A 243,793-nucleotide genomic window follows, 5' to 3' on the forward strand; every position below is an offset into this window, starting at 1 on the left:
ATTTTTGGGGGCATAGTCATCACAATCCAGCCCTGCTGGATCTTGAACTAGAGATTTCAGATCTAAAATTGCCCATGCAAGCTAGAGGAGAGTCTCCGTTAAGTGTCAGAAGTAACAGCATGACTTTTAGGCATCCACTCCCTAGGAACTGGACTGGGACCACCAACTCATCTCACAGAAACCGCCAAACAGCCAGCAGATGTTATTGTCTGATATTTGTTACATTGGGTTGGAAGTGTAAGCAGGCCTTAAAAAATACCTGCTAAACTAGTCATTTATCGAGAGATGACCCATCTCCTCTTAGGTAACGTGCAGAGCAGCAGCTTGAGAGCCTCTCTCCCATGATCCTTTTGGCCATGGCTATCTTCTGTTAAAGGTAGGGTTGCCAATTTTTGTTGGATGTATTCTCGGAGGTTTCATCACATGACATAGTCTTTAATTCTTGGAGACTCTGGGGCAATCCTGGAGGGTTGGCAACCTTACGTGCCCATCAACACTGAAACCTTTGTGGCTAATCCCTAGAACAGGTCCCTTCATGGTCTCTGTGAAATAAATCAGTGGCTTCTGTCTCGTTTCTGGTAGTTCCACTGCATGCATTCTCTGGGCTGGCAGGAGCAGTAGGCCCCTCACCCACTTGCCCAGAAGCCCAGTTATCAATAGGCTCACTCTCAGCAGCGTTCAATAGTCTGTTACAGTGAAAAGCACCACACAGTCCTCCATTACTGCTACCCACATGGGGGACACTCTAAACCAGTCAAGTAACTGAATCCCAGAGTCCTGACAGTAACAAAAGCCACAGCACTGCCAATAAATAATTCAAGTCAGCGAACTGGCTGTGCTCACTGTCACCGGATACACCCCAGGGCCGCAATGCTCGCCCCAGAAAAGCGAGCTGCTCTCTCTCTACCACACGTACAGAGTGGTGTATCATTGCAGCTTGTCCCTAGGCAGCAGAGGAGAATCGTGAGTCTAGTGCAAAATGCTTTGTAACATTAGACAGCGGTAGGTCTCTACTGGAAATGGACGAAGTGGATGTGGGAAGGAAGAGCTCTGGGGATTTCACTCCTGTAGCTAACCACAGAACAGGGATGACCTGGGCAAGTTGATTTTCCCCACACTTCCCTGCTATGTGCTTCAACTGCAAGCTGGAAGTAGAGTGGAGCTCATTCTCTGTGCCACATTCGCTCCAGGACCTCTCGCTGAGACCAAAAGGAAAAGGCCAGTTGTGGTGGTTTGTGTGATAAGGGCACCTGTTTCCTGGAAACTGAGTGGAGATGCCTCCCTGCCTCCCACAAATTCATTTCTTCTAAGCAGCAGGACTGCCATTAGGCGAGCTTTTATCCTGGGCCGACCTTAAGTCGGTGATGCGCTAGATGTGAAAAACTCCCTATCCCACCCTAGTACACTGAGCCACACCAGCTGTCATGAGCAGACTTGGTAATAGAGCTGGTCGGGAATCTTTCCGTGAACCTTTTTTTTGGTCAGAAAACACTGATTTGTTGAAATCAGAACTTTGTGAGGGGTAGGGTCGGTCTCCTTGAATCTCCTACACTGAAAAAATGTTGAAGAACAGTTTCGAAGTTTGCAGAACATCCTGTTTCAGCACCGTCGAAACAGAAAAGTTCCAGTTTTTGCTTCGAAATGACTTTTTGGTTTGAAATTTAATTTATAGTAAAAACAACTAAAAAGTCTACATCAAAACTAAATAGTTCGGTTAAGCCAATTTTTATTTTATTTTGGGGCGGGTTTGTTTTTATTTTTGGCTTGCAAAACCTTTCACGGCTTTTGACTTTTCATCCCAATTTGGGACAGGAACCTTTGTTGAAATCTCAAATTCTCCCAGGTCTGGAAAATTGTTTCCCGACCAGTTCTACTCAGCAAAGACATTTTGATTTCTAATCAGTTTCAACTAGATTTCATATAAAGCCTTGACTGAGCCAAACAGTGAAAACATGAGTAGATTGTGAACAGGCCCCAGGTGACGCCACATTGCCTCCTCTTATCACAGACCTATCATTGCATTCTGGCTAAGATCCCTGGATTCTGTGGGATCAATATGCTCAGTGCAGACCCTAAGGGTATTCTGTCACTAAGGGCTAACCCAATGTTACTGTATGGCAGGCAGATGGGACACACTCCGGAGAAATGAATGACTCATTGGCCCTTCTCTGCATTCTATTCAGTCCATTCATGCTTATGCCCACCACCCTGTCTCCAGGACTGTTCAAACAGCATTCCCATCATGGCTGGTTTCCCCCAGTAGAGTCCATCTTAGATGACAGCTATTCCTGGAGCTAGAGAGAGCACGATGAAGTGATGCACGTTGCCTGAAGGAGTCAGTTAGCAACCTGGATGAGGATATTATCACATCAAATAGAAAAGGGGAGGGGGTTCCTTAGTAAGAGGGGAGGCCGCTGTTGAATTATTTGCTAAATGTACATTGTGGAGGTGTGGGGAGCATGGCTCTTCCCCATTCCCCCCAAACTCAAGAAATATGTCCACATATGAGCATGTCCACCACAGGGGTATTTGGGTCCTCTCATGGAACCTCATTTAATAAGGGACTAAAAATAAGAAGCCAAGCTCTGCCCTGAGTTTGCTGGTTCGATTACATGAATAGGAACAAAGGGAAAAACTGGCAACATCAACCCTTTGGATGGGAGGGGGCAGAAGGAAACCCGTATTGGCCCCCAGGAAGTCGCATGAGTAGTCTGATAGTTCTCTTCCAGCTCTGAGATCTGTGATCCTATAAAGGGAGGGTTGAGTAAGGTCTAAGCTAATTTACATGTGCAGAGATGAAAGCAAATGTAAATAGATACACATTGCAGTTTTCATTATTCATAATTTATTTTCATTTACATTTGTTTCCCAAAAAAGGACGGATTTTTTGGCAGGATTCTTTGAGTGGGGATTTATGAAAAAATGATCTCCTTAATCTTAAAAATAGCCTGGGAAGGTAGAAAAATAAGGATACCCTAGTTCAGACTCAACTCCTGGCATAAGTGACAACAGCTCCATTGATGTCAAAAGGCTCTGTCTGTCTCATATCATTGTATTGCTCCTATCCCCATGCTATCTAAGCAATGGTCTCTCTGAGCTGGGGGAACAGGGATGGGGAAAGCAGTAGCAGAAAGTGGGTTGCATACTGGTTTAGGCCTAGAGTTCTGGAAATTTTGCTGTGTAGCAAGTGGCAGGCAGGATTAAGCTGTTATCTTGCTGCCAGGAGCTTTATTCAAATATGGCTGTGTAATTTCTTTTTATAGAAACAAGATTACTTGTGTGCCTTGTGTAAAGAGACCTGCTGGTTTGGGTCCCTCTCCCTCCACCCTGACCCAGACAGCCATCCCGCCCCTTGATCTGTGCTCCCTGTGAACAAATAAATAAATATACAAATCCCAATTTTCTATGAATACTAAGATCTCTTCATTTAGCAAAAGGGAGATTGACTTTCAAGTGAAATCTGTGCAGGCCTGGCAGCTGCTTTCCTGTGACGTGATTGAGAGCACCAAGTGGAATTGTCAGTGACAATCCCAGAGGCTCCAACGGCATGGACCCTCCACCAAGCCCAGGGAACCTTTCTAAAAGAGACGGCACACTTTCAATATGCAATCAGGGGGCAAAGAAACAAGAGCAACATTTGAAGATGCCGTTGATTTTTCAAGTATCAGTCTCAGGCTTGTTTTGTTTGACTAAGTTGGGTGCTAGCTCTTGTTTCTTAGCAACACTAATAAGCTAATGCTTTGCATTTCTCCAGGAATCACACAGGATGATTAAGCTCGGTATTTCTGTCATAGCGTCCTCTGCACATCTGTCCACGCACAATAGATGAGGAACAGCTCCGGTTCCACTGCTGTGGAATTTACAGGCCTCATGCCCTAAGGGTACCCAGTGTGAATATCTCTTTGTCATCTTCCTCGTCCTACAGCAGCAGGAATTATAAGCCCTGGGGCCAGAAACACCAAAGGGAGCCCATGTTCTTTAATGAAGATTTTTCTTCTACTGCTCACAGGTCTCCTTTTAACTGGTTTTTGCTATTTGGGTAAATTTCCATGTTTAGGAAGAGGACTGGTTGTAGCCCAAAAGTAGTGTGTATAAATGCAGACTTACCGCATACTGTCTATCCCAGTCCTGGATTCCTTCCCAATCCCTTCATTCTTCTGATGCCTCTTAATCCTGATCTGAAGCCCCACTGGTCTCCTAATCCAGGGCCTCCACACAGCTTTGCCAGTGCACCTCAGTCCTGATCTGCAACGGCCTGTTCAGCTCTGCCCTGGCTCTACCCCAACACAGAGCAGCTCTGGAGCAAAGACAGCCCATCACACAGAATTGTCAAACAACTTTTTCATGTCCCCTAAAGACTGTCAAAGTTTCTCAACTTCACTTCCACTGTCTGGCCCAAGAACATGAATCTAGATGGTCTCTGGAGGGTTTCAGAGAAGAAGCCAAGGCTCTTCGGTAAGTGATGCATGAATCACTCTGAGGGATGCTGGCCTGATGAAGTATTCATGAGGCTGTTGCCCTGATTATGGGCTTTCTCTCATGATCATCTTCAGTTTAACAGAGGCTTCAGAAGAGAACCTCACACATCAGAGGCTTGCAGGTGGCAGCCCTCTCTCCACAGTCCTGCTAGACTTCTATTTATTTAAATTTAAAAGTCAATCAAATCCAAATCTGCTGCTGTCTGTGTTTCTTGGGGACTTTGGATCGGCTTCAGAGCTGGTCGAGGCAAGTACTGCTACTACTACTGTGTGAATATATTTGAGCCCCATGGTGAGCTGAGGAAACAAGAAAAAATGGCAAATGGGGCCTCATGAATTGCATTAATTAAAGGAGCAATCAAGATATAAATTACAGGTCACATTTGTGCTTGGTCTGGCTCCTCTGACTTCAATGGGTTTATACCAGATTTGTATAGGCCCTAATATATATTGTAAAAACCCCTTAACTAAACTAATAATCACTTTGATGATGTGAGGGTTTTTTTAATTTAATCTCACTTATGCCATGTATACTGGTTGATATTTTTTGTTCTTTCAGTTGGTATATAGTGAATCTAGGCCGGTCAGTTTCACATAACAGTTTCGACTCATTTTCACTCTCCAGCTTGCAGTTTGCTTGGAAGCTTGCAGGCAGACAGAGTGAGAATGTAGTAATCACTATTTATAGCCAGTAAAGTCAGCAGCTATAATTTAGAATACAGGCAGGGAGGTGATTTTTAGAATAGGTGTTTTTTTCCTCCACTTAGTCTCTATTCTGACAATGTGTACTTTTAAACCCTGCTTCAATTGAATTAAAAAGAAATATGATAGCTTTGAGTTTCACTCCTGAGATCGCTATTGTCTCTTCAGTGAAAGTTTTGCCTAGAGTGAAATTCTACTACACCTCTACCCTGATATAATGCGATATAACACAAATTCGGATATAACACAGTAAAGCAGCGCTCCGGGGGGGCAGGGCTGCGCACTCCGGCGAATCAAGGCAAGTTTGATATAACGCGGTTTCACCTATAACGCGGTAAGATTTTTTGGCTCCCAAGGATGGCGTTATATCGGGGTAGGGGTGTAGTTATTTCTGGTAAACTTTTGTCCTGGGAAGGAAAGGTTTGCACCCCCACTGAGTACCATGAACTGCTTCTATGGGTTCAGAGGCTCATGCTAGAAGAAAGAAAACATGGTACATGGCTTTCTCTGCTTAATCATTTAGTTGAGCTGCTTTTAAGAATCTGAAATAAATTGCCAAATTCCACAAATTGTGAAATGTTATCTGGTTTGTTAAAGTGCAGTTTCAAAACGGCTGAGCTGAACTTTCCAGCATAGGCGTGGGGAGCACACAGCCTACATGGCTCAATAAGGAGCTGTCAGGAAGAAACCAGCAGTGACAGCATAGTTGTAATGCAGAGGAGTGGGATAGGAAAGGCCACTACACAACCTGCTCTGCCCTGTGTGAGTGTTGGCAGGGGCAGATGGAAACGGCCTGTGTGCCTGCTTCCAGCTGAAGAACGTTGATGGGGACTCCAATGTAAGCCGAGCAGTGGCGCTCTCGGGATGCTCAGCAAACTCGCTGTTGAGTTATGCGAGGTGTTTGTTCTCCATGGCCCTCACAATCCTGCGGACAGAGACAGGAGAGGGAACGTAGGGCTCAAAGCCATGTATCAATGCTTGGCTTTTCTTTTTAAAAAATTATTTACTTTCATGTCAGTCTCAGTCATGGGTCAGGAAAGAAAGGTGGCAAACTTTAAATACAAAAGACAGAAAGCCTGTTCCTCCTCCTCTTCCCCGGGTGCTCTGCATTTCCACAGACGTGCCCAGATGTGGTCGTTAGCGCTGGCGGCATCATTCACTGCCAATCATTTATCTGGTGAACTTGCCCCATTTCTTTGTTTGTGACTCCTTCAGGCAATCATCCAACTATCTGCAAATGTGTTTATCTGTTAGCATTTGCCCAAGAGTTTATACAAGGAAAGGGCAGTGTGTGGATAGGTGGAAGGGGAGGGAGCAGGTTTTTTGTAAACGGATCCCTTTGTTCATGGAATATGATGACTGGTCGCCTGTATCACATTATGGTGTTTTTCTGCTTACTGGTTGGCTGAGTGAAACTTGAGAACCACAAATGGTTCATACCAGTATGAATTCTGAGGTGCATAATTGTTTGTGCTAAAATATGTTGCAATTTGTGAACATTACCTCACCATCCTTGATGAAACACTATTGAAGGTTTTTATAATCAGTGCCAGCTGGTTTTGTTTATCTACTTATTTTTAAATCCAGGTGGTCTGAAACCATGAAGTTGTGTGTGTCACTAACCTGGATAAACTTGTGATCTTATTATCACTGACCTTGTCCTCCCTTCCTTTGTACTGTATTTTACACTGCACGATGCATTTTGCCCGATGAGACAGGCATCACATCATGTGTTTGTACACCTCCCCCCACAGTGGGGTTCAGATATACACTGGGCCTTTTGAGCACCATCACAATTCAGATAATAATGTTCATGCATAATATGAGAGTGGCCTAGATGCCACCACTTTGATTCATGAAAATATTTATGAACCACTTCTTGTATTTTGTGACCAGCTTTCATTGTGGAGTTAGGTGAAACTCAGAGTTCTTGGTCCTCTTTTTCCTAGAGAGGACCAGGATGTATTGTAGGCAGAACTTAATAAAATGATGGCCTTCCCAGTAGGACACTATTCTCTAGTTCTGTTTTAAAGTAGGCAACGTCTTTTTCCTTTCTGTTCTCACAGCACTAAGGCCAGTTCCCCAGTCCCTACTGGGAGATTCAAGGGAGTGAATATCATGGTCTCAGAACAAGTCTAGCCATTGCTGTCTTCCTGACAACTCCCGGGAAAGCTGCCACCACTCACATGGATTTACTAGCAATTCTTGGCTGCGCCTACCCACAGATACCACAGCTGTCTGCTAAGCCTGTACATGCTCCATGCAGGTCAGAACTGATTCAGGACTTTTATAAAGCACAGGCCTTTCACATCAGCTAAGCCTAGGGAATTGAAACAAATACATACTAGGAGCGTGATGCACATTGCATCCTGCAGGAGACAGCCATGCAAATACGCATGCCCATGCATGAGCACACACTCATATTGCATAACCAGAAAATGAATGGTTCTGATCTCAATCTTTGCAAATCAGACACAGGTATAAGTGAAATGGAAGGACTTAAATAGTATGGAGAACAGAATAGGAAGCAAAGATGTAGGAGCATCTTTTGTAGGGCTCAATGGGCCACAAACCCTGAGTCTCAGATGCTCTTCTCAATTCACGGAAATACTCAATATAAAAAAAAATAAAGAGGGAACATAGACAATGCCCTGATTGGGAAAATGAGTCGGCCTGCATCATTTCCATCATCTTCTCAGCTCCCCTTCCAATGCTGGGCCAGCCCCCGGAGGCCTGCTAGACGTGACGAATTGGCTGAAGCAACCCATACAAGATGAGGCAGACGATCTGGTTTCAATAAAATTAGTGAATTGCTTCATGGATGGATGGGAAAGTTGTGAAGCTCCAGGATTTGCTCCCCTCACAGCTGGATTCTGTTTGCCCATCACTGTTTCCCTTTATTATTACTGTTTACACTATCTGTTTATTTTGATATGTGTATTTAGTGCCAGGTGCTAGATTGACAGCGCTGGAAAATGACATAGTCCTCAAAACACGTTCAGCATGGGCAGGGGTAGTCGGGTGAACTTCCTCCATGCACTGCCTCATGTGGGGGCCTCCATCCTGATCTGGAGAGCACCACGAAGGGTGAGAGAGAGTTCAGTCTGCAGGTTCCTTCAGTCTTTGACCTCTCTGCTGAGGCAGCCAATGAAGTAGGGGTGGTGTGGCTTTGTGGAGTACATGTGTCCCCACTAGGAGCCGCACTGAGACCCACTAACTTATTTTACATGCTGCAAAACAACCGCCACCCTGTAAAGATTTTGGTCATCAATGACCTAGGCTGGGTTTGGACCCAGTGACCTAGGCTCTGCTTCCTCTTGCCATGCATCCTACTTTGCTTGGAGAGTTCCCATTGTCAGAGATTGGCAACTGGCTTAGGAGAAGCTGGCCTATCGCCTCTGACTGTTCAGTATTTATTGTGTGTTTTCTAGAACAATTACCAAATGTTGGGGGCAGCAGAGTCTAGTGGCTAGAGCACTGGATTGGGAACCGGGGGTCTGGTCCCAGTTCTGCCACTGACACGCTGCATGACCTAGCAAGTCATTCCACCTCTTAGACTGTAAGTTCTTCAAGGCAGGGACTGTCTGTTATGAAGTGCCTAGCACAATGGGGCCCTGACCCTCCCATTCGGATCTAGTTATTTATTATCATTATAATAGTGTCTAAACACTCCCAAACTTTATGAACTGCCTTGAACGTCAGGAGACTCCCCAAGTTATGAAGGAAAAAGTGGGGCACTGATCGTGTGTCTGATAGGCAGGATCTAGCACTGTTTAATGGACGCTCCAGGAGAGTCTACACCACAAGGCTCAGCAAGCTCTCAGCACCCCACGGCCTGCCTCCACTAGGTCTGCTAGGCCAGAACCTGTAAATGAAAAATGAATGTCAGCTCAAATGGGAAATGGGCTGACAAAGCCACTGCCCTGGGTTACTTAAGCGTAGTGGCCTCCAACACATAGTATTAAGGTTACACCGTAAGTGTGGGATTTGGGATAAACTTTGCTGAGCGCTTCCAAAGGAGTGGAGATGCTGCATTGCCCTGGGGAGGTGTTTAGGTCATGCTGTAGCATTTAACAGTTGGCCAAATCCTGTGAGATACTTGAGCATCTTCTGGCCCCAATTTGGCAAAACACCCAGGCATGTGACTTCACTGGGACTTAACCACATATTTAAAGTTAAGCTCATGCTGAAATACTCTGCTGAACTGGGGCCTCCAAGAAGCTAACTTCAAACAAGGAGCACTCAGCACCTCAGGACCGGGCCCACCATTGGAGCAGGTTCTCTTCTGGTTTGCTTTTTAATATTTCTCTGCACCTTTGAAAGCAATCAGGCTGCTCACCAAGAAAATGCCTTTTAAATCTGTAAACAGCTGTTTTCCCTCCTTTAATATTAGAGCCATTGTAAAAAAAACACTAAAAATGTAACAGCCCTTTTCTTATTTTGCAGCTTTTGGGGAAGCAGAGCAACGTCAGGGGTTTCTCAAGCATACTCCGTAACAACATGACATACGGCAATTACATCCCCAATAGTCAACTTGGCCTGCTTCCCTCGCCTGCCTTTATTACAGTCTCTAACCTAGCCTAGGAGGGCTTTCTGCTGTGTATTGAGATGAACCCAAAGGCAATAAAGGAATATTTATAGACGGGGTTGTGTTATGTCAGTTCTGTATGTTGTTGTTATTTTACTTACAGTTCTTGGATGTCCTATTTTCTGGGCAGGGGCAAGAGCAGTAATTTATTCCCTTCCCCCAACCTCTGTCCCCCAAATGTGCAGTTAATTCCAAATCTAAGAATGAAATATCCGCTTTCTGTTCTGAAAGGGAAAGAAAATCCAGAGCAAGATGGACCATCTGCAATTAGTGCCCCATCAGCTAAATTTCTATGAAATCATTTTGACAAATTGTTTAGGAACGGGTTGGGGGGAAGCCCCATTAACTGTACATTTGCTGTTAATTAATTGTCTGCTTTTTGCCATGCTCCGCTTCCAACTGTTACATGATCTAAAAGTCCAGTCCTGCTTGTGCAGCACAGCTCCCTTTGATTGGCATGTGGGAAGGGGGTTCATTCCAGATGGCGAGGGTAGAATCAAGCCCACAGAGGAGTATGATCGAATGACGAGCTGGTAACGAAGATATTTTCCACACACAGACCCGTATCTCGAGAGAGATAGAAATGCTACAGAGACAGGGTTGTCTTTGGCACCCCTAATACTTGTCACAGGGCCCCTCTAACAATCAGGCCAGGATTCTCAGGATGGGCTATTTGTGTTTCACTCTCATCTAGGAGCCCAGTCATGGACCATGACCCTATTGTAATAGGTGATGGACAAACAGAGCAAAAAGATGGCCCTTGCCTCAAAGAACTGACAGTCTAAGCAGGTTTCCATTTTCCTAGGGCTGTCCCATTTGTAGGTCTTGCAATATTGTGACCCCGGATAGATTTCCATTGGGGTATCCCATTTTTAGGTCTCACAATAGTGTGACCACTGCTGGCAAATCCTGGGGGCAAAGATTTCCTCAAATAATCATTAGGTTTGGAGAGAGAGAGTTAAGGAATGAAATTGCTTTGCTTGCATTGACTTCTTGTGAATATTCTAATGAATTAATAATTGGAGATATACCAATCTCCTAGAACTAGAAGGGACCTTGAAAGGTCATTGAGTCCAGCCCCCTGCCTTCACTAGCAGGACCAATTTTTGCCTCAGATCCCTAAATGGCCCCCTCAAGGATTGAACTTACAATCCTAGGTTTAGTAGGCCAATGCTCAAACCACTGAGCTATCCCTCCCCCCTAGTTTACTGGGAGGAATGTTAATGAAAACTGGTGAATTCTAAAGGAATGTTGGAGCATGTCCACAAAAAGCAAATTTCAAATTCATATGTAGTCACCCCAGGAACCGACTCTCATTCATCCAGCCATGGAACAGAACCAGCATGTTTCCATGTGTTTAGATAACAGAGTGAGAGGAGTGGTGTAAATATAGGGACACGCTGACCCTATGTGCCCAGTCCATACAGCTCCAATTTGAAATTGTCACATATCAAACATTCACAACAAGCGCCATTTTTTTACCAAAACTCTTTTGGCAAAAAAAACCCCACCCTTCCATTAATGAATAAATTCTAGAAATTGTGAACTGCCTATGGATGGCTCAGGAACAGAAAGAGGCAGTGAACTTTTCTGAGATAGTATCTGTTCAGCTCCAGTCTTCTTCTCCTCCTCCTCCTCTCTATCATCATCCTGTGGTAGTTCCCAGGAGCCCCTCTCATAGAGTAGGACCCCATTGTGCAAGGTGCTGCACAAACGCAAACCAAAATGATGGTCCCTGTCCCAAGGAGCTTCATCTTTTTGGAATAGCTCCATCTTCTTTCCACTGCATATGTTGGTAAATTGTTTTGAGTGACACACACTCCCTCCCTCTCTTCCCCTTTCTTTTTCCTCTATTTTAAAGACTGCCTCAGAAGCCCTGCCACTTTAGAAACCAGGAGGTTGGCACCCCTATCTAATGGAGTGGAGAAGATAGTTCTGTCTCATCACAGAAGGCATTCCCATGCTCCATGAAACCTTCTTTGTACAACAATGGCACATCCATATGTTGGTCTCCGGAATTAATTTGTTTTTTCAGTGATGCTTGGCACCACAAGGATCTCTGAGAAGATATTTGCCTCCCTACTGTTTCCAGTTCTTTCCCAAGACTCCCCAAAGTCATTCTTGATTTTCTCAAAACTTCCTTCACGGCTGTCATGTGTTCTCTGGTAGACTGTAGTCTGATAATTCCTCTGTGTTCTTCAGGTTGCCTAGCATCATTGTGGTGACATCCTTAAAATGATCTTCTTCCTCTAAGTCCCTCAAGGACAATCCATGTATGACGTGACCTTTAAAATGTATACATAAAAATAACCTGAACTGCACTGAGGCTGAACCTTCCAACCCTGAATCAACTGCTGCATTATATGTCTGTCCAGAATCACTTGTTAACTCCTTGTCCAGGGCCTGTGTTTTTCTCTATTTATCATACAGCATCAAGCACTCAGCAAACCATTCAGCAAGTCAGTTAATTCAGAGTCAAAGTTAAACTTATAGGAAATGCAGACTGTAAAGTATGACAGGCACAGCTTACAAAAAAACTAGTTTAACTCTGTCCTCTTAGCGAACAGCTGGAAAATTTCAGAAACTGATTGCCCCATCCAAGTAGTTTTATCTCTTAATCACAGAGTGGAGCCCTCAATACCAGCTATCTTCATGGTCATACATCATGTGATAGAAATGGGGATGGAATGTAACAATGTTCTGAATACTGCAGGAATTGTCAGTCTGTGAATGTTGATGTGTAATGATGGCATGAACGCTGTATGTGATCAGGTCAGTGAGGGGCGGTTCTTCTGTATTGGTGTAGTGAGGCGGCCTGGCTCCCAGCCGCACCTGAGAGGGACGAGCCAAAACAGCCGCCTCAGTGGGCGGAGCCACCACCACCTGCCCCCGCCCCCCGGAAGTCAAGGGGCGGGACAGGAAGTATAAAGGCCCGGGCCCAGCGCTCAGTTGGGCCCCGGCGCTGGAGAGGACAGACGCTGGTGCCTGAGCTCCTGCTGAACCGAGCCTGCCCCGAGCCCAGTACCCTGAGGAGGACTGGCCGAGCCTGCCCCGAGCCCGGTACCCTGAGGAGGACTGGCCGAGCCTGCCCCGAGCCCGGTACCCTGAGGAGGACTGGCCGAGCCTGCCCCGAGCCCGGTACCCTGAGGAGGAGTCGAGCCCTCCCGTGCACCCGTATCCTGAGGAGCCGATGCTGGTGGACCCCCCCTGCCGAAGCCCTGACGATACAGGTACCAACAGAGGGGGAGATTGGAAGTGGCCCGGGGATAGACGACCCCAGTCTGGCTGTAGCCGACACTGAGCCTATGTCAGTGTGTTGTGGCCAGGACTTACCTGTGGTTTCTCAGCCCCTGCCTGAGGGACTGAGCTCTGTACCTATTGCTGCCCGTCCTGAGCTAGGGCTTGGGCTTTGATAAACTGAACTGCTGGGTGTTTGCTCAGCCCCTGCCTGAGCCCGTGAACTACTATTTGTTTGCTCGGCCCTGCCTGAGGGTCTGAGCCCAGGACTATTGCCTGCTGCCCCGCCCTGACCTAGGGCTCGGGCTTAACGTACTGTTTGTTTGCTCAGCCCCTGCCTGAGGGTCTGAGCCCAGGACTACTGCCTGTTGTCCCGCCCTGATCTAGGGCGTGGACTGTAAGACTGAACTGCTACCCAGCCTCCTATAGTGAGGCAGCCTGGTTCCCAGACGCCCCGAAGGCGAAGAGCGACCCCTCACCTGACAAGGGGACCCGTACACGGACCCTTACAATTGGGTTATAAGTCTTCCCTGTGTGACCACATTGATCTAACCTATGAGAGGGCTGTGAGAAGAATGGCTTGCCAGATAAGAACTAGGTACATGCTAGAAAGCTTCAAGGGCTCTGCTGTAGCTTCAATGGTCCTATATCTCAATTCCAATGTACTGCTGTCAAGGTTCCTTCCTCACTCTAAACTTTAGAGTACAGATATGAGGACCTGCATGTGAACCCCTAAACTGAATTACCAGCTTAGATTTGGTTTTGCTGCCAGCACTCCCAAGTACTAACTCCCTGGATAGTCTTGAAAGACTTCTTCACCAAGTTCCTGGTGAACACCGATCCAACCACTTGGATCTTAACACAAGGAGAATTTAACCATCTCCCCTCTTTTCCCCCACCAATTCCTGGTGAGTCCAGATCCAATCCCATTGGATCTTAAAACAAGGAAAAATTAATCAGGTTCTTAAAAAGGAGGCTTTTAATTAAAGAAAGAAAGGTTAAAAAAAATCATCTCTGTAAAATCAGGATAGAAAATAACTTTACAGGGTAATCAGATTCATAGAGCCCAGAGGAATCCCCTCTAGCCTTAGGTTCAAAGTTACAGCAAACAGAGGTAAATCATCTTAGCAAAAAGGAACATTTACAAGTTCAGAAAACAAAGATAAAACTAACATGCCTTGCCTGGCTGTTACTTACAAGTTTGAAATATGAGAGACTGGTTCAGAAAGATTTGGAGAGCGTGGATTGATGTCTGGTCCCTCTTAGTCCCAAGAGCGAACAACCCCAAAACAAAGAGCACACAAACAAAAGCCTTCCCCCACACCAAGATTTGAAAGTATCTTGTCCCCTTATTGGTCCTTTGGGTCAGGTGTCAGCCAGGTTACCTGAGCTTCTTAACCCTTTACAGGCCAAAGGATTTTGGTGTCTCTGGCCAGGAGGGATTTTATAGTATTGTACACAGGAGGGCTGTTCCCTTCCCTTTATAGTTATGACAACTTCAAACCTTGTTTTTCAGTGCTGGGATCTATCAGCACAAGGGCTACAAACAATAAAAGAGTGCGTTGATTCCTGTGCAGGTGAAGCACTTGCCAGAAGTTGTCGAGAGGGACCGGTTAACACAGAGAGCAGAGAGAAACAACACTTTGCTCTACAAAGGTTGTTTGGTTACTGGATGCCACTGACCCCACCCAGGAAGGAAGAAAACTGCAGGGTCTGAACCTAGGCCAAACCTGCTGAAGTGTCATGGTTGATACCTAAGGGACTGCAACCCATCACCCAGTCTCTAAGTGGGAGAATCAGGTGATTCTATGCCAAGAGAGAGATGACACCCTCAGACTAGAGGGGGTAGTTCGGAGAAACTAGGAGGGGCCAGAGACGCAGTTGGCCTGGTAACCTTGTGACACACTGTACACAGAAATAAATACTCTGCACATTCCTGATAAAACAAAGTATCCTGAAGGCAGTCACACCCCACTCTTCATTAAACGCACTGTCTTGGAAGGTGCTGAGGGCAAGCAATGTGCTCACCACCTCATAGGATTATGCTCCATTATTCCACGTGCCAGCCAGTTATCCAGGTGTCTTTAGAAACATCTATTTGGTCTCCATGGTTCCTGTCATGAAATCAGAGCGCATGCATGAAAAGGGTGGCAAAGCATCATGCTTAGTACTCGAGACTTGTATGCATGAAACTGATGTTCTTTGGTGCACATTTTTAACCCTCCAGCCAAAGAAGGGTCGTTGTGATATACCAGGGCACAATCCAGACTAGTGGAGGGCTGTGTCACCCCTGTCCTCTAACCGGGGGTGCCCTTTACAATGTCCTGCTGCTATAGCCTCCAACGTGGACTGCTCACAAACAGCCTCCAGCATGCAAGTCACTCCCAGCTACGTCTGCGTGTGCTGCATCCAGCCACTGCACCGTGGCTCTTACCAGCTCTTATGTCCTGTATTGCTCAGCCCTCTCCTAGGCAGCACAAGTTTATAAAGTCTATTATTTCTTTAATAGGAACAATATGCATACAAGTTGCCACCTCAAATGGAGTTTCCCAAACACTTCAGTTTAAACATACCAGATTAGACAAAACAATAAAAACAAGTTTATTAACTACGAGAGAGATTTTTTAAGTGAGTACAAGTAATGAGGCATAAAAGTCAGAAATGGTTACAAGGAAATAAAGTTCAAACACTACTGGAGCCTAACTTAACAAATTGTATCAGATGCAAGCAAAGTTTCTCACTATATGTTTTCAGCAGTCTTGCTGACCAAGCCGTCCCTTCCCCCAGAATACAATGAAGGCTTCCTCTATTGCTTCAGTTGCAGAGAATGTGATGGGCAGGGACAGAGAAGGGGGTTGCCTTGGGGTGTTTCTCTCTCCTTTTTATAGCTTCAGTCCTCCTCTTGAAAAACATTTCCAGCTGGGTACCAGGAGACAAAAAGTCTATAGGGAAAGATGTTCCCTGATGCTTTGTTCTCACTTGTTTGAGCTTCCTTTACCTCCCCTTTCTGCTTGATGACTCTGCTACTGCTTAAATGCAAATTAAGCAGCGCACACATTCCTTTGTTTGAGCCAGACCTGTTCTCCAACCTCAGTTTGGAACATATGTTAATAACTCCTCCGAGTGGTATCTTATCACTTCACATACAAAAGTGCCACCCATATTTTATCAGGACAGTATTGACCAGCAACGTATGCATTTTCAAATGATACCTTACAAGGCATACTTTGTACAAAGATTATTACAATAGTGTGTAGGGTGTGGACACGGGTACTTTCTGTCACAGTAATGTGTATACAAGAGCAGATTTCACGCTGTTTGGGTACCTTAAGCTGTGAATTTCCATACTTTCAAAGGTCTGGGTTTCTTGTAAATTAACTCTGGATTTCCTGGCCTTTTTTTTATAATTTTCAAATTACTCTGGCCCTAATTCTGCAACTAGCTCCACTGATTTCAGCTACGGCTCCAAGTGGGTGCAGGAATCCACATGTGTGGACTCAGTTAAAGGACTGGGTCTGAAAACTTTCTTATAAGGATTTTTCCCCTTTAATTATTGATACATACTGTCAATCTTAAATTTGCCTTCACCAGGAGTTCTCTCTGGGCACTGTGTCACAGTAATCCTTGGTTCTGGCATCTGAGAAGCAGCATACCACCCTGTTTTCTGTATCTGGGCCACAGATGTCTGTCCCAGGAGAGATCTGCATAACAAGTTTCTACACAAACTAGGCTCTGTGTCCCCTAAGTCGCCACTTCAGCCCAGAGGAAGAATTAATCTGGACTCTTTGCAAGGGGGAAAAAAAAAAAGGAGTAATTCATTGCTCTGCCACGTGCTCAATTATCCTAACTAGAGAGAAGAACTCTGGTAACATTTGGTCCAAATTAACAATGATTTGTTTTGAAATGCAAAGAGCATTTAATCAGAGAGGGAAAGGTGGAAAGAGACATTGCTTATTTCCTCCTTTTTAATATTTTTAATGAAGTTGTGCGTCTTTTTTTTTTTTTAATTTGGAAAATAATTTTCGTGTGGTCTGGATTAGCTCTAAATAAAAGCAAACAAGGCATAATTAGAAACTGGTTTGCTTTTCTGTTGCCTTTCTTCTCTGGCAACTACATTCTAATAAGGGGTGCGTCTGGCAGGGAAGGAAAACCACCTACGAGACAAGAGCTGTCTGATTTTTGACGAAGATTGTGCTCGAGGCAGGAGCAGAGATGAAGGGTAGAGTGTCTGACACTGATTTGAAAGAGGAGTTGGGCTGACCTGAGAATTGAACAAAATGCCTGTGCATGGTGGTGGTTTGGTGGGCATCTCAAGTTGGAGATGTCCTTCAAAGTCCAGTGGTCTCTTTACACACAATCCCACCTCTGTCCAGACGGGCAAGTTACAGTGAGAGTACATAATCTTTGTCCATATCTCCCCATTCAACCTGTTGATATAGTTAGTGCTTCTCTCTCTGATGCTATTAGGGGCTGATCTTTCAGTCTTGCCTTACCTGAGCCTCCTTTTTGGCACCCACAGTTTGCAAGTGGGTGCAACTGATGCCACTATATGTGCCTAACTAGGTGACGGAGCATGCACATCAGGAACACGGACATCTAAATGCTCTAGGTTGTGCCTGCAAAACTAAAGGGCAGGCTTTCAAAAATAAAAGCCCCATATGTGAATATCTATGAAACTTCTCTGTTGGGTGTTGTGATGTCAGACTATCTTGTTAATATGGTACCAAGTTAGACTCTATAGAAAGTTCAGCTTATATTGGGCATCTTTTACGTCTAATTGAATGTTGCTACACTCTGTGAATATCATCGTATCATGACTGCTGCTTTGGTGCAGAAAAGAGAGCTCTATATAGAACAGAAGGCTGGAGTCAGAGAATTAAAAGAATCCTAGAACTTAGAGAAGGAAAAGCCCTTTTAGATACCATACAGTTCATCTCACAAGGGCCAATGCACGATTGTACCCTACTGTAGTTTTTCAGGTACATTGTCCAGGCTTGTTACAAATGTCCCAGAAGATGGGCTCCCACCATTTCCCTTGAAGAATGATTCCACAGCCTGGTACATCTCACTGATGGGATTTTTTTTCTGATAGTCTTTCCCTTTCCCATTCTTCCTAGTTACACCCCTTTGTCATCACCTGCAAAACTCTCATAGCCAGTGGCTCTCGAATCTGCTCTCTTCAGAGATTCACGTTCCCTTCCTAGCATTTCAGCCCTTTGAGAACTGGTCAGAAGTGACAACAGGAACAGCACTGAGTGCTTGGGGAGAACATCTGAATAAGATAGGAAGGTTTGGAGGAACCAGTATAGAGAGAGAACGTGCCCATAGTTCTTGCAGCTTTTCTACAGCCTTCCAGGGTAATTGTGCTCTAAGAAAATTATCATAAAGGGTTAGTTGTTCAAAGTGCTGGTCAGGCTCATGGGACTGCAGAAAAGGGTATTTGCAGAAAAAAATCCAGATCCCTCTCTCTATCCTCACAGTTGTGCTCGCCTTGCATTGATAACTCTTCAGAGATGCACTATAACCTCTGCTGGATTTCAGTTTGGGGTGAAGTGAGAAAGGCGGTACCTCCCCATTAACCCTGATAGCTACAAACCATTGGCCATGCAGTAGTCTTCGTGCCAAACCACCTCCCACCTCCTATTGTGGAGGATACTCTCTTCAAAGGATGTACAGACTCTTTGGGGTGGGGGTGGCTGTTCAACCTGAAGAGAGTCAGTTAATGCACGGGGAAGCGCTTCCACCTTCCAAACACGAGAAGGTCTTTGCCTGAGAGTTATGATCTTGTATGGAAATACCAGTGATCAATGATCTGCACGGTGGTGATTAATAGAGACATTTGATTTCCCTGGCCACACACGCATCTCTCCTCTTACACCATTCATCTGCTCCTTTGCAGCCTCTCACAGATTACCTACCCCTATGGCTGTCCCTGCCCTTTCTTGCCAGACAAAGGAAAGCCTATCCATCACTGTGGTTGCGGTGTCACAAGAAGACCGGGAGCTGCACTCTTCCTCCCCCCGTCACACTTCTGCCAGGCTTAGGTAATTGAATCAAATTGTCAGTGAAGAGCTGGATGATGATTCAGCTCCCACCAAAGGCTAGACTATTACCTAGCAGCTTAATAATGAAAACTGTCATCATTCCTGCAATAAGGAAAGATAAATAAGTTATTAAATGCAAGGACCCACCGCCCTCCTCAGGCAGGGCACTGTGCCAGAGGAATGTTAACTTTGGCCCTGGCCTATCTATTATAAGAGGGGGGTGGAATACACAGAATGTTAAAGAAGCAAAGCGCTCTCTCCAGTCAGCCTTTAAACAGCTCCTCTTTGCTGCCTGCTTAAGGAAATGACAAATCAGCGGATCCTCACTCCTCCTCGGAGGCCAGGCACCTCATTCCCAGAAAGCTGCAGCAATAGATTTGATTAAGGGACCAAGGAGACTGAGTTTTGAGGAAGGAGAAGGGATGGGTTCAACCAGACATAATTTGGACTTGCATCTGGATGTCAAATATCCCAAGTGTGGGGGGCCAGGAGCTTGGATCTGGAGTTTTGGTTCAGACCCATCTCTAGGGAAGACTAACGAATGACACACACATATATATGTATATATAGGTTGGCCAAAGAACAGCTAAGTGGTGTGGGGTAACCTGACGAATGGCTTAGAGAGGGTAGATTAAAAATCGAGACGAGGCTCCAGATGAGCTTGGCAGACTGAATTAGTGCCTCTCCTACCAGTCTTTTGACAGCCTCTTCCTGACTGTTCCCTGCCAGCTTTGCCCTGAGGTTTGATCAGTGACAGAGTGTGTTGGAATATTTCCAAATTTCACATTTTGTTTTTAAAAGACAAGGGGGCAGGGAGGAGGAAAAATAGGGACTTTTTTTGCTCAGCGATGCCTGTGAGCTATTCAGCATCCTTTGCCTGGCGAAAGTTCCCGGCATAGTTATAAGAGCCTGCCTGGGAATAGACAGAGCGAGACTTCCAAGGCTGTAAGCAATATGGGTGGGCAGGTGGGTGGGTGTACAGGGCCTTAGCACAGTGGCAATGCTCCAATTAAGGTCTATAGGTGCTATCACAATAACAAAATAAATGAATAATAGCTATTATCTAAACTCCTCACATCTTCAGGCTAATAAATAGTGGGGTTGACTAAACTGATCCCATTTTTCCTTCTAAAAACGGCCCCTTCCTCCCTTCCGTCATGGTCCCGGGCTCTTTCACTGTCCCCACAGCTTTGAGGGTCCTTCTGTGTAGCTTTCCTCTGAGGCAAATTCCTATAACTTGTTCTTCACAGTCTCCCACCTCTCAAATTCTGGTGCCTTCCCCTTCTCCCTGAACTCCCAGCGGGGAAGCGGGAGAGAGAGGAGTATTCACAGATGGACAGCTTACCTCTGGGGCATCTCAGTGTCATGTTTAACCTCACTGCAGCCCGGGGAAACTTTTTAATCCTCAGCCTTTCTGAGGCTGCTGAAGTGTCCTGACAAGTTTCTGAAGTCAAAGGCTCGGAGATGCTCTGGGGGCAGGAACCAACAGCATCATCGCCTCACCTCCAACTGGAATTGCACAGGAGTGTCTGTATGGACATGTCTTGGGCAGGAAGGTGGAGCCCACAAAGCTCTTCAATGCAGCCTGCCGCCTCCCTCCTTTTTAATTACACAGCCACCCACAGAGACTATATGTCCCAGCATTCAGTGCTCCATTTTGACTGAAGCAACCAGGCCCCTGGATGCCAGGGGCCACATGCAAGTTTTCATGTTTGGCCATAAAAGAGCTCATAAAGTTAGCAAAACCACTTGGATATTAAACATCTAACCCTGTGAGCATGTGACCCAGGTACCTCTTGGTGCCAACTGGCAAAGGGCAGAGGGGGTAAAAAGGGGTGTACAAGAGGATGCCCAGGATTGGATATATGCATAACACCTCACTGAAAGGTGGCATGGGAGGTCTCTACCAAGAGCCAGTAGCCCACTAATCATCACCATCATCGCGAAATGTGTGTACAGATAACATTTAAGGAGTTATGTAGCTATACTAAAATGATGTTCTTAAGCTCTTGGCATCGAGGGCACCAGGCGGTGACTTATCTCCCTGTCCGGTCATGTGTGGTGATTGTGTATTACATGCCTCCCAGTGTAGGCCTATTTGCATACTGAGCCACAGTCAAAAGAAGAGATTGTGAAATCTGCAAGAGAGGAAACTCACAGGCTGAAACAAACAGCGGGGGTGTCCCTGTTTATGACTAAAGATGAAATATTGTTCGGGTATATGTGGGGGGACAAGGCAACTCATAGGGTCCTTCCCCTAAATGCTACAAGGATTTGGGGTGAGCAATATTCTGCAAGACATGAGAGTATCAAGTTAAGTAAGTCTGGGCCCTAGAATGCATGTTATGGTTTTGCATTATATGTAACGACATGTTTCCAATACTTCTGCTTGCTAGTACTTGTTAAATAAACATACTTGGTTTCACTATAAACATATCTAGGTGCTGTGAGGTAAGCAAAGCGGTGATCTGAGGTGGAACTGGGAGGCTGGAGTGTAGTTTCTTTGGAAACAGCGAATCTGTGAATGCAGCAAGTGCTCAGTGGCCTGGGGACTGGACACTGCTTGGGGATGCTTGGCAGGTTGGTGGGTTGGAATGTGCCTATCGCTATTCTGTAGAGAAACAGCTGGACCTGCGAGGCCTGGAAGGCAGTGCTAGTGTTACCTATGGGCAGTGGAGTTGGGGAGCTGCCCCCAGCATGCACAGACAAGGCTTCCTCAGGCTGAGGGCAGGTGGTAATGAGGTGCCTCAGAACCCTGGGTACTCCCAGGAAGGGTCACAGAGCACCATCCTGGGGGGGTCTAAGGTTTGATTCCAGAGCTGTAGACAGTTTTCCTTGGTTTGTTTGGCCCAACAGTTTCCCCCTAGCTATTTTCGTTGGAAATGAATGTGAATGTTGGGCAGGCTCTCGGACCCTGCAAGAATTCAGTGACAGATGAAAGCATGACAAGATACAGGGACCCTGAGCTGAGCTGAGCTGGGTCCCCCATGCTCTGAGGGAGGCTCCCAGTTAAATATTTCTCCCCAGTCCCAAAGCAAACACCCCTCATTCATACAGTTTGTATTCCAGAAACATTCTGCTCCCTACTGAGCGGTTTTAGACCCTGCATTTTTTATGGCTCCCGGGGGCTGCATGTGGCTTAATCCTACCCGCGCAGGAAGAGGATGCCTGTCTGTAGCAGAGCTCAAGTGCAGTTTCAGGCTGACACTCTGGGCCTGTCCATGCTACAACTGTGTTTTGTGTATCCAGGTCATGTCACAGCAGTGCCAGACAGCAGGCAGACACTGAGGTGACACTGGAAAAAGCCAACTCTTTCATTCAGAAATAGAGCTGGTGTGAGCCAACTTGCAACCAGTGGAGAGGGGCCATAGGAGCAGATTAAATTGTCATTATTCACTAGCTGTTCAAATGCTCAGAATCCAGAATCCCTTGCTTTGCCCTGCGTTCACAAGCATTGCAGTTGCCAGTGTTTTGCTAGGTAAATTGTCCGTTGTACGTTTCTCAGACCATAGCATGGACCGATGCTCCATGTGCTCTGTTGAAATGTTGTTTGACAATTTCATACCACCGCAGTCTTCAGTGGCTATCAGCAGATACTCCTGTGCCACGTGCACTAGCACTGGGGACTTTTCTGGGGTGGAAGCACACTACCATCACCAAAAGCTGTACCTGCCCTTTCCACCAGTCTGAGACAAGTCTGGCAGACAGGCGGTGATGGGAAGTGCCAACAGATTTTTCAGAGCGACAGGGTGGATGAGGTACCCGCTTTGGACCGGCTTCTGCTGGTGGAAGAGACAAGCTATGGAGCACATGGACCATTAGTACTGAGCTATGTGCCAACTGTGGGACCTTCTTGCTGTGTTGAAAAGAAGCTCTTTTATAGGCTCGCTGACCCAAAGGCCAATGGAGCCAGCGAGCATCTTTCCACTGGGCTTTGGAGCTGAACTGGTTGTCACATGAGAGAGTGCTGCGCCATCTACATCTCAGCTCCTATAGGTCGCCTCATCCTGAATGCCACACTGCTCTGACAACCCCCTCACCTCATCAAGACATTAGTGTCCTTTCCCCGTTCATGCCTCAGAGCCTTTTAGCACACTGCCCCCTACTGCTGGAACAGCCTCCCTGATCTAGTGCACTTATCCACCTAGTTCTCCTCCAAAACTCTTAAGAACATAAGAACGGCCATACTGGGTCAGACCAAAGGTCCATCAAGCCCAGTATCTTGTCCTCTGACAGTGGCCAATGGCAGGTGCCCCAGAGGGAATGAACAGACAAGTTATCATCAAGTGATCCGTGCCCTGTCACCCAATCCCAGCTTCTGGCAAACAGAGGCTAGGGACACCATTCCTGCCCATCCTGGCTAATAGCCATTGATGGACCTATCGTCCATGAATCTATCTAGCTCCCTTTTGAACCCCGCTATAGTATTGGCCTTCACAACACCCTCTGGCAAGGAGTTCCAGAGGTTGACAGTGCGTTGCATGAAAAAATATTTTCTTGTGTTTGTTTTAAACCTGCTGCCTATTAATTTCATTTGGTGGCCCCTTGTTCTTGTATTATGAGAAGGAGTAAATAACTTCATTATTTACTTTCTCTATACCACTCATGATTTTATAGGCCTCTATCATATTCCCCCTTTAGTCGCCTCTTTTCCAAGATGAAAAGTCCCAGTCTTATTAATCTCTCCTCATACGGAAGCTGTTCTATACCCCTAATAATTTTTGTTGCTTTTCTGAACCTTTTCCAATTCCAATATATCTTTTTTGAGATGGGACGACCACATCTGCACGCAGTATTCAAAGTATGGGCATACTATGGATTTATATAGAGGCAATATGATATTTTCTGTCTTATTATCTATCCCTTTTTTGATGATTCCCAACATTCTGTTCGCTTTTTTGACTGCCGCTGCACATTGAGTGGATGTTTTCAGAGAACTATCCACAATGACTCCAAGATCTCTTTCTTGAGTGGTAACAGCTAACTTAGACCCCATCATTGTATATGTATAGTTAGGATTCTGTTTTCCAATGTGCATTACTTTGCATTTATCAACATTGAATTTCATCTGCCATTTTGTTGCCTAGTCACCAGTTTTGTGAGATCCTTTTGTAGCTCTTCGCAGTCTGCCTGGGACTTAACTATCTTGAGTAGTTTTGTATCATCTGCAAATTTTGCCACTTCACTGTTTACCCCTTTTTCCGAATCGTTTATGAATATGTTAAATAGGACTGGGCCCAGTTCAGATCCCTGAGGGACACCACTATTTACCTCTCTCCGTTCTGACAACTGTCCATTTATTCCTACCCTTTGTTTCCTATCTTTTAACCAGTTACCAAGCCATCTTCCCTTGAACCTTCCCTCTTATCCCATGACTGATTATTTTGCTTAAGAGCCTTTGGTGAGGGACCTTGTCAAAGGCTTTCTGAAAATCTAAATACACTATATCCACTGGATCTCCTTTGTCCACATGCTTGTTGACTTCCTCAAAAAATTCTAGTAGATTGGTGAGGCATGATTTCCCTTTACAAAAACCATGTTGACTATTTCCCAACAAATTATGTTCATCTATGTGTCTGACAATTTTGTTCTTTATGATAGTTTCAACCAATTTGGCTGGTACTGAATGAGGCTTACTGGCCTGTAGTTGCCAGGGTCACCTCTGGAGCCCTTTTTAAAAATTGGCATCACATTAGCTATCCTCCAGTCATTTGGTACAGAAGCTGATTTAAATGATAGGTTACAGATGACAGTTAGTAGTTCTGCAATTTCACATTTGAGTTCCTTCAGAACTCTTGGGTTAATACCATCAGGTCCTGGAGACTTATTACTGTTTAGTTTATCAATTTGTTCCAAAATCTCCTCTAATGACACCTCAATTTGGGACAGTTCCTCAGATCTGTCACCCAAAAAGAATGACTCATGTTTGGGAATCTCCCTCACATCCTCAACAGTGAAGACCGATGCAAAGATTCATTTAATTTCTCCGCAATGGCCTTATCATTTTTAAGTGCTCCTTTAGCATCTTGACCGTCCAGTGGCCCCACTGGTTGTTTAGCAGGCTTTCTGCTTCTGATGTTTTTAAAAAAAAATCCTATTACTTGTGGAGTCTTTGGCTAGCTGTTCTTCAAATTCTTTTTTGGTCTTTCTAATTATATTTAGAGTTTATGGTCTTTTCTATTTTCTTCATTAGGATTTATCTTCCACTTTTTAAAGGATGCTTGTTTGCCTCTCACTGTTTCTTTTACTTTGTTCTTTAACCACGGTGGCTCTTTTTTTGGTTCTCTTACTACACCTCTACCCCGATAGAACCCGACCCGATATAACATGAAATCGGTTATAATGCGGTAAAGCAGCGGGGAGCCCCGGGCCTTTTAAAGCGTCACCCGAGCCCCGCTGCTTTACCGCTTTATATCCGAATTCATGTGGATCCCCGGGCCTTTTAAATCACCACCCGAGCCTCGCTGCCAGAGCTCCAGTGGTGATTTAAAGGGCCCGGGGCTCTGGCCGCTGCGGGGAGCCCCAGGACCTTTAAATCCCCACCGGAGCCCTGCTGCCAGAGCTCCAGTGGTGATTTAAAGGGACCAGGGCTCCCCACAGCAGCTGGAGCACCGGGCCCTTTGAATCCCCGCTGGGGCTCTGGCAGCCAGGCTTGGGCAGTGATTTAAAGGACCAAACCCAATATAACACGGTCTCACCTATAAGGTGGTGAGATGTTTTGGCTTCCAAGGACTGTGTTATATCAGGGTAGAGGTGTATGTTTTTTAAATTGGGGAGTACATTTAAGTTTAGCCTCTATTATGGTGTCTTTAAAAGTTTCCACGCAGCTCACAGTGATTTTACTTCTGGTACTGTACCTTTTAATTTCTGTTTCACTAACCTCCTCATTTTTGTGTAGTTTCCCTTTCTGAAATTAAATGCTAGTGTTGAGCTGCTGTGGAGATTTCCCTTCCACAGGGATATTAAATTTAATTATATTATGGTCACTATTACCACTTGGGGTCCAGCTATATTCACCTCTTGGACCTGATCCTGTGCTCCACTTAGGACAAAATCAAGAATTGCCTGTCCTCTTGTGGGTTCCAGGACCAGCTGCTCCAAGAAGCAGTCATTTAGGTGATATGTACCCAGCCAATATGGGGATAGTTGAAATCCCCCATTATTATTATTATTGAGTTTTTTATTAGCCTCTCTAATATCCCTCAACATTTCAGAGTCACTAACATCTTCTAAACAATCCCATCTGCTGGCCAGCCTCCCACCATTAACTGCCCTCTCCTGCTCTCTTGCCTACAATAAAAATCTATGTAATCTAGAACATTATTTTATGACATACAATAGAACCTCAGAGTTATGAACAGCAGAGTTACGAAGTGACCGGTCAACCTCATTTAGAACCAGAAGTACACAATCATGCAGCACACAAAAAAAAGTAAATATAGTATAGTACTGTGTTAAACTTAAACCACTAACAAAATAAATAAATAAAGGAAAAGCAGTACTATTCCTTCTGCATAGTACAGTGTCAAAGCTCTATTAAGAAGTAAACTTTTGAAAGAATACCCATAATGTTTTGTTCGAACATTTCAGAGTTACGAACAATCTCCATTCGGGAGGTGTTTGTAACTCAGAGTTACTCTGAAATGTTCATAATTCTGAACAAAACGTTACAGTTGTTCTTTCAAAAGTTTAGAACTAAAGAGTGACAATGCAGCTTTGAAACTTTACTATTCAAAAGAAAAATGTTGCTTTCCCTTTATTTATACAGTAAAATACTGCATTGTATTTGCTTTTTTTTTTTTTTGGTTTGTTTGGTCTCCGCTGCTCCCTGATTGTGTACTTCTGGGTCCAAATGACATGTGTGGTTGACTGGTCAGTTCCTAACTCTGGTGTTCGTAACTCTGAGGTTCTACTGTACTCAAAATATCCTGGAACTACAAGACATGTGCCCAACCCCCAGCAGCCCATGTCAGCATGCCTGTGTGACAGCCCCCACACTGTTCCTCTGGCATCGATTGCAAGCCCTTTGGGACAGGCACCGTCCCCTCTTGTATTCTTCTGAAAGGGTCACGTGGACTGTTATGACTCCTGAGCTGTGCCCAGAACTGCTGCTAAAAAGAAGTGCACTGATTGTTGAAGTGTTTGGAGGGTTTGGGGTGGGGGGAAGGAGGGGAGGGAGAGATCTGCATTAATTCTAATTGGGGATGCTTTGTAAATTTACTGTGCTTCCATGACGTTAGACCTTTCTACGTCCTTTTGAAATAAATCTTTCCCCACTTCATTCTTACCCCTTTGCCTCTTTCCATCCAGTGGGAGCCTGAACTCCAGTTCCGGGGAGTATAGCTTACAGCTCTGAGCCTGTCCAGCACAGCAAAATCCATCGGCTCTTTCAGGGGTTTCACTAACGTGCCAGATCTCACTCAGCCACTCTAGAGTGAGCTGGTGTGCATGGAACCGTCTGGGTTTCTTATCAGAGCAGATGCCAGACCAATAAATAACCTAGGGAATGTTGTCCAGATGCATGGCAGAACTCATTGTTCAGACAAAATTTTGTCCCAAATCAGATGTGAGGAGGGCTTGGTGCCTGCTGAATCTAGGGAAGGAGGCTGTTAAGCATCCACCAGCTGGGGCAGCCAACTATCTAGGGACCTGGTTTTGTTGGTGACAGAAAAAAATGTGCCCAAACAACCTGTATTGTGGGCATCTCCGAGCCTGGGAGTGTCCCTCCCCTGCTTTCCACCACACACACACACACACATACACACACAGAGAGAGCTGCACAGAGCTGCACAGAGTGCACGGTACACATGCACATGCATATTCACAGTTACACACCCGCACAAATGCATGCCCTCACGCGTACTCAGATAGTTACAGGTGAATGTGCCTGCAGACACCGCGTCTACTGAAAGCCCTCCCATACAGCCTGTGTGCTCAGATGCACAACCTATGCACGCATGCTGTCTTTCTGACCCCTGCATCCAGGCACACACGTTCCTCTCAGGACAGTGGAAACAAGTTCATTTTAAAATAAATAAATTCAGCTGCACTTTGGTAATGCTCAATAATGTAGAATCTGCCTGTCTCCCTAATAATACCCCTGCTATCCACACGCTTAACTGCAACCTTATCCCCCTGCTCCCCCAAATGTATCTACATCCTTCCCAGAACCCCTTATGAAAGCCTCAAGTTCCCATGCCCCTTGAATGTGAGACCATGCACCCCGATGCATCCTCCTCTTCCCCCCTCTAATGGAAGCCTCTATTCCCCACACCCCCAAATGGCAGACCCTGCTCCTCATCTCCTTTCCCTTCTTTTGCTTGTGAAATTTTCTTATAAAACCTGCAAACCAAGCTCCATAAATTCTCAATTCATTCTGCAGATATTTCCTGCATTGGGGCTTTCAGCAGCATCTGCTGGTTTGAAATTTGCTTTTTATTCGTCCTGGGGGCACCATTACTCTCGGCGTTAGCAGTTCTCTCGGCTCTGTAGTCTCAGCCAGGCTCCATCCGCAGAAGAGAAAATTGGTGAAAGAATAATAATTATGATTGTTATAAATATATATTTCATTGTGGTGGCCTTTGGTGCATGTGTTCGTCCCTGATGATGAGAATGGAGCTGAGCTGGTGAAGAGACACTCCTAACACTCACTTAGCTGATGGGGACCTCACCCACTGGAATGCCCTGCACCAACGTGAGTGCCTTCTCAGCCCAGGGGACACAAAAGAAACTTTCCCGGGTGCCCACTGAGTAGCTAGTAGAGAGACCCCCAGACTCTGGAGAGCACCCTGCACTTTCCATGCTATCACAGCAATTACAGATTGAAGCGCTCCATCGCTGTACAGTAAGGTCCTATCTTATCCATCAGTCTATGCAGTATTGTCCCCTACAGTGTGTTCCCCAGGGCTTTGTCTGGCTGAGCGTAAATGACACAAGGCATGGAACGTCCTAATAGACCTCACTATAGAAACTGCTATTGCACAGTAAAGTCAGGGAAGGTATCCCTGTGCTCTGGATACATCGTGGGTGCTGGCCAGTAGGAGAGACTGAAAAGGGGTGTGGTCAGTCTTCACAGTTAACGGGGCGGCTCCTTGTGGGAGGGATGTGAGCAGCACTCAAAATCATACAGCTCTTGGATCAGAGGGAGTATGGGGAAGGTTGGACAGCTCAGTAGCTGCTGACTTGGGGTTCTGGAGAGTGAGTCCTGCCTGAAGACTGGGATAAAAGCCCTGCAAATGGGGCAAGGAGGAGAAAGTGCTTATGCATATCTTCTTGGGCCCGCACTCAGTACATTTTCACTGCATTAGCGACTGAATGGAAAAGGAACCTGCTGTCCATTTAGCCTGTAAATGTCCCCAAGATCACTGGTACAGGTGATCGAATGTCTCCTTCCAGTTGGAACAGTCTTCCCAGCGACACTTTGTCGGTGTAGCTCCTTCTCTGTCTTCCCACAGCACGGAGCTGAGGCCAGTCAGCCTCTGAGTGGTGCTGGGCACCAGTGTGGGGGAGACCTGTTCCCACTGGTCAAGTCATTGACCTGGGTCTGGAGCAGGAGCAGAGGGGGCTGCTGGCCTGCCTGTGTCACTCCCTCAGGGGTGCCGTCAAAATTAGAGATACAGTTTACAAGATATTGTTTCAAAAGTACCAGTAGTTGGTCCTCACCTGGGTTTTCAGGTGCTTGGTTCACCTCTTAGTGTCTCTCTGAAGGAAAGTTCCTGTGCTGGAGAAAATAGGCTTGACAGCTTTTAGCACTGAAGGGTATCCCTTGTCCATGGGCAGAAGGAGAGTTCTGTTTTTCAGACCAGACCCCTTTACCTTGGGATTCTGGGGTGGACTCCCCCATGCACTATAGGCACACCTTTCCAGTGTCTGCAGTGAATTACATTCACAGGGTCCAGGGTATCATCTGGGACTTAAGCCTGGGGTGCAAAGCTTTGCAGAAAGCTTGTTTAAATGTTATATCTTCCCCATTGGGAACTAGATCTTTTGGAGATTTCTAAGGTGGTGTCTGGAATCCTGATTTTTCTCTGCTGCTTCAGGGCAACTGCTGCAGTTAGAGCAGAAACTGGGTTTTGGAATTTTCCAAAATGTTGCCTAAGGGGCTGGCAGAGGAACTATGAGGAACAGTTAAAAAGACCTGGGTATGTTTAGTCTTGAGAAAAGAAGACTGAGGGGAGACCTAATAACAGTCTTCAAATATGTTAGGGGTTATAAGATGTTAGATAATAGGAAAAACTTTCTAAATGTAAGGATAGCTAAGCTCTGGAATGGACTTCCCAGGGGAGGGTTTGGCATCCCTGTCACTGAAGGCTTTTAAGAACCAGTTAGACTGGTCCAGCCTCAGTGCAGGGGACTGGACTAGATTATCTCTCAAGGTCCCTTCCAGCCTGACATTTCTATGATTCTATGGGAGTTCAGGAAAACTGTTCTGGAAAACTCTTCTTAGTCCTCTGACCTTGGACAAAGGGAGAGGCTGTCATCAGGGATTTAACAAACTCTAGGGTCCCACATGGTTATCTCAGTTTGACAGCCTCTAATTTCAGAGCTTGTTGGAAGGGGCCAACTTCTGTTTTCTATTGGCTATTTGCCAAATGGCTCTCAGATTTCAGATTTCTCAGTTTCTCTGCTGCTTCCGCCAATATCCAGTAGATGGCTACAGCGTATAAAAACATCTTCAATGCTTCTTGTAGTCGGAGGATTTGATTCATTTTATGGATTGTATTTCATTATCAGCCCCAACAACCACCTTTTTAAGCAATTTCCCTTAATTTTCAAGTTATATCTGGTTAGGTGATTATATTTTTCAACATTCGTTTTTCGTTGTTGTGCTATACCATTCCCATCGCTTTTCTAGTGCAACAATGAAAGAAAACAAGCAATCCCTTGCAGTCTCTAAATCTAGTGGACGTGATCCATATCTTCTTTGATTATATCTAATACTCTTCACGTCACGTCTTTCAAGGCTTATCATAGGCTATGAGACATTCCATTAAAGAAACAAGACAGATCATTCACATAAAAATATATATCGGATTCATAATGCAAACAAATGTACAGTTTCCAAGTTGGGGTGAATATAGATAATATATATAGGCTTCCCACTGTATCAAGAAGTTTGACTTCTGGAACTTTCAGCTTTTTAGGTCACCAGCCAAGCTATTTCTAACTGTTTAAAACCTGCATTTTGTTTGTCCTCTCCTCTGGTTCTCAGTAAACATATAGGAGATAAAAAGGGCACTTTGCCCAGAAAAAAAGGGTAGGTATTCTTGTCTGTCATCTGGCAGGAGTTCTCATTCGCTAGGCTAAAAGAGATGGAAATCTCATCCATGAGTAAATTATGGGAGTCTTTTGTTTGAGAAACTAACAATAGTTGGACAATTCCTTATCAAGCATCCTAGGAATTGTATATTTTAGTTTTAGCTGAATTAATGCTCTGCAGAAAAAATATCCCATCTGTTGGAATGGGCCTATTGAGTCTTGTTGTCTCTTGCTCTGAGAGGTACCTAAGATTCAAAATATGCTTAAGGGCAACTGCCATCAGATAGTTAAAAGGAAAGAGAGAAGTTGTCAACATATTTTCAAGGCATATTTTAATATGGCAAGTATTGCCATCCCGGAACAGAGCTATGGTCCATCGAGTCCAGTCTCCTACCTCCAACAGTGGTGAACTCCAGACACATCAGAAGAAGGTTAAAGAAATCCCAATGGACAATTATGGAATGACATGCCTACAGATAAATGTTCCTCCTAACCCTCATCATCTAGTGGATGGTTTATGCCCTGAAGCATGGAGCTTTATATTCCTTATAAAACTATTATCTCATCTAATGTACCTGTGGATCTTCTCATTATCCATATAAATGTCCAATCCTTTCCTAATCCTATTAACTTCTTAGTCTCCATGATATTTTGTGGCAGTGAGTCCCAGAGGTTAAATATATGTTGTTTAAAAAGGTATTTCCTTTATCAATTTTAAATTTGCTGCCTTTCAATTTCATTGGCTGCCCCTTGTTCTGTCATTATAGGACTGCACTTCCCATCAAGAGACTTCAGAACGTGTTACAAGGGAAGTTCTTTCAGTGTTGAACAATTCTTGGCTACGGTAGCAGTAACTGAACAGTTGTATCCGCAGGGGCCGAAGGGGAACTGCAAGCCGAGCTGCTGAACCAGCTCTTCCTTTGGCGCATCTTGTCTGGGCTTGTGTTATGCAAGAAGGCAAACTAGATGATCATCTATAGGTCCCTGCTGGCCTTCAAATCGATGAATATAATTGTGCAGCTGTGAATCTACCATAACTTTGCAGATCTTCTGCTTCACACACTTTCAGATGGCAGCTGCATTCCCTGAGTCCTAAATCACAGCTCCTGCTGGAGAATATCACTACAACGGCAGGTGCCATTTGGGGACCATTCACATGTGTATATATAGAGTTAAGTAGGTCTTTCTGGAAACATGACAATGTATCTTTAAAATTTTTATTCTTACATTCATACAATTGTATCTAACACTCTACAGAGCCAGAGTAAGTCACTGCATTTGTTGTCACATCGCAACAGGAGTGGGTAGCTTTGATCACACCTCCTGCACCCATCCACGTGTGCACACATGCTTTTCCCCATTGTGCCAGATGCCCCACACAGAAGCTGATGGAACACCACAGAACATCATGCGGCTACTAGCAACAGGCACCCTGTGGATAGAATTGGGTGGGATTGTGAGTTAAATGTTGAAGCACTTTGTGTGAAGGTTCTGAGGAGGTTCTTAAGGGGGTGGGGAGCCCTGGAGATATCTTAGGGATACAAGAATTGAGTCAGTTCTGCGTGTAGGCATTTTCATAACTGTGTGATGGTTGGGGAATCCAGGACACAGGGCTTAATCTTCAGCTGGGGTGAACCAGCTCCTTTAGTGACACAGACAACGGCCTGCAACTCGGCCCAGGGATCAGCAAGACCTTCAGAACTTTTTGATAAAATGCCTTATTTCAAAGAATATCTTTAATTTGTACCAAACCATCACAACCCAGCCAGCCTTTCCCTGAATGCACGCCCTGAGCAGAGAGCCCCTGGAGAGATTCAGCTCCCATGCCCTGGATCTCCAGGGGCCCCCGGCTAGTCGGTGTTTTACTCCAAGACCTGCTGCTGGTCTGTGCCTTTGCACACACACACTATCTGTCCGGGATGGATTCCAGCTAGGCTTTCAAGGAATCACTCAGGTCAAACCAGAAAACGCCTTTCTAGTAACAACATTAAATATTCACCAAAAGGCGCCATAAATAGGGCAAGGCTGATGAGAGCTGGAGACAGAATCATTTCAGCAGCTGGGCCCCGGAGCTGCCCTCCCTGTCTTAAGAGCTGAGGATGACCACAAGCATCACCACCTTCAAGATCTGCCCGACTGCCAAAGCCTTCCCCTAGCATCAATGTCACACTGAGGACAAAGGATCTTGCGCATGGAATCCATTGTAATGTTTGTCATGGCAGCTGGGGTTTAGGAGAACAAGAATAAATGGGCAAGAAGGGTGCAGTGAAATTTTAGGCAACTCGACCTGCTCACAAACTGGAAAAGATGAGAAAGCTCAGCTGCAGAAGGCAACCACTCCCTATATGTTCTGTAGTTGCGTAAGGCACGCCAAAACCATGGCGATGTCTGTCTGTATAGATACCTCCTGAGACAGACAGTCACCTGGTGCAAACACTCGGAGAACAACTAACATGAGTGCCTGGGACCTTAGATTCTACCTACAGCAAATCTAAGGGAGGAAAGTTACATCTCAGGGAACATGGCATACAATGCACTCAGCCTTCCATCTCTGAGCACAGGGCTTTTCTAGGTCTTAAAGAGTGAACCTTAAGAAAAGGAACACAGAGATCATACCCTTCTATGTCCAGGCCACCTCTTCTCCCCTGCATCCCCTGTCAGGTGGCCTGGAGTTTAATGGAGCTCCCAGTTATGCCCTCCCCTCCTCTCCGGCTCCCAGGATGTGCCTAAGACATTGAAATAGCCTTTGTGAACATTAGGAGTACCCCGCCTCAATCTCTTGGGCATTTTAGAGAGCTCACAGAAATTTAGGCTTCCCCTAAAAGCCTGGACCAATGGCACATCAACCTGATGCACAGTGATAGGTAATAAGCGTATTACAAGTAGCCAGATGGATTGACACGTGGACAGGTGGACAGACAGATAGTATCTTGACTCTATCATTGGCCTATATTGGATGCTTCAGTGGAAGGGAAAAGAATCCAAAAGTGCAGTGCTGTCTGTGTGTTACAATATCCGTCATCCCCTTTGGAACGATGCCTCTACTGCCAGCGTGCCTGTCTTTCCCCTACCCGCAGGGCCGGTGTAACCACTAGGCGAACTAGGCAGCTGCCTAGGGCGCCAAGATTTGGGGGTGCCAAAAAGCGGTGTCCAGTGTCATGGGAGTCAGCTGAGCAGGGCAGGGAGCGAGGCCTCCATAACAAACCTGTCCCCGCAGTGAGGGGCGCCACGCAGGACGGTCAGTGGGAGCCTGCAGCGGAGCAAGGAGGAGATAGCCAGGCGCGCCGACCAGCGCGGCCGAGGGACGGCGCCATTGGGGGAGGCAGGACGCAGTCCTGAGCTCAGGTGAGCTTCGCCCTCCAACACGCCGTGCCTGGGGCTGGGCGCAGCTGCCTCCTGGAGCCTCTTGGGGCGAGGGAAAGTGAAACAACCCTGTAGCGCGACGGAGGGGAAAGGGCTGGCGCAGGTGTCGCTTCCAAATACCACCACCCCTCCACCCACTGGTGGTACCGTGCCAATGTGGGGAGCCGGCCCTGATCCCGAGGGAGATCCTCACCTGCTCCCTGGGAGTGCCCGGCTCTGCCCTCCTTGCCCTGGGTCCCCCCCGGAGGGCAAAGTACTCAGAGCCTGGGAACGTTTAGAGACCCTGCGAGCTGGGGGCATCCTCAGCCTCCTCCTTGCTCATAGGTTCCCCCGGGCCAGAAGAGACTGTTACGATCATCTCCTCTGACCCCCTTGTATTAATTCTAATGAACAATGCCACATTATGCAGTATTCATTTTTAAAGTTTATAATAAGCGATGCTCCAGGAGGAGGGGAGTGGGAAGGGCGCAAGCTGGAAGTTTCACCTAGGGAGCAAAATATCCTTGCACCGGCCCTGCCTACCCCAGTTACTAGTGACAGGGTAGCTTCATATGGATCAGCTTTTTGGATAGAACCCAGAAGTTCATAGAATTTCTCTGTACCTCCTGACATTTCCAAGCCAGGCTGGAAATCTCATATGAATCTGGGGAGGTTTCCAACCTTCCTTGTGGGGCTGTTAATTGGAGCTGAAGTAGGAAGAGCCTCTCTAGGTAGGTTACCCCTGGTTATTCTGGATTGGCTTACAGCAGGATGTGCATATTCTGCATGAAAATAGGCAAGAACGGGAAAAAATAGGGCAAAAGGGTTAGCTATGGGAGCTTTCCCAAACCTCCTGCAGGCTTGGAGCTTGGAGTTTGGAAGAAAGGAGTGAGTCAGTTCTTACTTTACCCAGAGAGGGTCAGCCATGCCTGCTGACCATGCTTCCTAGTCTTGATCGGAAGGAACAGCCTTTCACCTCCCCACTCTTCATATTATTGACCACCACCTCCCACTCCAAATGCTGCTCTTTCCCCACCCTAGAACAACAAAGGAAAGTAGATGAGAAGTTAATCCGGCCTGCAGCTATTTCAGTGCTGCACCTACCAAAGGAACCTTCCAAACACTTTCATAAATTTTTTAAACATAAACATGTATTTCTATGGAAAACCAACAGCTTGGCTCAAATAGTGGGATGGGAGCATTTGCTAAGGTCTGCTCTCTGAGCCCGGAAAGATTGTATGCAACTAAACGAGCCCGGGTTTCCCTTGTTTGCACTTGGGGAAGCCGTTTCTTATGGTAATTTGTGTCTCACTAAACATGAAATAAAATTCTGCTCTTCCTCTGGTGGCATCATCAAAATACCCCTCTGTTTATTCCATCATAATAGTTGCCTTGGTGACCGATAGCGATGTCACAGACAGGGAGTTCAGACTGCAGGTGGGGATAGGACACCAGAGTGACTCTTCATAAACAAAGATCTTATTTTCACACAAATGTCTCTGGTGCCACAAATGGGCAGGTGGGGGTGGGGAGAGATACTGAAAAGCAAACGTGAGTGGAAGCAAAATGACTTGTAAGAAGGATGCTCCTGACAGCTGCCAGGCTGTGGTGGGACTCCAAACGGGCGCCCAAGGCCTCGCTTACAGCTTTCCTGGGAAGCCCCTGCATGAACAGAGTTGGCCCCAAACACCCCCATGTTCTGGGCTCCGGACTGAGATCTAGCTCCAACCTTTGCCATTGGCCCCGGCCTCTGTAATGAGCCAAATAGAAAACCCAGATCTGCGCATGGCTGCATTTGAGTCCCAATTTGAACTCTGCAGCTCAGGCCCATCATGGGCTAAAATCACGCTCACGTACATTTCTGCACCGTGTCCTTCCCAGCGTTCTCCTGACCCTCCCCCACTCTGGTCTGAGCAGGTGCTGGGTCTTCCCCTTGAATTCCCACCCAGTAGTTTGGCTTTCACTGATTTCTCTCTCACTCAATTTGGTTTCAGAATCCACTTTACAAATGAGGTCATCGTTCTCTGACAATCCTCAGAAATAGTCCCACTAAACAGGGCAAAGCCTGCAGATTTCTTTCTACTCCTTCTGCTGAATTGCAAAATGTGTTTTATTTCTGTAAATTAGAAATTCCCCAAAGGAAAGCCCGTATCATTTCAACTCGCTAGGCTGCCAGGCTCTTTTAATGAGTAGGATGGCCCTGATTTGATGCTCGTCCTAAAATGATCCTCTGTTGCCATCTACTGCTGGAAACTGGGATCAGTTCTCCTTATTCTCCCCTGCTCACAGCACTCGGATACAGGGGGCCGTGGAAACTGACTCCATTATGTAGCCCATCTAATGCCCTCAGCAGCTGTCTCCAGCTCACTGATATGCACCCAGTAATCTGAGCTAAGGACATGACATCCTCACTATCGGCTGAGGGATGCCATGTTTCTGTGGTCACTGCTTCTCTCAACCCCCCATTCCTAGCAGCAACCATTTCACAGCATGAAAAATATAGCAAATGCAAACCAAAGAACTCTCTTCAGGGTGCAACACAACGGCCATCCTGATGCACCTGGGCCCTGCGGTTGTGCAAGCATCTCAGGTGTCACAGTGCCGTTCCCATCCTGGGGGGGGGGTTGCCATGGAAACGTGGTTGAACAGCCAGAGATCTTCATTGTGGGATATTTGCTGCAGGATATGGCCTGCATCCTCAGCAGCATCTCCTGCGAGATTTGGGATTCAGAGCTCCAAGTCCAGGCAACGCACTGCAGGTTACTGCTGGGATTTACATGAATTTCACTTGACAAGTACTTGCACAATAAGATCTAGCTACAGCTGGATGACTGAATGAAGCCTCCTGCACCAGAACGTTGGGATCCCCAGCAGCGTGACAGTTGGTGTGTCCTCTACTCCAGGGGGTGGGATTTCCATTTGGAGTGTCTCATGGCACTCTAATCACAAGCCCTCCTGCTAGCCCACTGATCTGTACTTTGCTTAGGCCCCTCTCCTATTGCTTTTCCCCTCTTGATGCCCCAAAGGCTCATTCCGTTGTCAATGTTTCATTTTTAAGGATTTTGCTCTTGTTCTGAGTATGGCTTGGGGTCAGAGGCTGTGCAAACAAGTTATTTTGAGGGGTTTCTACTGTGACCCACCACTCCTGCTCTCTTCTATCAGGCCTCGAACAAGGAGGAGGCAAGATGCCAAGTAGCCTGGCCCTGCTGTGAAGGGAAAGGGCGTGAGCTCGGGTGTGAATACGTCTTCTGGAGCTTCAGCTGGAGGCGCTGAAGCCCTGATGGCCAGTGCAGAGAGTATAGAGACCCAGGACACCATGGTTGGGGCAAATGGAAGACAGTGCCAGCCACAGGAGACTGCAGCTCACTCTGATTTCACATCAGTCTAGCTTTATTGGCCTCTGATGTCCTTGATTTATACGTCCTTGATTTGTAAGTGAGATCAGAACCAGGTCCTCCATGGATTGGGAATGGGATGTCTGGTGGCACCCATAACTGGCCGAGGTCAGATATGGGACCTCTGCTGACATTTGCATTCTCCTTCCGTCCCTTGACCTTGTTAATAGGCAGCCATCCCTGCTGTCAGGTCCTTATGAAGATGCAACGAGTGGCAGTCTGCCAGTATCCCTAGCAGTGTGGGATCAGACTGCTGGGGCCATCAAGTGACCACTTGAAGAGGCACCCAAGCTGGCAAATATAATGAATGAAGGTTAAAGAATTATGAAAATTTCTATCATTGTGTGCCTATGCACTGACCTCCGTGCCTGGATCTTACACTTTCCTCCTGGCAGAGTACCGTGGGCTCCTTGAGCTGCTAGCACTCATCTCATGTAGCCACAGGTACTTCTGAGCAGCTGTGGATCCACACAGACTCTCACGGAAATGCTCAGAACCCATCAGACAAGTAGAAAATTGGTCAGCAGCACCACCTCCTCCCCTTTCTCCATCTGAGCCTAGGCCCCTGAGTAGCCTGGTCCTGAGAATTGCTGAGCACCCTCAACTTCCATAGAATCAGGACCTAGATTGTACAATCAGGACCTAGATTGTGCTTTTCCCCTTAACAGGGTATGTTTCCCTCTCCTCCACTTTAAATGTCTCATGCTCTCCTGGAAGACTTTCCCCAGCCTCATCTGGGATGTATTATTGCCCTGGACCCCAGTTAGTTTCATCACAGCAGTGGATTCCTTTGGAATGTCTGTCTCTCTCCTCGCTAGTTGTTCTGCCTCTTAAGTGTCCTTTCTGGTTCACCAACTGAAGTAAACTAAGCAGGACCCTGCGTAGTTACGCACAGCCCCCAAGAGCACACTGGGGAGCCCTTCCACACATTTGCACTGCAGCCAGCATTGCTCCCAAACTGCTGCGGTCCAGGTTGTGGGCGCAGAGGCTCCATTGCCTGCAAATCCTGGTGCATTGCAGGGTGGTGCTGAGAAACAGCACGGCTCAAAGCTGCAGATCACCAGAACAAGGTCTGCAAAATCACTAGCATGAACAGAATCTACCTGTGAATCTGTGAAGGTGACGCATTGCTCTGAACCCACCGCCTTCCTGGGAATGCTATTAGCCTCTCTTGCAGCCATTTAGCATCGCACCCAGCCGCTCCGATAATGCAGATGCTGCTGGACACTTTGCCCTCTGCTTGGGGTGTGGGATATTTCTGATGTAACTGGAAATGGTTCTCATGTGGGTCTCTCCTGGGTCTAAGTCATGTCATTTGAGGTTCAGGCCCATCATGGTGATTTCAGGGGTGAGAAAACTTTTGGGAAGGGCTTTGATTTCCACTGTGCGCACTAAGCAGAGATGAAAGTTTATATGGAATGGTACTTGCTTTGGGACTGGGTGGCTCATGGGATTTGGGAGCCTTTCATTTCCAGATCACACGTTCAAGTCCTGCCCAGGTTGGTTGCCACAGTCTGGCTGTTCAGTGGCCTATAGGAGATTGGTTGATGATCCATACCAGTTGCCTAGTGACAAAGTCCTCCTCTCAAACCCCACCATGACAATAGATCTCTTCCCTCTCTGCTTCCTCTACCCCAGTTAGAGTTAATTGGTTGCCCTCATGGGAAGATGCAGGAGAGAAGCTGGGGGCTGAATGGTCTGGGGAGCATAACCCCCGAAGCTGGGGCAAGCTGGCATATGGGGTCGGCTGGCACTGTACCTGTGGCTCAGCACCAAGGGCTTTATGCTGCAGTGCTGTTAACCAGCTAGAAATTCATTCAAAGGTTCCTAAAAGAAAACACAAAAGCATATTGTGTTAATGGAGGGAGAGGCCAGAGAAGTGACCTGTCAGTTGTAGGGCAGGCCCTAGCCCCTCACTTCTCAGTTATATTGGACTGGATTTGCTTCATGAAAAAAGGCCCCTTTTTTCGGCACAGGACCCAACACCTCCACTGCCTTTGTGCTCTTCATATCCCAGGGACTGCTTGGTGCCCCCTGGTCAGGACTTGGTGTAAATACAGCAGCCTCTGGCCAACCAGAGGTAGCTGCAGAGCAGCAGTGTGTCAGGAATGCCCCTCAGAGCCGTAACAAGGAATTTTTGCGCCCGAGGTAAGGGCTGGCTCCAGGCTCTTTGGCAGCGAGTCCCTGAGTCCCTGTTGGAGGGAAGGACCTGCCGCCGAATTACCGCTGCCGCTTCATTCATTCTTCAGCGGCGGGTCCCTGAGTCCCTCTCGGAGAGAAGGACCCCCCCGCCGAAGAATGAATGAAGCGGAGGCGGGAATTCGGCGGCAGGTCCTTCCCTCCAACAGGGACTCAGGGACCTGCCGCCGAAGAAGCGCTAGTGGTAGAGCTGCCGCCGAAGCACCACCGATTGTAGTAGAGCTGCGCCCCTCTGCTTTGCGCACCCAAGGCAAGTGCCTCACTCGCCTCTCCCTTGTTACGGCACTGATGCCCCTAGCACACCAGGGCCAGAGGGGTGGCACAGAGCTGTAACAGCAGGCCTTTTGGCCAGCTGAGGATTGCCCCCAGGGAATTCTCACTCATCTGCCTGGTTCAAGGCAGTTTTACAGCTGCTTTGCATTGCTCGAGTGGTGCAAAGGACCACGCTGGGCTAAACATCTGCTCCATACATTCAAGGTGATATTTTAAAAAAAACTAGACCTTTCCTGCAAGGTGCCTCTGGAACCCTGTGTCTAGAGACAGTCACCCACTCTAAGAAAGGCAGAGCAATAGGGGAGAGACAAAAGATCCCAACAAAAGCAACAAACATGGTTAGTGCAAAAGCAGGAGATGGGATAATTGCTACAAAGCCAAAATGATTCATTACCTACCCAGACCAAACCTCAGTCCTCATGAGCAGACAAGGGGAGAGCTTTTTGTCTCGTAGGTTTGTACATAATGAAAGCAACAGAGAGGGATAATCTTCCAACTCATCTGAAGGAGCAAGTTGGTCTGGAGCTGAGCATCAGGCAGTTTTGTAACCCTTCCACACAGATATAGCTAGGAGACAGGTTTCAGAGTGGTAGCTGTGTTAGTCTGTATCAGCAAAAAGAACAAGGAGTACTGGTGCTCCTCGTTCTTTTTACAGTTAGGAGAGTTACTGTCCACTGCAAATGTATTGCCTTGCCAAAGACAACCTGCTGATCTTCTCCATGCCAGAACAGGAATGTTCCAATCTCCGCTTCCCAGGCAGAAACTCCTACTGCTCTGTATTTCAGTGCAGACATTGCAAGAGCAGCGGTGTTTGCACTGAATACTTCTTCCCGTCCGGCCCACGGGCCTGTCTGTCTCAGTTTGCTAGAAGAGATTTCAAAATTGGCCTCCCCCTCCTGAAATTGCTTGGGATTCCAGCCTCTGAAAGAGAGAGGAAAAGATGTTCAAGTCCAAGGCAGTTAGCAAAGATTAATTGGATCATCATCATAACCATCAGCTGACATTTAGGACTGGGTGACAACCACACTTCCTTATATAAGGTAAGGTCTAATCTACCTCCTCTAGGACACGTACATCTTTCAGCGTATGGGACTGTGGTCACTCAAGGAGGCAACAGAGCTAAATCAGATGCCAGACATTGATTCTTCCCAAGATCCCCAGGGACTGACGACTACAGTTACTATCACTATCGGTCTTCCCACACACAGCCCCTAGAGAGGACACAAGCTCCTCCAACTAACAGCTAAGACAGCAAAAGGACAAATGCTTTCGTTTCCAAGTGCACGGGTTTTATGTTCAGGTATTTCTGGAATGCACCACAATAAGGGGCTATGTTTTATTCGGCTGGATGTGCTATTCTTCTGGTAGTGTGATGTAATGTTGCTATGCACTGTTATAACAGCTGTTGCATTCCATCCAGCACTGACTGCATTTCACTGATGGATGGAGTGACATGTCTGTATTCCTTACCTATGGTATCTCTATGGTGTGTTGTGAGTAGGGTGACCAGATGTCCTGATTTTATAGGGACGGTCCCGATTTTTGGGTCTTTTTCTTATATAGGCTCCTGTTACCCCCCATCCCCATCCCGATTTTTGACATTTGCTGTCTGGTCACCCTAGTTGTGAGGTATGTTGTGTTTTGAGATCCTCAGATGAAAGGCACTGTAGAACTGCAAAGGATTGTTATTTGCTGCTGCTCAGGCAGGTAGGGACACAATGGCTCAACCAGAGGCAGGGCAGGGCAGGGCACCTTTCCTTTCCCTTTATTCAGGCTTTGTCAATTTCTAGGTAGGGCACCATTTCTTCACAGGAATGAGTCCAGTATTAACAAACCATCAGCATCACAGCTGGCAGCCACATGTGTTAACTCCAAAGCAATTAGGACTTTGTGAATTACCAAAAGTCTGGGACTTAGGGTTGGGAAAAGCTGCTCAGAAAACCATGAGATGTGACCCAGACCTGGAGCTGAGCCTTTTCTGAGGCATGAAAACATTGTTTGTTTTCTTCACATTAGTTTGCAATTTTACCCCTCAAAGAGCACAAGCCAGGAGAGCCCAAATACAGTGGATACAGCTTTGCCTGGGGTACAACTGGCCCATCATAGCCCAGCGGACCCAACTGGTATTTCTGGCTCCTTTGGGAATCTCCTGATCTGAACTGATCTCCAGCGCAACTGAACAGAAGCAACAGGCTAATAGACTTTTGAGTGTTTATCCTACTAAAAGCCTCTCGTGAAGTTACCTTCCAAGTTGAGCAGTGTCATTATCCCCAGTCTGAACTATAGTGGGGGGAAGCAGGGGTAGGTGGCCCTGATTCTCTTCTCACTGACACAGGTGTAAATCAGGAATAATTCCACGGACATCAGTGAAGTTACAGAGGTATAAGAGGAGACTCTTGCACTGGTTAGGCTAGTGGCGAGCTATGACTTATTTCCTGCTACATGTTTCTCTTTAGGCCTGATCCTGCACTCCCGGAATTGATGGGAGGTTTGCCACTGACTTCAGTGAGAGGAGGATCAAACCCTTTCTTGTTATTCAGCTTCCACCTCCCCTTGTCCATTTTGTTCACCACTTGTATCATGTCAGTTCTGAGCTCTTTAGGGCATGGGGTGTCTTCACTGCTATTTGTCTGTACAGGGCCCACCACTGTGGGGCCTTGATCCCTGATTGGAGTTCTTGGGCATTACCAGAATACAAATCATTAATTATCAGGCCTAGATATGAAAAACGGCAAGACCCTGAGGTTTTGGCAGCTTAACCTTTTCACTGAGCAAATTAACACAAGGGGCCTGATTGGACTCTGATGCTTCCCACTCGTGTAAGCCCACTCACTTCATTGCGGCTTCTCAGATTTACACTGGTATAAGTGAAAGCAGAACGGGGCCTTTTTGGATACCACTGGGTATAGCTGATCTTCCTGAGACAGCGTGGGTGAGGAGCAGATTGGCTAGGACACCGCAAACAGAGAGGAAAAAATTGAATTCTTAGGGAGGAGGGTTATCTGGGGACCACAGGGAGTGGCAGTGGGCAGCTGCTGGGATGGGGAGTTGGAGCAGGAAAGAAAGAAATTGCAGGTGACTATAACACCAGAGCAATAGAGCAACCTCGCCGGAAGCACCCCAAAGGGCCCTCTGTGCTCAGAAGCCAGGTGAAAAAGGCTGGGAATGGCTGGGTCCCTTCCCAGGAGGAGGGTGTAAGTCCTTCTGATTTTAACTGGGGGATGGCAGGCAAGCTATCAGGGACTGTCTGATGCTGATGATCTGTGGCTGGGCACTGATCAAGAGAAAGATGCAGCACTTAGGAAGGGAAGGAAGAACTCTAGCCAAGGAGCCTTCTCAACAAGTGGATTCTGATGTCGCAGAATGGGGCCATAGCACATCAAATGACCCTAATTAATCAATGTGCCTGGAACCTTTAATGTCCAGTCGTTACTCATTTCTCAAACACATCTATCCACCAGGCAGAGACTCATTCTGCTCTCCCACTCCTGCTGGATGGAACCATCTTGGCTTGAATGGACTGGGCCTACTGTCACTTGGTGCTGGGATGAGATTAGAGCCAGGCAAGAATTGGCCCTGTCTGAGGGAGATTCGTGAGAAATCTCAGTCTCTGGAGCTTTGTTTATTCATGTGTTTATTTTTAACAAGCTAATCCTAATGCTCCTCCCCATTCTTCCTGCTATAACTCAGCCCAGGACTTGGTTCACTCCCATCTTTACTCCTGTCGGCTCCCCCTCTTCAGTCGCCCTCACTCAAAGCTGCCAAGCTCACCATCTTCTCCTGCTGCACTTAATCAGTCTCCCCACCCACCTCCACTCTCCTTCCACATCTATCTGAGATGCCAGGGTTGGCTTGAAGCAAATCCCCAGCTCCAAATACTCTGATCCTGATCCAGACTTTGTGGCCTGGCCTCTATTTTTAAGGCTCTGCACAGCTCGGCCCCTCTCTACACCTCTTCTCTAATCTCCTACCCACCCCTTGTGCTTAACCCATAGCTCATCTCCTGGCTGTTTCTCCTTGCTTCCTTCACCCATTCCTGACCTGGTGACCTCTTCCACCCCACCCCAGATACATCAAACGGCCTCCTAGTCACTGTGCCCTGAAGGTCAGATGGGCTTATGGGGGGCTTATCTGTGCCTAGGCCTTGTGCTGGCCCTCTACACAGTGGCAGCAGCCACCCCAGATGACTTGACACTTTCTGTCACTGCGATTCTGCCCTTTCTCTCTGCTGATGCTCCTCTATCTTGCTGTCCAGTGCTGAGATTAAAGTCCTGCTTTCTCGCCATCAGTTAAATTCACTCAGGGTTATTGCCCTTTTTTCTGAATGGAATCTGTGCAGTTCTGCATTGTGTCAAAGTTTCTAGATGCTTTATAAATGAGCTGGAGGAATCATATGAAATATCAGCCTGTCCTCTTTCGCCAGCCCTTTTTATTTGCATCAGTGAGTCCTAGGGGTCACATTTTGGATGCCATGAAACATAGGCATAACACCTGCCAAATAGGCATCTACATACGGTACATTGTATGTATGTATATGCCTTATATACATTGTATAAATATATACATTAATAGGTTGTCTGAATTGTGGCTCAACCTGAACAACACCCCAACACATGTGAGCTTGCCCACACACTCTGCATTTCTTCTGAGTAAGAATAAATTGCATAGGAGGCTGTGAGTAAGAGCTATGACTTGGTCAGGACTGCTGCATGGGCCTTATTTAAAGCCCACTGATGTCAATGGAAAGATTCCCAGTTGACTCTGGATCAGCCCCCATGTGCATATGAGTATAGGCATTTGAACCAGGCCCCTTTCTCTTTGCCCACCCCCTGCTATGCTCCTCCATCTGGTGCAGAGCCGATCCTCCTTGTGCAGCCAGGCAGACTAGATTCTCTGCATGCTTCCAGACAAGCCAGCGTACGGGTGGCATTTTCTGATATATACTCCTGCAATGGTGCAGATTAGTGTGTGGATTTCTGGTGTGCACACATACAGAGGGCAAATCTGTGAGGCTTTTCAGAAGGCTGGGATGACAGAACCCCCTCTGCTCTAACAGCAGTGGGACATGCTACTGTATTAAATATTAATCAATGGAGGTTTGCCCAGTGCTACTTCAAAGATGTAAAGTGCTGAGCATTCTTCTTCTCCTTCTTTTAAAAATTAAAATATGGAAGAGTTAAGAAGCATTAAGGATGAATGAAAAGCTGAGCAGTTTGTGCAAATGGGCTTTATTAATTATAACAAACCAATGCGCTCACTTCAAAGATGCTTTCTGGGAACTCAGATCCTCCCATGCTCTGGCATTCACTGGCATTAATCCAGATATTCTTATTCCTTTCAGGTGAACAGTTAAACAACTAGAAGAAGAAAATACAACTTTTCAGTATCATGAAATATTACCGTTCTGCAAACTCAGTCTACTGACCATTTAAGAGATGAGATGTATCGGTTTGCCCATAGACCTTGATTTATCACAAATACAAAAGTCCTTGCATGGTCCATATAAGTTAAAATTACACTGCTCTAAAGCAATATTAAAACCCACATCAGTTTTTATACATCTATGCAATGCTTTTTGTCCATTTCTTTGCCAAGTTCCCTCCTGTGTCATTTCTCCGAAAAAGCAGGGAACAAATTGCTCCAATATGAGCTGAAAAGTAGCATACTGGGCTTTTGTTTTCCCTCCCTTCAGTTGAAATCCTTTTCTCTGCCATTTCTGGAAGGCACCCATTATAATTAATATTACCAGGAACATGTGAGTATAGTGACACTTTAAGGTTCCTCAGCAGCAGAAGCAGCCAAGCGGATAAACTTGGAGGAAACAAAGATTGTGTTTTAGTAATAATGAAAGCAGCTCATCCTTGGCTCATGCATTTCATCCCAAAGTGTTTCAGTGTTTTACAGCAGCATGTAAAAGGATCATTCACACACCATTGGATTGCAGTCACCTCTGGGGTGGAATGCAGCAGCTGTTTAGCAGAACACAATAAAGCTAAATGATGCTTCAGGTTAGCTAGGGGAAACTTAGTCCAACTGAAACTGTAGCAGGAATGTAAAGAGGCAGAATGTAATTACCAAGCTGGAACAATGGGGATAGTCCCTGACAGTTTCAGAAAGTAGCATGGCAAACCTGGTCAGGTCTAAGTGCTCCTGGGGGAAAAGTGGTAGGCTGATTGGGGAAGTGGGCACAGCTGTGGCCACACCCAATCAGGCCACAGCTGGCCCTGATATAAGGGCTAAGGAGCTGGGTCAGTCTTACTCCAGCCTTGGAGGGGGAAGGACCTAGCTGCTGGGAGTATAGGGTACCTGAAGCAGAGCAGTCTTGGAGAAGGGCAATAGGAGGTGGGAAGATCCAGCCTGGCAACTCCTCAGGCTGAGGCCTTGTTAGGGCCTAAGGAGGTACTGCAGTAGTGCAGCCTGGGAATAGGCAGAGACAGCTGGTCCAATCCCCTTGACAATGATGAGTGGCCATTGCAGATGGTAGTTTGCCCTAGAGAAAGGGGGCTAGATGATGACTGGCAGTAGCCACTGAGGCAAAGTGAGTGTAGAGGGTTGGGGAGACCCAGAGTGTGGGGGCACTAGGGTCTGGGAGGGACATGGGGGGCCTGAGGCAGGAGAGACACTGGCCAGCAGGAGGTGCTCAGAGGCTGGAATTGAGCTAATTCCCAAGGCAACCAGCAGGAGGTGCTGTGGCAGTGAGTGCTCCATCTGCTACAGCTACCCTGTGTATGACAGACTCCACCTCCAGCAATGTAGCAACCCTTAGTAGTATGGCCGGGGTTGGCTGAGTGCTGGAGAAGAGAAAACAGCATCACCTACAGCCCATGTAATTTATACCAATGGTTTCTAAGCAAAGTTATGTCCAGGTTGTCCTGAGATGCCAGGAGGTCATTAGACTCTCTCTTGTTACACCACTTCCCTGTCATCATAGGCCAGGCTGATAGTGTCCCCAGAAATCTCCACCAAGGTCAGGAACCAAGGTTGCAGACATCCAGAACTCTTAAATTTTGAGTTTTTCATTTTCTAATTTTAAATCCCATCTATTCCATTTCCAGGGGAACAGAGGGGGAGGCAGGACTACTTCCTACAGTGGATTCTCTAAGCTTTGCCCAGTTAATAGAGCTCCTGGCCCTGCTATTCAGTCTAAATATCCCTATGCTCAGGTTCACCCCATTTTGCCTAGCTGCCTTCCCCCACACCCTGGATAACCCCCAAAGTTCCTTCCCCTGCTGGGTATTTACCTAGTGCTTGGTGAGCCATTTGTTCCCCGGCATCTCAGCTAGTCTCTCTGAGAGCAGCCCGGCGGCTCCAGAGAAAGCTCAGCAGGAAGAAGCACAGGAGGCTGCCAGGTTCATGTCTAATGAATTCCTGGATTTGACTGCTCACCTATGCCCCCAAATTCCTAAATAAAGAGTGACAGGGCCCCCTTTTATCCCCCACCCCTCTGCCTTAAGGGATGGAGCAGCTAATCCAGAGGGTACATCTGCAGTCTGACAGTTTGTGAACTCTGCCAGGAAGCATTAGTGCAGCACTCTCCTGGCTGGCTCCAGGGCTAATTCTCAACCTTTTCCACTAACCCTTTCCCTCCTGCCAGAAAGCCCCCCTTGCCCCTGGGGCTTGGCAGCCCCTTCGGTACAGACCAGCTGTTCGAGTGACCAAACAAGCCATGACACAGCTTTCTGCTAGACCTTGGCCAGCATCACAAGGCACAGGTCAGTGGGATACATGACAGGCCAAGGGCAGCGTTCTGTTTGCAGCCCTGCCTGGCTCCAGCTCAGATATTCCGCAGTTGCAGTGGGAGCCTTGCTCAGGTAGCAGGAGAGGAACATTGTAGTGAAGAACCAGCAGGCAGATGCAAGAGCCAACTCTCCTCCAAATCAGGAGACACCTTGCAGTGGGGAATGCAGAAGCGGGATGTCATTTAGCTGGGGTAGGAATTGACACCAGTGAGGTCCTCACTTGGCCTGGGTACTGTTATGCCACATGCCTGGATGGGTGGTTGGCAGCCATTTAGTACCTCTAGATCTAAAAGCGTGAGCCTCTGCTGCCGGAGCTAAAGACCCCAGCTGCGGTAGCAAAGGCTGTAGAAGCCTCATCAACCTCTCTGTGTGGCTCAGCTCACACCAAAAATGGGGGAGCAGAGCACCACATGGAGTGGGTGTGAGTGACAAGCAGCACAGCACTCGGGGACAGCAAAGGGTGACTTTTCTCCAACACAGAAGTGGGGTGGGGGGAGGTTCTCTGACAGCAGGGCTGAATCCACAGGACTCCTGTGGCCCAGTTTTCTCCTCCTTCATTTCAGCACCCTCTGCCCATCACCCAGAAGGGCTCCTTAGAAACTCCTCCCCGCCCTGGGAGAGGCCCCACCCTTTTAAACTAGGCTGATCGTCCAGTGCCAGACTGATGGGCTGATTGAGGTGGGCACCAGCTATTTGAATGAGGGTTTAGACCTGCTAGTGACAGTCATCACAATCAGGCTCAAGTTGCCTCTGAGCCTAGTGGCATCTTGGGGACAAGATCTTAGCATGACCCAGCCCTCTGGGACCCTTCTGAAGTGAGAATCCGAATGTGTCCCATAAATGCGAGCACTGTTAAGTCTCTCCTCTGTGCCTGGTCTTTCCTTGCTCCTTCAGGCCGGCCCTCTTCCTGACCTACCCAGTGCTGCTAATTGCCTCTGTATTTCTAATTGGATTTTGTTCTGTTTAACATATGATTGTGCACTATCCGAACCAAGGCCTGAAATCTCCAGGGCCCCAGTGGGCTGCCCCACCTGAGCTCTTCATTTACATGTTTACTTACTGCCATTCAGATCATCGGGCTTACGCTGTGCCGCCTATGACAGATAAATAACTAAGGCCCTTGTAGGCCAGATTGATTAAATGGATTTAATTAATGAGACTGTCTTCTCTCGGGGACGGGTCCTATGGCAATACAAAACCAGGTCCTTTTTATACTGCAGCTACAGCGTTGATTTAAACAATACAAGGCAGTGAGAAATTGAATAAACTCATTGAATCTATGACAAGAACAAACCAACAGGAGCAGGAAAGGTGGAGCCATGTGCTGGCTCACGGCTTCCATTACACTACATTCCCTCGTCTTCACTGCTCAGCCATGAGCTCCCTACAGACATGACACACGTCTTTGCTTCTACAGCAGGGCCCCTTCCTTTCTGCCTCGCTCGCTCCTTCATTGTGTGAGACAGAAAGCTGGTGTGGAAACAGGTGCTGCAGAAATGCAATCGCCAGAGAGAGGAGCTATGACTTCCTGCTCCTTTCTGGTGGGATTCAAGGATCGTGTCGGCACATCAAAAATGATGGGGAGAGGGTAAAAAGGAAAATGGGGTTTGGGTGTGGTTTTCCCCCTACACACACACTTGCAGAGATTCAAGACTCTGATCATTTGGGGCTGAGGTTCGGAAGCTGGGGTGGGTTCTTATTTTCTCCAAATGAATTAACACACTCAGTCACAAGATCAGTAGTTGCTAAGCCTTGGGGCAGAGGGGAGAGAGACAGATTCAGTGGAATGGATAATGGAAAGAAACCATTTTCAGTGGAGACTTTTGGAAAGGCGGAGAATGACTGAGAAGTTTTTCCAGGCAGCGGGAGTTGCAGAGGAGAAGGCTCCCACACCAGCAATGGCCAGACCGTGTGAAGGGACAGAGGATCATGCGAGGCGATGCAGAGGAAACAAGTCTTTGAGGGTGGTTGGAGTAATTCGTTGAAAGGTCATATTGAATTGTCTCCTCAGATAGGGAAGCCAATGGATGTGGTTGAGTCTGGGTGACATGAATTGCCCAGTGTATATATGAAGTGGGGAGTGGCACTGTAGGTCATGTGGCATCATACGGCATCTTAAAAGAAACACTCCTTGTGCAGGGATGTAAACAGAGCCTTTGGCAGCCCGTCATGATCCCTTCACACCTGAAAGCTGCAGAAGACTACTCATGGCAAAGTCAGGGAGTGGAAGCCACTTTGGGGCCCTGGGAAAGCCAGTGAGAAGGCAGGAATGTCTCAGCTGGGGTACCCAGTCAGCACATCCCTTGCGCACATGACACAGCCACAAGACAGTAGCCTGGGCAGGTGGGTCGCATGGGGAGAGGCAAGTCGTCATTTCTCCGTAGTGCTGGGCACAGCTTCCTGATCTCTGCACAAGCTCTGGGCCAGGCAGGTTCAGCTGTTGCCAGTGCACCCCCTGCATGTGATCGGAGCTCCAGCCCCAGGACAAGAACCTGCAGTATAAGGCACAGTTCTTTGCAACTGCCTGGCTGAAACCACTGGCACGCATGTCTGTTTACATCCTTCCTAGCCGGTCAGGGTGAGACAGACTCCCCAGGTGACACCCTCCTAGACAGCACTGCACACCACCCACTGATGCCTGCAACATGTTCATTCCTCTTCAAAGAGCACAGTTCTCTGCACCATTGGAGGTGCTGTACAAAGCGAAATGGTCACTTGAGGGCGCTATTAACTCAGAGGAATGGAGAATGGGAACAGACAGGAGAGGGTGGGCTGTGCCCTCCCCAAGGTTCAGATTGTGTGACAGTGTGTGTGGAAAGGGGCAGTGAATTTACTGCCTGACTGAGAGTCCTGGAGACAGGCACTCCTCTCACCCCCAGCAAGATGCTTTTATCCTTTCAGGCATATGAACTGTGGGGCCTGCAGGGGGTTGGTTATATCCCAGTCTCACTGTAGAGGAGGGGGTAAATACAGTGCTTTCCAGCAAGACTAGATGGAGAAGAAATGGCCAGAATCCAGCTCCTGGACCCTGCAGGTATCTAACAGGTAGTAAGCTAGAGAGAGACACGGAGACAGGCAAACTATGGAGATTTTCTACGCCAGACACTGAATCAGCTTTACCCATCATGTTGATGGAACTGTCCCTCCCAAAAAGCACTGCCCCCAGACCCAAGACTCCCTGCCTCCTGCAGAACCCTATATAAAGCACGACACCATGCGCTGCCCCACAGGGCCGGCTTTTCCTCCTGGCCGTGGACTCCACTGTGAGATCATGTGGGTGGCGTTCGTATCACACAGAAAAGGAGGGTCCTCGCCCTAGTGAGCTCACAGTCTGAAGAGGCAGCATGCAGAGACTGGAGGGGGTGATGAGGCAACGCGTAAGAGAAGGCAGCCAGGTTGGGGGGATAAGAGTGGAGAGGGAGAGCACAAGGATGAGCACAATGTGGAAGGAGAGAGAGAAACATGTGGCTGGAGGGGCAGGGAGTGACATGACCAGACCCAGCAGAGTGAGCACAGGTGTACAGTTAACGGAGAGATCCAAAGCAGAGAACTTCAAATACAGAGACAGGCTGATTCAGAAGCCTATGGATCAGAGGTATACCTCCTCCTTAAACACTCCTCATCCGGGGCTCTTGGGAGACTCCCCTGAAAACATCCTAGCACAGCTGCCCAGGGCATTTGTACAGCACAACGCCCCTTCTAGCACTGCTGTGTGTGTATATAAATGATGGGACACTGGACCTGCCCAGAGAAAGAAGACACTCTTCATTCTAGACTTTTGCATGACATCAGAGTCTACCACATGATAGGCACCTTCTAACGGGGAGGGAGTATTGCTGCAGCCCCCGAAATCAGACTTGCTGACCCCTGAGCAGTGGCAAATTCAGTATGTAGACTATTGCCACGCCGTACAGCTCAGGCTAAAGTTAGGCTGCAAGGACAGAAGGGCTTCAGTGCATCTCATCCTTGGCAGTTGTAATGATGAACCTGCCTGAGCACAAAGCACTGCGACACAGGGGGAGGGAGGAGGCTAACAGCAGGTAGCTGACAGGATGAGTAAGTGGAAGCAGGGAGTGTTCTGGCCCTGGTTTCCATCACTGGCAGATGCCCTACATGCAGGGCTCACAAACAGACACTAGAAGCAGCCTGCAGGAATCTTCTGCCCTAATTCTCCATTAACAAAGGCAAGGGCAGGTGGGCGTTAAGAGATCCGTGGGGCTGGGCCTCTCCAGGGCAGATAACGGAAGCGTTATGACTCTGAACACCTGAGTTCGAATGTGGTGCTGAGCACAAAAGTGCAGTGATTTTTGCCCTCAATCTTGCACTTGCGGGATGTCTCCCTCCATGAGGCGTACAAACATTTGGCAGAGCTTGAGTAGCAAGGGGTGATGCAGGTCAAGCTTGGGGGGCACTAGCAGAGCTGGGTGAGCAGCCCAGGACTGGAACAGCAGGTGAGGCTGTAGCTCAGAAGTAAGGTGCACTGGCAGAGCTGTGTGTGGCTGACCTGAAATAACAGGGGTTCCTTCACATCAGCAGGGAGATGCATTGGCAGAGCATATTAGTGGCGTCCAGAAACAGAACAGTGGGGGTGCTGCAGGTCAGACTGAGGGGTGGGGGCTATGTGGGGGAAGAGGGTACATGCCTCCCCTTGCTATGACATTGCAAGGCTTAAGTCAATAAGAGCATTCAGTGCTCTCATGAATGTCTATGCACCCAAGTCACACACAGCTTCAGAGGCAAGTGGAGCAGACAGTGAACTGCTCTCTAAGCATCCCCTTGTCTCAGGTTTGCTCATGATCTCCAGCTCCTTCAATGGGAGTCTCTGGCCCTCACTGCAGTTCCTGCCCATTCGTACTTGGCAGCAATACAAAAGCTGCCGCACACATTTTTTTTTTAAGCTAATTGGGACCTGTGTGTTCCCCTGAAGCACCTTGCTCAATATTAGCCGGCAACTCACGGGAAGATGCCCAGTGAGAAATGATTGCAGCTCATTAGCACCAGTGAAATGCCCTTGGGGTGTTCCACACCAGTGCTGCCATGTGTCGTCCTTGCCATCTGAAGCAGATGTCAGTCAGGCTCATTTCAGTGACTATCATCAGATTTTAATTAGGTTAAAACACAATTCCTGTCTCAAGCACTCTGCCAGGGGCTTGTTTGTTTCAATTTGGTTGGGGGGAGGGGCAAAGGGAGAAGGAGGGCAATTACATTTGACCAAAATTATTGGAATGAAATTAAAGCTAATGACCTCATTTGCATAATCTAATAACTGCAAAGCATAAAGTTTCTTTTTAAAAAACTTCAAGGAAATAACTATTTTCACTCATCCCTAGATGGCGCTGCTGGCACTGAAAACTGGAAGGTGATCACTTATGCAAATCTACCCAGGCACATGGGCTCTCCTGGGAAGGAGATGTGAACAGGTAACAGACCCTAAGATCCTGCCCATCCTGACCCCTGCAGGAAGGGGTAGTGGAATGCTGAAGTCCTATGAGCAGGTGGATTCAGTTAGCTCCAGCCTGGGTGTAAAAGGGGATGAACGCCTCTCTCGGGGGCAAAGAAAACTAGGGTCTGTGGCAGAGCTTCTGCAGGGAAAGTGTTGGCGCTGCCAAGCACAGGGAGACAGCTAGAGTGGAGGTTGTGTCTGGGCGATCCACTATAGCTAAACCCCAGGAAGTAGGTAACTTTGGCCATTATAGTGTAGGGAGAAAAGAGAGAACTCTGCCTGCTCCCTATGGGGCTCTTGGTCATTCAGTGCTGTCAGAGCCACTCTGGCTGTCTGAGACAGGGGTCTTTCAGGATGGTTTTTTTACCCTTAACGAACTGTCAGGGAAACCAGCAATGCTGCTCTTTCCAGGGAGGGAGGCTCAGCAAGCCCCACAGCTGTGTAGTCAAGGTGAATCCTTTGCAGGGTATGTAGCCAAGGAAGCCAAGTCACTGCGTGAATGTGAGTGAGTTAGACCTCCCTGGATATTTCTAGGCTGCCGTCTGATTGTCTACAACACGTCCTACTCCAGTCAGATTCTGGCAAAAACATCCTTGCCTGCTCTTAGCAAAGTCCACAGTGCCCAGCTAAGCAGCTGAAATTTCAGGGTCCATGGTCCCACCTCTCCTGAATATGTCCACACCGTTCCCATCTCACTGCAGGACCTCTGGCACCTCGCCCAGCCTCCTGGAGCCACAATGGTAGTTAGAAGAGCCGCAGAGGGACAGTGAGCCCAGTTGTAGGAAAGAGCTGTAACTGAAACCAGCCATTCCTTCGGCAAGGCCCCTCCTCCTCGTGTTCCCCCCTTCGCTGCCTTTGGGTGTCTGCTACGTTTCCTCAGAATATTGGATGCTAATCCTGGGAGGGAGGGATTGCTGCTCCGGGAAGGGTTCCTTCATCTCCTCTCTTGCTGAGAGTTTTTCTTAAGCCTTCTGATGTCGCTGACTGTGTCTGAGTGCGCTACAAAGCCAGCGTGGCCCAGAGTTAATGAGATCCTGAGCCTGAAAGGATATTTCATCAGTAAATGTCTCTGCCTCCTCGTCTCGAAACCCCAGTGGGTTGCTTTTCTGAACCAGCTCTTCAAAAACAGCCATGGGAGACTGGCTGGCTCAGAGAGTCACTTTTGCTTCTAGGTCGCCGCTTTGATTTCAGACCAGGTCAGCAGTGACTAATAGCAGTTAGCATCTGATAGCTGTTCATGGCCTGTGTGAAGAGGGTGGTTGGGTCCCAGCCCAGTTCTTGGTGGATAACTGTTCACATCATGAAAAACACCATCGCAACTGGACGTCTTGCTGGGACTCTCTAGGGAAGCTAAGAATGCCAAGAATATGTAACTTTGGAAGGGCAGCCTGGGGGAAGCTGCCATGAGCCATGCCTCCAGGGCTGTCAGCTCTACAGGTTTCACCTGCACTAATGCTGGCATGTTTGCTTCCAACAGAATTACAAATGCCATCTTCATGTGTCATACCCTAAGCAATAACCAGCATGAGAAAGGAATGCTTTCCATGGAATCATTTGACGTGATATCAATCCATGTGTTTGATATGGTGAACTGCCATAAGCTGGCTAATGCTCATGTACCACTGCCCTCTATTGAATGGAATCAGAGTTGCTCAGCTATGCATTGTATGCCCTATACTGCTGACACTCAAGGAGATTCTCCTCTAGCTAATGTGGTAGGCACATGGGCTTTTGGAGTAGAAGGATCCGAGTAATATTCCTGCTGTCACTTTCAATGTCCATATCATGTAGCTTACTGGCAATCTTTAAGACCCAGGATTTGTTACATTATTTTCCATCTATGCAATATATATGAAGCAATGCTTGATATGAAATATCATGAGATTGGTCAGTTTCCATCATCACAGGGATGTAACAACCCCTCTCCTTTGGGCTGTGTCAAACACCAAACAACTGTTACATCAGAATTCTGTGTCGCCTTGCAACAGCTTTCAACACAACCGACCACAAGCCTCAGTTTGGTCAATACGTAGAGCCCAGCAAAGTCCAGCCGACTGCTCTGTTGACATGCAAAGGGCCCCGCTCTCTCTCTCTCTCCTGTCCTGGGATACCAATGTCTTTTGTGCAGAGGATGTTTATGTCAGTTCCATCCCCTTCCCAAGGGGGAGAAGGGGATAGCTCAGTGGTTTGAGCATTGGTCTGCTAAACCCAGGATTGTAAATTCAATCCTTGAGGGTGCCATTTAGGGATTTGGGACAAAAATCTGTCTGGGGATTGGTCCTGCTTTGAGTAGGGGGTTGGACTAGATGACCTCCAGAGGTCCCTTCCAACACTGTTGTTCTAAGTAATGGTCTTTTTTAGAAGGGGAGAGAGCTGTTTCACTGAGCTAGTTCAAGGGATCATAAACAATTGAGTAGTTGTTTTAGCACCTCTGGATCTGTGGCTTTTCGAGCCCTATACCCTGGTCTCTGGATCTTCAGAGGAAGCAGTGATACAACCATCAGCAGTAGATATTAATCACATCAATACAAGATAGAAAGTCGTATGTAAAAGCCATTATGGACCAAGCCCCATGTGCTCTCTTCAGGCAAATTTTCCATTGAAGTCACTGGGTTTGCACCAAGGGTGGCTTTGGCCCATTGCATTTATTAAGGAGGAAGAGTGAGGCATCTGCGGCACTGAAGGCAAGTGAGCATTAGCAGCTATCGCTGCCGTGGAGATACGGAACCAGCATCCAAAGACAAACACTGTCTGCCCTTTAGCACCATGGAAACTCAGCCCATCTCCCAGAGAGAGACTCCTTTGGATTAAGCATGGAGTCAGAGAGCACAGAAGGCCCTGTGAGCTGATAAACAGTTGGGACAAACCAAAGTCAAGCAATTAACCAAACTTTCTTCCTCCTCGTGCGGGTTTGATCAATCTAATGCCCTGGTATATAGGGACAAGCCAAAGCAGAGCAAAGTTCCATCTGGCCAGGCATTCTGTTTCCCTGCCTGACCCAGATGGGCCTTCTAGTGAGTTAGACTATCCCCATCTATGGTGTAAAACCCCCAGGACTTACCTAGGTTTGTAGTTCCATGGCAGGCAAAGAGGGAACCGTTTTCTTCTTGACTCCGGTGAGTGAGATGCATATGACTTGAAGCCTGAGGCTCCAAAGCACCTGTGTCTTTTATCTTTTAGCCTGATCGCAAGTGAAATTCATTGTAGCATCTTATCATTTGGCTCTGACCTAGCTGTTTCTCACACTAATGTCCTGAAGCAGTGAGTTCCATAGGTAAATGAATGTGTTGAATCAAATACAATAGTGTTTCCTTTTACCCTCCTTAAGATGTGCTGCCTTTAACTTCAGTGATTCCTCCCCTGTTCTTCTCCTGCAAGGATAGGGGAGTAAAGGGGAATTTGCCTGTGTATGGACAGGAGGACCTGGCCAAGGGTTATATTTCTGAATGATGTTACATTAATGACAAGGCCAGTGCTGAGAGGTGGAAAGGAGGGACAAGCTCCATAGCTGGGACTCTCCTTCCAATACTCCTCACCCACTCAGGAGGCCCCTCCAGGAGTGGTTGCCCAGCTGTAGTTTCGCCAGTGCTGGAACACTTGCCTGGCTGAACTTGGGGTACAGAGGTGAACAGAAGAGGACGTGTTACATTTCCATTTTTCCAAGTGACCTATTGAACCAAACTGTTATGAGAGATGCCTTGGAGCCAGCCCGCCCTAAGTGAAGGCTGGCAGAGACAGGAACTGGGGTCACCGCCTGGCCTGATTTTCACACACTGTCTGGCCTGCTGTAGACTGAGCTTGCAGGACAATTAAGCCTCCATATTTGTTTCAGGCCCTTGTGATGCAGCTTCAGGATGTATGAAATCGCATCCCAGCATTGTGGTGGGAAAACACCAGGCCTTCCTCAGGCCTCAGGCCACCATCAGGTCATGAATGTACTGGCATCTGGAACAGGAAGCACAGCCAGACAAGGCCATGACACTACACGCAGGCTGGCTGCCTCAGACAGTTTATCAGACACTAATCATAAGGCCTTAGCCAGAGAGAGGGGGTCTGATATATTTTCCAAGGGAATTTCTCATCCTCCTTCTCTTAGCTCCAAACTCATCCCAGTCACGAAGCTGCCAATCTATCTATTGCTCTGAGGTTTGCGGGGCTCTGAGAGGGGAACAAGGAAGTATCAGAGGCACCTTTTCTGTCGCTGGCTGATCCCAGACTTAATGGTTTGTTTTCACTGTGTGCTATAGAGGCTGTGCCCATGGGAAAGAGCCTGTCAAAGCTGTCAGCAAACATTGCCTTGCGTTTCCAGGCCCATATCACCTCCATGCAATATGCAGATCGGGTGGAAATCACACAGGCTCTTCTGCGGCAGACACGACAGCAAAGCCATGTGGCTGTGGCAGTGCTGAAATCGCCGGCATCTCGAAGGGAAGCTAGCTCTCTCCCCTCGGTCTCAGTGGCAGCTTATTTTGTGTTGTACGAATGGGCCTAGATGCGTTGACCTGTGGGGTTTGTCGTGAAGTTGGCCAAGACCTGAGGAGGAATCAGCCTTCTGAGGGAGGCACCAGAAGAATGTGATGGTGGTTGGCTTACACACAAGCCACTCCGTTCTTTAGGCTTGTTCCCACAACTCTGTCGCCGTCTGCTCCTCTCTCCCTTTGTCTTCTCATATGTCCATCCCACGCCCTTCTGCGTCCAAGGTGCTCTCCTGACCCCTCTCGATGGCTGTGCCTTACACTCGCCTTTTCTCAGGCTCAGTGCAGGCCTAGAGAAGTTAAAATGGCAGCCCCTTGCCTATGCTAGAGCCAACACCATTGCTAACACTCATGGAGCTTCACCCCAGTGGTAGCAGCAGTGAGGAAAACTAAAACCCTAATGTAGACAAGGCCGTTGTCTCCTTCACACTTTCCTCATGTTATGGCCTCTTTCATGCCTTCTGCATGGAACATCCTCTCAGGTAACCTGTTACCTGCACCAAACTACCTCCCTCTGTTACTGCTTGAAACTTCTCCATCTCTATATATCCCTTGCAGCATTCCAGCCACAGAAACCATGAGTGTAATCCTGGCCATGCCAAAGTCAATAGCAAGCTTGGAGGTAGGGATTTTGTTCTCGGCTTAGCATGATTTACCTCTCGTAAAGCCCCAGAGCACATATACTAACTGTGCCGTATCAACAACAATTTCCCTCAGAGTCTGGGTGGGGGGGATCCTCCTTCAGGCTGATTTTTAAAGGGAACTCTAAGGAGACCAATCAATGCTGAATTGCCCTAAGAAGTGGTGTAACAGGAAGATAATGAGCCTGCTCAGCAGATACCAATCCCTGGGCAATTACACAGGTGTTTTGAATCTGCCCTGAAATGTGAGCAGCAGACAAATATTTGCCTTGTGCGTTGTCTGTCGCTGAAACAAATGTACTGAAAATATGTTCCAGGTGACTGGGGACAGGCTGACATTAACGCCTGAGCAGGCACAAAGGAACAGGGGAAGTGGAGATGATGCCAATTCATATTGTGCACAAAGCACCAGGGTGTATCAGAAAGAGAGAGGGCCCAGAGCCCAAACTTTGGGGTCTGGTGCAAGCTTTTGAACCCCTCCAAAAATGTTTGGGGTTGTTCATATCTGGAGGTTTGGGTTTGGTTGGCCATAAACCTAAGGATGGTGGTGTGACCAGCAAGGATGAGAATAGACATGGGACGTCAAGTCTGCCTCTGCCACTAACTCACCTGTGGGCCATAGGCAAGTCATTTTGCCTCTCTGTGCTTCTATTACCCCATCTTTAAGATAAAGAAAACACTAGCCCTAACTTCCCTGAGTATTAGGAGTCAAGTGATGTGTTTGTTAATTGTAATTATGAATTGATAAGTTACCTATACTGATACTTGCTAAGTATCATTCATAATTAAGGGGTGGGGGGAAACAATTGGGTGTTGGATCTGGATCCAAGGTCATTTTTTAAAAGGAAAATCCCTAATTTGGGGGCTCTAGAGCTAGGATTTCTGGGTGTCGATATAAACTGATCAGTTGCTGCTGGCAGAGAAAAAATGGTGTTGAATGATGACTTACAAAATAGCCAGTGAAAAGCACAGGGGTGAAGGCTCAGTTCCTGTCTGGCCCTCTAACCTCTGCTGCAGGGATCTGGGCGGGCAACAGAACATGCTCCATCCCAATGGCTGACCGGAACAGGCCTTCCGTTCCTGGGACCACACTTAGCTGTGGTGCAGGGAGCAACCTTTTCAGTTATACCAAGGAAAGGCATTTTATTCAGATAGCCAGAACTGTCTATAGACAAGTGTCCCTTCACGGCGAGGAAACGGGCAGGTTTGGTGGGAAGGGGCGAGTGGCAGGCGAAGACGCAGGTTGCAGGAGCCCAGGACATTTCTGACGTTTTATTTGAAAGCAAGAAAAAGCATAAGAAATGGATACACATGTAAACAATGGCCAATAAAAGTACCTGGAATTACACATTTGAGCTGTGCAGGTGGGACACTTAAGTCACATGATACATTTCTGTTCCTGACAGGATGATCGTCACCCTGTGAAGTGGCTGTATGGTGAGAATGCTCATGAGGGCGCATTCAAGGTTCACCTTCCATGAAGATTTTCAAGTTTTCACTGAAAGGGTTTCCCACCATGTCATCTCTCAGCTCAGCCAGCTGGCAGCGACTCCCAACAGAGCCTATCTCCGTATAGCTCCTACCAGCTTGGCCAGAGATACGTGACTCCTACCAGCTCAGCCCAGGGGACGGCGATGACTGCCAGAGGAAACCAGCTCAATGCAGTTCCTGCTAGCCAAGGGAAGAGATCCTGAGCCCCTGTTTAAACCAGCTCAGAACAACCACTACTGCTTGAGCCTGCAATTTTAGACATCACTTGGAACAGATCAATTCACTCTCCGCTAGGAAAATCCCCTTTCCAATCCCTGATTTTGCCCAGACAGCATTGTGCAGAGCTCATGAGATTCTGTTAAAGTATTTTCCGATGATTTATTATAATCCTTACCCTAAGCCAGGAGCTAAAGGCAATGGGAGAAGGCTGAGAGGACTCTCACTTAACCCCAAGGGATTTTCTTTCACTAATAGCTGTTCAAAGGAACAAGAGCTTTTCTCACATAGCCGCATGTTGCTGTGAAAGCGGCCGTGTCTGGAAGAACCAGGAGACATACAAAATGAGCCACCGAGTGCTGAACATCCAGGAGGTCACTGTGAATATGATGGCAAAGAGAAGGGAGGGAAGGCTAAAGAAATAGAAGGCAATACTTCATTCCAGGGTCCATTTCCACCTGGAGGGGAGAGATGGGGAGAAACAAGCATTTATAGATGTAGATATAGATTAAATACACACGACAGGCACTGGCAGTCACCTGGCTAGGACAGAATCCAACACTGCTTTTTTTTTTGTGTGTGTTATCCCCACACCGTGTCCCCCCAATGACAAGAGAAAAAAATAAAAAAGGAGAGAGGAAGGAAGAGGAAGAGGCAAGGGAGAGGAAGGGATGGAATTTCCCTGGCCCTCCAGTCACAGCTGGTCAGAAAGAAACAAAGAACCTATTCCAGATGCCCAGATCAGGCAGGGAAGCCTCTTGCACTATGGGAATGGACAACAACAAGAGAGGCGACACACAAGAGGGCAGAGACAAAGCTTGTACCAGACAAATGGTGCAGGGGGGAAGGGAAGAGAGAGAAGGCGTTTGAGGTGGGCCAGAATCCTTGAAGGGTTTTAAAGACAGAGGACAATTTTGAACTGGACCCTGTCATGAATGGGGAAGTGGAGTTGTCTGAGGATGGGGTGATCTGACTGGACTGCTCTGCATGTATGAAAAGATGGTCAGGATAAAATCACCTGGGCTATCAGCAGAGAAGCTGCTGGAACTAGATATGTATCCTGGGATTCCATGGGGCAGTATCACCCATGTAGCGGCACAGTGGAGGGAGTACACCTTCCTCTGACGGATCCAGCTTGCCACTGCTGCAAATAAAAGACCAGACTCACAGTAGACAGAGCATTAGTCTCTTGTTGTCTGGCAGTTCTTATGTTCTTATGACAGTGCCCATAACCTTTATGAGGTAAGGTGATGATGGTATTCGTGTTCAAATAATGGATTCCACTTACCAGGGGCTTAAGCAAAATGGGATGCAATAAAAATCAATCACATGCAATAGCAGAGTAGCATCTGTCACTGCAGCTGACGTGCCTGTCAAACCTGCTCAGAAATGGGCACAGCCATTGGTTACATACTTACATACACTGCTCGTAAATCAACCTGGGGGCAGCTTTACCGCCTCTGTGCATGGTAGGAAGATGTTACAGGATAAGCAGGACTTTGTCTTCCTGCATCAGCAGGGCAATGGACTAAATGACTTACTAGAAACACTAACATGAGAGTGGGAGAAAACTATTAGCTCATCTAATCCCTCTGCAAAATTGCTGTCAACAGAGCACTCTCCATTGCTCTCTCTGCTCTAGTGTAAAATTACTCACCACTTTCCTGAGGAAACTATTCCATAGTCTAATCGAGGACACAGTCAAGAAATTTCCCCTAATCTTCAGCCTATATTTCTGTTTGCTCAGTAGCTCTCTTACTCCCAGTTATTCTCCCTCAATGATGGATTGTAGGAGGGCACTATCGTGGCTAGAATAGGAGACTGCTGGATTCTATTCCCAGCCCTTGTTGAATGGATGATTTGCTGAGTGACGTTTGCAAAGTGAGTCACTTAACCTTTACACATCTGTAAAGTGGGCAAGACAGTACTTACCTACTGCACAGGGTCAGGGTTCAGCTTTGTGAATTAGTGTTTATGTCGCCTGTAGGCATTCTTGAGCAAAAAGCGCTCTGGAGTGCAAAGTAGGGGTCTACCCTGAACAAACCCTCCCCCTCAATAGGTCTTGTCCAGCTTTGGTTTTATGGTTCTCTTCCCCTAGCAGGCCTCCTGCACTGTACAAATTCACCTTCAGTCTGGTGATCTCTGCTTAGGTGGCCACTGTCTTCAAATCCCAGGAGCCCAGGGGCTGCCCAGAGTGACAGAAGAGATTAACCCATTCTAGGGAATCTGTGACCCGGAATGCATCAGAGACAGAAATTTCAAGACAATCACCATCCAGAGCTCAGCAACAGGCATGCCGGGCCCCAATGAGAAATCTACCCAAGACCAAGGAAGAGGGATTTTCCGCATCAGAGAGGCCGGGCAGCAGTAACTGGAGGGGACCAGTCTCTGGAATTCATACTCTGGTCCACTGGCAATGCTCCAGCGTTTATTTGAAGGTTAGTTCATCCAGAAAAGCCACTGAAGTGGCTGATAACTCCTCAGTGCTTGGTTACCTTCAGGAAGCAAGTTCCTTTAGATCCTCAGAACTGGACATTTGACTCCTTAAATGAAATTCAAACAGAATCTGTTCCAAACTTGGTCACCAGGAGAAAACAAGCATTCGTCTTTAAAAAGCTGCATCTTTTAAGCAGATACTTAAAGATAATACAGTGTGCGGAGAAAATAAACTCTTAATTACAGCAAGGCTTGGTGCTTATCCTAAAACCCAATGCACGAAAGTCATATTTATCGTGCTTTTGGCTGCTTTAAGCCATGTCATGTCGTGCAACTTCAGCACGATTGCCAGAAGGCAACGGCTACTGTAGCCCAAATGCTCTCACTTGGCTTATTCTGCATTGTGACCCAAAGAACCACTCATTGTCAACTGGCAAAGGGTTCACTGTTCTGTAACAGTAACTCCTGACAGACCTGACAAACTCATTACACCCAGCACACTGCTGTCATAGTATTTATCCAAAGAGGGTCAGGTGAGGCATCTAACAAAAGCTTATGTCACATTGATCATAATCATTGTGAGATGTTGTAGTGGGGTCGTCACCCTGCTCCTGCCCGGAGGAGTCTCACTCTAGCCCTGGAGGAGGAAGGGCAGAGGGAGCTGGGGAGCTCCAGCCTAACAAAACCCCAGGCCGCAGGCTGAGTTAAAGGCCTACAAAAAAGGTTCTGGGGCTGCAGAGGGTCCAGAGATAGGCAAAGGCAGCAGGCCCTAACCCCCTTGCCGATGATGAGTGGTTTACAGGCTGCCATCCGCCCCAGGGAGCCGGGGCTGGCTGATGACTGGCAGTAGCTGCTGAGGCAAGGTGGGGATAGATAGAGGGTTGGGGGTTCCCCTGGGAGGGGAGACCTAGAGACAGTGGGTCGCTGCTGGGGGCAGAACCCTGAAGTAGAGGGGCACCGGGGTCTGGGAGGGACACGGGGGCCAGTGGCAGGCAAGATACAGGCCTGCAGAGGGCATTCCGGGCTGGAAAAAGCTAATTCCCGAGACGACCAGCAGGAGGCACCGCGCCGGTGAGTCGTCACCCCATCATAGATGTACATATGGATGGTATTTAAGGAGTTGTGTGTGTATATATACTGGAAAATATGTTTTAAAGTCTGAATCAAAGCAGTATTGACAAGCAGGTTTTGACCAGACAGAGGCTGGATAGTCCCCTGCCTGCCTGCCTGCCTTGGTTCATGTGCAAAATAAGCATTGTAAGCCAACACAATGGAAGCCAGTTTGCATACAATGTTGAGATGAGGCTGTGAAGGCAACCTGGAGCCAGCACACCATGGCATAAACCAAGGGGGTCATCCGAACTCTAGGGACAAAACAAGGACTTTGGGGAATATATGGAGAAGGCAAAAAGGCTCCTCTTCATCTTCACTGAGGAAGCAAAAAGGACAGCCCTTTCTGTATTCATGAAAGGGGGCTCTCAGCCATGTTGGTTGGGGATGTTGGGAGATTGCCGTAGGTGAGAAAAACTACTTTTAACAGGTTAAATCCCTGGTCTATTCACTATCTCTGAAATCTTAGCCTTTGATAATAAACTTATTGTTTTCACTATAAATATATCTCAGTGCTACTATAGTGTTACTATGTGACACTGGATCTGATCTTCACTTGAACTAAACAAGCTGATGTGTGCACTGTTCCTTTGGGGACAACTTTGGTAATTTCTGTGAGTGTCCAGTGATTAAGGGCTGGACACTGCAGGGGAACCCTTCTGGGGGCTCGGCGATCGGGGTGCACCTATTGTTATCCTTCAAGGCAAAGTAAGGACTGGCAGAGCCATGGGGATATTGTTTGAGTGGGTAACAGGATGGTGGCATCAGGGAACTGATAGTCAGTTAAGCACTAGCAAGTCTTCCTCTCACTAGAAGTGTGTGGGGGGAAGGTAACAAGTCTTGGGCACCCCAAGAAACCATCACATGCATGATCTGCAGAAATAAGAAGCAGCTACATTTGCAGAATGTGATATAAACTGCATCATGTGTCTGGTCTGGTTTCAGTGGCATCAGCAATTGGTTCTGCTTCTAAGGTTGTGGCACAGCTTGGATCATTCAAAGGCTGTCGCATCTCTGTCTAGTCTGTTCACAGTGTAGCACTTTCTGTTTCCCTGGCAGAGCCTAAAAATTAAATCAATGGGCTAGTTCTTTTCTCTTCAAATTGTATTACTTTTCTGCCTGCTTCCATAGCACCTTGGGCTGTTTTTTCAAGCCATGAAAGGCTGGTTAGGCCAGTCTGTCCGTCTACACATCTATCCACTCTGTCTCATTCCTTCCTCCCACCCACCTGTTATCTGAGCACTTCCTCGGTGTTAATACAGAAGTGAAAATCAACCTCTCCTTTCTTTCTTCACCCGTAGCAGTAAAAAATGGAATAGTTAGCAGAAGTCTCTTTGGGGAGAAAGGGTGCAGTGTTCCTGTTCTGCATATTGTAAGAAAGCTGACTTGGAAAGAGATGGGCTTCACATTCAGTTCCAAAGGCAATGAGGCCCCTGGTCATTCTTATCTTTTCCAGGAATCCACCTTCTACAACCTTTGTCTCTCATACTCACCAACCTCATCCTGTGAGTTGATCGTTTGATTGTTCAGGTGCAACATACTGTCATGAGAGTTTTCATAGTAGCTTTCATGGGAGTTCATATTTGCAGAGGGTGAGGCAGCCTCCAAGGTTGCTAGGCCCAATCCCATGGAAGACTTTACATTTCAGGACAAGGACCTCGATTTGGGTTCTGCATTCACTGGGGGCGGGGCCTATTCAGAGTGATCTGGTGACTTATGTGTTTAGCAGGTGGGCTTCTATGTCCTACATCCACTGGGGAGGGGTTTTCTTTACTGCGTGTGGCTTCATTCTTCGACATAATTTGCAATAATCAAGCCTGAAGGTAATGAATGTGTGGATCATTGTGGCCAGGTCTGAGTCTAATAGGAGGGGAACAATCTTTTGGTCAATAAAAGATGGTATGTGGGTGACTTTTTTTAACACCTACTGAGGAATCCAAATGGACCCCAAGGCTGTGGACTAGGCAGGTGGCTTTACCAGTGGAGGTTGATCTAGAGAGGGCAAGGCCTGTGGAGCACTTCCTGCTTCTTTTCAACATCACCTCAGTTTTGCCTACCTTTGTCTGCCAGTTCTGCTGAATCTTAGTATATTTACCCAACGACTGAGGACATGACTATTTGTTCTTTTTAAACAATGATTGTCCCACGTAATCTGGCATATACAGATCCATCCCCACTGTTTAATACACTTGTGACAGAAACATGCCCTTTAGCTATTACAGTGGATTGAGGGAATGCAAAGGAGTGATGCAAAGCGTACAGGTGACCAGTCCTGAAGAAGATCCTGAGACCTGGGTGCAGAATTCAGCTGAATGGTGAAAGGGGAGTGGATTGTGCGTCAATTTTAATGCCAGAAAGGACTATTGTGATCATCTAGTCCAGGGGTAGGCAACCTATGGCACACGTGCCGAAGGCGGCACGCAAGCTGATTTTCAGTGGCACTCACACTGCCCGGGTCCTGGCTACTGGTCCGGCGGGCTCTGCATTTTAATTTAATTTTAAATGAAACTTCTTAAACATTTTAAAAACCTTATTTACTTTACATACAGCAATAGTTTAGTTATATATTATAGACTTATAGAAAGACACCTTCTATAAACGTTAAAATGTATTACCAGCATGCGAAAGCTTAAATCAGAGTGAATAAATGAAGACTCGGCACACCACTTCTGAAAGGTTGCCAACCCCTGATCTAGTCTGACCTCTTGTATAAGACATAGGCCCTAGAATTTCGCCCAGTAATTCCTGCCTCAAACCCAACTTTCTGGTGGGCAATAACAGAGTGTGTGTTTTAGACAGACGTCCAATTCAAGTGATGGAGACTACCCCACACTGCTTGGTAAGCTTTTCCGGTAGTTCATTATCTCACTGTCACACACTTGCACCTTATTTCCAGTCTGAATTTTTCTAGCTACAATTCTCAGCCACTGGATTTTATGCCTATCTCTGCTAGCTTAAAGAGCCATGCAGTCTCAGAATTCTTCTCCCCAGGAATATACAGGCTTGTGCACGAGCAACTTTGGCTGTTTCTCTGTCCTGAATAGACAGAAGGGGTGTGAATGGGCCCAGGGCAAATTCATTAAATAATCTGAATACATAAATGAAGAAAATATTCTACATGTTTTTGCCCAGCTGTAGTCTAATAAAACAAACCCTGACAAGGTTCAGTGCCCCAAGTTGGCTTTTGAGGCCAAGTTGGAGGAACCATATCACACAAGCCCCTTCTTGTTCCTTGGGCAAACAGTGAAACTCTGTTTCTAAAGGTAGGTGTGGGTGGAACATTTCAACTCCCTGCTGTGTGGCCCTGTCAGGGTTTTGCCCTCACTAATCCTAGGCTATTTTGCTCTCTGTTTTCATATGTTAAACTGTTCCATGCCTTCACGGGCACCCACCCTCCCACTTCCCCAGCACACTTCATGAGTGTGTAATGAGATGCTGCTACAACTCACAAATGAATCCCAGTGAAGTTTGGCTCGCTCCTAATTAGTGCCAGTGCAGCTGCTGGGAATGAGGCTTGGGAGTTCTCTATAGAGGTTTTGCTTTCCCAGGCTTGAATGACGCACACAGCAGATGCTGCTGTGCAGAGGTAGGGTGTCCGCTCTTATTAAAACGAGAAAAACATGGAAGAAGCATATTGGTTTTGATCACAGGGCTGCAATCTCTTAGCATTTGCCGTATTTAACAGGACATAAGCAGACAACAGGGCTTACAGCCCTACCCGAGTTTGTTAATGCTCACAACTGAGCAGGACATTGGGTCTACATCTCATTCTAAAGATGGCACCTCCACCAGTGCAGTGCCATAGCACCATAGCTCAGCGCTCACCCAGAGAGGAGAAACCCCTCCCCCTTGAATCACTGGCACTTCTTTCAGTTCCTGATGCCTCCTGGGTTTTCCCATCCAAATTGGGCCCAGCTTGACTCTACTTGGCTCTCGGGTCTGGAAGAGCTCCCCACCCATGGCTAGTTTCCCCAATCCTCCTCTCCAGGATGGTAGAGAGTCACAACCCATAAATAGTACAGCTCAGGAATTCACACACAGACTGCATCTGCTTCTAGTTGTTCCTGCTGCATTCCCAACACTGCTAGAGAGATAGGATCAACTGCAGCCCAAGGAGAAGGTCAGCAGAAAGCAACTAGCAAAAGAGTGGGGTTTGCCTGCTGATGTGGCTCAGGGCAGACTGATTTTCACAGAAATGTTGCTTCTTTGCTGGTAGCAAGAATGTCTTTGCACAGCATTTACTAGTGATGCGTTTCCATCCATTTTTGTCCCCTGAAACACTGTGGGGCCATGCCAGGGTATTAAAGGGGTACTGCTAAGGAGACAGATCCCTTCCCCATGCCAAACACACACCCTGCCATCACTGAGAAACTAACATGCACAAAAGGAAAATGTGAGCAGCGCCTGGGCAGAGTTTAATTCTGTGCTACATCCATCCCAACAGGGAGAGCCTGGCCAATCCTGTGGGCTGAGCACTGCAGATACTGGTGCATAAGGAGCAGGAACAGGTAAGCAGAGCCCTGATGCTGGAGAAAACACAGGCATGGAAAAAATGCTGCGTGAGGAGCAGGAGGAGGAAGTGTTACCCGGGGTTCTTTCAACCCAAAGCTCTTGGTAACTTTTACTCTGTGCAAGGAGGTGTCAGGAAATAAATCAGGGGAGACACGGTCGTCCGACCGATAGATGGCTGGCACAAATAGGACAACACAAGAGTTTTTTCACTTAAAGCTAAACTTTACTAGTCTCAAGCACTTACACACGTCTGCAACAGGTTAGTAAAACACCCCCAACCCTTGATAATTACCAAAGCTGAGTGTGGCTCTTGAGTGAAACAGCGGCAGGCTTCCGGTGGCCAAATCTTCCGTCTGCCAGTGGAGACCGCAAGATGGATCCAGAGGGAGAGTCCAAAAAAGTCCCCAGACGAATCCAACTATCTCAAGCTTTTTCCCCTTATTTATACATTAGTAATAGAATGACATGTCCCTTAAAGAAAACTTGTTAAGCAAGCAGTTCCAATGGGCAAGCAAGAGGCTCCTTCTGATTATTGATTAACCAGGTGTGGGTTTTTCCAGAGTTTACAGCCTTGAGACCCCAATAGACATTTCTGAGGCACATCCTGCTCTTTTAAAAGGCATGTGTCAGCAACTCCAACACAATTCTTATCAGGAAGGACGCAAGGTCAAGCTGCCCTCTCTGTGGCACCCCAAAACTCCCCCCACCCGCCTTGGTCAAGCTGAGACTGCTGAGTGGCCAATTTACAGCTTGTTGACTAGTCTGTCTTTAACAATAAGCCATAGTGGTTTCAGGCACTTTACTGGTTTGCCAAAGTCTCCCTGTACAGTTGGTCTCATTGGTACGAGAAGGTTCAGAGCCATCGTTCCTGGCAGTAACCTCTCTTGAAATCACACTGCATTCCACTGATTCCTTTAGGTCAACTAAATAATGTATTGGCCTGTCCTTAAGTTCAGTAGTATGTTCTCCTCTGTCTGGCCCCTGGCTTCTTTAAACTCCTAGTCTTCCCAGCTGCATGCAGCAGGTTTTGGGATCTCAGCGCCCTTTAGATTTACGATAGTCACAATCCTTTCCTGGATTCCAGTCGTGGTTGTTGCAAGGGTTGAATCTGAAAACACTTGGATGAGAACTGGAGGACCACATCCTATTGCATATCCAGCATTGTTATCTGCATTGTGTAAACACTTTTTTAAAAGAGTATAAACCAAGGGAGGCAGAGTTTGAATGCTCATCGTGAAATCTCCTTTCCCAGGATGAGCGGTTGCTTACTGTTCTAGTCACGGGAGGTGGGAGAAGAGAGGTGGTTTGCTGGTCTGGGTGGGCTACATTAGCTGGAAGAGGGTTGAGCACTTCCTGAAGGTAGTCGTGTTCCATCTTCAGCAGGACACAGTGCTGCTGCAAATATGATACTTAGTGTGATGCTTAGAACTGGGAGTCAGGAATCTTGGGTTTTGTTCCTGGTTCTGCCACCGATTCAGTGTCTGTCCTTGGACAAATCACTTCACCTCTTTGTGCCTTAGTTTCCCCATTTATAAAATTATTATACTTCTGGTCTGAGCAGTGAGCTTTAATTATTAATATTTGTAAATACTCTGAGATCCTCAAGCAGATGATGCTAGAGATCGGGGGTGGGGGAGTCTTGCTGTTAGAGGTTGTCCTGAAGAAAAACCCCAGATGTGAATCCTTGGTCCTTGGAGCTTTGCAGGTGGTTGGATCCTAGACAGTTTTTCAGCTTGGGTCACCTTCAGTTCCTCGTGTGAGGGTCTGCAGGATAGTCAGTTACCTTTAGCAGAGGATCCCGAGGGACTTTGCCAAAGCAGGGAACAGATGAGGGGCTGCAGTGAGCTTTCCGTTGCCTGATGAAGCAGCATTGAATGTAAACAGTTGCTGCTCCCGCTGAAGAGGTCTCTGCAAAGGTAGGACTGGGCTGGCTGTAAGACATTGCTCTGACTAGCTGATCGAGTGCCCCGTTTGCTCAGGACAGCACTGGCAATGAAGAGAATCGTAGAAACAAATTCTTTGTTTCTTTCTTCCCCCTTCTTACCTACTTGATAAGAATAAAAAATCTGGTTTAGCACTACAATATGCTCCCTGCCCCTCTAGATTTTATTTAATTACATTTTTGAATGAGGAGCAGAATCAGAGCTTAGGGAACGAAGATACCAACAGCATTTTAATATTGTGGTGAGGAATGTACTGCAGGTGGCCAAGGGAGATAAGTAAATCCAAGCTCCTTTGCTGAAGGGGAAGGGACAGAGGAAGGTTCAATTGTTACTTTCTGTAATTACAGGTGAAACAGACGACATCCAGATTGCAATGTTTATGCATAACTATCTCAGAATGAAGCAACAGAGCCCAACTGGAATGGGACTGGAGTTGTCAATTCTCACAGGGGGTCTTCCCACTGAGGTCGTAATGAATCAACATCCCACCACAGTGTCCTGGGGATGAGATGTAAAACTCCACTCCTACATGTGTTCATTAAATATCCCAAGACAGCGGGGGCTTTCACCCTGGCGTTCTGGACATATTCCATTTTGGGTATTCACATTCTGCCTCACTTCCCCCGGCAGTTCCAGCTGAATTCGTGACTTGTCACTTATGTAACTTGTGTGGCTAGGAATTGTTAATCAGTTCCCCCCTTCAGCACCAGAGATGACAGCGTTAGCGTGGCACATGAAATAATGTGTATTTAGGGGATTCTCCGGCGTGAACGAGAGTTTTATTAATTGTTACTATTCTTTCATTATAGAGTTCAGCAGAGAGCAGGCACTCTCGCACACTCACTCATTGAGCAGTAGATTGATGTTGCTGTGATCAGCTTCTCCCCTTCCTCTCATGCCAGTCATTGAATTCTCCTCAAGGAAGGTGCTCCCAACGTTTATTGCTTCAGCCTCCTCTTCATCAGTAACAGAACTGATAGCTGGATTGAACTTGCCTATGACCTCAGGCCTTTTGTTCATCTTTACCTCATATGTCCAAAGTAGGGGTGCATCCCCTGGAACCTTGTCCTCTGCTTTATTCTTTCCCAAGTCCTCAGGGCTAGGAATAGAGGACGCTACCTTACCTATGCTGGCAGCATAATCAAATGAACTCAGGGGTTTTGCTGGGCCCAGGTGGACACTGTGAGAGATGAACGCATTAGCACTGTGAAATCAGTAGCCTGAGCAAATGTAGCTTGCAGGCTGGCTGGGGAGTGGTATTGGTAGGAAATACTGGGCCAAGGTCAGCTGGAGCCTTCCTGTGAACATCAAAACGGGGGTCCCCTCCCGTTCCCCACAAGAGACTGAAAATGAGCTCCACCGATACTAGAAAAGGGCACCAGTGGAAACAGAGGCTTACAGGTACCAGGCAGTACATGGTACCTGGCAGTAAATTACTTGTGCATATATAATCTTGAGTTCTGCATTTGGCAAACCCAATCAGAGCTCTCCTGGGATGAGCTGCATGAGAAAATCTAGTGACCAAAATGCCCTGTCATCTCCACAACTGCCTCTACACCGGACATCAGCAGACAGGAACACAGTTACTGGGCTGATCACAGGACTGGGGGACAGGAACCCCTGACGTCTAGTGCTGGCTCTGCCACAGATTCACTGTTACAGCTTGGCAAAGTCCTTCCTCCTCTGCTCTGTAAAACATGGCTACAATAATGTTAACCTGGGAGGGACACCCTGATGATGAATCAGTTAATATCATAGTGTGCTCTGAAAACCTAAAATGCTACAGATGTTCTGAAACATTTAGCTACCATTTTATAGTTACCACAAGTGAATATGCTTTCCCATGTCGGCAAATAAACACCACAGCCCAATTCCATTTCATACTTCTTGGCCCCTTCAGTACTCAGTAGTATCTGCTGATGGAGAAGCAGGTTCTCTGCCTTCCATTTCTATTTAAACCACCAAAGTTTATTTCTCCTGGCATGTCACACTTGATCTGCATCCACCCTAAGTGTTTACCGTGTCATGCAACGTCCACCCCATCCATACAGGCCCCAGGGTTATCTAGCATCCCTTCTCCCACGTCTTGCATCCTGGATAGCCTTGAAACATAGGCTTAGGATGCTGGGTATTTTCTCACATTGGCCTCATTGGCAAGAGGACAGTTCCTCCCCTTTGGGCCTCTCAGGATAACTTAGCAAGCTTATAAATATTGCAGCGCTTCTCCTAACCCAGTGTCAAGTAAATGTGCTTTGAAGCCATGTAACAAGCTATCAGGCTCAAATCAGAGCAGGTTAACTTGCCAAGGTCAGGCAGTGAAGGTGTATGGATTCTTCTTGATCAGCCTATAAACTGCTTCTTAGTGCCTCACTTGGAACAGGAGGGTGATGCTTGGGGAACAGCTCAGCCACTGAGATGCAGGGCTGTTGAATGAAACTAAGGGAGTTTGTATAGCTGACTGGTAGCATCCCTGGGCCTAATGGACATAGGGGAACCCAGACTAGATTATAAATCAAGATTAACACATAGCAAGGTGCATGGTTATATCGGATTCTTGCATAATTTATGTTTGGATTCATGGATGGCCCAAATATACTCCTACCTAGGGGCAATCACACCAGGTGTAAACTTATACCAGATAGATACCTCCACCCTTGAGGATAACACTGCTAGCTTGTTTTATTCCTTTAATTAAAATTGGTATTTTTACGCTTGCATAGAAATTGTCTAATGAATCCCGGCTGAATTCTTCTGGTCAGAACCTTTGTAAGCTAAACAGAATCCCCCTTGCACAATAATAGAATGATGAATCAGTTCAGGAGGGATTTCTTTAGCGAATAAATGTTGTTATACAATACATGCACACATCATTGGACAGTATGTATCTGTGAGCTGAGGCTGCATAGGTTTTGTAAAGTTAAGCACATAGTGTAAGTGTTTGCAGAACCAGTGCCTTATGTATTAATTCTACGTGCCCATCTTTCTTTGCTTAGTATTCCAAATGCTGCAATCTTGCATAAAAATAAACAAAAGCTAAACATAATGATCAGGAAAACCCCATCCACTTCATAAAAACTGTTTGTTTGTGGGTGGGCGGGTGAGGGGGGGAGTGTTGTTTCACCATTTCACTGCCAGTCAATTACAGCATAGTTCATCTTCTGTGGAACAAGTTTGCTTCTGAGATACAAAACAGTATTACTTGCCATCGTCCAGATATATGCATGCACACAGGGTAAGCTGTTCTGGGCAGAGACTGTCTTTTTCGTTCTACGTTTGTACTGCACCTAGCACAACAGGGCCCTGGTCCATGACTGAGGCTCCTAGGTATGACCACAATACAAATAATGCCACCTACTTATGCATCACACAAATATTATATATCTATGCTGGGTATGTGGAGGTGATATCAAAGTCATAAATTGGAGATAAAAATGGTAAATTGCACTGGCATGAGATCAATGCCTCACCTTTGATCACATCGCCTACCCTCTGTCCAGCAAGCCATCTCCCTGGAAGTTATTCTGACCTTCTGAACACCTGTGTCACATCAAACAGCTGCCTTTAAAAAAAATAAACCTACTACTAGTTTGCAGATTCTTTTCCCCACCAAAAAAGTAGAATTTCCTCCTAAATTACACTGGGACTCCAGGTCTAAAGCACCTGGGGAATTTCCCCATTACTGCTCAGGTGCTGGAACAACTTGTATAGTGGGAGTGCTGAGAGCCATTGAACCAAACTGTAAACCCTTTATATAATGGAAACCACTTCAAGCCCAGTTGTGCAGCAGCACCCCTAGTTCCAGCACCTATGTTACTGGTATCCTTTCAAACACTGACCCATGACTTTACTTATTTTTGTGGAAATGGTAAAAGCAAACCAAAATAAAAGCACTTACCCCTGTGCTGTAGATGTCCTTGACGTGATTAGAATACACATCACAAAAATGCCCTAAATGCAGCAGTATAATTTAGTATAACACACCACCCGTATGCTCGGCAACTTACAAACTCAAATCATGTTTTGATCTGATCACTGCAGGTGACTATATATGAGCTCTGGGGGTTTTACTCAAGGTTTACAGCGGGGTCATTCAAACAAACCTAACTGGATACTTTGAACACCTCTCCCAGCAGAAAACAACCACCCTGCTCTGCTTTATCTATTTCATATCTCGCGACTGCTCCCCTCTGTAAATATATTTTCATGATCAGTTTGAAGTCAAGTACAAAGAAAGGTAATGGCAGTTTAAGTACCCGTTACAATGACCTGCTCTTTGATCTCATCTCTGGGCAATCGTTGAGAGCCTGCATGTATTATAGGTGAGGGAAGAAGGGAGACACTATGCACTGGATATGCTGGACCAAATTTGTCACTGGCTTAACTCATTTGACAGCACTGGAGTTAGGCAAGCCATGAATGTGAAGCGAACTCGTAAGATAAGTAGGTTCAGTAGTCAGCTTTCTGAAAGTGAATCTGGTGCTGGTTGAAAGGTGCCGGAATGACAGCCTCTGCTTAGCTACAGAACAGGCACTGCCAGCTTTTCCCACAGTGCAGCACCAATGTGTATGCATGCCCTGCCCTGGTGGGCCCACCTCTAGTGGTGAAAGGGGAGTTCAGAGTCCCATTCTTTCCTAGGCCCAAAGCTGAGACTATCAAGGGGACCAATTGGAGCCCCTTGGGATAGGGAGTCCTGTGATGTGGGATGTCACGGCTGTGGAGGAAAGGATGATCTCTTGGATGGCTAGGCTCCGTCTCACAGAGGGCTTGAAATATGAGGGCAGAGATCTTGAACTGGATTCTGTAGTCAATGGGGATTCAGTGCAAACAGCAGAGCACTGGGGTGATGAGCTCTCAGCAATCTATGACACTGAATAGAAGTGTTTTGTACCAGCTAGAGCTTTGTGAGGGTGAATGTAATAGGGGAGCGGGGCTGAGCTGGGTGGCCCTCCACAGAGGAGAGCTCTGAAGGTGGAGGTAGCTGAACGCTTCCAACACTCAGGGCTGGCTCCAGGTTTTCTGCTGCCCCAAGTGGCAAAAAAAAATAATCGGCAGCACTTCGGCGGCAGCTCAATCGCCCCTCTCCATTCTTTGGCAGCAGTTCGGCGGCGGGTCCATCATTCCCTCTTCTCCTCTTTGGCGGCACTTCGGCGGCTGCTCAAAGAGGAAGAGAGGGACTGAGGGACTCACCACCGAATTCCTGCCGAAGACCCGGACGGGCCGCCCCAATTGCAGACGGAGTGCAGCCCCTTTGTATTGGCCGCCCCAAGCACCTGGTTCCTTAGCTGGTGCCTGGAGCCGGCCCTGCCAACACTCACCCAAGTTTATCTCTGAACCTTCTGAGGTTCACCCTTCACTAGTAGCATTGCTTCTGCTCCTGACACCTGCCCGTCACCTAGGGACATAATGGATCCGGAAGCTCTGGCATCACTTCACTGAGGTTTGAACTAGATAGGACACCTGCCTTCTGAAACATTGTGGTGGGAGTATGAAAACCACAGCAGGGTGTGAACAAGGGGCTGCCAATTGTCTATAAAAAGATAGATCAGTTCAGCATCTGCTCCCCTGCCCTGAGCTAGCCACACCCCCGTTTAACATAGTTAAACAGATCCGTTTCCCCTGTGTAATGGCTGATGAACACATTCTCTTAGTGGACTATTTTGCAGCAGAGACGCCTTATTGAGAAGCAGCATTTCACTTCAGAGCGAGGCAGCCATGTATGTTACTGTTGCTAGGGAGATGAAGATGCCCAGAAATTACACAGATTAACAATGATTACTTGTAAGCGATCTATTCCCCTGAGCAATAGAAACCATTAGTCTCTTTTCCCAGAGATAGGGCTGTGTGAGAACAGACTAGGCACTGGCTGACAAGGACAGAGTTCCCTACCTGAGCTAGCTGCACTTCGGGGGCCCTCAGACAATTGTTCCCCAGTCGATCTAGGAGTGTAAATATTTTCCAGTGGCTGGACCTGCTGTGACCATTATTAGGTGGTTTGTGACCCATCCAGTTGAACAAAGACTGCGCTTAGTGTATTTTCCCCTCATTTAGCAGCAGGGTCAATATCTGGATAAAAGCGGGCAGGAAATCGGACCCTTGAGTTCTTGCTGCCAGCCCTCTGCTCCCCCTGGAAGATGGGGGAGCCCTTTCAGATGAGATCACAGGATGCAGCAGAGGTAGGTCTGCTCGCTGCTTTTGCTGGGACACAGCAGACCCAAATGGAGCCTGAGCTCAGCACTGGGAGATAGGTCCAGGAAAGAGAAAATGGCCAGGGGGTTTCTGGACTCTTCTCTAACTAAAGAGCTACTCCTGATCTGCTTTGTAGCTAGCCAATTTCATAATTTCTTTTGGTTACACACATACAGTACATACTGCAACATACATGCCTCTATTTGCTGTGACACGTATAGCACTATACATGCATGCATGCACACTCTGAGAGAGTGCACACAAGTGTGCATACCATGGCATGCCTGGGTGTGCCAGGGGTGGCAGAACCAAGGGGGCTGGCAGGGGTAGCACCCTCGCAATGGAAATATTGCGGAAGATCCACTTCCATGAAAACTCGTTCATGCCCTGGGGAGTGACAGGGAGCCGAGGCAAGAGCGAGACCCAGAAAGGCTGCACTGGCCACCGTAGGATCAGGCCAGGGAGTGGGACCAAGAGGGGCTGGAATGGGCCTGGGAGCAGAGAGGAACCCCCAGAACCCCTCTTCCCAGCCTGGAATCAGCTCCCCCGAGTCAGTCTCAGTACTTCCCCTCTCCTTTTCCCCCTTCACAGGGAACTACCCCCTCCCCCGCAGCACACCTATGGGTTGTGGCATCTTCTTTGTTTCACAGCAGATTATGATCAGACATCTCTCACACTTTAAAAAGTCGTCCACAGTCAGCAGAGAAGTTAACTCTTTAGCATGCTGGTGTAGCCTGCCAGCCAGCCAAAGGAAGGCTGAAGTTGAGCCCAAGTGAAACTCTGCCATCCTGTAGACTAGAGCAGACGTATCTGACTAACATATCAAGTCAACAAATGGCAATCTATAGGCTTGTAAGGGGATACCTTCAATCTGCTGTTTGAGACCTGATGCTGCCCTCTTCATAAATGACAGAGTTTAGAGACTGAAGACTTATTAGAGCATGAGGATGCCAGAGAATGAACCCACCCATGACAGATCTTGGTCACGTTGCTGGGTGTACTGCTGGAAGGCTCAGATACTACCATGATGGGGGGCATAAGAATTTACATAAGTAAACAGAATCTTCCAGTCTCTGTCTCCGGGGTGATTGCAGGATAGGTACCTTTGTTTTCTAATGCTTTGCCCAGTCTTCTTTGAGAACTCCCAAGAGTCGAACCTTCCATTCATTCTCCTGGGAGACTGTCCTCAGCCCAATACATCACATGGTCAGGAAGTTTCTCCTGTCTAAGTTTTTACCTTTCTTCATTTTGTTCCATCTTAGTTATATCTCAATTCAACACCCTAAATACTACTTCTCCTTCAAATACACATAGGTGGTTTAATAACAAGATGCATTCAAAAAGCCCACAAGAGGGGGCAATCAAAAGCATAAGCTTCATCGTGCAGTTTTAAATGCTGGATTTAGCAACTTTATTCCAAAACTCAAATAAGATTTCACTCAATCTACAAATACTCTGTGTGTGTGTGTGTGCGTGTGTATAACTACTTGCTATTTCATTGCCTTTGTAGGCTAGTTTAATTTATGCCACTAATTAGTTTATCACGGGTTCACTAAAGAAACAATCTTAGAATAAGACCACCCTCTCCTCCCCCCACAGGAAGATGATTGCTGCTGCTGGTGCCTAGCATGGTGACAGAAAATCCAATTACTGCTCAATGGCCCTTCACTGTGGGGGAGCATGTCGATAATAGAATTCATGGCAGGTGAAATTCAGCTGATTCAATTTACATTTAAACCCAGTAAAAAGCAAGTGCATGTTTAAGATTCAGGCAGCCATGCCAGCTGGCTGAAATCCTCTGCCATGCAAGGCGTTTAAAGTTCCTTTCCAGAAACAAGGACACTTTCTTGAAATGAAGACACCTTGAGCTGTACTCTCGGCACTAGTACACACGGAGAAGCTCCTCAGTGTCAGAGATTTGTAGCCCATAAGGCCAGAAGGGACCATTGTGATCAGCTAGTCTGACCTGCATAACTCAAGCCGCAGAATTTAATCAAGTGACTCCTGGATTAAGCCCATAACTTGAGGCTGAGCTAATGTGTATCTTTTAGAAAGACATTCAATCTTGATTTGAAGACTTCAGGTGATGGAGAATGCACCACGTTCCTTGGTAAATTGTTACAATGAGTAATTACCCTCACTGTTAAGAAATTTGTGCCTTAATTGTAGCCTGAATGTATCTAACTTCAGCTTCCAGCAATTGGATCTTGCTGCCTTTTCTTGGTAGATTAACAAGCACTCAACTATCAGAAATCTTCTCCCCATGTAAGTTCTTCTACACCATATTCAGCTCATATTTTAACTTCCACCAGTTTAGCCTATCAAAGAGGACCTCTGAAGTCTTTCACTGTAAGGCAAGTTTTCCAGACTTCAAATCATTCCTGTAGTTCTTTTCTGAACCCTTTTCGATCTGTGAACATCATGGACAATCTGTGGACACCCGAACTGGACGCAGTGTACCAGTCATAATGCCATAAGCTGTGGTAACCTAAGCCATTCTAGGCCGTTCGCCACACACTGAGGCAGGACTGGTTTCATTATCCTTAATCCACCCCGAGAGTTATAGTCCAAAAAGTTGCTAAATCTGATAATCCAGGCATCCGCATCCTGTGCACAGAAATATTTGCACTTGTAGTTGCCCTGTCCCTCCCGCCCAGCTTTGATTTTCCTCATAAAAGTACAAGAATAACATCTCTGTCCCAGATTTCTTCCTTTGCCTTATTTAGCAAACATTCCTCCTCCCCGCCCATTTCTTATCGACCACACTGATTATTATATGCTCTACCATTGTTTAACCTCCTCATCTAGCATCAGTATCATCATCATCCCAGTGCTGGGGATAATGTTGATTAACTTCTGCTCCAGCTGCTGGGAATGTGTCAAACTTATTAAAGGGCTGTATACGGAGTGGCTGTGGGGAAGAGGTCCCTATTAATTGCTTGGTGATGCAGTGTTAGCTTTAAAAATATATCTGTTTGGCCTGCGGATGTCATTTTCCATGATCTCAAAACAATGTTAAGAGCAGTCAAATTCTGGAAACAGAACACTTGAGTGTGCCCTTTCAGAACATAAGATCAGGTCCTAAAGGTTATAACTTCCACCAAAGTCAATAGAAGATGCTCATTGGCCCATCTGATGAATTGTAAATTAAGCTGTAATACTCTCTTAAAGATGATGCCCCTTGTTACAACTGCTATGTTCCAGACCTTGGCAGTGAATCAGAAGGTGACTGACTAACCCAGTAATTTCAAACATGTAAACATCTGCCTCAGAGAAGAATAATTAACGACACTCTGGTTCATCCACAGAGCAGAGAAAGTCTGTGTCCTGCAGCTCCCTGTGTGGGACTTTTTAAACAACGATTTCCCATCACAGCACTTAGCTGCTTTTAATTGTTGTGTCCCTGATTGGCATTTCAGCTAGTACAGAAAACACATAACCAGACACTGGAAGCCCTGGATAAACATACACAAAAAGACTGCACGAAAATCCACTGCTGCAAATGCTGGCAGATGTTCTAAATAAAGCAATTCTTTAACTTTGCACTGAAGTCATCTTCCAAACATGGCGACGGAGCATGAAGGTTAGTTAATATTTGTACACACAATTATACCATGCACTATAAATCCTAAATATTGTTACTGCAATTAGTACAGATCCCAAAGCCCTTCAGGTTTTACCATGTCCTTACTCAGGCAAAATTCCTACTGAATTTTTGAAACTTGTGAAAGATCCACCATCCTTACCTGAATTTACTGCTGCTCAGTACCTTCTAAACATGCAGAGGTACAAGTATAAATCGATATGCCAGTGTTAAGATGACAAATTAAACATGAACAATCAAGAATGCCCAACTCATTGTGAATTCTCTTGAGAGCCTACATCCTCCCAAGGCTCCAGGAACTCTAACCAGCAGCAGCTCATGAAAGATTCACTGATCCTCCCACTTGCCTCATGGCCAGATAGTACCTGTGTGTTTCTCACAGCAACCTTCCAAAAGGTCCCCGAACTCTCTTCTTAATAGGAAGTCTGAGGGAACATCGATTGCTGAGACCCCTCACAGAAACAGGAAATGCTGGAAGAGCCCAGCAGGGTTTGCAGTACCAGCTACATATCTCACCACCTGCTGTATATGAAACGGGACTGTGAAGCCATATTCTCAAGAGGTTTGGAATTCCTGTAGCAAGCTAGTGACCAACATGGGGAAAATAATTCCTTCAGCGTAGACATTTAAGCAAGCTCCCTCCAGTCTATTTCCAACGGTCTGTCCTGGCACACCAAAGAAACTGTTGCATTCTCTACATTTTGTTTTCCCAGCCAAGATCCTCAGTGATGCAGTAACCAACATGGCACACAGCTATCTAGCTCCCTGCTGCGTAAAGTGCTTTGGGATTGCTGCAGTAATGAAATGGCACTGGAGAAAACAAATTCTCTTCTGTGAGCCTGAACCGTAATAAACAATGAGGTGAAAATACTGAGGCGCAAACAGAGACAAACAGCACGGAGGAAGATGATCATAACTAGAACTAGCCAGCAATTGAATATTTCATCTCTTCTCTGGTCTTTCTGGGCAAATTCATTGTGATTGGCAGCAGTGCTGGAAAACCAGGATGCTGATGGTGAGCGTTAGCAATATAATGAAAAGTAAAAGAAACCTGCTATTTTAACCACACATGACAATGGGCTGGGGTAGTGGGTACCCAGCTCTGTATATGAGGATAGTGCTGCTGAGAGCTAAAAAAAACACTTGAACGCTAGACAAAAAAAAAGAGGGAAAACTGGCTTGGTCTATCGAAGAGCGAGGTAGATCTAAGTAGAAATCGCTTCAATAATAAAACAGGGAGAGAATAAAGAAAACTCTTGCTAAAAATTATCCCCTTGGAGTGATTGTATGTGACTGCGCTTAGTTCAAGACCCCCACGGGATATGCATGTCACCAGTTATGGAGCTCAGCCAGGAGTTCACATGCACGTTTGATTTTAAGATCTGATTTCAAGTTTACTCCAGAGTAAGAGTGCCAGTGTCACCCTGTGACTAACTTTGAAAGGCACTGAGGACTTGGTGATAAGATTAGAATGGGGACCTGTGCCCCAGCATCCAGCAGGACATGGTGTGGGGAAGGTTGGTCTTGGGGCTATAGGACCAGGATTGGGAATCTGGGTTTTGTTTCCATCTCTGCCACTGACTTCCTATGCAGCTTTGGCCAAGTCACTTAATCCCTTTGTGCTTCAGTTTCCTCGTCTGTTCAGTGCAGATAATAATAGGTTCAGGGGAGACTTACAATATTAATGTCTGTAAAGGCCAATGAGCTCCTCAGACATAAGGCACTAGACAGCAGTAGTAGTAATTAATTAATTTATAATTATGCCACAACCTGAAACCATAGTCCTTATGTGTCTGACATCACAATCGTTGCCACCTCCAAGAAGTCTAACCTTACCTGGGCAATAGCCAGGACTCTATAGACCAAAGATCCTAGCAGCTTCCCGGCCTGTCCCCCTGAGAAGCAGTTCTGGAGTAACACGCAGCTTCTCGTGCAGCTAATAATCAAGCTAGACTTTGTATGAATTAGTGTCGGTAAGCACAGCTGAATGGGGATCCCAGACCCAAGGCTCTTTCTCCTCCATTCGGTGGCACGCCGACAAGTGATGCAAGGACACGTCTGCTCAGAGCACGAGGTGCAATTCCTGTCAAGGCCTCTAAGTCTCCAGAGCGGCAGTTGCACCCGGAGCAAAGTGGCTGACTCTGTCATCTTGAAATAATCTAAAACGCCTTATCGGTCATGTTGGGCTGCTCACAGATGATCTCACCTTTTCATGGGATCCTTCTCAGTGTGCCCTGTAATCCCCTAGCCTTCCGTGACTCAGTTCCTGATTTCCCTGCTCTCTGTCGTCTCCCTGTCAAAGTCCCAAGGCACACTCTGAGTGAGTTTTCTATGTAAGCTACGCTCTCCCTTTGCCCTTGTCCATGAGCTCTTCCTGAAGTGCTCCCAGAGAGTCCTCACCTACTGGGCTGATGTTCCTATGGCAGGATCAAATTCTCTTCCCTGTTGCAGCTGTGCAACTTCGCTGAGTCACTGAGATTATGGGAGAAACTGGCCCATGATGCTGTGTGCGCGTTTGATCCGAAGTGAAAGTCACAATGATTCTCTCACGGTGGCAAACCTGCTCCATCCTTTTCCAAAGCCCACAGGGAAGTTCTTTGCTTCTTTAATGCATCATGACTTTAGTAATTATATGTGTTCGGCTCTGTACAGAACAAACAGGAAGACATAAGTCTCTGCATCCATTCTGTAAAGCCAAGCAATACATTAGACACACTGAGCCAGGCTGTCAAAGTTAGGTATGTACAAAGTGTTTAGTGTATGTGTGCAAAATGTCCAGCGTTCAGGAATAATTTCATGAGGTTGCAGTAGTCAGTGTGAGAGATGATGGTTATTGGCATAGGGCTGGAGGAGAAAGAGAATGGATTTTGGAGCTACTGCAGGGGGAAGAATCAATAAGAGGCAGAGAAGAGTTTAATGCAAATCCCGTTGTGCATTAAAGAATCACAAAGCACCCAGCTGGATTTCCAACAAAACGCTTGACTTATTAAATAATGCAAAGATTTCCATGGCATAATAGAAATAACAGCCTTTTATCAGCTTAAATGCCTTCGGAGCAGCTCTCATCAGAGCTCTTCTGTAGACAGACACAGGTGCAGGGTAGAGCATTAGCTGCAATGAAGCATCTTTCCCTCCCACCTGTGCTCACAATTCCAGCCAATAGGACCTCAAGAGACACCCCATGTTTTTGTTAACCCAAGTGCGATAGACTCAGAGATCATTAACGTTTTAGTTACTGGAGTAAACAGTAGCATCATGCAAAGCCCACGTCTAACAAATGCAGCCTTTATGTATCACTTCAAAAGATGTCGACAAATTGAAGAAACTTTAAAGAAAAGCAACATGAATGATCGTGACTGGAGAGAGCAACTTATGAGAAAAGATTACTGTGGGGTATTGAAAACTGTGATAAAATTACAAGCTATCACTTTAGTTTGTAAGGGGTTTCCCGGTCCTGCTTGCAGACTGTGGGGGCGGGTTGTTTGTAGGGAAGTGTGCAAGAGGAGTCCTCCTGTCCAGAGCCAGTCTAGAAGGTGGGGTGAGTTGTGTCTCAGCTTTAGGTAGCGGCTTGCTTTGTCTCTCTATTCAGGGGTTCTTGGGTGTTATCATTCTGAATTTTAAGAAATAAAGCCCCTCTGCTTAGTAATGCTGCCTGTAGTGACTCGAGCATGTTGGTACAAACCTCAGGGCAGACTGTTATGAACCATGGCACAAACCCCACATTTGTTGTAAGTGCTGTACTTAGATTTCACCAATCAATTATTAAGTGTCAACTTCTCGGGCATTATAATAGCCCAAGCATGGAGTCACAGACAGTCCTCTTGGGTCTCTGATTTATCTCGCCACCCAGGTGAGTGTACCTTACACCAAGTATCACAGCAATATTCAGGTTACTCCCAGTCCCAAAGGACCAATCACGTACCCCTGGTCAGTTGCACATTAGATCTCATCCAAAGACAACGCTTGTAGACAATCCTATAATAAACTTTATAAAGAGTTATTAAATAGGAAAAGGAAACAGAGTTATTTACAAGGCTAAAGCAGGCAACCATTGATAGACAAATGAGTTACAGTCTTAAGTTTCAAGAGATAATAGAAGCTTGTATAATAAGCAAGCTCTATATGTCCTTAGGGCTAACCCAGGCTAAGCAGCTGGGGATCTCTTGCTTATGCCTAGAAACACCTTGCCCCTCAAAGTCCAAGCAGCATAGAGGTAATCCGTTCCTTTTTATTAGGGGTTTAGTCCTTTCTTCTCGCATGCTTTTGGCTACAACATTCAGCTGATGGGAGAAGTACTTTTCACGATTCATCTTCATGGGCAGGAGGCAGAATAACAACAAAAGTCTTTTGTCCTCATGTTGATGCTACATAGGGAAATTGCAGGGGCAATGTGCCACAATAGTCTGTCTGGGATCTCTGGATCTTTCCTTTTGGGGAGGATATAACACCTCCTGTTGAAGATCAGCCTTTCACCCTAATTAATGTCTCTTTCCTGTCTCCTGATTTACACAGTCACAGAGGTTCCAGATACAGCTGCTCAAATATTACTTTACACTGTGGAATACAGATGTTGTAAGTGAGATTATTGAATGCTTGTGAGTGGCTACAATCATTATAGCCTAAACACTAAACACATTCTTATCATTCTAATACCTATTTTACCAATACTAACACATAGGTGAGCCAGACTGATTCCAGCTGTGTGTGTGTGAGAGTTCGTTTGAGATATGGGGAGCTCGGCTTGAGCTGGCAACTGATGTGCCAGCGTCACAGGGATATTTAAAACTACATTGAAGAAAGTATTTGAAAATGTAGAATTAGGACACACTGCACCTCTGAGTCCTTCGTGGCCTCCTTGAGGGCACTGCAAGCAGGTCTCCAGCCATCTCCTTTCTCAGGGCAGGAACCTGCATGTCTCTCCCTCCAGACCAGGGATTTAGGCTGCAGTCCCTCCTGCCCTTTACTGTGATCGCCCTAGGACAGCTGAGTTCAGCAGGGGCTAGGACATGCTTATGGGCAAGCAGCCAGCCTTCACAAACCACAAATCTGGGACAAAAACAGTACAGAGAAAACATCATCAAACAGAGAAAAACATCATAAAACAATAAACAATCTACACACATGCTAAGTTTACCAGCCATTATTCATCTTCTACATGGAGACCCTGGTAGATTTCGAAATCCTTCAAACCTGTGGGTGAGCGCAGCACTCCAAGTATCAGAACGAAAAAGTACCAGCAGTGCCGGAAACACCACAAGAGACCACTCCAGCTCCCCAGAAAAGTGCTGGAATGGTGTTCTGGAGTGTTCCAGCATGACGCGAACGCTGCTTCAAAGCCTTCCAGCAGGGCTCTCATGTCAGTTCTTACATCCAGTGAGAGTCAACCTTGAGTCGTCTCAGGCTGATATGTCATCCAATTCACAGGCTTTGTTCCCCAGGCCTCCTGAAACTGGTAACATTGTCACTTTCCCCAGAAAGCAACACTTGCAAGGGCTGGGTATCTGCATAACTGGCATTGGGAGTCTGCCTTAATCTCTCCCCAGTGGTTCCAGATTCCACAGGCAACCCACCCAGCAAGCCAGGAACACATACTTATCAATACCGAAGTCTGTGAATAGCCCCCGTAACCATAGCATCTGGCACAGTCTTTGACATTTCCATGCTTTCTAGGTCTCATCTGTCACATCTCCCACATCAGAAGAGAAAGAAATTAACTCCTTCGTCCTTCTGGGTGACAATACAAGCTGAGAAAGGAAACTGAGTCACAAATTCTTTAATAAAAATGAACCTGAAGTTTCCCAGTTCTCTATAGATCAGACCTATTTGGAGCTGAGTCACTCTCTTATTTCTGATTCCGTAGCTCCCTGGAGAGGAGAGGGTCCAAATCAAAATCCTGACTAGGAACCCTCAAATCTTTGGAATTTCACAAGCCAAAACTTGATCCCACTCCAGTTTTGTCTGTTCTTGAACCAAAACCACAATTCCAAACACCCCTGAACTTTAGGAGAGTTAAAAGTCTGGATCCAATTTCTGCAGCTCAGCCCCAACTTGGAATATTGTGGCGGTGTAACTTTGAGTGATTGATTCTTCTTTGATGTTGTATGCAATGCTGCATATGTGTAACGCCGTGCAGATGCCTGACATACCAGACGCTGAAGTGTTTGCATAACATTCATTCTGTACTAATTCTGCCATTGTTGTGTTATTTTTGCAGCACAGGCCTCTGTATTATTTTTGCAGCAGGCTGCACACCCATGGGATTTCATTTCAGCCAGACACTGAGAATTTTCACAAGATCCTCTTATTTTACCTTCCCATGTGAAGCCAGGACAGTTTTCCCCACGGCCTAATAGCAAGTCATACTGCTGAGTCCCCAGGAATTACAGGGTTGAAGCATCATCATGTTTTGTGAACCCTCAACATGGATTTTCATTTTGGATCTTTGATTTGTCTTTTAAATAAGTAGCTGTGGTTTTGAAGTTTAAGCAGCTGGTAATATCTGTCACTTTGCGATCCTAGTGCAGTGTCCCCAGTGTTCCAAGGTTTGAACTTGATTTTGTAGTGATGAAAAGCCAGCTTGTCCTGTGATATCAAGCCCCAGTCCAGCTTCTAGGACTGCAAGCCAAGCTTTTAGCTTTGATTGTGCAAATCTGAGACCTCCACAAAGAGAATGAAATTTACACTCCCCTTATCTAAAGAATTGTCACCAGGGTAAACCATTTTTAAACCCTTAAAAGTTCCCCATCTCAGGGAAACACAATTGCTTTCCCAACTACTTTATTTTCTGTTTGAAAAAGAAACATTTTGATTCTCTGTGTTTTTTCCCCCCTGCTGCATTCTCACCCCTGGTCAGTTTTTAGCTTCAAAGTACCTTAGATTTTAAATAAATTTGATATAGAGCCATACACATTTTATACCAGGACCTTTGAAAGTTCCTCTCTGCTTCCTTATGATATTGACATAGGAATGATTGAGCTAGTCAATATCAGAGGGGAAGTGTGGGGGAAAATCTTCTTCCAGGGATCTCATTCCTTTAAAATTGGAGATAAAGGAGGAAATGTGTTGCAATGCAAATTGCAGTTAGCAATTCATTGGACTTCTATGTATGCAGCAGAAACCCATTGGCTGGGGTCTCATGAGGGGGGAGGTGTTATGTCAGGATGGGTATTATTTCATGTAAATAATGATCTGTAAATCAGGGAAGTTTCACACACAGCTTTGACCACGCTGCACTTTTGGAACAGCAGAGTCAAAGCAATGTCGCTTGAAGGTTGTTTTTCTTTATGAGCTAATATTGCCAGGACTCAGAATGATTGCAAGTGTATTGCACCCCTCAGAAAACCCTCACACAATGCAACAAACCCCACAATACCCCAACCAGAGTTTTTGCAGCTTTGCCCTAAAAAAGGAGGTGATCCAGAGACTCCACAGTCCGCTCGAGGCTTTGCTTTTGCTATTGATTTTATGTGGCACGTGCTCAGATACTAGGTGAGGGGCAGCAGTATAAAACCCATAGATTAGATTGGATTAGATTAGGTAGATAGAAACCTGAATGACCCCAGTGGAGGAGGCTCCTCAGGACAAGAAGCGTCAGCATTGCCTTCCCTCTCCTTTAGCTGTTTTGATTACTCTTTTGCAAATCATTTATCTGCCATGTTTTTGTGTGTATAAAACATTCCTGGCTAATTTTGGTCTTTAGTCAGCTGGTTCTACAGAGAGCTGAATAACATTTGGAGAAAAGTGTATTTCATTAATTTTGCCCTTCAGTCTAATAGATCTGTGAATAAATGTCACTGTTCAACCAGCTGCAAACTGCTTTTTGATCCCACCTTCACACGCCAATTTTGTTTGCCCAATTTCTAATGGCACCAGCCTACATGGTGGACTTATCTACATTAGATTGTTAGCCACTGGAACAGCTGCTCCAGTTAGGGTGACTGGATGTTCCAATTTTATAGGGACAGTCCCGATATTTGGCTAGTGCATCCGAGTTCAAAGTGCTGTCCAGAGCGGTCACATTGAAGCCTTATATAGGTGCCTATTACCCCGCACCCGCTGTCCCGATTTTTCACACTTGCTGTCTGGTCACCCTAGCTCCAGTGCAAATCCGTAATACAGACACGATTCACACTAGTGCAACAGGATTTGTGCTGATACGGTTTACCCTGATTTCAAACAGGAGACGTCCCAGGGCTTGGAAACAGCAGGTACATGCCTATATATACCATACTGGCACCTCTCTGAAGCAGTTGCCTCCTGTTCTCCAGAATCTCAGCTGTCATGTCAAATAGAAAGCAAGTCTCTAGGCGTTATGATTGTAGAGAAACCCCTGAAAGACATGAACCGAGTGTAACTCATGCAGAGAGGCGTCTGCCCATTCATTTCAGGGAGGGGTTAACTCAGACGCACAGTGAGCATGAGTTCAGTGCCAAAATTGTAGCTATTTCAGTGCTTGTGTGAGAAGGCGGTGGGGGGTGTCACAAATATCTGCACAATTTACTGTGGGCCATGCCTTAAATGGGTGGCATTTGGAAGATATCAGCCCTTGTGAATTTCCCGCCAAAAAGGGGAAAGGCCAAGGAAGCGGACATTTGTTAGAAATGTGTCACCTAGGGAGTTAGAGCAGCAACTTGTGTGGATTGGACTGCTGGGTTCTAATCCCAACCCTAGCAGGAATTTGCTGTCTCATCTTGAGCAAGTTTCTTCGCCTCCCTTTGCCTCAGCGAGCCGCTTTGGAAAACTCAGCTTGCCTGCTCGGGGTTGTTGTGAGGCTCAGTCGTTAAGGTTTGTAAAGTGTATTGGGACCATAGACTGGAAGGTGCAAGAGATGGACAAAGTAACATGGCTAAATTATAAACTAAGCCTGTACCTTGGCTGCTGATAGATCAATAAAAGACCAGGGGCCTGCTCCTGCCCCCAGTGACTGAAACAGATGCACAAGCAGGCTGAAGAGAGGTTTTCTTCCTGCATATTTTGCTGCGGATGGGTCTATGTCCAGGAAGGATGGAAGGCAGTTGGTAACAAGATATTGTACATCGTGTATCAATTCCACTGACAAGCACTGTCCTTCCAGATACGAGTACCTGGGTGATGGCTGGCTGATTTCTTTACCATCTTAAGGTCACCTTGGTACAGGGTTTTGCTTTGGGGGAATGATGGAAGAGACATTGATCAGGGTGGGCCACACAGGAGCAGCACCCCCTACAGCTACGGAATGGGGACAGTTACAGCAATGGGAGTGTCAGGAACCTAATCAGTCTTGTCTGCAGTTCTGCTGGAGTCACCTGTCCAGGGTCTAGATTGCTACCCTATTCCTTTCACTGAGGAAGTGAGTGCCTGGCCCTTTAGTTGGTGCATGGAGGAAGGTGCGTGCAAAGAACCTTGTCAGCCTCTCCCCACTTCCTCCTCCTGCAAAGACCATTCACAATTGTGGCTTCTGTGTGCAGAGAGACAGCTGTCTCTCAGGGCCCCTGAGGGAACTAGCAGGCCCCAAAGGAAGGAATGAGGGGAAGAGACAAAGTGAACTCATGGAAAATGGAGTGTGATGCAACATGGTGTGTGGAGGAGACCAATCCATCCCAGAGCTCCCCAAGGATGGTGCAACTCCACACTGTCCCCAGTGTGGTCCTGTGCCCATTGAGAAACCTGTCCTACTGGGAGGCTGTTACAGCAGGCAGGAAGATAAGCAGTGGCTATGGAGAGAGGCCTGATTTCTGGTTATATCTCTACTCCAGCCCCTATATAGTACTGCAATTTTTCTGCTTCATCATCTCCTTCACCTCCTTCTCCTCCCAGCAATCACCTCGCAGATCCCCAGGCACACATGTCCCAGAAGTCAGCTGTCACTACCAGTCCATGGGGGGTCTTATGAGCCATAAATAAGCAATGTATATAAATTGCTCTATACGTGAACCTTATTATTGAAGCTAGTGACAAAGGCAGGAATAGAACTCAGCCCACGCTGGCTCCCAGTGCTGGGCTCAGATCACGAGACACCTCTTCACAAATGCTAAGCAGTTTGCAGGAAACGCTACAGCTGCTCAAAAGTTTCATGAATTCAAAACCAGGCATCTTTCTTTGAGCAAACCATGCACTGCTGCTATTTTCCCCAGCACTAGCTGGCATCCACCTCTAAGGCCTGGTTTACACAGGAGTTTTGTAGCAGTGTAACTATTTCGGTTGGGGGGGAGGGTGAAATTTTACAGTTAGTTATCCTAGTATGTCTGCTAGTGTGGACACAGAGATATCAGTATAAACGGGTCTATTCCTCCTCCACTATGGGAATAGCCGTACTGGTATAAGCACTTTTATATGGATATAATTGAGTCCATGCTAGGGTGGTTGTACCACTTCACTCATCTGTTATAGGTAAAGCGGTACAACTGTGTGTGTAGACCAACCGGAAGGAAGAGAGAGAGTGCTGATCTGAAGCAGTGTTCATTAGAAGTCATGTCCAGCAGAGGGCCCTCTTGCCAGGTCCTCGTTGTGCCATTGAAAAAAAATCACCCCCTCCTCTCATCGCCTAGTCAGGACCTGGGCATCCTGCAGGGAAGCCACTCAGAGACTCAGCTCCCGTCAACTGCACAATCCTCTGAATCAGCAGATACACAGCAAGGACTAAAGGGTTGTTTGCCTTTGGAATCCTCCTCAGCAGAGACAAGTGAAACAAAGCAATTGAGCCTTCTGCATTTTAAACCAGATCCTTTCAGGTTCATGTGCCATTTCCCTAGAGGTAGGTGAGCAAGGTACAAGTGGGGGGAGGGGGGGGGGAAGTCGACCACCTAACTCGGATGGTGAAGGAAGATTCCCCACCCCCAGGGGACTTAAATGTGAGGGTGAGAGGAACTGCAAATATCTTCTGGTCCTGGGGCTGCGTGCCACTTTCACTAGTTTGGGGTTCAGGAAGAAACTTGGCTTGACGGAGGCCAACAGCACCTTGCAGAGAGAAGCCTGCAGCATCTCCTGGGCTGGTGTGTGCATTTCTGGGAGAACAGAGCACATGTGTACATGTTAGCAAAAGAAGAGCCACATCACCTCCAGAATTCCCTTCCCTTCTCCCCTTCCTCTTCTTGCTTTACAGTAACCCAGAAGACTTCTCAATCTTTTCTAGCCTGGGATTATAGTCGCAAGAGCTGCCGGCATGAAGCTTTTCCTGATTATTCTGCCTTCGCTTTTCCAAGCTGTTACAAGTAAGTGGCCGCGTTTGCACTTCACTTTATTCGAAGTGGGGAGAAAATCCAAATGTTTGATTGGGGGTTTTGTGAACGAGGGGTTTGGGGGTAGATCTCACACGTGTTAACTGGGATGGATGGATGGATTGCATGGAGAGTGGAAGGCTAATTTCTGTCAAAATCTGCACCACTATTTGTGTGTCCTTATTTCCTGGCTGCATCAGTACTTTAGTTGAAGCAGAATGTCTTTGTGTCTGTATGTCTGAATGTCTTTGTGTCTCTGTCTGTTCTGTCATCTGTTCTGGGCTTCCATGTTACCTGGAGTCTGAGAGGGAAGGAGAAACAATGGCAAGTTACAATTCTGTTGCTTGTCCAAAAGGAAGCGAGATGTTAGATTGGAATGAGAGCAGCTCGAGAAGCCATGTTAATTTCATTTTCTTAAGGTGAGCTGACAGACACAGGTATAAGTTTTGTGGCCAGAGTGGACAAAGAGAGGATGATAAAGGGACCCTTAAAGCTGGGTTTTAGGAAAGGATAAGGTGGCAAGTTCTTCCATGTGCCAGTTTTACTCTGATTTGTTGTTTTGCTGTTTGCCGATGCCAATGCAAACTTTTCCCAGTTGCCACCTGTGGTGTGGAGAGCAGAAAGATAGTGAACCCAGCGAGAAGGCCAGGGTGGCTTTACCCCCCATTCCCTCAAATCAAATAATTTTTTATTAGCATCGCCCTTAAAATGATTTGGTTTTGGAGCAGCTCATCACATCTTAACAGTGAGTAACGTGCTGTTAATAGGGGGAGGGGTGTGTGTATTATATGTGCATGTTGTATATGAGTCTGAGCGTGTGTGTGCCAGGCAGGTACCTGCACCAAAAGGGGATACCCAGACCTCAAGGGCAGGGATACATGCCAAGGGGCCCAAAGGGCTCTGTGTAAGAAGACATCCCTCCCAGGGGCTGCATGTTCTGGTCCTGTATCTGTATTTACTTGTTGCATCATCTCTTTTATTTGGGGGGGATGTGGGGATTAAGGGACCATTTCACCAAGTGAGAGGATTCTGTTGGGGAATTGATTTATTGAACTAAGTGTACAATAAGCTTAATATAACTCAAAACCAGCTCAGGGTTCTGATCTGAGGGGAAAGCTTTTCTGATGGGAAAGAAACAGGTCCCTCATGTCACAGATCTGCCTCTGCAATGTAGCGTTCTAGTGTTTGTTTTAAGTCCAGGAAAATCTGGCTAAAGGCCCAGGAGATGGAAAACTGTGCTAGGGAACTGTACACTGAGATGATTATATATAGTGCGTTCTACTGTTGGAGAAACAGTAACTTAATCATCACAACTTCCTGTGAACTAGGTCAGTAGCATTGCCATTCTACAAATGGAATGACTGAAGTGCAGAGAAGTCAAATGATTTGCCCGAGAGCACCCCATAAGGGGAAGGCAGGGCCAGAACAGTAATTCAGGTGTGTGTGGCTCCCAGACCAGGGCTTAGTCCATTAGACCATACTTCTGTTTAACAACCAACCGCTCCTGGCTGAGTTTGTTGCTAACCACTCCCTTTGATCCTGGCTCTGGCAATCAGGAAAGGAATGCGAGCCTCTAATGCTGAGTTTTGGGCTGACTGGGGTTAGTTTATGGTTTTGGGTGGACAACACATGGAATGCAGCAGTTTCAGATTTGAAACCGGGCAAAGATTGGTAACTTCACCTGAGCATCACTTTGAATGTTTGGATTGCTCAAACTCCAGACCCAAAGCAGAGCCCTCAGGGTGCAAGCCCCGCATGAACCAGAACTGACATTGCCTGCAGCCTGAGACCATGGGGTGTCATGCAGTGCTAGTGAGCTTGCCACCAAGGCAAAAATCAGGACATGACCTCAAAAATATTGCTAGCTCTGTAGGTTGGTATAACAATCCAGACAATAGAATTACAGCTTCAGAGTGCAAGCAGATCAGTAGAGAGGCCAGGAAGGAACTGTCTAATACACAGCACTGCACAACTGGTCGCATGTATTATGGGTGTTTTGCTTTCCTCTGAAACACAGAATGTATCTGCCTCCTTGTATTAGTTCTTTACCATCTCTTTCCCCTTCCTTCTCTCCATTAGTTCTTTCCTGCTTTTCCTGCATTTCTCTGGTTCTTTTACCACCATCAGATTTTCGTATACTGCATAATCATCATGGTTTTGGTCTCTGCATAGGGAAATCCCAAACTTTGTGCTGTTCATAATCCAAACCCAGATCCACAAGGGACAGCTCAGAAACTTGGGTTTGTATCTGAATATGAATTTGTAACTTGATACCATCTCTTGGGGAAACCTATGTGAATAAACTCTTTGTTGTTATTTACACAGCTCCATATAGGGACAGGAGCTGTGCCATTGGGGCCTGATCCAATACCCAGTGAAGTCAGTGGAAAGATTCCCATTGACTGCACTGAGCCCTAGATGAACTGAAACAAAGAAGTAGCAGGGACCACCCCTCCCCCCCCCCCCCGCCACATGATGTGTGAGTGCAATAAAATAGCACCTCGCTGTGTACGTCGAGATGGGCCTTAGACCAAAGTCCAGGGGCGGAGTGGATCCGAGATTCATATTTGGAATTAGACCCATCTTTAAACCCAGGGCAGAGAGCGGATGATATGTGGGCTTCTAGCTGCAAGGCTTCATAGAAGAGGGGCGAGAGGAGGAGAATAAAGAGTTAAGCACTGTTTCTCTCCATTATTACCCTTTCCTCTCCAGACGCACTCTCCTCCAAATCTAGCCTTATGCCAGCAATGTAAACGTGAACACGTTCGCCGTATTAAGGGCTGAGTTAAATGTTATCGTTTCTTCATCACTCCCTGGGGACCGCTTGCCTCCTCCCTTTAATTACCCACTTGTCCTTTTTCTGAGCTTGTTTCATTAGGTTTCATTTGCAGTTGCTCTGAAATCCGGAGCTCAGCATAAAGAACCCACGTGTTGAGAAAGTGGTATTGGCTCCAGAGGGGCTCATTTGTGCTGTGGCTCCAGCCACCACCTAGGATGCAGCAAACCCTTCCTTTAACAGAGGGGGAAAGGGGGTTTTCATGGGAATGATGGCCTAAGGCTGTCTTAGCGCTCTGGCTCTCGCTCAGAATGAATGGAGTTCAGAGTGCTGCCTGGCAGCATCATCATGGCTCAGACCCATAAGTCTTCACTGGGCCAAACCTCCCATGGGCTATGGCAGGCGTTATGGGTAACAACTGAACAAGGAGCTCAGAATTTGGCCCTAGCATCCCAACGCCAGCAACAGTTCCATTCAGTGGTACATTTGTGACATTCATTGGCTGCGAAGGGCAGGCGCCAGATGCCTCTACAGCTGGGAACCAAGGGCAATATGAATGTCTCATGAAAGCAAATGCAAATAATAGCACAAGCCTCAGAGGAGGAGAAGGCGGGAATCTGTCACCTGACTGGGAAGTTCCTGCAGTTTAGACCTAAGGAGCCGATTTTTGAGCAAGGGAAAGTCTCTCTTTCTCCTCCCACTGGTTCCATGCGGCCTCTCTGGCCATGGGTCAGTGAAATGCCCTCTGCCCCAGATCTCAGGGCCGCTGCGCCGGCGCATTTAAAAGGGTTTCCACTCGGCAGATCCTGGCAGCCTGATTTCTATTTTAAATCCTTTATCTGCACTTTATCTTTGTTGGTGTTTTAATTCACGCCTGAATTGTTTGTCTTGCAGGGCACCTGTATAGCCGTGCCTGATAGTGTCAAAGTACAATGTGTGCAATCAGCATTAGGGGAGAAAAATGGTAACAACTTGTGTTAACCCATGATGTGACAGAGGTAGTAACAAACCCATCGTGACTGCGTTTTAAAAGCCTCCTTAAATAGATCAGGGAGCATCGAATCTAGCAGGCAGGTCCATGAGCCCCCAACTTGTCCACATTCCATGCAGCCTGAAGGCCCTGTCTCTGAAAGGGTTTGGGGATCTCCTAGTACTGGTCACGACATCGCAGACGCTGCTGTCAGACCCCCTGGAACCATTGCCAGCACCTCTTCATGTGAGTGATGCTGTGGAGGGACCAGCTGAGTCCCCAGGACAGATTAGAAGAGGTGCACACGGGTCATTAGTTTCTAGCACCTCTGCAGCAACAGATAGGGCTTGTAAAAGTCCCTATGTCTACTCAGCAACTAGACACCTGTAGCTGGCCTGTGCCAGCCAACTCAGGGCTGGGGCTGGAAGGAAGTCAGGAAAGAATGACTCTGGTACAGGCACCGCCTAGGGCAGATCCATTCATGTCCGTAGGGCTGCTGGAACTTAGAGCATGTCCCTCGCTGCTTGAGTTACGTTGGGAACTGATTTTGTCCCCTACCAGCCCAGAAATCCAAGAGAGCATTGATGGGGCCCTGGGGCAGAGCTTGTGTGTTCTGTGCCTCCTGGAGGGGCCACACACAAACGTCATCCTATATACAAGGCCAAATCCCGCTTGTCTCACTCGTAAGAATGGTCCCATGTAAGTGAAGGGGATGATTGGCTTAAGTAACGTAAGCAGGGCTTGGCTGGGGACTCATTTCAAGGCACAACTTCCAGCTGCCCTGAGAAGCTTTACAGCAAAATATGGCCCAAACCTTATTGTTTTGACATGTCAAAGTTAGACTCAGGACTCACAGTTTGTCAGACCACTCTGTTTTATTAGCACAGCGCTCTGCTAATAACACCCAGATAATGTGAGCACCATGCAAGACACAAACTATCTTATTTATACAGATAAAAGGGTGGGAACTAAACAAAGGGACAAAGAGAGCAAAACTGTAAAATTTACCTGGGGCACAGCATGCATATCCTACTTCCTTACTAACCCTTATCGATCTAAGGCTAATACTTCACCAATCGCCCTTAAGTGGAGCAATTGTTTTACCTTAATGTCTGCTTTCCTGACACCTGGATTGCAGCAATTCAGCTCTTTTGCTTAAAGGTACACACAGCATTTCTTTAATCCAGTCTTATTTTTACAATATAATTCATTCTACTTTCACAGTCCCTCCTTTTGGTCAAGCTACGCCATGACCAACATTTTACTGGGTTCCACATATTAACCGTTCTTTATCTCTTTGTTCATCAGCAATATTCAAAATCATCATATTAGCACTCTGTTTAGGGGCAGTCACCTGGGTGGCATGCCTTACACAATTTTGGATACAACAGGACACTACAAAAATTATTAGGATTCCAAACAGGATAGTCAGGGCTCCCTGAAACAACCAGTTTCCTATGCCAGAGAAATTGAACAGGTTACTTAGCCACTTCCATAAAGAACTCGTCTCTTCATGGGGAAGATATGCGATTTGTTCTAAGTGGCTAGCGCGATCTATTTCCTCATTGGTATCGTCAGGTATAAACACACAACATTGTTTTCCAGTGAGAGCACTGGTCCCTCCTTTGGCCGCCAGCACTATGTCCGATACCTGATGGTTTTGGAGGGTCACCTGTCGGCTCGCCCATGTTTCTTTGGCCAGGGCTCTTAAACTTTCTCCAGTTTTATTTGCCATTATTTTAACTACTGCTTGTAACTTCAGGAGCCTTTTTGCATGGTGTATTACTCCCCCAAGTGGGATAAAGGAACTGCCAATAGCCTCTTCCCAGGTGTCATTGCTGTTCCATATTGTATTAAACGGACAAGGTCCTCCAGTGAGGTCTGGGGAATTGAGTGGGATAGCCAGGACAGGAACACCAGTTTGAGAGTGGGCTGGGATGTGGCTGCAGACCCAGCATTTAGAAATATTAAGGGTCTGGGCTATCCACACTTGCTGCTGGATAAAAGAATTGTCATTGTGGACTCCCCAGACCTTAAGACACCAGCAGCCGAGAAACAGGTGCCACCAGAGGCGCATGTTGGAGGCAGGGCCCTTCTGGTTCTGACAACCTCAACTGAGGAAACCGCAGTCACGGTTTTACGTCCACCAGGCAGCGGGCGCTAGGCTCGCTACTGCTTCTTCTTTGGCCTTGCTTTAGGTCGTCGTCTGCTTCTGGCAACCTTTACGAGAGTGTAGATTGTAAGGTATTGCAGGCTGTTCCTCTACGTCTCCTTCTGGAGTCAAAATTGACTCTGCATGGTCCTGAGGTGATGATTGGTTCGCTGCGGGTGGTGCATTCTTACACTGCGAAGCATGTATCCACTCTGCGATGCCAGACAGTTTAACAGCCGTCTGGGTAGTAAGCAGGGCCTGATGATTCTTTGATGTTCTTTAAGTCTCTTTGCTTCTTTCCTTGACTCTGGTTATAACATTGGCCTTCACACCTTATCTTTTCCTGATGCATACATTCCTCATTCACACAAACAGATTGAGAATACAAACAACAGTATTTTATATCAAGCAAAATGTCATTGTAAATTAAACCTTGCTAAGTTTTACAATCAATAACCAAGACAATTTACATCGAGACCCAGGCCTTCAATGTTTCTCTAATTTACTTAACATAGACACAATAGAGAATCCTGTCTCTTACTAATTAAATCTGAAAACAAAGAGTTAGAGAGGGCCCAATTTGTAATGCATATGGGAAAACGGAATCTTATAGTCCCAGAGGGTCATTTCTTTCTGCTATTCAAAAAGGGTGGCTAGCAGGATGAAATCAAATTATACATTAATTCTCATGGGACCTTATAAAATCCTGCTCCTACATATCCCCCTTTTGGCACTAAGATTATTAATCGCCAGTGTCACTTCTTATTTAGTCCACGTAATAGAAAATACTGGGAGGTGATTTGGGCCTGTGGCTTTAGCTTTGCATACATTTGTTTTATCCACCAGCACATTTTAAACATTTCAATTAAACACATACAATTTAAAACCAAAAACAGTTAGGGGTAGTATCATTAGTATGCCAGTAGTTGTGGGAGACCATCCAGAAAATATGTTATACCAATGATAAGCTGTTATGTTTTTCTGCAGTGGCAATTCTTAACATGTCCCCATTTGCATGTATAATATGAATGGTTCCATTTCCCACATTGTTTTTTTCTAGGAACTATGTTACCTTTTTACCTTTCAACAGACGATTGGTAACTTTTTTGCCATTCAATGCCAAGATTGATAGAGAACTCAACTAAATCAGTGCATACAGTCAGCTGAGACTTTTTTTTTCTTTTGGTTGTGTCAAATAGTAAATGTGATTATTGGTAAACACAGTACTTACATTACATTTACATTTGTCTACTGGTGGGTTGCTAACACTTTTATCCTTTTAAAACATTTTTCCCCAAGAATTAATACATACAAAGAGCCCATTATACAGTACTTTGGTCTCGTTATGCATTTTATCTCACATACAGGATCCTAGTGAGATGTCTTTACTACAGGGCTTTGGAGCAACAGGCATGGATAAGCACACCCACTTTTGAGGAGTCCACTTGGTACAACCTCTGGTGTCCAATAGTTTCCCTTCCTCCCCAGCCCACTGGCTTGAGATCCAGGGCAGCCAGAAAGATCCCAGGTGCAATCTAGGGAGTGGGCTAACTTTCCATATCTTTGCTTCCAGAGCCTGTTGGTGTGCGATTTTAACAATAATTTCTTCACTTAACAAATTTGGTCTCACCATACTGTAGACATACTGCATCCATTTATACTGATAGGTATTAAACAATGATCTTTTCCTTTGCTTTAACAGATGCATCAAAACCTTAATGTTTTCTGATATTACCCAAAACATCTTATGTTCTAAATATCTGCATTTCAGTACATTCCATAGCTATTGCAGTATGTTTTTTTTTTACTTTCATTTGTTTTTGTAATAGGTTATTCTGTAGCTGGTATTAGCTTTTTCTGATTTTCTGAAAGACAAAAATAACATTTTTCTACCCCTTTCGGGGTGGCATTGATTATTGCTTAAAAGATTCCTTTCTTTTACAAATACCCTTGCTGATTGCAGGCAAAACAGAGGAATTACCCCCATATTTTCCTGTGTTTTTTTGTTCTATAGGCAGGCCAGGTTTTAATAGCTTCTACTTTTTAAGGGTTATGGGGAAATTATCCCACTGTTTAGTCATTAAATCCATGAGGTGCTGTACCTTAGCTTTTCCTCTTATATAGCAGACCAAGTTTGTAATGTTTTTCCTGCTGTGTTAAGCTTTAAGTTTAGTCACAGGTAATAGCTGAGAAGCATCATTACCATATTACCTTAAAGGATTGTTCCAAAAATCATACACACTATATACGTTGTTACAGGGGTACTTACTAACATTAAATTTATTTCAATGTTTAATATTAACAATAACATTAGCGTCAAATCTATTAAAGGAATCTTGTTATACCATGCCTTTTATTTAGGCAATTTGTTTGCTGACCAGGTATGTTCTTTATTTGCAGCTTTTTTTTTTTTTTTCTGTGCTGGCAGTTCTCACCTTTCTTTATCCGTTAGGTAATTTGCATCAACACAGGCTTGGCTTTTGGATTCAAAGCCATCAGCAGAGCTCAGAGAGAGTTTTGTCTTAACACACAGGGATCTGAAAAAGAAAACACAGCCTATTGAGGCTCTTTTTGGAGCCCTAATAGGATTTTAATTCAGTAGCATGTTTCATTTGTATTTCTTTTACCCCTTTCTACAATATACACTGCACATGTCCTAGGGAAAATGCACATTCCTTCTATACTATAACTTTTAAAACATTAGCCATATCGATTTTTACATAAGGTGTAACGGTTTCTTTTGTTCTTACAGAGTTTTCATGTACCCTTATCAAAGTGACAGTCTACTTACACAGAGCCATTTTAAGGCTCAGTGTTTTTAACATTGCTTCTTTTTGTTTTGTGCACCTCACCTCTGTTGTTGCTTCAGAGGGTCGCTGTTAATTTCTTATTCTTTCACTACAGCTCTTATCTGCTATTGTTACAAAAAAACCAACCAACCAAACAAAAAGACTCCAGAATCTCTCCCTATTCTCCTGATTTTGACTGCCCTATTGCAGCCATGACTTGGTCTTTATTTAAAAATATTTTAAATTTTGTAAAGAATCAAGTTTACCCCTTAAAGGTTAAATGCTAAATCCCAAAGCCAAACAACACTAATTACCTGTGTCTTGCAAAAAGGTCTGTCAGTTTTGCAAGTCTGAATTACAGAGTCAGATGAATTTTTAGTGGCATTAAAAACAAAAACAAAACCAATTTATCTTACACTTACAAAACAGGAGTTTTACAAACCAGAGGTGCTGGTTTAGATTCTTAGAACTTTACATATTTTCACAGACAAATAGATACATACACATTTTCTTTTCCTTAACATTCCTTTACACTGCTTTGTTTTTACATAGCTGTATATATATTTGGATTATTTACAGGCACTCTTTTGGAAAAGGGCCTATTTTCCCTTCAGAATGGCTGCAAAGAAACCAAGAATTCTCTCTCTCTAAACATGGTCCTTTTTAACATTTTCACAAAATTTAACTGCTTAATTCTCTCCAGCCTCTGTAGAGTTAACTTTTCACTCTCTTTCCTTAAATCACTTGTTTATCTCCCAAAATGACACCTTTATCACCTCAGATTTCACCATTTTGAGTATTGTTCCAGGGGTTCATGCCTGCACTTACTGCTTTCTTACTCCCAACACTATGCCCTCAGGGCTTCCAACCTGTTTTTCAGTTTCTTTATCTGTTGCTTGCCTGCTTGTCTGGGCCCGATCCTGCTTTTTTCAATGAACCGTTTGTGAGTGATATTGTGGTCACTTCACAATTTTGAAAGAAATGTTCAAGGAAAGGGACCAGGAAGGGTGGGGGCTTGTTGAGGAGCCCAGCCTCCTTGCTGAATTGGTAGTGGAACACTAAAGAATCAGTTTCTGAGGCAGACAACAAAGGGGAGCAGAACAAGGGGCTTTTTGTCCTTTTTACAATGAGATGGGAGTATGAAAGGGGTTGGATCGATCCGGGGTGTGTTTGGTTTTTTTGAGAACGGGGTAACGGGGAGCGCTTGGTCTGGTGGTGGGAGAGAGGAGGCTTTTAATAAAGCTTTTAACTTATTATTTGAATATTTGAGAGAGGCGAGTTTTGATTTTGTCCACCTACGATTTGCCTCTTCCTACCACTGCATGAAACAGTTAACCTCTCCTTTAGCCAATTTAGTTTTAGGTTGGCCGAGTTTGTCCTTTAAGACGTCCACTCGGTCTTTGTTCCAAGATTTTAACAGTGGCCACTGAGTTTTGGGATCCCCCTGAGTTAGCCTAGACCATTTTTCCAGAAATTTACAGGAGTCTGGACCCTTTTTACAGGAGTCTGGACCCATCCTAAAATACATAAAATGAGCCGGCGTTCGTTTAGGGAACTGCCCCGACTTAGACGTCTGGTTACCCATACAGGAGGACTTCACACACCAATCACACAAGAAGGAAATTCGGGTTCGTCAGAGCGATGCCCGGTGCAACACACAAAAGCAGCCCACAGGCTACTGCCTCAACCACCCTTGCTTTCACACTAAGGGATATACCCAGAGTGTGGTGCGGCTGCGATTGTGCAGATTCCACTCACTCAGACCGCGGAGACAGGAACCCCTTAGTCGGCCGATCCCCAGACGGAGACGGCACCCAGACTCAAACACTCCACAGGAGAATGGATAGACACAGAGACAGGACAGTCCTCAGTCCAGACAAAACACAGAAATAATTACCTGACCAGATTCCTGATGTCAGATCCCGGCATCCCTACCAGAACAGAGTGGGAACCAACAGGTTCGATGGCGTAGACTTCACTGTGGTCGTGCGCCTTTCCGTTCTGGTGGAGGACCGCTCGGGCCAAATGCCCAGGTGCCGGCTGCCACGGTCGTCCTACAAAAACGGTCAGGAATCACACAGCCCCAGTGAAGACGGTTGCCATCTCGGTGGAACCTCCAAATTGTCAAAGTTAGACTCAGGACTCACAGTTTGTCAGACCACTCTGTTTTATTAGCACAGCGCTCTGCTAATAACATCCAGATAATGTGAGCACCATGCAAGACACAAACTATCTTATTTATACAGATAAAAGGGCGGGAACTAAACAAAAGGACAAAGAGAGTAAAACTGTAAAATTTACCTGGGGCACAGCATGCATATCCTCCTTCCTTACTAACTCTTATTGATCTAAGGCTAATACTTCACCAATCGTCCTTAAGTGGAGCAATTGTTTTACCTTAATGTCTGCTTTCCTGACACCTGGATTGCAGCAATTCAGCTCTTTTGCTTAAAGGTACACACAGCATTTCTTTAATCCAGTCTTATTTTTACAATATAATTCATTCTACTTTCACAGACACAACGTCTCATTTTTATTTAATTTTGCACTGACGTTTATTACTGCCTAAGATCTGCCAACATCAAATATTTTTAATAAATAAAACTCTTTTAATGAAAAACATTAGCACACCAGAGCCACTAGAAAGAGACCCTTACATTTCCACCTGACTTACATTTAATTTTATTCCAGGCTCCAACCCTACAAGTGGGCAGGTGCTGCAGAAAATTAAGGGAGCTGTCCGAACTTGGGTCTGCCTTAGCCAATGCTTTAACACGTGTCGTTTTGCATCTTGCAATAGCTTCTTGCAGTATTCCCCATTTGAGACATACATTTAACAAAGCTTTTTGTTACTGATTGTTACTAACTTTCCAAGACTGTTGATCCAGACCCCATGTTGCACCTTCAATGGTGAGGCTGTCGTTTCTTGAAGAAGAAAAACTGTGATTAACAGTTTTGACTTTTGGGGGGAGTTTCCTCATTTTACAATATAAAACCATTTCTGTGACTATATTCCAGAGTCCTCATACCTCTGTGCTCAAGCTTCCTTTCCAGCTCACTTCAAACTTTTAGCTTCAGAAGCAATGATGGATTGTATTTATTCCCCGCCCCCCTCAAAATTGTGGCCAGCTGCCCAGCCCAGCAACAGTGCGAAGTCTGTTGAATCTGGCCTGTTCATGCAAGCACCATCTGAAGTACGTGAAGCAGATTGTCACTGACAAAGGTGTGTCCCTGAGTAAGCAAGTGTTCCAGACAATTTGAGTGTTCCCCACAAATAATTTAACTCAAAATGCAATATTTGTGTTTGTTTCCCTGAAGGCAGAAGCTGCTTACCTAGAAACTATTCAAATCAGAGAGATTCAGGCAAGAATTAAAATTTACAGGTGGTCTCTTCAGCATATAGAAAGAACTTCTTCACAGCTAAAACTGTACATTTCTCCAAGATCTAACTACCTGTACAGTGAGTGCAACAGAGTTTGTAAGATTGTCCTTAATCAGTAGTCCACCTGGTGATTCATGATATTACACGTCCTGACTCTCTGAGGTACTTATATGGCCCCCATTATCAGAGTGCCTCACCGTCTTTAATGTATTTATCCTCACGATGTCCCTGTGTGGTAGGGAAGTGCTATTATCTCCATTTTTACAGCTGGAGAACTGCAGCACAGAAAGGTTAAGTGACTTACCCAAGCGCACACAGGAAGTCTGTGTCTATAATCTAGCTATGGTATTCCCAGGGTGACTAACACCTTGGTATGTAAGCACCACATAAGAATTTAAATCCCTGGGCCTACATGCATTAGTAAGAGTTCTAGCATTGGGCCCTATGCTAGCAATCAAACCCTAGTATTGTTCCCCTCTGCATTTAAGGGTAGGGAACAGCCTTAGAAAATTGAACCTTTACTGCTAGCCATTCTTTGATACAGGAGGGCACTGACTCGAGAGAGAGATGGAAGGTTTTCTAGACGATATCAGTGTGTTTTATAGAACAGGAGAGAAGGTGAGATGATATCTTGAAACTTTGCATCTTTAGGAATCTCTGATGTTCTTCTAGTGCCATGAAAAGAAAAAGAAGACCTTTAGCACAACACAGTATGCTTGCCCCACTCATCCATCGACTCTTGCACCATCTGTTTGTTCTACATCTGCTGTATTGTAAGAAGAGAAAAGAGATTCTTTGTCCAACTCGTTGAACTAGAGGTGACACACACCTTTGCTTCATTCATAGTGAGAGAGAGCTGAGGCACGGTCATGCTGTTTCATGAGGTATCGATCTGTATGTTTTCAAGCTTCTTCTGCACAGTGGTTGCAGTGTTTTAACCCCAGGAGGACAAGGCTGTAATCGGCCACTGCAGTTTTTTCCTGTTGCTCTTTAATTGTATTTTTTGCAACCAATACCCTCCACTGTATTTGAAGGGAAACTTGGCGGTGCATTAAGCTTGGATTCAATCTGTGGGAACTACTCTGGATGTTCTAGCCATGAGTGTATCTCAGGCTCTGAAGTGAGGGACCCCAAATAAGTTTGTTCCCTTCTACCCAGATTGACACTCGCCTCCCAGCCGGTCACAGCCAATGATTAGTACAGAGGTGTCATTAGCAGGGACTGAAAGGGATCCGGAAAGCTGGGGTTGATCAAGGTGCCTCCAGTGGATTTCTGTGGATGTGAAATTCAAGATCTATTAGAAGGTGCTGGGAGAGCACGTCACATTCATTTCCGGGATCAGGAACCAGAGAAGGTTTGAGGATTGTCAGTAAGTCATGGAGCCTTTCACCTCAAAGCCCTTTCTAAACATTAGCGAATTAACCTTCACAGTCTGCCTATGGGGGAGGGAAATATTATTACCCCTTTTCTGGAGAGAAATGATTTCCCCTAAGTCAGAGGCAAGCCTAGGACTCAAGAATTCTGGCACCCAGTTCTGTGCTTGGACAGCTAGACCATCCCCTCCATGAAATAAACGGTGAGTCTCGGCCCATCTCCCAGTGGGCAGGCATCTGCGTCACTGAAAATACAAATAACATCTCTCGATTCCCTTGTAGACATGTTTAGTACAGAAGTTATGGACTGACTGAACCATGGAGATTGAACTCTCCTCTCACCCTGCTGGTCACACTGTTGAGGGACACTTACCCTGCTGCTACCTGGGCTGTACTTCTTTTGTGGACCATCAATCTCCAGGGCTATCAGTCCGGTAGATTTTCACCATCATGTTGTAGGAAAAGCAGATGTCTATACTGTCACTGTTAGCTCTACCTCTGATACCGTTCATTGAGAGAGGCTATAGACTCCTGCAGAAAGTAGCAGGAGTGGACAAGGATGATCTTGGGGCTCTGTTCGTTCCTTACTGAAAGTTCCCAATGGCTGGTGATGAGCAATTGCTCAGCATCCCTAAGGGGGCTGGGTTCCACCTTGCCTCCCTTCCTGTTCAATGAGTTTATGGGGCTGTTGGGAGGGCTGATGAGGAAATGTGATGACACCCAGCTATATTTCCAGCTCATCTGACCCAATCAGTGCTGTTGAAAGCCTTGCCCAGTGTCTGAGACCAGGGCATGGATGAGAGCTACATGTCTGAAGTCAATGCAGGTAAAACTGTGGTGGAGTTGGTTGGCAGGGGAAGTCCTTCTTTTGCCAGGTGTGTCTGCCAGGTGTGGTCAGAGTTTGACGTCTAGGGTGATCGTTGGTCCAGCGTTGCTAGTAGAGGCTGGTGGAGCTGCAGTGACCAAAATGGCTTTTTTCATCCTTGGTTGGCCTGGAGCATGCTATTGACATGGACTTTGCTACCAAAAGCCATGTCTTTGTCTCCTCCATGTTACGCTGCTGCAACGTGGCCTACATAGGGAACTTCGTCAGACTGCGACGATGGTCTGTTTCGTTGGAAGTACATGGCACAAGGGCTCCAGAGTCAGCATTGGCTGCTGCCTGCTGGCTTCCAGGTGCAGTCTGTGTTTACCTCCAAAGCCCCCTGAATAGCTTGAGACTTGTATGCTGCAGAGGCAGCTCTCTTCTTCTGTGGCATTGGGGGTGCTCAAGCTCGAACCCCCTTGGTATAGGAGAGAGGAGGCTAATTGATGGCAGAGTGTTCTCTGTGAGGAGCCCTCCACTTTGGAACGGACTCCTTGCTTTGGCTGAAATGGCTTGATCCTGCTGATTTTCAGGGCAGGATACAAGACCCATCTGTCTCCCCAGGCTTTTGGGGCAGAGGTGGTGTCTGGAGCTCAGGACAGACGCGTCTTGATGTCTGATATGAGCCTAGATAAATACATTCACTTTAAATAAGAGAACTACATATTCAGAGCTCTGCAATGGAGACAGTGACCCCAGGCAGAGCCTGTAATGGAATCCTGAGGTGCCTCCAGCTCTGATGGAAGGAGAGCAGACCCAGCTGTTGGAGATGCCCAGACATTGACGTGTGATACTGAATACTCCCCAGCTAACATCAGATGCTGCCTTCAAAATGGGAAAGAAAGAGCTTGGGGCGGCGGTGAGGGGGCGTTCTGTTTGATCCCAACTGGTGGATTAATTCTCAGGTTCTGGAACATGCCTGACGTGCCCATGCTCTACCTAGAACAGTTCTTAGAATTTGCAACTTTGCCCACAAATGGTTCTGTGTTGTAACTTAAGATGCAGCAAGGAGGACAAGCACGGGTTGTTGCTGTTAGAAATGTTGTTCGGATCAGTTTTATGGCCTAGGATGGATGTAGCTCTCTCCAGCGGTTTTTGGGAAAGCTCCAGTTTTTAGAGAAAGATTCATGGATTCAAAGTCTATTGCTGCTCCAAATATTAAACACTTTTAATCATGTTGATTAGCTCCAGCGGGTGTTGCAGGCATTTTGGGCCCATGTTTCCCTCAGAACAAATGTCCCAGATGCATCAATAAATCTGATAAAAGGTTAACGGGTCCTCAGGGCCCATGTGGACGATATACAGCTGGGGACCCGGCCAGGGTTTGCTGATTTGCTGCTCCAACTAGTTGTTATGGAGAGGCTGCTGAAATGCTGAGTTAATGTGGAAAAATACTTCCGATCCAGGCAGCATCAGCCTGTGAAAAGACAGGGAATTCATGCAGCTGAGCCTTTGGGTAAGACAAACCATGAGACTGTAAACTGTTCAGGCTAGGGACTGCGTCTGTCCAGGGTGTAGCAGCTTTTGGGTGCTATTTTGCACTATAAATAAGGTCACTGTGCATATTGTGTGCTCCCTGCTGTAGTTAGCCACGGGAGTAGTAAATCAGAGGAAGCTTCTACGGTGTAGCCTGTCTGCAAACTGCTTTGAGTTCCAGCCGCTCCTTTTCCTTGTCCTCTGGAACACCTCTCTAGAAATGGGCCAAACCCTAAGAGATGTCTGTGCTTCACGGAAGGACCGTTCTGGTTAGAATCAATTCTGTGGCTCTAGCGCACTCTCTGCTTTTCCCTGGTCACTGAGGTCAGTGGCATGGCAAGAAACTGGGATCTTTGCTGCCTAAGAGTTCAATCAGTGACTCCTGCTGAAAAATCTAACTCCCCTCACCACCAATAGGAGAAATTCTGATAGCCCCTAGGAATCTGATAACCCTGTGACTGACCCAGAATAAAGCCATGTTTAGAGGGTCACTTGGAAGGGAGGAAAGGGTCACCCCCCTCTCTGCTACCCTGCAGCTGTGGCAGCTTTCCAAGCACATAGCAGGCTGTCTGTGCTTCTATTGCATCCTGCCCCCCGTATAGAGACCGCCCACGTGCCCCTACACTTGGAACAGTCTTCTCCTGCAGCTCCTCTTTGAGACTCACAGATCTCCCTTTAAAATTCCTTCCCCTTGCCTTCCCCCACGGGCCAACGTCGACTGTGACTGATGCCTCTCTCCCACCTCTGACTGTTTGGACTGTCACTGTCTAAGCTAAACTGCAAGCTGCTTGGGGCAGGGCCTGCTTCAGACTCAGTGCCGGCTTCGACACCGACTTATACCATGTGTCATCACTTACCCCTGAACCTGCTGCCAGTCCTGTATCCACATTCCTCTTCTTTCTATTACAGCTTGCCTCTGGGGTCATAATCGTCTCAGTAAAATGTACCAGTTGAATCCGTGGGACTCGGGGAGGGGGAAGGGGAGAGGAGAAATGACCCAACCACCCAAAGCACATCCATTGCCAGGTGAAATGGTGAGTGGTAGAACTGACACTCACTGCCCCACATTATGAAATCAGCTAATAGATGCGTCTTCAGTGTTAAACACAGATCGTCAGCCGCTATCTGTGGGAATGTTAGCAGCAGCAGAAAACCTTGAATGACAAGCCCGGGCTGTTCACACTGTTCTGTCACAGCCATAGACTGCGATAGCTTCCTCGGGCCCTGATCAAAGGCGAGTGCATGGAAACATTTTGCTTGATCTGGAGAATGCTTTTGACACACATAATTGTAGGATATTAATGAACAGAGCTGAGTGGCTGGGGTGCTTTGAAGCTCTGATTGACGTTTCAGAGCCTGCCTGACGGAAAGGGCTCAGCAAAGTAGAGGTTTAAGTTAGTGGGGCTAATTATCACAGGGAGTGAACTGCACCTCAGGGGAGGGTGGCTTTTCCAGAGGGCTATGGAGCTGGTTTGTTATACTGTAGTTAATAATGTGTCTGAGTCTCTTCTGCTTTCCTTGGCGTACGTAACTCCATGGAAAGACCTCCTGCTCCCAGTTCTGCCTGTACACCAAGCTGCCTCTCTGCCGTGCCACCTGGAACCACTCCAGAGAAGAGGCTGTCACTCCCCACACCAGAGGGTCCCTCTACACCTTTTCCTGAGGTTGCTGCCATCTTAGAGGAGCAGCCAGTGTGAGTCAAGCCACCTCCTGCTCCTCTGCTGAGGTCCCATCTAGTCCAGCCCCCGGGCCAGTGCAGGTTTGGCCCCGACAGCCTATTCTCCAGTCTGATTTTCAGTGATCTAAAAGGTACAGCAGCCACCATTTCACAGTCTAATAGATCTCCAACTCCTTTGTGTCTCACTGGGGAGTGACCCAGTGTCGGCTGAAAGTAACCTGGCCAGCCCTGGAGATCTGATGTCTAACCCAGCAGGAGTTATTTTACTCCCCCTTGGAACATAAGTGGGTTTCAGCTCCAAACAGAGTAGGACTGATAGTGACCTCCTGCCTGAAGGGCCTTCTCTTGATTGTCGCTGGCCCCCGTCACCTCACACATACCCCACCGAGCATGGCCCACGTCCTGTGGAGCAGTCCTGACACCCGAAGCCCAGAGGGAGGACACTTTGGACCAGCTGCGACATGCAGGCGAGAAGTCAGTGTTGCGTTTCGTGTCCTCCTTTGTAGTTTTCTTGTGGTGGGGAAAGATGCTGGATTGACAGTCCTGGAGACCAATGGCCTTGATTTCTCCTCAGAGCAGGCACAGCATGGCTCCCCTTCCTCATCCCCCTCAATGTGCCTTATCCATCCCTATGAGACCCAACCCCCTAGGGGATTTCAGCCTCAATGACCAACCAAATCCCTCCTGGATCTCACCCCTCTTCTGCCAGGCATTTCAAGGGTCATTTACTCAGCAGATAATGAGGATTTAAAAATGAAATTAACCAAGTTACAAGAGGAGACCATGTGTCTGTGTCTGTATCGAACATAGTGCCACTGTGAGCTTTGTACTACAAGAACCAGCTCTCCCCTTACATAAAGTACAGCAGCAAGCTGTATGGTCCTCAGTAAATAGCAATAATCCGGTTTAATAGCAGCACCTATTAGCATTAACTGTCCTGGTGATTTTGTGGCATGTCTTTCACATCGGCCACAAAACAGCCATTTGACGGGCACATCTTGCCGTCACTGCTGACCTGTGCTGGATTCTTTTTATAATGATGATTTTTTCTGCAAGCGTTTTCTGAGATGCCTCCACTGTCCCAGATGGAATCGTTGGATGGAGGTGCAGAATTTACTACTGCTTCTGTTTCCTGTTCTCTCATTTGAGAGGGAGGAGGGGAAATGTCTCTTGGCTGTGGTGAGACATCTCTTCATGCTCTTACAGTGTCAGGGCATGTCTCTTCTTTGCAGGTCTCAGACCCTGCCAGAGCACTGGGAGACATCTGAACAATCAAGGAGCATGGTCCAGATGGACTGGTGTTGATAGAATCTCACTGATAAGTCATGCCAGATGGGACTGGGCTAAGGTGCAGTAACAGGCTACCAGACAGTGATGGGTTACCGTGTCCTGGCAAGATCAGCACGAGTAAGCCAAGGGTGAGAGGTGGGTCTTAAACCAGCCGCAGGCAAGGACAGGGGACTGGCCTGTTCACGGATGCTTTTTGACTGTGTCTTGCTTTCCTTTGGCAGAGTCTCTTCTGGTTCATTCCAGGCTGGACAGCTATTCCTGCCCTTTGGGACAGTTCCCCTGTGGCAACCTGTCTGTCTGTTTACCCCAGCTCCTGCACTGCAATGGAGAGAAGGACTGCGACAACGGAGCCGACGAAGAGAACTGCGGTAATCAGCTACCCTCACAGCCTGCCCTCTCTTTCCATTTCTCCTGGCCACCAGACCAAAGGCAGATGCCCTGTAGTTAATAAACCAGGTGGACCTGGAAATCCCAGATCCAGAACCACCAATATATTCAGGGGGATTCTGGGAACATGAACACAGGGACGGACTTTAAGGGTCACTTATGGTTACCTGTCTGCCTTGCAGCTAACACTGAAGGTATAAACCTCTTACTGGGAGAGTACAATTTCCTCTGACTTTCTAATAATGACAGAGATGTCTAGGTAAGGGGTTGTCAGACGGAGATCACCCCAGCCTTAAATGTAGGAATGTAAGACCCAGCAGAAGAGGAATATCCTGTCAGGACACAGTAGAGAGTCAAAGAGGCAGTGGACAGGAGCTAACGTAAACTAGAGATGGGCCGAAGTCACCAAACATGGGCCTGGATCCAGGTTTTGAACACGCCATGTTTCAGGGGAGTCGGATCTAAGGCTTATAAAACTGGGTTCCAATGGCAAGAACCAGCTTCAGTTCAGATTCTGAATTCCCTCCCTCCCAGTTCAGGGGTATTCTGATCTAGGCGTTTGGTTCAGGCCCAGCACTGAGGTAAACGTCTCTTGAGCAAGCGGCGCGTGGTTCCCAGTGCTAAGATCAGGAATCAGAGTGGGGGTGGGCGAGCCTGGGGGAAGCTGGGCATGGGGAGGAGCAGTGAGTGAGTCTGCTGTGAATAGAGGGGGGGCCCGGACAAACCCGCATGACTTCTGCCTTCTCTTTTCTAGTGGATAATAGCGGGTGGCTGCAGATCTTGGATGACATGCAGCAGACCAAGGGCAGCAGAGCCACTGAGGAAGAGGAGACCCCAGTCTGTGGTGAGTACTTCCATTCCTGGGGCTGGCGTTGTATTCCCTCCTCTTCTACTGTGTCTTCCCCAGCCTCCCCATGCTACTGCTCAATCCCTCCTGTCTCCCCCCCTTCCTCCCCTTTTGTGCTCTCTCTGCCCCCTTTCCCCTCTCATCATCCCTCTCTTTCACTCCCCTCTCTCACGCCCCTCCCTCTGGAGTGGGATAGGGTCGCCCCTGCATGGCAAAGGTGCTACCTCGTGACCCTGTGAGGTTTGAACCAGCCCTAAAGATGGGATCCTGGGAAGTTGGTAACATCTCACCCTGGAGCCCCACCCAAAATTGCTCAGGTTTGGGGGATTTCAACTCACCCTCCCTCACTCCCACCAGGGTGAATCTGCTTTTTTGTTCTTCTTGGTTCTGTCCAGGCCTGGATGTGCTGAAATACCCCAACCAAGGCAGGCCCTGCGAGATTCCCAGCCCAGACCTGAGAAGTTCAAGAAAGCATCTCTCCCCTTCTGTCTCCTCTCCCTTCACACACCCTGCCTCTCCTCTCTTCACCTCTTCCATTCTTCCACTGCCCCCGCATTGCTCTTTAGGAGTGTGTCTGCCATCCCCTGCCGCTTTGACCCCGACATATCCAGCCAGCCCTGACCCCTCTCTGTGCACCAGTGTGTTCTTTTATCTGCTCACCTGCCCAGCCACACACTGAGATCCTGTCTGTCTTCAGTCTCACTGTTTCCCTTGTGTGTGTCCCCAGTGCTCGACCAGTTCCCAAAGGAATGCCAGTGCTCGGGAAGGACAATAGACTGCACCAGCCAGAACTTGCACAGCGTCCCCTGGGTCTCCTCCAACGTGACGAAGCTGTGAGTAACAGGGGCCACCATGGGGTAAATGTGTCCCTTTCTTTGCAAAATTGGAGCCAGTGGGAAATTCGCCCTGGTGATTCCCATTTTTAACCTGACTGTGCTGCATAGCATCAATCATCAAGGGGGTAGTGCCACCTAGTGGTAAGGCTGCAGCGGAAGATAGTTCCAAGGGTGATAATGCAGAGAAATTTGTGTTATCTAGCAAACTGAGTCTGGGATTATCACAAGGAGACCTTTATCTCTTAGATTAAGGATGCCCCAGATGCTCAAATCTCAGTTTTTCCCTAATCCTCTATGATTAAACCCAGGAGGCTGCATTCTAATACTGGAGATGCTGCTGCCAGGTGCTCTGTGCCAATCAGGCTAGAGAGGTCTAAGCCACTAATAGCTGGAGAGATGCTGGTAAACTGTGACCCTTTGGGCCAGAGCCCCAGGCTTTATTCCCCAGATTAGCCTAACTGCAAAGTGCTTGCTGTGAAGGCAAGAAGAAGATTTTGACATCAAACTGAATGAATTTCCCATCCGTTTGTTTGAACTGAGTTGTTGTCTTTCCCTGGCATTAAATAATGGACCCTTTGCATTTCTCTAGCCCCTTTCTTCCAAGGATGAATGCGCTGCAGGTATTACACAGCTCTACCAGGGGCTGTAAACCTTGCCTAAAAAATTGGCATGTCCAATATTTGGGGCCATGCAGCGTTTTGGCATCTGAGTGGCATGCACAGATGGCAGAACGAGCCTGGCTACTCAGTCTGAGCATGCAAACACCATTTGCCTACAGGAATGGCGGGGAGGGGGCACGCGGGAGAGGGTTGCAGCACTCAAAACCCTGAGATGTTAAAAATGATGCCGCAATTCAAGAAGTGCTGTTGGCAAATGCGATCAGTAACGGATAGCAAAGAGGCCACACCTCTCACACACGTTACTCAGATAAGATAGGAAGAGGGGACTTTAACTGGAGGGAGGCTAGTGGGAGTAAAGAGACCTGCATTTCTTAATTGTTCATGGCGTATTTCCTGATCCATGGTCCCTGATTTTTCTTTCCACCCCTCCCTAGGGATCTGAAGACTAATAAAATCCACTCACTGTGGGACAACCAGTTTATCATGTACAGAAGTCTGGAGAAGCTGTAAGTATCACCCCCTCAGAGTGGCTGGATCATCGACAAGGGCACGGAGGTGGGGGAGGGGGGAGGAAGAGTAGCACATTTGCTGAGTCAGCAGCACCACATTTAAAAGAATAAGCCCCTATTATGCAGGGCCAGTTTGGCTAGGCGAGAGATGATGACCTTGACTTCTTCAGCCTGGCAGGGCCCAGTGACCTCAGAGGCTGCGGCTTTTCTCATTTTAATAATCCACCATCACACCTCTTGAGCGTTCGGCTTCAGAGTCAGAGGAACAGAGAAAACGGGAGGGTTGGGTAAGCCCTTGTTTACAATTGTTCCTTAGTTAGTTATCACTGAGCCATGGTTAGCTGGCTCTGTCAGTGCTTCGTATGTGGTCTGAGCCAGTGCCCACTGAAGTCCGTGGGTATCTGTCATAGATATCATGGGCCCTTCCTGCACTGTTTCCATTATAATGTGCTAAGTGGGGGGCTGAGGAATCAAAGTGATCTTTTTGCTCACCTAACATGGGGTATGGGAGGTTCAGAGTCCAGCATGGCTGTTAAATGACAGAGGGGAGAACAACAAATAGCTCTCTGTCCTGGAAGACATTTCTACAAGTCATTTCACTTGGGTAAACAAGATATTTCCAGCCTAACATGTTGGCGGGTTTATGATCTGAGATCACTCAGAACAGATTTTGTTCTTTCAAGTTGGATCCCAGCCTAGCGTCCTTGCTTGTAATAATAATAATAGTGCCATGCTTGTCTCTAGTGCACCGGGATCTCAGAGCTGCCATTAATGATTTCCAAGCATTTATTTGTTCTTTCATCTTCACTCCCCTCAGATGGGAAAACTGAGGCAGAGAACACGGAAGTGATTTTCCCAAAGTTGCACAGAAAGTCTGTTAGCAGGGCCAGGACTCAAGCCCCCAACTCCTGACTGCCAGTCCTGTATTTTTTATTCATAAAAACGTCTTCCCCTTCACTGTGGTCCATCCCCAGTGCTGGTCTCTCATTCCCTGGGCTCCTGGGGATGGGAGTGCTGTACATTGCTGTGCAAGAGTCTGTTTCATTTCTTAGTCCTGATCTCTCTGAGCAGTGGGCTGGGCTCCTAGCGCTCTGTACTTCTGTGCAGAAGTGACACAGGTTTTATTCATTCCTGGGGACCAGGAGGGGCTGGGAGCACTGTGGAAACCCTATTAACCCTGAGATATTTCTGTTCTGTTTGTAAACAGCCTCTTACAGTACAACGAAATCCAGTCAATAATGCCCCAGGCTTTTGCTGGACTTTTCAAGCTTAAAATGCTGTGAGTAAAAGGTTTTTGTGTTGTGGGTCGCAGGGGAGAGGGGGCTATTGACAGTCTCCGTGTTTCAGCCCCCTTAGCACAGAATGAACGCAGTCTGGACGCACGTGGGCTAGCAGCACACGTGGCTGAACCCACCATCCCCAGCAAGAACGATGTTTGAAATTAGAGCACCATGTTCTGGGGGAGGGAGGACTTCTGGCTCTTACCAATGTTTCTCTCTCATGTTCCCCTCCCCACATCATTCATTCCAAATCAGGCTTGCCCCTGCAAAATGCAGATGACTTGAGGATATCCCCATTCACACCCCTAAAATAAGGCTGAGGGGAGCTGCTGGGGGGGAATGGATGATAAATAAAAACTAGTTTAACCAACAGCATCAACTCATGGTCACTTTTCTTCTCTTCTCTTTAATAATTCCAGGTTCCTGAGTCACAATAACATCACTGAGCTGAAGCCAAGAGTGTTCCAGGATCTGCATAATCTTGAATGGCTGTAAGTGCCTCTTTCCATTGGGTGGCCCCCAGGGGTCCAATGAGGAGTAAGGGGAAGGAATTGAGTTTAAGGCCAGGTTTGCCTGAATATCAGGGATAATCCTCGAACAGTGGGATTCATTAGGCTGGGCAGTTGTCTCTCCCCACACCACACGATGCCGTTGAGGCCAAGAACGTAGCAAGATTCCTATGTGGATTAGACCTCTCTATGGATAAGGAGAACATCACAGTGATATTAGACAGGATTAAGCATATCAGAGATATAAACCTTCCTGCAACAGGGCATAAAACAACCGGTATCCTGTGGGGTTAGGAAGAAACATTCTCTCTGGGCAGGTTACTCCATAATTGCCCACATGGGATTTCTTGCACATTCTGAAGCATCCATTGCTGGCTGCTATTGGAGACAGGATACTGGCCTAGGTGGACCAAATACTGGTCTGATCAGGCATGGCAGGGTATGTGCATATGCACGTCTGGCTCCTCACAAAGATTTTGTGGCGGATTGGCACCCTGGACCACCCTGAGTGAGCTGCTCCTCAGGTTTTTTTCTAGGCTATTTAAGGGAGAGGTTGGTTGATCATGTGGCAAATTATGAGGATGGGACTCTGAAGTGCTGGGAAGTTCTATCTCCTATCACCCAGGCAGTTCTTTGTCGGGTCTGTGGTGCTGCATATGGAGCCCATACAGGGATCACTCGCGAAGTGGAACAATAATGTCTGCTCTGCAAGATGGCTGCCTTACTGAGCTTAGCTCAGCCTGGAGAGAGAACTTCCCAGGCTCCCAGCCCTTCAGAGTCCTGTCCTCCTCATTTGCCACATGATCAGCCAACCTCTCCCTTAAATAGCCTAGAAAAAACCTGAGGAGCAGTTCACTCAATCAGCCACAAAATCTTCAGGGGAGCCGGATGTGCCCTTAAATCTCAAATTCCCCAAGTGGACTTTTAATTTATCATTTATTTTTGTAGCAAAAGAAAAAAAATCCAGCAGCCCCCTGCTTGTGAAAGAAGCCAGCAAGCACATTAGCCAGAATGCTCTGGGTGGAAATTCAAAGGGGTGGGGTGGTCTATGTACTCATCTCCTCTGGCTTGGCCGTGGGGGACGAAGATGGATGCAGGAGGGACCAGGCAGTGAAGGAGAGGAGAAAGCTGATGTTACGTGAATTTCTGCTGTCAGGGAGAAAGGGAAGAAACCACCTCCCGCAGGGACAATTTAGAGTTAAATGTAAGCCTGTGAGACAGTCTCTCCTTCCTAAACTAGTAGAGCCCCAACTTTGTTCCTGTGGAGTTGCCTCTGTGTCTAAAGTCTATTCTTCTGGGTCACGACCTTTCCCTCTTCTCATTCCAGAATGCTGGATAACAACAGAATTGCCAAGATCCTCCCAGCGACTTTTGTGGGGTTGAAATCTCTGTACTTTCTGTAAGTCTGGAGCCAGTCCTCTGGGCTCTCTGGGGGTCCCACTTCCATAATGTCCTTGATGCGGCATCTTTCATTCCCATCCCCTAGGCCAGTGTTTCTCAACCATTTCAGGCTGGTGAGCCCTTACTTAAAGTGAACATTTTTCATGACCTCATTACATTTACTATAAAAATAAGAGTGAAAAAATGTATCAGCGATAACGCTCAGGCTATACAATGTATGTGTATGTTTCAAGAGGTTGACAGAATATGTTACCTTGAAGGAAAAGGGAGTGTGGGGATCGGAAAAGCAGGATTTTCTTTGCTTTAGATCGGGATGGGCAAACTTTTTTGACCCGAGGGCCACATTAGTGTTGCAAAACTGTATGCAGGGCCGGGTAGGGAAGGCTGTGCCTCCCCAAACAGCCTGGCCCCCACCCCCTATCTGCCCCCTCCCACTTCCCACCTCCTGACTGCCCCCTCAAAATCCCTGACCCATCCAACCCCTCTGCTCCTTGTCCCCTGACCGCCTCCCAGGACCTCCCCACCCCTAACCATCCCCCTGGGACTCCACCCCCTATATAACCCCCCCTTCCTCCCTGTCCCCTGACTGTCCCAACCCCTATCCACACCTCTGCCCCCGACAGGCCCCCCGGGGCCTGTACACCTATCCAACCCCCCCTGTTCCCTGTCCCCTGACCATCCCCCCCAGAACCTCCACCCCATCCAACTGCCCCCTGTCCCCTGACTGCCCCCCCAGGACCTCCAACCCCCCGGGCCCCTTACCATGCCACTCAGAGCAGCATGTCTGGCAGCCGTGCTGCCCGGCCGAAGCTAGACACACGGTCGCTCTGCTCTGCAGGAGCGCGCCGCTCCGCCGCCTGAGGAAGGAGGACAGCAGGGGAGGGGCCGGGGGCTAACCTCCCTGGCTGGGAGCTCAAGGGCCAGGCAGGATGATCCTGTGGGCCAGATGTGGCCTGCGGGCCATAGTTTGCCCACCTTTGCTTTAGATAGTACTAAAAGTTTCAATGTTTTGCGCTTCCCCTCCTCCCCAGATTGTTATTTGTGAGTGACTCCCTCCCCACAATGTTTGTGACCCCACCGGTAGAGAAGCACTGAGCTATACCATTCCTTTCTCTTGCTGCACTGTATTTTAGGCCAAATCTTACCACTATCATTCTGTCCTAATGCAGGCAAATCTCCACTGGGAGTTTTGCCTGAATAAAGATCTCAGTGTCTGGCACTTAATTATAGGCAGAGCTGCTGGTGCCACCCAATACTTCACAGTGTATGACCCTGTTTTCCTTTTCTTACAACTTTGCCAAACTTTAATTGTTTGTCTGAATTTTTCCATGCCAGACATGTACCTCAGGCTGAATGTTTCAGCAAAAATGGTTCAGCCATTCACCAAAACAAGATTAGGGGAAAATGCTTTGTTTTGCCCATGGTAAAAAATATTCCTACAACCATTTTGTTGAGAAGCTCTAGCACCTCCATGCCCTGAAGCAGGGACTTGACATTTGGCAGGGATGTGTCTTTTGTTGTTGTTGGGAAAAACTACCCACATTCGACCAAGTTATAAACCTTTGAAAAATCAAAGTTCCCACCTGCTTGGTAGAGCCTTGCTAGAGTTGGGGAGCTACATTCTCTGAAGCTGCTGTCTGCAGCAAGCATGCTCCAGCCAGGGCTACGCAGACTGAGCCAGCCTTTCCCTGCAATTGCTATGGGTTGCCTGTGCAGCCTGATTTTGGCCCTCTTGTATGCATGCATTAGGATATGGTCTGTCATTACATGAGCATATGCCATTATTTCCACAGGAACCCTGCTGAAGATAATCTTATCTATAAACTGTGGTTATCTGTGTCAGTATTCTAAAGGAAATGAGTGAAACTAACAGCAACCACTAATGTCTGTGCAATGGATTGGCTCAATGACCTGTGATCTTTGGACGCAGGGGGTGTGATTGCCTACTACCGTGGGAGCCATTGGAGAGCTGTCTATGACAGACAGACTGTGAGGACAGGCCTAGTGACATGTTGCCCGTACTGTATTCAGCATAGATGGGTAACTGCATTTCAGGCTCAGAGGCATTAGTGACTGTGCCAGGAATGCAGTGCCAATCCCACCTGTGTACTGGGCACATGTACTAGGCATTAATATAGGTTTTCTTATTGCTTCCCAACCAGGTACATGCTGAACAACTCCCTGAGTAGCATGCCCAACACTTCCGTATGTGCAGAGATGCCGAAGCTCAGCTGGCTGTGAGTACCTGCCCTGGCGTGGAGATCTGGTGTCTGAATTGGCGGAGGCTGTGGCGTTGGGTTAGCCAGAGTAAAGCACAGGCACCTCAGCCCACCCCCGCCAGTGGCATTCTTGTGAGCGGGTTGGGTGGAGGTATCCCAGTGCAGGCTAGGGGCGAGGAGAAGCAGCTGTGTCTCTTGGTATTCTGCAGGGCAGAGGGGTAGATGCGATCAGAGCAGGGGTTAGCCTGAGGTGATTTGGCTGGACTGGAAGGGCAGAGAGGAGAAGGCTGCAGCAGGCGAGAGACAAGCAAGGGGGTTTTAACAGAGGGGAGCGAGGGGACAGGGCGGATATTAGAGAGGAAGCAATGAAAGGCCATAGTGAGAGCGTGTGTCAGAGAAAGGAAACAAAAGAGGATAGGGAGGTCGTGAGCCTGGGGGATGAGGGGATAGTGGAGTTTTTGACAGTGATACACAAAGCAGGACCAGGATCTTTGGGGTCAGTCCTCACACCGCTGCCAGGCAGCTGGGGTCAGGAGCTCTGCTCTCACGGGTGGCATCGGAACAGACTCCCTTCTGTCCAGGGAGAAGCAACAATTTGTCTGGCCGAGGACATCGAGGTTGGAGGGGGATGAATAAGGAGAATTGCTATCCACGGAAACCCAGCTACTGCTCTTTCTCTAGGGAGCTGGAAGGAAACCAGATCCATGCTCTGAGGAGCTCAGTGTTCCAGGAATGCAGCACCTTCACTGTGCTGTGAGTACCAACCCTCCTCTGGCCGTACACTAATGTGTGGGGGGGAAAGTGGGATCTGGCGTGACTATGGAGTCACACCTTCAACCCTTACCTGCAGGGGGGAATCTATCAGCTGGGTCATGCTGTGAATTGGGTGTAACACCAGCTAACTTGGGCCAGGTTCTCAGCTAGTATAAATCAGTGCAGTTCCAATGACTTCAACAGAGCTAGGCCGCTTTGTCGCTGCTGCAGATCTGGCATCTTGAATCCATTTTGTGGCACACAACCTATGTTTTATAAACAGCAACAATAGAGACAATTTTGTGGTATTTTAAATATCGGTTGTACATCTGCATTTAAACTTGGTAATGGGGTCCAGAGATTTCACCTCTAGTTCACTGCTTTAACATCTGCTCAGGTTAGTAATGAGCAAAAGCCATTGATGGACATTCGGTGACCAATGAGACATGAGCTGGTGAGGCTAACACCTGTCCACATCACCAGGGGCGGCTCTAGCTTTTTTGCCGCCCCAAGCACAGCAGGCAGGCTGCCTTCGGCGGCTTGCCTGCGGGAGGTCCCTGGTCCCGCGGCTTCGGTGGCTTGCCTGCGGGAGGTCCCCGGTCCCGCGGCTTCGGCGGCTTGCCTGCGGGAGGGAGGTCCCCGGTCCCGCGGCTTCGGCGGCTTGCCTGCGGGAGGGAGGTCCGCTGGTCCCGCGGCTTTGGCGTACTCGCCGCTGAATTGCCGCCGAATCTGCGGACCTCCCGCAGGCAAGCTGCCGCAGGCTGCCTGACTGCCGCCCTCGCAGGGACCGGCATGGTGCCCCCCCCTCCCGTGGCTTGTTGCTCCAGGCACGCACCTGGAGCGCTGATGCCTGGAGCCGCTGCTGCACATCACAAACCATGGAGAGTGAGCTAATACCCTTGGAGCAAAGGCTAAGGCAGAGGGTGGTATGTGGAGAGCGCTCACCTTTCTGCTGCCCACGCTGTAGCTGCTGTGTGGGCAAAGCAATTCGCTCTCCACCCAGAACCTTTCACTAGCACTAACATCCCTTTCACATTTGGCTTTTAAAGAAGAAAAATATAAAGCCTGCCTAGTAGGTTCTCAGCCTGTTAAACACCTGCCAGTTCTTTTTTGGCTCCTCGTCCCTAAAGCCTATTTTTGGTCAATTTCATATCGGGCCTGCAGTGTTCGTTTACAGTGTCAAGCTATAGTGCTGGTGCTTTCCAGGAGCTCACAAAGCCAAGGAATTCTCCCAGAGAAGATGCAGCCCTGTCCTAGAGTCTAGTTTTCCTAAACATGATGTTGATATATTTCCCAGAAGGCTCAGCCTCTGGAGCCCTGCGAGATAAGGCTAATAAACTTGCATGGCCTGTATATGTTGTTCATATACACAAGCTACAAATTGTCCATGGGACAGTGGCATGAAAGGAAGAAATGAAATGGGCAGTCAAGCCTGTCTTCCCAAAGTGAGGGGGTGATTATTATCCAGGGCACTGGGACTGCATCACTGGATCCTTTCCCAAAGCTGTCGGATTGGAGTAGGTGAGTAAATCCCAGGCTTATCTGAACAGTAGCTCATAGTGGCTTTGGCAAGATCACCTCCTGTATCCTTAGGAAGATTTCCTCGTTCCCCAGGCTGTGTTAACAATGGTATAATCCCCAAGTAAGTCCCATTACTTTTAGCTTGATGCGCCCAGTTACTCGTTCACCTGGCAAGGGATTTGGGAGGCTTAAATAATTAATCATAGAGCCCTGGCTATTGGAGATGGCAAAGGCCCATTAGGCCACCTGGGCTAATGAGCAGAGGGCTGTTCGCTCTTCGCTTGTGAAACACTTTGAGCGCCTCAGATAAAGGAGCAGTGTGGGCCTAAGGCAGCATTTCAGAAGTGCTGATTGTCCTCTACAGTCACTGAGAGCTGCTGGTGCTCTGAAAATCAGCCCATTTTTAATTAGTTAATTTTAATTAACTTTAGGCACCCGCATGGGAAAAATGTTGGCCCTGAGTTTTAGAAGTTGTTAGGCCTGCAGTAACACAGCCAGTGTGTGTGTGAGCTGCTATTGTGATGGTACAAACAAACCAGGGACCGTCTCGGTCTGCACGCGGGACACAAGTTAAGCACGCCGGAGCAGTAATCAAGAACTGCAGTGTGCAAAATACTGTTCTAACTCGTGCTATTATTATTATGCCTGTTCTCACCTGAAACACTTAGGCACTGTTGCAGCCTGAGTTGTCAAAGAGCTAATTTCCAAAGGCATTTTCATAGGCAAGAAAACATTCCAATTGATGCATTTCATCCTCGTTTTCTGAGTGATCCCAGGTGTTTCCAAATGCCTCCACACAGGGGACTGGAGTAGAAGAGCTCTCAAGGTCCTGCCAGCTGTACATTGCTACGATTCTACGAAACCTTGTAATTCTGAGCTTTCCCAGACCCTCTGGGAACAACCCTGCAGCTGATGGAGCATTGGCGGCACATTCAGTACCCAGGACTTCTGCCTCATCGGAGTTCCTGCTCTGTCTGTGTATGGAGCCCAGACTCTGCCCCTGTATGCTCCTGCCCCCTCTGGAGGCAGCACCCTGGCACTGAGGGACTGTCTACACTGCAACTAGACACCCGTGGCTGGCCCACACCAGCTGACTTGGGCTCACATGGCTCGGGCTAAGTGTAGCCATTTCAGTGTAGCCATTCGGTTGGTGCATGGTCTCTAGGACCCTGTGAAGTGGGAGCGTCCAAGAAGAGCCTGAACATCTACACTGCAATTAAACAGCCCCTTAGCCCGGCCTTGCCAGCCCCTGAAACAGGCCAGCCGGGGGTGTCTGCTTGCAATCTAGACATACCCTAAGTGAGGCTGATGGCTTTGTAGCGTGTGTGCAGTGTGGGAACCCCAAAGCAGGGAGCAGTACAGTCTCCACTGAAGTAGCAGCCTTCCAGCACTTCACTTGCCTTGCTGGGCCCCGGCCCGTCTTTGGCATGCAGCTTCGGAGCATGGCGCTTCGTATTTCCCTGCCCTCTCTAACCCGTTTGTGGGCACTGCCAATGCTTATTACTCCCAGGGCATCTGTGGGCAAGTAAGAAGTGAGCAGCTATTAACAAATGGACTGAGGTGGAGACTCATGGGTGTGTCGCATGGGGGCTGGACTGCAGACCGAAGACTCGTTTGTATTTTGCAGTGATTTCCAGGGGACGTTGTCAATGATCCACCCTCAGCTCCCCCCCTTGGTACCTTCTCAAAGGAACGAATGCTTTGGAAGGACCTATTTTCAGCCACAGAAAGGTGACACGGCCTGTACGGCTCACAGAGGAGGCCACTAGACATTTTATCTCAAGAGGCTGAACGCTGTGTTCCCTTAGCAAGAACTCTCCCTGCCCCATGCTGCCAAAGAGGAGAGGAGAGTGAGTGGCTTCCTCCCCACAATGCAATGCTTCCTTCAAGCCAAGCAACCAAGCACTTTTGGCTTTGATCAGGAATGTGTTTCTAAGAAGAGTTGTGTCAGCGTCATGGAAACATAAGCCAGGGCAAGACAGGAGGCATAAACACGCCCTGCCAATGACACCAGCACAAGTGACAGCTTTACGAGGAGATGAAACAGACAAGAAGAGGCTAATAGGCGGGGTGGTGTGGAACAGCAGGAAGAACTTCCCCAGCCCTCCTTCCCTCACTCTGTCTTCTCTCTGCAACTATCCCAGCCTAGCTGAGGTCTGGTGATAGTGAGGATCTGATAACTAAGCAGCGGGGGTGGGTATTCCTAGATTAAATGTTTGGCAAGGATGTGAGCCTCTCCCAATGCAGCATTCCCATCCACTCCCCATGGGTGGGTATTCAATTATGGCAGCCGCAGCCTGGGCTGAAGAATACCTTCCATAGACAATAAAGGCACACACACATCCAGGGCAGGACCTCCTGTACCACAGCTCCCAGCCTGGGGAGCTGAGCTCCATAGTTCAGCTAGTAGTAGGAGTAGCTGATATATAGGTACGAGAGGTCTAGAAATATCCTCCATGTGGCAAGGGCAGCAGCAGTTCCAGTTCCTTGCCAGAGCCATGGACAAATGTTCAGGGCTTCAGGAAGTTGTCTGAGCATGTTGTTCAGTTTTATCCCTCTCTTAATTTTTCACTGAGGGCCTGGGGGGAGGGGTGTCAAATCCAGAGATGGCACTGAAACTTCCTCCAAACTGCCACCTCCGTAAGTGACACAACCTGTGGCTCGTGTGGCTGCACTGGAAAACCATGGTTCATTCAATACTGGATACGGATGTTCATACCAAAGGTGCCCAAATTGCAGACCATGGACTGTCCTGAGTTCCTGAATTTGGCTTGGAGCTTTGTGTAGTGTTGGGTTGCACTGTCAGCTCTGTTTGGTTCACACTCCGACAGATTCTTACGGACTCATCTGATTCTGTGTTTAGTTGTGAGCTGTCCCTGAACCCCACAGTTCGACCCTGGAGCTGCTCTTCCCCAAATATAAGTGTTTGGATGTGGAGTTTGGGTCCATGTGAGTGTATCAGTGGGACTGGCACAAGTTTAGCAGTAAACATGTGCTATGTAAGGAACAGAGCAGGCCTGGGTGCCTGGCCTCAAACAAGCCTCTCAGAATTCCAGTGTTAAGATCGCCTTCATGCCATGCTCAGTTCTAAGGTCATCAAAGTCCCCGGAAGTAACTGGGAAATTCAGGGCTGCTTTTCACCAAAGCTTCTCTCTCCTCCTCCAGGATTCTGCGCAGAAACAAGATCAAATGGATCCAGGAAGGGGCGTTTTCCAAACTGAACAGATTGGTGGAGCTGTAAGTATTGCTGTTGATTTGCCCAGATGCAGTGCCCCTCCTCCACCCCTAGTGGTCAACAGCATGTCAGTGGTGGTTGTGATTGTGTCACTGTCTTGACTGTGATCATTCGCTCATGATCCTGTGGGAGGATCTATTCATCCTCCCTTGGTGAATAGTTTCCTGACACTTGGGTGCTTGGCTGCTCCACCTACAGGTAGCTTTTAATAACCTCTGCATCTATTTGATGCTTACGAAAGTGGAACGCTGATGTTGCTGGATATAGTGCTGGTAGGTGGGTCCAAGCTTCCCCTTCTCCCAGCTCTGCTAATGCTCTTCACTCCTGATCAGCAGCACCCTTTCCTGTTCCTGTCCTGCACCCCCACACAGGCTGGGCAATATCAGCATATTCATAAATGAGGTGCAAAGTTTGCAGATGATACAAAATTACTCAAGATGGTTAAGTCTATGAAGAATTCCAAAGGGATCTCAGAAAACTGGGTGACTGGCTGATGAAATTCAGTGTTGATAAGTGCAAAGTAATGTGCATTGGGAAGCATAATCCCAACTGTACATACAAAATCATGGGGTATAAATTAGCTGTTACCACTCAAGAAAGAGATCTTGGAGTCATAGTGGACAGTTATCTGAAAACATCTGCTCAATGTGCAGCAGCAGTCAAAAAAGCAAACAAAATGTTAGGACCCATTAGGAAAGGGATAGGTAAGATGGAAGATATCATAATGCCTTTATATAAATCCATTGTACACTCACACTTAGAATACTGCGTGCAGTTCGGGTCACCCCATCTCAAAAAATATATTGGAAAGACTTTGGAAAAAAATACAGTGAAGGGCAACAAAAATTATTAGGGATATGGAACAGCTTCCATATGAAGAGAGATTACAAAGACTGGGATTGTTCAATTTAGAAAAGAGACAACTAAGGGGCGGGGGATATGATGGAGTCCTATAAAACCATGAATGGTGTAGAGAAAGTGACTAAGGAGTGTTATTTATCCCTTCACAGAACACAAGCACCAGGGTCACCCAATTAAATTAATAGGCAGCAGGTTTATAACAAACATAAGGAAGTATTTCTTCACGCAACACACAGTCAGCCTGTGGAACTTGTTGCCAGGGAATGTTGTGAAGGCACAAAGTATAACTGGGTGGAAAAAAAGAATTAGATAAGTTCATGGAGAATAGCTCCATCAATGGCTGTTAGCTAAAATTACCAGTGATGCAACCCCATGCTCTGGGTGTCATTAAGTCTTTGCCAAAAGAGGGGACTGTATGAGAAAGAGTGGATCACTTGCTAATTTCCCTGTTCTGTTCATTCCCTCTGAAGAATCTGGCACTGGTTCCTGTTGGAAGACAGGATACTGGGCTAGATGGACCATTGGTCTGACCCTGGATGGCCATTCTTATGTTATGTTCTAATGCACCACAAGCCTAACCAGCAGCACTGCCTGCTATTCCAGTCCTGGGCTCCCTGCTTAGCTCTGCCAAGCACCTCTGCCCTAATCTGCATGATTTCTGCTATGCTTCGCCTGCCCTCAATCCCACCCATCTACACAGAGCTCTGCGAGTACCTGAACATGGACAGACCTGCAACGTTCAGTTACTCCAGCTCTGAGCCATTCTTGGGGCTATCATCTGCTACCCAATTGTAACAGTTTTATGATGTGTGCACATAGCGTTCCCGCCCCCCACCCCGAACCCCAACAACCAGCAGTCTGAAATCTTGCTTCTGTTTGCACAGTGACCTGTCGAACAATAGACTGGAGGAACTTCCACCATCTTTATTCAGTAACCTGCATGACCTCCAGCAGTTGTGAGTACTGTACTGGAGCTCCCCAAGCCTTAATCTGAGCCGACCCTCTGGCATTTGTTACTATAAAGGATCTTCAAGGGGTACCACAGAAAGCAGCATAGGCAGGCAGCTGTCCATGAGGGGTGCACAGAGTGCAGCTCTAGGGAGGCCACCTGGCTCAGGGAATTGTTAATGGGCTGTGACCAGGGGCCCAGTGGGGGCCAGCTGTGGTCACTCAATTAGGGTGAACTACAAAGCATGGGGCAGACAATCCCCATAAAGCTGGTGATATTCCAATACTTCGATTTACCAAGCCAGCCTAAACCAGCTTCTTTATTACCTCACTGGTTACTCAGGAGTCCAAACAACACAGTTCCCTTAAAGTGATCCAGCCTCAGGCCTCCATCCAGGTACCCACGTCAAATATGAAGAAAATTTCTGTAAATCTTATTTCATCATATAAAAGAAAAGGTTCTACCAATCCCAAAGGATTGGACACATTACTTCCCAGATTATTGAATATTCCAAATCTTATCCAAATACACGCTACAGCCAATTCTTATTAACTAAGCTAAAATTTATTAAAAAACAAAAGAGAGAGAGAGAGAGAATGGTTAAAAGATCAATATACCATAGACGTGAGTTCAATTCATTGAGATTCAGATTCATAGCAGAGATGGTGAGCTTTGTAGTTGCAAAGAGTTCTTTCAGAAATAGTTCATAGGTTATAGTCCAAAGTCATTGCAGGATGTTCCAGCTTAGGACTGGGATCTCAGTCCTTTTGCCTAAGCTCCCCTGTATGAAGCCTCAAGCAGATCTGAGATGACAGAACCAGGACCCAAGGATCTTTTATATAATTTCATCAGGGGCGGCTCTATGTTTTTGCCACCCCAAGCACGGCAGTCAGGCAGCCTTTGGCGGCGCGCCTGCGGGCAGTCGGCTGGTCACGTGGATTCAGCGGCATTTCTGCGGGTGATCTGCCGGTCCTGCACCTTCGGCGTACCCGCCGCCAAATTGCCGCCGAAGCCGCGGGACCGGCAGACCTCCTGCAGGCATGCCACTGAACACTGTCTGACTGGTGCCCTCCTAGCGACTGGCAGGCCTCCCCGTGCTATTTGCCGCCCCAGGCACGCGCTTGCTGCGCTGGTGCATGGAGCCGCCCCTGAATTTCATGTCCTCTTTGACAAGTTGGGAGTTTCTCCGGGAACAAAAGGTAATTAGGGTGACTTTGAAGGAGGTTCATAGCTGGTACTTAGCTATATAATTAACATAGGGCAATTTGCTTGTTCCTCCACTATTCACAGTACTTTTCAAAGAGAGATGAATACCGAGATTTCCCCATGTTTACAATTCATTTAAATGCTAGGATGTTCTTTTGATCTCTGGGCTATCAGAATACAGCATAGACAGGGCCTGTTGATTACATTGTGGACCCTACTCATACATATGTAAATACACAGAAACACAAACATCATCTCCCCACATGTCTTTTGAGGGTTATTTATTTTGCAAGATGTTTAACCCTTTCTGGCCATGCGTCACATGGGCTAACCCACCTTTTGCTTCTGAGTCATCGGCTCAAATCCAACCCAGATAAGTAGCACCCGCAATAGCTGCCAGTTGTTTGTTGGCCTAATTGAAAGGAAACAGTGGTCTGGGCCCACAGCACTGCTTGGCCCTGTTCTGGCAGCTTCAGCAGAGGAACAATAATAATAGTACCCAGCTCTTATCTAGTGCTGTTCATCAGTCCACTAGACTGTCTGCCTTCCCAGGCACAGTGCAGTCCCTCAGACTTGCAGGTGGTCTCCCTAGGTTGACCATGCCAGTCGCAGCCAGTACGTAACAGCGGGTGTGTTACTGTTTCAAGGGAGGCAGGGGAGTCTGAGGGCAGGGGACAGTCTGCCATGGGTTTGCTCCTGGTGTGGCCTTGGTTTGTGTGTTCCCAGTTAACAGTTTGCAGCTAAGGAATAGAACCAGACTGAACACGTTCGGGGTCAAGCCTCCAGGGCAGTTACAGATTTAGTGGAGAACTGTGACTGACCCGATGGGGGACAGAATGAAAATAAAATAATCAGTTCAAACCAACAGCCATTACAATATCACCTCACGCTGCAGTGGTGCCTGCAGTCCAAGGTGACCTGGTGCACCGGGGGGTGCTCACTCCCTGCACGAGAAGAAGGGGTGTATAATCCTTTCTCCAACGGTACCTTGATGGTGGGTGAGCATGCTAACCTGAAAGCAGCGCCCTGCCCTTTTATAATCAATTATACAAACACCTCATAATTAAATAGCATTAAGCCTCCCTTTTACCGTATCTATATTTCTGCTCCCATAATTAAATATTTTTACTTTCTTATTGGCTGTTCAACGCTAAACATCATCTTAATTAACATCTGCGTAAATACCACTCCAATAAGTATCAATACAGGTAACATGCTGCCAACACATTCACATTTTGTCTAATCCACTTGTTAAAACCAAAATATGTTTACAACATGACCTGGGATTATGTCCTAGCTTATCTCTAACTTGCCTCTGAATTGTTTCACTTCACTCATCTATTACTTTCCTTATTATTATCAAGCCCAAATTTAGGCCTACAAATTGCTCTCTACTCACATTTCAGCATATTTTTAGTTAACATAAGCAAGCATCATCTCTACAGGTGGCCCTGGGGAGATCTCGGCTTTCAGGTTTTGTGTGGAGTTTCTGGAAAGAAAGACTCTGCTGTTTCTGTTTGCAGGAATATTTCCTACAACCCCCTGAAGCAGATCTTTGCCGACCAATTTGACAGCCTGCCCCACGTGCGCTCTCTGTAAGTGTGAACAGCGGCACAGGCACTAAATAGCCCTGCCTCCCCCTAAAGCCCCTTGAGTCTGTCGCCTCAGGCCAGGTGGAGAGCCAAGCTAGCTCATGTCTTCTGCTGCATTGATTTTTACAGGAGTATTGAAGGTCTGGAGATCCCCAACATCCAGACTCGCATGTTCCAGAAACTCACCAAACTGTCTCACATGTGAGTACTTGGGAGTGGGGAAAAGGCTTGGGAGTGGGAGCTTCTGTTGCTATGGTAGAAGTTAGTGCCAGGAAAAATTAAACAAAACTCAGTCGATATGTCCTTCTGTCATGCCCAGAAAACAGCTGGATCTCCCCAGATAGATATTCCTATGCCACCCCGCACACAGGGTGTGCCAGGATCAAGACACTGTTTTCTAGGCAAAAAGGCCTCTTCAGGGTCATAGCCAACAAGGCTTAGTTTAGAGCAGCCACAGTCTAAACTGTGCCAAGCGAGATGGGGGAACAAGTTCCAGGTCTGGGACACACAAATGCCACAATATTTAAAGGTGTTTTACCCATAAGCATTAATCTGTGTGTGAAGGTTATAGCGTTAGATTATAGTTGATAGTGAAACTGAAAAAGGTACATTTTCAGGCCAAATAGTATAAAGCTGTTGTTTAGTTCCCTGAAAACAACTGCTAAATAACCCAATGAGTGGTCCTTTTGGCACACTGCTTGGGCATAATGAGTTAAGAACAATACTGATGTGTTGATACACACAGGGCCATTTTAACCTTTTGTGGGCCCAGTGCCAAACATATTTGTGGGCCCCCGTGGAGGCAATGGAGCATGGTGCAAGGGAGCAGCGCCCGCACCTTGTGGCTGGGCCGGGCAGGCTCCGAGCGGGGGACACTCGGGCTGGGGGCGCCCTGCGGGGCACACGGAGCCACCTGCAGGTGCCGCAGGGCGGCCGCCCCCCAGCGCCGCAGCCGGGGCTGAGCGAAGCGGCCTGAGCCGCCCAGGGGCTGCGGCAGGGTGGCCAGAAGCAGCAGCAGCAGCGGGGCCATAGAGGGCAGGGCGCTGCCAGGCAGGGCCTGCGTCCCACTCTCCGGGGCTACCCTGCCCCGGCTCCTCAGCCCCCTGCCAGGGCAGTCCCCCAGCTCTGCCATCCCGCGTCCCGGCCAGTCCTGGAGGCGGGAGCCCTGGCTGGAGGGACCCTGGGCTGAGGCGCAGCCCGGGAGCCCCGCTGCTTACACCGACCCTGCCAGCACCGGATGGCTGGAGCAAGGGGGGAGCGGGCGGAGTCAGCACTGGTGGGAGGAGCCCAGGGCTGGGGCAGCAAGGGGTGTGGGGGGTGGGGGGAGAGCCCAGCACTGGGGCGGGTGGGGGGGGAGAGAGAGCCCAGGGCTGGGGAGCCAGGGGTGCGGGTGGGGGAGGCTATTGGTGGGTGTGGGGTGAGAGCCCAGGGCTGGGGTCAGGGGCAGTCAAAGATTTTTTTGCTTAGGGCAGCAAAAAACCTAGAGCCGGTCCTGTGGCCAGAGCCCCCCAGACCCACTATGCCCAGCACCCACCCCAGACCCCTCCACAAATGCACAGCGCCCTGCACAACACGACCCTTGCCCAGTGCCCCCCTTGCCCAGTGCCCCCCTGCCCACAACTGCCCAGCACCCCCCACAGAACCCCCACACCCTAGTGCCCCAACACACACATCTTCCCTGCCCCCTCACAGCCCAGCACCCCCCTCCAGACTCCTAAGAGACCCACTCCCCCATGGCCTGCCTCCTGGCCGCACTCACTTGCTCTGCTGCGAGGCAACTGTCTGCCAGGCTGAGCTGGCAGTGCAGCCAGGGCTGGGCCTGGGGTGAGGAATCGCTCCGGCTCCTTGGGAGCGGTGCGATCAGCCTGGCGGCTCTCTGCGGACCCACTTGCCTGGAGAGGCCCAGCCAAGCACCTCCCTTCCCACCACTGTCAGAGACCTAAATCTGGCCAGGCTTCTGCACCAGTCCCAGGCAGCTCAGCTCCGGGGAGACAGGTGGGGCTTCACAGGTGGGAAGCAGAGACTGCCCGGAGCCGGAGGTGCACTGGGGTCCAGCCAGGGGGCAGAGAGAAGCAGGGGGTGGGAATGGGGACGGAGAGGAACCCTTGGCCAGCTGGCAGGCAGGCTGAGAGGAGCGACTGGTGGACAAAGGGAGTCAGCGGGGTCTCAGGATGCAGTGCAAGCGGAGCAAGCCGAGGCCCCTTCTTAACCTGGGCCTGGCTCCACCATTGTAAACCCAGCACTGGATACACAAACTGGACGGGCATCTTGGAAAATGGGGGAAATTTCACTAACCAGCCAGCCGTGAGCTGCTTTGTCTTTTCTTGCAGAGAACAAAGCAGTTAGTTTTCTCCAATTATAAATGTTTAAGCGCACACGGTACAAGATAACTGTACATTTCGCTTTCTGTCATTGCTCTCTTTCGATTAAAAACCTGAGTACGTTTTGCACCAGTAATGTTAATGAGCAATAGGAAGGGACATTGTTCCCCCACCCCCACCTTTTATGTGTAATTAGAACAGAAATGAGCCTTGCTTTGAAGTTTGACGTCCTTTTAAAATGCAGAGTTTTGCTAAGATGATATAGGATTACTTTTATGAGGTTTTAAAAGACAGGATTTATATGAAATAACCCTTGGATAAAATGTGAATACCTGTTAATGGAATTTTAAAGGTTTTAATGATGGATTGATTTTGAAATGTTATATGTTGATAGCGGTCCTGAGTTGGAGGGAAACTCTGTACACATTCGTTTAAAGTACTGAATAGCTATTGATTAAAATGCATCGTTACATAGTACGTGATTCAACAAAGTACTTAGGCACATGCTTAAAGTTCTGCAGATGCCTAAGGTGCTTTGCTGAACTAGGGTCAGGATGCACAGCGAGGGTGACTGCTTACACATTGGCCTTGCATTTTGGGATGAAAAGCAGCTGTGATCTCGTACGAATGTGGGCATCCCAAACAAGGAAATTGGCCCCTGGGTGGTGCAGCGCCATCACTCCCCCTTAAGGGATGGCCTGCGATTTTCAACCCCATCCTTGATCCTGAGCAGGATTCAGTGCTCGTGAGCCTAAAGGGCTGTATATGCTGGCTAGAGGCTTGCAAAGTCCTTGGTGCTCTGTAGACTGCCTCATTGCTGGCTCACGTTCCCAGCTCCTGCCCTGCGCCCCTCGCCCATGCTGCCACATCTCACTCAGTGTTTAGACATTTATGATCTGTTTAGATTGAATCTGCTCCAAGGAGATGAAAACAACGGCTCAGGAAATGGAAGGAGATGGGCCTGGGGAATGTTTGGGGCAGGTGAGGTGGGGAGAGGAAGGAGGAGCAAAAGGGGATGAGGGGGGGAGGTGCATGAGGCTCTGTGCCAGGAGGGCAAGCCTCTTCCCAAGTTAGCCTCTAGGGATGGAGCCCCTGTCCTGGGCATGGATCTAACGCAGGCGATATCCCTTTGTCTGGCAGCTACTTTAAGAAGTTCCAGTATTGCAGCTACTCTCCGCACGTGCGCAGCTGCAAGCCCAACACCGACGGCATCTCCTCCTTCGAGAACCTCCTGGCCAACATCATCCTCAGGGTCTTTGTCTGGGTCATCGCGTGCGTCACCTGCTTTGGGAACCTCTTTGTCATCTGCATGAGGTCCTTCATCATCACAGAGAACAGCCAGCACACCATGGCCATCAAATCGCTCTGCTGTGAGTCGCGGGTGGGGCTGGAGGGGCTGGCTAGGACGATGTCAGGCAAGAGTGTGTGTGTGTGTGTGTCCGTCCATCCGTCCAAGGGCAAAATTTGGCCTTCTGTTAACAGCAGCTCTATGAGGCTTACTGAGCCCATGGGACTGTTGCCAAGGGTTACACTTGTGAATTGATGCGCCACTCTTGTCTCTGTCCCAGGTGCAGACGGTCTGATGGGAATCTATCTCTTCTTCATTGGAGCCTTTGATCTCAAGTTCTCCGGCGAGTACAACAAGCACGCCCAGGTGTGGATGGCGAGCATCCAGTGCCAGCTGGTGGGCAGCCTGGCCATGCTGTCCTCGGAGGTGTCCGTCTTGCTGCTGACGTACATGACCCTGGAGAAGTACCTCTGCATCGTCTTCCCATTCAGCCATTATGGGGCGGGCAAGAAGCGGACCCTCTCCATGCTGGTCGTCATCTGGCTGTTGGGCTTTTCTCTCACCCTCGTCCCCTTCTGGTGCAAGGAGTCCTTTGGGGACTACTATGGGAGGAACGGGGTGTGTTTCCCACTCCAGTCCGACGAGACCGAGCGACCAGGAGCCAGGGGCTACTCCACCGGGATATTTCTGGGTAAGGAATCACCAGGACATGGGGCATGACTGCTGAGCTACAACAGCACCATCAAGCCTTGGGAAGGGTAGACGGGGACTGGAACTTGCTTTCCCTGATGTGTGCTCTGCCCTAGAGTCAAACAGGAAAGTCAGCATCATGGAAAGGAGCAGTGAGAGGCAGGAGGGTCCAGTGGGCAGGGTGCTAGCTTGGGACACACAAGGTCAATTTCTTGCTGCAGCACAGTCTGCCTGTGTGACCTTGGACAAATTGCTTAGTCTCTCTGTGCCTCCGTTCCCCATCTCCAACGGGGACACCTTGCCGCACAGGGCTGCTGTGAGGATAAATGCATTTCAGCAGGAGGTGCTCAGACCCTGCAGGGATAGGGGCCGCATCAGGACAGCTGACGGTGATTGGTCACGAGTCCATCAAGACGCTGCTGCTGCTTGTTATCATCTGGCTCAGTTCAATCTGCAACCAGGCTGCCAGGGGGTGAAATAGGGTTGATCCCACACAGGTAAGGGAAGCAGCAGCCTTGGTGTTGGGGGGGAAGGAGGGCAGATAGGATGCTGTTACTGTTGCTAGAGATGAAGGGAGAGTGGGAGAGAGCAAACTAGCCCCTTAAGGAACATTGCTGCCAGGGGACCAGGGATATTTTCCCCTTAGGGCTGGTAGCATGTTGACCCCTGGTACACACCCAAGGGCTGATGAGAAACATTTTGCAAAACTTTGGAGGTTTTTTTGGCCTGCCCTCTTGACTCCTTCATGGTCCCACAAAGCCCCCAAGCCTTTCCAGCATTTCCCAGAAGGCTGAGGTGCACCCCTGCTCTCCGTGGGAGGGGGTGCATACGGAAGGGTGCAGCTCCCATCCATGCCTGTGGCAGCAGAGCTGAGGATGTGCAGCCATGCAGTGCCAGCGTCAGGGATATGCTGAGTATCGGTGTGTAGATCCAGGAGCTTTAATGCAGCCCCAGGCTGCTGTTATAAATCACTGCTCACCAGCTTGTTACCGGTGCCGGCTCCAGATTTTTTGCCACCCCAAGCAGCAAAAAAAAAGAAAAAAAGAACCCAACAGATCTGCAGCCGAAGTGCCGCTGGGGAGCAAGACAGCGAGTGAAGGACCCGCCGCCGAATTGCTGCCGGTCCAGAGCGGGCCGACTGAACTGCCACGGAAGTGCTGCCGCCACCAATCTGGATGTGCCGCCCCGAAAACAGATGCACTGTCACCCCTTTCCATTGGCCGCCCCAGGCACCTGCTTCCTTCACTGGTGCCTGGAGCCGGCTGTGCTTGTTACCATAGTAGAGGGAAAGTGGCTTAACAAACCCCCTGTCACTCCATCGGACTGAGGCCACCTCCAGCCAAAGCATCCCTGGGAGAGCAGGGCCAGACCCAGACACTGGGAGACCATCGATGAGCCTCAGGCACGCAGGGACTAGAAGATTAGCAGGGTGCAGACACATCTGAGAAGCAGGTGGGGCAGTGAGAGTCCTAGCCAGGTAGCAGGACACCCACAGCGCCGCTGCCCTCAAGTACTTCACAAACACTCTCCTGTTATGTTAGTGAGGCAGACGCTTCCTGTTTAATCACCTTATGGCGCAGGTTGGCTGTGTCCACGTGGCTCTCGTTGCTCCCGTGGGGAAGAAAGGGGTCATTGGCCCTAAGAGGCTGCTTTATTGGAAGGCATCTGCTAGCTGATGTTTCACCCACCGTGTGTGGCCCAGGCACACCTGGGCTGGCTCTCTGACACACTCATGGCTGGTTGTTGTCCCCCCAGGTCTGAACCTCATTGCCTTCGTCACCATCGTGTTCGCCTACACCAGCATGTTCTACTCCATCCACATCACGGCCACCAAGACGGCCGACCGCAGCGTCTTCTCCAGGGAAGTGGCCATCGCCAAGCGATTCTTCTTCATCGTCTTCACTGATGCCCTCTGCTGGATCCCCATCTTCCTCCTGAAGCTTCTCTCCTTGCTGCAGGTGGAAATACCAGGTGACTGACCTTGCTAAGCTGGGACCCACACCAGCATCAGCCTTTCTGTACAGAGAGGCCTTGATATGCAGAGCACTGCCATGCGGTGGCTTCCTGCATGTGTCCCTCATGTGCTGAGTAGGTGCCCCAGAGCACCTGTATTATAATGAAGCTGTACAACAAATGGCATGCCAATCCCGGCCTCTTGCCAGCTTCATACTACCCCACCTCGCGAATGCACTCCCTCCTGCTTGCAGCAGGGGGCACCTCGTTAGGCCTGAAATCGGTGCAGAGCTGGCCTGCAGCCCCTGGCACCCATGCTCTATCCCTGAGGGGTAAAAGCCAGACACACTCAGGTCACTTCTGTCCCTTGGCCCCCCCTGCTGAGCCCAGGCAGCACCTTCCATCTCCTGTTGGGTGACAGCCTCTTGCCACCAGCCTCATCCTTCCATACAGCGATGCCCTGGAGTCTAGGCAGGTTCCTCTCCAGTTCTGGCCGGCCACCTCATTGCAGCTGGCTCCTAGTCTGTAGCTCAGAGCAGGCTGGGGCCTGGGGAAGGAGGCAGAGGGTCAGTCTCTAGGCCCAGGTCTGTGGTGGGTAGGAGCAGACTCCTGAGATGAGGGGAGTTGTGGCTGTGTTCTCATGGCTGAATTTGATTGCAGCTATGTTGGGGATGGCGCAAGCTAGGTAAAGGAAGAGGGGGTGTGTGTGTTTTATCTCACTGCCCTCCTCTTTAGTGGCTTTTCCTGCCATGCACACTCCCTTTCGCCCACCTCAGTGTGCAAGGCTCACCTGGTTTGCACCCTTGCTGAAAACCAAATAGGTGGAAGTTACATCAGCACTTGCTTTGTGAGCAAAGTACCCCCCAAGTGTTACTTTCTCTGCCATGTGTCACCACTGAATTCGGCCCACAGATGGGAGTTACACTCCTGCTCCAGGCAGGCCCTAGGTCCTTAGCTCTTCCCCATTATGCCTGGGTTAATTCAGCTCTTTGCTGTAAATGTTCTTTAGCTGAGACTCTTATTGCACAATGGGGTGATGTGTCTATAAATTATCCTCCTCAGTGTGTGATGTGTTCAGTGCTAGCGGTGTCCTAGCAGGTTAATGCATTTTTCTTCGAGCTTTGGAGCCCTGGGTTTGAATCCCAGCTCAGCTCACGGGTGGTAATGCGTTTGGTGCCTCTCTCATTCTGGTCCATTTGCTCACATAACAAAACCAATCACAGCCTGTAGTCTGGCTAGAGAGGCTGTGCATTGTCAGCTAACACTCATGCCCGTGAAGAGCCAGCCTCTGCACTCATGTAGGTGTGAGATCCGGAGTAGCTCTGACTTAATTGGGGTTCTTCCAGCTTTACGCCTGTGTGTCGGAGAGCAGAATGTGGCCCCGAGTCTCCAGGCTAAAAGCCTCTGGCTGAATTATTTCTTAGGAAGTGGGCAACCAACCCCCCATGGTTACTAACATACGCTCCTTGTTGGAACAGGCACTGTGACATCATGGGTGGTCATTTTCATCCTGCCCATCAATAGTGCCTTGAACCCCATCCTGTACACCATCACCACCACCCCCTTCCAGGAGAAGCTGTGCTTGCAGAAGAAGCAGCTGCAGCAGTCATCACTTCAGGACCCAGAAGAGTCCAGAAAGAGCTTTTGCCTGCTATCCACACACACCAGCAGCACCTGACAGTCCCCAGCAGTTTAGCCTGGGGAGCGGTGAAAGGCCTCACTGCTTCTTGCATGCAGCTATGAAGGACCATGTCTCTGTCCTCCCGAGGTGCCTCCCCTGCCTGGTTCACTGTCCACCCCCATGATAGCCATTTTGGGGGCAGACGATGCCAAAGGGGAGCTGCCACCACTTTCCAAGTGCTAGTCATTATCTCAGCCAGCTCTTGACCAGGGAGGGAGTACCCCTCCCCGCTGCAGCAACAGTGCCTGGTGGTGTATGTGAGGCTACAGAAGAAATGGTCACAGATAGTCGATGGGACCTGAACTCTGCCCCATGGTTGAAAGCACTGGAACGCTGCCTGCCCCATGCATTCTCATTGCTGTGTGTCAGCGCTTTGGGGCTGTGGGTTTAGCTGATGCTGGTTCAGCACAAGGATTACCAGCTGCTGTGGAATGGATGTTGTATTTCATCCTAACCCCGTCTCTGTTGCATGGTCCCTGTAGCTCCCTGCCCCTTCGCCCTGGAGACAAGCTGCAGGGGCAGCTGCTGCAGCAGTCTGTGGAACAGAGAGGTGTTTTCTGCAGTGCCGGAAGCAAGTCTGGGTCTAGGGGAAGGAAGGTGGGAGGAGAAGCCTTCAGTGCTTTGATTTAGGGGCCAGAGGCAGCTAACGCAGACACCAGCGCAATCCTGGCAAGAATTGTAGGCCACCTCAGCTTGTGGGCAGCCGGTTCTGCCATGTGGAGTGATGAAGTATTCAGGCTGCCCTCAGCCCTTGGGGAAGCCTTGGCTGTGGGACCCAGGCAGCAGCTGCTATTGTGAGTGAAATGCTGCAGAAGGAAAGGGAGGCGGTGCTGTCCCCTGACACGTCCTACACCACCCTGACCGCTAGGGCCGTGTTCAGGGCAGGTGTCCCCATTCAGGGCCTGCTCCCCCCGCCACCATCTTCAGCAAGGACTCAGGGCCGTGCCCTGTTCTCCAGCCATACCTGAGCTCACACCTTTAGAAAATGAATCCTCGCAACTGAGGCACCAACTCCCTTGGGCTAATGCAGCCTGTGCCTAAACCCATTCCTAGGAAACTGCTGCAGCAGTAAAATAGCAACACCAGGGCAGTTGGTAATGGTTGGTGTTCCTTCCCTAGCCTCTGCTCCTCTGATTTACTCCTGAATTGCCCTTCTCCAGGGGTGGCTGGGCTCTGCCTTGGCAATAGCAGTTCTGTCTCCCTGCCATACGCTGCGTGGGCTGGCTAGCCCCACCCCGAGCCCCGCTGGTGGCCGGGAGCCAGAGGAGTTTGTTTCAGCTCCACCCAGGGCTGGAGCTACTGACGTTCCCTGTTTGGTTCTGGAACGATCCCAGCGCTGGAGAGGCAGGCTCTCAGCCCGGGGGGCACTTCTCACTCTGCAGTGGCGTGGAGAGAGGGAACAGAGCAAGGGATTGAAAGTACCAGCTCTCAGCCCACTGGACCACAGCATGCTGCACATTGGGACTAGTGCCTGGAGTCCCAAGGGAGCCACCTCCATGGGCATTACCCCCATGCTTTGGGGTCGGTGAGCGGGAGAGACAGGCTGTGCCTCTATTGGATGCCACAGCTTGTTTAGGAGGGGCTAGCATCAGTTGTAGCCAAGGCACTCGCAGCTGTAGGGTAAGAGCCTTGGGCAGGTGACCAGGTAGATACCAAGTGTCTGTAGCAGGGAGGAGGAAAGAAAAGGGGGTCGGGGAGAGTGCATCAGACATGCTGTTTAATGACACTGGGATTATTCTGGAGGGCTGTGTTCGTACACATCTTGTGCTAAGCAATGGGGTCAGCTGGTAACACTGCAGGGCTCCAGGTAGGCTAAAAACCCAGATGGTACCACTCTGTGAGCTTGACCAGATGCTGCATTAGCTGCCAAGAACAGTGGGGCTTTGAGAGAGTGAGAGTAACCCGTGGAGGCCTTAAATTGACAGGCTAACCCACCCCTTGAGGCATGGATATGACCATTTAATGCACTGCTTGCCACTCTCCCCCAACTCCTTTCAGCCCCTCTGTGAGGCCAGCACTTCAGCCAACACCAGCCTCCAGCGTACTGGCAGCCTGGGCACAGAAGGAATGTCCATTGCTTAGCAAACACTCTGCCCACCCTATCTCAATTGGTGCTGGTCAGAGCCTGATGCTGAGCCAGGCAGGGACTCTGGAGGAAGGACAGCCCAGCCCCTGCCAGCAGCTCAGAGGAATAGAAAGGAGGCCCTGCCATTTATACTTGGGGGCCAGAGGGAAAGTCAATGGGGGAAATCAGATTGTTTGGGAGCAATGGGAAGGGTCCTGTAATGGGTGTGAAGCTAACTTGTGTGAGACCCATGCAACTGCCCTGCCATTGCAGGAATAAGAATAGCCCTTACCCATTTCTTTTTGCCTTCCACATGCTTTACAAACCACGAATGAATTATGCACTCAGCCTCATTCTGTCATGACATGGGGCTTTGGTCAGGAGGCTTCGCACCCCAGCTCTACTACCCTGAAACCTATGTCAGACCAGTGCTGAGTGAGAAGGAAGCACAGACCTCAGCAGTCAGGGTACATCAAGGTTTCATCATCAGCCAGCAGATGCCATTAGTACTTTATTATTACACAGAGGGGGAACCGCAGCCCCTTTGGAGTCAGACAATCTGCAGCGGCTGCATCTGATACAAAAAAGTCCCTTAAATACAAAAACACACATCGCTCTGGTGTTCATCGCCCAGCACCAAGCTCTTACCGCCTGAGTTATATATTAATATTCCAACTGTACAGTATTTATAGATAGAAAAAGAAACAAAAAAAAGAGGCAAGAATCAGTCCCAAACGTTAGTCATACAAAACCAAACACAAACAGAATATAGCTGGTGTGCATTAGAGAGAGGGAAAGTTTGTTACTGGTGAAACTGACAATTTCTACTGCCAGTGGGTTTTGTTGCCTTCCAATTGGAACAATGTCCAGTCATTTGGGTCCCTGGTTAAAAAAGAAACCCCGTTAAGTGCACGTCCTGGTCAGACTGTTTGCGAGCTTGGAGAGAAAGTGGGGGGGTGACACAATCACAGCAGTGGGATCCTTGGATCAAGAGTGATGGCATTGTAGGAGTGAAAGGCAACTCATGTTGCTATCCGCAGTGCAGTGAGCACTGCTTCTTTGGGGGAAGGAATTAAGGGGAGATCAAGTGCCCATAACAATGTGATCAAACTAGACTGTACTAACCCCATCCCTGCCCATCTGGCTGACTAAAATGGCACTAATATAGCACAGTTTGGGGCAACTCACATTACTCTCTTAGTGGAACCAGATTATGAGACCAGTCCCCCCGCACCCCCTGTGACCATACCTCATTGGCCAATACTATTAAACTTCCCCTGCATCCAGACTAGTTTGCCAGCAGGATGATACCTTTTTAGGGTGTCTTCATGTAATGGAGGTGGTGTTCTTCACCTCCCTCCGCCCCGTCCCCGAAGGCAAATGGAATTCTGACCCTGGTAGTACCTTGATTACTAAACCCAGACAAAGCAGGATCAGGGAGATGCACTGTGCAATTTTGGTCTCACCCCCAGCCTTGTAATGGCAACTCCCCATGTACAGCTGACACACAGATACAAGGACAAAGGTGAATGCTTTGGAATTTGGACTCATCAAACTTGGATCTGATCCAATTCATGAAAATGAATGGCTAGGCTCCCACTGGATTCGATGGGGATTAGGACCGGGCCCCTGGTTGGCAAAGCATTTGCACCCTCATTCATCGGACCACATGGCCCTGTGCTAAAAACAGGGGTGCTAAAGTTCCCTGTGACTGATCAAGTAGAAAGCATTGACCTGGAGTTCCTTCTCCAGTGAAATTCAGCACCAGAGTAAAATAGCTTCCTTTTTGCCATTCAACACATGGCGGTCATTAACTATAAACCAAAGTAACAGCAGCATCCATCTGACATTAACCAGCTCCTCAAACTATTATTGTGTGTGTGCCGTGCTGCTAGGTACAGCTCACACACACTGTAACACCCCCAGCAGACGCTCCTCCTGATACCACACACCATCATACAGACGCTGCACCAGCTCCGCCCTCTCTCACTTCTCCTACACATCAGCATCATCCTTGGTCACTTCAAGCACCATCGCTCTTGTCGCTGAGTCCAGTCCCTGGGCTGAAAGGGTGAGCCCATGGTCAGCCTCGCAAAGGGGATTAATGGGTCTGACTCTGGTCCAGCTGCTTCACGGCTCAGCCTGCTGTATGGACTCCCAGCCCCACTCTCCCCATGGTGGGCGGGTGAGCGGACGATTGCTGGAGAGAGCCATCCCACAAGCAGCACACTGGTTCGTTTCTGCAAAGCTGCTCTTCAGAGCTTTAGGGAGGAGATTCTCGCTGCCTTTCAACCAGCATTCTGGAAGCAGGACATGATGGCTTCCATTTGGCCCCTGGTGCCCACAAGGGCATGCCACTGGGCACAGCTCTGAAGGTCCCTGGTGTGTAAGAGGTAAGGGATCACACAGAGATGGAAAAAACTACAGGCTCCTTCAGGGTTGGTGGTTGGTTCAAAGGAAGGCTCATGCTCATGTGCCTGCAAAGGCACTGCCCCTGCCCAACCAGATGCCAACAGCCTGCTGATGGCCAGGTTCCCTCTCCATGCTCCACCCCACGTTGTCTGGGAGATTCATGATCAAACAGGAGCGAGCATCTTCCAATCTCCTCAAATCTTTGTCTCAGGGCCACCTGGGTTAAGCACTGGAAAAGAATCTCGTATCCTTGCCAGCTCCATAGCACAAAGTTGTCCAAAGACCTTGCTGTACCACTCGGGAGACCGGCCCCTGGAGAAACAACAGCACAGAGAGGAAGTCATTGTCAAATGCTGGAGAAGAACATGGTTTTTCACGTACAGCAGGGCCCATTTCAGGCTAAAAGGGACTATCAACATCAACATACCTGCTCTGGGGCAGTGTGAGCAAGCACCAGCTGGCATAATCGGGAATATTCCCTTCCCCATTCTCCCACACTGCATATGTCATGCAAGGCGTGGGCATGATTATAAATCAAGACTGAACACTGCATTGGCTCCCTTTCCTAGATAAGGCTGCTACACCCTAGTCTAGTTTGCTGCAGAAAATTAAGGGATAATGCAGCTCTTATGACCTAGGCAAGGCCTTGTTTTTCCCAGATACATGGTAGAATTAGCACTCCCAACAGAGACACATGAGCTCCTAACACTGCAGCCTGCCAGTGTGTCTCATCCCGACCTGGAGGGACCCCCAGCAGTGATGCTATAGGATGCCAGAGGAGCCGGTGGCTTTTCTGTGTGTAAACAGCAGCCCCCAAGGAGTTGGACTTGGATCACCAGCGAGTTACGCACAGGCATCAGGACAGCTATCTGACAGGAATGACTGTGGGTCAGTAATGATCTTGGACAGACTGGAAGCTGTGACCCAGCAGTAACTTGTCTGGCCAGCTCCCTGAGGACCTGCTGGGGTAAGCCAAATTGCTAGAGGATACCCCTGTAACCTCTGAGGTCCTACATAACTCTGACCCCTCCTACTTTCCATCCTTCTTATCACTTTGGCAGTGCAGGCGTGGCCTCAAGGCCCCATTTCTCCCACCACCATCTCTGTGCCTTCTACTGTGCCTCCCCGTTCTGAGCTGGGTCACAAGGCTTCTCTCTCACCAGTCACATTCCTCTAGAAGAGGCTGAGAAGCCACACCAACTTCCTGTCTATTTTCTACATAGACTACAGTAGTGTCCGAGTGGATTTTATCCATGTGAGCTAGGGAAGCACCAGCCCCAATTTACAGGTGAGGCACAGGGTGATTAAGGTCACACATGAAGGCTGTGTCTGAACTGGGAATGGATGTAGATCTCCTGGGTCCTAGTCCCTATCCACAGACCATCCTTTTTACCCCAGGCTGTGACCCTTTTCCAGCCTCCACCACTCTCACCCTTGTGTGTTGCTGCACCATGTGGAAATTAGATCGTAAGCTCCTTGGTGCGGGGATCATCTTTGTGTTCTGTGTTTGTATAGTGCCTAACACAATGGGTCCTGGCCCATGATTCCTCGGTGTTACCCCAGCGCAACTAATAATTTATCTGCATGTGAGCCATCTAGCATGGGGGGGGGCGTTAAATAATAAACGATAATTGATGGAGGGGTAGGGAGTGCTAGCAATGATTGTATGTATACGGTACCGTGAAGAAACTAATTACACCTCCCAGCCCCCCCGGCAAGTAAGTGAGTATGCTTCCCGTTGCGCAGAACAGAGAGGTCACAGTGAGTCACTGTCGGAGCCAGCACTGGTACCCACAGTTTCCTCCCTCCCACTCTGTGCTCAGATCACACCTCACACTGGGCCAGCATTTGGCGACAAACAGATTAACAGGCCTTTACCGGAGATCAGCTCTGCAGACGTGGGTCACTTTGGACCGACCCATCCCGCACGGTTCAATCAGATACTGAGATGTTAACACCACGGCCCTGACCCCTCCTTCCACCTGCAGCTTTTCGTGTTCCAGTGACATGGAGACCAGCAGGCAAGCCCCTCGCGGGAGGTCCATGCGCCACTTCCTGTAGGAGGGAACAAGCAAAGCGAGGGTGACCATACTTCCCAAAGGGAAAACAGGACACCGTGCGGGGCAGGCCCAAGCCGCTCGCCCAAGCCCCCCTCCCCAAGCAGGGCTGACGACACTGCACACACAAGCCCTGCCTGCTTCCCCACACAAGACTGGTGTCACTGCTCGCTCGAGTCCTGCCCGTCCCCCTCCCCAGCCCTGCTTCCCCCCCTGCAGGGGGCTGGCGTCACCCACTTTTTTGACAAAAGTGAGCGTTTGTAGCAAACAGGACAAATGCCCACTTTTGCCAAAAAAGGACAGGGCTTAAGAAAGGGACTGTCCCAGCCAAAATGGGACGTAAGGCCACTCCAAGCAAAGCCCATTGTGGGAACCTCAGCACCAGGCCCAGCAAGGAAGCAGCGTCCAGTCAAACACACAGCAACAAGCTCTGGACAACCCTTCTAATGGGCAGCGCCATGGGAACCCAGCAGAGCTGAGAGCAGGAGCTTGTACAGCCACACTGGAAAGCTTGGCTGAACCAACCCCATTCTAGTCACTGAGGCCTGAGTTTGCTACAGGCCAGGAGTGTCTAAGCTTTGCCCACAGCACTCTGCTGAGAGCAGAAAGGCTGCACCTGAGAGAAAACAGAGCAGGATGCTGCAGCTACCCTCACCTTTAACACAGAGGGGCAGCCCACAGAGAATACGCTTCCCAGAAGGAAACGTGCCTCCTTGATCTGTGTCTGTCTATGGCATTTTCAGGCTGCCCAACCCCCAAGTGCAGTATGTTGTCTCTAATGGCGAGGGAGCATTCCCAGACGGGACCTGGAATCTCCACACGCCTCAGGGCAGCCACATCTCAGACCTTCGGGGACCTCCTTTGGTCTGTAGTCTGCTTGGGTAAATTGGGGTTGGGTAAGTTGACCACCCTCTGATATAAAGGCACGGGATAGTCCACACCAGGACCAATAGCTCCCTGCATAGATAGGGGAGTTGGAGAGATTGCACCTTGCCTCCATGCTGGTCCAGATTCCCTCACCCGCAAGTGCTTCTTCCTCCCACCTCACCTGAGAACGATGAAGTCCCTGCGGGGATGGGGCGCCATGCTGTCCGTGACGTAGTGATAAACCTCCATGCTCTCGTCCAGGGCCTGTATCACTTCGCCTTGCAGCAGGTCCTCATCCCAGAGGTGACGCTCCCGGAGTACCCTCTGCAGCACCGTGTAGGGAGAGGCCTCCATCACTGTGCAGACCTTCCACAAGCGCAGCGGATGTCCGTCACCAACCTGCGGAAGCCCGGAGCGGAGGAAGTCAGTCAGGCTTTCAAGCCAAGAAACCTAAGGGCAACAAGTGGCCCCTTGAGGCCTCCCAGCCATGGGGGCAGGGGAACTGCCTTACATGAGCTGGTGAGCATGTGCAGCCTGCCCCCTACTGGATAGAACAGGGGAGACCTGCTCAGGTGTTAGCAGCTCACTGGGCTTACTCTATTGGCTCAAGGGTGAGGGGCCCCTAGGTATGAACCAGCTCATCTGCACCGAATACACTGGGCCTGCTGGCAGAGTACCCCATGCTGGTTTCTGGTTATCCAGCTCCCAGCTTCTCCGAGTTAGTGTCATCACACTCGTGGTCTAGAATGGGACTGCTGAATACACTACCTAGCCAAAGGGTATGAGGTCTAGTTGACGAAGCAGTTTAGCTGGCAGCCATGCTGGGTGTATCTGTGACGCATGAAGAAATCTACCAGGATGCAGGCCACTGATTAGTCTGATACTGAATATCTCCGTATACTCCAAATACACTGGCATGTGCAAACTCTTCCCAGGGTGGACGTTACCTTTTTGCAAGAGAGCTCTGTGTTCTGGGGCCCTGCGGTGCTGAGCCACCCTTTGAACTTCTCTGAGGACTCTTTGAGCAGGTTCTGCACGTTATCTTCCAAGTAAGCCTGGAAATCCTTGCCCTCCCCTTGCAAGCTGTGGCCCATTAGCTCAGCCAGCGAGAGCGGGTGGGTGTCTGCTGCCATGTAGGAGTTGCCCAGCTGAAGCATCATGTCGTGGGGTATCTAGAAACCAAACATGTCGGACTTAGGAGTTTAAAAACCCAAGAGTGGTCGCTAGGAATTGCTCGCCCACTCTGTCTCCTGAAATCACTGTGCAATGAACCCTGAGATCACCTCTCTGACCCAGACGGACTCTGGGATGCCAATACCAATAGCTCAAACAATGCTGCACACCAACCAGCAGGACAGATTGGGTCCAGTAACACTGGGGCTCCTTGGGTGCCTTCACGCCTCCCCCAGCTGATGTCCAAATGTTAGATGGAAGCAGTCACATTAAGGAAGGTAAAAAAGTATTTCTACAAGGGACATAAGCCTCTCTGCTTCAGGGACACAAGCCACTAACTTTGGGAGTTAGACAGAAACATCCCCTATGGGCAGGTTATTCCATAACTGCCCCTGGGGGCTTCTTGCACGTTTCTCTGGAGCATCTGGAACTAGGCACTGTTGGCGAAAGGAAACTGGACCAGATGGATTCTTGGGCCAATCCAGTGCAATTACTAGGTCCCTGGAACACTGAAAAATCCCACCTGGCCAGTGGGTAAATGAGGATGATACAGTGCAGCCATCCTGTCTGGGTCTGTGTCCTGTGGTAAGTGCTCTGCACTGCCACTTGAGACACACCTGGGATTGGTTAGCAGGGCTGGCCTATTGCTCCCAAAGCTGGGAGTGCTGCATAGCAGTACAGTGCGTGCTTGGGAGCATGTGGGGAAGGGGAGCCCCACTGGACAAACGGCCTGAAGTAAATATGATGAAATTCAATAAGGACAAATGTAAAGTACTCCACTTAGGAAGGAATAATCAGTTGCACATATAAAATGGGAAATGACTGTCTAGGAAGGAGTACAGCGGAAAGGGATCTAGGGGTCATAGTGGATCACAAGCTAAATATGAGTCAACAGTGTAACACTTGCAAAAAAAGCAAACATCATTCTGGGATATATTAGCACAAGTGTTGTAAGCGAGACACGAAAAGTAATTCTTCTGCTCTACTCCGTGCTGATAAGGGCTCAGCTGGAGTACTGTGTACAGTTCTGGGCGCCACATTTCAGGAAGGATGTGGACAAATTGGAGAAAGTCCAGAGGAGAGCAACAAAAATGACAAAAGGTCTAGAAAACATGACCTCTGAGGGAAGATTGAAAAAAACGGGATGTTTAGTCTGGAGAAGAGAAGACTGAGAGAGGACATGATAACACTTTTCAAGTACATAAAAGGTAGTTATAAGGAAGAGGGTGAAATATTGTTCTTGTTAAGCTCTGAGGATAGGACAAGAAGCAATGGGCTTAAATTGCAGCAAGGGCGGTTTAGGTTGGACATTAGGAAAAACTTCCTAACTGTCAGGGTGGTTAAGCACCGGATAAATTGCCTTGGGAGGTTGTGGAATCTCCGTCATTGGAGGTTTTTAAGAACAGATTAGAGAATCCCATGTCAGGAATGGTCTAGTTATACTTAGTCCTGCCATGAGTGCAGGGGACTGGACTAGATGACCTACTGAGGTCTCTTCCAGTCCTACAGTTCTCTGATTTTATGGCACTTCACTAGGGCAGGCAATGAGTAACGAAGGAGAATCTTGGCCTTTCCCAGGTACCGTGACAAGGCGCCGATGGGTGTCAGGGAGGAGTACACTGGGATGAAGGCAGACTCCGCTGTGAGAGTTGAATCCCCTCAGAGCAGCATTCTACACAGACTGGCACCGTTTCTGTCAGATTGCTCTCCTGCTGTAAGCCAGTCCCCAAAGCACACAGGGAAAGTGCACGGGCACCTGCTACTACTACACATCTCCTCCCAGGGCCTTTCCACAGTCGTTTGACTTGCCGAGAGAAGAAGGGTTTCACTGTTACACGATCACAGGTGAGACAAGGCCTGCTGCTGGCTAGCTTCTGTATGGCAATGGCAGAAGGATGGTCTAATGCCCAGGACTCGGAAAAACTGAGCTCACTTACCAACCCAGCCATGGACCTGCCATGTGACTTGGGCACATCATTTACCGTGCACCTCACCTGCACTAGGGGGAAGGCAGCATTGCCCTATTGACCAGGGGCACTGTGAGAACAAAATCTAGGGGTGCTCAGATTGAACAGCGAGGAGGGGCCAGGTAAGTACCTAGACAAAGCAGCATCGCTCACCCAGAGCTACAGCTACCTACCTGGAACAGCTTCTTACAGTCTGTGATCATATGGGAGAGCCCCTGGGTGGCAGCCATGTTTTCATTCAGGTCCTTCTGGTCAGGCTTTCCCATGGTGCCTCTCTTCTGAATCATCCTGCCCAACAGAACACTGACTAGTGAGACCCAGCAGAGGGAGTGACGGGCCGCGAGAGAGCGGAGAGTAAGGGCTCAGCCAGAGACACCCCATGCATTCTTGCAACAGGGAGGAATACTGGCAGGGAAGGAATCACTGTATTGTAGTAATTTAAAAGATAAAGCCCTAAGGAGAGTCCTGCTGACACCCTGTGGTGAAACAGCAGTACTGCAGCTTCCTGATCCTATCAGTTTTCAGCAGAGCTGGGCTGGGTGTAGACTCTATCCCCTCCTGCCCTCCCGTTGGGAACCTCACTATGTCCCTCACTGGGGACTGCATGCGGCTGTACTGTCACCATGGCGATTACTCTGTCACTGCAGTGCTCAGCCCAGGAGGAAGATTAGGCTGTAAGCTCCTCGTAGCCCAGGCCTTATGCCACTCGTCCGCTGTGCCCATGGAGGGGTCCCTGACACTGCAGCAGCCCCCTGTGCCATGGCTCTCAGAGAGACTCCTGTAGCACTGGGCTGAGGGTTAGGACCTTAGCTGGAAGCTCCTTCCCCTAACATGCCCTCTAGGAGTCCCTCACAGCCCCTGATGGAGAGCACAGGCAGAGGGAACCCATTGGGAATGGAAGCCCTTTTCTCCCTTCGTCTGACCCAGCCTCGGTGTAGGTAGCACAGCGAGTGCAGGCCAGCCAGGGTACCACCAGGCCGTGTCTCCAGTAAGGAAGACAGAGAGAGGGATCGTGGAGGGGAGTGCTGGGACTCTGAAAGCCTGAATTGGCTGTGCATTACCTGGGTGAGGTGCTCTCCTTCTTGGACACGTTGAGGTGGAAAATGGATGGGGCCAGACACACCGCCAGGTTCCCAGATGTCATCTGGTTCTCCTCAGCTGAGGCAATGTCACTCAGGAAGTACAACAATGTCTGCAGCACTTCCCGGTTCTCATCTGGCATCAGGATGATGGCTGCCTGGACAGCTTGCAGCCTCTGCTCTTTTGGGACAACTGAAGGCAAAGTGAAGGAGCCTGTGGTCAGCCAGGCTCTGGGACCCTACACCTTAGGGGCTCCTCGAGACTTGGGCTGATTGGACCAAGGGGCAGCTAGGTGGGGCCCCAGAAAATAAGGGTACTTGCTCGCCTCATACTGAAGCTGCTGTCCAGTCAAAGGGCCCCAAGCCACCCTACTGCCAGCCTCTCATTGTGTGGAGCTGGTCACAGCAATATTTGTTCATAGGCCATTTCACAGCAAAAATCTCCCCTGGTGACATTTCTCCCCTAGCAGCATGTTCACAGGGCCTGGAACGGAGTCTCTAATTCCACAGCCCACGTATTCCCCCAGGTCTCAACTAAGAGCTGTGCAACTGCATGCCAACAACCACCTCAATGGTGCCAAGTAGTGGGGACTGAGGAAAGGGCCCAGCCAATCCCCTCATCTAGGCCCCATGCTCTGAAGCACCACTTCACTGCTCCGGCTCTGCTCCCCGGTTAGAAGCCTATGCTGGACCAGTCAGTTTTACTCCACCACTGCTGGCAGAACGTTTGCAATGGGGTCAGGCTATAGCAGTGGGAAGTCCCCTCAGGAAGCAGAGGTGGAATAAGGCTAAATAGAGCCCAGATCCAACAAATCAGCCCCCCCCCCCACCTCATAGACAGCCTCTCTCCTCTCCGTTTCCCCATCTCTCCGGCAGACTCCTCTTCCCAACTCCCATAGGTGGGCTCCTAAGTCCTTGATTTTCCTCCCAAGCCAGGCAGCCCAGCCCAGCGGCCACTGCACCACCTCCTGATGCTTTGACCCAACTCCCTACTGAGCCTGGACCCACTCCCAGCCCTGAGGGCCTGCCTAGCTCTGCCCCGAAGGGGGGGCTCTCCCAGAGAGCCTGCTGGTTGCACTTACATTGATAGATCTGCAGGAAGGTGTCGGTGAGCTTGCTGGTAAAGATGGGCTCTGGCAGGTCGCGGAAATACTGCTTCAGCAGATCGGCCACATCGTAGGCCGACTGCCCTTCATAGTTCACGTTGTCGGGGGAGGCTTCGTTCATGTGTCTCAGCACCTGGATTCGAGACTTCACCCCCGACTTCCGGAAAATGCCAATCTGTCCAGGAGAAGCGCAGAGTCCAGCACAGTTGGCCAAGGCAGCCCTGAGCTCCAGACAGAGTAACCAGCTCTGTCTCAGGCAGGTGCTGACAGCCCTCAGCTCAGCCTCTGCTACCCCGTGAGAAGCCAGGACAACCAGCGGCCAGGGAGTCTCTGTGGTGTCCATCAGGAAACACCTTCCCAACACATCTGGGTTCCCCCGCCCGGGAAGGGGGCCCTGGGCAAGGGAAGGTCAAGGAGGCAACAATGCCTGAGAGGAAGGGTCTCAAGTCACTGACTAGGTGAAAGGTTGTGGGCTCCGCGCCCCACACGACAGCAAGAACATTGTTGCCCTTCCTGAGATGCTCACTGCTGTGTGTGGGCTGGGCCAGGGCACCCAGGTGAGGCGCCTGGTTTGGCAGGCAGAGACTGGAGTGAACACGGGAACAAGCCCCTGTTTACTGCAGTGCCCTAAAGCTCATCGCCACCTTGCTGGCTTTCCGACCAGCCCACCCACCTTCAAACTTCCCCTCAGTGACAGGTCCATACCCCTGGTAGGCTGTGCTGGTAGATGGGGCTGGGGTACCAGCAGGGGCTGACAGTGGCTCCTTAAATAAAGGGCCATCTTCCTGCCCCACTGAGAGGGCTGCATGGCCAGGGAGCTACACTGGAGCCCAGGGCAGGGGTTGTGGGCAAAGGCAATGAAGCTGTACACAATCCTATCGGTGCAGTACTCTCCTATGGCAAGCAACTCTGTATCTCTCCCTCAAGGCAATCTGAATGCATTGGGGTTAAGGAACAGCACCCTATGGAGTTAAGCCAGTGGGGCCAAAGCGAGGGGTTGCCTCCATCGCTCATGCACCCTGACAGAGAGACAGAGATCCCTGGAGAGTGAGCACTCTGATCACCATGGCGTCATCTACTGCAGGGCTCTGGCTAACACAAGGTTAAATGAGAGGCGGTTGAGCTGTGGGCAAGTGAATGGGAGTTCAGGGTTGTACTGCAGAGGGCTGGTCCTCACCTGGTCCAGGCACTGGCTGCGGATGTGGCGCATGGCCTGCTGGATGCTCTGCGGCAGAGGCTGCCCTGTCCTCTGCACATTAATGATTGGTGGGACCCCAAAGACCATTTTGTCCCTGTAGTCGGGGGCTTTGCTCCTCTTCATGAACTTGGGGACAGTCCTGTGAGATGGGGACAGGGGGCAGACAGGCCCGTCAGAACAGCCACCATTTGCCCTGGGCAGAAGCTCACAGCAGCAAGCAGGAGGTGAGGCGGGGACACACATGCGCACACACAAATGCATGCACGTACATCTCATATGCATGCATGCATGCACGCCCACCTGCACACATGCCATATGCACACACACACGCATGTGCACACCTACCACCCCCATGTGCATGTGCTCACATGTTTACATACCATATGCATGGATGCACACATGCAATATATGCATACATGTACACATGGTGTGCACACACCCACGCCCATATGCATGCATGCACACCCACGTGCTCACATACGAACTCTACCTTGTATTGATACTCTTGGGTACAAAAGAACCCCCCTCCCCAATAGTCTCTTGTGTTTCTACAGCACCTTCCATCCCAAAGTGCTTCACAAACAATCCATTCAGCACCACTGAAATGCAGTCACTTCTGGGGTGGAGGGCAGCAGCCAGGGGAACTGCCTACAGCAAACTCCTACAGGGAGCCCAAGGCAATGTTTCATGTGCATGCAGAGCAAAGAGGACTTTCCCCTCCATCCCCCGACACACACACACACACACACACACACCTGTCCCTCACTATCTGCCACACACACACACACACCTGTCCCTCACTATCTGCCACAGGAGGATGAAACGTTGAGTCAACCCTGCTGGGATCTGAAGCTCTGGTTTCAGGAAGCTCATGCTTGGCCCTACTCAATCATGCCCTGCAGCTTCCCTTCCCCTCCCCCATTTTCCCCACACTCACCACGCCCAGGCCTGCTTGTGCGGCACAGAGTTCTTCTCCATGATGGCGGTGAGGCGAAGCAGTGAGCACTTCTGCAGCAGGTTGAGCTGAGCGGAGGACTGGCGGTTGATCTCCAAGGAGGCAGAGTTCAAGCTGGGACGATGGGAGTTCTGGAAACTGTGCCAGCGTAGCTTCCTGCAGAGGACAGCAGGGCGAGGGAGCAAAAGGTCACACTGGCAGCCATGTCACTTCCCCAGGGGAGGAGAACGCCCAGTGCTCCTGGGAGCTGAGCAGGGGTCCAGCAGAGGCACTGAGCCGCAGGAGTAGCACCCTCCTGCCACCTTCTCCAGCAGGGACTAGAATATGACCTACCTCAGGCGTGGGAGGGATGGGCCCATTACAGTGTTCAAAGCAGCCCCTCCGTGCAATTCGAACACAGCAGGGGAATTTCCATTGAGAACCCCAGTGCTGTGGTTATTGGTCTTTTGAGCCTGGGGATTTACAGACCTGCTGTCCTGGGGAGCAACGGGGGCACTGGGTGGAGGGCAGTGGCATTTTCTTTTGCTTCCCAGAGCTACACCTTCCCCCCGGTGAAGTACACAACACTGGCAGTAAAGAAGATCCCCGCTATCTACCCAACCTACCTCAGCAAAATCACCATGCTCTAAGGCCACCACAGCTCATCAGTCACAAGGGATCCTGATTTCCATAAGTCTGTACTGGGCCTCGTGGAAGGGCCTAGACTCCTATCTCGCCATCCTGCCAGGTATTTACATCACAGCCGGTCCCAGGGTATCAGTGTCTGGGAGAAAGACGCAAGCCTGCAGGTCTTTCACAGAACCTCACATGTGCTTTGGGTGGGATGCTGTGTTGTGACAGTGGGAAGCAACATCACAATTTGACCCTGTGTCATCCCAGAGCACTGTGAAATCAGAGTGACAAAAACACCCTGAGCCAATGCTTTCTTTCGGCAGAACGAAGGCAATCGAACCCCCTGACTGACTCGCTGTAGGGAGCTTGATGGTGCGCTCTGACCCTGCTGAACTTTCCCAAGTCCATGTTGTTCTGAAAGGCCCCTGGACATCCACCAATGCACTGGGGTAAATCTCCAAGCGGAGGAGGTGTGACTTTCCCTGCTGACTTGAATGGATCTAAATCCCCACACATCAACCGCCTACCAGCAGAGGAGTTACCCGCCACTATCTAAACATGCAGGCGGCAGTTAACTTAGGACAACCAGGAAGCTGAGCAGATGCCAGAGCTTTTCAGAGGGATCTTCATACACTCGAGCATGTTTAACAGCAAATCCCAAAATGTCCTGGTTTCGTAACTAATAATTTTAAGTCAAAGTGGCAAAGCACGCCCGGGGGGTGTGGAACTGGGTCTGTGTGACAACTGAAATATGCCCATATTAAGGTTCCCTTCAAACTGGCAGTAGCGAAGGGTAGATGCCCATCCTGGTCCTTCTGAATGCTCTTAGTGCTTGCTTCAGGCCACTGGAGGGCACCAGAGACTCAAGCTGTGTTCACCGGCTGCCCTTACGCACCCAAACTAAATCTTTCACTGCAGTGGCTCCTGGAGCAACTGATTCTGAACGGGGTCTTCATTTGTTCCAGGCTGGCTCAGTCCCAGCGAGAACAATAGCATACGCAGATGGCACAGTCACCGTGTCTGTCACCTACACCAACGCCAGCCTGCCTGCCTCGGGGACCAATATCACAGTGACATTCCCTCCTCTCCTGAGTGCTAGTGGCCCAGCGGCAGGGCCATCCCCAGAGATTGTGGTGCCCTATGCAGCCCCCCAGTGGGGTGGGGGGGCAGGAAGCCTGGCCCCAGGCCTCTGAGGCGGGGGGTGTGCTTCCCAGGCCTTCGGGAGGCAGGAGCAGCCAGTGCGGGAAGGCAGCAGGGGTTGGGCCCAACCCCCCGACCCCAGCCTGTTTCACTCTGCTCCCCCAGCTTCCAGGCTTTGGGGGAGAGGGGGAACCACCCCCCAGCACTCACAGGCAGCACAGCTATGAGCTGGCGGAGTGCAGCTGGCTGGGGTCAGGTTGCTCCACTTCCTGTCGTCCGGTGAGTGCAGGGCAGGCCCGACCCCTGCTGCAGTCCCCCAGGACGCATAGCTCAGGGGACAGGGTTTTGGGGGGAAGGGGTGGAGTGGGATCAGGGCTGGGGCAGGAGCTGACAGGAAGGAGCAGGGAAGGGGAAAAGGCAGCTTTCCTGGGCCCTGCTGTACGCAGCCCAAGAAGGGCCGGCTCAGCTGTCTGGGGGATCGGGCTGGCCGCTGGAGCTGGATGCAGCATGCAGCTGCGTAGGGCACCAGGAAATTTGGGGCAATTTGGTGCCCCAAATTTCCTGGTGCGCTATGCAGCTGTGTAGTTTGCGTATGGGTAGGGATGGCCCTGCCCAGCGGAGCTGTGCAATAAGCAAATGCCAGGAGATGATGTTAGATCTAGGGCCAAAGGTTGTCCCAGAAGAAGTAGAGCCTCTCACACTGTTCTCTAGTGGCCTCTCATGATTGAGCTACATACGAGAAACACACTGAGGCTTCGGACCTCGGATGGGGCGAGACTGGAAGGCAAACCGCCAGCAGAGGCCTGCGAGCACCCTCCCAAAGGAAAAGCCTGGTGGCGCACTAGGGGCCAGCTGGTTGCACCTGTGGAAAGTCAGCCCCAAGACTAAGCTCTCCACCTGCACCTGCTGTTTATGGGACGCTGAGCTGCCAGGGACAGGGGTGTCTGAGGGGATTTGTGCCAAGACCTTAGCTCAGCGACACATCCACTTACCTGCAAGGTCTGGTGAGGGACGCTCCCACACCTGAATCCCTGCGCTCTCTCATCTCAATCTCCTCCGCCTCATTCAAGGAGTTGCCCGTGCTGTCGAAGTCGCTGGCAGAGGTGCCCACGTCGGACATGGACTGCTCTTCAAAGTTCAGGTTGGAGGGGAAGGTGGGCTCCTCTCCTGAGTCCGTCTCCTCCTCTTCTTCCCCCTCTGCCCCCTCTCCCAGGTCGGGGCTGAGCGCCTTAGACCAGAGCTCCACCTTCCGCTGCAGCCCCCAGACATCCTGCAAGATGTCATCCAGGTTTTTGTAGCTCACCTCCCCATCCATGCTGAAGAAATCTTCACTGCTGCCAAACTCGGGCACGTTGTCGTACACGCTCGCCCGGCTGCCCACGGAGCTGCACGAGCCCCGCCTCTGCCGGCATGCAAAGCCCCGCGGCGAGGAGTCGTCCATGCTGCTGCTGCTGCCACCCACTCCACACCCTGAAAGCCCCACCGCTTTGTTCCCAGGTTTCCAGTGGGCCAAAGGGCTGCCATCAAGAGGACACAAGCTTTCGATGGAGAGAGATTTGGGGAAAGTCCCCGGCTTGTGGTCCCCAGGGAGGTGGATCAGGCAGTCGCCCTTGTACACGTGCCGCTGGTGCTGTTCTCCAGCAGCCCAGCTGGTGCTATTTTTCAGGGCTGTTTCATAGTCCTCCAGATAGACTGCACCGCGTCTCAGTTCAGAGTCCGGCTTCCTCTCACCCAAGTTTGACATGCGATTAGTCCTATATCCCACCGAGAGAAAGTGTTTGTTGCCATGGAAAGAGGAGGACATTCCTCTTTTGGGGGAGGTGGTCGTGGCAGCAGTAAGATCCCCATTGCTCTTCGCAGAGTCCCATCCTGGTTTGGTCACTGTCCCGCCACTAGTGGCATCCTTCACTTTGGAGTCAGATTTCTCTTTGTCCTTCCTTCGGAAAGACTCTATCCTTTTTAGGAAGCTGCGGGACCTCCGCTTCTTGGACTTGTCCTTAGAACTCCCACTCTGATTTGGGGATTGGTTTGTCACGGAGTGGTCACTCAAGCTCTCGTTGGATTTGGTGATGTTTGGAGAGTCCTGGCTGGGTGACACATCAGGCAGGGTGGCCACAATGCCAACTGTGCCGCCAGTGCTACCTGTGCCGGTATTGCTGTGGAGCGAAGTGACTTCCAGATTGGCACTAGAGTCCGTAAGGATGCTCTCATGGCTGGATGTCTGCCGCATGGCGGAGTTCAGCACCTCTGGACTGTGGGAGAGAAAGTCAACAGAGCCAATTCTGGACCACCTTTTGCTGTCTCTCTGGAAGGCCCATCGGTCGCTGATGGCACAAAGATCTTCTTCCTCTGAGTCTTCATTCTAAACCAAGAATAAGGATCACAGAGTAAGACACAATCAGCTGGATCATCCAGTCTGACCACCCTCTCCCTGAGTTTTGCATGGCTACTCACACCCACCAACCACAGCTAGGGTAGGAGAATTTACTGTTGCATAACCACATCTTCTCTTGATGACAATACACTTTAAGAGACTCAACAAGCACACTCCACCTTTTATGAAAAGCAATTGCATAGGAGAGAGATAAAAGATCCATTAAGTCTCATTCTGGCCATTCTCTGGAGGCTAGCACAGGGTTGTTCTCACAGTATGTTCCTGAGGGCTCTGTCCATGCTAGTTCTAAATGCTTCATATGGTGGATCCAACCAGTTCACAGGGTTACGAAGCAGGGGGAAAACACCATCCCATGCAAACAGACTCCAGAATTTGTAATAGTGTCCTGATGCTCTGCCTGTCTCTCCCCTGCCAGGACAGGTGGCACACTGGAGAAGTGGCTCAGCAGAAGCACACCGTACTGTTGTCCATTAGAAAGCACTGTCACTGCCACGCAGCCAATCCCAGAGCCTTTAGACTTAGAACACAGGGTTCCTTGCCACACAATGGAATGAGTCCTACAAAGAACAGACTGCTCCACTGTAACTGAACCAAAGCGGGAGGGGACAGACGGAAGCTATTGCTTTCTAGATACACTTGCTGGTATGAAAAGGGTTTCTGGGGTCACAGGTCAGGTGCTGGGACAGAATGGCTCATGGCCTTGCCGAGCCAACATATGAATCAGAGATCAGGTGAAGCTTATCTTTTGGTGTCCCCAGGAGTTGTTACAGAATCTAAGCTTTCACTTCAAACATTGAAACCTCTGTTAGACCTGCAAGTTATTAAAAAAAAAAAATTCCTGATGTGAATGGATGCAACTGGGCTGACTTACTGTAGCTGAATTAAAGGGCCCTTTGCTGTAGACCAAGTTGGGGGGGGGGAACAACAGCAAAATTGTGAACTTCCCCACACTCATCTAAATAGGGTGTTAACTCTGAGACCCAACGATGACAGCTTAAATATTAATCATTGTCAATTATTTCACTGCTGATCCTTTTATCGGAAACATCCCACTACTATGGGGCTAAAGGTAGCGATCGGGATGGAGGGCTGGTTTTCAATACAGCAGCACCTCCCTAAACACAAACAAAGGGGAATTTGGAGCAAGCTGTGCACATAAATAGCAGCTCCCATTCCTTTAATACCCACTGTAGTACATCACACGAGCGCCATTATTTATCATTTATTGTGGGAAATTCAGAGGCCACGAAGTTTCCTGCTAACAGGACCAGATGACTTTATTGTTCCCTAGCTAAAACCAGGATATTCAGCTTCCTGTTAAGGATTCTAGGTAGTGTTGTCCAATACAGAGGTTCTCAAACTGGGGTGGCACACCCCCTGGAGGAGGCAGAATGTACTGGGGGGAGGAGGGGCATGAGAAGCCACTCTGCCTTCAGAGCTGGGCAGCTGGAGAGCGGTGGCTACGGACTGGGCAGCAGTTCTGAAGACAGTGCCGCCGCCAGCAGCAGTGGAGAAGTAACGATGGCAATGCCATGCCACCCTTACTTCTGCGCTGCTATTGTCAGCGGCACTGCCTTCAGAGCTGGGCATCGGGCCAGCAGCCGCTGCTGTCGGCTCTGCCTTCAGAGCTGGGCTGCCATATATGGACTTGTGTGGCAGGAGCAGCGGGGAGAGGGGTCACAAACTACCACAGACACAAAGAAGGGAGGCATGATCAAATAAGTTTGAGATCCACTGGTCCAAGAAGTATTTCCTGAAGTACAGAGCACTATCATTAGCACCACCACCAGAAAGCACTCAAAACGTCATGTGCATGTATCCCCATGCTGTAGCGGCCAAGTACATAACGTACGCTACGGCAGGAAAATTAAAGCAATTTATTGTAAGACCTGGTCCAAAAAATAGGGGGAAAATGGGACAAAATATTTTAACTGTTTCCTATCAAAAGTCAAGATTTACAAAAATATTTACCAAAACTGTGAACAGTTCTAGTTGAGTGGTAACAACAGCTCCCCAGCAACCACGATGCTTTAGTGGTGAGGTGGGGTATGTTTGGAGTTAACAGTAGCAATGCCTTCTGAAGAGGGAATGCAAGGGCAATTAGCTACCAAAACCTGTACTGGGATTAGAGTTTTGGAGACAGCTGTGACATTTCTCCCAGCCCACATACTGATTTCTTGATTTGGTCAGTCACGCAACATTTTTACTAATTCCCACTAGATTTATCCCCAAACTCCATTGTCCTAGTGACAATTTCCCTCTATCTATGGCATTTCTATTTTTAATGCAGCTACCTCACTGCTTCTGCACTCAGTGAAGCTAGCGCAAACAGCTTGAAGCTATCCACTCGGCCCTGGCCCCCTTTCCACCTTCATTTTCTTTCTCTCGTTTGTGTTCTGCACAACCAGAGATCCGGACACTGGAACAATGCTCCAAAACCATGACCCTTCCTGCAATTCTGCAGGACAGGTGAGGACCTTTGGCACTAAGGTGCGGAGCCTGCAGCTGCCACAGAGTGCAGGTGGGAATGGAAAATATGAAACCACAATAAACAACATTTTAAGAGAAGCATTTTATTGTCTGAGACACATGGGTAAGTTTTATCCCCCCCCCCGAGGGAAAACTCCCCTCTGGGGTTATGTTTCCTCACTGATCCATTCTGCCAGACATTTGTTCAAGGAAATCCCCTTCTAGTTCACGCTTAACTGCATGGCACTGCATTATGGCTGGCCTGGAAGCAGCTGCAAGCAGACCCTACTATTGGTTACCATATGAGATATCTGCAGTAAGTCTCCTGGTGATGGGAGCTCACCTCAAATCAGGGGCCTAAGTTCGAATCTGGATGAGCTTGTGCAATGGGCTTGCTGAAGCAGCTTCTCCAGTGGTCTGAATGGTTACAATATGGATCTCATAATGGTTACACTGAAACATGACAAATGGGAACACAAAACTGGCCATGGACAAGTACAGGCATTTAGCAGAACAAACCAACAAACAAAGGAGGGGGGAGGGAAAAGAAAAAAATCAGGGTTCTTCCCCTGTGAAATCCTCCATCTGATATCAGGAGTGAGATGACAAAAATAGATATTAATATATGGGAAGCAAAACCAATGCTGGCAGGACCCCAGATAGCACAGTTTAAAAAGCCAGCCAGAGCCACATGTCCCTGGAGATCTGCTAGAGCGGGGTTCTCAAACACCCTCCAAGAGTGCACCTGAACTTACTGGAGAGACTGACTTGTCGACACCCCCTCTGCATTCCCTGGACTCCACCTCCCCCCTTCACAATCACAGAACATCCTCATGGAAACTACAGCGATTGCTTATGTAGAAACGTATCATTTGGAAAGAATCCGTAACAGATTTTTTCAGTGTAATTTAGCAGCTGAAATGAGGCTCAGCACAGTATGACAAACCCCGGAGCACACACTGACACAAGCCTTCCACCTCAACCCTGCAGCATGCAAGCAGGGATTCTAGATAGCTGTGCTCCTTCTTTATTCAGAGCTAAGCAGAAAGACCCATGACCCAGGACAGAGCAGGGGAAGGCATCTGATCCAGGAACCATAATTTTCTACATGAATCAGCAGTGTTGGAATTATTCGTTTTTAAACACAGGCTCATTGCCCCATCCATGCACATGTGTTTTCCCCACAATGCACTGTGGCCTTGTTTATACCCTTGAAACCTCACCACTTACCTGTTTACGCTGAAAGTGGACTTCCAGCTTCATAGAGGCACATGTGTTCAGTGTCATCAGCCTCCTGCAAACAAACAAGAGACGCTTTTGTCTGGTTTGGCTTTCGCTGCTGCACTTTGTTTTTTTCTCAAGGGCCCGTGTTGCAGCATTGTCACCTGTCACCAAACAGCTGGGGAGCAAGTGTGTGCGTGGAGCCTGGGACAGGCCCAAGATCATTTCCAGCCGAGTGCACATTCCCCGGCTGCAGTGCTTAATATGTGCCAGGGCTTAGCCCCGGCACCTCCAGGCTCGGCAGTTCACAGCCCCGGCCCCTCTGGCCTTGCTGCATCAGTTATGAATGTAAAAAAATTGCTTGAGCCCCGGCATCTCTTTCATTACAAATCAAGCACTGCCCAGGTGGTGCAGGAAGGAGGATCCTGCTGAATGAGAAGAAGCTTCTCTGGACTCCTTGTGTTTCCCTTTTCCCAAGAGTGAAAGCAGAACCCCGGGTGCCTCGGCCTCTCCCCTGAAGTGTTCAGACCGCTCCAACATGCCCGTGACCTGAGTGCTTCAATGGCTCGTGCCAGAACCATTTCACAAGTATTCAAGTCAGAGAGATGCCCCACTACCTTTCAATACAAGTCCCTGGATACTCTGGCCAAATTGCAAGTACCTGCAGCTCCTCTGGTTACACTTCAGCTTACTAGCCCTGTGGCCGGCATCAGATTCAGCACCCACAGCTGCACACATCCACCACTGCCACCCACTGTACATTGCACCCCTTCCTGTGACTGACTCTCACATGGATTCTAATTGCTTTTTACGTCCCATATTTGACTTGGTACCAGAAGCCACTTCCTACCCTTTTTGAAGTTTGTTTCTTACCCTTCCCATGGCTACAAGTTAACCCCATTCACTGGTGCTGCAATGTGACTGGGCCTCCACAGAATGTCAGGCTGGTCCAGGCACCTCCAGTCATGCTAGGGGGTGGGGGAGAGAAATGCATTTAATGGAAATACCCAATACTTCACTGTGGTACTGAAGGGGTTACGCATCTTAAATACAAAAACAGCCCTTTCCCCATAAGAGAAAACAAATCCATCCTGTAACAGTCAGACGAGCCCCTCTCCAACAGCGCCACCATGCCCTGACATCACACTGATTTTCAGATGACAAAGGAGAGAATTTAGAAATAGGAACCCTATAAATACCTCTAGGTAATTGTGCCGGGTAGGCGGAAGGGGGGGGGGGCTGAGTCAGTGGCTCACTGGGTTTAGTGCCCAGGCCATTTCCATCTCCAGAGGCCTCAAATCTTCAGTCCACACTTGAACATGTGTTTAGCTGGCAGGCAATCTTTTCTCTTCTGCGCCACAGGAATCCAGGACGGGAGTAACAGGGGGTACTGTCGAGCAGGATTAGGCTGCACTGGTTGTGCTTTTGGGAGTGGGTCGGGTACGGCACAGAATGCTGCAGACTAACAGGGAAGTGCCTTGCTGTCCTAGTCCTTGCAGAAGTGAAGGACTAGGACAGCAAGGGATGCTGCAGGTTGGAATTGAAATGCAAGGGAATAACTGGAACAGTGGCAGATGCTGCAGAATAGGATGAAGGTGCATCAGCAGAGGTGGGCAGGGCCCAGCTTGGAAGCTACAGGTCAGGAATGAGATGAATTGAGAGGGCTTCAGAACATAAGACTAAATAATATGCGCGATGCTGCAGGCCAGGACTCAAGTGAATTGGCGGAGTTTCCCCACTCCAGCCTTGGACTACGAAGGAGAGCCTGGAGAATGTCAGCACGGTGGTGTTTTGGCAGAATTGCACCGCGGAAGCTGAACTGCTCTTGGCCACATCGCATTGGGCTCTGTCCAGCAATGTGACTTCACCATCCCTCCAGCACTGCATTCTGAGTGGGTACAGCATGATTCATTCCAGTTACTGCTCAATCTGTTTGCTCCGCCCCCGTGGGGACCTCATGATGGGATTCCCTCGAGGGCATCCAGGTAGTTTCCAGTATTTCCAAGGTTGCTGGGCACATTCCTATAAACTTTAGAAGAGCTACAAATCTGCCAGCATCATTTAATGGCGGGGAGCCTATCTGCTCACACTGGAATGGAAAGGCTAAACTTAGCGGTTGGTCTGCAAGAACTGCTAGTCTCCAGGTCCAGAAGTGACTTACGTCTGCGTCTGTGAGCGTGGGAGCTAATCGTAGTGAGAGACTGGAGTATACACTGTGGTTTGTCAGCTCACGCTATATGACTGCAGGAAACAGACTCAAATACAACAAAGGGCAGGTCATTGAAAAGCGATACAGAAATCCAGACAGCCTCTCTCCAGGCACGGAAACAAGCTGCTAGTGTGAACGAGAAGGAGAGAGTAAGGAGAAGAGCCCATCACGGCTGGCCTCTTGGAGGTGCCTTAGCAATGAGGCCATGAAGGCTGGGTCTCTCTGCTGGAGCTGGTTCCTTCATAGCAGTGGGGGGAGCTGGCTGGTCACTGCCCCGGGGGTACCTGCTCAAATGATAAACAGAGGACTCCAGCCTCCAGGACTGCAAACCCAATGCCTTTCACCAGCAAAGGATTCTCAAAAAAATAATCTTTGTTTTGAAAAGCAAGGGGAAGGAAGTGGCAGCAGGAGGTGAAAGGAAACAGGACTGAGCTGCGTCCCCTCACAGAGCGTTTAATGAAATGCTCGGAGGAGGGGGAGGGAAGAAGCTGGCTGGTTTGGGCTCAGTCTCTGCTCTGAGCCTGGGACACATGACCTGCTTGCCTGTTATTAACTTGTTCAGAGCAGTCGACTAAACTGCTTTGACACTTAGCTGACAGCGGATTAAGCCTCACTCCCTTTCCCCATTGTTTAGATTCTGGGCAATTTAATAACAGTTTCCCCAAGGAAGCTAATAATATAATGGGCAATGTACAAGCAGGGAGGTAGAGAGAAAAGCCACCAGGTGGGATGGCAAATCCTCGGCCTTAATTTAATTAAATCTCTGCCGGCCTCTATTGAGAACACCCATTCCCTCTGCATTTTCAAGCACCCCTAGAAGAAGGCAGGTGTCTATAAAGCACAATGCGGGGGAGATTCCCAGAGTTCCCTGGGGAAGGTGGTTAGCCACCCAGTACTAACGGGCATTAAAGGGCTATAGTTTCAAAGGGGCTTCCTGAACTGGTCCCACAAAAGTTACGAACCAGTCAATTTACACACATGAGTGCAGGTTTGCACATGGAAATGGGGGGACATATATAACATAATCAAAGGGATTTGAAGGGGGTTACACATGCAAGTTCTGCAGGCACAATGGAGGGGCACCTTCAAACATCTGACACTGAAAGAAATGGAGGCTATTCAGCGAAGAAACATGAAGTGACTCTGCCAGATTCAGAGGGAATCAGAGCTGGGATTAGAACACAGGAGTCCCTGGCTCCCATTGCTGAGCTGAGACCACTGGACATTGCACCTCCAGGGGTGTCTGGACTAGAGCTTGTGGTCCCTGCTTTAACTCGAGTTAATAGATTGCCAATTAACACGAGTTAATTAGCACCTTTCTCAATGCTAATATACACACTACACAAAGGTTCCAGGACACAAGGGTTATGTCTCCAGGGCCAAGAAAGGTGTGTTTTTACAGCAAGGTAATTCACCCACATCAGCTATTAGCAATCTCACTGTAAAATCCTGGTGGAAACAAGGCTCTGTTGTTTTTACCACCAGATAGCTCGGAGAAGTCAATCACGGGTGGGTGCTATAGCGCTGATCTCGCCTAGCTATCTCGTGGTAAAAACTACAGAGCCTTGCCTCAACTAGGATTTGACAGGGGGATAGTGAACAGTCATTAGTTACCCTGCTGTAAAAAAACCCACCATTTCTGCCGGGAAGATAAAGCCAGTCAAAAGTTTGTGGTTTCCCCGAGGGCTCAAACTCATATTCAGCTGACAGTTCCAAGAGCTGGTTAAGACGAGTGAACATTCGCAGAGGTTTTCATAAACTGGGCAGAAAATCTGAGATGCAGAATGCTGAGGGCCTGAGAAAGAGCCTGCGTTCATAAGAACATAATGATTCCAGGGGTGAAGAGGAAGATTTTCTACAACTGCCCTTCCGGAGCAGGGGCGAAGGGATCGAGTAGGCACTTGGAAGCACAAGAAGTGGTTTGATCCAGTACAGGCAGCTGCAATGCCAGACGCACAGCTGGCCTGCCACCCATCTGGAAATAAGTCAAACAGCCTTTCACTTTGTCCCTTGCTGGCTGGAGAAGAAAGTTCAGAAGCAAAGGGATTAAATTCATGAACTTTTGGCAGAAGGAAGATGAAAGAGTGGGAGAGCAGGAGGGGAGAACACGTGTATATGGGATTTCATTTTCTTGGAAGAGCCATTTAATTTCCTTTTCTGTCCTTCTAATCAGCTAAACCCTGCATGTGGCCACCTTGTGTACCCCAGAGATTACTGGATGGCTTTGGAAAGCTGGCTCCAGGCATGCCTGTCCAAAAGCCACGGCTCTACTCATACCACCCACCGCACACTCTCTTCCCAAAGGGGTTGGCAATGATGCAGGCTCCACTATGTAAAGCGATCACCTGAGCAGGCAGAAATGACCTGTTCCAGGTTACCAGAGCGAAACAACTCCAGAAACTCCTCGAGCCACCTGAATGCTAAGCCACAAGGGGAAACAAAGAAACATAAATGCTCTGACAGGGATGGACTATCACCCAGGAACTTCAAAACCTTCATACAACCTCCACTGCCCCAGCTAGGAGAAGCAGCTCTGATCCACCCACAGGAATCACAACATTACAACAGCTTCATTATGGTAAAAGCCTAGCAGAGATGTTTCCATTGCTCCTGTGAGCAAGAAGGGCACTTATCATAGTAAATATTCACCCAACCTCTCAGCTATAGGGTCACTGCAGGGACTTAGCTATGGAGAGGAGTATAGGAACCCATAACATGGGAGCTAAAATCCTGGATCATCCAGAGTCTCGGACTGGACTAGGCATTTATTGTCACAAACCACAGGGGATCTGACAGCTCCTCTCTATTAAGTATCCCGCCTTAGTCATGACTGTGGTATTAACAGTGTCCACCCTAGGGACCAGGCCACCTCCTCTCCCCAAAAATCTATGTACAGAATCTAGTGGTGCTCTTTTCAACCCTGCTGGTATAAAGAGAGAATGTGTTTTGGTGCAAAGGACTCTATAATTTCTCCTCCCATGCATTTGGGATGACTATGTTAATCATGTAAACTGTACTGACACTTCCAGACAATCACTTCTTCAAAAGGAAATCCTTACTCAGAACAACCAGACAACTGTTTATTCCATGAAAGAAAATTAATCTACAAGTATAGAACCCAAGAGAGACATATTGGACCAATTTCTGTTGGTGAGAGAGACAAGCTTCAAGCCACACAGAGCTCCTCTTCAGGTCTGGGAAAGGAATTCACAGCCCACAGTAAAATGCAAGGTGGAGCAGATTACAACTGCAGAGAATCCACTACCACAGAACAAACACACCACTCCAGGATCCACTGTCGAGTATCCAATTCCTCACAAACCGCTGTAAGGGAGCTGACCGTCTAATAGTCATGTAGCATCTTTTATTTTTCAAAAGCTCAGTAAATCACCCTTTGAGCGTTTTCTTTTATTCACATGTGCCAGGCCCAAGTCACCCAAGTGAAATTCTGCTCACAGATGGCGTTTCCGGCATAAGCAGCCCCGTTGTGAATCCAGCCTAAGCAGAACAACAAGAAACAAAATCCCCGCTCTGAAGCCAGGAGAAAGGATTTTCAAATACTCTTCAGTCATTAGAGAAGTGACAAAGCGCCATCAGTATAACCTAGATCGGAACAATGGGAAAGTGCTTCACTTCTTTCTGGATCCCATATGCACAGGGAGAACTATGTAGAAGCTAATGGTAAAACAGTAGAGAATGGACAGATGGTTCAGATACAGAACAAGTCCCTCCTAGAACCTTTGCCCATTTTTACATCCCAACCCAAGTGGAATCTTCTAGAAAAGTCTGAGATCTTTGGTTAACTTCTGTGCCCACCCTTATCTTTCACCTCAACAGACTTGGTGTAATTTCTGTTCCTCTCTGCAGATCTGGGCAGGATGGGAAAGGGAGGGGGCTACAAGTCCTTATGAGTGAGTGCTCCTTGTAACAATTCTTGTACCAATACTTGTGCCAATTCCCAAGTCCCATAAAGTCCAGCTAAAACTGAGAGACATGGCCCGACTCGGAAATGCTCACCCCAACCACATCCTTTTGGGATGGACAGTCGATGGCCAGACTTTCTGTATGTAGCACCTGCTTCACTTGGAAACACAGCCACAAGGGACTGGGATTGCACAGGCAAAAAGTTAAAACACAGACAAACACACAAGATACATCTAGAAAGGGGATTTTTTGGAAGATGTGTCTACTGTTCAAGAGCTCGGGGTGTGTGTAAATAATACAATACTTGGCTCTAGCACCTTCCATCCAAGGAGCTCAAAGTGTGTTACGTCTGAATGAGTAAAGCATCCCAACACCCTGTGGTACAAATGGAGAAAATGAGGCTGAAAGAGACTGAGTGACTACAGCAAGTCAGTGTCGGAGACAGGATTAGAACCTAGGTCTCCTGAGCCCCACTAGCTTATGCTGTCTCCACTCTATGTTACTTTCCCGGGGGAATCTCAGAAGGCTCTCAGAGGATTAGCGCTGGGGCTGGCACAACACAGCACAGGGCAGCAGAGAGAGAGGGTCCCACAGTTCCTCCATTCTTTGCAGAGGTTAGTTTGGTTTATGGGAAGCTTTACCTGCAAAGGGATTTGAGGGAATCCTGGTCCAGAAAGCTGTGGTCTTTCTTCACGGACACGATGTCAAGAGGGAACAGCGAGTCTGAGGAGGAGAAGAGGAAGAGGAGAATTACAGTCACAAGTTGAGTCAGCAGCTCTACCAGGAGACAAAGTAGGCATATGGGGGAAGGGAGGGAGAGGAGGTGTGCTGTGACCTGGAGAAGGGAGGAGCAGGGAGGAAAATGGGAGAGTCACAGAAGGCAGGAGGGTGGGAGGCTTCTGAACCCCAGCCATGAAGACTGTAAGCAACAGGTGAAAGATACGATTAACGCTCGGGCAGTGCATCTGCATGCCACGTGGAGCAGCTTGGCCATGGGACAACCGCTAGACACTTCCTGGGTTGGTAGAGCAGGAGGGAGAAGCAACATCATCCTTCCCAGAAGGTAGTGAGCACTATATCACTGCTCTATGAACAGCTCCGAACTGTCAAGGGGAAGCTCCCGAGGGGCAAGGCTCAAGGGTCCCACTCCAACAGCGCAGGAAGGAGGCTGGTCAGACATTCCCCACTGAAGGGACAACTTGCGGCTTCACATTTGGCAGCTCTTGTAGGCAGCCAGAGAAGGAAAAAGGGAGAGAGACCCCGAGGTGGAATAGGGGAGACTCAGAGGTGCCTAGCTGCCATGGTGATGGGCACCAGAGAAATGCAGAGATGAAAAGGATGTGTTAGACCAGGGGTCCCCAACGCGGTGTCCGCAGGTGCCATGGCGCCCGCTGGGGCATCTAAGTGTGCCCACGTACTGGCCGGTGGACGAGCATCCGCTGTAATGCCACCGAAATTTGGCAGCAACGCCTCTGGATGACGCTGCTTGCCCCCGACAAACAGCGTCATCCAGAGGCATCGCTGCCGAAATGCCACCAAAATTCGGAGGCAACATCTCTGGGTGACGCCGCTTGTCGATGGCATTTCGGTGGATGCTCGTCCGCCGCCACGGTCCTCCGTGGCTCGTCGTTTGGCGCCCACCAGATGAAGAAGGTTGGGAACCACTGTGTTAGACAGTGGAGATGGGCGGAGAGGGAGAAACAAAGCACCCAGAAAATGGGAGGGCAGCTCCAGGGATATAAACCAAAGCGCACTAAGAATTGTAAACCCTATTACTCAGCAGCTGCCTATCTCACCTGCTTGTTCTCAGACAGACAGTTTCCTCCCTGCAGGGTAAATACCCCATGGTTAAATGACCCTGGCATATGCTGCTTGGAGCTGAGTGCGCCTCCTGAGGAAACATTTTCCATTTTTTTAAACTGTCCCATCCGATTGTATTGACAGATCAACCTATTCACAAACACACACCCAGCCTGCACTCAGTGCCCCGCACAGCCCACACGGGTAAGCACCTCTCTCCCACACCGTGCCACATCCGGACCGCAGGCTGCAGTCACACCCACGGGAGTGGAGAGTGCTAGCACTGCAGAGGGTAAACCTCTTCCTGCACAAGGGCCGATGTCCCCTTTGGCACTTGGCCAGCTTTCTGAAAGTACCTGAAGGAGGAAAGCAGAGGGGAGAAGAAGTCACCAGGAAATGGGTTACTCACTCTATTATTTCCCTCTTCAAACAGCCACTTTGTGCTTAATTTGTTCGGCCCACATGTTCCTGAATGCGAAGGTTTTCATTGGGAGCTTTAAATTAGCAGGTACATAGTCTGTGTAAGAGCACAGGTAACTGACCTCCTCCCCAGTGGCTTCCCACGGGAGGAAGCTGAAAGACAGCGAGTTATTCCACCTCAGGGCAGGAATCATTGATGTTCCTGAACTAGTTTCAGACAGTGGTAATAACCACAACACTATGTGCGTCTCTCTCCTCTTCCATGCGAGGATCTCTCACTGCTTGACTAGTGAGGGTATGATGATGCCTGCTAAATGACTTGCCCAGGGTCCCACAGTATATCTGTGGCAGAGCTGGGGACAGAAGTTCGAACACCTGACTCCCTCTAACTGTTAGATCACACACTCTCTCGAGTACGCAGAATAAGACCGATCTTACTAAAGGCACCTGCCTCTGGAGCACCAGTGTCACGAGTGGATCTGGACTCATGCCGTTTTTTGGAGTGTGGCAGCATCCCAAAAATCATCTGTTAAGCCTTTCAGCCCACTACCAAACAACCCACTTTTGGAGCCAAGCATGAGTGGATCAGACGGCAGAGTTGCACTCTCTGAAAATCCACTGCTCACAATGTTTCCAATGCTCCAAATCTAGACCCAATCCAAACAATAAGTCCCCTGTTTTCTGGAGAAAAGCCAGTTGTTTTACATCCAGTGGCCATGGCAGTGATGTGACATATCAGGGCTTCCTCTGCAGCCAGCTGAGAGTGGCTGCTTTGAATCTCTTTCATCGGCATTCAAAGCGCCCACAGCTTTGGCTCAAAAGAAAAATTCACATCTGCACCCACAGGAAGGAAAAGAGGAGAGCAGTGACAAGGGCCAGGGTAGAGAGACTTCATTAGCGGTGCTGCAAACTCTCTCAGGCCGACACTCTCCCTCTGCTAACTCACCAGGCCTGTGTCAAGCAAGCGGTCTGGAATGTGCGCAGCAGCACGGCTGTTCCGGGACCTCACTCAGCCTCCCCCAGACCTGACTCAAAAGTCATGAGTCAAGTCTTGGAGGACAGAGACGCTGGCTGGCATCCGGGCAGGGGCTGGGGGAAGGAGTGAAGCTAGCACATGCTTAGAATAGTCATGTCTTTAAACAGCTATCACTAGCATCCATCTATCATAGGGTCTTCCATAACGCACATCATCACTGTATCAGAGGGGTAGCCGTGTTAGTCTGGATCTGTAAAAGCAGCAAGCTCATGCTGCAAAACGTCTGTTAGTCTATAAGGTGCCACAGGATTCTTTGCTGCTTTTATCATCACTGTAGTATCTACAAGCCTTCCAGGTAGATTAGATCTGCATAGCAAGGTCCTTAGCAAACCACATGGAATTTTCTGCTTCTTCCTCTCGTCTAGGGAGCTCTGCTGGGGACATACATATGTACTTGTTACTCTATTAGCGAGGGCAGAAGCCTAGTTGTAACTGAAGCTGTCCATTGCAGGATGCAACAGAGGGATGAAGGGAATGCTGAGTCAACAGGGAACAGGAAGAAGTCGAGAGAGAAGAAAGCAGAGAGAAGCTGCAGAAGGATGTAGAAGGCTTTGTTAGACCAGCACTGAGTTTGGACTGTTTCTTGACAGATTCCAGTGTCTAGAACCCAATTCCTGTCTCCCTGAGCATGAGCTGTAATCAACCCCCAGGCAGTCAGATCTGGGCCTAGACTCCAGAAATCTGGTCAGTCTTTACACTTGGACGCACATAGAGGTCACCCCTAAAATAGAAACTAGAAACAAAGAGGCAGCCTGTAAAGCTATCAGCAAGGAGAGGATATCTTACTTTGTGTGCTTATGTTGCTGGGAGGGGGCAAGTGGAAGTGTCCCAGCTGAACAATAGCTGGCTTTGCATATTGCCTGGAGGCCAGGCTTCCAGCTATTGTTCTAGCCTCCTCCTTCCTCCCGCTAAGCTGAGCCAAAGCTGTGATTTTCCAACTTCCATGGGAACTACTGGCCTTCACCATGTGTTTGAAGTAAACAAAGCTGGGTCCAGAAACACACTCTGCAAGGGTTAATTTGCAGAGGGGGTTTGCGAGCCCTGGTCTACACTACAAATGTATGTCAGGATAGCTACCGGGGATGTGTAAAACCCTCACCCCGGAGCGACGTAGTTCTACCGACCGAACTCCCGGGTGTAGACAACGCTTTGTCGACAGGAGAGTTTCTCCCATCCATGTAGCTACTGCCTCCCAGGGAGGTGGATTAGCTACGCCCACAGGAGCAGCTCTCCCTTTGGCACAGGTAGTGTCTTCCCTAAGCGCTACAGCGGCACAGCTGCACCAGTGGAGCTGCATCACTGCCACAATGTACGTGAAGACAAGCCCTGAGAAACACACAATGCATGAGAAAGTCAGCGGGATTCATCCAGCTGCCTCTCCTAAAACATCCTTCCTTCTGGGACCTCGCAAGAGAGAAATGCAGCTCCCAGCACGGAGGTGCTATACTCAGGGAGCGCACAAACCTGGCTCCTGCATACTGAGTGGGGGAAAGGCATTTGCCAGCAAAGGCAGTTAAGCAGAGTGAGAAAGAAATGTTCATTCCCACTCCTGTGCCATGGCCAGTTCAGCAGTACATGCATCACCACCTCCAGCAAGAGCTTATTAAAATACCTACCGGCACTGTCATCTATGCAAACCTGTCTCCCTCCTGGCCTGGTCAGGCATCCTGGGAACTTTCTAGTGGTGCTGCCTGAAGGGCAGAGGTTTAGGAATGCAGAAAGACTGATAACAAGACTAGTTCTCCAGGCCTCTATCAAGTTGGAAGGCTTAAAGTTGTAACATATAATCAGACAATTAGCAAACTGCCCCCTCCATCTCTTCCTCTTCCCCAGTATTTCAAGCTGGCTCCTGTGCTCTGAGAACTTCCCCTGTAGTCGCCATCTGCAGCTAGTTAAGACACACACACACGTCAGGTATTTCTGGGTCTTCCAAACTGGAAAGAATAGGGGAGGCCTGGAATGAATCGCCCCATGGTCTGAGCATACCATACCATCTGGTCTACTCCCCATCCCAGGCTCCAGCTAGCCAAGACCTTAAGCAGTTGCCAGGGACACTGTTGTCATTGATCAGAGCACAAAATCAGACACTCACTACCACAGTGACAACAAAAGTACAGCAGCCACTGCTCGAGTAGCAGCCATCCCTGATCACATAGGAAGAAGGCTGCTGTTCAGACACGTCTTCAGACTTGAGCAACCCACTACACTCAGTCTCACTCTGCAGAACCCATCCTGATGAGGAACAGGACGATCCTCTGGCTTTTCTCTCATTTTCCCTCTCTTTCCATGCATCCAAGGCTGATGATACCTGGAGTTCAACAACACTGCTTCGAGCACTGGCCCGAGAGTGCTGGGGGTCGTCTCTCCTCCCGGGAGAGAAGTGCTGTCTCACAGGTTCTCTCAGCTTCTCCTGGCTAAGGGAGCTCAGGACTAGAACTCCAAACAGGTGCGTGGTGGGACTGGCATGCTTTCTACACATGGTGCAGTGCTGTTTTCAAAGGCCTGCTCTTAGAGAAATGAGAGTACTACCTCTCCCGCCAGTGCTTCCCCAACCCAGAGAAAGCAGGAAAGGGGAAACTTACCTTCATAAAGTTGTGCATACTGAGGAAATCCTGCTGCACGCAGCCAGTCACAAGCTTTCTTGGCCTCGACTTCTGAAACAAAAGCAAATGAACTAGTTTGAGGATCTCAACTTCATTATCTACAAAGTATGTACGCGTACTAGGGTCTGGGCCAGTCCAAACACTCCTGAGCTTCTGAACTTCAGAACCACATCTGGATCCAACCTTCGTGACCTGAACCCATTTTTAAATGCACTCCAGCCAAAGTAAATATATTTACATGAAATGGGATGTGTAAAACCTACAAATCTCCCCTTGGCAGCATTCATTCAACAAGCATGGGCTAGCACCTATGCATGGGATAGGAGTGGTTAGGAGGAGACCGCATCAGGACCCCTGACAACACAACCCAAATGGAGCTGTTATGGATTCCATTCTAGGATCTACTCTCCTTTAGCATTAGAGTAATGCACTTGATGAGAGGGGCATTGGCCCCCCCTCACCCTTTGTTCCCATTTCTGTGCTACAGAAATGCAGTCTCCTTCTCCCACCCTATAACAGGACTCATTCTCCCTTAGCATCAGCACAGAGAGGGTATGGAACAGACTGTGGAGTTGCAACATAGGGATTTGACCACAAGCAATGCTTTTAATCTCCTACTGAAATATTTCATTTCTAAACTCACTGATCTGAGTGACACTTTGCCAAGAGAAAGTAAGAATCTTTAAAAAATTAAGTTAAGGTTCATAAAAGTTTGGGGGCTAATCACTTGACAGGCCCCCTGCAGGCTTCCACCACGAAAGTCTAAGACCATACTAAGTTAGCACCCCCACTGGAATCAATGGGACTAGTCATGAAATTAAGTGCTACTTAATATGAGCAAGGGGCACAGAATCAGGCTCTCTCTTTTATGATGTATGAGGGGTATGAACTCTGACCTCCAGACCCCTGCTCTAGGCTATTGCCCTGTGGTCTGATTTTCACAGCCCCCATTGACTTTCATGGGAATTCGGAACACTCAGCAAACATGAAAATTAGGCCACAGGGCAATACCTCAGAGGACTGCCCACAACCAGCCAGAGCGTTTGTGAAACAGAAATCAGGACAGCAATGAGGTTCTTGCAAAACTTAGTAAGGGGCCCAGCTCTGAATTACTGACAGTGCTACGGGTATTTGCTTATACGTGGCTTGAAAATCCCCTGGGGGAGCCAATATAACAGCCGACGCTTTGTTTTCTAGGAAGTTTCTAGAACTTGCAGAACCTGAGGTTGTCAGCCACAATCCCATGTAGCTGAGGGAAGTTGTTGTCTGATGTCAGCAGTCATCAGACTGCTGGGCAAGATTAAAGTTTATGATCATGACAAACGCATTTTACAAGAGAGAAAATCCAACTGTAAATTCACACAGATTCTTCCTTGCCCACTTTCCCCTTAACAGCAGCTCTGCTGTCCTATAGATGGACCTATGGCCGGTTCAGGCAAGAGCATCTTGGAAGGAAGCACCCCCAATGACATCAACAGCCCCTGTCAGGAGCACTCAATACATTTACTACAGAGCAATGGAAAAAAAGCACAAAATAAATACTTCACTTAGAGATAGGACTGAGCTAAAACCTGGGACCAAATGCCTCAGGGCTTTGGGAAAGAAGGTTTGGACTATCATTCTAGATCTGGATCCAAATTTTGCAGCTGCCCTTAACTCTACATTGGGCCAAACCAAAACCCTGGATCTGAATCCACCTGAATTCTGAAAGAGTCATAATCCAAAATTGTAAATCCAGATCTAAATTTTGGCACTCAGGTCCAGCTGTCATTTGAATTAAAGTTAAGTTACTTTGGAAAGTAGCTGTCATTTAAATTCAGGGAAAGTTACTTTGGAAAATGTGCACATATGTGTGTGTTTGTCTCCTCCAACCCACACCACGCAGTCGTAAACTGTATAACACAGGAGGCTTGGAACGGCAGCACAGAGCAAAGTGCACCGTATGCAAACTATAAAGAGCTCAGAGAAGCCTGATAGAAGGGATCACTGTTTTCTGATCACTCATAAGGACCATGCGGTGTGACTTCTGCTCCCTCTTCTTGCACTGGAGGTATTTCCAGATCTTAGGGAGGAGAGTAAATCAGTATTTCATGTCCTGTTCAAAAAGGAGAAAACATTTACTGGCAACCTAAGGGCACCGTGCTTAGCTGAGCACAAGCATTGGGAGGAAAGCCATCAGGTCATTCCCAGTTAAACACAGATCATGCTCCAAAGACCCTACCAACATGAACCCTCGCCTGCCCGACTGCACATCCCATCCAGAATTGCAAAATAAAAGACATTTCACCTCCTTCCATTGCAGGGGGAATGCTTTTTTAAAATGTGAATGTTGTAACTCGGATGCAGGAAAATACCCATGCTCCATTATCTTCTGTCAAATCAAAGTCAACAGGTTGTCAGCCCCGGAGAATGAATCTCTCTTCTATCCGCAGAACCTCACACACACCTCCTCACCCAACATGCCTTACTCTGACCTGGAAGGGACCCCTACTAGAAATGAAAGGGGAGTTTAGTCTAGTCTCTGCGGCCCATTAATGAGGCCAATAAAAGTGGCAATTTTTGTGATGGTAATACCTATCTACCAAAAATTAGACTGAGACCCTCCAAAGTCCATGCTGGTCACCAAACAAGAACCTGGATCTTTATTTTTTTTTTAAAACAGAACTGACCGGGCTGAGAATACTTCCAAAGAGAAAAGCCAAGAAACAAATAGGAGCCACAAAGGGAGTGTTGTGATCCTTTTTTAGCACACACTTCTGTGCTGAGCTTACCCCTTACAGTAGACAGATTGAACTGATAAAACAGCATTGCAGAACTGACGCCGAGCAGGTCTGATCAACCATCCATGCAACCTCTGGGACTTGCAGGAGCAAAAACAGCCACACTACGGTGTTTCCTTCAAAGATTATTCAAGCTGCAAACAGAGGCAGATGGCGGGAGAGGGAAAGGATGTGGAATCAAAGGATTCTCGGCAGACAGAGGAGGGCTCCCACCTGCCCCTCCAGAAAGGCAGAGAATGACATGTGTTCACTTGGCAGATCTGGGATCCAAATGAACTGTACTTCACATCGTCAGTGGAAACATGAAGTCAGAGAGCGACATTTCCTTCCCTTGTACTGGAGTCAGTCCAAATGGCACTGGATGGAGGAGGGGGAAATCTGCCTTTTCTCTTGCTTGTCGGAATGAAGCTCTCTGCCTTTTAAACGGTTCGCCCTGCAATGGTGACACCTTTGTTTTCCTCCAAACAGTTCCTCTAAAAATGGGTTCCCAAGATCCACTGCACTGGGAACACGGGGATCACAGCCTAACCCGCCATGGTAAGCTCACCGCCACCACCAGCCCCAGCACCAAAAAGGTTTCAAAGTGTTTCTGTTCAGGCCAAGAGACCAAGGTTGATTTCCTCTTTCTCTCCCACCCTTTCCATGAAAAGTACTTTCCCACGGAAATCCTGAAAAGGATCTTTCCGAGCCGCAAGAAGACTGGGTAGAACAATAGTTACGACAATAACCCAACTGGATTCCAAATTCCAGACCAAAGGAAAACAACATCACAGCAGCACCCAAAGAGATGTGCATGCTGCAGCATCAACAAAGGTTGTGAGACTGCCTGTGAGATTTCCAGCCAGATTTCTCTCTCACCCACACATCACAAGCTCTGCAAGGGCCTTGAAATTATGATCAGCTGAGCAGCCCATTGTCACCAGTGGAGGTCCAAAACGGGGCAAATTCTTCTCTACATTATACCAGTGTAAAACCAGAATACTCCCACTGGACTTCAAGAAAGCCATTACTGCCTGAGTAAATACCCTTCCCCTCCCAGCTCACCAGCCCAACACCCCCTCTTCCAGTCTCTCTAAAATATCCACTTCTTCCACAAGGCCCAGAAGAAATGAGATTATGATTTAAAAGAGAAAAGGTCATGCAAAGTATCCCATTTCTAGGATTCCCAATGTGCCCCATTTTCTATGAGTCCATATCCCAGACTTCTCGATGCAGGATCTCTCTTTATTTTGCATACTGTTCGGGCTGAACTCTGGCACAGTGCCTTCTAGTGGTTCCCAACAGGAAGCAGGCTAGAGAGAGACACATGGAGACCAGAGTTCTTTGAGTCAGACACTGGGTCGGGTCTTGATGGAATTGTCAAATAAAAGCATTCCCCCGACACCCTCTGCTTTCCTGAGAATCCAACATGAACAACAAACAACAAATAACATGTTAAGATGGTGTAAGAAGATGCCAGGATTTAGCCCCGTTTGTGTTTTCTTGGTACCTTTTTCATTTCAATTAAAATAGAAGTTTTATTTTTAATTTTCCCCGCTGCCATGTTGGGAACCCCAACACAACAGCACCAAGCTACTGAATGAGATTCGTAAAGGGAAACTGATTAGAAACAACATGAAATTTACTTTAGTACTGAAAGTGCAGAAATTACTCAAATGCAACATAAATGACCTTAGAAACCCCATCATAATCACTGTGGTTATCAGTAATGCAGACTGCTTGGGTTTTTTTATTTATGTTGATGTAACCCACTGACGAATCTGTGTGATAGGTCTCTGAGCCTGATCCGTAGAGGATACAAGTCTGTTGCATCCGCAGCCACAGAACTTCGATATTTAGCTTGAGCTGTAGTAGCTCACCCATTTAGCTCTGGAGGTTCTCAGTTCAATCCTTGGCGGGTTGGCCATGACTGCAGATATCATCCTAACACATGCACTTGAATTGCAAAAGAGAAAATATATTGAGTGTGCAGAGCAATCTGATCACCCCTCGCCCTTCAGCCTTCTCTTGGAGAGGCAATGTGAAATGTAAGGTCCAGTTCTACGCCTTTTGGAGCTGCAGCACATAAGGTGCAAACCCAAGGGGAGAATGGGGCAAAGATGGCTTTAAATATCTTTGCCCCCTCTGGATTCTGGGCAGCTGTAGGCCGACGTGTCCCACACAGAAATTAGAACAGCCACAGAGATTGCTCAAAATTATAGCAGCCTACCAGGGGAGTCTCTCGGCTGTAACTCTGTAGTGCTGGGGTGATAAAGACGCCCCCCCCCCAAGCATGCACTTTACGTTGGCCCTTACAGGAAAAGACGTGCAGGACTATGCAGGCCTTGCCTAAGCTGTGCTTGGACGGAGGCAATTCTTCTCTAGTCACTTTGGGCACCGTTAGGGCCCCTAAACACCAGCGAAAGTGGCAAATAGGGGCCAGAGCAGGGGGCAGAATCTCTCCCTCGGTGTTTTAAGAGACCGTGGAAAACCCCAAGCCACTAATGACTGCTCAGTTAAGCCTTGTAACAGAGAGAGAGATAGAAAACCCAGTGGGGTACAACAAAACGTGACAGGTCTAAAACCAGCAAGGCACAAAACAGTGGAGGCAGATTTTAATTACAGCTAGAAAACCATTTCCCAGAGCTCCAACTCCGCACCTCCCCTTCAAAACCAAACCAAACCAATACAACCAGGGTTCCAGAATTTCAGAGCAAGTTTCCAAATTCCCCATAAAAAATGTCTCACACCGGCAATTAGTGTGTGAAAAACAAACCACATCACAAAGATGCCCATCATGGAAAGCTATGAAATAAGATGCTGGGCAGATGCTAGGGGGAATGCAGGCTCTTTCTATTAGACTCCAGCTCAGCTCTGGCGTTAGCATGTGTAGCACTTTGGTGTGGGTTTTGTTTCCATCCTGGTTTAAAATAAACTATTGCGTAATAAGTTAAATATGCAGAAGTGGAACTTAATTTCTCTCCCTAGTCTGTAAATGTAAACACCTTCCTATTTATCATGGAACCGACAGAAAAGTCTGGTATGTTCACTGGGCCATGGAGAACACATCTGTTTCTTAAGAGGACTGGGCTCTGAAATAGCAATTTTACACATAGGACTCGGATCCCTACTTATGCTAAACATATTGGGCCAGATCCATCCCTATTGTAACTGTACTGGAGTTACAGCAGGCATGAATCTTGCCGGTGATGCCTAGTTCTGCTCTCACTGATACTGCTACAACCTCATTGAATTTGACACTAGAATCAGATTGCACAGGTGTAAGGAAGAGCAGAATATGGCCTGTTAAGTGTAGAATGTACTCATCTCTCTCCTTGGTATTGACGATAAATATATATCTATAAAACTAAGCTGGAGAAAGGCAGTGCAGGACACACCATTAGGAAGAATCCCATGCTGGCCGTTGGGTATGGAGTACATACTGTTTAAATAGGTGTTTTTCAGCAGTAGTGCCGTTGTGGGTAAAACTTGGATAAGCTGAGTTCACCCGCTTCTCATCGGTGGAATGTGGAGCTTAGCTTAGGTTAGTTAACCAGCCCACTTCTTTTTTTTTTTTACAACATCCCCGTGTTTTCCAGTTTCATTTTCTATAATTCTGTGATACTATTCTGCAGGCCTGATTCTCCTCTCTCTCACATCAGTGTTACTCTACTGAGGTCTACGGAGTTACTCTTGATTTACACCTGTGTAAGGGAGAGGGGAATCAGCTCCTACGGCTCCTGCTCACATCAAGATTTGCAGAGGAAGCAAAGTAAATGGAATTATTCCATCCCTGACCCTCAAAGACACGTAACGTTAAGCAAGTGAATAGTGATATTCCAACACTAGAGGCTTCCAGCCATGCTCTAAACAGCTCCCGCCCTAGGCTTTCACCCCTAGCCACCCTAGGGTTGGGAAACCCAGCTCTGAGTTTTGCTCTGGACCCATTTCTCATACAAACATGTGGTGTGAGGAGCAGTTTTTTAGAATGGGAGAAGTGTGCCAAGTTTTTACATCCTGTATCCCAGTAGCATTGACCAGCCACACCTGAATCTGAGCCTCCACAGTTTGGCACACGTCACTGATACACAGTAATTGATTTTGTCTATTCACATGATTCCCAGTACAATCAGCCAACCTCCTAAACTTTAACAGCCACAAGCACAGATAGAGTATGGAGACAAGCATAAGAAACTCCACTGGACACTGTCCCAGATGCGGTGGGTTTCCATAATTAACCTTCACACAGTTACAAGGGCTTGTAAGCTTTGGAAACTGCGCCCTGCTGCACTGCCAACAAGGGATTGTTCAAATGCCTCCATCACAATCAAATCCTGAAATAGTCTGTCTAATTTTAACAGCACTGATTCTGTCACAACTGAGGAACCCTTGGGAATCTAAAACACTGGCAGGCAGAAAGTCAACAGAGAGCAGCCACGGTTTGGGGCCTGGCTGGGAACTGGAGCTGCAGCAGAGGAGAGTTCACGAGTCAATGACAGAACCAATTTAGACAGTTGCACAGCTTAAGGAATGGATCACTTTCCTGTTTACATCCCAGACATTTACTGTACTGTGCAGGATAAACAAGAGTGATCTGGAGGAAGGAATGCTCTGAGTCAGCTGAGGACAAGAGCTACTTAAATACAGGCGAGTGTGTTGTGTGTACATGTGCCTGGTTGTGCATGTGTGTGTACATTTGACAGGCACAGTCATCTTTTGGGAAGGTGAGGGAGGTCCCTCCCTCTAGGAGACCCTTATTTCTTCCCCAACATCTTTCAATAAGGTCCCAGATTGCATCTACGCTTGTTCCAGCTGTGGAGGGATGGATACTGCTCTCTCTGAAGTGCAGTCAGACCAGAATAATGGTCCAGTCCAGTCCACTCCCTCTGACTTGCAAACCCGGCCAAGGCACTAGTCTCTTTCTCCTCTGCAAATCCACTGGGGGAAGAAGGAGGGGTTGTTTGATCACCAGCTCTTTGTTTTTCAGTAAGCCAGAGACTCACCAGTTACAGAAGACAAGCACCAAATGAATGTGTAGGGACCAGGGCCACCGGGAGGGGGGGCAAGTGGGGCAATTTGCCCCAGGCCCCGCAGGGGCCCCCACGAGAATGTTGGAGGCTCCCCCCAGCTCCGCCTCCGCCTTCCCCAATCCCCTGGTGCCCCAGCGCACCGCATCCAGGAGCAGCCCTGGACAGAGCTAAAGCGGCATGGCTCGGGTGGAGCCTGAGCTCTCCCGCTCAAAGCCGTGTGGTAAGGGGGTGGGGCTGCGAGTTCAGGTCCCGTCGGAGCCAGGCTGCTGCAGCGCTGTGGCTCCGGAAGAGGGGGGAGGTGGCGGTAAGCAGCATGGTAAGGGGGCCGGGGCCGTTGGATAAAGGGCACTCAGGGGACAAGGAGCAGGATGGGTCGGGGATTCTGAGGGGAGCAGTCGGGGGGCAGGAAGTGGGTGGGGGTCAGATAGGAGGCAGGGCCAGGCTGTTTGGCGAGGCACAGCCTTCCCTACCCTAAAGCTCATTCAGCAGTTTGAGGCTTGCAGACAGCTATTTAACACAAAGAGCCAAGCTGTTATCTTTTCCCTACAGGCTACCATCCCTTTCACGTCTCAAATGCCAAATTATAGTCTACATTTAATTTCAGTGCCATAGGGAGATACATGTCAGGGGAGGGTAGCGTCAATAAAATTAGCCACTTTAGATGAACAGTGATAGAGCCAAGACAGCCATGGGGGAGGGATCACATGAGAAGAGCAATATCCTACACCACCTACCTCCTTCCCAACCCTACCAAGGGAGACCCCCCCACACATTCCCCGAAGCTCCAGACGGGTTATTTCAGTGGTTCTCAAACTTTTGTATTGGTGACCCCTTTCACATAGCAAACCTCTGAGTGTGACCCCACCCTTATAAATTAAAAACACTTTTTTATATATTTAACACTATTATAAATGCTGGAGGCAAAGCAGGGTTTGAGGTGGAGGCTGACAGCTCGCGACCCCCAGTAATAACCTCATGACCCCCTGAGGGGTCCTGACCCCCAGTTTGAGACCCCCTGGGTTAATTTAATTTTAGCACCCTGTGTTCATTCACATGCATGTGCTATTTTGAGCATTTCAGTTTTTACAACAGAGGCTCATCCCAGGTTCTGGAACAAGCTCAAATGCTCAGTTTGTGGAATATGTACATAAGCTTAGATTACTTAGATTTCCAGAAAGCCTTTGACAAGGTCCCTCACCAAAGGCTCTTACGTAAATTAAGCTGTCATGGGATAAAAGGAAAGGTCCTTTCATGGATTGAGAACTGGTTAAAGGACAGGGAACAAAGGGTAGGAATTAATGGTAAATTCTCAGAATGGAGAGGGGTAACTAGTGGTGTTCCCCAAGGGTCAGTCCTAGGACCAATCCTATTCAATTTATTCATAAATGATCTGGAGAAAGGGGTAAACAGTGAGGTGGCAAAGTTTGCAGATGACACTAAACTACTCAAGATAGTTAAGACCAAAGCAGATTGTGAAGAACTTCAAAAAGATCTCACAAAACTAAGTGATTGGGCAACAAAATGGCAAATGAAATTTAATGTGGATAAATGTAAAGTAATGCACATTGGAAAAAATAACCCCAACTATACATACAACATGATGGGGGCTAATTTAGCTACAACGAGTCAGGAAAAAGATCTTGGAGTTATCGTGGATAGTTCTCTGAAGATGTCACGCAGTGTGCAGAGGCGGTCAAAAAGCAAACAGGATGTTAGGAATCATTAAAAAGGGGATAGAGAATAAGACTGAGAATATATTATTGCCCTTATATAAATCCATGGTACGCCCACATCTCGAATACTGTGTACAGATGTGGTCTCCTCGCCTCAAAAAAGATATTCTAGCACTAGAAAAGGTTCAGAAAAGAGCAACTAAAATGATTAGGGGTTTAGAGAGGGTCCCATATGAGGAAAGATTAAAGAGGCTAGGACTCTTCAGTTTGGAAAAGAGAAGACTAAGGGGGGACATGATAGAGGTATAGAAAATCATGAGTGATGTTGAGAAAGTGGATAAGGAAAAGTTATTTACTTATTCCCATAATACAAGAACTAGGGGTCACCAAATGAAATTAATAGGCAGCAGGTTTAAAACAAATAAAAGGAAGTTCTTCTTCACGCAGCGCACAGTCAACTTGTGGAACTCCTTACCTGAGGAGGTTGTGAAGGCTAGGACTATAACAATGTTTAAAAGGGGACTGGATAAATTCATGGTGGCTAAGTCCATAAATGGCTATTAGCCAGGATGGGTAAGAATGGTGTCCCTAGCCTCTGTTCGTCAGAGGATGGAGATGGATGGCAGGAGAGAGATCACTTGATCATTACCTGTTAGTTTCACTCCCTCTGGGGCACCTGGCATTGGCCACTGTCGGTAGACAGGATACTGGGCTGGATGGACCTTTGGTTTGACCCAGTATGACTGTTCTTATGTTCTAAGCTAAATGAACCCAAAGTTATGGAGACAGATATGAGTCAAGGAAGCCAGCAGAGTATCAGAAACCTGGAAAAATCTCTGACTGGATGGGCTCAGGCGTTTGGTCACAAACTAAGGTGGTTCAAAAGTTTTGGATTTTTTTTTAAGCAGAATTTTTTTATTGTTTCTTTAAACATTCAAACACAGCAAGCAGCAAATATTTGGCCACACACTTCTGAAACCCCAAACCATGTTCAGGTTTTGGCAGACTAATTTCAGCTTTTCAATTAAAAAAAACACAACAAATTTTGAAGGAAACCAGACATTGTCCGTGATTTTTTCTGCTTTTTAAAAACCCCCAGTTTTCGATCCAAAAAAAGTTTTGACGGAAAATATTTGTCCAACGCTTTTAATGAGCTTTAGTGCCTTTTAGCACTAGCTGATGCTGAGATCCAGTGATACTTTGTAAAGGTGACTTGAAAAGAAGTTCTCAAAACTGGGTTTGTGCCAAGATGCAGAAGGGTTTTAAATGTTTATTTTTCCCAGGGCTGCCCGGAGGGAGGTGGGGAGAGCAAGTCGGGCAATTTGCCTCGGGCCCCACAGGGGGCCCCACAAGAATATAGTATTCTATAAAATTGCAATTTTTTTAATGGAAGGGGCCCCTGAAATTGCTTTGCCCCAGGCCCCCTGAATCCTCTGGGCGGCCCTGGCAGGGACAAGAAGAGCAGAAGTCTAAGATACCCCACCCCCAAATCAAATGGTGCCCTGTTCCTGGGATCTGGCAAGTATAGGCTCAGAGACCTTGCAGGACTCCCATATAGTTAGCAAGCTCTCCTCAGTACAAGTAACAAGCTGCTGTTCTATTATCAAAACAAACTTTCCAGACAGGACAAGGTGCTTGCTTACTCCCAGCCCCCTGCAATCCACAAGTGCCCCCTGGACTTTGCAGGCGCTCATTTCTTTCCTTGAAGTGTCTGTTGAATGACTATGTGTAGGCTCCTGCCATTTTCTTCTTTTGTCCCTCTCAGTTCCAAGGGCATCTCCCTTAGTTACCTCTGTCCCACGCAAGCCTTTGTAGGTTCCTTGCCCTGTTCATTCTCATAAGCACTGACATTAGAAGTAAAAAATCCCACTGCACCCTCTCTGCATTCGTCGCCTCATCTGTAAAATGGGGATAACAACATCCCCCTACTTCCCAGCAGGGTTGTGAAGATTCAGTAATGTACCTAACAGGCTCTGAGGCTGGAGAGTGCTCAGTGCTACAGTCTGAAGTAATTTGGTTTGGAAATGCCATTCTGCCTATGCACAGCCACACGCCCAGGCATGCATCTGCAGCTCCATTCACTGAAGCTTTTATTTCAACGCTGGGCTATTCAGTGAGCTGCTGTCAGTCGCTCTTCTCTTTCTTCCTCTTTTAAAAGCAAGAGAAATTCAAAGTTACTATGAAGTTACAAGCACTGATGTCACAGTGCTGCTATAGAGAGGTATAGTGAGGACTCTGCGATATGCAGAAATATATAACTATGGGCTGAAAGGCCAAATTCTGCCCTGTTGTGTGCAGCCCCACTGCCATAACTTAAGATTTCCCACCTTGTGTTTAAAAATCTCAACCCTCATGATGCATTAGACTTTAAATATAGTCCTTTGAACATCAGGAATGTCTGACACTGACGGGTCTCAACAGCCTTTTAAAACGTAAGGGCCAGATTTACATTCATGTGTGCAGCTCCCATTGACTTCAATGGGAATTGCAAGTATCTTTTGCCAAGGGCAGAACTGGCCCCCAAATAAATTAGGTCACACTCTAGACCTTTGAGAGGTGGATACATGCTATTCTTCCCATTTCACAGAGGGGGAAATGGATGGCCAGCTCCTCCTCATTCAACATTCGCCTCACTGGGCCAATAGATCTTGATATTCACCCTGAGAGAAGCCACTGCTCACTTTATGCTGCACTGAAGATCATGGGATTACTTCAATCAACCAAACTGTTGCAGCTTTGAGTATATGGCAGCACTGCAGGCTCAGATTAGAGGGGCTGCAGAAGGGCTGCTTTGAGGGGAAAGACAGAGACGGACAGCTGTGGGCTGCCTTCCACTAGGCTTTCCGGTAACTGCAGTTATCTTCAGCCTTCTTGTTTACTAGCTAAATGAAGGAGGAAGTGGCCAGTCAGGCCAATGGAGTTTACAGCAGCAGGGGGGTTGTGTCTGCTTCTCTCTGTGCTTTGGCTTTACAATCGGGAATATATAGTGGACAAGGACAGACCTAGCCAGACATGCATTTAGCAGGGGTAGGTCACATGTGTTTGTGCATAGGATGAAATTCGATGCAGTCCCTCCATCACAGGTAATTATATACACATGTCCCACACACACATTTCCGCCCTTCTCTGCATTTTAGCTTTTACTCCTCCTTGGCCACAGCAGGATGCTCCCTCTCATGCCCCTCAGCTTGCACCTGAGAGCAGGAGCGAGGTGGTCGCTCGGGGGTTAAATGTGACATATTTAAAAACTTTGCAGCTGCATAACACGTCTGGCAGAAACAAGGGAGAGTGAAGGGTGCTAATGGGAAAAAATAAGACAGGGCATACAGCAGGCACAACACCAAGCAACCTTTATTTCCTCCTTCCCCACCTGCATTTCACCAGCTTTTCTTATCAAGATATATGAAGGGCCGTGCCAGGGAGACAACACGGATACCTCTCCCCTTGACCCAAGGATGCCACAGTCAGCTCAAACCTCAGCTCCTTTTTGAGGACGGGAGGCCCAAAGGACTAGGGCAACGTGCCCACTGTGGTGCTTGGGACAAGGAGCAGGCAAGGCAAACGAATAGTATTGGAGGCCCTCTGAGCTTTGGTTTGGCAGGATCATCCACCTCCTGCATCATAGGATGGTTTCATTTGCCTGGATCTAGAACTTGGGCTGCCAAGTTACTGTTTTTCTTCTAAAAAAACAAGGAGTCCTTGTGGCACCTTAGAGACTAACACATTTATTTGGGCATAAGCTTTCGTGGGCTAGAACCCACTTCATCAGATGCATGGAGTGGAAAATACAGGTATTATAAAATACAGGAAAATACCTGTATTTTCCATCCATGCATCTGATGAAGTGGGTTCTAGCCCATGAAAGCTTGTGCCCAAATAAATGTGTTAGTCTCTAAGGTGCCACAAGGACTCCTCGCTGTTTTTGCTGATACAGACTAACACGGCTACCACTGAAACCCATTTTTCTTCGACACACTTTAAGCTATTCTCTTCCTGACTCTTATCCTTATTGCTACCTTTGCTCCACGTAGTCAGCCAGGCTCTTTTTTAAGAAGTTGTATTGAATCTTTCAATAAAAATAAAATGAGTTTCAAAATGTGTCTGGCCAGACAAAACATCCAGCTGGGACTAATCTAGAACTCTCCCAACTTGCTGCATTTGTGTCTCAGAAGAGAAGAGTAGCCCGCCTACCTTGACCCCCTCCAGTCTGCAGGCTCGCAAAGTGAAATGAAGCACAGACACACAAACCAACCAGAGGGAAATGGACACAGATGTGCACAAACAGTTCAAGTTCTGCTCTGAGTGGTAACCACACGGATTCCAAGAATCCCCAGGAACGTTACCCTCACGCCGCTGCACACTGAAACACGGTTTGGTAGAAATGCTGGAAGCTAATTTGTGAGGGGGCTATGGGGTAAGTGTTGGGAAAATAAGGATAAAAAACAACCTTCAAATGTGATGGGAAGTTACTATTTCCAGTCACAAACCCGTAACAAGCCAAAACACCAAGACACTCCAGTGCAATCTACAGAAACAGGAACTTTATGTCTAGCCAACTGTGTGGCAGAAGTTTTGTTAAAGGACAATTGCTTTGCAAAATGGCCTCTAATTTCTACCCTTCTCCACCCCTACCCCCACATTATGTTGCACCAATAATCAGTGTCAGCATAGTCAATCACAGGCACAAATGGCAGCATTTTGACTTCTTAGCACTCAATCTGGAGCCACTGTTAGGTAGTTAGATATCTATGTTCCGGCATTTGAAGCTACAACCCAATGGTGGACACGTTACTGCAGGTGCAAAATTATAGGCAATGTTTACAGAGCTGACCCAAAGAACAGATTCTTTCAAAGTGGAAGTGATGCTGGGTAACTCGGGGTACCTTCTTCTCAATGTTTAAGGAATAGCAGTACCTCTGTCAGTGGGCCTCCCTTAAAGATCACACACAAAGGAAGGCATGAACACACACCTTTGATTGCAGCAGCTACTATACTATACAAGGAGTGAGCAGATGTGTATCTCTCCCTACTCAATGCTCCTAGGTGACCACCCAGCCATTAATGTATTGATATATTTAAGTAATTTCTATAGCTCTTAATACAGTGGAAGGTGGGTGCTTTAATTACAGAGATTAAAGGCACAAAAGAACAAAACAAAATCAGCTACTCAGATGCTACACAAAACAAATGTATATATCCCACCCCTTCTGGGATTGCTCCATCACTTTCCTGTTAATCGTCCTACTGATGACAAAAACACTGCCGATTGGACTTTTAACGGCCCAGTCAGCAGTGCTGACCGGACTGAGGGAACCCACCGTAATCTGAACTCAAATCAGCCATGGGCCAGTCTGCTCATCTCAATGCTGAGATGCTTGCACTGTAGGCACTTTGATGGTGAGAGGATGCAGCATTGCATCATGGCCACTGTAGTTCAACACAGCATCACCACGCAATCACCTTCTCTATGTTGGCCAAAAAATGGGACCTAAAACTCACCACCACTTCTAGCAACAGTGGAAGCCATAGTGTAGACAAGGGGCAGGAAATTTTAATGCTCAGAGAACTAATGGACCACACAGTGGAAACAACACCTGCTCCCACCTGAGTCTTGTTCACACTAATGCTCCCAACATGGCTACAACCAGCGGGGCTGCACCAGTGGTGAATTGTGGGTGCCATTTTTGTCAGAGAGCATTATTGCACCCTATGTGAAGTCAGGACAGTAAACATCATACAAAGCCAGCCAGATCCAGGAAAATTATTTTGCTAAAAAGTTCAAATGGGTGGCAGCTCTAGTTTTGGCCAGTAGTCATTGCACAGAACTGCTTTCCTCTCTGTAATGTGGTATTTTCGGCCGCTCTGGCATCAGCAGAGCCAGAACTTCTTACCAACCCTACATACTATTTGAAGTTTCCTTGCTGTACTAAAAACCTACTGGCTTTTCTCAATGCCACTGAAAATCAGGCACATTCTAAAAAATTCTTAAATCCAGACATTAAAAAATAACTACTTGCTATTTCCCTCAATTTTTAAGTATTTGTTAATTATTTAGAAAGGTCAGTGTTTGTTACTAGGAGAGAATGCATTGCAACCTTTTTTGCAGAAATGTAAAACAATCCATTTTCTAGGCAAGCAATGTAAAGACTCCAACTAACTTCAATGGGAGTTGGACCTTGGTTCAGAAGAGCTGAAAACCTAGATCACTATTTGCCATAACCAGCTGCTAACTTAAAACACCTTCAATGCCAGCATGGTTAACCGGATTCCATCTAGTCGATATGCCTTCTACAGTATTGCCAGCACAAGCTGACGTCCCATATATGAAAACTGCTGCCCAGACACACTATCCAGGAGCAGTGAAAGCTGATTTCCCAGCAGAGGCACAAGGTGTTACTTTAGGCTTCAGACCTGAAGAGCAGATTTCCCCGCCTTTTTAAAAAAAAATGTGCTGCCACTAAAGAATGACAATTCCAAATAGTTCTCCAGCTCTCTGGAACAATCTGCCTCCTCTCCACCTCACCAATCCCTGCACTTCAGACACTGAGGGTTTGTCTCTATGAACATTTAGTTCACACAGGGTTGCCAGGTGCCTGGTTTTCGACTGGAATGCCTGGTGGAAAAGGGACCCTGGCAGCTCTGGTCAGCACTGCTGACAGGGCCGTTAAAAGTCCAGTCGGCAGTGCAACGGAGCTAAGGCAGGCTCCCTGCCTGACGTGGCTCCGTGCAGTTCCCGGAAGCAGCAGCATGTTCCACCTCCAGCTCCTATGCATAGGGGCAGCCAGGGGGCTACGGACGCTGCTCCATCCCAAGCGCCAGCTCTGCAGCTCCCATTGGCCGGGAATCGTGACCAATGGGAGCTGCATGGGCGGTGCCTGCAGATGGGGCAACATACAGAGCCGCCTGGCTGCACCACTGCGTAGGAGCCAGAGGGGGGACATGCCACTGCTTCCAGAGATGCTTGAAATAAGCACCGCCCCAAGCCTGCACCCATGACCGCCTCCCCACGCCCAAACCCTCTGCCCCAGCCCTGATCTCCCTCCCACCCTCCGAACCGCTCTATCCCAACCCAGAGCCCCCTCCTGCACCCTGAACTCCTCATTTCTGGTCCCACCCCAGAGTCTGCACCCCCAGCCGGAGCCCTCACCCCCTCCCGCACCCCAACCCCCTGAGTCAGTCTGGTGAAAATGAGCAAGTAAGTGAGGGTAGGGAGAAAGAGTGACAGAGGGAGCGGGGGATGGAGTGAGCAGGGGCGTGTCCTCGGAAAAGGGGAGGGACAAGGGCGTTGGGTTTTGTGCGGGTAGAAAATTGGCAATCCTAAATTCACAGCAAGCAGAAGTGGGAATCTACCTTGCACTAGCCTGCTGCAGACTAGCTGTCTGTGTGGACCCTGATGACACTGTTAATGCACTTTGATCTACAGTAGAACCTCAGATTTACATACACCAGAGTTACAAATTGACCCGTCAACCACACACCTCATTTGGAACTGGAAATATACAATCAGGCAGCAGCAGAGACAAAACTAAAAAAAGCAAATACAGTACAGTACCAGTTAAGCAAGCTACTAAAAAAAACGAAAGAGTTTTTTTAAAAAGATTTGACAAGGTACGGAAACTGTTTCTGTGCTTGTTTCATTTAAATTAAGGTGGTTAAAAGCAGCATTTTCTGCATAGTAAAGTGTCAAAGCTGTATTAAGTCAATGTTCAGTTGTAAACTTTTGAAAGAACCATAACGTTCAGAGTTAGGAACATTTCAGAGTAACAAAGAGCCTTCGTTCCCAGTTCTGGGGTTCTAATGTAGTCCTGTTTCAAAGAGAACTAGAACACTGCACATTACTTAACTGTTAATGAACATTAGCAGGGTCCACATAGGCAGTTAGTTTGCTGCAAGTTAGCGCAAGGTAGAATACACTTGAGATTGCTGTGAGTTAATTATTCACATAGACAAGCCCTAAAATGTAATTCCAAATCCACCTCCACTACTTTCAATGAGCTGTCAGCCATTAGCCCAGACAGGCACTTACTTTGCCCAAATCTTGCCTCATCCATTAGCCCCATCTGACTATCACATCTGGTACAGTGGAAGCTAGGTGTATGAACAAATTTAGGCTCCAATTCCACAGAGATTTAGGCCAGGTCTACACTGCAAATGTACATTGGTTGACAACATCGCCCATGAGCAACGTCGTTATACCGACCTAACTCCTGGTGCAGACAGCGCTATGTCAGTGGGAGAGCTTCTCCTGTCAACATAGCTACCACTTCTCCTGGAGCTGGATTAACACCAACAGCAGAAGCTCTCCCATTGGCATAGTAGTGTCTCCACTAAAGTGTGACAGCAGCATAGCTGTATCGCTGTACATGTAGACAAGTTCTAGGACACATGTTTAAGCTTTAAACATGTGAGTAATCCCATCAAGATCAAGTGAGCTCTTTGCGGGGTGTGTGTGTCTGTCTGAGTCTGCCAGCTGAAAATTTTGAGAGTAGAAGTGATTTTATTCCCCAGAGGGGAGCAACACAGTAGACTGTGCCTTTAACTAGCAGTGAGTCTTAATTTTGTATCCACTCTAATATAAAGAGCTCTAGGAGGCTTTGGCCTGATGGAAGGTTGTGTTGTATTGTCTGGGAAATCAGCCAATTCCACAGCATTTGTGGTTGATATTTTAAAGTTGCTCCAGAACAGATTCTTAGCTCTAATGTTGCACATTACTGCCTTCACTGCAGCAAACCAAGGGCTCATTGATAAACTTAACATTAACAAGTCACCGGGACCAGATGGCATTCACCCAAGAGTTCTGAAAAAACTCAAATGTGAAGTTGTGGAACTATTAACTAGGGTTTGTAACCTGTCCTTTAAATCGGCTTCTGTACACAATGACTGGAAGATAGCTAATGTAATGCCGATATTTAAAAAGGGCTCTAGAGGTGATACCGGCAATTACAGACCGGTAAGTCTAACGTCCGTACCGGGCAAATTAGTTGAAACAATAGTAAAGAAAAAAAATTGTCAGACACCTAGAAGAACATAAATTGTTGGGCAAAAGTCAATATGGTTTCTGTAAAGGGAAATTGTGTCTTACTAATCTATTAGAGTTCTTTGACGGGGTCAACAAACATTTGAACAAGGGGGATCCAGTGGACATAGTGTACTTAGATTTCCAGAAAGCCTTTGACAAGGTCCCTCACCAAAGGCTCTTACGTAAATTAAGTTGTCATGGGATAAAAGGAAATGTCCTTTCATGGATTGAGAACTGGTTAAAGGACAGGGAACAGAGGGTAGGAATAAATGGTAAATTCTCAGAATGGAGAGGGGTAACTAGTGGTGTTCCCCCAGGGTCAGTCCTAGGACCAATCCTATACAACTTATTCATAAATGATCTGGAGAAAGGGGTAAAAAGTGAGGTGGCAAAGTTTGCAGATGATACTAAACTGCTCAAGATAGTTAGGACCAAAGCAGACTGTGAAGAACTTCAAAAAGATCTCACAAAACGAAGTGATTGGGCAACAAAATGGCAAATGAAATTTAATGTGGATAAATGTAAAGTAATGCACATTGGAAAAAACAACCCCAACTATACATACAACATGATGGGGGCTAATTTAGCTACAACAAATCAGGAAAAAGATCTTGGAGTCATCGTGGATAGTTCTCTGGAGACGTCCACACAGTGTGCAGAGACGGTCAAAAAAGCAAACAGGATGTTAGGAATCATTAAAAAGGGGCTAGAGAATAAGACAGAGAATATATTATTACGCTTATATAAATCAATGGTATGCCCACATCTGGAATACTGGGTACAGATGTGGTCTCCTCATCTCAAAAAAGATATGCTGGCACTAGAAAAGGTTCAGAGAAGGGCAACTAAAATGATTAGGGGTTTGGAACGGGTCCCATATGAGGAAAGATTAAAGAGGCTAGGATTTTTCAGCTTGGAAAAGAGGATACTAAGGGGGGATATGATAGAGGTATATAAAGACATGAGTGGTGTGGAGAAAGTGAATAAGGAAAAGTTATTTACTTGTTCCCATAATATAAGAACTAGGGGCCACAAAATGGGTGGGGATGGATGGAAGGAGAGAGATCACTTGATCATTACCTGTTAAGTTCACTCCCTCTGAGGCACCTGGCATTGGCCACTGTCGGTAGACAGGATACTGGGCGAGATGGACCATTGGTCTGAGCCAGTATGGCCGTTCTTATGTTTTTATGCACAGCAAACACTCTGTCACTCTTTTGATCAGTTATTTCTGTTAGCATCCCATTGCTAGTCTCAGCTCGTGGGATCCCCACTACCCTTCCATGGATGATTGGGAGAGGGCTAGAAAGCAAAGTGTCAAAAATGAGTAAAAGCTAAATTACGCAAAGAGCAACAGAGACCATGTCTACACAATGGAGACTAGCAGCATAGCAGAATCGTAGCTATGCTGGCAATAACCTGTAGTGAAGACACAGATGACAGCTATGGTCGGGGTTTTGCTGTTGCTGTAGATACTCCACCTCCCTGAGCAATGGCAGCTAGGATGACAGACATATTCTTCCATTGACCTAGCTATGTCTAACCCAGCGGTTGGGTCGGTATATACCCCTGAGCGCTGTAGCTACGCTGATCTAAATTTTAAGTGTAGACCAGGCCTAAGAAGTAAATATAACAGGACAATTCAGATAATGGGACAACTGAGATGATTAAAACCCTAATACATGGATGGAGGGAGACCCACAAAAGAGAGATTTCATCTCCCTTTTTATTTTGGCACCTCTAGGGTGACCAGACAGCAAGTGTGAAAAATCAGGACAGGGAATGGGGGGTAATAGGAGCCTATAAAGGAAAAAGACCCAAAAATCAGGATTGTCCCTATAAAATTGGGACATCTGGTCACCCTAGGCACCTCATTATACTCTGCCCCTTTTCATGTGTTGTTTTCACTCGTTGTGTTTTGTGTATAAATCAGGACGTGACCCTGAAAACACTTACACATAAAAGTAACTTTGCTCATATAAGAAGCCAAATGTACTCAATGGCACTACTCAAATGAGTAAAGTTACTCGTGTGTACAGTATAAGCGTTTGTAGGAGAAGCTCCCGTGAAAGGATTGCACGCTCCCTGTGCCAGGGACCTGGGCTTCCTTCAATCTGAAAGGCCATTGTCTACCTGCAACACTATGGAATTAATAAATAATCATCTGTCTTCTCTTGCAATCCTCTCAACGCACCCACTTCGTTTGAATACAATCAGCCTTATTACTGCATTTGTCATTAATACAGCTGCATAATTCTCACTGGCACAGAGTACAAATCAATCCTTTTCCCTCCTAGCATCCCACCCCCATAACTCCATCTCTTGCTCCCTCCAAAAGAGAAGTTTTTTAAAAACAAATCTTCCCAGGCTACAGAATTCATCTATGGCATGGTTGGCACGTCAGCTATTTCTAAGGCTTCCTGCCAACCCCAGCTCCTGTCCCTACCCGCTCCCTCTGCAGGAGGGAAGGTGGAGGGTTGGAAAGCACAGAAAGGCATATTGGCATGCGCACAGGAAGCAATAAAAAAGTTTAGTAGAGCTGGCATGCGAAGGAGTCAAGAGAACTTTTATCGGTTGGGTTGACTGGGTGAGAAATAAGCCCAAATATTAAAAGAGCTAGAGAGGCTTCCTGCGCCTGGAGTGCAGATGAAAACTACACACAATGTAACTGTCGTTGGACTATGTTCTGTTGCTCCCACACCCTGAATTTTAGTGCCTCAGCTTATCAATGCTTTTCAGGACTCACATCTGGTACAGCAGCAAACGGACTGACCGCGGTCCCTCTCTCAAAACAGAACATGAGGTGGAGGAAATCACCTTTCAAGGCAGCAGCTGCAACTTGTTTCAAGAAAAGTAAAATTGTTTGTTTTTTTTAAATGGAAAATCTCAACATAAAAAGGAATTAAATCTCCAAATCCTTCCCCTAAGCCACAAAATAACACTCCCCCGCCAACAAACTAACAAGCTGCACGAGGAAATACTGTTTTCTAAAATCCCTTTTGCAGCAAAAGTTCATTTTACAAACTACTTCCACCTTCCCCCGTAAAGCCGACTTGCACATGGAAATCTTTTACAGCGGTGGAAATGCAAAGCTCAGACATAAACAGACTCACCATGGCTGAAATAGTTAATCCGGGTTTTGTTCATTGGAAATTGCAGATTAAATGAAGAAAATAAAAAAAAAGAATGACCACCATCCCCCTTCATCCGCTCCTGCAGCCAGCCTGAGCACCATGCACTCCGGAGATGGGAGGATTCTCAACCCAAATTCCTTCCTGCAGGCAGTAAGCTGGAGATCTGTATTCCCTTCCACCCAGGCCTACGGTACTCCACTAATAAAATCTGCCCTTGCTGACCTCATTTGCACTGAGAGCCACCTAGTTTGTTCCTAGGAACGAATGGGATATCTACAGCTTGTGCAGTCAAGGGGCTGAACCGTTTAAATAGCAGGGGTGGGAGTAAGGGAGAAAGTGAGAGCAATAACGTATGTACGTGCGTGCAGCTTAACCATTTCAAGCTCTTAAACTCTGCCTCTGGACAGAGGAAGCGTTCTCTCCTGGAGCAACTCACTTAAAAGAACACACGTCCTCCTGGCGTAAGAGAGTCACTGCAGTAGAAAGTGAGTGTGAAGTACAGCAAATAAATAAGGTGCCTAGGAGATACATTATAGGGGCTCCCCTCCATTGGCACATGGGGTGTGCACTAGACTAGATGAGACCTCCAACCTCTATGGCCAAAATTTCAAACCTGGATGCTTAACCATGGTGCCTATATCCATATCAGACACCAAAATGAAAGTTTCCAGAAGTGCTGAGCATGCCGGGCTCTTATTTTTCAGACATACTTCCCCTCTTCCGCACCCCAATCCTCACTGTCACCATCATGCAACTTCCTAAAGTGGAACTGGACAGGGAATGTGCAACATTACACAATGCCATAACCAGGCGTAGGAAAATTGAGTGGAAGCACGTAAATATGTCCTATTCAGCCAGAGACTGATCAGTCAAGTCTCTCACTTCCACTTTCAGCTGGGTGGTTTTTATTAGTAAAAGATGCGCTTTAAAAAGGGGGGCAGTATAAGGCAGGTTCAGACCTCGAGACTTGGGCCGTACCCACTTAGGTCTGAATCTGGCTCTCTGAGGGTTTGTCTTCACTACTGCGCTAAATCGGCGCCGCTGTGATCGATGCAGCAGCATCAACTTAGCAGGTCTGGTGAAGACATGATAAGTCTTCCGCTGACATAGCGTGGTGTAGACACTTCGTTAAGTCGATGTATGTTACGTCGCTCGCACCCCTGAGCGATGTAACTTATGTCAACTTAAGCAAGAGCGTAGACAAGCCTGAGTGTGCATGTCAGAACAGTGGTAAATGCTGGTCAATCCCTCAAGAATCCAGAGAGGGCCACAGGCTATGGAGGAAGAATGGTCCAGCAGTTCGGGCACTAGCACTTGGCATTCAGGAGACCCAGGTTCAATTCCCTGCTCCACTGCAGAATGCAGGTGTGACCTTGGGCAAGTCACTTAGCCTCTGTGCTCCTCAGTTCCGCACCTGTAAAATGGGAATGATAGCACCTCCCTGCCTCACAGGGGTGCTGTGAGGATTAATACATTAAAGATGGTGAGGTACTCCGATCGCATGGGGACGCGGGCCAGATAAGCGTGTTACAAAGACTAAAGCACGAGACATGGGAAATGGGAACCTTCAACAGAGATGGGATTCGTCTGTGTAGCAAAAAGCACATTCTCTGCGATTCCGGAGTCAGCGTTTGTGGCATATATAACGTACAGTATGAGGTGAGAGATCAACCAGTTTGTGAGAGGCACCGCAGGGGAGGATTTGGGGCTGAAATGAAGAAGCGGACAGATTGGGGAAAGGTGCAATGGTAACTGCATCTTCAAAGGGACTAGAATGAACCCATCCAGTACACGTGACAGCAGAGTACATCCAGGTGACAATGACGAAGGCAGATGCAAAGGCAGCTGAGCGGCAATCCACATTACCAGGCACTATGTTTAAAATTTCCACCAACACAGGAGGAGTCAAATGTCACTTCCAAATGAGATCTCATTTGCTTGCAATGTAAAGAAAGTGCAGGGCTTCAGGCCAGGTCTACACTAGCGAAGTTACAGCAATGCAGCCGCACTTCTGTAAGATCACTTGTGTAGCCGCTCTATGCCAACGGGAGTAAAACCACCTAAACAAGCAGCAGTAGCTATGTTGGTGGGAGAATCTATTCCGCCGATATAGCGCTGTGCACATGAGTGCTTATGCCAGGAAAACGTATGTTGCTCAGGATGGTGTTTTTTCACACCGCTGAGCGACATAAGTTTTGCTGACGTAAGTGGCAGTGTAGACATGGCCTTAGAGAAAGCAACGTTAGTATTTTTACAGGGATGATCCCTCTGTCTCTTATTGAACCCTCAACTTTAGTCAGATACTTTGTTAGAGTTGTTTAAAGCATCGGTAAAGCGACTTCATGGCTTGTCTATACATGGAGCTATTTCAGAATAACTATTCCTGCTCCACTCTATGGCTGGGTCTACATGACACAGCTTTTAGCGACATGGCTCTGTCGCTCCAGCAGTGGCACTAAAAGTTGCGCTGTGTAGCCACTGTTCATTGGCTCTCCTGCCAACAGAAAACTTTCACCCTCAACGAGCAGCATTTGTGTTGTCGGCAGGAGAGAGCTCCTGCTGACAACATGCTGCTCACACTGGCGCTTGTCACAGCAAAACTTTTGTCTTTCAGAGGTGTTTAATAGAACTAAAACCCTGAAAGACAAAAGTTTTGTCATTCAATTGCCAGGGTAGACATAGCCTAAGTGTGCGCACAGTTATTCTGGAATAAGACTGTCCACACATGGAGTTGGTCAGGAATAGCTATTGTGCTTTAAATCCACAGCCTACTTTAATCCTAATTAACTTTCAAATGTAGACAATCTCTGAACACTGTAACAGGCAGGCTGAATCTCTGAACTAAGTGCCATTGATCCTTTTAAGTCTGCTAGTAGTCAGTCAGTCTAGCAGGGACAGAAGCTCAAATATTTCTACTGTTCCACTTGAAGATGAGCCAGGAGCAAAGACAGATATGCCACCAATAAAAATAATAATTATATTTAGATTTTATAGGGCCAAGGAAAACATTTCCCCACCACTGACATGCAGCCACCTCTGAAGTGGAATGTGACTTCTGTTAAACAGCGCACAGCACTGCTGCACAACAGTTTAGGGCAGGATGTGAAAAAGAATCCCAGATCCGGCCAACACCACAGGATGATTTGACTAGGCAGAATGACATTAATCAAACTGGAATTTGGCCAGGACACTCGAACTAAGAGTATCCACACCAGTGTGCAAGATTAATCTCCTTCAGCATACACAGAGAGGTAGATAGGTAGGTAGGGGTGTGTGTGTGTGTGTGTGGGTGGGTGGGTGGGTGGACTGGTGGGGGAAGAGGTGTGTGTCCAGGATATTTGTGATCCTTTACCCCACTCAAAAGGATCTCAGCACAAAATTCTTCTCAGGAAAAGCCTCTTCCACTATTATCCCGGGCCGGATCTTCCTGTTGTTAGTGCTCCAGTGGCGCCACAGAAGGAAACCAGACCATAAATTTCCTACAGCAATGAATGACGATCAGCTGCCTCACGGGCATGGAGTCAGCCAATATTTCTGGGTGGGGGAAAAGGGAGGATCTTTCCTGGCTCCAAAGAAGATGGAAGAGACAGTTTGTCCAATTGCCTGGAGTGAGCTGAAATGTTGCCCAGAGGAGAGGGCTGAGAAGGTCCAGGAAGCCAACGGCTCCTTCTCTGAAGAGAGGAAGGGTACAGAGTAGCCCAGGGCCAGAGAGGAGCAACAGAGGAGCAGGCTGGCTTGGGCACAGGGAAGGGAGAGCAAAGGGACAGAGGAAAGAAGAGCTAGGAGACCCAAGGCCCCCTGAGTGTCCTGGGGGGCAGCAGTCCCAGAGGAACCCTACCAAGAGTCAGGGGCCCCCCAACATTGATTAATGTGGGGAGAAGGAAGAAGGCAGAAACAAATATTACAGGATCTGAGGCTGGCCTTTGCAGCTGGCAGCCAGCCATTCTCAAGGAGCTCTTCTCATCTTACTTTCAAAGTCAAATCTGGGTTGCCTGGAGGAGTCACGAAGTGGTCCTATTTGTGCCCAAAGTCACACAGTGAGTCCTCACTCGCGCCTCCTGACTCTTGGCCACTAGACCAGTCTCCTCCAAAGACCATCATCTGCTGCCACTATCATCGTGGAACCTGGAACTGCTGGTGAGAAGCACCCACTGCTGCCTGTTGTACATGAAACGATGCCAGATCCTCAAAGCATTTCGTACTGCTGGCCAAGAACTTTCCCACAGATTTTAACTCCATGTCTCCACCAACTGCATCAGCCTCCTCACTCCCTAGAGATACAGGGCCTCTCTGGCAGACAGTATTCATGTTCTGATCCAAGAGATAATAATCCCCCACAAACATTACTTTCATCTACCTACTGGCAATTACACCCAACTACAATTCTCCAGCAGGTCTCCATTCCCCTAGACTGTAGCGGTGACACTAATGCAGCGAAGGAGGCCAAATAACCTCCTTGCTTTTGGGGTGTTAGCTGATGACCTGTGGGAAACAGAAAGGGAGTCCCCCATCCCCAGAAGATACACTATCACACAAATGGCCAGATGTACTGGGTTTGCTTTCTTAGAGATATGATACCAGGCCACCTGGACCATTGTGACAATTCTGCATACTTAACCATCACCATAAGCCAGACAAAATCCTCTTCCAAAAATATTACCACCCAAAAACCAAACTCATGGAGACATACTGCTGTAGCAAAAGCAAACATGGCGCTAAGAATCTGCTGGGGATCAAGCAGGTAACCCTTGTGGAAATGTGGAGGCAGGAGTAAAACCTTGGAATGCGGTTGGAACCCAGAGAATATGGACCTGAATTGTATACAGGTGACTAGAGCCAACTTTGAGACTACAACCCTTTGTCCCGTTTGAAGATGGTGCGCTGGAAGGAGACCAATGCTTCCTTTCCATTATACAGCAAAGAGCAGCCACGGGCGAGACCAAGCCAAATGGCTTTTGAGAACTGGTGTTAAAGGACATCACAGGATTTCAGAAAGACAAAAGAGCAACTTTAAAACAAAACAAAACAAAAAAACACACACAGAAGCCTCCTTGCCAGGAATGTGGAGAATGTCAGGGAATATTACAAAACAGGATGCAAAGAGAAGTTGGCCTCAAGCTCTATCACAATCTCATATGTTGGCCTGATTATCAGATGCTGAATCCGGACGGAAACCTATCAGTGAATCTGCCTTGGAACCAAGGACTGAGCTTAGCTGGGTTGATTCTGCCTTTTCTTCTGATACCAGAGAAGTCAGCAGAGCAGCCTCTGCTGTGGTCAGTCTGTGGAGGGATGAAGTTCTGCCCATCTGCCTATCCACTATCATAGCCTTGCCATACAACACATAACATTCTTTATGTCTATAGTGCCTTCCATTTAAGGAGCTAAAATGAAATTAACCTCTTGGGAGGCAGGTCAGTGTTCCTATCCCCATTTCACAGATAAGTAAACTGAGGCACTGGGAGGGGCTAGGACTTGCCTGTGGTCACACAGCGAGTCAGTGGCAGAGTCAGGCAAAGACCCCAGGAGTGCTGATCCCAGTTTCCCTGCGCTAACCATTAGCCAATACTTCTCAGCTCTTTAGACAGCTTTCTTTGACACTTTTGCTAATTTACCAAATATATTTGTGCCTTCTATGGCTTTTACATCCCCCCCGCCCCCCCCGCCACCTGCTCAGACCTGCAGAGACATTCCGACACTGAACCTATGGCATTACAATCCCTCCCATGCCTGCAGACAGTAAGGCCAGAAGTTCAGGAAGGTGACGAACCAGCAGGGTCAGACCCAAGGAGAAACTGGGTTAGGAAGGGGCAGGAAGTTCTTATTCAACACGCCAACATCCTCAAGAGCAGCTCAGGCAACTGACACCAATTACTAGCGCAGTAAGTGCCTTTTGGCAGAAATGAGCATCTTTTTCCCAACTTTGCGTCCGTGTGAAAGTCCCTCTTTAAGTAAAGGAAGCTCCTTTTTTCAGGACTAGATTTGTCATATTAGGACTTATTTGGGGGATTTTTGCCCAGCCGAGCATCAACATGAAAGAACACAACAGATCTGCCTATTCACACAGCACGAAGGGAGGCAGCCTGCACATGAAAATAAGGTGGGTGCTTTGTGGTGGGGCATCTCTGGTGGCTAAAGGGCTCTGCATGAAACCAAGGGCAATGTGGATTCCTAACCACATTCACAGTTTATCAGGGGTTACCTTTGTAAGGCCTTGGGCTTAAAAATCATGAGAGAATTTTTACTCAGTGATACAAAAGGCACCTACCTCCTACGACTGGGGTAATCACAGGCCTGTCAGTCTGACATTGAGTCCCAGGTAAGATAATGGAGTGGCTGATATAGGACTCAAAGAATTAAAAGAGGGTAATACAATCAATGCCATACAACATGGGTTTATGGAAAACAGAGCCTGTCAAACTAATATCATATCTTCTTTTGATGAGATTACAAGTGTCGTTGATAAAGGTAATAGTATTGATGTAATACACAGACGTCCATAAGCCATTTGACTTGGTACTGCATAATATTTTGATGAAAAAAACCTAGAAAGATACAAAATTAGCATGACCCACATAAAATGGATTAAAAGCTGGCTAACTAATAAATCTCAAAATGGAACTGTAAACAAGGAATCATTAAGTAGGTGTGTTTCTAGTAGTGTTCTGCAGGGAGCGGTTCTTGGCCCTAACACTATCATCATCATCATCATGTTCCTATTACACCTCTGGTGTTTAGGGCAGTGATGAAGCTCCTCCACATCCTGTCTGTTTCTGGCAAGTCTTTCAGTGGTTCCCCAGCTGTGTCCTAGGTTTTTCAGCTCGGCTTCCACAGCTCTTCACCATATTGTTTTTGGGCAGCCTCGTTTTCGCTTGCCTTCAGGTGTCCATCTTATTGCTACTCTGGTGATGGAATCGATTTCCATCTGAAGCACATGACTGATCCATCTCCAACGCCTCCTGGCAATGATGGTGCTCAGATCCTCTTGGCTGCACTGTGTAAATAGATCTTGGCTTGAGATTGTTCTGGGCCAAAAGATATGGAGGATTTTTCTGAGGCAGGTTGTATGGACATGTCATACTTTCTCATTCCCCAGCATTCTGTAGTGTTGAAAGTACGCAGCTCTGATGAATCTTGAGTTTGGTTTTGGTGTTGGGTTGGTTTTGATGATTTCCAGACTGTATTTAAGCTCCTGAAGGTGTTCCTGGCTTTACTGATTTTGTTCCAGATGTCCTGGCTTGTTCCACCATCCTGGCTGATGCTGCTGCACAAGTATCTGAATGTTTCTACATTGGTGAAAACATAATCCTCTATCCGTACTGGTGATGGTGAGGCAATATTAAAGGTCATGATATCTGTTTTATTGCGGTTGATTTTCAGTCCAATTTTCTGGCTGAATGCGTTGAGTCAAGTTGTTTTTTTCTTGTATATTGGGTTGGGTACGTGATAGGAGAGCGACATCATCTGCGAAGTCCAGGTCTTCAAGGGATAAAAAGAGTGTCCATTTAATGCCTCTTGGCATGTCTTCTGTCGTACGCCACATTACTCAGTCGATGGCAATGCTGAAGAGGATTGCAGACATGACACACCCCTGACATACTCCTGTTTTGACTTCAAAACTGAGCTCACTGTGATCAACACTGCATGAAAAGTTGAAATAGAAGCTTTTGATGAGGATGATTATATGTAAAGAAATTCCATATGCCCGCAAAATGCGCCATAGGCTGGTCCTGTGGATGCTATCAAAAGCCTTCTCAAAGTCTATGAAATTTATGTAGAGTTGCCGTTGCCATTCTAAGCGCTGTTCTATTATGTTTCGTAGAATGACGATCTGGTCTGTGCATCCACGTCCTTTCCGAAAACCAGCTTGCTCTTTTCTGAGAACGCTATCAACTGCCTCCGATATATGTTGGACTATGATCTTACACAATACTTTGCTAGGCACAGATAAAAGTGTTATACCACGCCAGTTATTACAATCACTGAGAATTCCTTTTTTTGGTATCTTCACTATATAATATTGTTATTAATGACCTAGAAGAAAACAAACATCACCGATCAAGTTTTCAGATGACCCAACCATTGGGGGAAATTGTTGGGATTGTTTCAGTCTGATCTCCTGAAACACAGGAGATCAGACTGCATGATCTGATGGTCCCTTCTGGCCTTAAACTCTATGATTCTAAATAATGAAGAGGACAGGTCCCTGATTCAGAGCTATCTGGATTGCCTGGTAACCTCGGCCCAAGCAAACAATGTGTGTTTTAATGCAGCTAAATGTAAGTGTACACATCTCGAAGCATAGAATGTAGGCCATACATACAGGATGGGGGACTCTACCCTGAGAAGCAGTGACTCTGAAAAAGATTTGGGGGTCACAGTAGCTAATCAGCTGAACATGAGCTTCCAGTGTAATTCTGTGGCCAAGAGGACTAATGCGATCCTGGGATGCATAAATGGGAATCTGAAGTAGGTGTAGAAAGGTTATTTTACCTCTATATTCGGCATTGGTGCAACCACTGTTCGACTACTGTGTCCAGTTCTGGAGTCCACGCTTCAAGAAGGATATTGACAAACTGGAGAGCGTTCATAGAAGAGCCATGAGAATGGTTAAAGGATAAGAAACCAGGCTTTATAGTTATAGACTCAAGGAACTCAATCTATTTATCTTAACAAAGAGAAGGTTAAGGAATGACTTGATTACAATCTATAAGTACCTACATGGGAACAAATAGTTAATAACGGGCTCTCTAATCTAGCAGAGGAAGGCATAACATGATCCAATGGCTGGAAGTTGAAAATAGACAAATTCAGACTGGAAATAAGGCATACGTTTTTAAACAATGAGGATAATTAACTGGCAGATCATGTATCACTGGCAATTTTAAAATCAGGAGTGCATGTTTTTCTAAAAGATCTAATCTGGGAATTATGTGGGGGAAGTTCTCTGGTCTGTGCTATACAGGAGGTCAGATTAGATGATCACAATGATCCCTTCCTGCCTTGGAATCTCTGAATCTACAAAACATCTTTAGGCAATGTCCATAAACCAAGAACACAGAAGCAAAATCCCACATGCTACAGGAGGTCTGGGCCATCTCATTGTAAAGAGAGACACTGACAAGGCTGATTAGACCCACAGTTAGACAAACTGAGTTTTGCCGTGGCTCGTTGTAAGCCCTGCTAGAGCTAGAAGACTGCTTGTGAGGACACCAATCCTCCCTCTGACCCATCCACTGGACTTTTAGTAGCATTTTTGTAAGTGACGGGTTCTGTCTGCCCTGAATCAGAATGGCAGCTCTCCATGAAAATGCTCTCCATGAGAACGGCACATGAAAGCAGGACAGAAAAGGATTCATCTGAACAGCTGCTCCCTTTTATTTCCAGGGCGAAATCTTTTATGCAGTGCCTTGTATCATTCATCAACACCTCTAGCCCCCCCTGCTCAGAGGTAACAATGAGGCACAGAGCCCAATAAATACCACTGCATCAAGAGCGCTTGGTATACAAGTCTAGCCTTTCTAGCCAAATGGGGCTGCCAAAGAGGCTGTGATGATTAGAGAGCTGGTCTCTTCCATACTGCAACTTGGCAGTACTTGCAGATCAGGACAGTTGGTACCCAGCACTGTATGTGGTTTTGAGTTCCTACCTGCTGGAGCGCTGGCAGGAGCAGCAGCACATTACTTGAAGAGGAGGAAACCAGAGGAAGAGATGGTAATTTTGGGTCTAATCTAGTTCCAACTGACTTCAAGGAGGACTGGAAAAAGCATTTACATTGTAACTCCTGGAAACAGGGATCATATCCTGTATATATTGTGCTTTGTGCTGTATGATAACTACCCAGCGTGTTTTGCAACATTGCAGAGAGCAGCACTCCCAGTTTGGAGCCTAACAGTGCTGCTTCCTCCTTGCTTTTAAAGAGTTTGCACTGAAGCACCTCACATAATCATATCTGATCTTACACCATAGCCATTTTTACACTTGTTAGGACAGTATTTTCAAGGCACCTTCTCTTCTATGGCAAGGTTTATTTTTCATAGCAGTCAGTGCTAATGGGTTTGCTCTCTGACATTACTGTAAGGAACTCTTCATCTCAGGAATGTGGAATTGAATGCTGACTCAAAATGTAATTTGTGCTCAAGAAGTCAGCCCTGCTTCACTTTAAATGACCTCTGTGTTTACTTTTATAGGTCACTAATTTTGAGTCACTGGCTGAAATTTTCAGAAAGAGCTGAGCACCCACAATGGGAGCTAGATTGTCATATAAGTGCTCGGAATACTGATTGCGGAGCAATTTTTAAAAATCTGGCCCCACTGTCTCACAAAATGCCCCTGCCTTTGAGTCTTGCTAGGGTCAGAAGTGCTGACCCCTCAACCACTCGGCTATGTATGTTATTAATGAACATGTCTGCATGAAGATGGCACAGCCATCTGCTCTCTAACGCAGCTCAGCAGAGTTTGCATCTCCCTGCAGCTTGAAAGATGCGAGTTAAGCAAATAAGCCACTAGCAGCTGCACGCATCAGGGAACACTGAAGGTACGTCTACATTGCCTGTGGACAGCCTGCCGCAGCAAGCCTCCCAGCCCAGGTTGAGAGGCTTGGGATAGCGGCGCTCATGCTAGTGCTGTTCACACTATAGTGTGGCTCAGATGTGGGCTCTGAAGCCTAGGAAGAGGGGTGGGCTTCAGAACCTGAGGTCCAGCCCGAGCTGCAGCTTCAAAGTGCTGTTGGCACAGCTCTTTTTACAGTGCTAGCATGAACCCCATTAGCCCATCCCTTGCCCGTTGCAGTGAGCCTCCCAGCACGGGTCAGTGGAGACGCAGCCTGAAGGGCTCTGTCGTTCCTGCTAGACACCTGCTGGATGTTTTGATGCTGTTTGCATCTTGTAAAACTCTTGTAAAACTGAACATCAGTCTCACGAGATACTCTCTAACTCATTAACGCTGAAATGAAAGAGCAAAGTAATTTTGTTTTCCCCAGTGAATCCAGAGGGCTGTGTCTGGGAGGCAGATTGAGTAAGCCCATCACATTTGGTCTCTTTTGCATCACTCTGCACTCTCTGGCAGCAGTGAAAAATGGTCAGTATCACTAGGGGGAAGGGACAGGTGCTGTCCGCTAGCCAACTCCCATAACAAATTAGGGCAATACCTCTGGACCTTGAGGGAACTGGGATTATTTAAATTCAAGAGAAGATGATTACGAGGCACCTGGCTGAAATATTTAATCTAAATAATTATTATAAAAGTAAATGTGTAGCTCTGTTTGAGGCTAGTGGAGAGACCAGAACTAGGAGATTTACAGTACGTTTAGCCACCCCCACGCACATACACAGAGTATCTGAAGAGATGATAATTTATGGAGATAATAGTGAACAGGACTTAAAGCCAGGTCCCTCATGGATCTCCATAGTTTAATTTAAGGAGTGAGACATGCATGAAGAATTTGTGGAGGTAACATGAAGAGGGTAATGACGAAGTGAGATGACCTTTCATCTGGAGACGGGAGAAAAGGAAGGAAAAATCTGCATGGAATTTGGAGAAAAAATATTTGCAATTTCATTCCCAGCCATTTCCTAGAAATATCACTTTCTGCAAACTTATCAACAAAAATTGAAATAAGCAACACCCAAATTTCATCACACACACTGATCTTTATCCAGCTTAAATTGCAGAGCTTGAATTCTGAATTTTGAAATTGAAACAAAGAGGCTGCTTAGTTGGGAGTGATAAGGGTCCATTTCCATTCAAAATGAGGGGCTGTTGTGGAGGAATATTTGTGAAATTTCACAGATATTCAATGAAGTCGACACACAATGAAAAACCATTCCATTTTTAAGTATTCAAAAATCACTGACTTCTGTCCCAGTCCTACTTTCAGCCAAGCTGGTGGAGTTGAGCAGAATTAGTATTTCTACGCAAAACTTGGAATAAACTGGAATTTAACAAGTAACTTATTAAACTCAGTCAGGTTTGTGCCTGGGGAGTAGCTGAAGGCTATTTGGGGGATCAGGAGGGAATGTGCCACTGATTCTGCCTTTTCCTCCAGACTCGTTATTGCTTTTCTTTGCACGGACGTTGTTTTGCTCTACTTTAGCACAGGAAGTGCTAAGGTGCATTGCATGCAGATGTAAAGTATTCATCCAAACATTCCAGAATGATGAACCCGTAACTGCTTCAGGTCCCTACACAGCCCTGTGTCCACATCTAGTCAGAGCACCATTACAAGACCAGCAAGACAGAAGTAGCATTGTCTTTTATTGCCAATGAACTAACCCCCCCACCCCCGGTTTATTTACTCCTTAGGCAGACCTAACGGAAACTTACCTGTGCTTGCCTTACCTGTGTATATCCTATTTGCTGTATCAAACAGACAGACAGACAGACATTTGAAGCTGTTTCTAATGTTAATCTTCCCCCCTTATGGATGGGAAGAAGTTACTGCATTATGGCAAGACATTCAGTATATTCAAACAAATGCCAACTGGTGAGTCAGACAGATAAAAAAATGGAGACCAAGCATTACCAGAGACATTTGCCTCTCTGCTCCCCAGCAACACACCGAAAAGACCCTCCAAGTTACCGAACCAATCTAAACTTCAGTGGCAGCCTTCCAGAGTTACCCTCCACTCTCTCAGTGTAAAAGGAGGCTTGTCACACACAGCTGAGTGGGCAGGACCTCCCTACCACATCCTAGTTGCTCTTGCCCAACCCTCAAGGCAGGATTCAACCTCTCTAAATGCTTTTCATCCGGCTAGTGGAAGGGAGCTTCAGAACAGTTATATCTGGACTCTCAAAAAATTCCGTGCGGTTACCTGCTGCTTCAGCTGACCATGTATTTCATAACTACCCGTCTCCGGAGCAAAATGCAGAACAGACAAAACTGGAACGACTTATATTAGAAAACAAAACAAAAAAGAGTGACAAAGCCGCTATTGTAACATTCAGAGTCCCAATCAGCTTAAGAGCCTGGCAAAGAAACAAAAGTTCTTCAATATTCTTCAGAACATATAATTACACAACATCCCCTTAGATCTATCTGCTTATCTATGTATGCCACACTGCCAAGAGCCATTTACAAATACGGCCTCTGTTCAAGAAGTGACAGATAAGAAGATTAGCAAGTACGGTGCTTTCACTGAATGAACTGGTTGGGTGTGTAAGCAAAGGCACAGGGGTAGCCAAAGTGCAGCCATAAAGAGTTCTGCATTGCTGCCTTCATGTTTAGTAAGCAGGTGATGCCCATGGAAACTACAAGTCCCAAGATGCAGTATTCCATCTCGAGCTGAGTGGCCCAGACCCTAGCAGTCAGGAAAGCTGGTAGTGCCAGGGCACAAGTTAATGGTCTGTATTGCACAAGAGGGGGCCAGGAAGGAAAATCACCGAACCACAGCACTCAGCCACACTCTTGGTGCGGCTGCCTGCAGTATCCATCAGGACTTTTGTGGGGTTTAATTAGTTGGTTGTGAAAATCTTGGAGTCCCCCAGCAGAGTGAGAGTATCATTAACACAAGCATTATTCTGTCATTTAAACCCGAAGAAAAAGTTGGAGAGAATGAAAAAAGCGAAGTGTGCAGCTTCACTGCCACTGGCCGCAGCTGGAAGGAGGCAGAAGATGCACCCAGATCACAGGGTCCAGCACCATCACCTATCAGCTCTTCCAGCACAGAGCTGTTCATCATGTCAAGAAACCTCCGAAGCCACGCCCAGTTACTTTTAAACACAGCTGCCACAAGCTTAACGAAAGAGAAATGCAACCTGCTGAAATTCACCTAATCAGACAGCTGCTGGCCAGCAGGCTTGTTCTTTAGACCATGTTTGGATAAACTCTCTTCCACTACGATTCCCTTGTGTTTGCAGTAAGATCCCCCCAGCAGCCATCCAAATGGTAACAGCCTAAGCGTCAGCTTACTGTCTCCATGCAGTATCACTCCTGGTGTTACTCTCAGGCCCAGAATCTCACCATACTTGTGGAGGGGACACGTCCAGGACAAGATGAAGTTCTCCGAGTGAAGAACCGTGGCAACGTAGCCCACCCCAAAAAACTCTCAAAAATCATGAGATGTGATTCCGAAGCCAAAGAGATGCATTTTGTTTGGGTGCTTTTTATTTCCCTTCTAATATTTTGGCCTTTAGAATTTCCCAGCTTTTCTCTGCAACCCTGAGGTCCAAAACCCCTTTTTTTAAATAAAAGTGGAGATTCTCATTTATCCACATCTCCAGACGCTGGGGCTATCCGAAGAACACCAAACATCATGAAACTCACGCTAAAATCAGGAGCACTGGCAACATTGCATGTACAATAGTAACTTCCCCTCTTTGTGTTTTGTTTGTTTTACAAGACCCTTGTCAGCCCTTTGCTGGCTGTGGGTATTTCTGTCCTAGCAAATTCACATCTCCATTAGCATACCAGCTCATTTCCACTCCAAGAACTGGACATTCCCAATCAGCAGCAAAGCAAGCACTCATCGGCTTTATTTGATTCTTTATAAAGCCCAAAGCCCACAGAGCAAGCCCTGCGCAGAGAAGGCAGCAGACATCCAGCAACCCCTTTGGTAGAAGGTGATAGCATTTGTAGATGATATAAGCCAGCCCACCACCCTTTACGTTTGCACCTTTACTGTCTTGACTTTAGTGACATGAAGGCCAGCAGTTGGCTTTAGAGAAAGTTTTTAATCCCTTTTTTCTTTTTTTCCATGAGCCTGGGCTCAAAGTCATTACTTTAGAGGTGACCTTCAAAGGTTAAGTACCAAATTCCTGCAGCTTTACCAATATGTGCAGATTGCCTCCAACAGCCAAACTAAGCAGAACTTTCAGCTTCTTACTAGCCAGACAATGACTTTACTTGCCTCATTTCTTATTAGGGAATAACGTGAGGGGCTCAGGCCAATGTTTTGGAGCCTCCACCATATCCTCGTAACATTAGTAGGATTTTGTAGTTAGCAGCTGTAGGTCGCATTTAGAAATGGGACTGTGCTTTGATGTTTCCGGAAAGAATGCCTTAATATGATAGAATATGAAGTGGCATGGTCTTAATCACAATAGCTTTATTAACAAGTAAGCAAATGGTCTTTTAAATGCAAGCATTTGCACCTGAGAAATCCACTGGGAGGTCATCTGCACAGAAAAAGAACTATAGATGAGCAAATAATAATTCACAATGCATTAACTTGACGACTGAATTCAGCCTCTCCTTTGGCTAGATCACAGTTTTCTCAAATATATTCTTTATTCAAATGTATTGCAGGAAAATCTTTTCATATTTTTTTGCTGTACAGATTGCTTGCAAATATTCCAAACTTGAACTGTGCTACTTAGCTGTGACTGCTCAGATTAAGTCACATGGTATTTTCCTGTTTCCTGACTGGATGAGTGCACAATACTTTTGCTGTAAATCCCTGTGTATGCAAACTTAAAATTTGGTGTGCAAGCACAATAGCACAAGTTCCACAAACATTTCGGCCAGAAAAACCTGATTGATGCAGAAAGCGAAGGGAGAAAGGGGGGACACGAACATGGCCAATGCAAAGTCACTTTGAAATTGAAACATGGAAAGTTTATTGTTTCATTATTTGCCATGCTCTAAAAGAAATCTGTTTGATGAGTAATATGCATCTAATGAGCATTGTGCAACAATGCACCTGCCAACTTGTTTCTACTTCCTCTCCATTTTTACAATAAGTAATTTCATTCCCTGGCTCCACACCCTTCCAGTCAATCTGGCCTCCGGTCTCCAGCCCTGGGAAAGTGTGATAAAACTATAAACTATCAGAGATAACTGCTCCCTGTTTAAGGACACAGAAGGATGTACAGCTACTTGGATACTCACTTCCCCATGCAGGTTTTCCATATGCAGGAGAAGCTTCTATTCCATCTGAACCAAGAAGACCTTCCACTGAGCGTCAAGAAAAATACTAATCCCCAAGCAGGACTTCTCCAGGAAAATTCAGGAAAAGTCCCTCGAGTTGGAGTGAGCTCTCTTCTAGGAACAACCACCCTTTGATGAGCAATAGCTTTCTCTCTCACATGCACACACATATATATATTGGATATCCTCTCCTTTTTTCTAGAAGTTCCACGTTAGACCAGTCTTCTCCCTGTACAGCATGAAGAAATGGACGTTGTTCTAACACCTCCTCTGAAGCACAGTGAGAAGTGGCTATGATGAGCAAGAGGTGTGCATGTGTGTTTGACATGGAGAAGGGTGCAGAACTAGAGATGTGCAAAACTCCCTGTAGTGAGTCGGTGTGGCTCCCCTCCTGCCCAGCAGAGGGAGCGCCCTTGCAGACACCCAAGTGGGAGGAGCCACCACCTGTCCCCGCCCCCCGGAAGTCAAGGGGCGGGACAGGAAGTAGAAAAGCCGGCCGCCAGAGCTCAGTCAGAGCCCAGCCGCCACCGGGAGCAGACATGCCGGCGGGAGCTCCTGACTGGGAACCCTCCAGGACCCGAGGCAGCTGTCCTGACTGGACGGAACTTCCCCGCGCCCACTACGAAGAAGAGCCGCCGGAGCTTCCCCGTGACCGGTACTGGGAGGAGCCGCTGGAACTCCCCCGCACCCACTACGAAGAGGAGCCGCCGGAGCTTCCCCGTCCCTGCTGTTACCCGGAGGAGCCGCCTGAGCACGCCTGGCCGGACTTCCCCGAGGAGCTGCCAGACCTGCCACCAAGCCCTGCTCTTGAGGAGCTTATGCTGGTTGACTGGCCTAGAGCTGATGCCACGGACGAGGTAGGGCCTGAGGGGGAAAGTGGAAGTAGCCCGGGGTTAACCGACCCCTGTCCGGCTGCAGACACAGAGGTACCGATGTCAGTGTGTTGCGGTCAGGACCCCACTGACCAGCAGCGGTGATAGCCGCTGCTAGGGCCCCAGGCTGGGACACAGTGGAGTGGGTAGGCCTGTGTCCCCCCTGCCACCCCACTCGCAGGTGGCAGTTTTCCCCCTCACCCAACACTCCGGTCTAGGGACCTGGGCCTATATACCTGCAGTTGCTGCTCAGCCCCTGCACCAAAGGGCCTGAGCTCCTTATATACTGTTTGCTGCTCAGCCCCTGCACCACAGGGCCTGAGCTCCTTATATACTGTTTGCTGCTCAGCCCCTGCACCAAAGGGCCTGAGCCCATTGTACTGTATTGCCGCTCAGCCCCTGCAACAGAGGGCCCGAGCTTCCTAAACACTGTTTACTGTTGTTCAGCCGGTTCAACAGAAGACGTGGAGTGAGTCGGTGTGGCTCCCCTCCTGCCCTGAGGAGGGTCGAGCCCCGGCGCGATCGATTACACTCCCCATTTTAATTTGTGAACTTTCAGTAAAAGATTAGTTTATTTCACGTATGCGGTGTTGCTGTAGCTGTGTTGGCCTGAAGAAGAACTCTGTGTAGCTCGAAAACTTGTCTCTCTCAAACAGAAGTTGTCTAATAAAAGACATTACCTCACCGACCCTGTCTCTCTAATTTATTTCAGGCCACTTGATGGGCCTCAAAATTTGCTTTCTTTTAAACTTTTATGAAATGGCAGTTTTCACATAGTAATGGGTCAAACTACAAGATATCAATGCAAACAAATTTTTAATTTAATGAAATTCCACATTCAAAGATCTTTGCTCAAAAAGAGGAGCATTTCTGAGGGAAAATGGCCCTAACTTTGACACAAAACTGAGATGGGAAAAACTGCAAAATCCCACCAAATGACATTCTGAAGTTTTGAATGTCATTCTGAATAGTTTGCAGAAGTATCCCAACCCATTAAGAGGCATTTCTGTGGTTGCAACTAACTGGAATTCCCCTGCTCACAGTCTAACAACAAAACAATTGCACGGTGACAGAATCTAGGAAAGTGGTTCCCAGACACTATGCAGCCCTGATACCTTCAAAACTCTCCTTAAAACTCTCCTTTTCCATGATGTGCTGAGACCACTGCCTATGATGCTGACCAATACTGTGTCACTGTTTCCTTATAGTCCTCCATCTGTCAGTATCTAGCTGACATCTTTTTACTTTGTGTTTGTTCATCACCTAGCACAATGAGGTGCCGGTCTATGAATGAAGCTCCAAGGTGCTATCATAATACAAATAATACAGGCTTCTGTGACTGGTATCCATGTTCCCCCTGTCCCTATGACACACTTACCTTAATAGCAAGTCTCTGTGCTGGGCCCTAGTGCCTGCCTTCCATTCAAATGCATGTGGTCTCAATTGCAATGTAGTGTGTGCAAGACTAGGATTTGGAGCAGTGTGGGTTAGGGTGCACACAATTTGAGGGGAGGCAGCTGACACCAGCTACTACAAACAATGTCTTATCTGATGAACCAGTAGAAACACTGGAAAAGGTTGACAGCCACTAATCTAAGAAATAGTCAAACAGTAGTTAGTGGCTCACAATAAATCACAGCGGCCTTTTAAATCCACACACTGGGAGCATCTCCACGGAGCCTCAAAAATGTTTTCAAAAGACACCTAGAAAATATCACATGTTCCCATTTCACCACTCATCCCTGGTGGTATTTTCATGGTGCTGGACCCCCGAGTTCAGCTGTGCTACCATCAGCCCTACAAGACGCAGGGCTGGGAGCCAAAACAAAACAATGAAAGCCATTGACAGGGCAGGAAACAGCATCTGCTGGATGAAACGCTATCTTCAGACAAGACGTGTTTGGATAACTCCAGTTTCATAACTCGCCTCTTCCGAGGTTAGGAAATCACAGTAATACAAAGAAAACAACATAGAGAGAACAGCACTAGCATGTGGGACAGCGGGACAAGCACCTGAGAGAGAGTGAAAGACTCAGAGACTGCCCTTCCCTGTTGACCCACACCCACATGAGCTACTCTCACAGTCACCCAGGGACTTCAGTGGGGCTGTGTGAGAATAAGGGCCTCATTGAGCATCAAGGGGGAATTAGTTATGTTTCCACCACACCCGCGAAGCAAATTTGTTGGTCTCTCTGTGGCCTCGCTCATTACATCGTATGTGGCCCTTTAAAAATGGGCAGTTTCACAGAAACAAGTATTGACTTGGGATCAAAGTGGAGCTCAGTAAGGATGATTATTGCTCAGACATACAGGATGGAACTGCCTCTCTCATTTCAGGCCAGAATGCCCTTTACCTTCATCGCCTCAGATGTGCCCGGTAGGAGCTTTGAGGGAAAGGAGGGCAGGTCAGCTTCTGCCGGCATGGATCACCTGTTAGGGTGAACGAAGCTTACACAGCTACTCTTTGCTATTTCAGGAGTCCTTGGTCCTTCTGTTCTCTGTATTTATACATAAAATGAAATGATCCTCACCTAAAAGCCCTTATAGATACTAAGGAAAACCTGTAGTAAAACCTAAGTAGATTACTTGATAGATAGATGCTAATGAGGGGGAGAGGGGAGAGAGAGCGAGAGAGATTATTTGACAACTGCTTGCACAGTGCACAACCAAGCTACAGAGACAGCTGCTTTCTATCATCTTAGGCCTAGTGGGAGCATGACATGAACTCCCATCACTGCATCAGCATGAAGTATAAAGAGTTTATTTTAACCTTATATTATACCAAATCAAATAGTATTGATCAAACTGTGACCTTGAGAGAGAGTGTGTGTGTGTGTGCGCGTTTGTGAGTCTGTGTGTGTGTGAGACACACCCCTACCTTGACAGGATTATTAAAAAATAACAAAAAAAACACCAGAAGGGACCATAGTGATCATCTAGCCTAATCTAAGATGTACTTTGCTTTTTAAGATAGATTAATTACTTGTTTTTCTACAAAAAATAAAATGCACCTATACTCTTTTACTGGGAAGAGGGGCAGTAATCAATACTATCTACTTGTCTGTAGTTCTCTAGCACTCCAACAATAAAACAAGTGTGCACCACCAGCTGCTTGTGAGCAATCTACAAGAAATCCATGAGTGCATGGAACTAGTGACCCTACAACAAACCAGTGCACACAGCACAGAACTCATGAGCAACTCTACAATAACAAATCCATGTGCCAGACAATAATAGCAATAGCATATAAGAAAAGTGTGTGCGTGCACAACAGAGAAGATACATTCTGTTTAAAACGTCAAAGGAGACAAAGAGAAAAACATTAAGATGTCATAAATTGCTGATGGATTTTTGTTCCTATTTTTAAACACCAAGGGTTTACATGTAATCAGTGTTGTAGGCATTTTCACAGTCTCTTTCACTGTGTGTTTGGTCTGATCCATCTGTGCAAATGTGTATTTTGGATCTGTAACATTCCGGTGTGAACTATTGTTCATGCAAATCCACAACAGACTTCAGAATGGCTGGAATAAAGGACTAGGTGATTCTGCACCCGGCTGCCTCCCTTCCAAGGGGTCCCGCTCAGACAAGGGAGCTAGTTTCCAAATTACTGTTGCTGCTGCCGCTGATTTTAACAATTTAGGAAAAGGGGCCAAAGATTAGATTCTTCCACTCCTGTCTCTTGACCCCCCTCCTCACCACTCCAAATATAAACTCGCTTTCAGGAAATGCCTTTAAAGAAAGCGGCACCTCCCTGGATCCTGAAGAATGCCCAAAAAATAAACTGTCTCAGGACATGAAGGAAACGGCTTTTTTCAATCACAAAGCAAAATGGACTTAACCCCTTCTGTCCCAGCTGCCAGCACTCAGCGCTCCCGCACCCAGGGGGGCCTAAAAACATCCCAGTTAAGTGAGGGAGAGAAATCCAAGGTGACCACCCCTCCCACCCCAACAGCTCAAGGTAAAATTCCAGATGATCTCTACTAGAGGCAGGTTGTGAGGGGAAGGGAGACCGTCCCAAACCAAAATCCCCGATCCGAACCCTCCTGACTGTCAGGAACACTCGGATCCTCATGCCAGTATCGCGGTTCAGGTCCAGCTCTAATTTTAGATGTATCTGGCCTCCAGCGCCAGAGCACCTGGGCACTGTCCGACCACACACAGACACAAACAGCCCTTGGACAGAACATCTCCAGAGGGCACAGATGGGAACCCGGGGTTGCATCTGTGTTTTCCTTTTTCCTCCCCGGGAGCATTTGTGTTTAAATGGCCTGCCCTGAAACACATACCTCTCCCATTCAGGGACTGTTCCCGTTTGCAGAGACAGCTGCATGAAAACAGAATCTCGGTCCAGCTGCTGCTGCCCATTCCCCTGCTGCAGGGAGAACTTTCCTATGAGTGGCAGTCCACAGCAAACCACTGTGATGTCCCAGAGAATTCAGACTTGATATTTGGCACCTAACACGAACTTTATGAACCTTAACTAATCCTTACAGACCAAGACCCCCTTGTGAGCTGAATCAGTTCCATCCCCATGTTATTTCAGATATATTCGGCTACTAAGGTGATGGGCTGCAGCATAAAACATAAAAAAAGATAGAAACAGAGGACCAGAGAGGTGAAGCGACTTGGCCAAGCCTCACAGCAAATTGGTAGTAACGCCAGGATCAGAACTCAGCAGCTCCCAGCACCTGTTTGCTCCAAGCTGCTTCATTTACTCCAGCTGGGTTGGGGAATAAGCAGCAGATGGAGTCCTTGGAAACATACATCCTCTTTTCACGCCAATGTCCTTACTTTAAAAAAATGAAAGAAGAAAGAAAAGGTAAAAGAAATCCCGGAAATCCAGGCTACAGAGAGGAAACTGTCTCTAAATAGCGCTCATCCAAGGTTTTGCAGGAGGTTCTAAAGAAAGCAGCTCAGCATGAGGAAAGGTCAGCTCCCCTTCCTGGCTCCCACCCACTGAGGGGAAGGGGAAGTAACCCTCTCTAAGCCAGGAGGCCCCTACATGAAGCCTTTTGAATGTCAGCTTTTAACCCTCGGGGACACGTAGAAAAGAGGCAAGTTCACTCTGATGCCAGCTCACTAATATCAGTGGTTTGGCTAGAACTATGGCTATTGTGCACTCCCACGCCCGAAGCAACAGCAATAAGTTACGAGGCACAAAAAGGCAGGTAATGTAATAGTTACTGAGTAACAATACTTAGCACTTCCATAGCGCTTTCCATTCACGGATGTCCAAGTGCTTTACAAAGGTGGGAAATATTAGTTATCTCCATTTTACAGATGGGGAAACTGAGTCAAAGACTTGCCCAAGGCCACAGAGCAGGCCCGTGGCAGAGCCAGGGTCTCTGTACTCCCAAATCTACAGTTCTGTTCACTGAACTGCACTGCCTCCCTAAACGTGCTCCATTAAAATGTACACTGGCGTCGCTGGTTAAATTTCAGATGCACAAGGCGGCCCCATACGATTCAGCTTGTGCTGCGAAGTGCCTGGTACGTTTTTTGTTTCGATGACCAGCAGGGACAGGGAAGGTTGCACAGCAGAAGTGCACAGAGCCACAAGGGAGGGGCGGGGCAGCAGGGGGAAGAATTGTATTGCCTCACCATCTGATCTTAGAGCAATCGGATGGGCTCCAAAAGAAACAATATCTGGCCTTTCTGAGCCAGGAGGAGGATGTAGAGGCTTAGAGAGAGATAATCCCCTTCTCCAAACAAGAAAGGACAAAACTTCTGTTCCATTATACACCACTCACATTTTCTGTACAGGTACTTAGGTTATATGGCCCTCAACACTGTAGTATGAGAGGCTGCATAGTAGCTGCATATTATTTTGGATAACAGCAGCAAATGTCTTGGAGAATATCGCAGGAACAGGATGGTCTGGTAATTCAAGCATTCACCTGGGACTCAGAAGACCTGGATTCTATTCCTGGCTTTGCCACAAACAGTGAGACCCACAGCACATTACACAAGTTCTGTGCTCAGTTCCCCCATCTATAAAATAGCAATATTACTTCTCTACCTCACAAAGGTGTTATGAATTTAACCCATTAATTAATATTTCTCAAGCACGTTGATGTATTCCAGTGGTAGGTGTTAGAGAAGAGCAATGTGCTGTAATCACCAGCAGATCCAGGAATTCAGTGGATATCTTTTTTCTAGCTAAACTTGCATAGTTTAATAGCTGGGCTTCTCTGGCAGTTGAGATCCCTGAGTTGGGACACTAATGATGACAATTCTGTGGTGGAAGAGAAAACAAAACGATGCAAACACATTCTCCAGTAAAGTTACTGCCTGATGACAGCAGCATTAGATTGTCAGGACTCACTGGAGCTGGAGTTCACTGTGTTTGCAATGTAGCTGTGCAAACACCACAACAGAGGCCTGGTCAGCTGGAAATAATTATTCACCAACTGAATTGCAAGAAAAGTCTCTAAAAGAGAAGAGTAGCAAGGTGTTTGCAGTCCACAACAATCGATTCTGAGAAGTAAGATCTCTTAACGTATAATTGCACTTAAATCTGACCAAAGGCTTGTAGAAATGCCTCAGTTAACATCTCAAGGGAGAGAAAACCCCGGAGATCCAAGGCTGCTTTAGTTGGGTAAGAAACCACAGACCAAAATTCTCCAAATTCTCATAATCCCCAACTCAGCCCTCAGAACTTCTGCATACACAGAACACAGCAATCTGATAAATACTTACTTCTCACAGTCCCCGAGAGACCATGTTCAGACATACCTGAAAATCCTATCCATCAGGGTGATGGAGGGCACGGGAACGTCAGGGAAATGGGATATCTTCCATTGTTGTTTGCAGTAGCCATTTTGATCCCGGGTTATTAGAGGGACAAGGTGGGTGAGGTAATATCTTTTATTGGACCAACTTCTGTTCATGAACAAGACAAACTTTCAAGATTACACAGAGCTCTTCTTCAGGCCTGGGAAAGGTAGGTTCTATTCTTGACTCAATGTGATCTTAGGAAAGTTACTTAAATCACTTGGGCCTCAATTTAATCTTCTGCAAATTGGGTGTAATAATATCAGCTACCTCACAGCTGGGGCGTGACAGAATTCATTAGTGTTTGTAAAGGACTGAGATTCTGGGACAGAAAGAATGACAGATGTACAGTTCTCTTTCTCTAGGCCAGGGGCCAGCAACATTTCAGAAGTGCTGTGCCGAGTCTTCATTTATTCACTCTAATTTAAGGTTTCACGTGCCAGTAATACATTTTAACATTTTTAGAAGGTCTCTTTCTATAAGTCTATAATATATAATTAAACTATTGTTGTATGTAAAGTAAATAAGGTTTTTAAAATGTTTAAGAAGCTTCATTTAAAATTAAATTAAAATCCAGAGCCCCCCGGACCGTTGGCAAGGACCTGGGCAGTGTGAGTGCCACTGAAAATCAGCTCTCGTGCCACCTTTGGCACACATGCTATAGGTTGCCTACCCCTGCTCTAGGCACTGATACGGCAGTCATTACCATGGGACACCTGTATACAAGACGGGCATCCACTCCAATATATATAGAAACTGGTAACTGAGTTCAACTATCCAAAGACAGTGTCTGCTCCAAACTGGCCATGAAAGTTCAGAGAAGGGCAACTGACTAAAGACACAATCATGTACAAACTTATAAGCAAACCTCACTTCCTTAGGAAGTTGTAAGCCGATATTTTGTTGCTCACAGTTTCTAAGAGATGGACACAAACAACAATGACGAATGAAACAAAAGAAGAGCACAATAAAAGTGCTGTGAGAGGACCCACTGGACTGACTGCAGCCCATATCTCTGAATTCAAAGTTCATTCCCATAAACAGCTAGAGGAATGCTTTTTGGGATAGGGAGGTCAGGAGGAGGAGCAGGTTAATTAAAGGAATTCCAGCACCCAAAGAGTTAAGGACCATCGACCCATGTTCCCATATGGATCGACGCAGGGCTTTCGTTTATTTATTTATTTATAAGCCCTATATTTTTAGTGGGGTGGGAAATCTGCTCATTCCCAAGCATTCCTGAGATCCTGACGCTGCTAAAATTCAATTCCTCCCTTTCATTGCTCCCGCTCAGAAAGCCACAGACCTTGCATTTGCTTAGCCCTGGTCTATGCTACAAACATATGTTGGTATAACTACGTCGCTGAATCCCCTATATGGATAGGAGGGCTTCTGCAATGGACATAGCTACCGCCTCTCGGAGTGGTGGATTACCTACGCTGACAGGAGAAGCTCTCCCGCTGGCGCAGGTAGCACCTTCACCAAGTGCCCCAGTGATGTGGCTGCCCCGGTGCAGCGCTGGAAGTGTAGATAAGCCATTAGCCACTGTAGGATCTCTCTGTAGTGTTTTGCTAGACATCATGACTAGGCATCTTGCAGGGTTTCCTGTATGTTTTAAATATCACTTTGCAGAGGTGGCTGTTTTCAGCTCCCCCCTTCTCCTCTCTCCTCAGAGGCAGTAAAATAAAATACCTCAGGATTTCATTCCATGAAGCACCCCAGACCCACACACGTAGCTGGGATTAGGCTACAGAGAGCCTTTAATCTCGAGGTCACAGAGTTCACATCCATCTTGGGTCAGAAGGAATGACGCTTATATGATGTCTGCTCTATGCGCTGTGAGACGAGAACTGGTGGTTCTCAATCCAGTTGCTAACAGACAATTGTCCATGTGAGAAAAAACGACACCACTGGCACCATGCTCAGGGTTGGAAAGCCAAGCAGGAGTGGCTCTGACAGGCAGATCTGAGGGAGGCTGCTCCAAGATGCGAGGGTAGCCTGATGAACAGCATGGAGTTGATAGCAGGATATGGGGACAAAGGGAACATTAAGGAGACTCTCAAAGACAGGCTTTGAGGGGAGGGTTATTATTTACCTAGGAAAATTAAACGCAGATGCAGGATCTGGTTACCCAGAGGTTCTGCTTTCACCCAACTGCACAGATGAAGTGAGACAGGCACCAAGAGGGTCAAGTGAACTTTGAGTCACCACTCACCACAATGCATCAGTGTCTAGGCCTGGCCTTGTGACCCTCCTACCTCCCACTCCCCTCCAGTGTTTTGCCTTCCAAGGGAAGGTTACATGAGTCATTCCGCCCCACACCACCCACCGCCACTGAAGTCACTGAGGGTGCAATACAGGGAAAGAACGAACCCCAGCTGCTTTCTTCACACCTGGCTTCCAAACAAACCAAGAACTGCCACCTCCCAGCAAATGCAGTCCCATTACATAGAGGTACCACACAGCACGGAGGCACTGGCCCACAAAGGTGGCAGTATCTCCACACATTAGCCCTAGAGAACATTTTATCTTCTTGCTCCACCTAGACTGACTGAGTCCCCGCTCCCAAAACTCTTTCTAAACAAAAACGCTGAAACAAAGCCTCATTTTCTTCAGATTGTTTTTCCCTTCAATATTCTCTCTCTCTGCACTCCCCACGCACCCCGTCCCTCCTGCCTGATCAAACTGGTGTCTCAGGAATGATTCTCGAGGTGAGACACTAGGATGTTATCAGGAGTTATTTCCTGCAATGGTCTCTTCCTCAGCAAAGCTCAATGCTTCCTGTGTGTTAATGACACAGTCTTGTCATTATCTGACTCGAGACCCTGATCCTGACAGAGAAGCTACTCTCTTGTTGGTGAAAGAGAATTACTTATACTTCTTCTGCTCCATCCTTTCACAATCCCCAGGCTGCATCAGACACATGCAGCTCTGGGACATCACCCCTCAGCTCTGCAAAACTATTGCTTTGAAGTTGGTGCTGCTTTCCATAAAAATGAGCAATGACGTTCGCCCCAAAGCGAAAAGGAGGGAGGGAGCAATACTTTGTTGCTGTTCTGAGAAGAAGTAAGGAGGGAATCTGGCCACTTTGAACTGCACATGAGAAAAATAAACACATTCAAAAACTGTAGTATGACTGTTTCACCCTCAACCAGAATAAATGAATTCTTGTGAATTTTATATGAAAAATGTCTATATTTGCATGCAAAATATATGCAATTTCATTGATCTGCAGATCTGTAGAATATTCCCGCCCCCACACACACACACAAACACTGCAGATGTGCATACACTATTCCCATTACCGTATCAGGAAGTAATTCACAGACACTGGGGGCTGAACATACTATTGAGAGAATACTTTCCTTTAAACACTAATTAAAGCGTCCATCCTAGAAAGCCGTGAATGTATTTATCAGTGACTGCTCCAGAGGGATGCAGTAAGACTATGGCTAAAGCAGAGAGAGAAAGCTGTTTGTTAATCCTGCACACATTTTGCAGTCAAATGCTTCTCACTTGTTGAGATAAATGGCAGGAAATCTCCAGCCCCACCCTTCACTCAGGCAGTGTGCTGGGCGCCAGCAGATCTATCAGCACAGCATCCTGGAAGAAGCTGCTGAGTTTCTGGTCCCAATTAAGCACTGTATGGCCCGCATCCTTGTATAGGGTCCTTGGAAAAGATGTCCAGATGTTCAAAATCCTGCAGACGGCCCTAGCAGCGGCAGCCGCAGGCGCCCACTGAAATGTAACATTCATGTGCACTGTTTAGGAATTGAGTGCCTGGCCTTTGTGACTTCTTCCCCTTTATTCACTGCCTCAGGACATCCCATTTAACTAGATCACCCCACTTTGAAGCTGAGACGACAAAATGGGAAGGAATGGAGGGAAATGCCCAGCTAACCACCCCTCCTTTCAATATTTTCCAGGAACAAGACTGGAACAGCAACCTTACACTTCTGGCTTCCTAGGTGTGTGTTCTCAAAGAGTCATCCCCAGTTCTACAGGGGATCAACATCCTAGGAGAAACGGCATTTGTTTTACCAGAGTTCATGGAAACGAGCTAGCACTGGCTCTAGACCAAGCAAAGCATGGGCAGAAGTTGAGCAAGGCTCCCCATGCAACTCTGCCAATGCATCTCAGTCCTGACCTGCAGCTGCCCCACACCCCCACCTCCCACCACACACACGAGCACTTCAATACTTCCCTACACCGTTCCCCAGTGCCAGAATCGGACGGCCTTGCACAGCCCTGCCCAAGATCCCTTTCAGCCCTGCTATTACAGACACCGGCCCCAGACTGGTCTAGCACCGCACCTCCTGCCTGACCTGCAGCATTCCCTGAGGTGCAGCTCCCAGATGCTACACACAGCTTAGCCAATGCGCCTGCACCACACGGTCTTTCATTCCTGAACTGCCCTTGAATTGGCACCAGCAAACGTATGCTGGGTTTGTGATGTAGACAAAGAGTTCTCTGATCCATGAGACAACCGAGGGGAAGCGAGGGAACGGGGTCCCTAAACATGGGTGATTTATTAAGAGGTAAGAACCTTAAATTGGCAACAAGCCTAGGAGCGGCGTGGTGTGAAGCCACCTGGCTCTTTGGAGCCTTATCCGCCAGATTATGAAAGGTCACACAAACTGTTTTGTTCAACAAGGCCCTTTCCAGATCTGTCCGTTAATATTTCCCTCCATTTATTCAGCTTGTTACCGGCACCGGATGACAAGCACCCTTTTCTGATAAGGAATCTTTAAAATGGCTAGTTAAACAGCGCCGTTGCTGTATGTTCGATAAATGTTCATGGCACACGCTGCAAGGGTAATATGTCACTTATTAACTGGCAACTTGGCAGCATTCACCTTGCAATGGGAAGAGGGGCAGAATCAGAGGTGAAGAGACCCATGCCTGAGATATGTGCAGAGACCAGTAAAGAACACAATGTTTAGAACCCCATGAGTACTGGGCCAGAGTCTGGTTACTCTGGTGCAAAATCAGAGGCACTCCACTGACTTGCATGGATTGGGTGGGCTTACATCAGAGCAGCCATGGTTGAAAAAATCATCACCCTAAGAAAAACAAATGAGTGGATCCAAACGGTATGTCAATGAAGTCACTGTCTTTGCCGTTTTGCTAACAAACCAAGAGTAGACAGAGCAGGAATGGGGTGGAGGAATCAGGGAGAATATCTGAGAATGAACAGGAGGAGGGTGGAAGCCCAAGTAAGAGCTCTGGCTTTCTACCTGCAGACCAGTACATTGCAGGACCTGTGTTGCCATGACATTGACATTGCAACTCAAGGATTCTACACCACTAAAGGGTATTGTTGGAAACCCAGGACACTTTAAAGCAGGGATCGGCAACCTTTGGCACGTGGCCCATCAGGGAAATCCGTTGGCGGGCCAGGATGGTTTGTTTACCTGCCGCGTCTGCAGGTTCGGCCGATCGCAGCTCCCATTGGCTACGGTTTGCCCTTCCAGGCCAATGGGGGCTGCGGAAAGCAGCGTGGGACCGAGGGATGTGCTGGCCGCCGCTTCCCACAGCCCCCATTGGCCTGGAACAGTGAACCGCGGCCAGTGGGAGCTGCGATCGGCCGAACCTGCGGACGCTGCAGGTAAACAAACCATCCCGGCCCGCCAGCGGATTTCCTTGATGGGCTGCGTGCCAAAGGTTGCTGATCCCTGCTTTAAAATATCCACAAGATACTCTTACAGGATGCAACAGAGCTGTGGAAATGGAGACCTGCACAGGAAAGTAGGCAACTAGCCTGGTAAAGCCTAAGTTTTAAAAAGGTGCATGAAAAAGTGTAAACACAAGTAAATGCCTGATTTGCGCCTGCAGTAACCTCAGTTTTCCATGCAAGTCTGGTAGTTGTAGATTGTAAAATGCAAATACAATCCACCAATTTCCACATACACAATTGTGGTAAATGAATACAAAATTAAGAAAAAATCAGGCCCTGGCTCTGTATTTACTATCTCATACATGTGACAGAGTTTCATTTTGAAAGTGCATAGAAAGAAAAAGACCCTGTCTCTTTAAATCTCTGCACCCAGCTCCTGCAGCCTAGAAAAGTTAATATAATTATCTGGAGGTGACTTTCAGAGAGACTCAGCACAAGGAGGGTTATTGTGACTCAATCATTAACTGAGTCGGGGGACCCTGGCTTTATCGGAATGTGGCCTCACTCCGCTGCCAACATTCGTCACGAGAGAATGTGCTGGAGCTGGACACAAAGGTTAATTAATGCCTTCTCAGCTCTAGCATTAACCCCCGGCCATTAGACTTTTGGGAAGGCTCCTTCCACACTCGAGCATGTCTCTTACATCACTACTAAATCCAAATTGGTTTCCCGTTCCGGGCCACTTGGAACTGAGGGGGGCCGTGCCTGCGGACGGTCAATGTAAACAAAATGCCTCACAGCCTGCCTTCGGATTACCCTGATGGGCTGTGAGCCGAAGGTTGCCGACCCCTGTGCTAGCGAGTTAGCCAAGCTCAAGTGAGTGCAGCCACACTATGAAATAACTCTCAAGCGGCTGTGTCCACACTGCCACTGAGCTCACTCGTGTGTGACACCAAGACTTCTGAGGGCGTGTCCCATGGTTCTTAGTGCTGCACTAATCAGAGCACTGCTTTCACACCCGGAGGGTGGCATGTTTCACCCATGATCCTGCAGGCAAGAGAGATAGACCACTGGGCCTTTATTTATCAACTCAGGGGGACTGAAGAGAGAACCGCTCTGCTAGCAAATGAATTAATGAAGACAGTGAGATACAATCCCTGGAGCAAAACACACATGCTCCCCTACACAGAAAGCACCTATAAACTCCTGGTAACATCAATGGAGCACCGTCCAGCCACATTAACTGACTTCGGTATTGATGAAGTGGGGGAGGTAATATATTTTGCTGGTCCATTAAAAGATATTACCTCACCCACCTTGTCTAATATCTTGGGAGCACTACAGCTACAACTACACTGCAAACTTGGTATTGATGGCATTTACCAATGCCATGGTCAACAGCCACTGCCTACCTTCAGATGGATAAGTTATCCCAACATACATCCATCCACACAAACTGCACGTGCAATTATTCCTCTCTCTGTCTACTAGCGAGCTCCGCCAGGCTCTTGTGGAAATAAATGGTTTATGTAGAGAGAGGAACAGTCTCCTCCCTGTCTGGGCAAGGGGTAGTTTATTGCTCCCCACAGGATAGATAACAAATGGCTTTCAGCAAAGTTTCTCCTTTTTACCTACTTTCCCATCTGGATTCACTAGGCCTTGTCTACGCTACACAGTTTTGTTGACAAAACAGTGGAGGTGTACACACCAAAATGCTCTTCCTGCTGATGTAATTAACATGCTGTGCCGACATAATAAAACAACCTCAACGAGAGGCGCAGAGCTTATGTCTGTGCAGTTAGGGTGACACAGTGTCTGTGTAGACACTGCGTTCCTTACATCGTTAGCTGTCATACTTGTCAGTTTCAAGGCTCTGCTGGAGCCGTGATATTAACAAGAAAGCCAGCTCCCTGGCTGCTGCCTGTTCTCCTCTCCGAGCCAGGCTGCCACCCAGGCTCCCAGCTTGGGCTGCCACCTTGGCTACATGCTCTGCACTGCGAGCCCTGCTGCCCCCCGGGGTCCCGGCTCCCTTCTCCTCGCCAGGAGCATGGCAACCAACTGGACCCCCAATGTGGATCTCCCCACCAGAGGCAGGAAGCTCCAGGCTCCCCCTCCCGCTCCTGACTGAGAGCACAGAGGCAAGCAGCCCAAAGGGGCAGCTGGGCTGCCAGTGGGGAGCTGCATGAAGCTGAGAGCCCTGGCTCTCAGTTTCCCACACTGCCCCTCTTCAGTCGATGGAAGCGCTCCTGGTGAGGACGCGCACCACTGACAGAAGGAGGCTGGTGTGGACATCAGCCACCGCAGTAATTAATGCGGTGGCTATAAGTCGACCTAGAGATATAGCCTTAGGCACAAAGAGGTCAAGTGACCTGCCCCTTAATATCTCCAGGCAGTAGCTCAGTCCAGGTTAGCCTCTTAGCCCTGTCCTTTCACCAGTAGGCCACACAGCAGTCTCCTCTCAGGCAAAAGGCACCCTGGCTTCACCCTTCCTTCAGCATTTTCTCTTCTTAAAATCCATTTTCAGAATCTCAGTGTTGTCTTTAAATGGTGCAACAATCAAAGGGAAACATTGAAAGGTTCTCAGCACCATTTTCATTTAACCACAGTCACTTTTGTTCATTCATAAAACTAAAAGACATACCGGTTCTGCCCTACCTATGTGCTCAGGTTTGGTTATTCAGGACCAAGTAGAGGGAGAACAGTTAATAAAATCATATGAAGTAAACATTTTAAAATTTATACTGAAAGAGTTTATTCAAGGAAGTGAAGGCACATTAAATATATATGTGTTTTATCTGGGTTTTGTATCTGCCTTGTATTTGTCTCTGATGTCTATCGCATTAAAAAAACAAACAACAAGTTCACTTAGGTATGAGGGTCTATCTAATCCAACTTCTGCTGAAGTCAATGGAAAGACTTCCATGGATTTCAACCAGAATTCAATTGGGCCCATATTCTTTGTACACCCCACCTTAAACCAGGGCAGTCACTGCTGACATATGTGGGCACAGAGGAATAAAGACATTTTCTGTGTTTTTCAGCAATATTTCAATATAAATTAATCATACTTGAATTAAAATGTAACAATTTACACCCGGGTATAAGAGTAGCTTGTAAGCTATTTTAAAAGCCACCACAGAAAAATAAATTACAAAACCAAACACGCTGAGGAAATTAGCATGGGATGGAATGGGGACATTCCAAGAAGCATATGCATTAATCAGCCCCGGAAACCCCACCACAGAAATCTCCTTTGTAAAGTGCTTTGAGAACGATGTTTATCATCATTATGTTATAGACTACAACAGAGTGGTGACACAGAGATCAGCCTCTACCCAGCACACAGTGGTCTCCAACACAGGGCGATGGATTTAAAAGTATGTCGGTTTGGAAGTCAGGATGTGGAGCTTAGCTTTTTTCTCCTTCACTTCAGTCTAAGGGCCTGATCCAAAGCAGGCAACAGAATCTTTCCATTAACTTTACTGGACTTTTGATCAGAGCCTAAATCTGTGCGTTTTCAGTCACCAATCAAACCCCAACCAAAACAGCTGTGCCGGTCCCAGTCAAAGGAGGAGTGAGGCACTATCCAAAGAAAAATCCATGTAGCCCCAAACAGGCAACCAGTACATCCACTTCACACTGGGATTTCTTATTTTAGGGATTGGTTTGCTGTGACTGAAAAGGTCAATCGCATAACAAGTCAAAAAGCCTCTCACACACAGAACCTGCAAACTCCAAGTTAAACACACGCTGGAGCGGCGAGAATGAAAATGTGCACTCTAGCCCAGTGCACCTTGCCAGGACTCAGCCTGGGAAATCCAAAATTCAGTAACCGGTTGAGTATGGCAGGAAACCGCTGCAGCAGCTCAGAGATTCTCTTTCCTTCCCCTGTGCAACAACAGCCTAATACGAACACAGTCAGTCAAGTTATTTGGACGTGAATGTCCCCTAAATATCAGTCATGGAACAACAAATACTCAACCTGACAGCCCCTCGCTATTCCTGGAGGCAAATTCTGTAAAGAGCATTATCCTCTATTACATTTAACAGATGACTGACACATGCTGCCTTACAAAATAATCCACATCTCACACACACACAGAGGCAGAGAGAGAGCAGCACCAAGACAGTGCATCAAGCAATTGCTGAAATCCATGTATTTGATTTACCTTGAGGTTGTGTCGTGTCTCCTTCAGCGCAACAACACTCGGTGGGGAACAGCTGCCTAATATCAGCTAACAGAAAAACTGACAAGCAAGCAGCCAGATGGTGAGAATCCTTTAACTGTTCAATCACTTTCTTTATTGCAGCAGGAAGATGACAAAATGAAGTTTGAATAAGTTACAGATTTAAACACACACAAGGGGGTTTTGCTAGCTTAAGGCGCTGTTGCGCCTTAGCTATTGTCAGTGTAAATAAGTTTCACGCTCAGGTGGCCAGACCGTAGGTCCTTGAGCAGCAGCTGTGTCCGCCCTCCACAGCCTTGGCCAATCACTGAAAAGTAAAACCAGCTGGGCTCTCTGGAAAGTTTTTTTCAAGAGGCTTTTTTTCCTCCCATTAAGCCAATCATAAAGCAGCCCCTTTCTTTCACAGCATTTGCTTTCAGATGATCCCACAGGCACAGAAGAGAGAATGAACTTCCAAAAGTCATCTCCCAAGTACTTCTAGCAGTCCAGAGGAGTGCCCAGAATATCTGTTTACTCTAAACTAAAGATTAATTACAGCAGATGAGGAAGGAAACGTACTGCCAGATATTCACACTCCATTGGTGGTAAAACAGATCATCCAAATAGCTCTCACACAGAATGCAGGCACTGGCTGTACGCAGGCATAATGAAGGCATGTACTGCAGAAGCTTCCCTCCCACAGCTCTGCCAATGCCTCTCACTTATGGCCTAAAGAACCCCCTATTATTCAAGCACTTCACACAGCTCTGACAATGCCCCTCACTTCTACCCCACACCCCCCTCCTCAATTATTCTAGCAATGAGGCTCACACAATAGGCTGAAACTCTGCGGATGCACCTCAGTCGTGAGCAGCTGCACACCCAGGTACTCAAGTCCAAGGCTTTGTCCCCAGCAGAGGCTGCTAATGGTCTCGAACGCTACCAGACTCCATGACAGGGCTCTCACGTGAACACATCCATTAGGAGCAGTGAGCCTGTCAGTCTTTTCACACCTGAGGTCTAAGACAGATACAAATGTAGGTCTCCAGAGGTAGAAAGCAAGAGCATGAGCTCAGTGAGGTCCCTAGATGTCATTTCAAATGGGCCAAACCAATGTACCGGATCCAAAACTTGGAACAGTTCCAATCCAACCCCCAACTTTGCAGCTTGACCCGTCTCTAACCCTAAGTTTTAATTAGTCACATGGAGTGGGAAGAGGTTCAAAGAGGGGAGAGCCTCCAATCTCTCTCACCAAGCACGAGTGAAACAAGCTCAGTACAAATGCACAAGCAGCTCCCCAAACTGTCCGGTGTGCCCCAGAAACCAGATCCTAGTGCTGCTGTAATCGTGAGTTCTGGGTATCTGATATGCCAACAAGCAACACCAAGCATCCTGACAAGGTCTTAATCCCTTTAGCCAGCAAGGCCACAAGCAGCTGTGTAATGTAGAATGGGAGCCACCCAAGGCAGGTGTGAAACCACCGATTTGTGTCACTATTATATCACAGAGAGACTGTCAGCTTCTCGCACTGCTACTTAACACTGTGCAGGTTCTGGCTTTGTATTCTCAAACAAGTGCTCATTCAATGACCCTCCTCCCCCCTATCCATCTGAAAAATGGCAGCAACAACTGTAGACCCCCTCCTGCCCTGTGCCAAGGTTTGCTTCTGGATCCCTGCCCTGCTTGGTGGAAATGGACACTCGGAAACATGAGAGAGGCTAGGAGACCTCCATAGCTTTAGGAAAATTAGCAGCAGGAACGGGACAGCTGAAACCTCCCAATGGCTCCTGCCTGATGGATACATAAATGTGGCTCACTCCCTTTTCCCTCCCAAAGTTGAGCCCCTGGATATTCCTTGGACTGAAGACAGACTGGTCCCTAACTCCCGCTTCCCACCAACCCTAACAGGTGCCCTGAAAAGGGATTCCAGAGAGGCAAGACAGAGCCAAGGAAGCTGCACTCGCGTTGTGTGGGTTTTTTTATTCTCTGCAACACTCTGGTCACAGATGAACATTCTTGGCTTGGTATTTGTTCTTGTGCTGTGTGCCCTCCCTGAGGAGAGGCTTGACAGCAATGCAGAGGAGCCCTCGCACCTCCCAGGGCACAAAGAAGCCTGGGGTTACCCTGTGCTGGGAACTCTAACTAAGCTGCTGGACACAGACAGACCCTGATTCTCTCTGGCTCTCTAGATTCCAAACTAGCTGTACAGCCTGTGCAGCCAAGTGTAGGAGCACAAGGTCTCCCTAAATCCCGGCCAGGGTCTTGCAAGAAGGGAGGCTCCCAACTCCAATATAAATACAATGCAAAATGTCAAGTGTGAGCAGTTGGTGCTGGGAGCCATGCGGGAGACTCTGAAGAAGAAATGGCATTTAAGGAGGGATGGGGGGGGGGGGCTTGTCCCATGGCGAGTGGGAAGTTGTGCCAGATGCCGGGGCAGGATGGTAGAAGGTGCAGGAGTGTAGAGTGTGAGGGGGAGAGATGACAGCAGAAATGGAATAGGGGCAGCATTACGACGAGCCTTGATGGTGAAGATGAGGAGCACAGACTCAAAGCAGGGAGAGACAGACAGACAGACAGTGAAGGGATTCTGCAGAGAGGAGCACCCTGGTCAGAACAAGGAAAGGTCCAGGACAGCAGGTCAAGAAACCACAAACCACCTCCTCCCCTGGAATTATTGACAGGAACACTGAGGGTTACCTAAGTGTCCCAAAGCGCCCAGTTTTAACCACCCAGTTTCAGCTGGCTTTGCTAAACTCGCCAGCCTCCCACAAGCACAGCCTCGTTCCCAACCCCGAGCTTCCCGTCAACCACCCCAGCCTCTTCCCGAGACCCCAGCCTGCTCTGCACCTTTCCAGGTTGGAGGAAGTGGAAAGTCCCCACGCTCTCTAAAACCGCTTTCATAACCTGCCTCACCTCACCCACCCAGCCCAGGGGAAGCCTGTATTCATGCAGATCTTGTCTCACAGTGGTAAGGAGGCTTGCTGAGCAACAAGTCCCCTACATGCAGCTGTTGTTGACACTAAAGTGTTTTTATAGTTTTGGGCAATTAATCCCCTTACTGGCCACAGACCATGGGTATGGAGGTGGGAAGGAGGAACTGGTGGTTCCTGTTGGTGGACACTGTGGACTCCTGGAGGATAATCAGTCACTGCTGCATCCTCTCAGCACAAAGGGGCTGTCTCTGCAGGGAAGGGGGTATTTATCTGTGGGAGTGGGAGGAAATTATTGCAATATAAAGAAAATAAGGGTTATCTGAAGGAGACTCAGCACAAAAGCATCCTGCAGGGGGATCAGCAGAAGGAGATGTGGCCTGAATACAAGAACCCCAGAGTTCTGATCCCGGTCTGACATTGGCTCTCGTGGCAATGGTTCTCACTCTGCCTCATTTTCTCCATCTCTAAAGTGCGGCTGCCCCACCTCCTCAGGGTGCCACTGAGCAGGGACAGGCCTGCAAAGATCTGCACTGTTCCACAGCTTGGGATGATGGGCACGAGCCTGCCTCTGTTCAAATCCCTCCTCAATATGTGCTTCTTCAAGAAAGCCTCCCAGTGCCGGCACCTGAGCCAGCAGCAGGACCCATTACAACTAAACACCATGAGGTACCCCCACCACACCCACCTGCTCCTCCATACATGTGAATGCTCCAAGCCTTTCATGGAGCGTCAGCTCTATGTTCTGTAAGCCCTAAGCACAACACAACAACAGGCATGGCTGTAAGAGCTGATAGCATGTGCAGAACGTGTGAAGACTCAAACATGCTATGCATTACTGGAGTTACTATTCCCTCAAGCAGAGTGACCTGGGAGTGACAATAATACACATCTGCAAAGGGCTCCCCGGTCCTCCATTTTGTGAGCCCCCTAGCTAGCCAGGTGTCAACAAATCTGCCTCTGAACTGAAAACAGAAAGACTGAATGAATACAAGGCACTGAATTACAGGGCGGCAATCCCGCTGAGGGCCACACCCTGTTACAGTCATTCAACTCATCTCAGGCCTTGCTGACATGTCCCTTGATCTGGAGGACTGAAGTGACACACCCAGTGCTTACAATGCCTTCCGTGTGGTCATCACTAAAAACCTGAGCTAATCAGACATGTCAGCAGGCAATACAGGGCACCAGCTCTGTCCCCATATCCAAGGTCAGCAGTGAGCCCTTTATAAAGTTCTTCCACAAAGGCCTTTTCCTGCTCAGAAAACAAGATTCTTATTTACCCAAACTCTACAGCACGCTCCTGCTAACAAATCTCCAAGAGGCCCTAACAAGATGCCCAGCCACCCAGCTCAGCACAGCAAGTTGGTGCAAGGTTTGTGAGCAGAGCCTGCACAAATAGCTGAGACCAGCTGTTACATTTCTAGAGTCGCTGACAGCCACAGCAATTCCGCACAGTGACATGCTGCAGAAACAGGTGCCTGGACAGTGGCAAAACCACAGGGAATCCATCCCCCAGCTCAGACGACTAGGTGAAAACATCAGAGGGGGAGCCGTGTTAGTCTGGATCCGTAAAAGCGGCAAAGAGTCCTGTGGCACCTTATAGACTAACAGACGTATTGGAGCATGAGCTTTCGTGGGTGAATACATCCAACGAAGTGGGTATTCACCCACGAAAGCTCATGCTCCAATACGTTTATTAGTCTATAAGGTGCCACAGGACTCTTTGCCACTTTTAAGTAAAAACAGACTTCCGGGTGTGGTACCTTTAGAAAGTCTTGGAATAAATCAAAGATTTGTAGATCCTGTCCCACTTTTCCAAAACCTCTGACACAGAAGAGAGACAACACAGGAAAGGGTTAAAGGTCATTATTAAAACATGAGAACACCTCACATTGGCTTACAAACCCTAATGGGTTCATCCTCACAGAACCTTTAGAGGGTACGTCCTATTCTCATTTTACAGATAGGAAACTGAGGCAAAGTGACTTGTCAAAAGTCACACAACTAATTAGTAGCAGAGCTGGGATTAGAGCACAGATCTCCTGGCTCCCAACCCTGTGCTTTAACCACACAATCATCCTCCCTCTCTGAATATTAAGGGATTTGCTTTTCCCATGCAATATGAGTAAGAGGACCAGAGCCAGGTCTAGAACTCAGGAGTTCCTTGCTGCCACTCAGTGGTCAGAGCCCCACCACAGGCAGCATCCCAAGTGTCAGAGATGGACTAGGGGATGGCTGACCAGCATTTGACTCCTGTACTCAGTCTCCCTGTACTATAGCCTGCAAGGAGTAGGAGTGCCCTGGAAAGGCTACTCACGCTCAGCGATGGGTTAGTGGGCTCTATAGGCGAGATGAAGGAGAGGGAAGATCTGCTCCAAGTCTGGCTGGGTTGTCACCACAATAGGGACAGAAACCCTTGTTTCAGGGGTCCAGGCAAGCAGGAGCAAGCCCCATTGGGAAGGTGGTGGAGACAGGAACACGTAGCACCTACTCCTAGCATAGGTGGACTCGAGCATGTCTTCGCTAGCAACGTTAAAACGCTGCCGCGACAGCGCTTTAACGTGGCTGTGTAGTCTCGGCACAGTGCTGGGACAGAGCTCTCCCGGCGCTATAAAAAACCACCTCCACGAGGGGAATAGTTACCAGGGTTGGGAGCGCGGCTCCCAGTGGGGGGGCTTCACACCCCTGAGCGAGAAAGTTGCAGCGCTGTAAAGTGCCAATGCAGACAAGCCCTCAGCGAGGGCAAGCAAGGAGAGTTACAACCTCACCACAGCTCAAATGAAGGACAGTTGCCTAGGTGAGCTCCCTGTGCTTTCTGTCCTCTCAGCATATCGTTAGGATTCATCCACTGGGCTCCCAGACTGTATTCCTGCCAGGAGACCCCCAATTCCCTCCTCTTGTGTCCCATGTGTGTCTCCCCAGATAAAGAACAACACTCACCGGGGCAGAGTTTACACACACCATCCCCCATGACAGGCTGCCCTTTTGAGTTCGTTTACCAAGCCCTGATGAGCTCCAGCTACAAGAGTGCTGAAATGGGCACCTGCTCCCATCAGCTCCGGGGCCTGCCAACCCCAAAGGCCAAGTGACTTTAGCTGCCCAACAAACGTTGCTCTGGAAACAACCATCACACACCCCTCCCTCTGGGACAGCGGGTGAAGCTGGGACTCTCCTATCCAAATAGCACAAGGAGCCCAACGGCTCCTGACGCCAATGGAAAAATGCTCAGCACGGAGGAGGATTTCAAACATTTTCCACTCATGTTCTCATTCAAAAAGGGACCAAAGGGGCAGGAAATATCTCTGAGACACCGAACTATAAAAAGGAAGTAAGGAAGGAGGCGCCAAACCAGGCAGTTCAACACACACCCACTCCTGTTTGCACTGAAAGGCCGGCCTCTGGGATGCTACTGAGGCAAGATGCTGGGAGGGGAAAGAGGGGGGAAAAAGCGTGCGCCACACTCTCCCCCCAGCCTGGCTGATGAATGGGCAGCATTGAGAAGCCTCACGCATAGGGAGATATTAATAGTTCATAACACATTACTGAGGAGTGGCGGCAAGCCCCAGGGCCCTGCCTTGGCCAGCACTGCTGCTCAGACAAGGAGGCCAGTGTGCATGTGCACACACGGGGGCTCAACAATACACATGGCTGGAATTCCTTCAGCCCCCCAGAAGAGAGAAGTGCTGTGCTGGGCACAGACGTGGTGGACAGACTGGCAGGGAGGAAGAGAAGTGGGGGAGTGGTAGGGACGAGAGAAAAAGAAAAGAAAGAGCAGACTTGGGTCAGCGGCAGCAAAGGGGTGGGGCTCAGTACAATAAAGATTGATGTGAATTTGAAGGGTGTAAGTAGCAAGGAGGGAGAGCAATTGTGGCCCACGGGCCCTCACTAGAAGCAATAGGTGACACTGAACAAAGCACATTTCAGGCTGAATACCAGGCAAAATGTCGCGGAGGGACCATAAGACTGTGGAATCGCCTCCCGGGGGGAGGGGTGGGAACCTCATTGCTTGGGATAGTCAAAGCGAGACAGGACAAAGCTCCAGCAAATGGACTCTAAGGCTACATCTCCACTACAGCACCCAGTGGCGTAGCCGCACCGCTGCAGCTCTTGTGGTGGAGAGGCGCTAAGCCGACGGGAGAGAGCTCTCCTATCGGCTGAATAACTCCTGCCTCCGCAAGAGGCGGTAGCTATGTTAGCAGGAGAAGCTCTCCCACCAACATGGCACTGTCCACACCAGCACATAGGTCGGTTTAACCTCCGTCACTCAGGGGAGAGGATTACTCACACCCCCGAGCGATGCAAGTTATACCAAAGTCACCTGTCGTTTAGACAAGGTCTAAGGAGTAATCCTGCTCCGGCCTCAGAGAAGATGGATTAGATGGGACCTAACAGAGCCTGCCAGTCACTGAAGTCTCTGATTCTCCTAAAGGCTTGTGGGGCTGAGAGACACACCACAGACTGAATGCAGGCGGCTGTACAGGTACAGCCAGACAGTCCATTCACAAAGATCAGTGTGTACACAGCACACCGCATGGCAAAGGCCTGAGGGTAAAATCCTTTTAGGGGAATTAGCTCCTGCTGTCCATACTGCAGCACAGCAGGCTGGATTCTATTTTGCCTTCTGCCTCATCACCAACCAACAGCAGCTAACCTCCCATACACTGCACCCGGTCCATCTGGGAGGATGGTGGGTTTTAAAGAGGGTTGCCTTCCCCTCAACTGTCATAGTTCTGATGTAGTGGTAAGAGCAGGGAGCTGGGAATCAGACACTAATGATCGATCCCCAAATCTGCCACTGATTATTTGTGTGGCCTTGGGTAAGTCACCTCAGTTTTCTGTGCCTCAGCTTCCCATCTGTAAAATGGGAACAGACACATTGACCTATTTCCCAGGGGGCTGGGAGCCTTAGGTAATATTTTCAAAGCATTTTGAGATCCTTTGGAGCCTGGCACTAGTGAAATGCAAAGCACCAGTAATTATTAAAGGCAGGCTTGGATCAGAACCCTGGGTCCAAGCACCCCTAAACTTTGGGCTGGCTCACAATCCAAACCCAGATCGGGATCGGAATTATACAGCTGGCCAGACTAAAGCCCCAGACTCAAACACCCCTGAGCCCTAAGGTGAGAGGGGGGCTTCCAAATCTGAATCTAGGAATTAATCCTGTGGCTTGAGCCCGTCTCTGTTACTAATAAAATGGGATGGTCAGGTAGGGGTGGGCACTAGGCTCTGAGAAATCTCCAGATTCCTAATGAAAGGTTATAGAACAGCTGATGTTCTCATAGGAAAGCCAAGATCCCCCCAGGGACCTTATCATTGTGCAACAATAGCCTGCTCAGGTCAGAAATGGATCTGCAGCCACTGCCAAAGAGCTATTCCACTGAGGGAGGCCAAAGGCATTTACACGACCACTCAGCAGCAGCCTGTCAGCTACGTAAAGTATAATGAGCAGGAAGGCCCCATCCTCCTGATCCCTCTTGCAGTGTGGGGTGATCTCTCTTACGTGCAAGTCACGATCCTGGATGATTAACATTAGCAGGGTATGTCCTCGGTCCTGGCTAGGTGTTTAGAACTCTTACATGCAGGACTAGGGAGAGAATCAGATGCCTGGAGAAATAAAGAAAACATTTTAGAAACAAATGCTTTCCAACTAAGGATCTCACAGCACTTTACAAACATTATTACTTGAGGCCCCCAGCTTCTCTGGGAGGTAGATCAGTATTGTTATCTCCACTTTACAGATGGGGAAACTGAGGGACAGAGAGGGGGCAAGTGATTTACCCAAAGCCACATAGTAAGTCAGTAGCAGCAGAGACAGGAGTAGAACTAGGGTGTTCTGACTCCCACTGCTGTGTTCTAACCATGGTCAAAATCATCTGAACATTGCAGAAAGTCTGCTGCTGGGTTTCCGTACAGTTTCTACTGATGATTGGCCTTCAGCTTCTATATAATTAAGGACAAGCTGTATTCAAGCTTGTAATCTCCTGCACCTTTAACCTCACTGTGCAGTCTCCCTTCCAGTTGACAACACACTTAGAAGCGGATCACGAAAAGGTGCCCTCTTCTGGCCAAGGCACACATTAGTCCACACTAAATAAAACAGTTGCCAAACACAAAAGTCAAAACAAACAAATCAACAAAACAAACAACAGAAGATTCCTGGGAAACAGATCTTCACTCCATCTGGCCACCCACCTCTATAAACAAAACCAAAACCAATGTGTTCTGTGACAAACAAACCACCCACCAGTCCCGGGACTGTCATTATCTGGCTCGTTTCCTCCTGCAATTATGGGGACAAAACCAAAACACGCTACAAAATGTTCGGTCAGGTGTATATATACAACTTGGCCAGGGGGGATGAGAAAACCAGAAGTGGGTGTTCTGGGCTAAGCTGCTCCATGTACCTATGTATGTTTGGCCTTAGCTTACTAGGTAAATAATGCAACTGTTATTGTTTATCATTCACTTTTTGCTACTAGCACACAACAAAGAGATTTTCGAGACAATCCCTGTTGTCAACAAAAGCACTAGGGAAGCACAGCTGCATCTAGACTCAAATGCTCGTTCAGGCTGCACCCCCGCCTCACCCCCCAAATAAGTGCCCTATTTGTTTCCTTCTCCTCAGGCATCTGACTGCTGAGCAGTTGTTAGGAACTTGCTTAATCTGCAGCCACAAACATACATCTCACCCTTCTCCCTCCTCACTGCAAACCATGGTCCCAGTCATAAACATTTCTGAAGCTGGCTTTTATTTACAAAAATCCCCTACGCCAATTTTTATTGTGGTGATTCTTTGGACTTTTGCATGTCTCCAATAAAGCCAAAGACACCCAAAGACAGCTGCAAGTACCCCTGGACCTGGAATATAGGTGACCATTATGTACATGCGTCACTCCGCATCTGCCAATGGCAGTACGGCTGGGAAATTTGTTACAGCAAGAGGGATGTGTCTGCATTGCAAGGGACACACAGATAAATGTAAGCAGCCAGATAGTCAGGTAACGGGGGTACTGTTCATAAGCGAAGAGTGTAATGAGCCTGGTTTGGTATCATACACAAAGTTACTGGGGCTCTTAAAAGTACAGTCCACTACAGAGGGGATATTTGGATCAAGGGGCTTGGTAATGGGATCCTTATCTTTTAATGTGAAATGAACTGCTGGCCACAGTCCTAATCTTGTCCCTATCTAGCAGGCACATGAATACACATGGAAGTTCTTCCCCTACGTAAGTAAGCCCCCGGCTCCTCTCTCTCATCAGACTCTCAGGTCTGTGCTGGTAGACAATGTGTGTGTGTGGGGGGGGCGGTTACGCTGTATGTATCATAATGGCAGCTCCTGTCCCCACTCCACGCCACTCACTCAAATTTGGCCCGGCCAGCCCACAGCATCATGACAAAGGGGCAGCTGGGAAAACCTGAGTGGTGATGTGACCCCATGCACCTGGTCCCAATACCTGGTGCAGGATGCTAAGCCCAACCAGCCCTGTGGGACCAGAGCCACAGAAGCCACTGCTGTGAGCAGAGTCCAGAGCAGGACTCTGGACCTCCTTCCCAGCCTCTCCTGCCAGGCCTCCCACATGATACTTTGACACATTCTAGCAACCCACAGGTTGAGAAACCTGCCCTATTACACCAGAGCATGCTTCCTCTCTAGCTTTTATATGGCTCACACGTTGGAGCTTCCTTGTTTCCCTTGAGAAACTACTCCACAATTTAGGGCAAGTCTACACTTCAAAATTAAGCCAACCTAAGTTATGTAAACCTACAGCCATCACAGTAATTGAACCGCTTTTACATATCCACAGTACACTCCTTGTGTCAGCGGTGCGTGTCCTCATCAGGAGCGCTTGCACCGATTTAACTGCCAGTGTGGGGCATTGTGGGACGGTTTCTGAAAAGCAGCAACAGTCAACATAAGCAACGCACTGTCTACACTGACACACGTCACCCTAACTTCAGTGACTTAAACCCTACGCCTCTTGTGGAGATGGAGGTATTAGGTTGGTTTAGTGGGCGAGTTACATGGGTGGAAGCCATGTTTTAGCGTAGACGCTTACAGTTAGGTCGACGTATCTCTGTAGCAGAGACCAGGCCTAAGAAATCTCAATGTTAGGAAAGGCCTACATTTCCTTTTCCTACACTACAAAGTTAGGGCAGCTTAACTCCATTGTTCAGGGCAGTGAAAACTTTTATACCCTGTGCGATGTAATGAAGCCAACCTAAGCACCAGTGTAGACATCCCTAGATACTGCCTCTTGGAGGGGTGGATTTATTACAGCAACGGAAGAACCCCTTCCACTGCTGTCGTATCTGTCTACACTACAGAGCTACAGTGGCGCAGTTGCAGCTGTAGCATTTCTAATGTAACCATACCCCTTGGGCACCCCTTATGATTGCTCTTTCTCCTTGAGGTTTACACCCTTCAGATACAGGTGGCTTTCAGAGCATACAAGAGTGATTTGGTTTTGCAATACACATTGGCTTTGTAGAATAATGATGCAACATTTCCTTCCCCCAAAAGCAAAGGAAAGAAGGGCAAGAATTAGACTTTGTGACTGCAAGGCTCTCACATGCTGGGCATGGATTTATTGCTATTAAGATCCTCACAAGCTGTCCAGACAGCAAAGCCACAAACACAGACCCTAAAGCAAACAGCAGGAGAAGAAAGGAATATTTACTGCTGTTTCTTCAAAAGTGTTGGGCCAAATCTATCCCAGTGGATTCCAGGGACCAGGCATAAATTTGGTCCATTCTACCTCAATTCAATAGGCACCAGTTTCATTCTTCAGCAGTATTGACAACTGCGGAAATACACCAGGGAGGCCTAGTTACCCTCTTACCAAGCCAAGGGTATTTTGATGGCATCAGGTGATAGGTATTTCATTTCATGATTCTCACTGCCATGTCTTAATATGTTGGAAATCCCAGCACTTGCATCTTAAACCCATCCATTTGCTTCTATTAGGAATTAGTCAAGAATCAATTCCTCAGTTTCCAAAGGAGTGGGGGGAGGGGGGGGAGACAGACATACAACAGCAACATTCATAGGATTTGATTTCATGTAACAAGGGTCCTGTGTCTTTCCCAGTGCACAGGGTGATTGAAACATCAGCCACAGATCTCAGCGAAACAGCAGGAATTCAGCCAAGGAATCTGGATTATGCAGCCACTGCAAAACCAGAGTAAAACATCTCCAGCCACTGCAAGGGGGACAAGTTATGGAGCAAAGAGAGAGGAAGCAACCAGCTCAGTCACCCCAAACTCATCTGCTTCAAAAGCCTGAGTGCTTGATCCTGCTCCCATTCAAATCAAGGGGGAGGGAGGTTGCTGCTGAATTCAATGTGAGCTGGCCCTGAAATTTCACACCAATAGTAGCCCAAAGGGACCACCAGAGGCAAGGGGATGATGAAGCAGCAAGCATCTCGGACCTCTCTGGGCCCTGCAGTATCAACCGGACTGCAGCTGACCAGTCAAAATAGCCTGGTGTGGGAAGTGGTTATTGTGCTTTGCAATCAGGTGACCACAAAAGAAGCCCACCTGGGGCATGGTAAAAAGGGGGAACGTTGGGAGGAAGGGAAGCAGAGACTGGTGTATTGTTCCCAAGATAGTGAGGGGGGGTTTGCAAGTCTAAGGCAGTGCTTTTCAAACCTGGGCTATGGTCAGGAAGCAGAGTCCATGTTTACCAAGATAAATGAAAAGGCCCAGCCACAAAGCAAACAAGATGTTGGCTAATCCCACAAAAATCCTTGAACGGGGTCTGTCTGGCTTGGGAGCAGCGATGGCTTCTGAATACCATATCCTCAATAAGATGGACACACTGAGCCCTGCAGTACCAGTGCCAGGTCAGTCCAGAGTACACTCCTGCCCCTCTGAGCTCTCTCTCTTCACCAGCAAGGCTGGCCCTAGCTCCAGTGTGTCATCATCCAGCACATTGAGATATTGAGATGAAGGCTTAGCACTAAAAAATGATCGAGATCCGAAATGCCAAGTCTGGGAGTTGCAGGAAATTTCAAGGCCTGTTAAAGAAACCTAGCCCACAACATGTCATGTTGAATCCTCTGCTGACCATAGCTGTGTCCTTCATTCTGGGTGTTTGACACACCTCTGGGCAGGGGCGGCTCTAGACCCAGCCGCCAAAGCAGCGCGCGGCGGCGGCTTTCGGGGGCGCGGCATTCCTGCTGAGCTCGCTCGCTCCGGCAGGCCCACCCGGAGCCGGGGGGGCGGAGGACTGAGCCGCGGCTGCCGCGCGGGCCGGTCCTCGGGTCCGCTCCCCCCGCTCTCGGCTGAGCTCCCCGCCAGGTGCGCTCGCTGGTCTCGCCGTGCTCCGGGGCGCTGCAGACCTGCAACAGCATGCCAGCGAGAGCCCAAAGGGGCGGAGGAGGGGACCGGCGGCGGGGGCGGGGCTCGCGGCGCGCGCGCCTCCCTGCGGCAGCCTACTTTCCTGCCTCTGGGCCTAGACAAGGGGAGGGTTAGGACAGTGACACACAAGGGATTAATGGAAACAGCCTTTCAGGATCCAGGAACATCATACACACAGGGTTTACAGAGTTGGTTATTTCAATGGCCAGTTTCTTTAGGATCCCCTTGTCCTTCCTTTGTTTCTCCTTTCCCCTGGCAACCTAACATTTCCTTCCAGGTAAGGAGAGTTGTAGTCAATCTCCTCCAGAACATATCTATGCTATTCCTGAGGGATCATTTGATAGCAGCACAAGTCACTCACTCTCCCTCAGGGCTGTGGGGCAGGTTCTAGACAGACTCTTCACTAAGCACTAGAGTGGTTGAGAAATAGGGAAAAAATGATGTTGAGAAAAAATTCAAAGTTTTCCCATTGCACAGGAGTCAATATGGATCAATATTCCTGTCTGGTTTTTGCAAAAATTTCCCTTATGTTTTTCATCTATATATTTTTATCAACACTTTTATTCAAATAATTTTCAAAATCATTATCAAAATTTGTTTTCCTAAACTGTGGGTTGGTTGGTTTGACTAAAAAATGGGGCTCTACCACAAAGTTAAAAATTATTTTAAAAGGTTGACAAAAACTAGATAAAAAAATGTCAAAGAACATTTCACAAAATACAGAAAATATTGATAATGGTGACAATTGTTTGTGAAAAGTTTTGTTTTAAAAAAATATTTTTAAAATTATAAAAAATTTACATGTAAAAATTTGTGAACTAAATTTATGGATTATATTCCCTGTCAGAAGTGAAAATCCCGGTAGCTAAATGATGCATCTCACAATGCATCCAGTCTAGACAAGAGAGACTAAGGGGAGACGTCGTCAACTACAAATACACTAACAGGATATACGGTGGTGGGACAGGAATCAAGTATTCTACAAGAACGTTTTTCACTGGGTGAAAAGCTAGACCCGAAGTACACTGCTTATATGAAGGATACCAAGACAGTAAACTCGGTAGGGGTCCAGTGCATAGTTATAACTAGAGCAGGTCAAAAATTTTCCAGCTGAACAGTTTTCTGTTAGAAAACATTGATTTCACAAAATCAAACTGTTTTGCAGGAATTTCCCCCTGATGATCAATGTGTGGTATGTTGTGTACAGAGGGGAGGATAACACATAACAAAAACTCTGGCCCTGCCCCAAAAACCTAACAAGCTGAGCAGGGCTAGTATTTTTATTTTATTTGGGTTTCAAATAATAAAGACACCTAGGTGCCCTGATATAATTAATCACATAATAAATACAATTAAATTAAACCTCAGCAGCATTAAAATCATTTCCACAGGAACTCAGACTGCCAACCACCCACGCCCTTTACCATCCTGGAAACACCACCTCAGCCTTCCCCAGAGACCCTGTCTTTTGCAGTGTGCCCAGAAAGTCACCAAATTTGAGCTCTTTCAGACCAAAGTCTCAAGAGACACCCTGCCATAAGCTGCCCTCTCTCTTTTATAGATCAGCCTGTTTTTTCAACCCAGCGCCATTAAAACGGCTCCTAAGCCCTAGACCTCTGAGCCTCCTCTGAGCTACACATCCACTTGCCATGTTTGCATGCCCTCTTCCCCCATATACCACCCTCCAGTGACCTGCACATCTGAGTCGCCCCCAAGCCTTCTCCCCAGATCATCAGGTCCCCATTGGGAGGATGCTGTGTAACATATGCACAATGCCTCCCACTCTAACTCCACCCCTAAATTTGCCCACAATATCCAGGCTATTCTAACAAGTGCTGATTCCAACCACCCATTTGTGAGCCCACTGGAGCCAAAGTTCCCTAGCGACATGCCTAACGGGAATGTTAGTAAGTTTGATAATTTGCCATTAATCAATTAAATGTTGGTCCTGGACTTGTGATTTCTGCTGAAGTCTGTCTCTCTTTTTTCCTCTGTTTTGATACACAGTAGTAACAGAGATGTCAGAAGACTTTAGAACCGACACCTTGATTTTTATGGAGCCATAATTCAGAAACCATTCACCTGAGTCACTTCAGGTTTGCGAGAAAGCCCCTACATTCAGCCCAGATGTAACATATGAACATCGTATGATTTCTTTTGCAGGGGGAAGGAGGGGATTTTAGAATGGCGGCCCAGGGTGCCAAAAGCCCAACTTATTATAAACACACCATTCAGCCTTCATTCCGGAGCAGCTGCCATCACTCCATAATACTTTATAGCTTACACTCATACTACATTGCAATGGATTTGTCAGCCTGACGGTTAGTTGCTGGATGCTCCTAATGGATCTAAATGTATTTTAAAATGAACAGTGGTTTGAAATCCCTCCAGCACAAGGTAAAATCTGTCACTTCACAACATAGAACAGCTCCCAGGTCACAGGCTGTTTGTAGGACAGGGATTGCTTTAGCAACATCAGCCCCCAAGATGGATTTAAAACCAAACCACAGGTCAGTATCCACATGCAGCCCCCCCACCCCACAATCCCTGGAAAGTCTGGGACTTTTCTTTTGATTTTCCTCCCCCTGCTGCCTCTCACTCTCTTCAGATCTAAAACATATGGAATCGTGGAGAGTGCCCAGATCAGACACGTGGCACTGAGAGAAGGGAACAGCTCAAATAACCCAGGGACAGAGAAAAGAGCAGACACGGATAAGGCAAGAAAGAGAGAAAGGGGGACAGACGGAGATCCTGGGATAGAAGAAGGAAGGGCAGATGCTGAGGGAGAGACAGAGGGATGAACAGACGCTGAAAGGACAGACAGATACAGGGAAAGCGACAGACAAAGATCCTCTTAGGACAGAAGGAAGGACAGATATTGATTGAGACATACAGGGACAGGCACGGGGGCAGGGGGAAGGACAGACAGACAGGGGAAGGCAGTGACGGAGGGTCAAGCAGATCCTGGGGTGGAGGAAGGACAAACAGACTGGGGAAGACAGATCCTGGGGCAAGGAGAAGGACAGACAGAATCAGGCAGATCATGGGACAGGGAGAAGGACAGACAGACGTGGGAAGGCAGTGAGGGCAGATCCTAGGGCAGGGGAAAGGACAGAGAGACAGGGGAAGGCAGATCCTGGGGCAGAGGGAAGGACAGACAGACAGCCCGGGGAAGGCAGATCCTGGGGCAGGGGGAAGGACAGACAGACAGCCCGGGGAAGGCAGATCCTGGGGCAGGGGGAGGACAGACAGACAGACAGCCCGGGGAAGGCAGATCCTGGGGCAGGGGGAAGGACAGACAGACAGACAGCCCGGGGAAGGCAGAGCCTGGGGCAGGGGGAGGACAGACAGACAGACAGCCCGGGGAAGGCAGATCCTGGGGCAGGGGGAGGACAGACAGACAGGGGAAGGCAGAGCCAGGGGAAGGGGGGAGGACAGACAGACAGACAGGGGAAGACAGAGCCTCTGCTCACCTGGCCCCGGCTCTCGGCCTCCCCCTTTCCGGCCCCAGCGCCTCCACGTGCAGGGCGCCGCGGCCGCGGCTCTCTGGAAGCGGAGCTTGAAGGACCGTTTGCTCCAGGGCTCAGCCCGCCGCCGGCTCGGACTCCCCATCGGCGCCGCGGGCCGAGTGCGGCGCGGGCAGGGCGAGCCGGCCCGGCCCCTGCTCCTGCTCCTGCCCACGCTCTGCCCCGGCTCCGCCGCCTCCAGCGCCCGCCCCGCGGCCGGGTCTCACCCCCAGGACCCGCCCGGCGCCTGGGCACGGCCGGGTGCAGCATCTCCCCCAGCCCCAGCCCATCCTCGCGGCGCCTCGCCCTTCCCGCAGCCCAGGGGCTCCAGCATCCCCCGGCTCTAGGCAGCAGCCCCTTCGGGGGGGGGGGTGTCCTCCAGCCCCTGCACTGCCCCCAGCGCCCCGCTGGGCCGGGCGGGGGCTCACGTGGCTGTGCCGGCTTCACGGAAACCAAGCCCAG

General features: G+C 47.9%; 2 protein-coding genes and 1 long non-coding RNA gene across 9 annotated transcripts; 1 reads left to right on the forward strand and 2 right to left on the reverse strand.

The window, feature by feature from the left end:
* Positions 1–45,751: 45,751 nt before the first annotated feature.
* On the reverse strand, positions 45,752–77,725 carry LOC120372603. Its single transcript, XR_005585068.1, has 3 exons — positions 77,573–77,725; positions 73,990–74,081; positions 45,752–45,873 (listed from the first exon to the last, which is right to left on the reverse strand). It is a non-coding gene; the product is annotated as an uncharacterized LOC120372603 (long non-coding RNA).
* A 28,016-nt stretch (positions 77,726–105,741) lies between these two features.
* On the forward strand, positions 105,742–137,000 carry LOC120371386 (relaxin receptor 1-like). The gene is made up of 18 exons (XM_039487068.1): positions 105,742–105,775; positions 110,480–110,626; positions 111,400–111,489; positions 112,220–112,325; positions 113,383–113,454; positions 114,665–114,736; positions 115,157–115,228; positions 116,574–116,645; positions 118,810–118,884; positions 119,548–119,619; positions 124,306–124,377; positions 126,121–126,192; positions 128,915–128,986; positions 129,113–129,184; positions 132,445–132,674; positions 132,873–133,283; positions 135,038–135,253; positions 136,714–137,000. Exons 1-18 carry the CDS (start codon positions 105,742–105,744, stop codon positions 136,911–136,913), a joined length of 2,157 nt encoding a protein of 718 aa, XP_039343002.1. The 3' UTR covers positions 136,914–137,000.
* Positions 137,001–139,592: 2,592 nt separating this feature from the next.
* STARD8 (StAR related lipid transfer domain containing 8) lies at positions 139,593–243,462 on the reverse strand. Of its 7 annotated transcripts, none has more exons than XM_039488457.1 (14): positions 243,299–243,462; positions 171,604–171,675; positions 166,407–166,488; positions 159,642–159,705; positions 154,540–155,909; positions 151,778–151,951; positions 150,820–150,979; positions 149,619–149,817; positions 148,519–148,729; positions 147,631–147,745; positions 145,265–145,489; positions 144,499–144,716; positions 143,272–143,448; positions 139,593–141,705 (listed from the first exon to the last, which is right to left on the reverse strand). In XM_039488457.1, the coding sequence occupies exons 1-14, from the start codon at positions 243,435–243,437 to the stop codon at positions 141,588–141,590; spliced, it is 3,324 nt and encodes a 1,107-aa protein (XP_039344391.1). In that variant the 5' UTR covers positions 243,438–243,462; the 3' UTR covers positions 139,593–141,587. The 7 variants fall into 7 exon arrangements, with proteins under 7 accessions (XP_039344391.1, XP_039344394.1, XP_039344398.1 ...); XM_039488460.1 differs by lacking the exon at positions 243,299–243,462 and adding an exon at positions 234,967–235,053; XM_039488464.1 differs by lacking the exon at positions 243,299–243,462 and adding an exon at positions 226,537–226,693.
* Positions 243,463–243,793: the final 331 nt, after the last annotated feature.

The sequence above is a fragment of the Mauremys reevesii genome, linkage group 9 (assembly GCF_016161935.1).
Source record: "Mauremys reevesii isolate NIE-2019 linkage group 9, ASM1616193v1, whole genome shotgun sequence".
Taxonomy (NCBI): domain Eukaryota; kingdom Metazoa; phylum Chordata; order Testudines; family Geoemydidae; genus Mauremys; species Mauremys reevesii.

Excerpts from the sequence above, each read along its gene's own strand:
- LOC120371386 (XM_039487068.1), top strand. The coding sequence starts at position 105,742 with ATGGATGAGAGCTACATGTCTGAAGTCAATGCAG. Across the intron at positions 105,776-110,479 it reads CATGTCTGAAGTCAATGCAG|AGTCTCTTCTGGTTCATTCC; the intron begins GTAAAACTGTGG and ends TTCCTTTGGCAG. Across the intron at positions 129,185-132,444 it reads CTCACCAAACTGTCTCACAT|CTACTTTAAGAAGTTCCAGT; the intron begins GTGAGTACTTGG and ends TTTGTCTGGCAG.
- STARD8 (XM_039488457.1), bottom strand. The coding sequence starts at position 243,437 with ATGGGGAGTCCGAGCCGGCGGCGGGCTGAGCCCTGGAGCAAACGGTCC. Across the intron at positions 155,910-159,641 it reads TCCACTTTCAGCGTAAACAG|AATGAAGACTCAGAGGAAGA; the intron begins GTAAGTGGTGAG and ends TTCTTGGTTTAG. Across the intron at positions 143,449-144,498 it reads AGGGACTTCATCGTTCTCAG|GAAGTGGCGCATGGACCTCC; the intron begins GTGAGGTGGGAG and ends TCCCTCCTACAG.